Source organism: Lissotriton helveticus, chromosome 4_1 (assembly GCF_964261635.1).
Source record: "Lissotriton helveticus chromosome 4_1, aLisHel1.1, whole genome shotgun sequence".
Classification (NCBI taxonomy): domain Eukaryota; kingdom Metazoa; phylum Chordata; class Amphibia; order Caudata; family Salamandridae; genus Lissotriton; species Lissotriton helveticus.
Window position 1 is genome coordinate 1,802,952,529 of NC_136063.1, and position 288,358 is coordinate 1,803,240,886.

Sequence of the window (288,358 nt, forward strand, 5' to 3'; positions counted from 1 at the left end):
GCGACTTCCCTGGAAGCGGCTGCAGGTCTCACCTGTATATGGGCTCGACAAATTTCCCAGGGGCGAAGGGGGCGCCGCCCCGTGCGGGCAACTATCAAAAGGGGTCAGGGGCTGGTCTGGGCTGTCTCCCACGGTGGGGGGAGTGGAGGTGACACATGCCTTTCAAGTGTCAGTGCTGGGATGAGCTGCGCCACTGAAAGGCACGATAGCAGCATCTTACCTGTGCGTGTCTCGGCCGCTGCTGCTTAGGGAACCCGAAGGTGGAGCAGTGTCACCAGGGCGCATAGCGTTCCCCTCCAAGCCATGTGCTGCGGGAGAGGCTTGCCCACCTTGCCTGTGTGCCCTGGGCGCTTCACCGCCACCAGTCACATGGCGGCCTGGGTCTCGCTGCTGTCGGGAGAGAAGTGCAGATCTGAACAAATTGCTCTCAGCAGGCAGCCACCGCTCTTTCGCTTTCGGGGTCTTGTTGAGTGTCACTTAAGGATATTTGACTTTGAATGGGTGGGAAGAGGCATATTATTTTCGCGGTCGTTATGGCTAGGTAGAAAACTATTAATACTTTTTTTTATTTTTAATCTTACAGCTTCTTGTTCTTAAAACGGAAAACGTACCCCAAGTTTTCAAAAACTGCGTGCATAGTGACTGCGGCCGTGTTTGCCTTTCTCCGCTGGCTTTCTTGCTGGCTTTCTCCGACGTGGAGCTTGACGAGCCTTAAATGGGCAAACTTTTGTGCTGTCGGCCTTCCACCCTTGGTCCGCCCTCACACGCAGCAGGAATGAAATAATCAACAAGCGCCCCACACCCAGGCACTTAAGGAGGCAGTGTGAGGTGCTGGCTTTCTCCGACGTGGAGCATGGCAGGAATGAAATAATCAAGCGCCCCACACCAGAGCACTTAAGGAGGCAGTGTGAGAAGCTGGCTTTCTCCGACGTGGAGCATGGCAGGAATGAAATAATCAAGCGCCCCACACCAGAGCACTTAAGGAGGCAGTGTGAGGAGCTGGCTTTCTTATGAAAGGAAAACCGACTTCACATGTCTAATAGTCGATAGTGATATAGCGCGTTTGCATATGAGTGGCATCAATTGACAATGCATAACAACAGTAATGCACGGTTTATATCAGAATCAGTTGCTGAAATATCGTACAGGAGAAAAAAGGAAGGGGTTGCAGTAGAGCAAGGCAACAACATTTATAACAAGTCAGGTCCCGGGCCGGCCAGCCAATCACAGCGCGGCCCGGGAATGACGTCACGGGGGTGTCCCGGGCCGGCAGCCAATCGCAGCGCGGCCCGAGACAAAGGGGCGGGGCTTAAAAAAAGCACCAGAAACGCCCCCGAATCGCGTTTTCGTGAGAAAGCGCGATTGACAGCCTCTGCCTCCCAATGGCTAGCCTCCATTTATGGAGCTAGCCAATTGGAAACAGAGGCTGTCCTAACCTCACTATTAAAAACAACAGATTTCGATCTGGGAGTGGCTTCGCCCCTCGCCAGGTTACGAAACCTAAAAAGAAAACGAGCAATGAAAGAAAAGGAAAAAATACATTATTGACTATACTATACGACAATGACAAGGGAGAGATGTAGCGTCAGTTTCAAACTGAATTTTAGACCAAGGAAGGGAAGGAGTAGTTTCTGTCCTGTAACTCCAGTTCTGTAGTAGGGGTATCTCTGTTATAGTCATAATCTAGTGAATAGTCCCGCCCATGTGCGTGGACCCCGGAGCAATCAAAAATAATCTCTTACAGTGTCAAAAAATGCAGAAAATGCATAGACACTTAAGAGAGAATTTAAAGACAGATAATGCAGCCAAAAAGGCTACACTGTCCAGTACTTCAACTAGAAATTCCACCATAAAATCCACAAAACAGCAAAGCCTGTACAGATTTCCCTTGCTTAACAGCAAAATCCCTCAGGAATGATAGAGAGAAGAACCTGGACAGACAAGCCCCATAGGCTGCCATTATGTGGCTTAATTAGGATACTGTGCCTTTAAGGAACCTTCCAGAACCTTCTCTCAGTATCCCAGAATGCATAGCAGGTCCAACTTAGCCTCAGTTCTTTTTGAAGGCGCAGAAAACGCCAGACCTGTAGCATTATGATCATGAACAACACTCCACCGGGGAGGCGGGAGGGCGCTTATGACTATAACAGAGATACCCCTACTACAGAACTGGAGTTACAGGACAGAAACTACTCCTTCTGTAGTAGGGGATCTCTGTGTATAGTCATAATCTAGTGAATAGAATGGCAAGCCCATCCCCACACCAAGCGGCGGTGGAGAATAAAATAACGCCACTACTGTGCGAACAGATTCCGCAGCGAAGCCTGCCCAACCTGAGCGTCTGCCCTGGCATCAGTGTCCAGGCAGTAATGCTTAGCAAAGGTATGGACCGACTTCCAAGTGGCCGCCTTGCAGATCTCTGCAATGGGAACATTACGGAGCATAGCTGTCGTAGCAGCCTTGCCCCTGGTGGAATGAGCCTTAGGTTTGCCCCCTAAGGTCTTATTAGCTTTGCAGTAACACAACTGAATGCAGGACACAATCCACCTAGAGATGGACTGTTTAGAGGTAGCAAGACCCGTCCTGACTGAGCCATAATTGATGAACAATTGGTCTGACCTACGAATATCTTTAGTCTTATCAAGATAAAACTTCAGCACCCTCCGCACATCCAGGGAATGTAAAGACCTTTCCGCCGGAGATGAAGGATTCTGAAAGAACGTAGGCAAAGTGATAGTCTGATTGATATGAAAATCAGAAACAACCTTGGGAAGAAACTTAGGGTGAGTACGCATAACAACTTTAGCATTATGAAATACAGTATAAGGTTCTTGGCAACACAATGCCTGAATCTCACTCACCCTGCGGGCCGATGTAATGGCCACGAGGAACGCCGCCTTCCAGGACAGGTGCTGCAACGAAGCCTTATGAATGGGTTCAAAAGGCTCCTTCATCAATCTGGACAGCACCACATTCAAGTCCCATGAAGGCGAAGGAAGCCTGACAGGAGGGAACACTTTCTTCAAGCCTTCCAAAAAATCTTTGATCACAGGGATCTGGAAAAAGGAAGTCTGTGAAGGGCCTTTCCTGTAGGCAGTCAAAGCAGCCAGATGAACCTTAATGGAATGGACATTAAGGCCCGACTGCGCCAGATGAAGCAGATATGGAAGGATGACATCTTCCTTGCATGACGTAGGGTCATAGTTCTTAGACTTGCACCAGATGCAAAACCTCTTCCACTTGTAAGCATAGGAAGTCCTAGTGGAAGGTCGCTTAGCCTCCTTCAGTATGCCCATACAATCCTCTGGGAGATTCAGATGGCCATATTGCACTATTTCAGGAGCCATGCCGCCAAACTCAAAGACGAGAGGTTGGGGTGCACCATCCGCCCCCCGAACTTCGTGAGAAGGTCCGGCCTGCACGGCAGCTTCATGTGAGGAAGGAGAGATCGGTGAAGCAGGTCCGTGAACCACCACTGTTTGGGCCATTCCGGGGCAATCAGAATCATTCTCGCCCTGGATTGAGACAGCTTGATGAGAACCGCCGGAATCAGGGGAATTGGTGGAAAAGCGTACAGAAAGCTGTTCGACCAGTTGATCCATAACGCGTTCCCCAGCGTCCCTGGCTGGTAGTACCTGGAGGCGAAGCCTCGGCATTTGCTGTTTTCGGCGGTGGCAAACAGATCTACGTCTGGAGTTCCCCACCTTGCGAAGACTTCTCCTAGTACTTCGTCGTTTATGACCCATTCGTGGTTTTCCTGCACGATTCTGCTCAGTTCGTCTGCCTGAACATTCTGCACACCTGGCAGATGGGTGGCCGTTATCGACAGTCCTCGAGCCAGAAGCCAGTGCCAGATCGCCTGCGCCTCCTGCGACAGAGTGCGCGATCTCGAGCCCCCCTGCTTGTTGAGGTAATACATCGTTGTCGTGTTGTCCGTCTGAACAAGCAGAGAGTTGGTCTGAAAGGACGGATGAAAGGCCTTCAGTGCCAAGTGAACAGCTCTCAGTTCCAGGAAATTGATGTGGTACGTGGACTCCGTCGGGGACCACGTCCCTTGAATTTGCAGGTCTCCGGAATGCGCCCCCCAACCTTGGAGAGACGCATCCGTCACGATGGTCTGTGTGGGAATGTCCTTGTGGAAGGGAACGCCTCTGAGGAGATTCTCCTTCGAGCACCACCACTTTAGAGACTGAAGAGCATGTAGAGACAGTCGTATCCTGTCGTCCCAAGAACCTCTCCTCTGGTCCCACTGATCCTCCAAGCACTCCTGCAGAGGTCTCATCTGTAGCCGTGCGTGAGGAGTGAGAAAGATGCAAGAGGCCATCGATCCCAGTAGAGAAGACACCGTCCTCACAGTCGTAGACGGAGTTTTCATGAGAGCCTGAGCCTTCCGAACGAGTGATAAACGTCGCTCTTCCGAAGGAGACACGCTTGCTGACAGCGTATTGATGGAGGCCCCCAAGTACTGGATGCACTGTACCGGAATCGGGACCGACTTGGACATGTTGATGTGCAACCCCAGCTTGTTCAAGAGAACGCACGTCTTCTGGAAGTGTGCTTGAGCTTCCGAGAAGGAGGAGGCTTTGATCAACCAATCGTCCAGGTACGGGTAGACAAACACCTTGTTCTTCCTCAGGTGTGCCGCTACCACTGCCATACATTTTGAGAATGTCCTGGGTGCAGACTTCAGTCCGAAGGGTAGCACCGTGTATTGATAATGATTGGTGCCGACTTGAAAGCGCAGAAATTTCCTGTGTTTGCATGCAATGGGCACGTGGAAGTATGCGTCCTGTAGATCTATGGCACACATCCAGTCTCCTCGTTGCAGCTGAGGGTAGATCTGATGCAACGACAGCATGCGAAACTTTTCTCTGCGAATCCACTTGTTTGCCTGCCGCAAATCCAGAATGGGCCTGAACTCGTTTCTGTCCTTCTTGCGGACAAGAAAGAACCGAGAGTACAGACCTCTTCCTCTTTGAGACAGAGGTACGTCTTCGATCGCCCTTTTCCTTAGCAGAACGTCCGCCTCCGTCTGAAGCTCGCGCAGTTGATACTGCGAGCTGACGGGAGGAATCGATGGAGGAGGGCTGGTGAAACGTAGACTGTATCCATTGCAAACAATATTCAGCACCCACTTGTCCTGAGTAATTTTTCTCCACTCTGCCAGAAAAAATTGAACGCTTCCCCCCACCGGAGCGGGTAACGGACGAGGGGGAAGTAACAGCTCAGGGACGGGACCCGGCCGGGCCCTTGGTCGCGGTAGAGGACTGTTGACGACCTCTACCACCCTGTCGCTTCTGGAAGGGCCGCCTGTACTGCTGCTGCTGCTGCTGCTGTTGATGTTGTCCAGCAGACTGCCCCCTTCCACGACCCTGCGACCCAAACCGACGTTGGTACTGTCGGAAGGGTTTCTTTTCCTTGGGCTTCTCCAAGCCCACTGCCGTCAGGGTCTCCGCTTCGGCCTTCATCCTGGCCATCTCATCATCCGCGTGTTTCCCGAAGAGGGTATCTCCGGAAAACGGGAGATTCGCCACGCGTTGCTGTGCTTCCGGTTTCAATGACGTCAACCTGAGCCAAGCGTGGCGTCTCTGGTGAATCCCGTGGCAATATCCGTGCGCGGACAGCAATGATATGTCCGCTGCGGCGCCGATGGCCTGATTAGAGACCAGCATCCCCTCCTGGACGATCTCCACAAAGTCCTCCTTGCGGTCTCGAGGGACAAGGTCTGCGAACTTCTCCATCGAGTCCCACAGGGACCGGTCGTAACGTCCCAGCAAAGCCGAGTCACTGGCGGCCTTCATGGACGAGGCGGATGTCCCACACGCCTTACGACCAGCAGAATCGATCCAACGGCTCTCCTTGTCCGGAGGCACCGTGGACGCAGGGGAGGTGGCATGAAGCTTCCGTGCAGCAGTCACGATGACCGAATCCGGTACCGGGTCCTTCCTCAAGAAGGCTGGGTCTGAGTCCGGAGCCCTGTACTTTTTTAGGATCCTGGAAGGTACAGACTTCACCGTTGCCGGCGTCAGGAATAGCTGTTCGGCGGGCTCAAGGAGCCCCGGCACCAGAGGTAACAGGGGGCGAGACAAGTGCCTTTTGTGTAATGTCTCAAATATCACCGAGGTAGAAGCCGTAGGTGCTTCAACCTCAATGCCCAACTTCGCCGCTCCACGCAGAAGAACCTCCTGAAATGTGCTTATATCGTCTATCGGAGACACCCTAGTCTCCGGCGAATCGGACAGCGTGGGCGAGTAGGAACGGGTCCCAGATGGAGAACGTGACCTGGACCGACGTCTCTTGTGATGACGCCTGGATCGTGAGGAAGATCCATGGCCACTCCTTGATCTGTCCCGTCTCCCCGAGCGAGACCTCGACCTCTTGGGCCTCGGACGCTCCTTCGGCCTCCCAGGGTCAGGAGTCCTAGACTTCTTAGGAGTCTTCTTCGGAGGCGTCGGAAACTTAGGCATCGACACCGCCCTCGGTGGGACCGGGGGTGGAGGAGCAACCGGACGCGGGGTCTGCGGAGCCGGCTTCGGAGGTGGGGTAGGGGCCTTCGGAGGCGGACCCTTCGGCACAGCAGGCCGCGAAGGAGGTGTAGAAGGCTTCATCGGAGTATCCACCCCGGGATGCGCCGTTCCCGGCGAGCCACCATCTCTTCCGGAGCGTGGGGAGCCCCCCACAGTCCTGGGCCTGTCCTTAGGACCTCCAGACATTGAAGACCGGTGCCCAGACGACGACCGATGTCCCCTCGACGTCGAACGGTCCTTCGGCGTCGACCGAATCACACTTCTCGACGTCGAACCGTGTCTCCGTCTCGACGTCGACCCCGACCAGATCGACGAGCCACGAAAGCTCGACGACGGGCGATGGTGCCTCGACGGCGACCTCGACCTCTTCGCCGGCCTCGACGTCGACTTCTTGGATCGCTTCGACGTCGACCCTTTGGACCTTCTGGACCTTCTCGACGTCGACCTCTCTGACCTTCTCGACGTCGATCTCCTTGACCGTCTCGACGTCGGTCTTTTGGAATGTGCAGATCACACACTCCTCAGGAATGTGGGAAGAGGGAAGGCAGAGAATACAGACCTCATGGGAGTCTGACCTGGCCTTCTTTCTTGAGCACTCAGGGCATTTGTCGAATAATGCAGGCATTATGGACAAAAAAGAGTGCAGAAACACAGAAAGAAAGTCACCAAAGTACTTTAAAAGTACCAAAAATCGAAATTAGTGTAAAACACTAACAAAAACCCTTGAAAAGGGAGAGCTCAATGCTCCAGGGTCCTGCTTGCAGGAGCCGGAAAAAAGAACTGAGGCTAAGTTGGACTTAGGTATAACTGCTTCAAAGATGTCCCCCAAAATTTCTGAGAAACTTTCTCTTTTGTATCTGTTCAAATGTTTGCTTATTTCAAATGAGCCTTCTGCATTTCTGTCAACATGAAATATTTTTGTAAAAAACAATCCTACAAAACACGTCCCATACCAGTGATCTGGGAGGTTGTAGTAAGCTTTATCTCCACAGACAAAATAAATCCCAGGAAATATCGGATTCTTGCCACCTTTGAATCCCCAACCCCCCATGATTTGATAAGTGTCCTCACAATGACTCGCACCCACAAAATAGTTGTCAAATAAAGTATTGTCTCTCCTAATACAACATTTTCTACTAATTGGTTTATCTATGTGAATAGCAGTATTTTCAAAAGATTTACCATTAAATTTTTCGTCTTCTTTCTGCCAGAACTTGGATTTAGTCTGTTTAAGCATCTCATTCCTTTTTTAAATTGCTCTTCTCTCCTCAACTAAATTCAGGAAAGACTTTTCCTCAGATCTCAATTTACATGTCAAATTATTTCTGAAAGCATATTCATAGGTAAGTTCATTTGTCACAATAAAGAATTCCCTCATCTGTTTGGCTTGCTTGTGCTTATTTAGACTTTTTTCAATTTTCAGGTTTGCAAAGATCTCATCATAATTAGAATAATAATACTCTAAACGACCAGTTTGATAAAATAAGCTAGCTATCACACTGCAGGTTATGCCATAAGTAAGAGGAAGCATATTACAGGTAACTCCCTCCGAAACAGAAGCAGGCAATTTCACACAGATATAACAATCTTTCACCTCCATGACCTTAATATATTCAGCCAGGAGTCTTGAAAAAGTATTGCTAGAAAAATCACCAACAGATCTATCCTGATGAATCTCAGGATTATGATCAATAACTCTGTTAGTTTTGCCTGTTGCACTATGTTTATCTTGTTTAACTGAAGCTTTGCTCATCATGTTGACCTTATCCATTTCCTTGTTAATCCCAAAAGGGAAAATGACAGCTAGAACTAACCAAAGCAAGATTATTAGAACCACACAAATGTTAGGTGACCTTGTGTCACCTAACACAATTTCTTCAGCCTTATGCCAAAAACGAAAACCCTAAATTTAAACAGAAAACACTTCAATCATTGTCACTATTGTCATCTATCTCTTCCTGACTGCTACCATTGATTTCCACTACAGGTGGAATAATTATATAAGTCCATTCAGGTGACTTATATTTCTGGTTTGGTTTCACAATTCTCTTTGCCCTTCTATTAATAACCTCTATTTTCTTTCCTGCCTCACTTTTCTTTTCAGGATCCTTTTGACTTGATATCTCGTTGATTTGCTCCTTTGATCGGTGTACCAACTTGAATTTCAGGCCTTCATTTTCTCCTGGCCAGTTATCACCTTTTCTTGGTAATTTCTTCTTTGGCTCTGTCACATTACACTCTGTTCTCCAAGCTCTTTTTCTGAAATTTCTTATTTGAGAATCTTCATCACTCTCATCAGTTTCACTATCAGAAATTTGAATTCTAGACTCAGGTACTTCTTTACTCAGCAGCTTCACTCCGTTAGGAACATCATCTTTATAGCTGGTACTTGGTAATTCGTCTTATTCTCCTTCTTCAATTACCTTCAACTTCCCAGTTTCACAATTCCTGTTCCTGCTTTCAGAGCTTCTTTTCTGCTTTTCAATACTCTCCTGGTCTTTATTAACAACTTGATCAAACTCTTCTTCTGCTACTTTTTCTAGCAGATCTTCATAATTTTCTGAGTCTTGTATCACAATTTCCAAATCTTTTTCATTCAATGCTTCATTTCCATTCAAAATTTCCAGATGTCGACGTTCTTGTCGATCTTTAGAATCGGGATTTCTTTCAGGTTCTTCTTCAGAATCTGAATCAGCAGTAGTGTCACTCTCTTCATCAGAGTTTTCAGGTGTAGGTACACGAATGGTATGACTTGCGTGTATCCACCTCTTCAAACCTTTGCACTTCACTCCATTTGTTGTGACTAGAATAACCTGTCTTGGTTTCTGCCACCTGGGTACTAGACAGTTTCTTCTTCGATTAACTTTTGTCCTCACCCAGTCACCTGGTAACAGATCATGTGCTTGTTCTTTTTCTCTTGTTTGCACTTCAGTTCCCACCTGATTGGACACAGAAGTCACGACATCAGACAAATTCATGCAGTACTCCAAAATGACGCTATCATTAATAGACATCAATTTTCCTACAGGAAAAAAAGCCTGTCTCATAACCCTGCCCATGAGAATATCATGTGGGCTTAAACCTGTCTTTTTATCAGGTGTACTTCTCAGAGACATTAAAACAAGTGTAAGTGCATCTGTCCACTTCATACCTGTAGCTAGGCACATTTTTCCAATTCTGTTTTTAATAGTTCCATTCACTTGTTCCACAACACCTGATGCTTCTGGTCTATATGGACAATGAAGCTTCTGTTCTATGTTTAAAGCTCCACAAACCAATTGTAACAATCTGTTTTCAAAATGTCTTCCACAATCACTTTCCACAGTCACCGGGAAACCGTACCTTGGTATAATCTCCCTTAAAAGCAATTTTGCAACAGTGATTGAATGATTGTGACATGTGGGAAATGCTTCAACCCACCTTGAAAACAGACAGATTATCACAAGAACATAACGTAATTTATTGTGTGGAGGCATTTCAATGAAATCCATTTGCAACCTGGTAAAAGGACCACCCTCCCGTCCTATGGTTCCCATGCTTCCAACTGTTTTTATATTGGGGTTCATTTGTTGGCAAATCAAACACCGTTGACAAAGAGACTCTGCAATAATTCTGAACTTTGGATTGAACCAAGTCTCTCTAAAAAGCCTAATCATAGAATCTCTTCCAATATGTGCCTGACCATGATACATCCTAGCCATGTCAGCAATCATGCTATTTGGTAAAACTGGTCTGCCATCTTTGTAAGCCCAAATTCCATCCTCATCTTGCTATCTACATTCCGCTTTCAACCATGTGTTTTTCTCCTCATCACTTGCTTCGTCTTGTAAATCTTTAACTCCCTGCCATGTTTCAACTACTGATGTTAGCATAAGTGAGTTCAAGACATGTTCATCATTCTTTCCCCGATTAATTACAAAATTGTTTTTCGCGCAGTATTTTGCTATTTCGTCTGCGTAGGCATTTCCTTTGGTTGAATTCCTCACCTTTTTTGTGAGCTGAACATTTCACGACAGCAATCTCTTCTGGTAATTGAATGCCATCAATTAATCTTTTGATCAATTTTGCATTTCTGATGGGAGTACCTGCAGAGGTTAAATAACCTCTTTGGGACCAAAGCTGTCCATAATCATGCACAACTCCATATCCGTACTGGCTGTCAGTTATTATGGTGATTTTCAAATGTATTGCTTTTTTCATAGGCACGAATCAAAGCAATCAATTCCGCTAATTGAGCTGAACGAACTCCTTCGAGACATGATGCTTCAATCACCGTAGCAACTGTACAGACAGAATATGCTGCTCTCAGAAAACCCTCATCTGTTCTTAAACAAGAACCATCAACAAAGTAGACAAAATCTGATTCAGGCAAAGGAACATCTTTAATGTCCTGCCTTGGCTTGGTACAATATTCCAAAACATCCAAGCACTCATGATCAATGTCATTTTCATTTCTGATTTCAGTTTCTGTACCATCAGGCAATAATGTAGAAGGATTTAAATTTACACACCTAGCTATCGAGACATTATCTGATCCCAGAATTATTGTTTTTGTATTTGGTAAGCCTATTACTTGTTAGGTGCTGCGTTTTACTTCTGGTAAGCAGAATTTCAACTGAATGAGGTACATAAACTTTTACAGGAAATCCCATGATGATTCCCTCACTTTGCTCAAGACTTACACTAGTTGCAGCTACTGCTTTTAAGCAGCCTGGTAATGCTTTTGCAACAGGATCAAGTACTGCTGAGAAATAAGCTATAGGCTTTCTCAGTTTCCCGTGTCTCTGAATTAACACAGACAATGCACATCCTTCTCTTTCACTGCAATACAGCTCAACATTCTTATCGTAATCTGGCATGCCTAAAGCTGGAGCTTCACACAAACTTCTTTTTAGCTTCTCAAAAGCCTCCATTTCAATTTACGTGAGAAAAATTGGATCTTTTATATCTGATTTTGTTAATCTCTGCAGTGGTTTCGCAATTACTGAAAATCCACTAATCCATTGGCGACAATAACCAACCATTCCTAGAAACATTCTGACCTGTCTCTGTGTTTTTGGAGGTTGCATTCCCTGAATCATCTTGATTCTCTCAATTGTCACTTGTCTAATTCCTTTTGCAATTCTGTGACGAAGGTATTTTACCTCTTGTTTGCAAAACTGTAATTTTGCAGGTGACACTTTATGTCCTTCATCGGCCAAATGATTCAAAAGAGTAATTGTATCGGTGACACAGTTATCTCGCGTTTTTGCTGCTACAAGTAAGTCATCAATGTATTGGACCAATGTCGATTTTCCTGGCAAATCTACATTCTCCAAAGATTTCTTTAACAACTGATTAAAGATAGATGGACTCTCTGTATACCCTCGAGGGATACGACACCATGCTAATGTGCGACCTGAACGCAAAGATCTGCTGGCTGTCTGGATGCAATGGAACAGTAAAGAATGCATTGTAAAGGTCAATGACAGTATACCATTCTGCATCTTGCGGAATTTGGTAAAGAATCACGGCTGGGTTTGGAACAACTGGACAACATGGAACAACTATCTGGTTAACCCTTCTCAGGTCTTGAACTATTCTATATGTTCCGTTTGGCTTTTTGATCCCCATGATTGGTGAGTTACAAAGACTGCTTTCAATTTCTTTTAGAACACCTTGCTTTATGAATTTTTCAATTACAGGAATGACACCTTCAATTGTTTCTGCTTTCATTTTGTACTGAAGAATGTTTGGGAATTCAATTCCTTGTTTTACTGTGATGTTAACAGGATCAACATGTCTCATCAAGCCCATCTCACTTCCTGTCAAATCCCAAATTTCAGTTTTGACTGTCTTTTTCAATTCTTCTGGAAGATTATCTTTGTCAAATACAGGAAACAATTTACTTTCCTCTGCTTCAACCATCAACATTGTTAATTTGTAAAGCCCATCTTCCTCAAACGTCTGTAGCTCAATACCCTCTGGTGAGCAATATATTTTTCAATTCATCTTACATAGGATGTCTCTTCCCAGCAAATTTACAGGACTGCTGTTACAAACTACAAACCTGTGTTTGTCTTTGAATTTGCTCATTTCTACCTTTACAGGTTCTGTCAAATCTGTTTTAATTTGCTGATTAGCTACGCCAACTACTTGGATGGTGTCAACAGAGAGAGGCAGGTTTTCAATTTCCACTGATCTAACAGTAGAACAGGTAGCACCAGTGTCCACAAGAAAAGTGATTTCTACATCATTCACTTTACCATTTACAAATGGACCAGACTGGTCAACCTCAAGAGTGGCTCCAAGTACACACTCTTCCTCCTCTCTCAGGCACCGTCATAAGTAATCCTCTGAATCACTTCCTCCATTTTTTGTCATCAAAAACTGTCCAGAAACATTCCGCACATTCACTCTTTTTGGTCTGGTTACCTGATCACCTCCGCTGAATCCTGTTTCCGAATTATACCTCTGACCACCTCCACAGTTAGGAAGAGGAGGCTGTGGAATTTGACTCCGTTGATTTACTAATTGTCGCTGTAGCTATTGCTGCAGATTCAACTCATTTACTTGTCGCTGTAGCTGTTGCTGCAGATTTACATAATTCTGCATCTGTGGATTTAATGATGCATTTTTAAATTTCTGGGCGCATTTTTACACTCACGCTTCCAGTGTCCAATTTCACCACAATTAAAACAAAGCAACTTTTGTTTAAGCTCTTCAATATTAACATTAAACTTTGGTTTATTATAATTACCCTTAAATTTTCCTTGACCCTGATTCTGATTAAAGTTTACGTTTTTGTATTCTAAATTTGTAATCTGCTGCTCAGCTACCTTTACCTGTGCCCACATAGCTTTTTCCTTTAACTTTTTCTGCCTGGCATCTATCTCATCACTACAGTATTTTGCCTTTCTCAGTATGTCATCAACTGAGAGTGATTGCCATCCGACAATACCATTTCTAATCATGTCACCAATTTCAGGTCTGAGACCATAGACGAATCTGTAAATAAAGTGGCTCATGTCCTTTTCACTTAATTGTTCATAGCCACTATACTGTTTGAAAACCAACAGTAATCTTTCATAGAATGAATGAACTGATTCTTTTAACTCTTGATTTGTACTATCTATTTTAACCAGATCAACTTCCTTTGGAGGAATCTTATTTTTCAACCAGTAAATCACTTTGTCATACAATCCCATTACTTCTGATGATGGATACACCTGTCACTGTATCTCGAGCTGGTTCTACTTTTGGCCAACTTACAGCAAATTTACATTCTGTCCAAAGATCCGATGGTACAACAATGTCAAAGAATCCATCAAGATCAATCCACAGAACTTTTGACACTTTAATAAATCTGTCCACCTGTCTATACCATTCTACAGGCTTTTCTCTCAGCCGAGGAAAATCATTTGTGATCAATAGAATGTCTTGTCTAGACCAAGGAACATGCACATAACCACTTCCTGCAATTTCTCTCATTGGGTATTGATTAGCCAGCCTTTCTCTTTTTTCTTCCTCTTTTTTCTTGGTCCACTTCACTCTCCATTTACTCAAGTCACCCAATTTCTTAATATACACAATCAAATCTTTTATATGCACAATTCTTCCCATAGTATTACAATTTTCAATGTCTTTTTCAGTGAAATCCAATCTGTAATGTTTTCCCAAATTCTTCTGTCTGCTCAAATCAATCTCTAATTCTGCAGTCAATTCTTCTAATTGATCATATTTGTTTTTTGTTTTCCAATGTACACTTTTGCAAATGAATAATAATTCATCATCTTGATAATGCTTCAAACTGTCAGGACTAAGCATGGGCGTAAAATCCGTTACGCTCGCGGATTTTTCGTATTTTCGGTAAATCCGCAATCCGCAAACTCTCGCGGATGTGGCGAAAATACGCAAATCCGTGCGAAGCGGATTTTTTGCTTGTGTTCGCACTGCTCGCGGGCCGCGGCGCGGGCAGCAACAATCTCGCACTCGCGAAAGTACAAAAATTACAATTGGGGAGGGGTGAAGGAAGTGGCCCAGTCTCCAACTTCCTGTTCCTGTCCAGCAAGCTCCTCCCATAGGGGTGGTGTGAAGGAAGTGCCCCAGTCTCCAACTTCCTGTTCCTGTCCAGCAAGCTCCTCCCATTGCTTAGTCCATTTCCTGGCCACTTTGATTTCGATCTTGACTGGGAAGGATTACTTTTTGTGGTTGCTGCTGGATATTTGGATTTGAGGCCTTTTGGATTACTTTTGGATTCGAAATTTGATTTCACAAAAGAAGTAAGTTGATGTTGTTTGTTTGTGGTGATTTTTGTGTGTGTTGCTTTTATTTCGACTTTTTTGGGGGGAAAATCTGCAAGTTCGCGAGCTGAGGATGTTTTTGCTTGTGTTCGCACTGCTCGTGTCCCGCGCAGCAACAATCTCGCACTCGCGAAATTGTAAAAATTACAAATCTGCACATGAATTGAAAACCACCAGGCTTAGTTATGGGTGCATGCATGATACAACTGTTTTGTTGATTTTTTTTTTAACATGATTCTGGCCAGGGCATGGATGGCATTGGATTGTGGTGATTTTTCTGTGTTTTACGACTTTTTGGGGTGGTGTTGGGGGCTTGTTATGTGGGTGGGGGCCATTTTATTGCCTGGTCCCGTGTGGGTGGGGGTCTATGGGCCATTTTTAAGCCAGTTTGTGTGCTTTGTGCCATAGGCCTGCACCCAGTGTGCTCTGATTTCATCCATTATGGCCAGGGGGCCCAGAATCGGTCTGTTCGCGGATTTTGCTGGTTTTTCGGCACGTTCGCGCCGTCAAGCAACAATTTTGCAGTCGCGAAATTGTAAAAATTGCAATTTTGCACCAGAAAACCACCAGCAGGCAGCATAAGCCTTCTGAAACTTGATGGATGGCATTGGATTGTGGTGATTTGATTTGTGTTGTGTTTTTTGACTTTTTGGAGTAGGGGTTGGGGGCTGGCTATGTTGGTGGTGGCCATTTTGAGGCATGGTCCTGGCCATGTGGATGGGGGTCAAGCGGCCATTTTGAAGGCAGGCAGTGATCTTTGTGCCATAGGCCTGCACCCATTTTGCCTTGCTTTCACCCATTGTGCCCAGGGGGAGTCAGTGGTACATGAAACTATAACCCTCTCTGTGTGTGCTCTCTTGGATCAATGTTAAATTCCTGTTTCCAAAAAATTTAGCAATTCTTAATTTTGAAATTTCCATATTGTGTGGTGTGCACGAGTGTATTCATAAATGCCTACTTGCAAACTAATTATTGAAGTGCTACATATGCAACATATATTTACTGATGTTCCTCTGTCTTCGTTTGCTTGTAGGTGCATAAAGTCAATAAATCCGCATCATCGTTGAGCATCAGTGCCAGGAAGAAGTCCTGCTGAGGCCTGTTGTTCCGACATCTGAAGAAGATGGCTCCAAAAAGAGGTGCCCGTAGGTCCTCTAGCAAGAAAGATGTCTCTACTAAGGAGAAAAAGAAGCAAGTGGCACCACTTACCAAGGAGAATGGTGGCACCACCACTAAATTTTTGTGGGGAAAACAAAGGCCCACCATGAGTGCTGCACAGGTAGCCGGTTTAATGGTTAAATCACCAACGACCAGTGATGTTGGCTCATCGCAAGAAAGTAGCAGCACACCATCAACACAGGTTGTAACTCATCTCACAAGTACTATTCAACAACCAAAGCCGCAACAACAACTGTATGGGCTACTAGTACAAGCACAAGTACATGCGCAAGGAGCTGTCCGAGAAGGAGCTGTCCGAGAAGGAGCTGTCCGAGAAGGAGCTGTCCGAGAAGGAGCTGTCCGAGAAGGAGCTGTCCGAGAAGGAGAAGGCCGAGAAGAAGAAGGCTGAGAAGGAGAAGGCCGAGAAGGAGAAGGCCGAGAAGGAGAAGGCCGAGAAGGAGAAGACCGAGAAGGAGAGGTCCATGGAGACTTGCAAGTAGAGGTCAGTGAAGATGCCCATGTAGCGGCGCATGGAGCGGTGCAAGTGCCCACAATGGTTGTTCTTCCAGAAGTAGGGGCACAGGAGGAAATTGACTTTGGAGCCGGGGTATCATGTCAGGAAGACGAAGCCACTCCTCCTGATGATTCATTTTCTCCCAGCTCCCCAGCAAGGAAAAGATCAAGGAGGGTGTGTAGAAGTTCCTCTTCAAGCCCCGCTCCATCAGATGATGATCTGGATCTAGATTGGCAACCATCTCTGACGTCTGAGAGGGAGGCACACCATGAGCTGCGAAAGGTATCAAATGTTAAAAGGAAGGGCCCCGGAAAGCTCATACTTATGGATCCGAACGTCGGACTTGATGAAGTGGTGCATTCTGATGTTGTTGAACAGGATGACAGCAATGACCTAGTCATCACACATGTCAGTCCAGCCACACCGACCATGCAGCAGACAGACATTTATACCCTATCCCGACGTCATGCTGAGCGTGACCCTGGCGATGTGCCACTGGTAGCACCACCAACGCTGTCAAGTAGTACAACAAGTTCAACAAAACCTACAGCTCCCATATTTTCTCCCCAGAGGGGGACTCCATCCAGCTCGACTCCCTCAAGTAAGGTTGCTGCAATAATTGCACAACCCAGTAGATGTCTGCAAGGCTCATCCACCACTGCTTCATCTGGCATTGGCAGCAGTATCACCTCGTGCGGCAAAACCAGAAGTTTCCAGTCCCCAGTTTGGAACTTTTTTAGTGTCCATGAAAAGTATGATAACATAGCCGTTTGTTGCATTTGTAAGACTAGCGTTAGCCGTGGTAAGACTGGTACCAACTATGGAACCGGAGGCCAGATAGGTCATCTTGAAAGAAAGCACGCTGTCGAATGGTTTCCGCATCTAGCAAACGTCAAGGGAAAGCGATCCCAAAGGGCAAGTGGCCAAAATATACCCATACTAGGTGTTTCATCTGAAGATGACGGGGAGGTAGAAGAAGCGTCAGACATGTGTCCGGTTGCACCCAGTACCCCTGGCAGCACCACAACCTCCGAAACACATAGGAGGCACACTGAGAGTCTGGGAGACACACCAATGAGGAAAATGTCAACACTGAGCAGAAGTGGGTCGAAGAAGGCCACAGCATCATCCCGTAAATTTGTCCAGCACACCATTTCAGCCATGTTCTCCTCAGATGTGCAATTTCAACGCAACCACCCAACTGTACGCCTGTATAACACTAAGCTGGCAAAAATGCTAGCGGTGGACCTTCTCCCTTTTTCGTTTGTCGAAGGTGTGGGTTTCCTTGAACTCGTGGCAACATTGGCCCCTAAATGGAAGGTTCCTAGCCGGTTCTATTTTGCCAGGGTTGCTGTTCCAGCACTACATAAAGAGGTGCTTGAGTTGGTGGGGGCAGCTTTGAAGAAGAGTGCTGTTCACACTATACACCTGACAACAGACATGTGGACCAGTTGCCAAGCCCTTGATTACATGTGCATCACTGCACACTGGGTCTCTTTTTCAGGGGTTATAAAACAGATAAATGCAGGTGGTGACTTGGTCGAGATTTTTAAGGGTGCTCGTAAACATGCAACATTAGCCATGTTTGGCATGGAGAAAAGTCATACTGCAGTCAACATTTTGGCTGACTTTAACAAAAAGGTCTCGCAATGGCTGCCCCCAAGAAAATGCAAGGTTGGTTATGTTTCTACAGATAATGGCAGCAATGTAGTTAGGGCCATGGAGGACGGTTTCTATTTCAGAGTGCCGTGTTTGGCGCACTGTATCAACCTTGTTGTGCAAAATTATTTGAAAAAAGAACTTGCAGTCGACAAAACACTGACCACCTGCAGAAGAATATGCACAAATTTCAACCATTCTTTTAAGGCCCGGAAGGAGCTGAGGCGCAAGCAAAATGAACGTAGAATGCCAGTGAAAGCACTTATCCAGGAGGTGGCAACACGTTGGAACTCAACCTTCTACATGCTTGAGCGTCTGCATGAGCTGTTTCCAGTAGTCAATGAGTATTTCTACAACCTGGGTGGTGATACGACAGAAATGATGCTAGCGGTGGAGCAATGGCAGCTAGTTAAAAGCCTGACAGACATGCTTCGTCCTTTTGAGGTCTTCACGCGTGACGTCAGCAGGGAGGACTGTTCTTTGAGCAAAGCTATCCCATTGTTGCTGAAGCTCGAGCACCAAGTCAAGGTGGTGTCTTCACAATTAAAGGACGTTGGAAAGAACGAAGCACATGAGTTGGCGCAGAGAATATTACAACGCCTAGTTAGCAATAAACGGCTTGTAAATATCAAGAAACAACAACACTACATTTGTGCTACTATTCTGGATCCACGTTACAAAAAGCCATTGTTTGGCAAAGTAATAATTCCTTTTGAAACATCGGATGTTACAGAGTACAAAGGTTGGCTAGCTCAGTCAGCCATTCGTTTTGAAAGAGAGCGGAAGGAAACTGTAGGAGAAGACAGTACTACTAGTGAATCAGCAGGCCATCAGGCGTCCCAAAAAAGCACTTCTGCATCAGTGCCTCTGGCAGAAGTGAGTGACTTTTCCTCTGAGCCGTTAACCACACCAGCAACCGTATCATCTGCACCAGGCCCAGGCGATATGTCTGAAGCGGGTTGGCGAAGTGAGCTAGGGTTTCCTTGTCCCAGAAAGGACACAGAAGTGCAAAGTACAGGAATGCGGGAGGACATTCTTTCAATGGTGCAGGCCTATCTGGATGACTCAACAGAGGTCAATATTACTGAGGACCCATTGGCGTATTGGCATGGGAAAAGAAAAATATGGCGAGAGCTCACCAACCTGGCTATCAATTACTTGTCTTGCCCACTCGCAAGCGTGTCCTCAGAACGCGTTTTTAGTTCTGCTGGTGGCATTGTGACTTCCAAAAGGTCCCGCCTCTTGCCCGCAAATGTGGAGCGGCTCACCTTGATAAAGATGAACCAGCACTTCATACCACCAGATTACAGAGTACGAGAATCCACGCAGGAAGAAGAGGACACCGACCTACCTGAGGAAAGTTCTCCTCAGTTACCAGAAGTAACCCCGACTGATGATTTAGCAGAGTATGAGGACGAGTTCTGCTTCCCTGACAGCGAGTTCTGAAAATGAGTCAATCATTCATTAATTAATTGTAAATTTAGTCCTCCTTATTCCCTTTTATTCCTGTGTGTCTGTCTTTCTTTAGCAAGTGCTTCATCACATTCCCAACAAAACTGTAATCAACCAATAAAACAACAAGCCCATCAACAGAACTGTCTTGATTTTGATGCCGCAGCATTCCTCAGGTTCACAACAGTTAGTTGACAAGAACTCAGTCCTGGTCGTCTATCCTGAGTCCTCCTCCTCCAGACTCACCCTATCCATTACCCATAATGCTGATGCCTGGATTCTGCACAATGAAGAAACTTACGTTGACGAGTCCCCTAACGCCTTAGGACACTGTGAATTCCAGGTGGAGCCAGCCCTCAAACACAAATTACAGGTAAGGTAAGCGTTTGGATGGGAGGTAGTATAATGGAGTATTCGGAGAGGCGAGAGAGTGACAGTGGTACTAGCAGTAAAGTCCTAGGGCTCTTGAATTAACAAACTCTGTGACAGGCATTTACTTTGGAAAACATTTGGCCTATTACACGTGAACGTTTAGGCGTTATTATTGCTCGCTTGCCTGTCTCAGGGGTGCTGTCTGTGGGGCTTCTAGGTTTTTGGGTTGTGTGAGCACCGCTGCCACATTTCTAATGTTGATTGCTTTTATTTTGCAGAAAATCCACGCCGGGAAACTCCAGTTGGGGCCCTGCTGCAGAACGCCTTAGGACACTGTGAATTCCAGGTGGAGCCAGCCCTCAAACACAAATTACAGGTAAGGTAAGCGTTTGGATGGGAGGTAGTATAATGGAGTATTCGGAGAGGCGAGAGAGTGACAGTGGTACTAGCAGTAAAGTCCTAGGGCTCTTGAATTAACAAACTCTGTGACAGGCATTTACTTTGGAAAACATTTGGCCTATTACACGTGAACGTTTAGGCATTATTATTGCTCGCTTGCCTGTCTCAGGGGTGCTGTCTGTGGGGCTTCTAGGTTTTTGGGTTGTGTGAGCACCGCTGCCACATTTCTAATGTTGATTGCTTTTGTTTTGCAGAAAATCCACGCCGGGAAACTCCAGTTGGGGCCCTGCTGCAGAACGCCTTAGGACACTGTGAATTCCAGGTGGAGCCAGCCCTCAAACACAAATTACAGGTAAGGTAAGCGTTTGGATGGGAGGTAGTATAATGGAGTATTCGGAGAGGCGAGAGAGTGACAGTGGTACTAGCAGTAAAGTCCTAGGGCTCTTGAATTAACAAACTCTGTGACAGGCATTTACTTTGGAAAACATTTGGCCTATTACACGTGAACGTTTAGGCGTTATTATTGCTCGCTTGCCTGTCTCAGGGGTGCTGTCTGTGGGGCTTCTAGGTTTTTGGGTTGTGTGAGCACCGCTGCCACATTTCTAATGTTGATTGCTTTTGTTTTGCAGAAAATCCACGCCGGGAAACTCCAGTTGGGGCCCTGCTGCAGAACGCCTTAGGACACTGTGAATTCCAGGTGGAGCCAGCCCTCAAACACAAATTACAGGTAAGGTAAGCATTTGGATGGGAGGTAGTATAATGGAGTATTCGGAGAGGCGAGAGAGTTACAGTGGTACTAGCAGTAAAGTCCTAGGGCTCTTGAATTAACAAACTCTGTGACAGGCATTCACTTTGGAAAACATTTGGCCTATTACACGTGAACCAACACGATGACAGTGTTCAGTAAAACGAACTTACTGCAAAACCACCACCCACCAGGCTCAAAAGTAGTAAAAAACAGGTATGCTCAGATAAAGTTTGAAAAAGTATATTTATATCCCTAACAAAATAATCTCCCGCAAGACCCTCCCTAACCCCAAATAAATAGTCCATCAAAAATCCCCAAAAAACCCAACTCCCAATTCCCACCCCCCAAAAGTCTCTAAAAAAGGGGCAAGGGACACTCTACGGATGCAGGTTGTTCACTTTGGCCTCCAGGGCATCATGCCTTAGGGCCAGGGCATCGTACTCCTCCCGGAGCATAGCATGATCTAAACGGAGGCCCTCCATCACCTTTTGGTACTCTTGCCATTTCTTGACCTCCGCCTCCAGGTTGGACACTCTGCGGAGTGCACGGCGCAAACGAGCCTTTACAGTACTGTGAGGAGGTGCAGCCTTTGCTGCTCGGCGGTGGCGTCTTCCAGCACGGCTCTGGTTGGCTGGAGCACTGCGCTTACCGGCAGAACGTGGGGTCACGGAGGAGGATGCAGAAGATGTTACATTTGATGCACTTGAGTGCGTGTCGTCCCCCTCCATTTCCACCAGCCGGCGATATTGCGCAACAGTGGCATCCAGCCTCCGTTGCCGGGCCAGTACAGCCAGCATACTCCTGCTCGGTTTTGCAGTTTTAGTATTACCAACTATATGAAGAAAGAAAGACATAATCTGTAACCAATGCTCTTTAAAAATATGATTAACACAAAATGATTCAGCAGGAAGTTGTGTCACAGTACAACTAGCAACTAGCCAGCGCAGTACAAATCTATTCAGGCCAGTATCATGGGCGTCTGCATGGAGGGGCAAGGTGGGGCGCTTATGGTTTGGTGCTCTTTCATATGAAAGAGATCTGGCAGAAGTGAGTGACTTTTCCTCTGAGCCGTTATCCACACCAGCAACCGTATCATCTGCACCAGGCCCAGGTGATATGTCTGTTTCCCTCTCTCTCTCTCTCTCTCTCTCTCTGTCTCCCTCTTTCTGTCTCCCTGTGTCTCCCCCTACCTCGCTGTCTCTCTCTCTCTGTCTCCCTCCCTCACCCTCCCTCTGGCTCCCTCCCTCTCTCTCTCTCTCCTTCTGTCTTCCTCTCTCTCTGCCTCTATCTGTCTGTCGGTCCCAGCCTGCTGTAATTACCATATTGTAATTTGTCACTGGGCCAGCACTGGATACACATCATATGCTATCTAAGAGTCAGATAGTACAATGATCCAGCTTACCTGTACTCGCCACCACCACTGCCTGCTTCCTCACAGTCTGATTGTCCTCTGGCGCCGCATCCTCCACAGAGTAGTCCTCAGACTCGGAGTCGATCACGATCACGTCCGAGCTGGCCCCGCCACCAGATGTTCCACCTAAAAAATATATTTAAGACTGTTAGATTACACCACTCACTAGTATTTGGTTTAGGAATGAAGAAATTTGAAAACAACAGAAAAAATAATTGACTGTCTACTCTAGTATAAAGTAAAAATGTCCCTCCTTCCAGGGAAGGCTGTTGTCTTGCTGCTTTTTTTTGTCACAATTGATGAATGCTTGCTTAATTTTAACACACATCATTTTTCTCTGAACAGACAAACGCTGGACTTCTACAGACAAGAGCAACATCAACTAAACCAGGTGAAAGCTCGGCTCGACCACAAGAAATGTGTTCCATTACTCATCAACTCAGCACCAAGCACTTTTCCTTTTCCAGCTAACTTTATTTTAATATATGTGTTTACTTTTACTTTTACTAAAGCTTTTAAACTTGAATAGACTCTGTGGTTTTTGGTCCTCCAGACTAGAGTGACTGAGCGAAAGGTTTTGTAATTTTTGCAAGGAGGAGTCCGTGCCGCTGACACTACCAGGTTTATACAGTGTGCCAAACACACCACTCTGAAATATTATGACTCTGGTCTTTGGTGTCCATAGTTTGGTTTGTGGAGAATTGTCCCTGCAACAGTAGTATTATTGATTTTGCTCCTATCTAAACACTGTTTCGAAAAAATTAAATTAGGAACGCTTGGACAACAATAGGTCCTCTATATTTAAATGAAAACTTACTGGGGCCAGCAAAGGAGCACTCGCCGCCCTGGCCTGCATCCTTCTCCTTTGGAGCCACTGCATCCACTGTTTCTGTCCGCTTGCCCCTGGGCGGACCTGACGTACAACATGAAAGAAAGAACAGAAAAAATTGATGATTGCTGCTTGTCGATGTCCTTGTCAACCAAATCAAACATTTAGAAAGAACAAGAACCAACTATTTCAGCCAAAAAGAGGGCTACAAAGGAAGGACTGCACCTGAGCCTCTACTCTAGGGGCAGATTTACAAGCCCCTTGCAGCTCTTTTGCTCCGTTCTTGCGTCACTTTTGTGACGCAGCGCCACAACAAGAGAGGCGCCATGGTGTGGCGTATATTAACAACGTGACGCATATGGGAGATGCATCCCATTCTAAAGCCCTGCGCCATAAGGGAGCGTTCCAGCGCAAGGGAGGGCGTTCCTGCGCAGGAACGCATGCTAAAAGTGGCTATGGGGAATAGATAAAATTCCAATCAGTCATTTAGGACAATGATGCGTCACTGAAACCCTGCGCCTGCATGAAGCAGACTTACGGCTTGACGCAGCATTGCTGGAGCTGCGCCATCGTTGCAACGCAACTCCATCAATGCGCCGCCTTTACGGCACCGATGCGTAACGCTTCGGTGAAGTTTTGGCACCATGGCGTGCCGCATTAAAAATACGGCGCACCATGGGTGGTGCTGGCGTGCCTCACACTTTGCAGGGATGCGCAGGTAATTGCTAATCTGACACTTAGGGGCATACTTACGAGTTCTGAGCTGGACACCTCCAGATGTGCACCAGAACAAATGCGTAACGCAAAACTAACCTTGCGTCACGGCAGATGCGCCGCAATTACAATGCGGCAAACCCTGGCGCAAGGGTAGGCAGATGCGTGACGCATCTCGTGACGAAAGAGGGGTGCATCTCTAGAGTCGCGTCGCAGGCGCGATGTAACTCTAGCAATGCTCAGGGCTGCCCAATACTCAACATACCGCATCAGTCCTTACGCCTGCTTCAAGCAAGCAGGCATAAAGAATTGACGTAGCAGCGTCGCGGAAGTGCCTGCGTTAAATCTTGTAGATTTCACGCAGGCACTTTTGCGAGGCGCACATCTGCCTGACCGCCACCCCCCCTCCCCCTGCGTGGGAACGCTCCCATTGTGGCGCAGGCCCAGGTCTTAACGTGGCGCATCTCCCTAGATGCATCACGTTGTACATGACTCGCAGGGATGCGCCACGTTTACGTCGCTGTGCGTCAGGTAAGGCAGCGTAAACGTGGCGCAAGGGGCTTGTAAATCTGCCCCTTTGTGTCTAGCATTACGCAGTTCTGTAAAGTACACTCATACATTACTCAGCCCAAATAAATGAACACAAAATAGAAAACAAATAAGCAGTGGCACCGCCACAGAGAAGGAGAGCAGTGCACCTGACATGCACAGAAGATGTTGAAATATTAATTTACCTCTCCTATCAATGTAATCAGCAGCATTATTGCTCTTTGTAAAAAAGTTAAAGCAAACATTTGCAATATTATATAACACACAGAGCAGGAGAAAAAACAGAGTAGTGACGAGTGATGAAAAAATTGCTACTACTACTCACCAAGCCCGGGGACCTCCACTCCCAGCAGGTCGAGCAGGTCGTGCTCCCGGTCCAGGATATCGGTCCAGCGGTGGGTCACCTGATTATAGGTGCGCTGGACCCCCGTGATGTTAAAAAGGGCCCGGCACACCTGCCCCCACCGCTTCCGACGCTCCTGGCTGTTGGTGTAACCGGCAGCGATCCTGCCGCCTGCCGCGATGGTCCTGGGGAGACGGCGCTGCACATAATAAACCAGTGAGCCCACCTCCTCAGGGCTGAAGATCCCCCGGGGCACCACCATTTCCGCCCTCAAGCAGCCACACGGGAGACGGGCACGGGCTGCGGTGCCCGTCTTGGGCAGCTTGACAGCTGTCTTACTCTTAGTCTTCACCATGTTCTGGGCAGGTAAGGAGATAAAATGAAAAAGAATAAGAGTAGAGAAGAAGGAAATAAAAGTTTAAAAAAGTAGTTGAAAAGTAAACAAAAGTAGACTAAAACACAAAAATATAGACCTAGAAAACAAGAGGGATAGAAAAAAGTTTAATAGATCAAAAAAAAAAAAAAACAAGCAAAGGATGGCAGAGATATACAGAGGATAGAAACACCATGCCCAGACACATAGGAATGAATGAAAAACAAGATGGCCGCCCAAACACGTGCGTGTAAGTAAGTTCGCACGCGATTTCTCTCGCGAACTCGTGCGAACTTGTATTCGCAAGGCGCTCATCGCGCGAGATTACACATAGCGGGCGGAAACGGAAATACGTCACGCAAACAAAATGGCGGCGCCCGTACTCAACCTTGGGGTAACTCGCACGAGTTCGCGGCTTACACGATCGATTTCGCACGACGTCGCGCCTCGCGAATAGGGCGAAATTACCGAAAAACGAGTTTTGCAAAAGCAAAACCAACGAGCAGGTGCAAAAGTTCGAGCTCATCATTTGTAACCATTTCCCTGTAGTGCTTCCTGAAGGGGCCCTCCAGAATCCGGTTGCCTACTTGCAACCATTGTGTGACCCTGCTCTGACAGTCACAGAATAGTTACAAGTATGCCATTGCATCCTGTTAAAAAAAAATTACAATGCAACAAAAAGGAAAGGGAGCAGACAAGCAGGTGCCAGCCTTCATTAATGTCAGTTGAGGCAGGGCAGGTGTTGCGGTTTGCATAACTTAAAGCACTTAGCAGGTGTGCTTTGCTTTGCCTCAATAATGTACACTCACTGGTCAATCAGAGGGTGTTGTGATGACACCGAGGGTGGCATGGGTGTGCCAGCCAGAGGGTGGCATGGGTGAACCAGAGTGCCAGTGTTGACAGAGGATGGCAGTGCTTTGCTTTGCCCCAATAATGTACACTGGTGAACCAGAGGGTGCTGTGATGAAACAGAGGGTGACATGGGTGAGCCAGAGGGTGGAATGGGTGACCAAAGAGAGTGCCAGTGGTGACAGAGGGTGGCAGTGATGAAGAAAGCCTTGCAAACAGGCTGGGCACGTAGAAACAACAAGTTCGCAAAACTGGCGACCCGACAAGTAAGTTCGCAATTTGCGAAATTGTACAAAACCCTCGCGAACTTGCAGAAACCCGTGCGAACACCCCCCCCCAAAAAAATACGCAAATCCGCGAGAATTCGCGGAATTTGCGGATTTTCGCAATCCCCAAATACGCAAATCCGCAAATTCGCGGATTGCGAATCCGCAAAATCCGCCCATGCTTAGTCAGGACCAATTGTGCCAATTATTAATTCCTCTAAATCTGCTTTTAATCTTGCAACATCAAGCTTTGAGGATGAATCTGATTTTTCAACACTCTTTTCTGGGGATTAAATATCTGATTCTGCACCCATTGGTGTTCTGCATGATGAACCTGGATTAAAAGTTAAATCAGGAATCATTGTTTTCTCTCGATGTATTTCAGTTAATTCTGAGTAAAAATTTTCAGCCACTTTTTGAATTTCTGAATTTAATGGAATTGTTAAACCTGGCAGTTTAATTTCTCCTTGATCAAAAACAGGCTGAACAGGACCAATCGTTACTGGAACTGTTACAGCTTCCATGCCTTTAGTTAATTGTCGAATTAATTCTTCTTTTGATCGTAAATATCCTGAAGTGTTTGGAGTTTCCGCATTTCTTCCAGCGCCCATTAGACTTCTGGAAGAATCTCATTTCTTGAAACTGGAGTTTCAGGAAAATTTCTACTTTCACCATATGCACTAGAATTAGTTCTTGTTTCTAATCTTTTAGGAGTTTTTGTATTATTCGGGTAAAATCTGGGTGTTTCTTCATTTAATGGAGGTGCACTTGGTGTGGTTCCTGTAGAAACCATCGGGGTAGACCATGAACAAGCTGGTTTTAAAGGAGTCTGTTTTTTATTTGTCATATAAATTTCTTCTAAAACCGGATCTTCTAAATCACTTTCTTCAATGTTATTTTTCTTTTGGGTATTCTTTTGACCTGGAATTTCAGTAATCATTACTCTCACTGGGTATAAACCATCACACATGTCTGCCTGTCTCCATCGACGCATTCTATCCTCATGTGTTTCTCTTTCAAAATTTGATTTTGGAGGCCTTTTTATACCACAGTTTTCCCGCTGCAATTCAAACATCTCATCCTCCCATTCAACTAAAGCCTCAAATTGTGTAGGTCTAGGCTTCGGCACAAGAGCCATCATTTATTTCTCTCAAGTTTTTTAAAATTCTCATATTAAATGAGCCATCCTCCGGCCAAGCTAAAACACCATCATTCTTGGCAAGTATGATAACCATATTCACCTTCCATATAAGCTGCAGGTGTTTTTTACTTATGAAGTAATTTTCCACCTCGCGTCTTAATTTTCTTATCAGGTGAAAGTACATTTTTTAATTTCTGAAGCAAAGTAAGTTTTTTTTCTCTTTTCTGTAATAATAACTCATGTTTTAATCAAATTTGTTTAATTCAAAATGATCGTAAATATTTCCTGGTTGTTCCACAAAACCAACCAATCTGTGCACGAAACACACCAACAAACCAATCAGGTTAAGCTACGTCACCACTTTGCTCAACCAATAGAATTGCTGTTTTTCAGAAGAGCCAATCAGCTAACAGCTCGTCAGAATCACGTGAGCCAAACAATATGCTAGCTGTGACGTATGTTAGCCAATCACAGCGTGGACCTGTGACGTACACAGCTGCTGCAGCTTCTCGTGTCTCACTCCTAGCGCTCACCCCACCTTCACAAAATCTTTTCACAGCGCCATTTTAAGAAAAATATTTTTTCAATGAATTTCAATTATTAACAACAGAAAAACAAACCATTTGTCTGTTTCGCTAAATAAAATGACAGCTTTTACAATCATACAAGTATTCTTTTTAGTGGAATAGACGGCGCTATTCTCACAGAATATACATTCGTTGATAAAGTATGACTACTCTACCCTTCTAACAGGTAATACCGAACTCATTTCCCTCTGAATGCACATAAAGTAGCAATTCAAAGTTTGACTCGAACTGAATTACAAAATCATTTACACACTTTCAAACGGAAAATTTCCCTAACCATACATACATGAAATCCTGGCAGGACTTTAACCAGCCATGGAAATCCACATTTGCCAGTAAGAATAGACAACGCTATCTTACCCTTCACTCAAGTTTGGATAAATTCTATTACTCTTTTCACAGTGAGTTTTAAAACAGGCTCTGAGTCCTTATACTCGAAAGCTACAATTTCATAGACAATCCTTACTATACAATTTATCTAGCACACCTAAAATCCCTAAACTTGTGTTGTACGCCCACAACACCAGTGATAACAATACCACTAATTTGAAACAGAACAAATGCACTGTGTAACTTCACTTCTCGTTACACCACTCAAATGCCGCGGCAAGCTAGGAATTTTCACACTGCTGGAAAAAACCCTTTTGACTACATGTAACATGCGAACAAACTCAACATATGTTAAACATCGATCCTATGTAATTACCATGTAGCATGTCAGTTACCATAGCAACCATCCTCTGCTACCAGAGAAATTGATCCAGCGCCCCTATAGAAAATATGTCATACCAACACTACCCAACTCTACAATACTCACCATTAATCATGAATCACTCACAAGGCCCATAAACTAAAAGACATATTTTTGAGCAACTGAATCATGTGACCTAATTAATAAAACCTATTCACAAACCGTATATACATTTATATACAACTGCGGTATAATGACTTTACCATGGTTTTAATAATTTTTCATTTAATTAAACCACACAGGCAAATGGATCTGCTGATGGTAACTAAACTTTTGAAATGACAAGGCCAGCTTGTATTTACAAAAATCTTATTTATTAACTATTTATTCAAAGAAAAGTGAATTTTTATTAAAATCTTTATTATTCAAGCAGCATGGTTTGGGGAATTGCAAATTAGTTAGACAGTTTTCAAGCAAAATCAAATAGCATATTTAAAGAAGAATAAACAGTTTTTCCATCACCTAAACCCTATTTCCCTGTCTAAAACTCACCTCACCTAGAATGAAAATTGTAAAGTCATATAGCCCTATTAATCCTTACGTGCTCCAAAGAAGTCCGTCAGCACGTCACACCCATCTGGATTTGGAAAGTGGGAGAACGCCCTCCCTCTAAAGAGGTCAGTTTATATACCTTTTTCTCTAACTAATCTAAGTAAAATGAATACTTTTCTCTGCCATCCAGAACTCTGATTGGCTGTCAAACGACAGACCACAATATGTCATCATTTTTCTGAAGCCCAGTTCCGACTCTCTCTTAGAGTCTATTGTCCCTTATTCTCATGTCACGTAGCTTCCTCCAATTTGCAACATCTGAAATAGTCAGTCCATGACTTCCTTAGCTTGACAATCTCTCTGCCGGTTCCTGACCTTGGCCAATCCGACCAAGTGCATGAATAGTTCATTATTCAATTAAGTTTGCATTTTTTTTTCTTTTAACACGGCAGAAACTTTCCACACTGGGCTGTTGCTTTTTCTGAGCAGGACTTTGCCAACTGCATAATAAAGACGTGCTAGGCTGCAAGCCTCTTTCTCAGTAACTAGTATATAAACAAACGCAAAAGAATAATTAATGCAAGAATTAGAAATCATTCTGTTACCCACCCACCTTAGTTAATTATTAACCCATTAGTCTAAGTTACCTAGCAGAAGCAAATAAAGCAACAAACAGATTTGTGCAAAGTTTAAAACGTAAATACAAAACATGAGCACACAGAAATAAGCACATGCCATTAATAAAAACAGCCGCATTTAATTCTGACAACACAATAGACAGAATTAGTTTATTATTTTTCATATGCAAGCACTTTGCACACAATTGCACATATATGAGCACACATATTAGTTTCCCGCATGTAATGATCTGTAAATTTTAATCTAGATTGGTTAGTAATTTCACTGCACACTTTATTAATATTATTATTTATTATGAAAGTTTAACTTTGGGAGATGAAATAAATATATTTCTAAATCTCGCTCCATCAGTGGCATTCAAGGACCACAGAATAACTTCCCTACCTTTGCATTACCAAACATTATCTATCATTGTAGCCTATACCCATTATAAGGAAGGGTACTGTGCTAAAATGTTTCCTTTGTTGAAATATATCAGGAAGAGCATGCAGTGGTCCTCTGGACAGTGGCGGCTGGCACAGGTAAGGCGGTGAGATGAGATGGGGCGCAGTGGGTGGGCTGGCAAACCGACAGACGACAGAATAAATAAATAATACCTATTCCGTCATCTGTCGACTTCCCATGCCGCACCCCGCCCCACCCTACCGGCTCACCGTGTTTACACTTGCCTGCCACCGATATATTGCTCTCCAAGTCTCAGATATGAGGGGTATGTGCATTTCACTCCCACTCCTGTTTGAAATACAGGCAGGATTGCAAAAGCTTTTTATAAAGTCAGAAAGATTTTCCGACTCATAAAAGAGTTTTTGTAAATGGAAAAGAAGGTATTTTGCAGTCAAAAACACTGAGAAAAAAAAGGAAGGAGGCAAGAAAATCACTGATAGGGGAAAGTATGATGATCTACAGGTTTGAGGATTCATGGAAAGAAAAAGGGGCAAGGGAGAGGCAACATGAAAAAAGAAAACGAGCAATGAAAGAAAAGGAAAAAATACATTATTGACTATACTATACGACAATGACAAGGGAGAGATGTAGCGTCAGTTTCAAACTGAATTTTAGACCAAGGAAGGGAAAGTAATGTGAATTGAAAAGGTTGGAAGGAAAAAGGAGTACAATTAAAAGAGCCACAAAAAAGGTAAAAAGAGTAGAAGCGGAATCAAGGACAGAGTTAAGCAGATATGTTAGCTGCGGAAGGAAAGCGAAGACCTGTGAACACATAATTTAATTCAGAAGCAGGGAGAGTTTGTTAGGCTCATGAGAGAGTCAGAAAGGAGAAGAAGAGAGGTGAAAAAGCAATAAAGAGGTACTCAAATGCTTTAGGACAAAAATTGAGGAGAAGGATGCAGTTTCCGAAATCAAAATATCTTGGAACGCATGGAATGCTCTCAGTGGGTAAACTTGTCCATGCATCCGTATTGTGCTTATTTTGATTTTGTTACCAATTATATTTGCAATGAACTGAACAGGATTGCAAATGTCAAATTACTTTACAGTTATTCTAGTCTAGAAAGAGGATATTTGTTGGAATATAAGTTTTATTTTTGTCTAAATGGTGGATCATGTCTTTTGTGTTACAGAATATGTTTTGGAATTTGTGTTCCTCCTTTGTAAATGTTTCATTAAGCTAGCTGCTTTTTGCTGCAGTGGGATTATACGAATGCATGACATCAAACCTGAATCAAGTAACTAACCATGACCTATCTTAAATTAATTAATGTTTCTATTGACTTCAGCCCTTTCCTTTGTCATAGGGTACTTTCCAAAACAATTGCAGGTGAAATGGCACTAAGAGCTTCAAGAAAATGTTTATTACAATGACTACAGAAATGGAATATTAAAAGTGTCTTTCCGCACATGTGAACGAAGGCAACATTCATTCCACTGAGCTTGAAAAGTTATTTATTCAGATTTAGTCAGCTCTATTCTCTACCAATCAGTCTAAACTAACACTTTTGAAAGCGTTCCAGCAGGAAAGAGAGTACTGACAATATCCCTTTCAGTTCGGAGACTCATTCACCCTGTGGCATTCGGATGGTCATTTGTATGAGACTGGCATCTAGCCAAATTCCACTAATGAGCATATATTCACAAAAGAATGCAAGATGCGATAGCTTCCTATGATCCATTCCATTATTGTTTTATGTTTTCCCTAGGAATGTGCTTATTGCTGCCGTAAAATAATCCATGTGGTATCGACGCAATTGCAAACCACAGAAGTCACTATTGTGAATTTGTTGCCAGATGGCATTTTGGATTTAAATGGCCTTTGGCCAACTGATTTTCTCACAGCACTGAAAATATCATGTAAATAGAAAAATGCACTTTCCCGAACGGAATGCTGAAGTAACCTGATTCTCTCGTCACCCATTAAGCAAGCAAATGTAAACTATGAGGTGAAACGGTGTACTTGTTTCGTGGGATGAAATCTCAAATGCTAACTTGCAACATCAGTGTAACTTTTTTTACAGAACTTCTACAAAATATTAACTTCAGTGATGCTTTGTGGTAAAGCTTGCAAGTACTACTAGTGAGACTGAGAGCTACTTTTCCGTATTGTTAATGTCTATTGCATGAGATATAGTAAAACATAAAGTGTAAATATATTTATTAGCACTTTGTACTGTATATATTAAATGAGCAGGACAATCATGCTTCGCAGAGACTGGAAGGCAGTGAATTTGCACCTTAAGCCCATCATGGCTAGAACCTCGTTTAGGAAGACAAGTTCTTGTGTAAATCCAGCTTATACTCAGGAATTACCTTTCTTAAGAGTTGCGGGTACATTCCAAGGGTGACCTTTTACGCGTAGAGGTGGGCAAGCCAGAGAATTCATGAGTAGAGCTGAGCCCATGGTCAGGCTTGGCTCTTGCCGGTAATAATAGTCTCAGCACGTTATCACCCTTCCAAAGAACTCTCACATGAGTTTTTCAATAAAACATTTTACAGATCATAATATTTACATAATATTGGTTGTAGTAAATAGGTTTTGTAAATATGTCGGGAATCTTTCAAATGAAACAAATATTTTTGAACATCGGTGTTACCTATTTGTTAAAGAGCTACATGTCCCGCAGCCAACCGTGCTGAGAAATTCAATCCAATTTGTCTAGTGCTAAATTCAAATAAAACAAACAAACTACAAGTCACAGATTACTAAGTGCTGTCTATCAAAAGCCATGACTGACTAAAGGTGTCATACAACATGGGCGCATATGTTACATTTAAGTTTTTTAAATAAAGTTTTTAATAATAAATTTTAACTTTTACTAAGAAAATATCAGACATAATTTTCCCCAGTAATACACATGTATCCATTACAAATCACACAAAGACATCAGGCCTATTTACGAGCCAGTTTGCGTTGAGTTTGCCACGTAACGTGGTTCAGGCGTGACACAAACTTTAAGTGAGATTTATGAAGCCAGGCGAGGCCACTTTGTGTGGCCCTCAGTGGCTCCACAGATCTGGAATAAAGCAACACATTGCTTTACTCTGTTAAAGGGAGGCATTCCATGAGTGTTCCATGGGCGAGCCAATGCAATTCCCATAGTTTTTGGCGCACTCCGAGATTTATCAGAACTGTTAAACCTGGGAATGCGCCAAAAAGTTATGCCTTCCTAGGAGAGGCATAACGAGGAGAAATATCTTTATTTCTCGTTGTTACTCATATTTTTATGTGTACTGCTTTCTGCAGAGGAGTATGCCAGCGCCCCCGGAGGAGTTGGAGGAAACCCAGGCCACTGTTATCAGTATGGAGACGGTGCAAGGAGTAGGGAGTGCGGACACAGCTCGAGATGACCTGACTGACACAACATCAAAAGGGAGTGCCATGAACAGGGACTGGGTGGACGGGGGGAGATGGGCACAATGGCATACATGCACAATGATGTGTAGCACACTCACAAACACCCAGGATCATGTTCCAGATCCCCTTGGCTCACTGCAGCACACACACATAGCATGAACAGCAATCTCACAGTGACAATACATGCGCATAGCCAAGACTGCAGAACAGAGGACACAACTGGCTCCGCACAGGCACAGAAACATGCCCACTACATCTGACAGTGCCGGAAACAGTGAAATGGAAATGTACACGTACAACCTCACATCTGTCATGTTGTTCAAATGTACACTGTCCCGCAGTAGAATCCAGCACCCCTAAACAGTCACAATGTACATTGCTATACAGTCTGCATGCAAACCAGCACAATGCACCAACACATATGCCAACACAAATGCCACACACACCTCCCCTTCACATCACAGATGGGCACACAACACCTCCAGCAGAGCACAGAAAACAACACATCATTGATACTGGAAAGGACCACCACACCATTGACACCGGCACCCAACAACAGCCCATGGATATCTCATGTAACCCCCCATCAGGACCCGGCGAGCCAAGCAATTCAGGGGGGAATACCGAGCCTGCAACAGACCACACAGCAGAAAGCACCCGCAGGCATGCTGGCTCACAACACTTCACCCACCCACAAATGGCACCCCAATGCCATGTGTCAGCATGCCAAAAGGAGGTCGCCCAACAGGTGTGGGTGTCGGCTGAACCCATGGAATGCGAACCAGGACACAAACGTAGGGGTCTATCCTTCAGGGCCCACCCATACCCCACCAAGGAGGCCCATACTGCCATAGAGACACATGCAGATACACATTCACAGCACATAACCACACCCAGGGGCGAGCAAATAGCAGTCAAAGACCCATGTTGGCTGTGCGTACAACGGCCTAGGCCACTCCCCTTACAAATTGAGTCGGTGACAACACAGCTACATGTCCAAGCTCCAACCCGCTGCCTTCTGTGACATGTCTCCATCCAATGTACACAGCACAATGTAATGTCATAGGGCCCTGGGCCCACATGCAGCCTACATAACCACAGGGACACATGTATATATCATGTTGAACTGGCTACGGGCACAAGCGCCCTGCCCCTTTATTTGCAGGGCTACATGTACAATGACGCCTGTGCTGGATGTGTGTGGGGTGAGTGTAAGCCATTACGCACGGAATGTCTGGTGCTGGCAACCACTTGAACATTGAACACCAGTGCAACTGAAACAGAAAACACATGGAATACAGAGTCAACTGCTGAGCAACATGGAGTGAGCTGGTGAAAGTCCAGAGGATAGCCAACATGCAACCAGAAGTGCCCGTGAGTTGCAGTGCACTGGGGTTTGAACACTAGAGACGAGCTCGCTCGTGTTTAGAGAAAGTCTTGGATTGTGTCCCTTCATTATATATCCGTGATGCAGATGCGGTGGGGTATGTTAGACCTGCATCATCTTTCCATCAATGTCTCAGGGCCCACAAACAGTGTGAGGTGACATACCTGTGCAACTGCTCCACAGCACAAAATACAATCAGCAACGGACAATGGTCTGCGGTGCACCAAGTCACTGGCACCTGGAGTGCTGAGCAGGGCATCAGGCTGTTGATGGCATCCACGACAGGCCTGAGCAACTCCCTAAGTCTGTCAGGACCACTGTATCAACTCTGGCAGATGGCGGTTAGAGTGGTCCTTGCAGTGGTGCCATGTGCCTCCTGCGGTGATGTGTCATCCAGGCCGGTCTGAACTTGCTTTGGTGTGTGAGCCCTGGTGGGACGTATTTACGCCCGGAGTCTGCATACAGCGCAAGGCCACAGAGAAATGGCGTTGATGACCCCAAGGCCCAGGCTTCAGGGCCCATCCAATGTCTCCGGAGAAGAGGTACTGGACTTGACCAACACAGAGTTAGTGGCCCCGGATGCACTGCGGCCAGCACAGGCAGCCAGCCACAGGACGGTGACTTGCGGTGCAGTCAGATGGGCCATGCGACCTGAGCGGGTCACCATCAATGTCCGAGGTGTATGTTGCGGAGGGTGTCGGGGGACAGTGTAGGGTGTCCTCCAGTACAAGACACCAAACGGTTGATTTCATCTGGAAACAGCAAATGGAGGAGTGGAATGCGTCAGCCTCATTGCCACCAAAAATTCTGCATCAACCACATGAGGATGAAAACTGCCCCCTAGTCCACAGACTCAGACGCCACCAAAGTTCGACCACAGAGTGTCCATGAATGTCGGGGAACAAACATAGTGGCACCGAGGCTGAGAGGGGATTCTTGTGAATATGCCCCAGAAATCGGCCTCATTACCTTAAATACAGTCCATTCCTTTCTCTGTCATGAAATGCAGCACAGCAACGTGACAATTCATAAATCTACCCTATAATATTTGATTTTATATATTTCAAACTTATTGTTTGAATAAAACAGGACAGGATTATGAGTTATCAACTCCAATGGGTTCATAGAGCAGTTTTAACTTCCCACAGGCATAGGCAAATGCTGCAAGTATGCTTGAAACCTGCTGGTAAACTCCATTCCTTTCAGGGTTGTGTCTCACAATTTAACAGTCTCCAGTTTACCAGTGACATTCTTACTTCATTACATTTTGGTTAGGCTTCAAATGCTCCAGCCCTTTTGTTATCGCAGACAATGCTGCAGCAGGCATTCTGCTAATTGGCACCCTATGAAGTCATATTGGAAGCTCCATTCAATTTTCAATCAGCTGTCATTGTGCCTTCTGGGCAGCCACCTATATTCAAAACGTTCAGACCTCAGGACATTGGCATTATGCATAGGTGATATGGCGCCATTAATTAGAATCACACATCAAATCTCACTATATCTCAAGTCCCTATAACGGTGCTATAAGGTGTGGAGAACTACCAACTTCCACAGAAAAAAGCCTCAGCTAACATGAAATAGAAATCACTCCCCAGCACATGTCTATTATAGATAAGGTTTCCCAGTTTAGGTAAAATACACAGTTGACGATGTATAACAAATCAAAAAACTTATAAGATCCTCTCTTTCTTCTTTAGTGTTTATTAATGTAGGCCTTCACAGCAGCTTCCAACAGTTTTGTCGTGCATAGGGAAGTTGTCCGGCGACTTCCTCAAGGCTAATTCTTCCATGTATATCCTTCAAACTATGGTGATACTTCCTCATATTGTTCACTTCTTCAGGTTCCTACAGCACTGTCACTGGATCTTAAGATATAGTGAGATTTGCTGTGTGATTCTTCTTAGTGGGACCATATAACCTATACGTAATACCACAGAAGGCACAATGACTTCATTTTCAAATGAAAAATTGAACAGAGACAAGGAGGCAGAGGACCTCTTTAGTAACATTGCAGGTGACAAACCATTAAACTCACTTGCACAAGGTGGTCAAAACTCTAGACAAGAGGGCTTGAAAGATAAATATATCAGGCTTCAGAGATTGAAAAAGAATGAGTTGTCACGATGGTGGGATGCTGCCACCTTGAAACAATATATAAGGGTAAAACGGATTCTAAGGGGCCTACGTTCCCAAATCATCCCTACTTATGAGGATCTTGAAGCTGACTTATTAGTGGATTGGGAGAAAGAACTCATCAACAGCTCGACTAGGCTTATAGAAATTCTAATCGAAAATTGTGAGAGGAAGTTTGTGCAGTTACAAAAGGACATAGACCTGTTAGAATCTGAAACCAAAGTCCTTAATTTACCTGAAGTTTCAGCCAAGAATTATGCCATTTTAAATGGCATTATACAATGCCATGTTGCAGATATGAAACTACTTAAAGCGGGAAAGTTGAGAAGGGACGAACGTGAATATTCCGTTGGAAGGATCTTCACGTTCACCAGAAAATATGATCACCTAGTCCCCAAAGAGAGCCAACAGGGAAACACTGATAATAAATCTATTGGTTCTAGCTCTACATCTCTAGACACAGTCCGCACGAGTGGTAGTAAATCTGAAGGAATTAATAATGCCCCCAATAGTGGAGGCAGTTTTTTATTGGCGGTGAGGAGGATCAAGAGAGGCAACAGGGAATACAGGTGTCCACCACAGGCAGGAAAACAAAGAGGGGAAAGGGAGGGGGCTCAGGCTGAAGAGCGTCCAAGAGTCAGGACCAGGTCCTGGAACCTGAAGAAGTGAACAATGTGAGGAAGTATCACCACAGATTGAAGGATTTACATGGAAGAATTAGCCGTGAGGAAGTCGCGGAACAACTTCCCTAAGCCGACGAAACACGTATTGGCTGTTGTAAGCTGTTGTGAAGGCCTACTTTAACACCTTGGCTGCTTGAGATGTTCCTCTGCTGTGCTAGGCCATAATAGAAATGGGTGTGCTCATGACGAGCTCAGCTCGTCATGAGCACACGAGAGGTATACCTCATGACGAGCTGAGCTCGTCATGAGCACCGAAGGGGCTAATAACCACTAAAGAAGACAGAGAGGATCTCATTCGTTTTTCGATTTGTTATACATTGTCAACTGTATTTTACCTAAGCTGGGAAACCTTATTTATAATAGACGTGTGCTGGGAAGTGAATTCTATTGGATGGATTTCATGACTGCCGCATTGTCTTTGACGATGAGCAGCTTCCAGTCAGTTGAGTGTTCATTTTCACTTTGGTTCGTGAGCAGTTGGTCGATGATGTCTTTGAGGTTAGGCATGGAGTTGAAGTTGCTTTAGATCTTTTTGATTTTGTTTTTGGAGAGGTTGCTGCAGAGTTCTTGCGAAGGACTAATGGTGTTGGTTGGGGGTTTGGAGAATTCTTTGACAATGGTAAAGAGCTCTTTGCAATTGTTGGAGCTGGTTTCTATTCTAAAAGCTACAGTTTTTCTTCCTGTTTCTTTGCTTTGGAGGTGTTAGCTTCTGAGATCAGCCTTAAGTGTGTTTCAGGCAGTAGTGTCCCGCTGGTTCTCAATTTTCCTTCCAGTTGTTTGCAGTAGCGTTTGGATTCTCCGAGGCTTCGGTGTACTAGCTGGCTTGCTTCTTGGTTCTCCTCTGTTTGGTGTGCTTGAGGGGTGCATGGGCATCAGCGCAGCCTGACATTCATTCACTGAAGGTAGTTATGTCACTGTCTAGTTCATCATTGAGGTTTGCTTGGTTGATCTTGAGGATGTTCATCCAGTCGGCTCCTGTAACTTTATTACAGCTGCATCTGGTGGTGCTAAGTGTAGTTTGAGTTGTGATTGTAGTGTGTAGATGAGGAAGTGAATGATGGAGTGCTACATCTAGATGAGCAGGGCGGCATGGCTGAATTGATCTTGTTGCTGGAGATGAATATGAGGTCCAGAGTGAGGCCTGATTTTGGGATGATAAAACTTGGGGAAGAACTTTGGGGTTGGAATATCAGAGTAGATTCTGATGTGGACAGATGAGGTGCTGGTGGATGTTGATCTTGCAGAGGCTTGAAATAAAGTCTTGTTACCTCCAAGACATGTTGCAATGTCTTCATTATATTGGGAAAGAGTACGTCTGGATCTTTGATCCTAGCAACAACTAGTTGTCCAGCAGTAATTCATTACGGTCTGCATTGTTGTGTGTCATTGGCGGCATTGTAATGGGAAAGTCTTTGTCACGTAGAATCAGGCCAACATCGCGGGTAGTGTAGGCACCTTGCAGGGTGTTAACCACAGTGTGTTCCATGTGTGAAGGGTATGTGTAGTTTCTGGCATAGAAAGAGGGGGCATAGGAAAATAACTGTGTATGTGATGCTGCCATTTTGTACTGTGAATGCATGGATGCCATCTTGGATTAAGTTTGTTTCCAGAACTTGTGGAAATTCATCTATCATTTTGGTTTGGGAGAGGATTTATATATTCTGTGAGTTTGTGGCCACCATCTTTGGTCGAGCCCATTTTACATTTGTAAATTTTGCCATTTTTCCATTACAATCAGAATGGAAAGCATTTCTGCTTAGCTCCAATTTTTTGCCTATTCCTGTTCCTCCACCTCTGGATTGGCTGCACTGGGAAAATGGAAACATGCATTTGAGACGTATTTGAAGGCAATAGATGGTGATACATTTTTGAATATGAAAAACAAAACTGTAATTCCACATAATCTGGGTCCTGAGGGCAGAGCTATATTATCTCCTTGTGTTTGATATATTAAAGACACCACAGTTAAATGTTGTAAATATTCAATTCAATCATAAAGGAGCGTGTGGTGGAATGGTGGTAACTGAAGTTGTTGATGAATATTATTCTGTTCTTACTACATTAGATAAGAGGTTGTCAACATCCCGAAATGTGGTTTTGGAAATGCATAATTTTTTTTAACTTTCTCAGAGAGAATCTACTGATGACTGTGTATCAGCTCTTAGGAGTCTAGTTATTGATTGCAATTATAGAGAGTTCAAAGATGAGATTGAATGTGGCCAACTAATAGGGAAAACTAATAACAAGAAAATAAAGAACAATTACTTTGCAAGGGGGATTCAGATCTGATTCTACTATAATGATTGCAAGCAAAATTAAAAACTCAGAAGAGTACTTTAGGGAGATATTCATGCCTTGCAAACAAAATTCTGTAAAAAAAGTAAATATTTTAAGAACAAAAGTCAACCAGCAGAATATCAAAAAGAATCAGATACCTATAATGTATATCTGAAGAGCAAGGGAAAAAGTGACAACATGTTCTACAAATGTGGCAGTTCTACACATGTTTGTCAACATTCCGTCCATCATTTGTTTGCTGTAACACTTTTTCGCCCTAAGTGGGATGGGGATGCCCAGACGTAGGCCCCTTCCTCACTGTGCCACTGGATTCAAGCTAGCCTGTTTGAAGAAGCGTGACATACCCATAAACCGGTCCCAGGATGCTTGTTTCCAGTCCAGGAATGACCTAGCCTTGCAGTTCGGTCTGGACTGTTCCCATGGGGCACAGGGTCAAGACTGATTTGCATATGGCTGGGACCAAACTGGGGTGGAGTAGTGGGCTAAATAACGATGGATTTAACCCAGATCTTTTGACTGGGGAGAATGTTTGCATTGTCCGCATTCCATCCATCATTTGTATGGTGTAACAGTTCTACACATGTGGCAACATCAACAAACTGTCCAGCATTGTTGCAAATGTGTCTTAAGTGTAACCATGTTGAGCATTTTGCTAGAGTATTTCGTGATACACATGAATCCACAGAAATTTCTTAGTGTGCCATTGACTAAGTACTTCGAATGAGGTAGTGGTGGATGCAGGTCTCAGTGGGGGCTTTGCAAATATGGAAGCTGGTGGTGGTCACATACCTCTCAGCAGGTTGAATAGGAAATGTAATATCAGTGTCCGCTGAGCTGGCTTCCATACTGGCAAACATTGTCTCGTACTCATCACTGTCACTTTCCATAATTGTTTGGCTTTCCGGAACTTTTTTTTTCCCTTGCCTCTTCTGGTGAGTCTCAGACTCAGCTGGGGTCCACTACATGTCCAGATCACCAGAAGGGGGATTTGGAGAAGATGGAGGAGTACCCTTTATTTTTTTGCTGAAGATCAAGAAGCCAATGGTTCAGCTACATCTTGCTCAGTAGGAAGCTCAACCACTTGTTTTGTTCCTACTTCAGGAAGAACTGTTGCTAGCTGCAACCTCTGTTGTCCAATGTGCTCAGTTTCCTGAGACAATTAGATGCTAGTTTGCCACTGAGACAGATCCAGTTCAGACTCTTTGCCATGATGGCAGTGACTGCCTTGCTGAGAGACAATGACTTGGGCTCTGTTTGGGGTGGTCACCTGATGATGTAGGAGCGCTGCTCCCAGGTGCTTCCTGGAGGATGGTGCGGCAGGAACACCACATTAACTGAATAATGTGGAGGGCAGCACACAATCTGCTTCTTCTTCACCTCCTCACTGGCCACTTTTTACAGGAACCTCTTCCTTTGATACCATTGTCAACCTCAGTAAGTTGGCAGTTATATAAGTAGAAGCAGGCTGAGGATGACTGAGGTGGTGTGGTGTCACTTTGTGCCAGCCTTCTGTCTGGCAGTATTTTCAGCGATGGCTCTTGTACACCTAAAAGCAAACAAACAAGAACATCTTTCAGTGAAATGTGGCATTTTTGCAGTGTCATTATTCATTGAGACAATATAATTTTGGGAGGTTATCCTATTCAAAATAATTAACAACAATTAGTGTATCCAAGCCATAACATGATATAAAAATTGTAATCATCCTCAAAATGGTGAATGCTGGTGTGTGCCTTTGGCCTAAGAGGTCTATGGGAGGTGTGGCATGCAGGCTAGGGAAAAAATGTAATAATCCTTAAAAAGGGGAATGCTGGTGTTCACACATTGGCCTAAGAGACCTGTAAATAGACAGGGGTTTCAGATCAAATAAAAATTGAATCATATTAAAAAATAAGCAATTGCTGTTGTCTCACTAGGGACTGTGATAAATCCTTTTGGAGGCAAGAAAGTGCACGGGAAAATGGAAAAATGCACATACTATTATATAAACAGTGCACATACATACTACAATGATCATCAAGCACCTTAAACCGATATCATGTAAAAAGAGAAAAAAATGAACAAAAAACAAAAAGGCATTGCCCTCTTCAATGTCCCTAGAAAATAGCATTGACAGCTGAGGAAAAAGGGTTTATTTAATACACTGATCACATGTTCACCAACAACAAGGAGTCATGGACAACAAAGAACACAGGCAGGCCTATCGCAGAAGCATACTGGCTGACTATACAAAATATTGGTAATCAAGTTTGGAGAGTAGGGAACTAGAGTAGCTAGTTCTTGTCCCCTAGGGATATATCTAAAACAACAGGAGCTAGCTACTAGTAAAAAGGCTATGTGTCTTTTATGTCAAAACGATTGTTTTGAGGAAGGAGGAAAAACGAATTTGTTTTTATGAAGGCCCTTACCCACCAACCTAGTTGGTGGCATGCTTCATCATCGGGCCCCACCCTAGGCACCGAGTGTGCCTCGGGTGTGCTGCGACGCCTGACTACAGCAGAGCTGGTTTTGTGAAGTGAATGTGCAGTGAAGTGACCTAAGTGGGGTTATAAAAGCTATCCTAGAGGTCCCTGTAACATAAATTTATTAGTGGGCCTTAGGCAGGGTTAAAAACAAGGCTTTTGGACGTGGTTGGAGAGACTTATGGTCTCCCACGTCCCGTGTGGTCAACTAGTTTCAGCCAGACCTTGGTTAAAAACTGGCTTTCATCAGGACCTATGTGTTATGGGGTGAAATAAGGGGCTAAGCGTGTTTGAGCACCGTATGTGTTGCACTCGGTAAGGTGCTGGACATGTAAGAGGAGGATTTCCTCTCTGTTTGTACCTGTGGATATAAAAGACAAACAAAACAACAAAGACACATGATTCATAGGTCACATTATATAGGCACGTAGAAGGTCAGGGTGCCTGGTGCCTAGATGGTGAGCGGGTCAACCGACTGAGTGAGCGGTAGGTGTCGGTTGTGGATAAAAATGCCGTTTAGTCATTGGTATGCGTTGTAGGTGCTAGTACCTGAGGCGGAAATGTACATTTACAAAAGTGATGAACTCTAAACTCTGTCAGCAGGAGAGCTTACTTAGGGATTCAAAGAAAAAATATCATGAGTTCCAGGCGGGGGTCTGCAATCCTAGATCTAGCTAGGAGGGAAAGAAAGAAGTAAGTATAAGTGCTCGGGATGGGGGCTCTGAGCAGGCGGTAAAAGGTACACATTCGGAGTTACCCGGTGGCGGTACCGCATTTATGAGGCACTCCACATCTCCCAATTACTTGAATAGATTGCTGGATCGGCTGCTTCACCTATGGTTCACCCCTCTTGGACTCAGTGGATAGTGAGAGCGGGGAGCCGGGCTGTTTAAGTAGGCTGGCCGGCCCACAGCTGTGTCTCGTTAAGGGAGTGTGCGCGTTAATCGTGTGATCAGTGTCTTAGTCTGAGCAGCGTCTGTATGGGAAGAGAAGAAAGACTCACCCTTACCTTGGTTGCGCTTAAAGTCCACAATAAATATTTATTTATTTAAGCGGTGAATTATCTGGGTAAAATGTCGAAGTGACAAGTGACATTAAAGCAGCTAACAGCTCCCAGTCAGAAAGGCCGTACTGGGTTGGAGCGCGGTACGTGGGACCAGTGGTCACGTCACCAGTTGCTAGGGAGCTCTAGCGCTGGCTATAGGGCGGGCATATCGCGCGTCATCAGTTACTATGTGTCTGCGAAAATGCTCCGCTGGCGCAGTACACCTGAGCATGGGTCTGTTTCAGATCTAATAATAACGCAGCAGGGTTAGACCGCTCCACGTGTTTGTAAGGAATATGACTGTTGCTGGGGGTCTGTGTAAGTTTGGTGCAATACACCCGAACATGAGTCTTTTCAGATCTAAGTTTGCCACTGCTTGGTGTGCACCACGTATATATGGGGTGTGCACAGATGAGGCAGCGCATTGGAGGTAATTATGCCGCACTGAAGTACTATGGCTGGGAGGTAGCACAGTTGGCTAGAGGGGGATATCCATTGTGGCTGTTGCTGGGAGTCTGTGAAGGTTTGGTGCAGTGCACCCGAACATGAATCTGTTCAGATCTAAGTTGATGTGCACCATATGTATATAAAATGAGTTCACAGATGGGGCAGCGCATGTGGGGTAATAATGCTGCACTAAAGTATGTATCGGCCCTCTGTACTATGGCTGTGAGTTAGTGCAGTTGGCCAGAGGGGGAAATCTATTGTGGCTAAGCCACGGGTAGAACCATCTGTGACTAGGCTACGGATAGTTTTGTTAAGGGTGCCTGGGACCTAGGGGGGGCTGGTGTGTTTGTGGAAGGTCCCTAGGGGATGGTTCAACGCCTAAGGCTATTCCAAGGTATATTATCATTCAACCTGTGGATATGGGTTGAGAGATGATAAATCCAAAGTTGCTCTTTGTTGAGTAATGTTTTTTCATTGTTGACCAAGTTAGGTGAAATCTGCTCGATGACTGTACAGGTCATGTAGTTGGGTGTGTGACCTGTTTGTAAATAGTGGTCCATGAGTTTGCTGTTGTTTTTTTTGCACCGGATCGTGCTTCTGTGTTCCACAATTCTGGTTCGGACCTTTCTAGTTGTCATTCCTTTATACCTGAGTTTGCTCGGGTATTCAATCAGGTATATCAGGTTGGTGGAATTGCAGTTAGTGTGTGTAATCTGCCTCCAGCTTTTATCTGGTTCCAGTTCAAGGGTTTTGCTATGTACCGTCAAGTGGCAGACACTGCAATCGCCGCCGGGGTAATGTCCGGTTACTCGTGGTAGGCCCCAAGCTGTTTGTAACGTGTTTTTGAGTGTGGTCATTTGAGGTTTCGGGCGGATGGAGACTAGTTGGTCTTGCAGGCTGCCGCTTTTTTGTAGGAAAAGAGAGGCGGTATCCAGCTCCTGGTACCGTTGTTGAGGATTTTCCAGTTTTTACGTATTATTTTGACTACTTGGTTAGGTCTTATGCAAAAGATGAGGAAAGGTGAAGAAGATGTGGTGGCTTTCGCATCAAATGCACTTGAGGGGAAAACACACATAATCAAAAATTGAGAGGGAGGCATTGGCTTCGTGGTGGAGAAAGCAGTACTTCTGTGTATATTTGTGTTGTGTAGCAGTTGTTTTCCCCACATACCATAAACCCTAATTGATTTGCTTAGTGCTAAAGGACTGCCAAAGCTGCATCTAGAATTGCTATTGGCAGTATTGGCTACAAGAATTCAATTACAGAATTTAATATGTTCAAGGAAAGAAGAATGTAGTGGTAGATTTCTTATTGAGGATGCCTTTGCAAGAATTAGAAAGTCAAGATGTGGATAAAGAGGAAAGGGTGTGCATGAGTATTAACCTTGCATATTTGTGTTGTGTAGCAGTTGTTTTCCCCACATACCATAAACCCTAATTGATTTGCTTAGTGCTAAAGGACTGCCAAAGCTGCACCTAGAATTGCTATTGGCAGTATTGGCTACAAGAATTCAATTACAGAATTTAATATGTTCAAGGAAAGAAGAATGTAGTGGTAGATTTCTTATTGAGGATGCCTTTGCAAGAATTAGAAAGTCAAGATGTGGATAAAGAGGAAAGGGTGTGCATGAGTATTAACCTTGGGCGTAGTTTGCGAAGTAGCGCTACGCATAGCCACGTGAAGTGCACTTCGTGAACTACGCTTAGCTACGCAAACTACGTAGTGTACTGTGCAAAATGCTGTTCGCACTGATTGCACAGTGCCGGATGCTTGTCCGCACTGTGGAGTCAGTGGAAACTGCATCTTGCACAGTGCAGTCGTTTTCTGCCGCTCGAATAGATTTCTACTCGAGGGGCAGCTTTTTCAACGCGGACTGGTAGTTTCTCATCACGAGCGGTCACGAGCATACTCGACCACTCACAATGAGAAACCTGACCTCCCTGCATTGCGAACCTCGCCAGGAGGTTTATATTCCACGCTAGGGATCGGCAACTTGATGTTGCTGATCACGAGCGACCAAAAAGTCTCGCCGGGATGTTATTTTGCAACCTCGGGGTCGCCAACTTGACGTTGCAAAAAATAACTGCTGCACTACGCTACGCTACGTGTGTTTGCACTGGGCTACGTGCAATTCGCATAGTGCGAAATAGCTTAAACTTCGCACATTACAGGAGCATAGCGTAGTGATTTGCCCAGTCTTAATGATTATCCAAGTGGTTGAAGCAATGAAAGGAGCTTTGAAAGCGAGAGAATGGAAGTCTGAACTGGAAGCTGACACTAACCTTAAAGAAATATTAAAGTGGCTATTGAAAGGATGGTCAAGCACTATAGGTGCAAGGCAGGACAGGGACAAAATCCCATATTTCTGTGTTGCTTCAGAGCTAACCTGTGATAATGGCTTGTCATACAGGTTTGGACAGTTGTTCTACTTGCAGCATTGAGTGAGAGAGTAATAGAGTTATCGTATGAAGGATATATAGGTATTTGAGCTATGAAACTGAGAGTCCAAAGAGGATTTTATGGTTTGCTGTGGTGGATAAAGACATCAAGGTTTTTTTTGAGAGTGAGAGATTGCACTCTTTGTATTTTTATTGAAAAGACTTAAGTGGCCCAACCATGGCTGGTTTGTTGGGTCGACATCCCTTCAGCACCACGGGCCAAATTTGCACTAGGTATTGCTGGTCCTATGAGAATTTTGGGAGAGAATTCCAAATTTGCCGTATTATCAATTGATCACGTGTAAAAATGGGCTGAGGTCTGTTTTGTCAACAGTGGTACTACTGCATCTCCCATCCAGTTCTTACAGAGGATGTTCATGAGAGAAGGTTATCGCGATATGTTGGTGATGGACAAAGCCTACCAATTAGTGTCTGAAGAAAGTTTTTCATGGATAATAATGGCATCAAACATAGTAGGACATCCTTGTATCATCACAGGAGTAATGGATTGGTTGAGTATTTTAATCGCACCCTGAAGAGTTAGTTACAGTTGTCTATGACTAATGAGTTGCTTTGGAAGCAAGTAGTTGAAAATATGTTATTGGTGTACAGAACAAAGCCCAATGTGTTCACAGGTGTGTCTCCTTTTGTGCTTCTGAGGAGACGTGTTCCTGTTTCCAAGTTAAATAGGAAATGGGTTAATAGAATGCTGATTGAGGTCACACCATGGTCTGAGGTGGTTGATGGAGAGAAAAAGTACAGAGCAAATATGTTGGCATACCTAGAGATATGGATAATTGCAACTGGGTGTTGGGTGAGGAATCAGAAGTGAGGTTGTGTACCCATAGGTGAATCAAGGCTTTCTATTCTGGTTTAAGTTACCCAAATCTTTATTAATGTGGTTCACACTAGTGATGGAAAGGTTTGAAACAAAGATGTGATTGCTGTTACTCTTCAAAGTAAGGAGGGGGTTGTTCATGCATGTGTGAGAATAACAAAGTCTGCAAATGATACCTGTAAACCATTTGCCACTCAGTCACAAAGTGTTATATATATATATATATATATATATATATATATATATTCACTGAAAAAACCATAGGTTATAGACCATATATAGTTAGGAATTAGCATTTAAAAAACCTTATTTTACTCACACAAAACCATTGAAATTCCATATATAGTTAGTTGCACTAACTATATATCGCGCACCCGCAATCCACTGCTGATCATGTCACATATTACATCATTCATGACATGGTCAGTGACATCACTGATGACATCACTGATGACATCTCAAATGACATCACTGATGACATCACTGATGACAACATCCAGTGACTGTATGTTTCTGTAAAGTTAAAATATGTCTTACATATTGAAGAATGAGTGGATGTATAAGTGTCTGGATGAAGGATTTAGTAGGTGCGTGACTGACTGTATGAGTGAGTGATTAAATGTGTCTCACTGAATGCATGGGTTAGTGACTAAACTGTCTTAATTTGTGCATCATTATGTCTGTTGTGATGTAAACTGCTGCATGTGTTGATCATTAGCTATACGAGAGGCTATATGTGTTATTAATTGGTTGCCCAAGTATTTCTATGGGAGATTGAGTTTGTGTGGGGGTGGCTGGAAGGTGTGTGACTCTGTGCATAGATGTGTGAGCAGTTTATTCACTAGGTGTATGAGTTCAAGAGTGCATGTGGAAACAGCTACATGGGCAGTTGACTGTGTGCATGAGTGTATTGATGAGTGAATGGATATCTCAATGCTACATGTCATAGTAAGTACATATGTAAAACACAGTACATGTGAGAGTTGGCATATATAAATAACTGTGCATGAGAGCCACTGAATGAGTGAGTGGTTGTATCGATCATTGTGAACTTGTATCAGGGATTGTATAAGAGAGTAAATATGTGTTAGTATATGTTTCAATAAGTAAGGTGTGTATAACTGTATAGTTGAAGAAATGGAGGTGAGATTGTTTCTTTGCATGACTGACTGGGTGTGTGAGTAACTCCATGGATGAGTGGCAGTGTGTGAGTGTCTGTATACACTGAGTGTATCTAAGGTTATATTAGAGTCTGAAGAGGTTTATCGTATTAGCACAAGAATGATGTCAAATGAGACGTCATCAGTGATGTCATCAGTGATGTCATTTGAGATGTCATCAGTGATGTCATCAGTGATGTCACTGACCATGTCATGAATGATGTAATATGTGACATGATCAGCAGTGGATTGCGGGTGCGCGATATATAGTTAGTGCAACTAATTATATATGGAATTTCAATGGTTTTGTGTGAGTAAAATAAGGTTTTTTAAATGCTAATTCCTAACTATATATGGTCTATAACCTATGTTTTTTTCAGTGAATTTTCAAGGTTTTGTAAATGCTAATTCCTAACTATATATGGTCTATAACCTATGGTTTTTTCAGTGAATTTCAATGGTTTTTTAATAGCAAATATCATAAGCTGTCGAATGTCAAGTACGTGGTAAGTAAAAACATTTTCGTGTTTATGCACACTGATCTGCTTTGAATGCTGCCCCCCACCCCTCATTTCTATTAGGAGTACTCTCTCTTTGCAGATAGTGAAGGGTAGTTAACGCAGGCCTTTGCCCCCGTTGTAATCCGTCGTGCCTGCTTCTCTCTCCATTTGATTGATTGTTCTCTTTGGTTCATTCTCTATTTACAAACAAGCACAGAGTCGCAATACTCTGTTTAGTCTTTGCAGATAGCGAAAAATCGTGTAAAAAACAAAAGGAATCGAGCAAAATCAGTAGGCCACTAATGGGATCTCTTTTTGACCTCCCTAAAATAGAAACATTAGGAACAACCTGTTGATAATACCAATGTGTATGTACATAAGCGGCGTTCATTTGTGTTCACAGTACCCCTTGTTGATTGTTTGAATCGACCATTGAATTGTTCGAAGTTGGTTCTCTTAAGAATCTTCTCTGCCTGCAAACGAGGAAGAATAGGAATATTCTCTCTCCCTTTGCAGATAGTGAAGGGTAGGTAACGCAAACCTTTAACACGTCGTGCCTATTTCGTTCCTCATTGATTGATTGTTTCCCCAAACATTGACTGTTTGGGAATTGGTTCTTTTTGGAGGTATTCCCTGTTTGCAAATATACGTAGGAAAATCTTTGCAAATAGTGAAAGGGTACGTAATGCGGACCTTTCTCCCCCGTTGTAATCTGTCATGCCTATCTACTCCCCACTGATTGATGCACCTGTTTCACCCGGACCATTTACTAGAGATACGTCATCTGGCCCGACCAGAGAGCACCCCTAGTGAAAAGGACATATGCAATAATAACGAAGTGATCACTGTATCCTGTTAACAGAAACTTTAGCATGAAACAACCTGGAAAGAAAAGAATAGGAAAACGAAAATCAGTAGGCCACTGATGAACATGAACTTTTATTAAACAACGAACAAAGAAACGATAACATAACGTAATAATAAAACCTATTAATGTCCTAGAAACAAGAAAACGTTAGAAATATGCCAGTGGTGAGAGACCAGAAAAACAGTAAGAGAAACCAAATCACCCCTCGCTGTCCCACCGCCTGCCACACCAAAAAAATCGATAGACTAGGGAAAATGCAAGTCAGTAGAACATCCGCCCCCACTCTGGAAACTTCCAAGGTGGGGCAGGGTTGCGGCTACGCCCAGCCGGGAGCAGCCCATATAAGGCGGGTCCTGCTGCCACGCCTCGGCCAGGAGATCCTAACGTAGGGTGTAGCCGGAGGAGAGGCCGAGGCCAGCGGGACCCGGCCAGGGGATTGCCTTTACAACGCTGAAGAGTTGCAGGGGGGGGAATGTCTCCTCGACCCTCCCCTCTCTCTCCCAGTCCGGCCGCGGTGGCCCTTGAGAGTTTCAGGTAGTCCCGCCACATGCTCTTCCGGTCCGGCCACCAACGGTCGGGGGGCCGAGGCCGACAGGATCCGGCTGCAGCCGATAAACCAAGGAACCCGTTCATGGGGCCAGAGCCAGGGGCGTCCGGCCGACATCCACCGGAAGCCCGGCCCAAAGACGGACGGGACATTTTTTCTTTTCTCCTTCGTAATAGCAGCGGCAACACGCCAGGCACCACTTCTTTCTTCAAAAATGGCTTTGACAACACTGGGGGGGATGTCTTGCACATGCCTCCGACCCCCCCCGTCCTCATCGCCACCGGCCATAACAAATGTCAAGCGGGGCGCCGTGGGGTGCACTGGGAGGGAGAGACGGTGCGAACAGGCCTCTCCCGCCTCCTCAGGTGAAGGCTTCCCAGCTGCACCCTCAGCGCTCCAGGCGCCCCGAAAAGGGTTCGTCCACTGTGGCGATGCTGCAACGTATCGCCCGGCAGGGTGGAGCCCGTCCGCTCATGTGACCCCGCGATCGCCGGTAGCTGCCGAACTCTCAAAATGGCGATCGACCTGGCAAGAGCGGGCCCAGCATGAAGAAATGGCCCGGTCACTGGTTGACTCCACCACCGTAGTCCTCCACGACCTTGAAGATTCTACAGGAGCCGCGGGAGTCTCCGACCCCCGATGGGGAATGACTGCCATGATCGCCCGTGGAGTGACGAAACTGTATCCGCGGGACGTCGGCGCTCCCATGCTGGCGCCAGCCTCACTTTGAATTACTAGAATCCTGCAGACCTCAGTTCCAGTGAAAGCACAGTGTGACCCGGTAGGAAAAATTGTTGCACCCCCTCCCCTTTTGAAGTGATAGTTCAAACCACCGATCCTTTCCTTTGCCCTTTTAACGGAACTTTGGACTGCCTCCCCCTCTTTTACATTTTCTAGAGAAAACAAAACATTAACCACTACATTACCATAGCAGTTGACACCAGAACTGTTTTCAAATTGAAAACCAACAACATCTTCAACAGAATCCTTTTTGTTTCTGCTGTGACCCTGCTACAGCACAGGCATTGTCCCCAGCAGTAATTCTGCAATGCCGGTAAGAATAGCTGTGGTGCCTACTGGACTCACTCACCCCCGCGGCGCCCCACGCCGTTATTTGCTGGGCGGCAACTTACTAGACATCACTTTCGTGCCATCTAGATTTCAGCGCGTTCTGCTGCCTTGGAACTATTCGCACAACAGACTGCTACTGACGACCCACCCCCAGGCAACATCTTCTGAATTTTCATAATTTGAAAGAACTAGTAACATGTCCTCATCAGGAATTCAAAAGAAATTGCCACGGTCTCTTCGTTGTTTAAATGTTTTTACTGTTTTTGTTTTGTTGTATATATTTATATGTTATTAAAGTTTTATATTCCTACTACTTTGTTGGAGTGCTATATATTTTTAATGTGACACATAATTGTAAAAACGTTGATGTACAAAGAGTCATTCCTAGAATCTTCCGCTTCAGGCTCGGTCCCCTCCCCAATCACAATACAGGATGGTTTTCAGATAGTAGGAACACGTGTGGTGTGACGGATCTCATCGGGTGTGGGCCTTGATCTACTATAACTCCTTTGAAGAGGGGTGATTCTTTACAGCTGGAGCCATAAACTACATCTGCAGGGCTAGCTGATAGCCTGGACAATCGGACACAGAGGAAGAGGAGTGTCAGAGGGTGCGGTAGTGAATAGGGCGAAAGGGAGGTGTCGGGCGGGCACAGAGTGTGATTCTCAGGGAAGAGCAGCGCAGATGGGGGGAGGTTTATTGCCCATGCATAAGACAGAGAGCGGGGGTGACCAGTGCCTGGGGAAGATGCTTGCGAGGGTGGGGAGCCATGCTACGAATCGACAGCGTGCAGAGAGTGGGTCTGGTCAAGGCATCTAAAATGGCTGCGGTGCACGACAAAAGTGTGGCATTTCAAAAAAGGCAAGATGGCGCAAACAATGTTTTTCAACACTTCCTCATTTCCTTCGAATCGAACATTAACAGACGTTGGTGCATATTACCAAAGTTAAGCGATATTTATCGCTAACGATGCTTACCAACGAATTTTTTACCGCTAAGCATCGTCAGAAATTATCGAAGATAAACCTTGCTATTATCAAGGTTTATCGCAAATGCGATAAAAAACGGCCGCAATGCATGAATATCGCTAAAAAGTCAGCGATATTCATGCATTACCGAGCTAATGCTCTTAGCCATGTTATCCACCTCCCATTGGATAACATGGCTAAGAACTGTTCAGGGCAGGTGTTACTTTTTGGAGATATTCGCGCTTAGCACGAATATATCCAAAAGTTGGTAATAGGAGATATATATCTTGCATGTTGTAATGCAAATTATTGTGGTATATGGAACTCATACCATAATCTCTCAGGAAAGCAGAAACTGATCCTTTTGGGACCGCCTGAGAAGGCCTAGGGGGTGAGGGGTACTCTACTTTGCCCCCTTTTCACGTTCCGAACTATTTTATTTTACTCTCTTCTGTAGTTACACAAAATAGCAGCGATAAGATTCATCAGAGACACACAGTGAGAGAAAGGAGGCCGGAGATGAAGAAGAGATGTCAAATACACATTGGAGATAATATAGTGGGAGAAGGGAAGTAAATATGAGTAAACTTACCATGTAACATAAAAATGTTGCACTCTATACTATAAGTCTCATTTTATACTACAATCACTTCGCTACAACCTCATAAATTAAAAATAAAAATGAATAATGTCTCAAACAATTTTTGATTTCTAAATATAAATTTATTCTTCAGAATTTTCTAAATTTGAAAGAACTAGTAACATGTCCTCATCAGCAATTTCCTCTTCAATCATCTCATCTGGAATCTCCTCATTAAAAGTCTGCAATGATGATTCTTGTAACTCTATGGTCTCCAAACATTCGATAAATTCGCCATCAACAGATTGATCAAAAAAATCATTCAAGTCATCTCCTCCTTGTGACAATATTTCATTATTGGTGCTGTCAATTTCAATCAATGTAGTGGAATCATTCAAGTCATCTCCTCCTTGTGACAATATTTCATTATTGGTGCTGTCAATTTCAATCAATGTAGTGGAATCATTCAAGTCATCTCCTCGTGACAATATTTCATTATTGGTGCTCTCAATTTCAATCAATGTAGTGGAATCATTCAAGTCATCTCCTCCTTGTGACAATATTTCATTATTGGTGCTGTCAATTTCAATCATTCTAATGAAATCATACAAGTCATCTCCTCCTTGTGACAATATTTCATTATTGGTGCTCTCAATTTCAATCAATGTAGTGGACAATGCAAAAGAAATTGCCACGGTCTCTTCATTGTGAGCCATTTTATTTTGAAATTGCTTGCTGTAAATTGCCGAAAAAAATAATCACTTTCATTTATCGTTTTTAGTAATACATAATATAAAACTAACTTTATCAAGTATTTAGTATAACAGAAGGACTGCAAATAAATAACAGAAAACATTTTTCAAATTATCTTCAAGTGTACAACATAGTTCCCCTTACAAATTAACAACTCACCTTTTTAAAAGTAGGAGAAGTGTTAGTACTGTGTAAATCAAACACCAGAAATTCACCACCAAAAATTCCTCACAAATGTACCTCAGACAGTAGTATCACAAAATGGCTGTGGTTTCCTCTCATTTGAGATATATACATAACCAATTAACTTTCATCACACACAAATACAAACCAAAGTAACATTTTAATTGGTTCTAAATTTCAACACTTTCAAATGTGTTTTCCCCATGCAATTTTCCATAGGACATTTACATACGTCTACAGCCTGAATGGCTGAACGGAATTACACCAAACTTGGCAAAATGGTACATCAAACCTAAGAGGCCAGGAAGGATCTACTATGCCCCCTTATGGTCATTTGCCCCTTCGCTTTGGCCTCCTCTTGTCTCTCAATCCTACCGAGAGACAAGATGGCGGCCGCTACGGACTGTTTGTAATGTTGACAGACGCCGGAGAACCAATCAGCTTCGCAAAGCTCCGTAACGCGAAAAGTACGCGAAGCGGAGCGCTGTTACAGATATATATCTTTTTTTGAACGTTAATTTCTCAAAATCCACTGGAGCACATATATTGAGACCTAGCAAAGGCACATCGGGCTACCAGTCCCTAATATTTTGCCAAGTTTCGTGCAAATCCATTCAGCCGTTCGATTATTGACATTTAGATACGTCTACAGCCTGAATGGCTGAACGGAATTACACCAAACTTGGCAAAATGGTACATCAAACCTAAGAGGTCAGGGAGGATCTACTATGCCCCCTTATGGTCATTTGCCCCTTCGCTTTGGCCTCCTCTTGTCTCTCGATCCTACCGAGAGACAAGATGGCGGCCGCTACGGACTGTTTGGAATGTTTACAGACGCAGGAGAACCAATCAGCTTCGCTTCACAAAGCTCCGTTGCGCGAAAAGTACGCGAACTGGAGCGCTGCCCGGTCCGCTGTTACAGATATATATCTTTTTTTAAACGTTAATTTCTCAAAATCCACTGTAGCACATATATTGAGACCTACAAAAGGCACATCGGGCTACCAGTCCCTACAATTTTGCCAAGTTTCGTGCAAATCCATTCAGCCGTTCGGGCTAAAAGTGAGGCCAACCGCCCTATGGAAAACTCAATGTTAAAAACACGTTTTGGGACCCCCCTTTTTTCTCGACCCCCCCTGGACGAACCCCCCCCAATTTTCAGGGGCTGCTCAGAAACAAAATGTGCCATTTTCCTGAAAATTTCAGCCAATTCCGTCCACAAACGCCAAAGTTATTAGACATAGAATTTTCAAAAATCCCATAGAGAAAAAATCCTAACTATATATACCTACTGGCGACCGCCAGTAGGTAATATATATATATATATATATATATATATATATATATATATATATATATATATATATGCACAAAAACTCCTTCCACGAAGAGAGACAGCGACCCAGGGGGAGACGGTAGGTAACACCTTTATTCAGCACAGATGCGAATGCATTTCGGCAGACTTCTGCCTTCTTCAGCGCCCAAAACGATCCATGAGAAATGTCTCAAGCTGGAAAAACAGTCCCTCCTTTGAAAGCTTGCTGCTGCAAGCCAGCTCCACCCCCAGTAATTAACTCCACGCACCTGAGAGCAGTCCCAAGTGTAGCTCGAAACTGCAAGTCCCAGAATGCAACAGTGTGGAATCCGGGACCACTGGTGCAGGAGTAAGTCACCAGTTGGTGAGAATGTCATTCCGGGGGGGCAGGGAACAGCGTGAGCCTCAAGGAAACAGGTGTAACAGTCCCGCTTTGGTGTGCCAGATGATCAGTGTCACCTCCGGTCCCCCAATATATATATATATGCCTAATCATTTCAAGGATCATATTTGTTAATAGATGAAGAAGATGTTTGTTTATGGTGTAGTTTTTAATTTATAAATGTATAGAAAATGTTTTCTTAATATATCTTTATTTGATGAGAAAATATTGTGACTATTGTGTTACATATTTTCTTCTATTCTGGGTTAAATTTGTGATTTTTTTTGTGTGATTTTTATTTTTTGTTCTTTTAAAGGCGCAGATACATGTTTGGATAATGTAGCTTGGGGAAGAACTTCGGGGTTAGTATGTGAGGGTAGAGTCTATTGGAGACAGTTGGAGGAGGTGAGTTGCCGGTGGCTGTTGTTATTGGAGAGGCTTAAAATAAAGTCTTGTTACGTCCAAGATACGGTGTGGCATCTTCATTATGCCTGCATTGAGTGTTGGGCCCTGAATTACTTGGGCAAGTCTGAGGCTTTCAAGCACGGCTGCAGGGTTTCTTGTCAATAGTTAAATTGCAAATGTTGCAGTGATATTATGAATGAATGAATGAATGAATGAGTACATTTATACAGCACACAGCTACTCAAGTAGAGTGTCCAGGTGGTAGACAGGCCTCCCATCAACCCAAACTGACATCCCTAGCCGCAGTGAATCATGATTAACAAGTGCTTCTTAAAAATGGAGGATCAACTTCAGAATAACCAAGTTTTAAGCAGTGTCTAAAAAGTGGCTAGCTCAGTCACAATTCTCAGAGACAGCGGAAGCAAGTTCCAGGCCTGTGCTCGCAGGAACCTGAAGGAGCTGCCACCCGACCGGGCACGTTATATTCTAGGAACGGAAGCTAGGCTCAGAGAGGATGATCTCAAGGTTCTAGGAGGCGCGTGATGGGTTTCTCTCCTTCTGAAGTAACCCGCGTCACTCCCATAAAGGACCTTGAAGAATAGCACCAGAGCTTTAAACCTTAATCGTCATTTTTACTTGAAGCCAGTGTTCGAGCCTTGAGGTGTTGGGATAAGCGGGTCCTTGGTTTAAGCCACCTGCAAACAACTGAGTAAGCATTCAGAAAGGCCCAGGTACAGGACATTCACATAGTCCAGTCTGGAGGTAACAAGTGCCTGAACCACAGTCTTCCTACAATCAAGTGGCAGAGGTCGAAGAAATATCCTCAGCATATGCAAGAGGCCAAAGCATATGCGAGCAACCGACTGGACTTTAGCTTTCATCAAGAGCAGATCGTCTATCGTGAGGACCACATTTTTTACCATCTGTTGTGCCGAGAGAGAAGGTGACAAATCTTCAGGCCACCAATGACTCCAATCATCTGGGTGTGTGGAGCCAAAAAAGATAATTTCTGACTTTTCCAGATTACTTTTCAGTTGATTTGTCCACAGCCACTTAAACACCTTTGTGAGGCAAGTTCTAATCTTCCCACCCTTGAAGTCCGCGCCCTTATCACTGGTAAAAAGGAGCTGAGTGTTGTCGGTGTATGAAATAGTTTTAGCATCATATGCTTCGGCCAGTGGTGCTAGCGGGGACATAGAAAGATTAAACAGCGTGGGGCTCAATACAGAGCCCGGCGGAACACCTACTTTCAGACTAGGGATTGCGGCCGCAAAAGTGGGAGTCCTTACCTCCTGACCTCTATCCTCCAGAAAGGACGAGAGCCATTTTAGTGCAGACCCGCCAATTCGGAGTTCCGGCATCCTGTCTAGAAGCCTATGATGGGGAACAGTATCTCAGGCTGCTTATAGGTCTAATAGGATCAAGATGGCTTTCCCTCCCACATTCAGCTTCTCCTTGATATATTACGAGACCTCCTGTAGGATAATTTCAGTGCTATGGTTGGCTCTGAAGCCAGACTGGCTGATGTGCAAAAGGTTATTCTTTTCAGCATAGTCTGAAATAACCATATTCACATATTTTAATAATGTCATAGAAGATGTCATGAGTGATGAACTATGTGGGGTAATTAGCAGTGCATGCCAAGGGGTGTAAGTTATAGTTACCTTAGGGCAGTAGTTACAGTTATCAAATATACCTATACATTGTGAATTTCAGGGGTTTTGTACATTTAAAATGGTAAGTTGTCGATGAAAGTCTCACCTACATATAAACTTAATTTAACCTTAGGTTTTTTTCAGTGAATTTCCAGTTTTTCAATGTAAAGTCATATTTTGTGACCATAGGTAAAGTCAACTCCCTGACCCACACGGCCTTCAGCTGTTTGTCGCAGAGGGTTGGCCACAGGGCAAGGAACCTAAGGCCTTTGGCCTGCTGTGGTATGTGGTTGGCCACATCACTTGGTTTGTTACCAGGCCTTGTGTCCAACATCCTGCAGGCAGCCACCCCCATTTATATAAACAACTTTATAAAGCACATGGCTACACTTACTAGAGTGTCCCCGTGCTGCGGCAATCAGAGAACACGTTAGAAGCAGTGCTATGAGTTAAATATAAGGTAAGACCTGAGGACCGAAATAGCCAAGTTTTGAGCTTTTTCCAAAAGAGTGTCTCCGAAGGCTCCATCCATATACCCAGGGGGAGGTTATTCCAATGTTTAGCCTCTAAGAAACGGAAGGATCAGCCACCCATTCTCACTCTTTTGATGGCCAGAATTCTAACCTTTCCCATCCCACTTGCTCTCAGAAGGAGGGTCGGAGTGTAGGGAGTAAGTAAATCTTGTAGATAAGTAGGCCCTTTCCTAGGTAAGATGCAATGACTAACACACATGGCCTTAAAGAGATTTCTCTCCCTCACTGGAAGCCAGTGAAGGGATACCAGGGCCTTGTTAGAGGAAGCTCTCCTGGGCAGCATTAGCATGAGGTGGGCTGCCGTGTGATGAAATCATTGGAGTCTTTGTATACCTTTGCTACATGCCCCCAAATACAGGGCATTACCAAGGTCTAAGTGTGAAGTTACCAAAGCATGGACCATGGTTTTTCTAGCTGTCATGGGAAGTACATCCAGGTTCTTCTGGAGTCCTCTCATTACCCCAAAACATTTCCCTGCCACCCGTCTGGTGTGGTTCTCAAAAGATAATATGGTGTCCAGCCACATTCCTAGGTTCTTCATCTGTTCGCTAGGGGATGGGGTCGGTCCCAGTGTCTGAGGCCACCATGATGAGGACCAGATCGAGGGGGCTCTGCCAACCACAAGAGCTTCTGTTTTATTACCATTAAGTTTCGAACAATATTTTCCAATAATCTCTGCCAATGGGGTGATATAGAGATTAAAGAGAGTGGGACTGAGTATGGAGCCCTGCGGACCCCCTTTGGCTAGTTTTATGCTCCAAGAATAGTATGGTGGCTGACACACCTGAAAACTGTGGTCATATAAGAAGGACCCAAGCCAGTCTAGGGCTCATCCCACCAGTCCTCCTTTCATGAGGCTCTGTAGAAGTGTTGGATGGGCTACAGTGTCAAAAGCGGCACTAAGGTCTAAGAGGACTAGGGCGACTGTCAGGCCCTCATCTACATGTTTGCAAGTGGTTTCTGTAGATAGGAGCAGTGCTGATTCAGTCAAATAGGTTGCTCGAAAACCCGATTGTGTTGGGTGAAGTAGGTTGTGCTTATTATTGTGGGCAATCAGTACAGTGTTTACCACTTTTTCTGCTATTTTGGCAAAGTAAGGCAGGAGTGAAATCGGACGCAAGTTCTCCAATTGACTCATGCTTACATTCGGCTTCTTCCTTACGGGGAGGATAATCGCCTATTTCCACCTTTTTGAGACCCTTCCTGAAGTAAAAGAGAGCTCAAGGAGGTGGGTGATGTAGGGTGCTGGGACCTCAAGGCTCTCTCTTAACACTGTAGGTGTAGTAGGGTACCTTGGAGAGCCTGATTTGATGCTTAAGGCTATGCCCTTGAGGTTATCACAGGAGGGGAGGACCAAATCACATAGGCATTCCGCCTCTGCTATGTTGGATGTCTCATCACTATCAGGGTACCCACTAAGTGCTTCATCTGGGAAGGTAGAGTAAATCCTTTCTACCTTTGCTGCAAATAAGTCTGCCACAAGTTGTAAGAATCCACAGAGCTGGTGTTAGCAGCCGTGGTTCTTGCTAGTGACGAGATCTCTTTAAAAATCATGAAGAGTTCCTTCGAGGAATTCTCATCTATCTCAATCCTATCACTATAATAGGCAGCCCGGGCTTTCCATATGAGGGAGTGATAGTGTTTGAGACTGGTTTTGTATTCATTCTTCTTGTGATCTGTTGAAGTCTTTCCTCCAAGTCCTTTCTAGACGCTTACAGGCGGACTTGGCTATTCTAAGTTCGTCATTAAACCACGGTGCTGTTTTTAATTGTCTCCCAGGCACACTCGAGGACCATAGGGCATTCCTATCTAATGCCTCCGTAATCTGTTTGTCTAGTGTGCTGCAAGCAGAGTCAATATATTTGCCACCAGGTGGTCCACCTTGTTGGAGGGCCAGATTAAAGGTAGCTGATAAAAACCTAGCCCATTTGCTATGCGGTTTCCCAGCACCAGATATCTTAGGAGTAAAAGTAAAAGGCGCCAGAGCGCTAAAGAGAACTACAAAGGGATCAGTCCAGGGAACTGCAATTGGGCGTTCAATTCCTAGGTCCCCCCAATTGGCGAAAATCGGATCTAAAACGTGGCTGAATTGGTGAATAGGGAGTGCAGATTGTAATGTCAGTTGCAGGACAGCTAGTTCCTGACAAATCTCCTGCACTCCGGTATAAGTCAGCTTGTCAAAATGAAGATACAGGTCCTCCAACAGAAGCATTTTATCATAGCGCAGAGCAGGTTACATCAACTGCTCCTTTTAGGCTTGGTACAAACCGGGTGGAGGGTCCTGGTGGTCTATAAATAAGAAACCCCTTTATGATATAGTTAGCAGTTGCCCTTATAGAGAAAAAGCCTGCTTCACTATCCTCAATATTCATTGGCTCCAAGGTACATTGAATTGTTAATTTGTGAATAATGGCAATCCCTCCCCCCCCTGTTAATCTGCCGATCCACTCTAATATTTCCATAGTTATGTGGAAGAACCTCAAGGATTTCTGGTGTAGAGTCCTCTTTAAGCCAGGTTTCAGTGGGAAACATCACATCTGGCTGCTGGTCTAACAGATAGTCATGGATTTCGTGTTTGTGCTTCTTCAGGGATCTGCAGCTAGTCAGAGTGAGATTGATTTTCTGGCAAGCCCCTATCAGTTTCTTGTCCGTCTCCATAGTAAATGGGCAGTGACTACATTTCTAAAACCTGTTCCCTGTCACTATGCTATGCTTACATATCTCCAAGATGGGAGGGCATAGTGCGCAAAGCTGTGCAGCAGAATACCTATGGCTGATCCAGATTGGGCATGCAGTCCTGTCAAGTGTCACGCAATGCATGTGACACTCACGCATTTCAGTGCGGTGATCCGCATCACCTCACTGAAATGAAATGTCACGCATTTGCCACCAACGCGCCTGTCACACTGTGCCCGTGGCTCTCTGACTGCTGCGAGGTGCGCCTGTGCCTGTCCCGTAACGTTAACACTCTGACACTGCCTGCAGCTGAACTCTCGGAGACTGAGCCGGCCGTGCGGCTACAAATGTATCAACACACACTCCGCCAGCCAGGGCCTGTTGCCCTGGAAACAGAAAATGCGGCAATTCACGGGCGGCGCCAGCAAGGCTCATGACACAGCAGTGTGTGTCAGTCTCATGATACTAGTCTGCGCCAGAGCCAATCACCAACCACAGCCAGGCCGGGGCCGGAATCAGGATGTGCGGCGGTATGCCGTCACGTCCGTCCGGGCCACAGGAACAGGAAGCTAGGTAAGCGGCGCGGGCGGGGAGTGCAGGCTGCCTTGCTCACACTCACAGCCATCATGGGGCTCCGGCCGCATGGATTGCGGCGGTCCCGCTGCCTGCGCCCGCCACCGCCGCGGCAAACTGGCCAGCAGCTGAGGAGAGCCCCACCGGGAGGAGCCGTCCCGGTGGGGTGTGTGTGAGTGTCCCAGTCCCCGGAGGAGTACAGGGGCTGCTCTGCCTGGCCCAGCAGAATCGATGAAGACAGCACCACTGCTGCTGGTGAGTGAGTCTCTGGTTCATTGAGGCACCAGGGTTCATGATTGTTGATGCACTCTTGGGCTGCTTTGAGGCACTAGTAGAGTGCACGACCAGTCTCTGTGGGTTCGTGGGCTGCTCATTGGGGTAGCCAACGTGCGTGCCCGGGGGCGGTGGCCCCACTTCCCTGCCCGGCACCGCCTCACAATTACCATTGTAGGCCGTCGGATGAAGTCTTGCCAATGTTGTCTCAGTAGTGCAAGAGTGCCCCCCGCCCTCCGTCCCATGATCTGCCCCCTCGCCCCCTCACTTGAGCGCACACTGACCTCCTGGGCCCCTCAGAGCAGTGCCAGGACCCTGCAGCTCCTGTCCAGGCTCTCTGTCCCATCACACGTTCGGTCTCCTTCCATTTCTGGTGCTCTGCAACAGTTTCAAGAAGTTCTTGGAGTTTCTTGTTGCTCAATTGGCTGTAATTTCTGATAGTTAGAAGTTTCTATTGTCTTAATTGCATGATTTTTGCTCGCGAGAAAGTGTCACTCATAATCGTTGAAATGTCACTCATAATTTCACAAAAATTTTGAAAATGTCACGCATGGCAATCTGAAACCTTGGCAGCTATGGGCATGGGTTCTGGCCTCGGGCCCCAACCGCATGCGGACGGGCACAGATGGGCTTGCCTTTTGCGCCAAAGCAAGCCCGCTGTACGCGTCCGCTGGGGCATGTGCAATTTGTAGTGTCTTTTTCCCCCGGACTAGACCGCTAACCGCAGTTCAGTCCCCGAAGGCGGAAATGCTCTGCTCTTCCTTTCACACCCTTCGCTCAAACGGCACTAGATGCCGCGTCGGACAGTGGCGGGAAGAATGTACAAATGAGCAAAAGTACCAGTCCGTACAAGTAAGTTCTATTTTAAAAACAGTGCTCCGAGTGCAAGAGTGCAGTAGACTAAAAACATAAGCTTTAAAATCATTAGAGGAGCATGCGCTAAAATTGATTTGCTAATCACCATAAAACATTGAAGATGAGGCAGAGTGCTGTCAGAAGGCAAGCTTGTTTCAGCCATCCTTCCCCTCTTCACTTCTTTCTTACTTACCAGCCTTCTTTTCCACCTGTCAGTCCTCTAAAGAACATCTACAGCCGTTTGGGTGAAGTTACCCCTTCATGTCAAGGATATTGCTTTTGAATTATCAGCTACACATGTCAATATGGGTTATACTGGTAATATTGGGATGTATAGTCTCATAGGTTCATTATTACTGTCAGAGGCTTTCCTCTGGGGTAATGCAGTGGAAGACAACCAAACTACGGGCGCTGTAAAAAAGTGGGCCATTAATTGGGGTGAATATGATTGCTCCACAATGGATAAGGCTGCAAACCTCGCAGCTTCAAACACAGTGTTAATCCTTAAAACCTGGACTCAACCTCCTGGTAGCTAGGGCCCTGAGCAGAAAGGCTTTAGTTCAAAAAACTGTAACAGTAATAAAACAATAAAAAGTCAAACACAAAACAAAAAATTCCCACAATAATAAAAAAAAGAAGAAAGATTTTATTAGTAAAATGACACCAAATAACAATGAGGGAAACCACAGTTATGAATTGTTGAAGATTTAAGGCACAACGCGTAAAAAAACAGTTGATAGCCATTCAGCATTCGCTGTTCACTGCACCCTTGGCACTATTTCAGGATGACCATGATGTATCATGGATTGGATGAACAATTTAGGGCTAGATATGTGAAGATTAGGAATAGTGATTTCGTAAGTGTAATGATTAGTGAATTGTCAATAGGAAATCGCTATTCCTAATGTGTAAAACTCATTGTGTTGCATTTAGTGATTCATAGTGACTTACAAATAGACCTTCCTCGTGAATTATAATAAGGTCGGGTGCAATTTTTGACCCACTACTATTCGCTGCAATCACGGGGATGGTGATCTTCTGGTGTCAGCAGGCCACCATTTGTGATTGCTTTTAAATAAAACATTCTTTTTTTAAAGTGCATTCTGGTTACCTTAGAGGAAGAATGGATATATATTTTTTTTAAACATTTCGGGCCATATGTAGGTAATCTCCATTTACAGATTCTAAAATACCGAATTTTACCGATTCGGTATTTCAGAATCGGTAAATGATATGTAGATAAAAATTTTGTAAATATTACCGAATCGGTAATATTTGGTATTTAAGAATCGGTATTTACCGATTCGGTAATTCCCATTCATTCCTCTGGGCCTGGAGGTCCATAGGACTGAATGGGAAGCCATTCACAATTACCGATTCGGTAAATACCGAATCGGTAATAGGGGGAACATTTTCAAGGGGGATGTATGACATTACAACGCATGCTTTTACCACGCATGCCTTTACAACACGGTTTTTACAACGCAAACCTTTACAATGCATAGCGCTTTGGGGTGCTGGATAGTGAATAGTTTAATTTACTATTCCAACTCCAGTCCCCATGGACACTAGGGAAGGTGTTGGATAGTAAATTAAACGTATTCCCTATCCTAGAGCGACCCCCAGCGCAATGTGTTGTAATGGTTTGCATTGTAAAAGTTGCATCGTAAAGGCACTGCGTGGTAAAAGTTGCGTTGTAAAGGATGTTTCCCTTTCAAGGGTGACAGGGTGTCACATTGACACCCTGTTGCACCCCTGAATAGTGCATGGGTGCACATGTGGCACACATACATGCCGTAAGGGCATGTATGTCTGCCACATGGCACTTTTAACCCCTTGGCCGCGGCGGAATTGCTGGGGGGAGGGAGGGCGGCGCCACCATGCTTGTAACGGAACCACTCCGTTACGAGCCACGGGCGCGCTGTGCTTGTGACAGAGTGGTTCTGTCACTGCCCCGTCCGCTCAATAAAACTGCTGTGCAGGCGCAGAATTCCTGCAGCGTGGGCGGGGCGGCGGCGCTGTGACGGAACTACACCAGCACAGCGCATCCGTGGCTCGAGACGGAGTGGTTCCGTCACAAGCACGGAAGGGGTTAAAAAAGAAAATAATTGTTTTTTGAAAGGTATTCGGTATTTACCACCAACTTGTATTTGTTCGTAAATAATGAATCCTGTAATGAAAAATGCACTCACTTGAGTCCTCCCTACATTAAGGATTTGGTAATTTACCGAATCGGTATTTAATTTACCGTTTGGTTTATTACCGAATCCTTAAACCTGCCTCCTACATCTCAAACCCTAAATACCGGTCGGTAACGGCCAAAATTCAGTAATTTCGCCCGTTACCGACCGGTATTGGACTGCTTACATCTGGCCCTTGATTTCTACATTTGGACTTAGTATTTTTAGGAAGCTTAAAAGCCTGAAGTTGTATCCGATGAAGTTTCTTCCCAATCAAGCAGCTTTGCCACAAGATCCCACTGCCACTTCAGAGTTCTTTGAAGTCCAAGCTATTTCCATGTCTCAGCTTTTTGGAGTTTCTATAGCTGCTCCTCTTGCTCCCTCTTCCAGGACTTCAGGGACACACTTAGAGGCCAGTACACTATACTAGAGACCACTAGCATAGTAAACTCCAAATCCAATTACCACCGGTCATCTGGGCGCTTAAAGGAAAAACAGATGCATTTTAAAAAAAATGAAGCATTTAAGTTTAGTTTTTAGGAGTAGGCAGTGGTTCCTTGGACTACTGCCTACTCTTAAATCTATTTTTTCAAACAATCTCAAATGGGAAGGTCTCCCTTAGGGACCCTTTCTCATTTGCGAATGGGTTACAACCAACTTTGAGTTGACGGGAAAGAGCAAATGTTTTGCCACTGCATTTCAGTTGCAGAATATTTGTACATACCAATGTAAATCAATATTTGGAAGGGACATCCTGAACACTACCCTTCCGAATACCAATGTGAAGACCCAAATTACAATTTATAAATAGGTTACCAAATCACAATTTGTGTATATGGAAATGCCTTTCTGCATTTACAGACAGCTTGATTCTGTGAATCGGGAAGTGTGCACACTTAAATAGGCTTGTACATCTAGCCCCTAGTCACTGAAATGAAAATTGAAATCCTCCAGTGGTGCAAGGATGCAAACTACAGCGACTAAAGCTCTCTCAAAGCAGCATGGCAGCAGGAAAATGTTCCGCTCAAGCTGTAAGTTTTTGCAGGCATAGTTCTGAGTGGGAGAAATTCAAATTTTGTACCTGCAGGTAGGCAGCTCAAAAACCTCAGCTGGGCAAGCCTGAAGTTGTGTCTGATGACGTTTCTTAAAAATCAAGCAGCTTTATTACAAGGTCCCACTGGCACTACAAAGGTCTTGGAAGTCGAAACAATTTATATGTCTCAGCTTTTTGGAGTTTCTATAGTTACTCCTCTTGCTCACACCTAACTCTCCCAGTACTTGAGGGACACACTTAGAGGCTAGAATCCATCCTACTAGAGACCACCAGGATAATGCACTCCAGATCCAGTTACCACTAGTCTGCTGGGCCACTTCAGGAAAAAGGTCTCTGGCGACTTCTATCTCTGTAACCACTCAGGAGGCTGATATCTGCCTCATACATCACACCAAGATGTTTCTGAGAAATATCTAAGCCATTGTTTCTGCTCTTGGAACCATTTTAGAACCTCATTAAGGAGAAACAATGACAGAGCCATCTGCCAGCAGATTAATGCTAGATAGCATACAGGAGGCCAAGGCAGGTAAAGTCTAACTTTTTAAAAATGACTTATCGAAAATGTTTACTAAAAATCTAACTTCACCAACAAATTTGACATTGAATAACTTTGAAAAACTGTGATTTAATTACCCCTATAGCCAATTCAATGTTAGCAAAGTTATGAGTAAGTATTGGCGAAATTAGCAAATTCGCGGTCCGCGAAATCGCACGAAAGCGAATTCGCGATCCGCAGGTTTCGCGAATTCGTGCAAATTTGCGGATTTCCTTTTTTTTTGCCTGTTCGCGCATTTTTTTGCTTATTTGCGGACCGCTTGCAGCGCACCGACCGCGAGGTTGCCCATGCAGTCGTACATGGGCGCAGCCATCTTGTGCGCGTTGCGTATTTCCGTTTCCGGGCACTATTGGCAATGTCGCGTTGTGTGCGGCGTGGTTTTACGAGTTTGCGCGTGTTTTTGCGTACTCGTGGGGGGGAAATCGCGCGAACTTACCCACGCGGTACTCAATGGGCGCGGCCATCTTGTTTTTCATTCATTGCTATGGTTCTGTGCATGCTTTCTAATCCTCCTTTCATCTGTGCAATCCTTTGTTTCTTTGGACTTTTTTTAAATCTTCACTACTCTATATCTATCCCTCTTTTTTCTAGATCTATATTTTGTGTTTTTTTCAACTTTTCGTTACTTTTAAAGCTACTTTTTAAAACTTTTTTTTCTTTACTTTTTCCCTATTCTTTCCTCTTTTTTTCTTTCTGCTGTACAGACCATGGCAAAGGGAGCCGGGAAGGAAAAGGGGAAGGGGAATGGTCCCGCACCCCGTACCCGACTCCCTTGCGGGCGGTTACGAGGGGAGGAAGTGATGGCCAGGGAGACATTCAGCGCGGTGGAGGTGGCCGCAGTGATCTTTTATGTGCAGCGCCATCTCCCCAAGACCGTGGCAGCAGGGGGCAGGCTCGCGGCAGGGCCTCCGGGAGCATCGCCAGCTGTGAGAAAAGGTGTGCCGGGCCATGCGGAGGGAGTCAGGGGTCCGGCGTACCTACCAGCAAGCGACGCACCGGTGGTCGGACCTCCTTGACCGCGAGCAGGACCTGCTCCACCTGCTCGGTGTGGAGATCCCTGGCCTTGGTGAGTAGCTATTTAATAAATACTTTGTTTTCTTCTACTCTGTGTTATATTGCTAATATATGTTTTTCCCGAAGAGCAAGAATGCTGCCAATTCGATTACCTTGCAGGTAAATTAACGTTTAAATTGCTTCTGTGATTGCAGGTGCTTGCCTGCTCAGTGGCGTTGCTACTATGCTTACTTGTTTGGAACTTTGTGCTCATTTGGCCTGAATATGTATGAGTGTAGTACTTCACAGAACTGCGTAATGCTAGAGAGACTAGAGACTCAATTCTAGTCCTTCCTTTGTACTCCTGCTGCCACTAAGAAGAAGAGATAGTGATGCCTCTGCCACTAAGAAGAAGAGATAGTGATGGATTGATAGGTTCAGGTTGAGTACATTATGACTTGTTATTAGTAGTAGTGATAGGACATTTTTTAGTGCTCTGCAATCATGATGACGGACTGTGTCTGTCACGTCGTATGCTGCTGAGTGCTGGCAGTCGTAGTAGAACCTTTTTGTTGTTGGTTTTGTGAGTGATTTACATAACTTTCCAAGTAGAAGGTCTGCAAATCCAGCAATACTGTACTAGTATCCTCCTAGTTGACCAGATCAGATAGGTCAATACATGTAGTGCAATTCTTGCTAATTTGTTTCCCCGAGATAATTTAGGATTGTGGTCAAAGAAATCAAATATTTCCAAAAAACAATCATCCATGTTTGTGTTTATTTCATGATCATCAGCACCTCCCAGGGGCAAGAGGACAGCACCACCCCAGACTCAAGCGGAACAGAGTGGGCAGGAGGAACAGTCCACTGCAGGCTCTTCTGCTGGCCCCAGTAAGTAGTTCTGTTGTTAATATAATTATACTTCCCTAACTCTATTTTTTACAAAATATTCTTTGATCTCCTTGTACACTGTTTCTACATTCTTATCCTGTCTCTCCACCATCACTCTCTGTGCTACTACTATTTACTATTATTTCTGAGTCGGTCTGTGTAGGTAGCTAAGCCTGCCTAGTCTTCAAACGGTGTTAAACAAAACTATGATCCAGGAATAGCTCTAGGGGCCCTCAGTGCAGTCCTCTGTGTTGCCCTTGCTGTCTATTCCAGTCTTCTTAATGTTAGTGCTTTGACAATTTCCAACGACAAAATGTCAATGTCCACCAAGAATAAGCTAGTAGTTGTCTTTTTGATTTGATAGTAGCACATACCATAACGCTAGTGTTTCAGGGACTATTCTGCACATACAGAAGTATGGACAAGAGAAATAGGACATTGTTGATGATAGGTGCAGTTCGACTTTCCACATACCTCAGTCAGAAGTAACTGTGCGGGACTCGGGAGCCCTCACCTTGTTGGAACTTCAAGTCCTCCTGGTGGTGATGAGGAGTAGTTGGTTCTGTCTGTAATTATAAAAATGTTGCACGTTAAAGAGCAAGCATTCATCAGTTGTGCCAAAAAGAGTTGCATGTTATGGCTAAGCATACAAGTTAACACCTTCCCCAAAACCGTGACTTCTTTTCACTCCCAATAATTAAAAGTTGTTTAACATTTTCTCTTCCATTATGAGAAGAAGTAGGGGGTGGCGTATGGCATCTAAAAATATGACATGTTTTTTCTAGGCGTCACAACATCTGATGCAGCACTTGCCACCACCTGTGCCGCGCCAGCAGCACGGAGGGGTCCACTCAAGCGGCGGCGCCACCAGAAGGAGCTGAGGGGGATGGCTCAGCAGTGGCGAACGGTGGTAAATTATTATTATACTCCTTACTTATTGATATTTTAGAGTAGGCTCGCAAAGGAGTGTGTTTTACTGTACAGTAGAATGCACACTACTACAAGTACACTGTACTGTTAAGAACAGTTACTGATTTAGAATTACATTTTTTTTTAGCCAATCACGGAGAAGACAGTCACCCTTGACTTAGCAATAGCATTAGCGGTGGTAGTTCTCGAGTAAGCAATGGCCCCCTCTATTTGACTTCAAATCAGCTGGGAAACTTTTATCGTGAAGCCAAGTCATATCAGATGAACTTGAGGGATGTGATGAACGAAAAGGGAAAGAACTTAGGGTCAATGGAAGGACGAGCAAGTCGTAACATTTATGACTAAATAATGATACGTGTTTTTGAATGCAGGCAGAGGTGGCTGATTGGAAGGAATCAGATGCATGGCTGCTTGAAGCAAGGATGGTTAGAGGAGAAACAAAAAATGACTGCCTGCATGGGTCAATCAGAAAATTCATGTGTGGTGTGCATTGCAATATATCATTTGGGTGAAACTCAAATGCAAGTCAAGAAGACGGTGGTTTACCAAATAAAATGAAAAGGGTGTTATTTGGTTGTTGAGAAAAAGTAAAGTTGTTACAGTTAAGACATTAAGAAGAATGATAGACGTTTACTTTGGAAGCCTGGATGGTATCTTCTTCCTCATAGATAGCAGAGGTATATGTAGAGCAGACGCTCAGTGCATGAAGAGTGTTACTTTGTTCGAACAGCATGTCCGTGCCAGAGTAGCAAAGCAGAGGAAATCCAAATACTACAAGTTGTGATTGTTCTGAAATTCTCCCTTGCCTAAAGTAACAGTACAGTAGTTTACTTTGCAAGCACAGCATATATTGTGTGTGTATTGTATAGTTGACAATTATATCAAGTCAAGTCCCTTCCTCCGGCAATTATGGTTACCACACTCACTCTCTATGTTCATAATTTTCTTTCTGCTGTGTTAATGATGGGTGAACTATCGCTGTTGTTCACTCAATCTATCAGAATAAAGCACCTAAAGTCATGCATCACATAAGCAAAGAGATCATGTGATCGGCTGGAGACATGATCAGAAATGAATAATCTCAATTTTCCTTTTGTAGTACTGAAGGCCCAGGGGGGGCAGTGCAAAATATAAATTACATTGAGCTGTAGCCCTTGATGTAACCAAGTATGGCCAGTGCCACCCCTATACAAAAGTAAGAGCTTCCCTATCCCCACCTGCATATACTGCTTAAAGTAATGCATGCAAGTCTGCGTCATCATGGCTTGGGTCTTTTTTTCTTGGGTGCAAGCTGACTGAGCTGGCAGTATGCCGGCTACCACAAGTTCACGTACAAGTAATTTCTTTCGCAAAAGTAGAGAAAAAAAGACGAATACTGGTGTACTCTCTGACTATGTATTGAGTCCATAGTGCTGCCTGGTAGTAGAATTCCTGAAACTCCCACTGTTACAGGCCTACAAAGACGGCGAAAAGATACATGCCAAAATGTTATACTGTGCTTGCAAATTGCTAGTGTTACTGTGAGACAACTTTCTGTTGAATTATTTTGTGTTATTGTTAAAGAGTATTGGTTACATTATTTTTCTTTCTTTCTTCATATAGATGCTACCAAAAATCTCACCAGAGGGGAGATGGCTGTCCGGGCCAGGGCCCGGAAGATGGAGGCCATTCGAGTTCAATATTGCTGGCTGTGGGCTCGGGAGAACGAGGAGGGAACATCAACAACCTCCTCCAGCACTGCCCCGTGTCCACCAGCCAGCAGCCTCCAACCCACCGCCGTGCTCGGACAGCCCCCCGCCGCCGCTCAGCTGCAAGACCATCAGCAGCTAGCCCCCTCAGAGCCTGGAAGGCACGCCTCCGCCACCTAAGCCTAAGAGTGGACTACCTGGAGCGCAAGTTGGACGACCTTGAAAAGCAGCTCCGGGACCTCCGCAAGGACCGCCTGCCCAAACACCGCCGGAAGTGATTGTGTCCCTTGCCCCTTTTTTAAAGACTGTTGGTGGGGGTGGGAATCGGGAGTTGGGGATTATTTATTTTTGGACTATTTCAAATGGACAATTGTTTGGGTTAGGAAGGGGTGGGACTAGTTTATTTTTGTTAGGGGAAATACATTATTCATTTTACATACTTCAACATAGTGTACGCTTTGATCTTCTTTTGTGGGGTGGCGGGCGGGAGTTACGGCACGTTTGGTTTTCCTCAAACTTACCAGCATGAATTATCTAAAACGTCCAAAAATGCCACTAGCAGAGTTAGTGAATTCAATTGGCCTACTAGTTCTTTACTTGTACTACTATCAGTCTCTACTACGCATCCTAGCCCATCTTTCTACCTCCCCAAAATGCTTATCTTACCTGTGATTCGTGTTTGAGAATAGAGCTAGGCGCAGCGCTGGCTGCATGGCAAATGGCGATTACACTATCCCGGACCGAAATTCCGTTGTTGTGGTGTTAGTAGTAGGAGCATACCGCAGTAGCAGCATATGAAAAACAAGGTAAAGAAATGAGACATTGAGTGGCCTGAGAGGAGTATTAGAAAGAACAGTAGCCTAAGCAATGCTGAAGATAAGTATGGGGAAAAAATAATTGCATGGATGATTATGGCTACAACAAGAACATTGACACAGCAGCGTAACACAACAAGTCTTCTTGACATGTAGGAGGATGGTGTTGACGATGGATCCAATCGATGGTGGGCATTAAATTCAGAATTTATTTTAAAATATTCATTGTTGTTTTTTTACCCAGAATTACAATATCCTAGGATTCATCTGGCTGCCTTAAAATTGAGTTGAGGAGGTTGCTTGCACCTTATCCTCCCCAGCAATTGTGTGGAATTATTGTTGTAACTTACTCATACCTCGATAAAAACCACACAGCCCGGGGGAAGAGGGTTAGGGTATGAAACTTGGATGGGAATGGGGTTTGTGGGTAAAGTTTTGTGGAGAGAGGAAAAAAAACACAGCATGGACAAACAACAAATGAAGATAAACAAATCTTTGGATACGAAGCTATTCATCAATCTTTTAAGGGACATAAAGGAAGTGCATGCACTACTGCATGCAAGAAGTTGTTTGCTAAATGGATAGGTGTTTGTAAAGTAAGTAGTACTTTCTACAATATTCTATGAAGAAACAACAATGTGACAGTACAGGGTTGCAGTAATTACGCAATTTCACATACCTATCTGCCCTCAGAGAGAAGAACCACTTTGTACATTAAATTAGTTTAAAAAATAGCAAAGAAAAAAGTATACAATGGCTGGAGGGATGACTTGAAGCAGAGAGCAAACAAATGCACAGTGTCACACTCACAGTAGTTCACAGCAATAACATTACTTAAAAGATAAGTCGAAATTAAGATGGATACTGTAACTAAAGTTGTTGTAGTTGTCCAGTTGAATTTGGGAAGTTGCATGCATCCAGCCATTCCTCTTTCGGGGTACTCCTCCATTGCATCTGACACACGGCCGATCAATGTTGGGAACCAGAAGACACCTTGTCCACTGCCTGCCTTGCGGATGCTGAATTGCGGGTTGCTAAGCCTGAGGTCATCCTTTTTGTCATTGCACAGGGTAAAAGCCGGCCTGTAATTGTTGATGGGAAAACAGTAAGTGAAGTGATAAAACAACACCACGGAGAAAAAAATATAAGGTACGCTGTGTAGTGCAAAAATAACACTTTCAGTTTCAGAGTCGACAGTATTTCAAAACATACAAGCATCATTTCGAAAGTGCGTACTCTGAGTCTCCTTTTCAAGGATAAATAAGTGTGGGTGAAATGTTCAAATCTTTCCCCTCAAGCTATGTGTAAAGTGTAAACAGCAATTTCAGAACCCTAACCCTAACCCTAACTCTAACCCTAGGCCCTAACCACCCTTGTTCACCATGGATTTTGTCAAAACCACTTGATTCCGATATTAGACCTTCCCAGCAATGCCCCAAGACCCGCCAACCCACCCGCAAAAAAGCAGAACCCCTCCAAACAGGCAAAAAGCAAAAATACAAAAACGGGAACTTAGAAATATTTAGGCCTAGTTCCAAAATCACTCTATGCGCGCTCTGCAGCTAGGCCCTAACTCCCCTTTGCCACCATGGATTTTCTTCAAACCACTTGCAATCAAAACTATCCATACCCAGCGTTGCTCCAAGACCCCCCAAACCCTCCCAAACACCAGGAACCCCCCAAGCAGGCCCCCAAAAACACAAAAGTGAGCGAAAACTCTGAAAAGTGAAAAACTTTTTCACCATGGATTTTCTCCAAAACTCTTTTATCCGGTATTAGACATTCCCAGCAATGCCCCAAGACCCGTCAACACAGGCGAAAACACGTTTAACACCCCCAAACAGCCAAAAAGCAATACCGGAAAAACTCACACTTACAAAATCACTCCAAGCGCGCTCTGCAGCTAGGCCATAACTCACCTCTTCCACCATGGATTTTCGGAAAAACAAAAGCAATCAAAATTAGACTGTACCAGCAGTGCTCCCAGACCCCAAAGCCCACCCCAAACACCAGGAACCCCCCAAACAGCCCCCCAAAAACAGGCAAGTGAGCAAAAATGGAGAAAAAAAATCACCATGGATTTTGCCCAAACCACTTGATTCCGATATTAGACCTTCCCAGCAATGCCCCAAGACCCACCAATCCACCCGCAAAAAGTAGAAGACCCCCAAACAGGCAAAAAGCAAAAATACAAAAACGGGGACTTAGAAATATTTGGGGACAGGAGTTGGCCTAACGGCTAGGGCGCTCGACCTCGGACCTGGGGATCTGGGTTCGAGTCTCGGTAATGACGCCAAAACCTCCTGTGATTCTGGGCAAATCCCTTAATCTCCCCGTGCCTAAAATGAAAGTGTGTCCTCATGTAACGTAACTGGAAATTATGTAAAGCGCTCTGATACCTGATTCGGTTCGCGTCTAGTTCGCGCTATATAAAACTCTGAAAAAAAAATCTATTTAGGCTTAGTTCAGCCCAAAAACAGGCAATTGAGCAAAAACGGAAAAAAAATGTCAACATGAATTTTGTCCAAACCAATTGATTCCGATATTAGACCTTCCCAGCAATGCCCCAAGACCCGCCAACCCACCCGCAAAAAAGTAGAAGACCCCCATACAGGCAAAAAGCAAAAATACAAAAACGGGGAAAAATATTTAGGCCTAGTTCCAAAATCACTCCATGCGCGCTCTGCAGCTAGGCCCTAACTCCCCTTTGCCACCATGGATTTTCTTCAAACCACTTGCAATCAAAACTATCCATACTCATTGTTGCTCCAAGACCCCTATCCCTCCCCCAAACACCAGGAACCCCCCCAATTAGGCCCCCGAAAACACAAAAATGAGCGAAAACTCTGAAAAGTGAAAAACGTTTGCACCATGGATTTTCTCCAAACCACTTTTATCCGGTATTAGACCTTCCCAGCAATGCCTCAAGACCTGCCAACCCACCCGCAAAAAAGTAAAAGACCCCCAAACAGGCAAAAAGCAAAAATACAAAAACGGGGACAGAAATATTTAGGCCTAGTTCCAAAATCACTCAATGCGCACTCTGCAGCTAGGCCCTAACTCCCCTTTGCCACCATGGATTTTCTTCAAACCACTTGCAATCAAAACTATCCATACCCAGCGTTGCTCCAAGACCCCCCAACCCCCCAAACACCAGGAACCTCTCCAAGCAGGCCTCCGAAAACACGAAAGTGAGCAAAAACTCTGAAAAGTGAAAAACTTTTTTCCATGGATTTTCTCCAAAACACTTTTATCCGGTATTAGACCTTCCCAGCAATACCACAAGACCCGCCAACACACCCGCAAAAAAGTAGAAGACCCCCAAACAGGCAAAAAGCAAAAATACAAAAACGGGGACTTGAAAATATTTAGGCCTAGTTCCAAAACCACTCCATGTGCGCTCTGCAGCTATGCCCTAACTCCCCTTTGCCACCATGGATTTTCTTCAAACCCAACCATTTGCAATCAAAACTATCCATACCCAGCGTTGCTCCAAGACCCCCCCAAACATCAGGAACCCCCCAAGCAGGCCCCTGAAAACACGAAAGTGAGCGAATACTCTGAAAAGTGAAAAACTTTTTCACCATGGATTTTCTCCAAAACACTTTTATCCGGTAATAGACCTTCCCAGCAATGCCCCCAGACCCGTCAACCCAAACAGCCATAAAGCAAAACCGGGAAAAACTCACACTTAGAATAATGTAGGCCTCATTCCTAAATCACTCCAAGCGCGCTGCAGCTAGGCCATAACTCCCCTTTTCCACCATGGATTTTCTGAAAAACAAATGAAATCAAAATTAGACTGTGCCAGCAGTGCTCCCAGACCCCAAAACCCACCCCAAACACCAGGAACCCCCTAAACAGCCCCCCAAAAACAGGCAAGTGAGCAAAAACAGAAAAAAAAATCACCATGGATTTTGTCCAAACCACTTGATTCCGATATTAGACCTTCCCAGCAATGCCCCAAGACCCGCCAACCCTCCCGTAAAATAGCAGAACCCCCCAAACAGACAAAAAGCAAAAATGGAAAATCTCATACTTACAATATTTTCGGCCTTCCTTCAATTCTGTCCAAATGCGCTCTGCAGCTAGGCCATAACCCCCCTTTTCCACCATGGATTTTCTTCAAACCACTTGCAATCAAAATTAGACCTTCCCAACAGTGCTCCAAGACCCCCCGACCCAGCACCGTAAATCTAGAACACCCCCGAAGAAACCCCCAAAAACCTGCAATACTGGTATATTCAAAACATGGCAAATTGTGCTGTTCACATAAAATACAAAAAACAAACAGCAATCGTTATTCATTACCTGTTCTACTTTTTGTCCGCATCTTCTTCGGAAAGTGAGGGCCCACAGGGCAGCCTCTCCTGTCAATTTCAGAAGTAAGTCTGTCAACAATCAGCAATCATGTAGTTAGTCAGTAATTTCAGTCCCACTTGAGTGGACTTGTCTACGAAGACAAAGTTTATTTATTCTCCATAATCCATCCATCTGCCTTGAGGGAAATGGATAGGGGGAGTCTGCAGGAGGAGGATAGAGGAGCATGATTGAGTTGTGAACTTGTGAACATCAGGAATGCAGACGGCGGCACCTTCAAATCAATAAGGAAAATACGATGAAGACAGTGCTGATGATGGACTTGTTGTGATTAGGTGATTAGAGTTTTGTTGTGGTAAAAGTTGCAAAACAAAGAAAGACACACAGGAATAAAAGTGAATAAGGACGGAAAAAAAGGAAGTAATTTTCAGGCCTCGGTGTCAGGGAAGTAGAACTCATCCTCAAAGTCTATGAATTGAGACGGGAGTAGGTCAGGTGACAGAGAAGAACTTCCGTCGGCGTCACCTAAGTCGGTTTCCTCTTCTTCCTGCGTGCATTCAAGTATTTTGTAATCGGGTGGTATGAAGTGCTGATTCATCTTGATTATTGTTAACCTCTCCACATTTTTGGCCGAGAGGCGGGTCCTTTTTGAAGTTACAATGGCACCAGCAGCACTGAAAACACGTTCAGAAGACACGCTTGCGAGTGGGCAAGACAAATAATTTAGAGCCAGGGTGGTGATCAGTCGCCATACAGACTTTTCCTATACCAATACACCAATGGGTTCTCATTAAGACAGACCTCTGTTGGGTCATCCAGATAGGCCTGCACCACCGACTCAAGGTTCTCCAGGGTTGCTCCACTTTGCGTACCATCTGTGGCCTTTGCAGCAGTGGACCGAGAAAACCCTTGCTGAGTTAGCCAATCCACTTCCAACAATATTATTTTGGCCTGGTGCAGGTGAGGATGATGATACGGTTGCTGGTGTCGTTAACAGCTGTGAGGGAAAGTGACTCCTTTCGGCCACGGATTCAGAAGTGGAACTTGACGCCGGATGGCCTGCTGATTCAGTTGTACTTGTGCTGCCTCCTTGAAGGTTCTGCCGCTCTTTTTCGAACCGAGTGGCTGACACAGCTAGCCATTGTTTGTACTTTGAAACATCTGCTTCATCGAAAAGAATGAATGCTTTCTTTGCTAGCCACTGCCTTTTTGTACCGTGGATCCAGAATAGTGGCACAAATGTAATGTTGTTGTGTATGTATGTTTTTAAGCCTTTCATTGTGATGTAGGCACCTTAATAACTTCTCCGCCAAATCATATGCTTCTCGCTTTTCATCATCATCTCTGAACGTTGAAGACACGTCCTTCCGTTGGTGCTCTAGCATGCGCAACAATGGGATAGCTTTGCCCAAAGAACAGTCCTCCCTGCTGACTTCACGCGTGAAGATCTCAAAAGGACGAAGCATGGCTGTCAGGCTTGCAATTAGCTTCCATTCCTCCAACTCTAGCCTCATCTCTTTCTGAGTAGAACCCAGTTTATAGACATATTCATTTATTACCTCCCACTGCTCAGACAGACGCTCAAGCATGTAAAAGGTTGAGTTCCAACGTGTTGCCACCTCCTGGATTAGTCCTTTGACTGGCAGTTTACGTTCATGTTGAATGCTCCTCAGCTGCTCCCGGGTCTTAAAAGAATGGCTGAAATGTGTGCAGATTCTTCGGCAGATGGTCAGTAATTTGATGACTGGGGCTTCTTTTTTCAAGAATTCTTGCACCACGATGTTAATACTGTGCGCCAAACACGGCACTCTGAAATATTCACCATCAGTCATGGCCCTAACTATATTACTGCCATTATCCGTGGAAACATAACCAACTATGCGATTTCTTGGATGCAGCCATTCATTGACCTTCCTGTTAAACACTTCCAAAAGGTTAGCTGCAGTGTGAGATTTCTCCATGGCAAACATGCCTACTGTTGCATGTTTGCGAGTAGCTTGAAAAACTGTGTCCGTGTCAACACCTGCTTGTTTTAACTTTTGTGTGACCCCTGCAAAAGAGACCCAGTATGCAGTGATGCACATGTAATCAAGGGCTTTGCAACTGGTCCACATGTCTGTTGTCATGTGGATATTGTGAACAGCACTCTTCAGAATAGCTGCACCAATCACCTCCAGCAGCTTGATGTAGTGCTGGAACAGCAACCCTGGCAAAATAGGACCGGCTAGGAACCTTCCATTTAGGGCAGACTGTTGCCACAAATTCAAGAAAAACCACCCCTTCCATGAAAGAGAAAGGGAGAACGTCTAGCGCTAGCATTTTACCCAGCTTTGCGTTATACAGACCTACCATTGGGTGGTTACATTCAAATGGCGCATCCGACCAAAACATGCTGCTAATGGTGGGCTGGACCGTTTTACGTGATGATGATGATGATAATGCAGACTTCACACCAGTTAGGCTCATTAATTTAGTTTTTTGCATTGCTGTCTGTCCCAGACTCTTAGTGTGCCTCATACATGTTGCAGGGGTAGAGGGTGTGGGCGCTACCACTGCAGTGCTGCTGCCAGGAGTACTGGGTGTACCAGAAAAAATGTTGGTCGGTTCTTGACTTCCCCCTGCACAATCAGCCCCATGTCAGCATCAGATGCAATGTGAATGGATACATTTGGATCAGTTCTACTTTGGTTTTCCTGGATCTTCCTTAGGTGCGCCTCCCACCGGATAGCGTGGTGTTTTTGGAGATGACCTATCTGGCCTCCGGTACCATAGTAGGTACCAAGCTTACTCCGACTAACTAATACTTTACAAATCGAACAAACGACCATGTTTTCCGCCCTTTGGCTAACAGTAAAGAAGTCCCAAACCGGGGACTGGGAATGTCTGCTGGTGGTGGAGGTGCTACTTTGACTTTCAATGCCAGATGAAGTGGAGGATGGGTGTGGCTGAATTCGTTTCTGTTGTTCACTTACAGCACCACTACTTGAGGTAATTGAGGTCGAGCTGGATGGAGGTCCCTGCCGGCCCTTCTGACTAAAAAATATGGAAGCTGTAGGTCGTGTTGGAGTTGTAGTTAACTGCGTTGGTGGTGGTACCAGTGCCACGCCGCCCACATCCCGCTCAGCAGCCATCCGGGATAGGGTGAAAATATATGTCTGCTGCATGCCCGCTGGGGCTGGAGTCACGTCTGTGATAACTAGGTCGTCGTCAGACTGTTCATCAGCAGAAGAAGACACCACGTCTTGTTCGTCGTCATCACCCATAAGTCGAAGCCTTGCGGGAACATTCCTTTTAGGCTTAGCTACCTTTGTCGGCTCATGGCGTGCCTCACTGTCAGACTGCATTGCTGGGTTCCAATCAAGATCAAGGTCATCAGAATGAAGGGGGCTTGATGAAGAACTTGTAGTAGTAGTAGTAGCAGCCTTCCTTCACCTTTTTCTTGCTGGGGATCTGGAAGACAATGGATCATCCTCAGGAGGAGTGGCTTCCTCGGATGATACCTCCACTTGAATATCAATTTCCTGATGTGCCCCTACTTCTGGAGGAACAAGCGTTGAAGGCAGTTGTGCCGCTCCATGAACCTCTAGTTTCACCTCTCCATGCACCTCTACTTGTGCCTCTCCTTGTGCATGTACTTGCGCCTCTCTTTGCCCATGTACTTGCACCTCTCCTTGCCCATATACTTGCGCCTCTCCTTGCCCATGTACTTGCGCCTCTCCTTGCCCATGTACTTGCGCCTCTCCTTGCCCATGTACTTGCGCTTGTACTAGTTGCACTTGTGGTTGTCATTGCGGCCGTGATTGTTGAACACTCGCCAGCTGAGTTACACCCGGCGTTGATTGGATGGTACTTTCTTATGATGAGCCAACATCACTGGTCGATGGTGATTAGGAAACTAAAGTGGCTGTCTCAGCAGCACTCATGGTCTTTGACCTAACTTGGCGTGGTGGCACTGAGCCCAATGAGGCAGAGGTGCTGCTTCCAGCTTGGTCCCCGGCGGACACCGCTGCTGCTGCAGGCGTAGTTTTTTTTCTCCCAAAAAAGGTGTTGGTGGGCACACCAGTCTCCTTGGTACGTGGTGCCACTTGCTTCTTCTGCTCCTTCTTATGAGCAGTGGCACTGGCAACTTTTTTCGCTGAGGCGCTGCGGCCACCTTTCTTTGGGCCCATCTTCTTCAGATGTCAGAACAGCAGGCCGCAGTTGCACGAGTTGCAGAGTTGTCTTGTCTGTGGCCACACGTGATGTCACATGACGTTGTGCTGCACACACAGCTGCAGGACTTCTTTCTGGCACTGGTGGTTCTCTTATGCACCTAAAAACAATGGAAGCCAGAGGAACATCGGTTAAACACCCCAAAAAGTCGAAAAACACAATAAATCAACACAATCCAATGCCATCCATGCCCTCAATGATGTTTAAATTCAAGGCACCCCACAGAAAGACTTTGTCCATGCACCACTGAGTACCCCTGGGCCTAATGGAAGAAAGCAAGGCAAACTGGGTGCAGGCCTGAGCACACTGCCTGGCTTCAAAATGGGCCCTTGACCCCCAGCTACATGGCCAGGCCCTGCCTGGACCAGGCCTCAAAATGGACCCCACCCATAGGGACAGGCCCCAACACCACCCCAAAAAGTCGAAAAAAACACACAAATCAACACAATCCAATGCCATCCATGCCCTCAATGATGTTTAAATTCAAGACACCCCACAGAAAGACCTGGTCCATGCACCACTCACTACCCCTGGGCATAATGGATGAAAGCAAGGCAAACTGGGTGCAGACCTGAGCACACTGCCTGGCTTCAAAATGGCCCTTTGACCCCCACCACATGGCCAGGCCCTGCCTGGACCAGGCCTCAAAATGGCCCCCACCCACATGGTCAGGCCCCAACTGCACCCAAAAAGTAAAAAAACACACAAAAATTACCACAATCCCATGCCATCCATGCCCTCAATGATGTTTAAATTGAAGACACCCCACAGAAAGACTTGGTCGATGCACCACTGAGTACCCCTGGGCCTAATGGAAGAAAGCAAGGCAAACTGGGTACAGGCCTGAGCACAGTGCCTGCCTTCAAAATGGGCCCTTGACCCCCAGCAACATGGCCAGCTCCTGCCTGGACCAGGACTCAAAATGGCCCCCACCCACATGGCCAGGCCCCAACACCACCCCAAAAAGTAAAAAAACACACACAAATCACCACAATCCAATGCCATCCATGCCCTCAATGATGTTTAAATTCAAGGCACCCCACAGAAAGACTTGGTTGATGCACCACTGAGTACCCCTGGGCCTAATGGATGAAAGCAAGGCAACCTGGGTGCAGGCCTGAGCACACTGCCTGGCTTCAAAATGGCCCCTTGACCTCCACCAAATGCCAGGCCCTGTCTGGACCAGGCCTCAAAATGGCCCCCACACACATGGCCAGGCCCCAACACCACCCCAAAAAGTCGAAAAACACACACAAATCACCACAATCCAATGCCATGTATGCCCTCAATGATGTTTAAATTCAAGACACCCCACAGAAAGACTTGGTCCATGCACCACTGAGTACCACTGGGCCTAATGGATGAAAGCAAGGCAACCTGGGTGCAGGCCTGAGCACACTGCCTGGCTCCAAAATGGCCCCTTGACTCCCACCACATGGCCAGGCCCGGCCTAGACCAGGCCTCAAAATGGCCCCCACACACATGGCCAGGCCCCAACACCACCCCAAAAAGTAAAAAAACACACACAAATCACCACAATCCAATGCTATCAATGCCCTCAATGATGTTTAAATTCAAGACACCCCACAATAAGACTTGGTCCATGCACCACTGAGTACCCCTGGGCCTAATGGAAGAAAGCAAGGCAAACTGGGTGCAGGCCTGAGCACACTGCCTGCCTTCAAAATGGGCCCTTGACCCCCAGCTACATGGCCAGGCCCTGCCTGGACCAGGCCTCAAAATGGCCCCCACACACATGGCCAGGCCCCAACACCACCCCCAAAAAGTCGAAAAACACACACAAATCACCACAATCCAATGCCATCCATGCCCTCAATGATGTTTAAATTCAATACACCCCACTGAAAGACTTATTCCATGCACCACTCACTACACTTGGGCCTACTGACTAGTGTGGCTTTACAGGCACCACAAAAATAAATAAAAAAATCCACATATAGCGAGCTAAAATTCAATGACATAATGAGATTTAAGCTCAACAAAACTCACAGAAACAGTTGTATCATGCACCCATGACTAACCCTGGGCCTACTGGATACTGTGGCTACCTACAATATATATTTTTTAAAGTTGTGAAAAAGTTTTACAAATGTAGTTGCAGCAACTGCAATGCCCCAAACAAACAACCCCAACTTACTTGTAAAATCTCAAATCCAAAAGTGATCCAAAAGCTCCAAAGTCTAAAAAGTCCTCAAATACAAATATCCAGCAGCCGCCACAAAAAGTAATCCTTCCAGCTTCAGATCCAAAATGAAAAGTGACCAGGAGATCGACAAAGCACTGGGAGGAGCCTGCTGGACAGGAACAGGAAGTTGGAGACTCTGGTGCACTTCCTTCCTCCCACCCCCCCAAAAATGGACTCCTTCCACTAAAAAGTGCAGCCAAATCTCAATCTGAGGAGTAATTCTGATCAAAATCATGATTTTCAGAAGGTTTATGCTGCCTGCGGTGGATTCCTTGTGCAGAATTGCAATTTTTGCTATTTCGGAAAAGCGAGCTGTTCAAATCTCCCGCCGGATGTCAGCTGGGCGCCGCATCTACGTGTTCGGCATTGTTTAATCCCGCGATGCGTGATCGCGGGCCCTTATGACGTACTCGCGTTGTCAAACTCTCACTGTGCAGATGGAAGACAGAGATGTCGTAATTGCGGTCGAAAAACTCACACACGATCACGCAGCAAGATCCAAAATGGCGCAGCACGCGCAAACCGGGAGAAAAACAACTCGGCGGACTCAGAATCACTGTAAGTCAACGCCGCGCATGCGATATTGTATTTTTCAAGCACGACCTAGCAAAATAATTCGCAGCTTGCGAATTTGCGGATTTTTGGGCAAATTCGCGCTTTTTGCGGCATTCGAAATTGCCAAAAATCCGCAAATTCGCCCGCGAAACGGATTTTACGCCCATATTTAGTTATGATTTTATTCTGAACTTTAGTTTCTCGCATAGGACAGATCCATCCCTTTAGAAGTGAAAATAGATTTTGGGAGAAGTCACTGTACGTACATGACAAAATGAAATTCTAATATTGCATGTACCACTGAGGATTTTAAGCACACTACTTAGTGGACTGCAAGGTCTACTTAGGGTTGACTTAGTTAATATTTAAAAGTTAGGTTCTTTTCTATCTAAAAGTATCATTTTGACAAGTTTGCTGGAAGTTTTAAATGCAGCAAGAGTTATACTGCACAGGTGAGTTTGGAGTCATGTTTTCTTGGTCACTCTAGCATATGGCACAATTCGTGCTGCTGTCCACTGATGACTGATACTATGCTGGCTGTCAAGTTAAAATTACTATATTTTAGGGGTTGGAATACATACACTGGGGCCTGAGCAGCAATTGCCCAAGTGTGTGGAGTTACAATAAAGCCTGCAAAAAAAACCGGGCTATCCTCGCAAAAAAGAGACATGTTATCTATAAACTTTGGATTCGGGAAGTTTAAGGCTGACTAGAGCATGTGACTCCATGACTCCCTATTGTCTTGCTTTTCTCTCTTTTTTTGACTCTCAACTTTCCCAAAAAGGTGGCCAGAAAAAAAGCTCTGAAAAGTTATCCTCTTAGAGACATTCGGTGATAAAGAAATCTCCTTTTGGCTGCAAAAGTGCTGCAGCGTCTCCCATTCACTATTCTAAGTACAAATAGGTCTAAAATCTACAAAGCACTACCCCTGGGCATCTGGTCACACTGAATAAGATCAAAGTCGCAAGTTCAGGCCGACTGCAATGGAGCGCAGGTTGAATACAGAGACCAGGCTTGTTCCAGTAAAGAGTTTGCTTTCTCACAGTCCAAGTCTGTGGAGGGAGCCTCATATGGAGCTTTACATTGGCTGGGGCTGCGAGGACTCCTTGCCATCCCAAATAGTAAGTGAACACAGGACTTTCACATTGACGGTTCACATGGGCGATCACTGTTTGGCATGAAGATCAGGTAATCACTGGAGGTTCAGTTGGTCGTAGATGCAATGGTCACTGCTGACAAGGACATTCGTCCCTGGAGGTCCCAATAGACGTTTATAAAAATGAAATTGATCTGTGGGCTCCACTACTAACAAATGTTTTAAATAAAGCAAACCAACAAGGGCTTATACCCTCTTGGACGGAAGCTATAGTGATCCCAATTTTTAAAAAAGGTAATCGCAATGACCCCACCTGCTACCGTCCAATCTCATTGCTTGATGCCCTAATGAAGGTAGCAGGTCGGATAGTTTTACACAGAATTCAATCATGGGCTGAGGAAAAAGATATTATATCAAATTTACAATATGGATTCAGAACGGGGAAAGGTACAATAGAGCAGGGACTAAACCTTGCATTGACAATATCGAAATATACTCAGGCCAAAAAGGGAAACTTTTTTATCGCCTTTGTTGACCTAAGTTCTGCTTTCGATTGCGTTAACCACAAATTTCTATGGGCAACATTAACAGACCTGGGTTTGGACATCCAAATTCTCCAGTTTATTAAAGAACTCTATAGGGGAGTAGGCACTAGGGTTCGTTATGGCAGACTGGGTGAGTGTTCAGGAAAGTTCCCCATCAAGAGGGGTGTGAGACAGGGGTGCATCCTTGCACCCCTTCTCTTTACCCTTTATATAAACTCGATCAGTCGACATCTCAGGGAGTTCCAACACGATCATCCATCCATAATGGGAACACCAGTACCACTATTTTTATATGCGGATTACGCTGCTATTATGTCCCGTACTAGGGTTGGACTGCAGAGGGCTGTTCTTAAATTTGCTAATTACATGTCAGATAGAGGATTACAAATTAATATCCCAAAAACATACACAATGTCATGTGGTACAGGGTCTAAGAGGACATCTTGTCCTATTTTTCTTGATGGTAGGCGAATTGAGTCTACAGATAGATTCACCTACCTGGGTATACATTTTGATATAAAAGGAAGCTGGCAGCCTGCTATAACAGCTAGATAGCTAGTTTTTTCCAGGACCATTGGCGCCCTGAATAACTTTGAGGCTAAAAAAGGGGGCAGACCAGCGAAAGAGCTGATCCATATCTACAATGCTAAATGCATTTCTACAGCTGTATATGGTTCAGGTCTCTGGGGAACGGAAAATGCCCAAAAATTCCAACACAGGGAAAACCAGTTTATCCGCCATCTACTGGCTGTACCTAAATCAACACCTACCTATCTTGTACATATTGAATTGGGGCTGCCCTACATTTCGGACATTATAAAAACAGCGCCCATATTATTATGGCATAAAGTCTGGGTCACCCCCGAGACCTTAGTAAATCGTGACTTAATAAATGACTGCCTTAAACTCGACGGGGTTGGTAACATTAAATGGCTAACCTATGCGAAGAATATGATGAGCTTGGACATTCGTAATTCTACACCAGTCCACTGACCATGGAATTAGTGCCCAGAAAATCTTTTTAAAAAGATGGTCATGGACCACCTAAATAACAAGAGGTGGGGCATGGAAAAAATCAAGCCCACAGTTATAAGATACCAACAAATCACTACTTTTGAAGGGCTCCAATGGTATCTCATGTCCAACTCTAGCTGTTATGCCCGAATGTCTCTCTCTCTTTTTTGGTTTGGTACCTTCTTTCGTTTGATTACTTTCCCTCACGTTAATAACTGGGCTATGGAAAATTTAATTTGTCCATGTGATGACACATCCCTCCGGGTAAACATCCATTGTGTATTTCTCTGTAAATTTTATCAAACACCACAGAAGATTTTTCTGAAACCCATTTTAAAGCAGTGGGGCATCGGTACTTGTAAATTTGCTTTCATTAGACTCCAGCAACTAGAAAATTATTCTGTAATTCATGCAGTTTCTGGTTTTTTAAAACTTGTTATAAGATTCCGGATTTCAATGCATTAACTTTGATGATCAATTTTACCATTAATTGCGATAACTGAAAATATTTGTTTTTTTTATTTATTCTTGAATTATAAAAATGTTGTATAATTATCAAATGTTCATGGCACTTTATACTGTAATGTACGCTTTTATGATTTTCCTTTAAGAATCGAATAAAGCTTCTCTGAATCTGAATCTGAATCACTCCAGCAAGTGCCAGCAGCACTGCTAAGGTAGGTCTAGGTGGTTCTGGACAGTTGGGAATTTGCATGGAAGGCCTCTGGAAGCTTGTGTGTCCCTGTAGCTTAAACATGAGCACAGCCAGCCAAACCTTGGAGCCATTTCTGGTGTTTCCGGGTTCAAGGAAGAAGATCCAGTCCAACTTATGAACCTTTCACAGGTCCAAGACTGTTCTGAAGAGAGGTTATGAAGGTACCACATTTATACCTACTGCCAGCCTTTGTGTGAGGAGGAAAAGCCCTGGTCTACTCTCAAACGTATTCTGGACAGTTCTTCTCTTTTCCCTAGGTGTGGTTCTCATCTGATTAGGGTGACAAAGGCAAGGGCAGGGATAGTGTCAGGTTCCTTTGTGTGTGCTGCAGGCACTGGACCTTCTTCATAAAGGGCCTCCACACTCATGACATAGATCCCGCAGTCATGGTGAAGTATCCACAATGATAATTTGCCCCGAATACGGAGACCCCCCACGACTGCGGAGGCCCTTTGGGAATCAGGCCAATGGTGTGTTGAAGTGTAAACAGGGTAGGGCATAGCATCTCCCTGAGCCATCCTGTCAGGAAAACCCACTTCCTTTACACATAGTTCAGTTATGCCCTATGTCCAGAAGGAATACAGAACGTACACCAGGAGAGCTAATCTCAGTCATGTGCCGCTGGATACTGGCAGAAAAACACAGTTGATTTAGGCAGAAAAATGCCAAATTTCTAAAAGTAAAACAAAATATATACAGCTGGAATGCACTCGCTTCAACAGATTGTAATCAACATAATCCTTATTACAAACACTAATATCAATCAAGTGTGCTCTGCCAGCCACCTGATCCAAAAGGAGAAACGAAACCAGGATATATGTCCTGCATACTAAGTGCACTACTATAGGGTACTATAAAGTATACACAATATTAGAAACACAATATGAAACATATGAAAATATGAATGTGAAAAGTAGCATTTTCACAAGTGAAGTTTTGAATCTGACTTTACCATTAAAGCGGATTTTAAATTACAATTCAAAGGAATGGAGGAAGTATATATCTATCTAATCCAATTCGTAGATAGCACTTATTAAGTGTAATAAGGTAACCTTGTGTTACTCAATGGGAGAGATAGCCTTACCATAGTGGAAAACAACTTTAAGAGTTTTCCATTGTCAGGACATGTAAAACTTAAACACCCATGTCCCACATTTTAAATACCATGCATCTTGTCCATTGAGCCCTATTCGGGTTACTTAAGGGAGAAATACAAGTATTAAAAAGGAAGGTCTAGGCCCAGCAAAACTTTAATTTTACCAGGTTGAAATGGCAATGGAAAACTGTACCACAGGCTGCATTGGCAAGCCATTGACATGCAACATTTGTGGGTGATACAAGAAGTGCTGCATCACATTAGTGCATTTAATTTACTGGCCCTGGGTACATTTAGTACCATTTACTAGGTACTTTAATGTGCCAGTTAGGTGTATTTAAATTGTTCTATGTTTTCTAGGAAGAGCATAAGCACTTTACCATTGATTAGCAGGAGAAAAGTGTCCTAAAAGCTGAAGGGAAGGAAGGCAGCAATCTGGGGTGACCTAACAGAGAGGGCCCCGTCCAGAAGTGACAAAACCCATTTTATGATTCAGAAAAACATTTCCCAATGCAAAAATGGGTGTTCTAAATTACAATAACTAACTGTTGTTAAAACCCAGTGATGCAGTAAATCGCAGGGTGTATGATCACAAGATCCTTTAATGCATCACGCCCTCCTTAATATTATGAAAAATTACATTTCCTAAAAATGAAAGCTAGGAATAAATGTCAGTACTCTTTAATGTGCACTTGCAAAAGTAGCGCACGTCTATACGAGAGTTTATGGGGACCAGAAAGGCGATTGTCATTACATTCGAATACATTAAAAAGAAAACATTCATTTAGAGAAAAAAAACAATCTCGCCATGATTAGATGTCGTAAAGGTATTTGTATGATGATTCTGCAGACATATACTTTCACGCACACCATTTTATGACGTTATATCTGGCTATCAGCAATCAATGGGCAAATTTTGGTTGTGTAGTGTTTTTTCATATTCAAGGAATGCTTGGGGGGGAGAAAAAAACTGGGTTGTCCCATATTGCTGTATGAACACACACGAACACTTTGGGGTATATTCACAAGAACGTGTGATAACTACCGCAAGAGTAGCGTAACCCAACTTTCAACATCGCAGCCTATCGTGGGAAATAACCCTGTGTCAATGTGGAATTCACAACGTGGCATTAGCATGCGATAGACACCAGATAACGCTGCAAATGTCCGTGTGAATATCAACGCCATGCTGCTAAAATGCGATACGCAAACGCTAAAAAACATGCGAAGAGGCCAAACGTGGTACAAATAAATGCAAAAATCTGCCACAGGCCTGCAAATCCCACATGTTTGGCAGGACAATGCATCATAAAAACCTCAGAAAATATACATCAGAAACAAGACAAAGCACGGAGCAACATGGCTGCACACTGACCCAGTGCAGAGGCCAAGTCAAACCTCAAAGCCCCCACAGACTACCAGCAACAAACAACGGGGTCGGGGAAGGCCAAGGAGAAGAGGGGGAGACTGTAGGAAAACAAGACCAGCGTCACAGAGGTGACAGAACACTACCAGCAACTGACCCACTAGCAGACCACCTGGATTGCAGTGGTAGTGCCCATCCAGGAGGCCAATAGGCGACAGCATGACGTGACTACCTGAACCAGACACCAACACGCTGCCAACAGGAAGGCAGCAACGGCGACAAGAAGTGGTAGTCCAGCGCCACCGGAGGAGCTGGAGGAAAGCCAGGCCACAGTCATCAGTGTGGAGAATGTGCAAGAAATAGGTAGTATGGACACAGCTTGAGAGGACCTGATACAACATTAACAGGGAGTGCACCAAACAGGGACTGGGGACATGGTCAAAATGGGGCATACATGCACAACGAGGCATAGCAAACTGCACAACCACAAACACCATGGATCATGACCCAGATCCCCTTGGCACACTGCAGCACACACACATAGCATGAACAGCACACCCACATTGACAACAATGTGGCACAAAGTGCATAACCAACACTGCAGAACAAAGGACACAACTGGCTCCGCACAGGCACAGAAACATGCACTATACATCTGACAGAGCCAGACACAGTGAAATGGAAATGTACGCATATGACCTCACAACTGTCATGTAGTCCAAATGTACACTTACCTGCAGGAGAACCCAGCACCCCCAGTCACAATGTACATTGCCATACAGCCTGCATGCAAACCAGCTAAATGTTCCAACATATATGTCAACACAAAGTCAACATGCACCTCCCCTTCACATTGCAGAGGGGCACACAACACCTTCAGCAGAGCACAGAAAACAACACATCCGTGATTCTGGAGAGGACCACCACACTGTTGCCCTACAATAGCCCATGGATATCCCACACAACTCCCACCAGGAACCGGCCAGCCAAGATACTCAGAGGAGAACACCGACCCAGCAACAGACCACACAGCAGGAAGCACCCGCAATCATAGCTGGCTAACGACACTTCACCCACACACACATGGCACCCCAATGCCATGTGTCAGCATGCCAAACGCAGGTGGCCCAACAAGTGTGGCTGGGGGTCGAACCCATGGAATGCGAACAAGGACACATACGTAGGGGTCTATCACCCTTCAGGGGCCTCTCACACCCCACTAAGGAGACCCACACTGCCATAGGGACACATACAGATGCACATGCTCAGCACAGAACCACGCCCAGGGGCGCTCAAATAGCAGTCACACACCCATGTTGGCTGTGCGTTCGATGGTCTTGGCCACTCCCCTTACAAATTGAGTGGGTGACAACAAAGCTACATGTCCAAGTTCAAAACGCTGCCTGCGGTAATATGTCTGCATCCGGTGTACACAACACACATACTACAAGACCACAGAGACACACGCAGATATCATGTTGAAATGGCTACAGACATATTCCCCGGCCCCTTTATTGGCAGCGCCACATGTACAGTGACGCCTGTGATGGATGTGTGTGGGGTGAGTGTAAGTCATTCCACATGGAATGACTGGTGCTGGCAAACACTTGAATATTGGACACCAGTGCAAATGAAACAGAAAACACATGCAATACAGAGTAAACTGCTGACTAACATGGAGTGAGCCGGAGAAAGTCCAGGGGACAGCCAACATGCAAACAGTAGTGTCCGTGAGTTGCAGTGTACTGGGGTTCGGACACTAGAGATGAGCGCGCACATGTGAAGAAAAGTCTCGGGTTGTGCCCCTTCAATATATTCCTGATGCAGATGCAGTGGAGTGTGTTAGACCTGCATCATCTTCCACATCAACGTCTCAGGGCCCCCACACAGTTTTAGGTGACATACCTGCGCAACTGCTCCACAGCACAAAACACAATCAGCAATGGACAATGGCCTGTGGTGCACTGAGTCACTCGCACCTGTTGTTCTGAGCAGGGCATCAGGCCGATGATGGCATCCAAGACAGGCTTGAGCAACTCCGTAAGTCTGTCAGGACCACCATTTCAACTCTGGAAGATGGTGGTTGGAGGTGGTCCTTGGAGTGGTGGCGTGTGCCTCTTGCTGTAATTCATCGTCACGGCCGGTCAGGGCTCGCTTTGGTGTGTGAGCCCTGGTGGGATGCTTTCGGGCCCGGAGGCTGCGTAAGGTAGAGGGCCCCAGAGAAATTGCATCGATGACCCCAAGGCCTACATTTCAGGGCCCATCCAATGTCTCCAGAGAAGGGGTCCCGGACTTGACCAGCACAGAGTTAATGGCCCCGGATGGACTGCGGCCGGCACAGGCACCCAGCTACGGGACGGTGACGTGCAGTACAGTCAGATGGGCCATGAGACCTGAGCGGGTCACCATCAATGTCCGAGGTGTATGTTGCGGAGGGTATCGGGGCACAATGGAAGGTGTCCTCCAGGGCAAGATGCCGAATGGTTTGATTTTATCCGGAAGCAGCGAATGGAGGAGTGGAATGCAACAGCGTTGTTGTCACCACAAATTCAGTATCAGCTACAAGAGGATGAAAACTGCCCCCTAGTCCATAGACGCAGACGCCACCAAAGTTCGACCAGAAAGTGTCCATGAATCGCAGGGTACGGACTTAGAGGCACCGGGGCTAAGTGGGAATGCAGTCTGCGATGATGCCGGTACACTGATATGAACTCCACCATTGCTGAATTATGACTATGTGACCTACTGGATCACAGTGTAGGATGGAGGCAGCGGTCTGCAGTGGCCCACAGCCACATGACGCCAGATAGCGCTGAACAGGGTTTGTGGCAGCACGTGTCGCCAGATGGCATTGAACAGGGTAAGTGGAAGCACGTGTCACAAGATGCCCATATGGAACTATGCCTCACTGATCGGGGAGTCTGGTGCTGTGGCTGCTGGCCCGATTTGGGGTCACGGCCATTCATGAGCCAGGACAAAGTTTCACATATGGGACCCACTGGGCCACAGAGGATGCCGGTAGAACATGTCAACGAGGAAGAGTAATGTGGGACAATGTCGGGGGGACAGCGGTGGTCTAAAAGGTTGGCTGGGTCGTGCGCACGTGGTGGGCCCTCCTTGACATGCGCCAGTGTTGTCTGCTAATCTGCCTGGCTGGGCAGGGTCAGCCCTGACGGGCTCATGCTCCAGCGGGCCGGAGCATGGCAGGCGCACAGGATCTCAGGCAACTCTGCTAACGAGGGCGGCATCGGCCTCATGGTGGACTGTGAGGTGCCACCCTGGCAGAGATGTTGGGCTTTCTGGAATAGGACCACACCCAGGGCTACATGCTTTTTATTCACACCCCTACTCTGACCTGCCATACGCCGGCTCATCCCACTCCGCTCACACTTGAATGAATGAATGAAATGAATGAATGAAAAAGAAATTTCTAGAGCGCACTGCGGCCAAGCGGCTTCCTGGCGCTGAGGAACACATCAGTATCTGCCAAGGGGCCCAGGGGGATTAGCTAGGGAAAGCCTGAAGAAAAAGAAAAGTTTTCAGGGCTTTACGAAAGTGAGAAAAAATAGGGATAGAGCGAATGGAGAGAGGGAGATTGTTCCAGATCTGGGGGGCCCGCACCGAGAAGCGGGTGCCCCCGGTGCGGGATTTACGGAAGCGGGGGACGTGAAGAAGAGAGAGAGAGGAAGAGCGGAGAGAGCGACAAGGGGCATGAGAAGAAATTAAAGAGTTAATGAAAAGCGGAGCAGAACGGGCATGCGCCCGGAAGGCCAGACAGGCAAGTTTAAACTGGGACCTGAAATGAACGGGGAGCCAGTAAAGGGTTTTGAGGGCCGGAGTGATATGGGAGGATTTGGGAAGACGGAGGATAAGACGGGCCGCCTGGTTTTGGATGGCCTGGAAACGGCGAGTTTCGTAGGCGGGAATGCCTACGTACAAGCCGTTTCCATAATCCAGGCGGGATGTAATGAGGGCAGTGATAATAACTTACGGGGGGAGGGGGTGTAACAGGAATCATTTACACAAGGACCCACACTGGCTGGGGTGACATGGTTGTGTCCACTGTCCACTACAGTCCATACACCAGAGGTATATGTCGGCGTGTATATGGCTGTGTTCTGCATACTGCGGTCTGTCCAGCACTATGCCGCCACTCTTGGCATTGTGTACTTTCCCAATCATGGTTCTACTGCATCTTTCACACATGCCTGGTTGCCACCTCTCCCCACATTCGTCTATTGTGTGGCTGAGGTGCATGCCATTGATTGGTCATGTTCACGGCTTGCCAAGGTTACCATTATAAGTTGCTCTATCGTGTCTGGAGGGTGGGCATGTTGTTGTGCATTGCCAGAGTTGTGGAGTTTAGGTGATTGGGGTGTTAATTGGGAGGTTGTTGGCCATACTGGGCCTGGGATGGTGATGTTCAGGACAGGTGTGGGGGACTTGGATGTGGCTGTCTGTGAGACTCGGCCGACTCTGGTGAGTGTTGGTCGGGGTGTTCCATGGCCCAACCGGTGCAGCACAGCCAGCAGCTTGGTGTGGGGTGGGATGTTTTTTGTCTGCTGTGTTGGTGCCGTTGGCCTGTGGGGCAATGTTGGTCAGGATGCGTAGGATGGTTGTCCCTTTCAGCCTGTGGTAAACAGTGACATTTTCAGATGTTGTGCCTGTGAGGCAGGTGCATTTCTTGGGGGGGAGGGCGCTGTCTTTGTCTGTGCTGCCTCTGTGGTGGTCTGGGGGCGGGGGTGCCGGGTGGGTGTTGTGGCCCTCTTGGGTGTCCGGGCTGCATGTTTAGTAGCTCCATGGCATCTGTTGCCCTTCCGATGACACCTTGGGCTGGAGTCCCTATTGTGGTGCAAGCTGCCGTCCAACTTTACACCAGGTCATAGCAGGTGTAAATTTCCTGCTGCTAACGCGCCTTATCGCGTGTTTTGTGTTCTTATCGCCGATCTATTTGGTCGTTGTGATGTGGTGTTGTCTTGGCTTTGTGCACGGGAACCCCAACTCTGCATCTCATTAGCGATAGTTGCGGGGTTCCTCTGTGGCGATGTTTTTTGTGGCTGCTATCGTGTGAATACTGGTGCTGTTGGCTGTTAGCACCTGCTTGTGAATAGTGGGGTCAATTTATCACAACTGTGGCTGCGATAAAGTGCAGTTAATTCAGCGATAGACTGTTCTATTGATTATTACTCTGCTCTAACCTAGTGCCTCCAACAGAAATAGAAAATAGAAATCCAGGCTACACAATAACTTGTTTAATCATATATTACAAAATATCAGGAATTTAAACGTATGGGCAATGTTTATAACCATTGCTTAGTCTATGAAGAATATTAGAAAGCTTAATGAAAAAAAGCATGAAAGTGAATTAGACTACTAACCAAAATCTAACTTTACAGAAAGCATGCAATTTATGTTTGCTTTCAGCAAAAGCTTTAATGTCTGAATGTTGTCTGCTCAATCAGCTAAACATAATACGTAAGGGAAAACATTTAAATTCATAGTTATCTTTTAGAAAACTAAACCTAGACATTCCAACAGCAAATGTGTTTATTTTCTCAGACATTGTAGTAGTTGTTTTTATTGGCGGCGGAGTATGCGGTCCACAGTAAGCAAGACTTTCAGATTGTGTCTGTCTGACAGTATTAAACATTCATATTTGTCATTGAGTTTCATGTGATAAAAATAATTGTAATACATTTTCCTAGAAAGACGTCTGAAATACATTTTCCTTACTATATTTGAGGCAGGTTGTCTCTATTCCCTCCAGAGCTCTGTCTACGAGGCAATTTCCAGGGGCTAAAGGTGCCTGATAGCGGGACTCAGTAGGGAATACTATGTATTCCCTGGCAATTGTATGATTGTTTATTTTGTGTAATACACGAACACGTTTACAACCCTTTAACAGTGAAGTGCAGAAATACATGTAACATATATGCCTAATTCTTCTCTATTGTCTGTGTGAGATTAATTTCAGTACATAGAGCTGGGTACCTGAAATAAGCTTTGGAAAAATGTATAGCACCTAAATATGAAAATTAAAAAAAACATATTCGAGATGGGAAAGGGAAGAACGTGTGTGGAAGTATTTGTGCAACAAACACATGACAACAAAGTTTATTAATAATTGTTCTTATTAAGCACAATGAGTATTGCTTTCAAAGTGTGATGAGTCTTGCGCTGTAGCAAGTATTGTCAAATTAATATACGTTAAAATACAATCTAGATTGATTTTCAACCATTGATTGATTGATAAACAGCAACATCACAGTTAGAGGGACATTTACATGCAAAAGAAACATGCCATGTTCCACTTACTTTGCTGTGGCATTTTTCTCCACGATATTGTGAATCAGCGACACAACAGACCCCTACCAACTAACCTTTTCCTGCCCACGGAGTTGGGAAAGTAGGTTTGTAATGATGGAAGCAAACTGAGTTTACACTTTTGCTTTCATCAATGGGGTCATTAAACTACCTACAGTTATTCTACAACCTGCAGTGAAAGTGTGCCTCTAGGTTGCTTCCCTTTGGCTGACCGAGCCCCACATTTGGGGTCACAAAGCTAACATGACATTTCCACACTCATACAACAGTTTCACCAGACCCATCCCACACCTGTATTGCACCATGAGGCAGATTTACTGTTAATGTAGGAAGCTGTCGAGGTGCTTGCACTGTGTGAGAAAAAACATTAGCCCTCAAAGAATTACTTAGTGTAAAGACATGCTTTCACTGCCTTCCTAAACTGGGGCAGGTTAGGGATAGACTAAATGTGAGGGGGAAGTAGGTTCCATTCTTTGGCGGTTTGTTTAAACCTTTGGACCAACAATTTCCGAGCTCCCGAGGATCTCAGGTTTCGCATTGGGCTATACCATCTACAGGATTGTTCAAAGAGCTCTGGGCCCGTTCCATGAAGAGCCTTGTGGGCTTCGTAAAGGGCCTTGAACTTGATGCACAGCCTGACAGACAACCAATGAAGATGTTTATGGATTGTAATGCTGATTTATGTTATGGAATGCCTGTTAGCATTCTGGCTGCAGCATTTTGTAAGACCTGATGTCTATTACGGTGTTGATGCTGTATGAGAAAATAAGGCCTTACAATAACCTGATTTTTCTAGCATTTATGCTGTAATAACTGGTTTTTGGACTTTTACTGGAATTAAAGGGAAGATCTTTCTGAGCATCCTTAGGACCAGAAAAGCAGAGGATGTGACACCCTTAGCCTGCAGTCCGAATTTTAAATGATTTTCCATCACCACCCCCATATTTCTGACCTTAGTGACTGGGGTGGGAAGGGCACCCGATTCCACTGGCCACCAGGACAGGATGCATAAAGTTCGTTTGTTTCCAAACAGGATGACATCTGTTTCACCTGAGTTAACCCCTTCGCTGCTAGGCCTTTTCCCCTCCTGTGCTAACCCTTTTTTTTGCTATTTGGGGTAGTGTGCGCTTAGGCCCTGTAGTATCCTTAATATGAGTGGAAGTAGGAAACTGAGAGTAGATGTAGATTAGAATAAGTATTTATTCAAGAGAGAGAAGATATGCGTGCAGCTCCAGTAAAGGTACATCAAGAGTAATACAAGATCTACCAGTTAATGTTGCCTAGCACCCAAACATTCCAATTACATATTTAACATTCCAATTAAAGGAATATGCCATTACTACACATCCTCCTTCTTACCAAAAAATTAAAAAGAACATGAAAAATTAAAAACTTTTTTTTATAAAAATCATAAATAAACTATAAAGAATTTTCAATAAATTCTGCATCTTCTAAAGTGAACAGAACAGAACATGTGAGAACAGAGCATGAGCAGAACAGAACACGTGAGAACAGAGTATGTGAACTCAACCCCAAACATCCCCTTTTTCCAAAATGCAAAATGTAAGGGAGAACCAAATCATCAACAAATATGTCACCAACATTTGATCATTACTATCAAACCTCAATGTTCCGAATACAATTAACTTGAACATCACTATCTTCAGACTCAGAAACAGATGATTCATCTTCATATTGAATATAAGTAACTTTTTTCTTAGAAAACTTCTTATTTTTCCGGTTGCAAACCCTTGAGAAATGACCCACCAATCCGCATTCTATACACTTTGCATGCTTAGCAGGGCATCTCTCAAAAGTAGCGGCATGTGAATAACTCCCACACCAAAAACACACCACATCACTAAATTTCTTTCTTTTACCACTCTCACTAAATTTCTTCCTTTCATTACCCTCCCACTCCTTTCTATCACGAAAATTACTATTTCCTCCCTCCAACTTATCTTTATACCCTGCTTTCTTCTCAACTACCTTGGTCACTAATTCCTTCTCCACTTTGTTTTCTTGTGACAAAGTGACTTTTGCACATCGGTCAGACAGTTCCGCCTTTTTAACCAAAGCCACTATATCTTTAAGACACTTGTCTCCTTCTACCCACAATTTATCCTGTAATACCTTATTCTTAGTATACATCACTACCTGGTCACGTATAAAGTCATCATGTAACTGAGCAAACTCACACTTCCTAGCCAACTTTTTCAAGGCTGAAACAAATTCTTCTACCGTCTCATTTTTCCCTTGCTTCCTGTGGAAAAATGCATGCCTAGTCACAGCAATCGATACTGAGGGAGAGAAATGATCATCTAAATCCATCAAAGCACATTCAAAAACATCAGAATTACCTTCCACTCTTTTATGTGAGTGCATATCTTGAAAAATACGCAAACCTTCCGGGCCTAGTGAATATAGCAACATCCTCTTCTTCCTTTCCGGAGAGAACGTACCATTTACGTCTTCTAAATTCGCTATATAGTTGAAAAAATATGCTTTCCAATCCAACCAAGCAATCATCGGTTCTCCCGGAATAGCTAGAAATTCTTTGGGGGAATTAATTTGTAAATTTGAAGTCAAACGTACACCTGACGAACCCTCGTCCCCAGTACCTGAATTCCCGGCTTCCAAAGACATACTCAAATTAAACACTCAACTAACCACTACGTGAAATATAAGTTAGTGAATAAAACTAGCAAATATAACCACTTCGTGAATAAACGTCAGTAAATAAACTAATACTTCAAGAACTTTCTAAACCTCATGAAACCTCTGCTGCATGCATACCTTCTCCCTTTCCATGTAACACCTCATGAGCTTCGTGAAATTTCTTTTGCTAGCATGTCTCTTGTATAATTAAAGTAAATGAAAATACCGCCACACAATTGAGCAATTGGTACCCCTTGTTATTCTGTTAATAATGCCAAGTTAATAAAGACATCAAGAATAATACAAGATCTACCAGTTAATGTTGCCTAGCACCCAAACATTCCATTACAATTAAAGGAATATGCCATTACTACAGGCCCCGGTAACTTTTTGACCACATAAGGTATCCACGCCAATTTTGCCTTCTTTTCTTCCAACATCATGGGAATTCTAAAGGTAGCCAGAATGTGTGAATTTCCTTGGAGGGGTACCAGAAAATATCCAAAATACGCTAAAAGTTTTTTTTTCAGAAAAATGGGAAAACAGGCTACAAATGAAAGCCTCTGGGTTTTTCCCTGCAAATATTATCAAAAAGGGGTTTGTGGGGCTGAAATCACCATTTCCCAGCTTTTAGGGAATGGCAGTCTTTTGTCAGAGAACCAACATTTTTTCCACAGTTTTGGCATTTTTCAGGGACATTGCTTTCAACCTCCTTCCAGTTAATGGTAAAAATGAGTATAAAAGCGATATTGGATCCTGGAAAGCTATACATTTTAGAAAAGTAGACATAATTCTGAATTCAGAAAGGGGTCATTTGTGTAGATCCATCAAGGTTTCTTTATAGAAACTAACAGTTAAATATTAGAAAACTTTAAAATTAGTTGAAAAAAACAGCCTTTTGTGTCAACGTGTTCACCTGTAACTTCTTGTAATATTGACAGCTCTTTGAAAGCAATATACCGTTACATCCACTGGACCTTCCTAGTTGTGGGGATATATAGGACTTGTAGGTTCACCAAGAAGCTGACGAACCCAGAGTCAAAAACTGAATAGTAATTGGCAATGGCTTTTTATTATGTACCATATATACAGCAACTATTGTGCGAAAATGTATACATGGAAAAATCGGTATGAAAGACACCTATGTATTTCTGAAATGGGTACAAATTATAGAGTTTAGAAACAGTACATATTTGCACATTTTCAAAATTGGGAATACTCATACTAGCATGAGAATTATTGGTCATTTTTCAAAATGACTTCTTTTTTACACAATGTCTTTCATTTGGAAGGCAGAAATGCATCAAAACTTAACAGGTAATAACAGTTGCTTTACAAATCTGAATTACCCTAAGTCTCCCTATAAAAATGGTACCTCACTTGTGAGAGTAGGCATAGTGCCCACAACCAGAAAGGGCTCAAAACCCAACTTGAACACACCACATTTTCACAATGAAAATGTACCCTTTTTTTGAGAAGTGTGTAGCTGTCATTTTTTTAACCCTAGCTCTGCTGGCACCTAGGGAAACCTAGCCAACCCATAAGTTTTTAAAAAGTAGACACCCAGAGAAATCCATTATAGGGTTATTTGACTGCCTGCCTCCATGTTCTGTTAACCAGAATCCCTTGCAAACCTAAAAAAATGTCAAGAAAGCCACATTTTCCCCACGTTTCTGTGGTGAAAAGTTTTGGAATCTGCGTGGATCTACACATTTCTACCCACCCTACGTTCCCCAAAGTCTTACGAGAACCTAGCAAACCTATACATTTTTGAAAACTAGACACAAACGGGATCCAGGATTGGGTGACTTGACTGCCTCCCACCAAGTTATGTTACCCAGAATCCCTTGCAAACCTAAAAAATTATCCCAAAAAATAAAATTTCCCCACATTTCTGTGGTGGAAAGTTCAGTAATCTGCGTGTATCCACAAATATCCTTCCACCCTGCGTTCCCCAAAGACTTCCAAGAAAAATGGTACCCCACTTCCGTGGGTCGGCCTAGTGCCAGCGTCAGGAAACGGCGCAAAACACAACGTGGTCACACCTCAATTTCGCAGTGAAAAATGACCCTTTTTTGGCAAAGTGCCTAGCTGTAGTTTTTGAACCCTAGCTCTGCCAGCACCTACGGACACCTAGCAAACCTATACATTTTTTGACACTAGACACCCAGGGGAATCCAGGATGGGGTGACTTGACTGCCTCCCATCAGGTTCTGTTACCCAGAATCCCTTGCAAACATAAAAAATTGACAAAAAAAAAAACAATTTTTACCACATTTCTGTGGTGGAAAATTCTGGAATTTGCGTGAATCCACAAATTTCCACCCACTCTGCGTTCCCTAAAGTCTTATGAGAAAAATGGCACCTCACTTGTGTGGGTCGGCCTAGTGCCTGCGACAGGAAACGGTGCAAACACAATGTCGTCATACCTCAATTTCACAGTGAAAAACTGACCCTTTTCTGGCAAAGTGCCCAGCTCTAGTTTGTGAACCCTAGCTCTGCCGGCACCTAGGGAAACCTACTAAACCCACACAGTTCTGAAAAGTAGACACCCAGGGGCTTCCAAGAAGGTATAGCTTGCATGGATCCCCCAATGTTTCCTTACCCAGAATCCCTTGCAAACCACAATTTGAGCTGAAAAAATAAATTTGTTCACACATTTTCGTGAGGGAAAGTGTGGTATCACCGGGCTCACACAAATTTCCTACCACCCAGGGTTCCCCCAGGTCTCCCAATAAAAATGGTTCCTCACTTGTGTAGGAGGCACAAGTACCCGTGAAAGGCTTTAATTATTGTAGGGTGGGGGTGGGGGCATGCCTGTTTTGGGCAGCCCATCCAAATTAAAATTTGCCCAAAAAAATGCCCCCATCTGCCCCCGGGGGGGGGGGGGTCAGAAAGTCCACTAGATGCCAGGGAGTTTTTTGGGCAAATTTTAATTAGGGTGGGGTCGCCCAAAACGGGCATGCCAAAAAAAAAATCCCTGGTGTCTAGTGGACTTTAACCCCCCCAGGGGGGCAGATTGGGGGCTACTGCCCCATCTGCCCCCTATGGGGGGCAGGAAGGCTGTAATTGTTGCGGGGGTGGGAAGGGGCATGGACATGCCCGTTTTGGGCAGCCCCACCCTATTTCAAATTTCCCTCCAAAAAAATCCCTGGCGTCTAGTGGGCTTTTTGCCCCCCCTGGCGGGGCAGATTGGGGGCTAATGCCCCCATCTGCCCCCCAGGGGGGCAGAAAGTCCACTGGACGCCAGGGAGTTTTTTGGGCAAATTTTAATTAGGATGGGGGCTGCCCAAAACGGGTATGATAATGCCCCCACCCTAACTAAAATTTGCCCAAAAAATCCCTGGCCTCTACTGGGCTTTTTGTCTCCCCGTGGGGCAGATTGGGGCTAATGCCCCCATCTGCCCTCCAGGTGGGCAAAAAGGCTGTAATTTTTGTGGGAGAGGGGTGGGGGCATCGGCATGCCAATTTTGGGCAGCCCCCACCCTAATTCAGATTTGCCCCAAAATATCCCTGGCATCTAGTGGGCTTTTTGCCCCTCTGGGGGTGCAGATTGGGGGCTACTACCTTCATCTGCCCCCCTGGTGGGGGCAAAAAGGCTGTAATGGTGGCGGGGGTGGGGGTATAGGCGTGCCCATTTCGGGGATCCCCCACCCTAAAAAAAAATTCTCGAAAAAAATCCCTGGTGTATAGTGGGCTTTCTGCCCCCCCGGGGGGGCAAATTGGGGGCTGCTGCCCCCATCTGCCCCCCGGGGGGGCAGAAAGGCTGTAATGGTGCCGGGGCAGTGGGGGCATTGGCGAGCCTGTTTCAGGCAGCCCCTACCCTAAAAAAAGTGCCCAAAAAAATCCCTGAAGAATGTTAATTTCTTTATGGGGGGAGTGAAGGCCCTTGCCCAAGGGGCCACTCTCCCCTCCCTGGTGTCTAGTGGGTGGATCCCTGCTTGGGGATCGCCCTCCTGGAACAATCCCCAAGCAGGGATCCACTTGGGATCGTCCAAGGAGATTCTCCCCTTTCTAATGATACCTCTCCCGTCTTTCTACGTGCTCAGGGGGCTGCGATAGCCCCCTGAGCATGTAGAAAGTGAAACTGAAATGAGCCTATAGGCTCATTTCAGTTTCGGTTTTCGTTCAATGACGACAGCACTACATGCGCGCTGATCGTCATTGAACAGAAAACAGGGAGGGGGCCTCGGGAGCTGGGGAAGCTCTTCCCCAGCTCCCAAGGTCACAGGGGAGAAAAGGAAATCCCCTTGCTGTCTGCAGCAGAGGGATTTCATGCCCCAGGCCTCATGACGGAATGGATCCGTCATGAGCACAGGAGCACCGATGCTCATGACGGAACCATTCCATCAGGAGCATCTAAGGGGTTAAGTTTTAAACAGCTTAGGGTTATCCAGTTGCAAATGGCTGCCATACAGTCAGGAAAATATGCACTAGTTTGTTTACTAGAAGAAGACATAAATACAACCAATTGGGTAACATCAGTGCATGAGATAAGTTTCAGATCAAAAGATCTTATAAGAAATGCTCAGGGTTTAACATAGACGTTAAATAAAGTGGGGCTGAGTGAGGACCCCCTGCAGGTCCGCGCGTGGCAGAAAAAAAAGGCTTGAACACAAATGAATCTAAAGCCACCGCTGGTTTTCTGTCAGATAAAAGAGATTCCAATAGTTTCAGAGCTGATGCCTCGAAATCCGCAGCTTGGAGACGGTCAACAAAAATCTAATGATCAACCATAATAAAGGCTGCCGTTAGATCGAGGAGAACAAGCTCCGCGCTACCACCACAATCAAATATTGCTCTAATCTCTTCAGTAGTTTTAACAAGAGCAGCTTTGGTACTAAGACCGCTTCTAAACCCAAATTGGGCAGCATATAACAGTAGGAGGGTGGATAGAAATTGGGTTATTTTCTGATTCCGAGATTTTTCTATATTCTTAGCTAGAAAGGGTAGTTGGGAATTTGGCCAATAGTTGCTTGGGTGACTGGAAATTAAATTTGACTTTTTTAGCATTGATTGCCTTAAGATTTAATTGCAAATAAGCATGAAAGCTATAAAAAGTCTTTAGAGCAGTATAGCAGCCTTTCCCAATTCAGGCACACTGATAACATAGAGCTGACCCTCAAAGAAAAGGATAGACATAGTGGTATTTGTGTAGATAACAACACAAACTAAATTGCTTCTTCGTTTTAGGATCATAGATGTGACTTTGGTGCTCAGTGATAGGATGGCTGCATTTTTCATTAAGCAGAATTTTATGCAAGGTGTAAATTAAGTGATGCATGTAATTTCTGACATCACACCCTCATATAAAGGGTAGGAGCCCTCCTCAAATTATCTTTCACCTCCCAGCACCTTCTACCTGAACATGCCAAATGTCTATTTAGACATCAATGACATCCTTGTTGCAGAAAACCTGCATCTTGCCCAGAGCAAGAGTTCTTCCCAATTGAATCCAAAGCTGTCATCCTCAGTATAATGGTTTAATCTCATGATTTTAGTGAAATCATGCTCTAATGGGTCAGCATAGCCCTTACTGTGACGACTCCTCTTAAACAGCTCAATGAGATTAATGGCCTTATTATTAGTTTCAACAACAAAAGTGGGGTTTGATCCAATAAGGTCTGTCTCTGGGGAGGGATCTATACATTATAGTACAATAAATATGTACCAAATGACGCCATCAATCTTCATTCATTACACTTTTTTAAACACAATATCCACTTAAATCAAGTGTGTTTAAGAATTAATCATCTATTTTTCTCAAAGATTTGTTTCCATTTTTCATTGGTTTCTCCATCTGCACTATATTTGCAACATCAAATCCAATAAATCAAGACACAATTAATAAGAAACATATATATAAACAAGAAAAATCATAATAATTCAAAACAACATATTAGATACAATTCAAAATTCTCATGAAACTTGTGAGGATATACAATGTCCGAGTTGTTCACAGCTCAAAACATCTGATGTATTCCACCTCTGGGGATCAGTGATGTCATTTGAGATGTCATCAGTGATGTCACTGACCATGTCATGAATGATATAATATGTGACATCATCAGCAGTGGATTACGGGTGCGGGAATTATAGTTAGTACAACTAACTATAACAGGGGAATTTCAATGGTTTTATAGGAGTGAAATGTCCAGCTAACTAAAACCCCCCTGAAACCTGTGTTTTTTTTCTGTGAATTTCCAAGGTTTTTAAATGCTAATTCCAAACTATAACTTATCTGAAACCTATGGTTTTTTCAGCGCTGGTTGACGAATCTTCAGGAAATTTTTAAAAAGTATGGCCCGCTCCAGTCCGCTCCTATCTTGAAAGTTTTGAGGGTGATTCGGTAAGCGGGGGCCGAGAAAAAAGGGGGGTCCCAAAACATGTTTTCTACTTGTTAATTCCCATATGAAAATTTAGACACTGCTACAGCCCGAACTGCTGAACGGAATGACACCAAATTTGGCAAAAAGGTAGCTCTTGTTTCAGAAAGGACTCTTATAGTTAAATGGTGTAAATCCGTTCAGTATTTTTTAAAAATTTAATGGAAAAAAGAAATATATATATATCTGGGCGGAGCCTAACCACACATCTAATCGTGAGATCTGATTGACTGTCAGCACTTCATTCAAGAAGTGTTGGCAGCCATGTTGGGACCAAAATACATGATAGCACCTCATTAAAAAGCATTGCAGTTAATAGTAGGTTTTAAGACTTTAGTTACATTATAAATCATTTGTTGATGGTACCATACTCATTTTAGGAATTGTGGTGTGTTCTAAGGTGATTTCACCATGTGAAAAAACCTTCTGCTGGTAGAGAAAACTATTTTCTCATGCTTTTCCCAAAGAGGTTTGAAAGGTGATCTATAAGCTAAACTGAGAGCATATTTTCTGTAAATTCACATTTTCTTTCTCAGTCATGTGAGAATGAAGTCTGACATTCTCAGTAAAACATGTACATCCAACAAGGCCAGAGACTGTCGGTTGATTCTTTGTGTTCTAATGCAGCTTCCCAGAGTGTTCTAAAGAAAAACTAGAGCGCTAACAGTTCTCTTTATGACAAACGTATTGCACACCTGAAGCCATCTTGATTGGAAAAAAAGTGGTATCTCTTAAAACATTTAATTTAAAAATGAGGGAGTTCATTTTGCCATAGAAAGTATGATTAGTGCTGCAGAAAGAAAAATTAGGACACATTTTGAGTGACTTATCAAATCCTCTTCTATTTCATTGATCAATTCTGACATGCAGACTGAAACATGCACTTTCAATACCAGCAGCAGACTTCCCTGGTGAGCAGTAGCTGTACTATAGTGATCTAATAAGCAACTAGAGTGCTAACATTCTGAATGCATGGCAAAAGTGTGACACCTCTGAATGCCTTCTTGATGGAATCAAATCAAAAAACTGAAAGTATTTCCTACCGAGGAGACTGTAGTAAATGAGAAAATTAGGAAACTTCATAACAAATGAGTCCCCCAAGATGGCCACCAGAGACGAAAGAGCCCAAATGTAGCACAAATATCACCCAGATGTAGCCCAAGTATAGCCCAATGACCAATGACAGAATGTCCCAGAGTGTTCTATAGAACAACTAGAGTGCTAACAGTCTTACTTATGACAAAAGTATGGCACACCTTAAGCCATCTTGATTGGAATAAAGTGGTAACACTTAAAACCTTTAATTTGGAAAGGAAAAAATGAGGGGGTACATTTTGTCATAGAAATTATGATTAGTGCTGCAGAAAGAAAAATTAGGGCACATTTTGACTTCTCAAATCCTCTTCTATTTGGTTAAAAAATTCTGACATGCAGACTGAAACATGCACTTTGATTACCAGCAGCAGACTTCCCTGGTAAGCAGTAGCTTTACTACAGTGATCTAATGAGCAACTAGAGTGCTAACATTCAGAATGTATGGCAAATGTGTGACACATCTGAATGCCTTCTTGATGAAACCAAAGAAAAAACTGAAAGTATTTCCCACTGAGGAGACTGCAGTAAATGAGGAAATTAGGAAACCTCATAACAAATAAGTCTCCCAAGATGGACACCAGAGACAAAAGAGCCAAAATGTAGCACAAATATCATCCAGATTTAGCTCAATGACAAAATGTCCCAGAGTGTTCTTAAGAACAACTAGAGTCCTTACTGTCTTACTTATGACAAAGGTATGGCACACCTGAAGCCATCTTGATTGGAATAAACTGGTAACACTAAACACATTTAATGAGGGCATATTTTGAATGACTTCTCAAATTCTCTTCTATTTCATTAAAAAATTCTGACATGCAGACTGAAACATGCACTTTTAACACCATCAGCAGACTTCCGTGGTGAGCAGTAGCTTTACTACAATGATGTAATGTGCAACTAGACTCTAGTTGCACATTAGATCACTGTAGTAAAGCTACACAATTTATGGATATTGTGTGACATATCTGATTAACTTCTTGATGGATTCAAAGTAATAAACTGAAAGTATTTCCTACTGAGACAGCAGTAAATGAGGAAATTAGGAAACTTCATAACAAATAAACCTCCCAAGATGGCCACCAGAGACAAAAGAGCTCAAATGTAGCACAAATAACACCCAGATGTAGCCCACATGTAGTCCAATGACAGAAGTGTGCAAAACACTTTTTATTTTTTGTGTTTTTGCAGTTTTATATAGTGGAGACTTATCAGGTATTGGAGTGCTTTACATGAGCATTGGTTAAATCACACAAGAACAAATTCATTTTGGTTGTAGACATGGGGAGATTACATGATTTGACCAGAATCACAGAATGTCAAGCTGAAGCAGAAACTCCAACCTGGTTCCCCAGTTGCAAAGTCTGCAGCTCTGGAAGTAACACCACATCCTCTCCCGTAAGTGCAACATTTAATCAAGTGGTCAAATGGATAAAAAAACATAAAGATAACAAATAATTAAAAAGTACTTTGTGGCTATTTGAGATTTTTAAAGCACTAACCATAATTTTGATGCAAATAAGACCCTCTCATATATGTAATTTCTAAAGGAAATGCTTTAGGTGTTACAGTTTTGGTTACATCAAGATGACGTCAGGTTTCCACACTTTTGTAATAAATATAAAATGTAAGCAATTTAGTTGTTCATTAGGATACTGTTGAGAGGCAGAGGCCAGGGGCACGGACTCTGAAAATTGAAGGCAGGTAGGAGAATGCAGAGGCAAACATTTGACCACACTGGGCAGGCTGAAAGGGCAGTGGCATCACAACTGACTATGGAGGGCAATGGAAAGGGGGGCAGGGGAAACAAACCAACAATACATGAATGGCAAGAGAGGCTGTGGCAATATAATAGACCATTCTGGGCAGAAGGAAGAGGCAGTGGTAGTACAACCATACATGCCAACAGACCTGATTCAGCCAGGAAACGTCCAATGTTTTTAAGCCCAAATGGGGGCTTGATTTTATCTGTCCCCTGTCTACAATCTCCTCTCTTTCAATGTAAGTCAAAAGGGAAAATCAATACCCCAGTTTTTGTTTCACAATCTCCCTCTACCAAGTTAAAAATGTTAGCAAGTATGGTACATTGGATCATGGAAGGTGGGAATAATTTGGGTTTTCGACATGGACTTGGATAACAGAGGACAGCAGGGACATGGAGAGGTGCACCAAACTGACCCTACAGGGCAGGCATCAGGGTTTGCAGCAGAATAATACACCACACAGGGGATGCGGGATGGGAGTGCAGCACAACAGTCCATAGAAAGCAATAGGGAGGGGACAGGATCAATCACATGGACAACAGAGAACAAAGGGGAAAGAGGCAATGGTAGCAAGCTGACCATAATGGACAGACAGGAGAGAAAGCTACAGCATAACAGACCATAAAGGGCAGGAGGGACGGATCAGGGGCATTATAATGGAACAGACAAGCCAGGAGGGAAGGAATAGGGGTCTGCACATGGATTTAGAGGGCTGGGGGAAGGGGGGCAGGGCAGGAGCAGCAAGATGACCATGGAGGTCAGGCACGATGGGCACTAGAAGCAAGACACACCATGGAGAGCAACAGTGAGACTATAATGGCATACACACAGATCACGGAGGGAAGGTAGGAGGGGGCAGGGGCAACTAGCTGACCACACAGGGAAGGTGGGAGGGGCCGTGGCAGTACAGAAGACCATGAATGGCAAGCAGGAGGGTTAGTGGCAGCACAATGGCTATGATGGGCAAGAAGGAGGGTGCAAGGGCATGCACAAAGGACCATGGGGGGATAGAAGGGAGGGTCAGGACCTGGGCACAGACAAGAGAGTTCAGGGGAAGGGGCCTAACAACTGACCACATGAGGTAGGCAGGAGGAGCAGTTGCAGCACAACAGACCAGAGAGGGCAGAAGGGTGTGGCAGTAAAATGGACCATGGAGAACAGGAGGAAGGGGATAGGGACATGGAATGTGGACAGGCAGGGTGGACGTGACACGGACAGGTTACAGTCATCTGACAATGCTAGGCAGGTGGGAGGGGAGTGGCAGCTCATCAAAACACTTAGAGTAGTTAGGAGTGGCAGGTCCATGGAACATGGTGGGCAAAAAGGATAGAGCGGGGGCATGCACACAGACATCGGAGGTCAGGGGGAAGGAGAATAGGGACAGCAAGCTAAGCACAGAGGCTAAGCATGAGGTCAATGATGGGGTATAGAATTGGGCAATGGAGGGCAGAAGGGGTGAACTGGTACATCATGCTAAATGGAGGGAAGTGGCTGCACATTAGACCATGCATGGCAGGAGGGAGGAGTCTAGTCCATGGATTCAGACAACAGAGGATAAGGAGGAGGTGGATAGGGCAGCAAGCTAACTGTTCAGAGAAGGCAGGAAGGCCAGTGGCAGAACAACGGCCACACAGGGTGGTAATAAGGGAGAAGGGACATGGACTAGGACAATGGATGTCTAGGATGAGGGAAGGCAGGAGCAGCAAGCTTGTGTGGGAGCAGCACAATGCCAGGCCCTGCTTCTAACCCCCAACCATCCATTGTGATATGCATCTTACTTAACGTAAAAAAAACTATACATTTGCTGGAAAATAAAAGGGTACAGGAACAGTATAGTTAGACTCAGATTTCACTCATGCGCAATCAGTGAAATTCAGCAGTTATAGTTACCTGAGCTAACTATAACTTACGGCCCTGCAATGTACTGCTAATGACCTCAGACAATACATCATTCATGACTATAATTGCTAGAACTTTATTTAGGGACAGTGTGTGTAAATTAACACCCCTTTTTTTCTTTTCTTTCATGTAAGAACCATTATAATACATAACATGCCCAGATTAATATTGCCAATAGCCTTTCACTTTAAAGTAATGTGTAGTCCATTGTTTATGTTGATGTTTACAATCCTAAGTATGTTTATTAGGAATAAGTCACGTTGACGAACATATAGGTATGGCGGTCATGGGGCAAGATATGCTGAAATTACATTGTGTGCATATTAACAATAGTTTTCTTTTCTTTATTGTATCAATTCTTGAATTTTCACATTGTGACCAGGCCATTCTGGCCCCCAACTTTTTGGATTAAAGTAATATGTAGTCCTTTGTTAATGTTGGCATTAATGGAGGCATTAGTACATTTAAATAAGGATGTTACAATGACGTCTTGTATCGTTATCAAGGTTCGGACAGGCCGAAACGTGTGGCTCATGTCCTTTGCAGATTAAATACTTCCAAACTACAACCTGAGTGCTGATTCCTTCCTTGTAAGAGTGAGAGGAGATTAAAGACATATATATATAAAATTCACTGAAAAAAACATAAATTTCAGGGACATTATAGTTAGAAATTAGCATTTAAAAAACCTCAGAAATCCACTGGAAAAAACAGAGGTTTCATGGACGTCATAGTTAGTTGGACATTTCACTAGTACAAAACAAGAGAAATTCGGCCGTTATAGTTAGTTGTGCTAACTATAACTCACGCCCCGCAATGCACTGCTCATATATTACATCACTCATGACATGGTCAGTGACTTCACTGATGACATCACTGATGGCATCTCAAATAACATCACTGATGACATCATCCATGTGATTATCTGATGCACCTCCTCACACCCTAAAATACAGACTACCATTCTCAAAACCATAGACACACCAATACTAGTACAGCTTCGATATTCTGTGCACTATGCATGCACACCTCTAATCAGCTATACAGTCTTTTAAATACTCAGTTAGTACCTATGCAGTCTAGGAATCCTTCTGTCTGTCCCATGCACTAGTCCATTATCCCATCCAGCACCATGTACGTATCCTATCACTCTGCCAATACCTAAGCACTTATAAATTTAGCATGCACTCTCTTTGCAGCACTGAAATTACTCCAGTTATTAGTCATATACTTAAGGAATGGCCTAGCCACTAACCCAAGTACAGGTATAATGTTTTGTACACTATGCATGCAGATCTTTAACACGCTACATACTATTAATAAGCTCTTCTAAATACCCAGTTAATACTTATGCAGTGTTGGAATCTGTCTGTCTGTGCCATGTGTTTCTCCAATCACCCATCCAGCACTATCTACGTATCCTATCACTCCACCAATACCTAAGCACTTATAAATTCAACATGTACTCTCTTTGCATTACTGAAATTATTCTAGTTACTAGTCATGTACCTAAGGAATGGCCTAGCCAGAAAAACTAGTACAGCAACAATATTCTGTGCACTATGCATGCAGACCTCTAATCAGCTACATAGCATTGACACAGTCTTTTAAATACTCAGTTAGTACCTATACAGTCTAGAAATCCTTTTGTCTGTCCCATGCAGTTCTACATTTATCCATCCAGCACTATCTACGTATCCTATCACTTCACCAATACCTAAGCACTTATAACTTCAGCACGCACTTTCTTTGCAACATAGTAATTACTCCAGTTATTAGTCGTATACTTAAGGTGTCCCTTCCTTCACAAAAACAATCTCCGCAAGACACAGACATCCTTGCATCATGGTGAAGGGTGCCTGTGTCACCACATGGCTGCAGTTTGTGCAGCAGTGCAGAGGGAAGCACATAGTTGCAACATATTCATGTACATATGTCACATCCCTGTGCTTCCGAAGTGCCACAGTGCAGTGCAGCTAAAGAGCTTGCAGGGTCACACTGCAGTACTTCCTCATAAATCTTCACCTATAAATTCACCATACTCTACAAATACTTTTTTTCAGTCAATCATGCTGTATACATATATTCAACCAAACTTTCACACATTACCTTGCAATTATAGTTCTTTCTTTAACCAGATAAAGTAGTTCTGACAAGAACTTTTTTTTCTTCCTTTTTCTTTTATATTTTTTTGGAACATTTTTGTATTTTTTTGGGTGCTTTTTAAAAAAAGAAACAAAAAAAGAACGAATAAAACAGGAAACTTTACTTATCATTCCAAAAACAAATAAAAAAAATTAAACAACGATGGTTGCGTTGTGCAGCACAAACTGCATCCACCAACTGCTCCAAAGCATATAAGTTTCTTACACTTCAAGAAGAGTTGCTCGAGAAAGGCGAATTCTGGCCTAATGTCAATGACAGGTGTTCCTGAGGACGCTCCAGATGTACTTCAGTGAAAAACAATACTCACAGGCAATATATGACAAATGCAACTTAGAGAATGAGTTCAAAGAAGAAATGTTAAATAAACAATACATTTTAATTATCTTTGTAAATACATTTATACTTAAAAACATTAGTAAATAACTTTCATTGATGCATATATAAAATCGTTAAGAAAATGAACAATTCGATAGTAGTGGCGATGGTTTCTTCGACGAGCATTTCGGCAATAAAGGTGACTTTGTAAGGAGTTACCACCAAACAATCTGATGTACAATGAGAAATAGAAAAACATTTTAAATAGCTACAAAATGCTATCATTATACAATGGTTTTCTATATAACTCTGCTGTCATATGATTGCAGTCTGAATACAGAGTTTGTTCATGAAGAATGGGAAGAATAAGTAGATAAAAATAAAGAGTCTCAGAATGGACAAGGAATAACGGAAGTCTATATAAATGAGAGAAGGAGAGACTTGCTTACTTGTGTGTCTATATGCCGCTGAATGTTTTTGGTTGATCACATCAGTATATAGGACCAGTGCTACCCAGGTATATTCTATGAATAAAGAGATACAAAATTGTATCTCCAGACGTACTTGCCACAGCAGGTGAGGGGTTCAAAGCAGCTCGCCTCATTTCCTCCCGAGCAAGATTTTGAGGATGTGTGGTACGGAGATACTTGTACATAGAAGCAATGCCACAAGAGTAGTTTTTTCACTGGCTCTTGACAGGACTCAGTCACTAATTTTGCAAGTCACCGTTCTCGCATTTACTTTCTTCTCTCCAGGTGGAAAAGTGAAGAATTTCCACATGACAGATTCCGGCCTCTGTGGACGTGGTGCCTCCTGCAAGAATTCTTCTTTAGAAGATACTTCCTCCTGCTGCTGCTGCTGTCCAGATACCATTTTGTTTGATATATTTTGAAAAACACCAACAAAACAAAGCAAAAAGGGTTCTTGTAGGAAAAGAGAGGTCTCTCTAAAGATGCTCCAACAAGAATGATTAAAATGGGTGGGGTCCTTCAATAGTTACAGTGGGAAATGTTATGAACCAATGAAATCTTTTTTTTTAGGTCACATGTAATCCGCGCACTCTGCACTCATGAAGCACGCACCCGACGCGAGTTTGTGAAAATATATTTTAAAATAATATAAGTTCATTATAAGTACAAATATATTATTTTTACGAATATCTTAGATGCTCTCTTCCCCTAATATGTATATTAAAGACACATACATATCTTTTTATAACATAAACAAATTTGCGGGAGTTGGGCACCCAGCGAGTCCAGAAAGAAGCAAGAGAAGTGCATAGAGAAGAAACGGAGGTGCTTAAAGAGGCAAAAGGGATACAGAAAGAGGCAAGAGAAGTGCAGAAATAAGCAACATTGTAGCTGAAAGAGGCAAGAATGGTGCACAAACAGGCAAGAAAGGTACAGAAAGAGGGAACAGGGGTGCAGAAAGAGGTAAGAGGGATAAAGAAATGCACATGATAGGCGCAGAAAGAAGCAAGAGCATTGCAGAAAGAATGAAGAGAGGTAGAGAAATAGGGAAGAGGGGTGTAGAAAGAGGCATGCAGGATGCAGACATTTGCAAAAGTGGTACAGAAAGAAGCAAGAAAAGTGCAGAAAGAGGGAATAGCAGTACAGAAAGAGCCAATAGAGGTGCAGAAAGAAGAAAGAGATGTGTAGAAAGAACCAACAGAGGTGCAAAAAGAAGTGTGAGGCAAGAGGGGTTCAGAAATAGATAAGAGAGATGCAGAAAGAGGCAAGAGGGGTACAGAAAGAGGCAGGGAGGGGTGCAGAAAGAGGGAAGAGAATTGCAGAAAGAAGCAACAGAGCTGCTGAAAGAGGCATGAGGCATGCAGAAAGAGTAAAGAGTAGTGCAGAAAGAAGCAACAGAGGTACAGAAAAAGGCGAGAGGTGCAAAAAGAGAGAAGAGAGGTGTAAAACGGCTGGAGAGTTGCACAAAGAGGGAAGACAGGAGCAGAAAGAGGCAGGAGGGGTGCAGATTGAAGCAAGAGAACTGCAGAAAGAGGCAAGAGAAATGCTGAAAGAAGCAACAGAGGAGTAGATGCAAGAAAAGTGCAGAACGAGGCAAGTGAGATGCAGAAACAGGCTAAAAAGGTAGAGAAAGAGGGAAGACGAGTGCAGAAATAGACAACAGGGGTGCAGAAAGTAGCAAGACAGATGCAGAAAGGGGCATGGAAAGTGCAGAATGAAGCAACAAGGGTGCAGAAAGAGGCAAGGGAGTACAGAAAAAAGAAACAGAGGTGCAGAAAGAGTAATAAATAGGAAAGAGAAGTGCAGAAACATGCAAGAGAAGTGGAGAAAGAAGCAAGAGAATTGCAGAAAGAGGGAATAGCAGTACAGAAAGAGCCAATAGAGGTGCAGAAAGAAGAAAGAGATGTGTAGAAAGAACCAACAGAGGTGCAAAAAGAAGTGTGAGGGGTGCAGAAATAGTTAGGAGAGGTACAAAGAGAGGCAAGAGGGGTGCAGAAAGAAGGAAGAGAAGTGCAGAAAGAAGCAACAGAGGTGCTGAAAGAGGCGTGAAAGGTGAAGAAAGAGTAAAGACTAGTGCAGAAAGAAGCAACAGAAGTATAGCAATAGGCAAGGGAATTGCAGAAAGAAAGAAGAGAGGTATAGAAAGTGGCTAGAGAGTTGCACAACGAGGGAAGATGGGTGCAGAAAGAGGCAAGAGTAGTGCAGAAACAGGCAAGAAAGGTAGAGAAACAGGGAAGATGAGTTCAGAAAGGGGTGCAGAAAGAAGCAAGACAGATGCAGAAAGAGGCATGGAAAGTACAGAATGAAGCAGCAGGGGTACAGAAAGAGGCAAGAGAAGTACAGAAACATGCAAGAAAAGTGGAGAATGAGGCAAAAGAAATGCAGAACAGGCAATAGATGCGCACAGAAAGGCAAGAGATGCACAGAAAGGAGCAAGAGAAGTGCAGAAAGAGGCAAAAGAAATGCAGAAAGGGAAAAGAAAAATGCAGAAAAAGGGAAGTGGGATGTAGAAAGAAGTGGTACAGAAAGTGGCAAGTAAGTTGTAGAAATATGCAAGAGAGGTGCAGAAAGAAACAAGAGAAGTGTAAAAAGAGGCAAGAGAAGTGCTGAAAGAGGCAATAGTAGTACAGAAAGAGGTAAGAGAAGTGCAGGAAGAGGCACGTAAGGTGCAGAAAGAGGCAAGGAAGGTACAGAAAGAGGCAAGTGAGGTGCAGAAAGATGTAGGAGAGGTGCAGAAAGAAACAAGAGAAGCGCAGAAAGAACCAAAAGAAGTGTAGAAAGAGGCAAAAGAAATGCAGAAAGAAGCAAATGAGGTGCAGAAAGAGGCAAGAAAGTTACAGAAAGAGGCAAGTAAGGTGCACAAATAGGCAAGTGAAGTGCATAAAGAGGGAAGAGTAGAGCAGAAAGAGGAAAGAGGCAAGAGATGTGCAGAAAGAGGCAAGCGAGATGCAGAAAGTGGCAACAGTAGTACATAAAGAGTCAAAAGAAGTACAGAAAAAGGAAGAGAAGTGCAGAAAGAGGCAACAGAAGTGCAGAAAGAGGAAAGAGAAGTGCAGAAAGAGGGAAGGGAAGCGCAAACAAAGGAAGAGAAGTGCATAACGAGGCAAGAGAAGTGCAGAAATAGGAAATAGCAGTACAGAAGGAGCCAAGAGAAGTGCCGAAAGAAGCAAGAGCATTGCAGAAAGAATGAAGAGAGGTAGAGAAATAGGGAAGAGGGGTGTAGAAAGAGGCATGCAGGATGCAGACATTTGCAAAAGTGGTACAGAAAGAAGCAAGAAAAGTGCAGAAAGAACCGACAGAGGTGCAAAAAAAGCAAGAGGGGTTCAGAAATAGATAAGAGAGATGCAGAAAGAGGCAAGAGGGGTACAGAAAGAGGCAGGGAGGGGTGCAGAAAGAGGGAAGAGAATTGCAGAAAGAAGCAACAGAGCTGCTGAAAGAGGCATGAGGCATGCAGAAAGAGTAAAGAGTAGTGCAGAAAGAAGCAACAGAGGTACAGAAAAAGGCGAGAGGTGCAAAAAGAGAGAAGAGAGGTGTAAAACGGCTGGAGAGTTGCACAAAGAGGGAAGACAGGAGCAGAAAGAGGCAGGAGGGGTGCAGATTGAAGCAAGAGAACTGCAGAAAGAGGCAAGAGAAATGCTGAAAGAAGCAACAGAGGAGTAGATGCAAGAAAAGTGCAGAACGAGGCAAGTGAGATGCAGAAACAGGCTAAAAAGGTAGAGAAAGAGGGAAGACGAGTGCAGAAATAGACAACAGGGGTGCAGAAAGTAGCAAGACAGATGCAGAAAGGGGCATGGAAAGTGCAGAATGAAGCAACAAGGGTGCAGAAAGAGGCAAGGGAGTACAGAAAAAAGAAACAGAGGTGCAGAAAGAGTAATAAATAGGAAAGAGAAGTGCAGAAACATGCAAGAGAAGTGGAGAAAGAAGCAAGAGAATTGCAGAAAGAGGGAATAGCAGTACAGAAAGAGCCAATAGAGGTGCAGAAAGAAGAAAGAGATGTGTAGAAAGAACCAACAGAGGTGCAAAAAGAAGTGTGAGGGGTGCAGAAATAGTTAGGAGAGGTACAAAGAGAGGCAAGAGGGGTGCAGAAAGAAGGAAGAGAAGTGCAGAAAGAAGCAACAGAGGTGCTGAAAGAGGCGTGAAAGGTGAAGAAAGAGTAAAGACTAGTGCAGAAAGAAGCAACAGAAGTATAGCAATAGGCAAGGGAATTGCAGAAAGAAAGAAGAGAGGTATAGAAAGTGGCTAGAGAGTTGCACAACGAGGGAAGATGGGTGCAGAAAGAGGCAAGAGTAGTGCAGAAACAGGCAAGAAAGGTAGAGAAACAGGGAAGACGAGTTCAGAAAGGGGTGCAGAAAGAAGCAAGACAGATGCAGAAAGAGGCATGGAAAGTACAGAATGAAGCAGCAGGGGTACAGAAAGAGGCAAGAGAAGTACAGAAACATGCAAGAGAAGTGGAGAATGAGGCAAAAGAAATGCAGAACAGGCAATAGATGCGCACAGAAAGGCAAGAGATGCACAGAAAGGAGCAAGAGAAGTGCAGAAAGAGGCAAAAGAAATGCAGAAAGGGAAAAGAAAAATGCAGAAAAAGGGAAGTGGGATGTAGAAAGAAGTGGTACAGAAAGTGGCAAGTAAGTTGTAGAAATATGCAAGAGAGGTGCAGAAAGAAACAAGAGAAGTGTAAAAAGAGGCAAGAGAAGTGCTGAAAGAGGCAATAGTAGTACAGAAAGAGGTAAGAGAAGTGCAGGAAGAGGCACGTAAGGTGCAGAAAGAGGCAAGGAAGGTACAGAAAGAGGCAAGTGAGGTGCAGAAAGATGTAGGAGAGGTGCAGAAAGAAACAAGAGAAGCGCAGAAAGAACCAAAAGAAGTGTAGAAAGAGGCAAAAGAAATGCAGAAAGAAGCAAATGAGGTGCAGAAAGAGGCAAGAAAGTTACAGAAAGAGGCAAGTAAGGTGCACAAATAGGCAAGTGAAGTGCATAAAGAGGGAAGAGTAGAGCAGAAAGAGGAAAGAGGCAAGAGATGTGCAGAAAGAGGCAAGCGAGATGCAGAAAGTGGCAACAGTAGTACATAAAGAGTCAAAAGAAGTACAGAAAAAGGAAGAGAAGTGCAGAAAGAGGCAACAGAAGTGCAGAAAGAGGAAAGAGAAGTGCAGAAAGAGGGAAGGGAAGCGCAAACAAAGGAAGAGAAGTGCATAACGAGGCAAGAGAAGTGCAGAAATAGGAAATAGCAGTACAGAAGGAGCCAAGAGAAGTGCCGAAAGAAGCAAGAGAAATGCAGAAAGAGTCAAATGAAGTGCAGAAAGAGGCAAGTGAGATGCAAAAAGAGGCAAGGAGGGGTAGTTGGCCCCCGAGGACTACCTTAGGAGCCAACTACCCCTCCTATTACCTCCAGTAAGTCCCTTACAGCAGCAATGGTAAGTTCTCAAAGCATGCCATGCCCCTGTTTGCCCACCAGTATGCAAACGAGCTCCCTGGTGCAGTCTTAGATGGGGATTGAAGTCCCCTTCACTTCTGGGGTTGTTAGGGGCTGACTAGCCTACCTGACACCTCCAGTAAGCCCCAGATAGTAGGATTGCTGAGACTGGACTCAGGTCATGCCCCTTTTCTCCACCACTCAGCAAACGTCCTCCTGACGCACTCTTGGTTGGGGGATGAAGTCCCCTTGCCTCCTGCGGCCCTGCTAAGGGGATGAATTCCACTTGTGTCATGCGGTCCTCAGGGCACAAGAGAACCTCATCGCCCCACCAGCAGTGCACCAAGAGGTACGTTTGCAGAGTGGTGTAAAAAGGGGCACAGCCTCGGACCACACCTCTGGAATCCAGATATGTGGTGCTTATTGGAGGTACCTAGTGGGCTAGTTGCCCCCCAAGGACCCTCAGTATTGAGAACGCACCAGGAGGCGCATTTGCAGAGTGGTACAGGGAGGGAGCGTGACCTCCAGCGAGATGCCGGATTTTTAAAAAAAATAGAAGTGGGGCTGTGTGGGGACCCCATCCCCCAGGGCATCACTTTTTTTTTTAAACGAAATTTTAAAAAAATTGGAAGGTCCCCTTCAGAGTTTGGTGTCAGCCCTGGGGACCCCATCCCCCGGGGCATGGTCTCTTTTTATAATACATATTTAAAGGGAAGGGGGCAGCATGGCTACCCTTCCCTGGGCCACTTTTGGGAGGCGTGCTCCCGCCCTGCCTAGCAAACAGCAATGTCCCGGTGTGGGTGCCCCAGGACATTGCAGGAGCTGACCCTGGGGGGTGGCGGTCCCCAAGGCCATTGAGGTCTCCTGGGAGGTGGTGGTCCCCGGGGCATTGTGGGGAGACAGGAGCCACTCCACGCTTTAATTTTTTTAATTGAGCCATGAGGAGGTGGTGGTCCTCAGGGCAGTGTGGGGGTATAAGCCCCCCCCACATATTCATAAAACGAAGCCTTGGGGAGATGGCAACCTTGTGGGCTGCGGGGGGGCACGTACCCCCTGCATATAATTAATGAAAGCCCTGGGGAGCTGGCGGTGCCCAGGGCTGCGGGGGCCCCCGCTAATTTACTAGGCATTGCCCCCGGTACCTGGCCCACCCGGGGGCTTACAGATAACATAGCGCTGGAGTCCGCGCTTTGTCTTTTTAAAATTTGCTCAGCAGGATTTGCGCACCTAACGCAAATTCTGCAGTTTAATATTTGTATTCCTTTTTGGGACCTGGGGGTCCCTGTGGGACCTTCTGAGCAGGCCTAAGGAGTCAGGGTGTTTTTTACCCTGCCCCCTTTTCTTGGTTTTTTACCTTTTTTCTGCTGTTTTGTTGTGACTCGGTTACCAACACTTCCTGGTTTGGAGTGCTGAGAGCCAATCAGATCTCACGATGAGATGTGTGTTTAGGCTCTGCCCAGATATCAATTTTTTTTATTTTTGAATTTCTTAGAAACTACTGAAAGGATTTAAACAATTTTTTTAAAAGCACAGTTTCTAGACCTAGACCTACCTTTATGCCAAATTGGTGTAATTCCGTTCAGCAGTTCAGGCTGTAACCTGTTTCAAAATTCCTATGAAAATTAACATGGGGAAAATGCATTTTGGGACCCCCCTTTTTTCTCAACCCCTGCTTGACAAATCATCCCGAAACTTTCAAGACAAGAGCTGACCGGTCCGCCCCATTGGTTTTGAAAACTTTGCAAAATTCATCAAACGGCACCAAAGATATTGGCAAATTAAAAATGTTTTTCCTATTGAAACTAGGTCCTGACTGTAACTACTACTATATATATATTTTTGTGTGTGTGTGTAAGTGGTGTGTGTCTTTGTATAATAAAATGTATAGCTGTTGGAAGAGAGTTTCTTAAGGACAAGAACCCTATCTCACCCGAGGATGCAATGCTTCATAATTGGGTTCCCTCCTCACACCCGGACTTTTCTACACTGCCCCCTGCCCCCTCACATCTACCACAGAGCCACGGCCACCATTGCCCCAAAATATAACGCACCATCAACACCACCTTCAAAACAGGCACTTCCCCGAATGACTGGAAGCACGCAGAAGTCAGACCCCTGCTCAAGAAGCCCACAGCTGACCCCTCTGACCTCATAAACTATTGGCCCTTCTCGCTCCTCCCATTCGCAGCCAAAGTTGCAGAAAAACAGTCAACAGGAAACTGACAGGATTCATTGACAAGAACGCCGTCCTTGACCCGTCCCAATCCAGAATCCAAAGCAACCACAGCACAGAGACCACCCTACTTGCCTCCACAGATGACATTTGCACCCTCCTGGACCAAGGCCACTCTGCAGCCCTTATCCTACTCGACCTATCAGTGGCCTTGAACACCGTCTCCCACCGCATACTGGTTGCCAGCCTACATGACACAGGCATACAAGGAACAGCCCTGGACTGGATGGTATCATTCCTCAACGGAAAAAGCCAAAGGATCAGGCTCCCACCCTTCCTCTACGAGCCCACAAAAATCACCTGCAGAGTCCCACAGGGTTCATCACTGAGCCCCACCCTCTTCAACATCTACATGGCCCCCTCGCAGCCATCGTCTGACAACATGGTCTCAACATTGTATCCTATGCCGACAACACCCAGCTCATCCTCTCCCTCACCAAAGACCTCATCAGTGCCATACTCAACTTCCAGAAAAGAATGCAAGACTTTGCAGTCTGGATGGCCAATAGCTGCTTGAAGCTAAATGCCCAAAATACCAAAGTCCTCATCCTTGGAACCATCCTTTCAGCATGGGACAACACCTGGTGGCTGACCGCCCTCGGAAGCCCACCTCCCCCTCAGACCATGCTAAAAGCCTCGGCATCAAACTTGACTCATCAATCACCATGCACCGACAGGTCACAGCCATCATCCCCAGCTGTTTCAATACCCTCTGCATTCCCCGCAAGACCTTCAAATGGATCCCCCCTGAGTCAAGGAAGGTAGTCACCCATGCACTCATCACCAGTAGACTGGACTATGGAAACTCGATCTATGCCGGCATCAACAAGCCCCTACTCTGCAAACTCCCGACTATACAAAACATCACCACCATATTAATTCTTGGCATCCCCCGGCACAAACACTTCAGCCAACACCTAAGAAGCCTGTACTGGCATCCCAAAATCCTCACTCATGCCTACAAATGCCTATACAACAGCGGACCCACACACCTCAATGACAGAATCAGCTTCCACGTACCCAAAATAAACATCCGATCTTCCAACCTCACACTGGCCGAAACCCTACGCATCCACAGAGCAAAAGCAGGTGGAAGATCCTTCTCTCACATTGCAGCCAAGACCTGGAACGAGCTAGCAGCAGACATCAGATACGCCCCCTCCCTATACACCTTCAGGAAGACCCTCAAGATCTGGCTCTTCAGCAAAACAGATCTGCACCCCCCAGCGCCTTGAGTAAGTAGTGAGCTTACAATTCCCCTGATTGATTGATTGATTTCTCCTTGTTTTTCCTCTTTATATGTCTGCTGCATTCTTGCAACATGACTCAAAGGTGCCTGTACTGGCTCATGGCAACCAATTGTGAGCAAACTCAGGGGAAAGCAAAGGGATTCATTACATTGTTGTTAATATGATGCATCCCTTTTTTTGTAAATGAGTCCACTAGTTGGTAAACCCTGGGGTCGAGTAGGTGATTGGGATGCATCTCTTACCACTGCTACTGCATGCCCCTACATGCTAAATCATTGCAAATGATTCCATGGTTTGAATATTGTAAGTTGCCTAATGTTGGTGAGTCTATTTGTGGGTGTTTGTGTTGTATTCAAAGCACCATAGCACTAATTACTTTGCTTACTATTCACAGTTCTGCACAGTAGCAAGTACCAACATTTCAAGATATCAGAGATGTGTCAGTGAAACTACAGATACAGATATCCCTTATCCCATTCCTGTCCATGTTTTATTGCTATTGAGGGAGCAGGGTTTTCAATTTCCTCAGGTGTAATTCTTAAATAACTGCCACCACTGGTAACATGGTTGTATAGACCATTATGCTTCCACAAGGATAAGTAAGGAGCAATTACCTACATAGCAATAAATCATTAAAGACTTTCCGTTCAGTCGATAAAGATAATTAGTGTGAGATAAAAGGTTTGATTTCAATTCTTTTAGGATTTCATCTGTTTATTCATTTCATATTAATCGTAAGATTTTTGCTTTAAAAATTTATATCCTTCATCAATCGATATTTGATTATGTAATAGACCAAAAAGTTTGTTATAATAATTGTTAACATTGTCATAATACAGCACGTGTGTTTCATAAAGGAAGTTTGCTAATCAACATTAATTGGAATACTGAGAAAAAAAGGTGTAGTTCAGAAGCTCAATGAAGAAAATCAATGGCAAGCATTAAGCCTTTGCATCTCAGACTTGCAGTCAATCATAAATCAGCAGTCCTAAAAAAGAGGTTATATAACCTCTCATGTAGAGAGGTCTAAGAAACTCAAAGCTGAGTCTCTGGCTAGAATGTCAGGAAAGGAATCCTGAACCTGTCTTCTTCATCCTCTGTTAGAATTTCAATAAACTCCTAGGAGTAAGCAAAATCCTGGTTTTCTTATAGGGCCCAAAAATAATTTAGACATTAGACCTTGAAATGTTACATCATTAGCATTTTGCAGTTCAAACAGTTCTTTCCATGAATAATGCTTCTTGTTGCCTCCCCTCCCCCCAGTGAGAACTTATTATTACTTGTCTAATACACAACAATTTTCTGTTCACTAACTAGTAGGAGGCTTCTGGGAAAAAAAATGTGTTCAAACAACATTTAAACGGAAAAAGGCGTTTTTAATGTTAATTTTTTAGGTTTTAGTTAGTATGCCATCGACAATTAGGCTAACTTAAATCAGCACTTTTATTTATTTGTAGGCCTTTAATTCTTAAGTTTGACTACCTACTACAAATTTTGCATTTAGCTATTTAGCATGTCTTTACTTAAACGTTATCTTTGCACATTATTTAACAAAATAATTTTGTCAGCAAATAAAAGTTGCATCAACAGTTTACCCCCTTTGATAGTGGAAAACCATCACAATTTCTTCACAAAGGAATCTTTAGAGCGCACTCTCACTTTCTATTGACTCATACTTTCTATTATTCAGAGTTTCAATTTCTTTTAACTTCTTATATTCTTTGATTTGTCTTTTCTTTCTTTATTCGTTGTCTTTGTTAGATAGCATCTAAATCCTTTATCCAAAAGATATATGCATATTAAGCAAAAGGCAATAATTAGTATAGGTTTCAATATGACTCTAAAATGTCCTTCACCTACTGTTGCAAACCAATTGCCAAGGACAGAGCTCCTTGTGTAAACTCCCTAAGAAACTAGTGGGTTTTAAAGGTTCTCATTCAGGTTACAGGCCAGAAATGTTATTTGCAAATTATTCTATCTTTCTACTCATGGCAAGGATGTACGAACAGCAACATTGAGATTTCAACATTTTGCAGACTCCGCCTTTCCCGGCAAATAATTTTTCTAATGCTAATCAACATTTCAAGACTATTGATCTCATAGCCACTAATTCTGTGTTAGCTGCCAGCAAAGCACCAAATGTGCTAGTAGCCGGTTTTTCTACTACTGTTGATAGCGTTGTCATTTTCTCATCATTTAATACTACTGGGACAGGTAGTATGATTGATTCAAACATGTCTCCCACTAATTCTGTTCTTTGATTAGTTCTACAGCTGTGTCTGTGGGGTGGTGTCACTGTTAAATAATCTATACTATTTACAAGATACTTTTAAGGGGAATAAAACTAAAAAGCAAACACCCTACCAATAAGAAGGCAACTGAGAATAAGCATCCTGTCCACACACAAAATGGCCTTCTGGAATAACTGTTTCTTCCTCTATCAAAAGGTCCTCCCAAACCTACGAATGTGTGAACACAATTACTAATCCCAATAAGTCTCTTTCTAATTTGACTCCTTCTTTTGTAAACACATCATTGTTCTTTTAGTTGTATATCTAAATGTAGTTTTCTATGAACCGTTATCTTTTTGCATTCATCTTCTTCCTTCCTGCAAACATTCTTCAAAACATCTTCCTCTTTATTTGCACTACGAACAATTTGATCTCTTCTCTCCTCTAATGCTAAAATACATTTCTTATCTAGAGGACTCACTCTCATTAAACATTAGATTCCTCTCATATGCCTTAACAGTGTCTACAACTGTGGATAATCTAAAGAAATACCATGAAAGTTTCATATATTTTGCTTGTGGATGAGGATTCATTCTTTTCTGAAGAGGAACTTTGGAAAGAAATGTATCATAAATGCAAAAAGTGCAGGACGCCAGGTCTGTATATATTATACCAAAGTAAGGCATAGTGTGCACAGAGTCCAGTGGATCCCCAGAGGCTTAAGTAGATAATACTAAAAGCTCTATTTGTGGTAGTGTGGTTGAGCAGTCAGGCTTATCAGGGGGCTGTTTTAAGCATTTGTTGTAAACACTCAGGCAAGAAACTATAACACACACTCAAAGACTGATTATAAGACCAATTGTTTTGTATAGAAAGTTATTATTGATTTATTTCATTTTTAGAACCAAGAAGAGCTCAATTCCAGGTAATTAATTGTTTCAAGAGTAGCAATCCTTTTAAAATACAGTAGGTATTGTGTTGCAAAGGAAGTCAAATACTTTACAGTAGTAATAAAAATACTTTGACAATGTCAATCAAACAGGAGCAAACTTAGCAAATGTAAAAGATAGGCATTTAGTGTAATAGACAGAAAATGCAATGCAATCCTTTGGAAGGGAAACAGTTATATGAAGTTATGGCACTATTGCACCTTTTGAACATCAGTTTTTTATATTATAGCATCTTATAATGCTTCATTTCAATTTGGAAGAAGCTAGAAAAAAATTCAAAGACTCATTTTAATTGTCATTTAAAATCCAACTTAAATGGCAAGTGTAATTTTATATTACTATTTTGGAAATTGCATTTTATTTCCCCTGTGGTGCAACGTGTATTGTTCCCGGACAGTGGACGATAATAACTTCTTTTTTTTAACAGAGTTTTTCTATAACGCCAACTTGACCCAAAGGTATTGGGTATCAGAGTGCTTTACACGAGCACCAGTTGCATTACATTAGGACACATTAATTTTTGTTAGGCACAGGGAGATTAAGTAATATGCCCAGAATCACAGGATATGACGCGTCCTTCCCGAGACTCGAACCCGGTTCCCCAGATTAAAGGTCACCCTCCCTAGCTGTTAGGCCAACTCCTCTCCCCTCTCTGGGTATTGGTAGAGGGTCCCTCCCTTCATGAGCTTTAAAGGATGACTACAGTGTCACTTTCAGACAAATCTCTCATCTAAGCTTGCCTCTCTTTAATCTCACAAGTAAGGCTGGCACCAAACCCACTGAGAGGAGTAGAACTGGTCAGAACTGGCTTAGGGGGTGGTTAAAGGCTTGCAGGGTGGCACTGAAGAGACAAGTGAACCTTTCAGACATATTCTCAAAAGACTCTTCAATCAGAAGGACTACTCGGCTGTTTAAAGTATCTGAAGGAAGACTGTACTTGCTTGCCTCGAACCCAGTACCACAGAAGTGACTGCAAGAGTCAGTTGGTTTTCTTCCAATTTGAGCTACAGGGTGCTTCCAGAAGCCTATCTCTCTGCAACTGCTTAGCTGACCAGTGTCAACTGGATATGCCCTGGACCCTGCTAATGGCCTCTGTTGTAGTGAGCCCTGACCCCTCCCCCCTCAAGTGATGCCCCCATGTCCTGGACCCTTGGTTGATGTTAGACTATATTCAACCTGTCCTTAAACTGCAAGAAATGGAACTTCCACACATATTAGCCAACCTTTTGCGTGGAAACCAACACCGACCACGATTGTCACAGAAGCCACTGCCATTGAATCACCAGTTGGCCTCAATTTGTTAGCTTGTGCACTGAAGGAGATACGGCTCCAGACAACTTTCTAAGTTCGAATGCAGAGGGCTTCATTGGGACCAATGCCAAGCAGCATTGGAACAATGTTGATACAATCCATGGCAAGGATTTTGGTCTTCGCCTGCTTGAAGCTTTCCAGTCTTCATTGACAACCACACAGGGACCATGAAAATGGAATGTTGGACTTGGCCCTTTTTGCAGGTTCATCCCTGAACTTTTTGCCTTCCACCTAGCCTTTTTTCTGACATGGTATTGGTGGTTTTAGGATTCTAGGCACTTTAGCACTGCTGTCCAGTGTAAAGTGCGTGTGCTCTCTGTGATAAAGATTGGTCTACAACTGTTTGGCATATTTAATTTACCTGTCAGTCCCCTGTAAAGTGGTATCTTAGATACCTGGGGCTGGTAAATTAAATGTTACTGGTGGGCTTGCAGCGCTGATTGCGCCACCCGCCAAAGTAGCCTTGCAAACCTGTCTCAGGCCTCTGCCATTGCAGGGCCTGTGCGCACAGTGTTACTGCTGCTGTAACGTGGCACCTAAAGTGTGTGCCATGTCTGTGAACCCCCTTTTATTACATGTCAGTCACCCCTAAGGTAGGCCCTAACTAGCCCTATGGGCAGGGTGTAATGTGGGTAAAAGGTAGGACATTAAGTGTGTGACATGTCCTGGTAGTGGCATATCGGCATTTTGGTTTCCCACTGCTGTGACGCTGCCCTCTCATAGGAATGAATTGGGTGTTCCCTGACAAGTGTTTCAGTGGTAATTCCTGATATGAGAGGTGCATCATGGTCAAGTCTGGTATGGTTGGAATAGTATTAATACATGTTGCGCAATGGTGTGCACAAATTTGTTATCACAATTTTAGAAATGCCACTTCTGAAAGTTGGCATTTCTGTGTGTCATGTGCCCGCCTGCCTGATATGGATTGCATGTCTGGCTTTGGAGTGACAGGGGCTGGTGAGGGTTTTGTGGCTCCAGGAAGGGCAGGGTGAGTCAGTGCTAGGATGAATAGGGGATCTGTATTTGTAGTAGGGGGAGGAATAGTCCCCTGACCCAAAGAATAGGTCTGTGCCTGCCTGGGTGAATGCTGGCTCCACCCCCTGTGGTGTGTCTGAGCAACAAGCCCTCACCTTATAAAGGGGAAGAGTAGCCTTGTCAACAAAGTGCCCCCAAACCACCCCAGAACCAGTTCAGACTGGTTCCCCCAAGCCCTGTGCCAGGGCAGACAAAGCAAATGGTATATAAATATTGTGTTTGGGGGTCTTGCTGGCCTCAGGAGGAACCACAATGAGGGACTGCCTCCCTGCTGTAGGGCCCTGTGAGCTGGCCTGCCTGGGCCCAGCCTTGTGCCCCTGGAACTCTGATTATAGTGCCTCGTGTGCACTGTACATGTTTCTGGCTGCCCTAGGATAGGAGGAGTTTTGGAGTCCTGCAGTGCTGGGCTGCGAAGTGACTGAGAGGGAACCCCGACGTTTGGATCCCCGCTGTCTGGAGGAGTGTGGCGGGAGCCCATCCCGCAGTGTGGTGTTCTGAGAAGAGAGGGAGGCCACATGCGATCTTGCAGCCCTATCAGCAGGCGCCCACCCCACCCTGCAGCATTCCATGAAGGAAGCGGGAGCCCACCCCACACTGCGGCATTCCAACAAGGAAGCAGGAGCCCACCCCGCACTGTGGCATTCCAAGAAGAAAGCGGGAGCCCACCCTGCACTGCATCATTCCAAGAAAGAAGCAGGAGCCTACCCCACATTGTGGTGCCACCGGGCCGCTGCCAGTGCAACCCAAAAGCCAGGCAGCTGTGCCTGGTTGGGGGCATGCCCGGCCAACCGTAAGGAAGTCGCAGGAAGCCAGGCAGGTCATCCCGGGAAGAAAGCAGGGCCCCCGTGTGCCGGTGGGAGCCCAGGGTGTCTGGCCAAGAAGAAGAGACCCCAGTGAGTGGGGCCTACTGAGGCACATTGTTGGTGCCTTGCTCTTGCACTGAAGGAGACGGAGTCTTGTGATGGCTCTCCGCCCCGTGCGCACCGCCGAAGAGTGGAGTCGAGTGAGGAGGAACTCACCTACGCCTGTGGGTTCCCAGCATGGATCAGTAGCACTATCCCCAGCGATGAAAGAAGGACAGCTCCAGTGAGTGGGGCTGGAATGGAGCCTTGTATTGTTGGTGCCTAGTGGTGGCACCGGATGAATCCTGGTCAAGAGGGACTCACGTCACGTGGCACGGTTGGTGCTGGGCACTAGGAGTGCCTATTGGGGGCATAAGTGCTACAAGAGGGGCTCCAAGACGGAGGAGCTCCCAATGTATTGTGGTGCTGATTTTTGCACTGCTATACCGGCCAATACCGGGAGCCACAACAAGGGGCTCCAGAGGCACGGTGGTGCCAGTGCTGGTTAATTACCTCAGCTGCAGCGCAGGAGTGCAGGTAGCTGCAACACGGGGACATTTTCTTTTTTGGATAAGAAAGAAGTAAAATACACTCTCCCGCCCTCAGCACATTGCGCACCTTGGATATGCGGCCTTGGCAGCCAGAGGGCTAAATGAGAAGCCCTATCTTTGTGCCCTGACATTCTGAACAGAGGGCATTTTGAGCCCCAGTGAAAGGCCAGTTCGCCTGGGAGTCATTCTTTTTGGTGAGGCCTAATTACAGGTATAATATGTGATTTATGCATAATGTGTTTATGCTTGTGATGACAATGACATAATGTGTTTATGCCGAGGATACCTATGCATACTGGGGTCTGTGCCTAATGCTAATGTGATATAATGCTGAGGTCATTATTGTGCCAGTGATTACTGGTTGGGTTTTACAATGGATACTTGTGATTTCCAAAGGTCTAGAGAGTGGTTTGATTGGCCCTGTCCTGTGTATGTAGTCCCCTGTGAATATTGCCTAGTGCCTATTGGCACAGTGTACATTTTGTGATTATGATTCTAATGTGTTTTGGATAATACAAATGCTATTTTTTATATATAACCTTGTGTGTAGTTTTTTTGTGGTGTGCCTAGTGTGTTGCCGCTGTGTGTGTGTGTTGCGCAAACGCTTTACACATTACCTCTGGGATAAGCCTGACTGCTCGTGCTAAGCTACTAAAGGAGTGAGCAGGGGTTATCGTCAGCGTGCAACTCTCTTGCCCTGACTAGAGTTTTGGTTTCTGCCTGGCTTAGCTGCATGCCCTAGCCACCCAGAAATCCCATTTCTAACAAACATTTTTGTCAAAGAAAGAGAACAGGAACGGAATAAACCAGGGCTGGTTTCAACAGCCTTACTACATCTGCTTTTGGTTTTCAGCCAGTAGGAATAATACACTGAAGGTCAAAAGCATTTTTTCTATTATAATTATATTTTCATATTTCTCTGTGATTGCCAAATATCTACAACCTCTGAAAGGTAAACTGTTGATGAGTCGCCTGTTAAAGTCCTCGGAATTTTCCCTTTCAAATTACCATTATTCGGCCTCCTAGTAATTCTGGAGTGTGTTGATTATGGTGATAATCATAGTTTGTGACATGAAATAGGGGGTCAGCGCTCCTGGGGCAAAGGCCCTCACAGAAGAGAATGCCTGCACATCTTGGTACAACGTAAGAGCACATTGTAAATGGGGTTTCTGACACAATATAGGTGTTGCAAATCAGCATTCTAATAAATGTAGTAATATTCATGAATTGACCTTGCTTATCGGCTTTCCTATCCTGTTGATGTTTCTCTCCAAATGTTCAAGTAGTCGCATTTCAATATTTTTGGTTTTTTTTAGAAGTGTGTATTTGCGGACCATGTTCAGATAACAAGGTAAAAGAAGACCACCATTTTACAGAGATACCTTTCTTACTATTGCGTGCAGAATGATTTTTCTATTTAATTTTACACATTGTGCTGGTTCTCTGTGTCTCTCATTCTTTGTTAAAGCTTTATATTTGTTCCGCTTTAGAAATATATTTCAGAATGAGGCCTGTTACTCTAGGGAATGTGATGTCAGCTGTGCCGAGAAATGAGAACTGACCGAGTCCAATGTATCTAGAAGACTGAAAATTATCAGGCCAACTCTGCTCGGCCACGTTTTACTTTTATTCCCATCACACTTTAAATAGTGTTTTGCAACCTTTACACAAAAAGGTTGAACCCTTCGTTTATATCCTCGAGGTCTGCCTTGAATTGTAATAACGTTGCCTTTAAATATCATATTAATTCAGTACTTGACTTCTGATGGCTACTAAATTTGAAGTGCTCTGAAGAGCATGAAATGACTGAGGTTTAAAAAAACTCTCGTTTTCCTTCATTTGTAACAACTTTATTAGGTATTATGAAATGCCATCACAGCTCAGCATCTCATCTTGGTTGGAGAATCCAAATTTGTGAAATTGTTTTGACATAGCTAAAGCTGCTGAAACAAATTACATTTGTGACCCTTCAATTACAAACGTTTTAACCTAGGGCTTGAGCGCACACTTCCCTTCCTCACTGAATTGTAAGCGCACACTTTGTCAAACCATTTTGGAATAAAACGAGTTAGACAAGAAATACTCAAGTTAATACATAAAGGAAAATGGACAGATGGATCGGTATGAGGCGCAGCAATTTACTCTTGTATAACTCCTGGCGTATGCATTAATTTAACCTACATAAGTAGGTCATAGCTATGGCATTCTGGTGAAACATTAAGCATTCTCACTATCCCCCATTACTGTAGGATTACATCATGCTTATCGGAGCCAATCCTGCATTGCACAGGCCTGAATCAAAAGTTTGTTCTTGTGCCTTGTCCCGGATACGATGTCCACATGTTCAATTGCTGCTCAATGGATTACCACTGCGTTATATGCTCTATTAGATGCAGACTGTCCGCACCGCTAGCATCACCCATACCAGAGGCACAATGAAAATATGTCTATGTACACGGGTGGCTTCGTAATGCTTTATTTGTACGTTTTGTGCACTCTTTCCTTTAACGTGAGCAAGGCTTTATAGCCGAAACATGTTGTTGGAGGAATAAACACCCTGAAATCACTGCTGGCGTTGTGTTGGGTTATTGAGAGCGCTCGTCATTTGGAACTTTATCGAATATTTGGATCTCACGGGTGGCGTTTTCAGGATATTTATTTCAGATATAAATATCCTGAAAATGTCACCTGTGAGTGCTTACTTTCCTGAAAACGAATGGAATGAGAGCTAAAATATTTGAACGACGGGAGACAGTTCATCAAGGGGCACAAAAATAAATCTACACTTTTCGAGGTGTTGGCTGAAGCACTATTGATGGCAGATAATTTCTGCCATCAACAGGTGTGTGGTACAGCGACGGACACCTGCTAGTGTCAACTTCTTAGATCTGACTGTGTACATAAAGGACGGCAAGTTAGAAACTGCCCTATATCGGAAACCAACAGCGGGCAACACATTGTTGCACGGTAAGAGTTTCCATCTCCAAAAGTTGATCATGAGTATCTCGTATGGGGAAAGTCTTAAAATATTCGGAACTGCAGCAATCAGGACAGCTGTGGTGTAGAACTGCAGACTTCACAGGCACGTTTCAAAGCCAGAGGTTATCCTGAACAGTGTATAAACTCAGCGATTTCAAGAGCTAAGAAAAGAACAAGAGAAGACATTCTCTTTAGTAAGATCAGCACCAGAAAGAAAAAAAAAGCAGTAAGAACAATGAGTGTAGAATGATAACTTCATTTAACACTCAACATAACAAGGCGAGGAGCATTATGACCAAACACTGGCATCTTGTTCGAAGTGATCCAGTATTGGGGAAAATTGTTCCAAAGAGACCCCAACTGACATATAGGAAAGCCAGAAGTTTTAAGCAAATGCTAGTTAGTAATGTCTTGAAGACTCCCCCTATTAATGGACCAACCACAATGTGGCTAAGTAAGGAAGAAAGCTTCATAAAATGCACAAAGTGCAAAGCTTGTTTACATCGAACTAACACCGCCGTGTATACATCGGGTTCTTGCTAATAAAGAATTCAAGATTAAAGGCCACTATACATGCAAGACAGACCATGCTCTCTATGTGCTTCAGTTACCATGTGGCCTGAGGTACGTGGGCAGCATGATCCTACCTGTGCCAAAGCGCATCTTACAACATCTAAGACCCATTAAAAATGGAGACAAAGCGTATTCAGTGGCACGCCACTTTGAACGTTACCACCAGAAAAACATAGCTGGTTTGTCTTTAAAAAACATGTTCTTCCATATTTTTAAAGACATCAACTAAGCATTTTATTCACCCACATTCGTTTAAAATCAAGCTTGACTCACAGTGTGATCTTAGGCACATGACCAAGATGTAACATGTAATCTACCATGTTCTTAAAAAACATGTACTTCCATATTTTTAAAGACATCAACTAAGCACATTATTCACCCACATCCATTTAAAATCAAGCTTGACTCACAGTGTGATCTTAGGCACATGACCAGGAGGTAACATGTAATCTACCATGTCTGTCTCTGCAAGCAGTATGTGTGTCTCTGCTCATATTATTTCACTGTCTCAACAGACCAAAAACAGGCCACCTAAATATAAGCAAGACATAACATTAATTTCTCATTTCATGTAACATCCTGCTCATGTGCCTAAGATGAAACTGTGAGTGAAGCTTAATTCACCCATCAGTGTGATCTTAAGCACATGTCCACGATGTTACATGTAATCTACCATGTCTTTAAAAAACATGTACTTCCATATTTTTAAAGATATCAACTAAGCATATTATTCACCCAGATCTATTTAAAATCAAGCTTGACTCATAGTGTGATCTTAGGCACACAACCAGCATGTTACATGTAATCTACCATGTCTGTCTCTGCAAGCAGTATGTGTGTTTTTGCTCATATTATTTCACTGTCTCTACAGGCCAAAAACAGGCCACCTATATATAAGCAAGACCTAATATTAATTTCTCATTACATGTAACATTTTGGTCTTCTGCCTAAGATCACACTGTGAGTCAAGCTTAATTCACCCATCAGTGTGATTTTAGGCACATGACCAGGATGTTATATGTTATCTACCATGTGTTTAAAAAACTTGTACTTCCATATTTTTAAAGATATCAACTAAGCATATTATTCACCCAGATCTATTTAAAATCAAGCTTGACTCATAGTGTGATCTTAGGCATATGACCAGAATGTTACATGTAATCTACCATCTCTGTCTCTGCAAGCAGTATGTGTGTCTCTGCTCATATTATTTCACTGTATCTACAGGCCAAAAACAGGCCACCTATATATACATAACATTAATTAGTAAATAGTTTTTGACACAAAGCAAAGCACATGTAATGTAAATCAGCCTTTTGTTGTATACTAGTGTTTATATTGTTTACTTATTGTAATTGCTATGTAATATGTTTGTAGTGGTCTATAATAAGTTATGTATTCTTTACCACAGATTATATTCATCTATACAAACAAAGAAAAAAATGCCATCGAAACAAAGACGTGAAAAACTTTATAAAAGAAAATTAAGATCTAAGGAAAAACAAAATCAAGAACCAACCAAAACAAAATCTTCAGAGACAAAAAAGGAATGCTCCTGGTAAGCAAACTAAAAAATTTCTCCGGAACTTATTGAAATGTCAAAAAAAAACGTTTGTTTTTAAACAAGAATGAAACACCTGCAATTAGAAAGAAGACAGTATGTCCCTCTAAAAATGTTAAACCTGTACAAGGAGATGATATTATCTATAACAAAAGAAGGAGAAATCAATGTATTGAAATTCATAGACGAATGTTTTATAACAAAATTATATCTAATTTATTAAAAAATGTAAAGAGGTATCAAAAAAAGACCGCTTTTTACAAGAAGGAAAAAACATAGTTAAGATTGTGGATGAAGCATTTAAAGTGAAAAATAAATTGTTTAGTTTAGTAATGAATAGAATTCGTACACTCGATAAGGTAATCAATGTGTTCAAATCAAAATGTAAGTGGAGGAGAGTAATTAATCGGACTAATGTTTGTGATGTTTTTTCTGGAGAATGGAAGCATAGTTCAAGTTGTGAGCCATTTTTTAATGAAGAAAGTTACTTTCAGGATAATGATTTGGTGCATGCAGTTGACACCAGTGGTCGAGCATATGAGGTGAAGGGCGGTTGTCCGGTTGAAAAAGAAGAGATTGTGCCTAGAAATACAGAAAAGGGGTTAGCTGATGAAGTTTCAGGGAGATGTCCTAAGGCTCCAGTGTATACTTTGAATTGTAGTAGTATTTGTAGTGTGCGACAGGATTCAATTGATTTGTATCGCACTTTCTTACCGACATATACTAAGAAAAGTGTGAAACAAAAAATAAAAATTTTACAAGAGTTAGATCCTTGTAGAGTGAGAGAAAAAACAGGTTTGCAAGGGCATTCACTGGCTTGTCTTTCAAGAAAAGTATGTCAGAGTGTTTTTCACCATTTTAGGATGTTAGCAGTGCATCACAATAAAGTGAGGCAATTAGTGAGAAGGTTGTATTATGCAAAAAGTCCAGCACTTAAACTAAAACAGTTAAACACTGCTCTTTTGCATGGAACTGAATTAGATGTCAAAAACATTTGTGATGAAATTGAGTTGTGTTACTTTGGTGAAAAAGAGGTCAGTGCAGAAATTGATACAGTAATAGAAGGTAATGTAGAAGAGAATGTAGAGATTTTAAGTACAGAAACATTTGAAAATGAAATTACAAAGTTTAAGGTCAATTCAAGTGAAAGGCCTAATTTTACTTGTGTGTGTTGTCGATGAACTCATTATAAGCATCAGACTAGATTAATTGATTTATATGTAAAAGCAAAAAGATAAATAATAATGAGTGGAAGGATTTTGCAAATTATTTGTTGGTTGAAAATTGTTTTGATTTGGGTTCTGATCAACGTATTTGTAAACATTGCTATAATAAATTAAATGAAAACAGAATGCCTGCTAGAGGTGTTCATAATAATCTGGAGTTGGTAGACATTCCTTCTGAATTGATGGATTTAAATACCTATGAGTCTATTCTGATTCAATGTGTGCATCCTTTTCAGGCTATTGTTCGCATGGAGCCTAAGACAGGGAAATTGCCTCCTTCAGATTTACAGAGAGGATTAAAGGGAAGAGTTGTTTATTTGCCTCTAGATTTTAAGAAAAATATTGATACAATTGGTGTCGGAAAAGAAGAAGAGGAACCTCTGGTTATTCTAGTTAATGGTGTTCCGACAAAAAGTAAGAAAATCTGGCAAGAATTAGTGCATGATAGGAAAGTCAAAAAGGCAACGTTGTATTTGGTAAAAAATAATCAGTACTATAAAAATGTGTATGTGGGAGAAGAGGAAGCAACTGTAGAAGAGGACAACTGATGTCTCTGCTGGGGAAATAGAAAAAGTTGATGTCTCTAGAAGTGAAGACATTTAATGACATTATAGTGTTCATTCATTGCATTCCAAAGAAGTACTGGGGAATGCTATTGACTTGTTTCAGATGAAAAAAGCCAAAGGAAGTCCCATTAGTGTATGGGAAGAAAGTTTAGAAGCTCGTTGTTTTCCACAGTTATTTCCAACAGGTGAAGGTGGACGATATGACGACCGACCTGTTCAAATTCCTGCATCTGAATACCGGACTTCAAGATTATATGCAGAAGATCCAAGGTTTCGTCAATGCATTCCATATTTGTTCCATCTACTGTTTGAGAGTGATTTGTCTAGAATTTCCTATGCAGTAAACCATATACTGAAAAGTGGAACACATCTACAAAATGTTTCGGCAAGGGATTTTATGGATAAAGTGAAACTGCAAGACAGTGTTTTGGAATCTCAGCTAATTAATCTCATGGCATGTCAGCGTGGTACTAACGAGTATTGGTAGCGTTGTCATGGGGAATTGAAATGTATGCTAAGAAACTTAGGAACTAATACATGGTTCCTCACTCTTAGCTGTGCTGAGTATGCTTGGGAAGACTTACTTGAATTTCTACGAGAGGCAAATAAAAACATTGAAAATATTGAATACAAGACACCTGGAGAACTGTGCTCTTTGGATTCAGTTAATGTATGCAGGTATTTCAATCATAGGTTTGAAGCTGTTAGCCTCATTCTCTCCGCCCCCTTAGTCTCTCACTTCTCTTCTGTCACGCTCACTGCCTATAACTCAGCCATACTCCCACACTCACCTTCTTTCAGACCTTCTCCTTTACTTTCCTTCCTGTCTCTTCCCTTTTTTCGCTCCTTCACACTTTTCCCTTCCCTTACTCTCCTTACTCCACTTCATTAACTCCTTCTCTTATTCCCTCTGTCCTGTTAGTTCTACACTTTCCTTTCCTCATTCTCTCTCTGTTAGTCTCATTCTCTCCATCCCTTTAGTCTCTTACTCCTCTTCTTTCACGCTCACTCCCTATAACACAGCAATACTCCCGCACTCACCTTCTTACAGACCTTCTCCTTTACTTTCCTTCCTCTCTCTTCCTTTTTTTCGCTTCTTCACTCTTTTCCCTTCCCTTACTCTCCTTACTCCACTTCATTAACTCCTTCTCTTACTCCCTCTGTCCTCTTAGTTCTACACTCCCCTTCCGTCATTCTCTCTCTGTTAGCCTCATTCTCTCCGTCCCCTTAGTCTATCACTCCTCTTCTGTCATGCTCACTCCCTATAACTCAGCTACACTCCCACACTCACCTTCTTTCAAAACTTCCCCTTTACTTTCCTTCCTGTCTCTTCCCTTCTTTCGCTCCTTCACAATTTTCCCTTCCCTTACTCTCTTTACCCCACTTCACTAACTCCTTCTCTTACCCCCTCTGTCCTGTTAGTTCTACACTTTTCTTCCCTCATTCTCTCTCTGTTAGCCTCAATCTCTCCATTCCCTTGGTCTCTCACACCTCTTCTGTCACACTCACTCCCTATAACTCAGCTACACTCCCACACTCACTTTCTTTCAAACCTTCTCCTTTACTTTCCTTCCTGTCTCTTCCCTTCTTTCGCTCCTTCACTCTTTTCCCTTTCCTTACTCTCCTTCCTCCACTTCACTAACTCCTTCTTTTACTCCCTCTGTCCTCTTACTTCTACACTCCTCTTCCCTCATTCTCTCTCTGTTAACCTCATTCTTTCCGTCCCCTTAGTCTCTAACTCCTCTTCTGTTATACTCACTCCGTATAACTCAGCCATGCTCACACACTCAACTTCTTTCAGACCTTCTCCTTTAATTTCCTTTCTCACTCTCCCTTCGTTCACTCCTTCACTCTTTTCCCTTCTCTTACTCTCTTTACTCCACTTCACTAACTCCTTCTCTTACTTCCTCTGTTCTCTTACTTCTACACTCCTCTTCCCTCATTCTCTCTCTATTAGCCTCATTCTCTCCGTCCCCTTAGTCTCTCACTCCTCTTCTGTCACGCTCACTGCCTATACTCAGCCATACTCCCACACTCACCTTCTTTCAATCCCCCTACTTCACTTCCCTTCCCTTCTCGTTCCTTTTTTTGCTCGCTCATTCATTTTCCTTTCCTCTCTCAAGGCACTCCACTTCACTCACTCCTTTTGAATTTGTTAGGAATACAGCTCTTTTTTGAGAATTGGAGGTAGTTCTAAAAAGAACTGTTTTTTTCTTCTTTTTTAGGTTTTCTTTGTGAACAAAAACAAAAACAGGGAATGTCAAACTGCTCAACAGGAGCAAAAAAAGAGTAAAAATTAGGGCTGGGGACGGCAGCGGTGGTTTTCCCTTGTACGTACAATGTTCATGATACTTTGTTCTCCGTAACAAAGGAGTTCATCACAGTTCTTACATTTTATAGAAATGCCATCAAAAACATGCTGAATGTTAGGAATCAGCTGCTCAGGTCTCCCTCTCATGGATGATGTAGATGGTCCTCCAGTAGATGTTGAAGCACCATCCCTTGGGGCATTTCGTGCCAGAGCCCTGACACTCTCCCGGGCATAGTTCTGAGGGTGCCTCCTCTGAACATGACGAATCATCGTAGAGTTGCCAAAACTGTACTTCCTTCTAGGGTCTCCCCGTGAAGGCACAGTTTGGCAGATTTTACACTCCACCTTTGGAGCATTAACCTTTTTTTCAATTGGTGGTATGGTGAAAAACTTCCAAATGAAGTGCTCCTTTACCTTGGGCTGAGGAGCCTCTTCCTGAATGAACTCATCCGAGTCCTCACTGCTACTGGTGGGTCTAGCAGCCATTCTTATCACAAAAATGAAGAACAGAAAAGAACAGGTCTTGCTGTCTCCAAAGTGAAAGAAGAAGTGAAGGAAATGGGTGGGGTTTTCATTATTTGTAAAAAAAACTGTTAACAACCAATGAAAAGTGTTATTTTAAGGTCACATGACTTGACGCGTTTACGCTGCGCGCACCGGAGCGCTTCCGGGGGCGCTTACGCGGTGCAAACGTAGGCGCTTCCGGGGGCGCTTACGCGGCGCACCTAAATAACGTTTCGGTAGCTTTTCGGAAATGCTAAATAATTTTAATTCGGCAAATCATAAATACTACTTTTATAAGTATGGTACTGAATGTCTTGCATTATTATTTAGTTTGAATACATATTTTTTTTACACCCGTGCAAATAGCGCTCTTGGTACGCTCTCGGGTGAGCTTCCTGGTGCACGCACCCTGAGCGCTCCAAGACAAAATGATAAAAAAAAATAACATGAAAACTACATTGAAAAAATAACTTTTGAAAAAAAAAAATAATAATTAATAGTTATAAAAAACAACTAATAAAAAAAACTTTAAAAATCATAGGTTACAAACTCGATAAACAAAGGAATTAGCTTTTAAAAAAACAGGTTTCACAATCTTTATAGTTAGGAATTAGCATTTAAAAAACCTTTGAAATTCACTGAAAAAAACATAGGTTTCACACCAGTTATAGTTAGCTAAACATTTTACTCATACAAAACCAATGAAATTCCCATGTTATAGTTAGTTGGACTCACGCGCCCGTAATCCACTGCTGATGATGTCACATATTACATCATTCATGACATGGTCAGTGACATCACTGATGACATCACTGATGACATCTCAAATGACATCACTTATGACATCACTGATGACATCATCCATGTGATAATATAATGCACCTCCTCACACTCTAATCTAAACTTTGATACATCCAGTGTTGAATACAGACTACCATTCCTGAAACCATTGACACACCAATACCATTTACTACATACACACTCACTGATTCCTAAGTCTACACACACATTCACTCATTCACCCATACAATCACTCATACATACAGTCAGTCATCAATACAACACTATCATATGCACTCATACACCTATAGAGACACTCACACAGTGCCACTCATGTATGGAGTTACTCACAAACCTAGTCAGTTATGCAAAGAATAAATCACACTCCCATTTCCTCATCTATACAGTTATACACACATAACCTTACTTATTGAAACATATACTTTTTTTTTTTGCAGATTTTTTAGTTTTGCGTGTTCGCTGTTTTTTTTTTTCAGTACGGCTACTGTGGTTACCCATGCGGTCGTACATGGGCGCGACCCACTTGTTCGCGTTGCGTATTTCCATTTCCGGGCGCTAGTTGCATGCTCTCGTTGTGCATTTCCTACGTGCGGGGCACAATTGCGTGTTCGCGTCCATTTTTGCATGCTCGCGGGGGAATATCACGCGAACTTACCCACGCGTTCGCAATGGGCGCGGCCATCTTGTTTTTCATTCATTATTATAGTTCTGGGCATGCTTTTTCAATCCTCCTTTAATCTTTGTAATCCTTTGTTTGTTTGAATTTTTTTTAAATCTGTTTTACTCATTATCTATCTCTTTATTTTTGTACATCTATATTTTGTGCTTTTTTCTACTTTTGGTTACTGTAAAACTATTTTTTTAACTCTCTTTTCTTTTACTTACTTTCCCTATTCTTTCCTATTTTATTTTTCTTTAACTGTCCAGGACCATGGCAAAGGGAGCCGGCAAAAATCTGAAGGGGAAGGGTCCCACACCCCGTACCCGGCTCCCTTGATGGTGCTTAAGGGGGGAGGCAGTAAATGGCTGGGAGATCTTCAGTGAGGTGGAGGTGGACGCACTGGTTGTCTTTGTCTAGCGCCACCTCTCCAAGACCGTCGCGGCAGGCCCGGAACCGGGTATGGGCTTCGGGAGCGTCGCCAGCTATGGGGGAAGGTATGCCAGGCCATGTATCGGGAGTCTGGGTCCGGCGCACCTACAACCAGGCGACGCACCGGTGGTCTGACATCTTGGACTGGGAACAAGACCTGCTCGACCTGCTTGGCGTCAAGATCCCTGGGCTTGGTGAGTAGTAGTAGCTATTTAATCACTACTTTGTTTTCTCCTGCTCTGTGTTATGATATTGCAAATATTTGTTTTTTCCAAAGAGCAAGAATGCTGCCGGTTACATTGCAGGTAAATTATGTTTCAAAAGCTTCTGTGATTGCAGGTGCTCGCCTGCTCACTGGCGGTGCTACTATGCTTACTTGTTTTCAATTTTGTGCTCATTTGACCTGGGTGATTATGTATGAGTGTACTTTACAGAAGTGCGTAATGCTAGACACTAGAGATTACATTGCAGGTAAATTATGTTTCAAAAGCTTCTGTGATTGCAGGTGCTTGCCTGCTCACTGGCGGTGCTACTATGCTTACTTGTTTTCAATTTTGTGCTCAGTCATTTGGCCTGAGTGATTATATATGAGTGTACTTTACAGAAATGCGTAATGCTGGACACTAGATACTCAAGTCCAGTCCTTCCTTTGTACTCCTGCCACTAAGAAGAGATAGTGGTGGTGGATTGATAGTTTGAGTATATTATGACTGGTTATTTAGTAGGAAACTTTTTAGTGGTCGGTAATCATGACGGACTGAGTCTGTCACTTCGCGTGCTGCGGAGTGCTGCCTGTCAGTCCTAGTAGAACCTTTTTGTAGTTGGTTTTGTGAGTTACATAACTTTCCAAGTAGACGGTCCGCGAATCCAGCAATACTAATATCCTAGTAGACCACATCAGATAGGTCAATACATTTAGTGCAATTGTTGTCTATTTCCCGACATAATTTGTTATTGTTTTTTTGAAATGTTTGATTTGGTTGACAACAATCATCCATGTTTGTTTCTTTCTTTCATGTTGTACATCAGCTCCCCCTAGGGGCAAGAGGCCAGAGGAGGAGGTAGCGGCGCCGGCGGAGCAGGAACAGGAAGGCCAGGTTAGGTCTGCCGAGGGCTCCTCTGCTGGCCCCAGTAAGTTTTTCTGTTAATATTATTAATTATAATTCCCTATCTTTTACAGCACCTATTTGTTCCAAACGTTCCTCATAATTCTATTTTTTCCTAAATCGTCTTTGATCTTCTTGTAGACAGTTTCTAAATTCTTATCCTGCCTCTACTATGACTCTCTGTGCTACTATTAGATTATTATTGGTCTGTCTGTGTAGCTAGCTAAGCTTGCACAGTTGGCAAAAGGTGTTAAACAAAACTCCTATTCAGCAATAGCTCTAGGCACTGAGTGCAGTCCTCTGGGTTGTCCATAATGCCTATTGAAGTCTTCTAAATGTTTATGCTTTGACAATTCCCAACAAAAAATGTCAATGGCCACCAAGAATAAGATACTAGTTTACTTTTTGATTGGATAGGAGGACATACTACTACTGTTGAAGGGACTATTCTGCACAAATAGGGCATTGGTGATAATAGGTGCAGTTAGACTTTCCACATACCTCAGTCATAACATAAGTTGAACCCCCAATCTCCTTACTGACTAGCTAGTGTGTCAGAGTCATTATTTAGCTCCCGAATGCAGCAATGATCCCCAATGATTATACAACCCAGAACATAAGACTACGGAGTCAGAGTCCCGACCTCTCAGAGTCACAGACTCATGCTTGCAAATTGCAAACCCTTTCGCTCACTCACTCATGACCAAAAACCACAGTCTATGTAAGTGTTAAAGCTTTCTTAAAGGACAACAACTAGCTCTGTGTGTTCTCTGTAAAAATGTAAATTGTGCATTATATACAAACATTTATTAAAATCAACTTCATAATATAAGATAAACGGTGAACGACTAAAAAGCGGCTAGTTTCGCACATTAATTGTGGGAGAGCCCTCACCTGGTTGGAACTTAAAGTCTTGTGGGGATGAATCGTTGACGACTCCGACTAACATTCATATGATCTTGCTCTTGTTCATAGAAGGGAAGCTTCTGTCTGTTATGAGAAAAATGGTGCGTGTTAAAAAGCAAGCATTCATCAGTTGTGCCAAAAAGTGTAGCATCACATGTTATGGCTTAGCATAAATAAAAAACACCCTTCCTGAAGAAAAGGACATTTTTAGTTTAGACTAGAGAGTCACACATTATTCAATTTGTTTATGTAGTACTAGTAAAATTGTTTCATTCCTAGACAAAATAGGGAGTGGTGTATTTGGCATCTAAAACAATTAAATATATTTTCTAGGCGTGACACCATCGGCACAGCCAACCACCAGTGCCAGGGCCAGCACGGATGTGGTCACTCCAGGGGTGGATGCGGTGCCACAGCCAGCAGGAACTGCTGTGGGGGATGCCACGGTAGTGGCGGGCAGTGGTAAGCTATTATATTCCTTTCTTATTGAGATTGCAGAGTGGGCTCTCTGCAGGGGTGTATATGTTGTACAGTACAAGTACACTTTACGGTTAAGAAGGCTTACAAATTTAGTACTAAATTCCTGTCAACCAGGTAGAAGACAGTCACCCTTGACTTCTCATCAGCAATAGCATTCGCGGTGGGAATTGATGAGTAACCAATGGCCTCCTCTAAATTTGACTTCAACTCGGCTGTGAAAGTTTTATCGAGAAACCAAGTCAGATCAGAGATGAACTTGATGGATGGGATGAACGAAAAGGGAAAGAAGGGTGTAAGGAAGGACGAGCGAGTTAAAATTAATGACTGGCAAAGAATGATACGTGTTTTTGAATGCTGCCCGAGGTGGCGGGGAATCTGATGCATGGCCGGTTGAAGGCTGAAGCAAGGATGGGTGGAAGGAGAAAGAAAAGAGGACTGCATGGGCGGGTGAAACAGAAACTGTATGTGTGCGCAATATATCCTTTGGTTCAAATTCAAATGCAAGTCAAGCACGGATGCATGGCAGGCAGTTTACAAAATAAAATAAAAAGGTTTTTTTTCGGTGAGAAAAAGTAAGGTTTGTCCAATTGAGAGTCCGACATTAAGAAGAATGATTGACATTTACTTTGAATGGATGGATGCCTGGATGGTATCTTCTTCATAGATAGCATAGGTGTTTGTAGACAGAGTAGACGGTCACTGGATGAAGATTGTTACTTTGAAGAGCATGTAACACCGCACGTCCGTGCCAGAGTAGCAAAGCCGAGGAAAGAAGTTGTAATTTTTCAGAACAGTACCATGACTAGTAACAGTAGTTTGCAAGCACAGCATATTTCCGGTGATTACGGGGACCACTCACTACCTCTGTTAATAATTTTTTTACAACTCTGTTATTCATGTGTGGTCTATCGGTGTTCACTCAATCAAAAACAAAGAACCTAAAGTCATCCCATATGTAAGAAAATATCCTGTGAAGGGATAGATTATGTTATTATTTATTTTCTTCATTTTCCTTTTGATTTAGTCAGGGGCAGGGCAGGGTGAAAGTTAAATTAATTAAGCAGTAGCCCTTGTAACAGAGTGTGGCCAGTGCCACCCGTAATAGAAAAGTAAGAGCTTCAACAACTGCATGTACTGGACTGGTAACAGTAACTCAAGTCTGCGTCATTATGGCTTGCGTCTGTTTTTCTCGGGTGCAAGTTGACTGCGTTGGCATTATGCCGGCTTCCACAAGTTTACGTACCAATTTTGCTAAACAAGAGAGAAGAAGAAGACTGGTGTACTGTCTGAGTCTACTGTAGTGAGTCCATATAGTGCTAGTAGAATTCCTGAAACTCCCACTAATGTTAGAGCAGAGGCCGACGAAGTGGGAAGTTAGATAGATACATGCCACAAATGTTTTGTACTGTGCTTGCAAGTTGCTAGTGCTACTGTGACACAACTTTCTGCTGAATAATTTTGTGTTAATCTTAAAGAGCATTAGTTACAGTATGTTTTTCTTTCTTCATATAGATACTCCTTCTAAACTAACAAGGATGGACTTGGCTAGATGGGCTGGCAACGGAAGCTGGAGGCAATTGTCACCGAATATTGGCGGCTGGTGGCCCAGGAGGAGAAGGATGACTCGCAGTCGCAGTCAACAACATCCACGACAGCTGCATCCTCCTCCGCTGCCCCTGGGTCATACAGTCAGTGCAAACCTCCAGCGGTATGGAGCCGTGGTCCGGCAGCCACCCGCTGCCGCCGAGCAGCAAAAACAACAGCTGCCCCCACAGTACTTGCAAGTGCAAGGCTCGTGTGCACCGATTGACCCTGCGACGGTCAAACCTTGAGCAGGAGGTGGCGAGGCTGAAAGCCCTGCTCAAGGACCTCCGAAGAGAGCAGCGTGACCACCTGGCCAAAGGACACCTCCGGCGGAAGTAGAGAAACTGTCCCTTGCCCCTTTTTTAAAAGCTTTTGGGGGGTGGGAATTGGGCGTTGAGGTTTTGGGACTGGGGACATTGATTTCATGGACATTGGTTGGGGTTAGGGAAGGGTGTGGGTCAGGTCTTCTTGTGGGATAGTATATTTTTGTTAGGGCTCAAATAATTATTAATTTCAACTTAAACATAGCATCCGTGTTTTTTTACTGTTTTCTGGGGGGGGGGGTTAACTGTACGTTTGTTTTCCTGAAACTTAACTGGCTGGTTGATTCAAATTGTCTAATCGCCCAAATTTGTACAAACGTGCCACTGACAGACTTAATGAATTTAATTGTCCTACTACTTTACTAGTACTGCCGTCAATATCTCCTATCCTCCAACTCCATTATTCTTCCTCCCCCAAAATGCTTATCTTACCTGTGATTTGTATTTGAGAATAGGGCTAGGCACAGGGCTGGCTGCATGGCAAATGGCGATTAAGGTTGGCTATGGAATCCTGGACGGATGAAATGTCATCGTTGTTGTGGTAGTAGTAGTGGTACACAATGATAGTAGCAGCATATGAAAAAAAGGGAAATGAAACATTGAGTGGCCTGAGCGGAGCATTAGAACAGAACGATAGATAGTACAGTACACAAGAACAGTGCCATAATTGTAGCCTAAGCAATGCTAAAGTATTCAAAATATAATTACTAGTTACGTGGAGTATGGCTACTACAAGAAATAGTACTGAAGGTGAAGGACACAGCAGCGTAAACATTCGTCACGTGTCGGAGGAGGATGTTGACAGTACAGGGCTGCAGTAATTACGCAATTGCGCTTGCATATCTGCCCTCAGAGAGAATAAACACTTATTAGTACATTAAATTAGTTTTAAAAATAGCAAAGACAGTTATCAAATAGCTGTAGGGATGAATTTGAAGCAGAGAGCAAACGCACAGAGTCGCACTCAAAGAAGTTCACAACAATAACATTATTTAAAAGATAAGGAGAAGTGAAGAGGATACTGTAACTGTATGTTGTAGTTGTCCTGTGCAATTTGCGAAGTTGCATGCATCCAGCCATTCCTCTTATTCGTGGTACTCCTCCATTCCATCTGACGCTCCGTCGATCAATCTTGGTGACCAGAGACACTGTCCACAGCCTGCCTAGCGGATGCGGAATTGCGGAATGCTAATGGTAAGCCTGAGTTAATGTTTTTCCCATCATACATGGTAAAAGCCGGCCTGCAATTTTTGATGGAAAAACAGGAAGGGATATTAAAACACCATGGAGAAAAAATATAAGGTATGGTGTGTAGTGCAAAAATAACACTTTCACTTTCAGAGGCGACAGTATTACATACAAGCATCATTTCTAAAGTGCGTACTCTGAGTCTCCTTTTCAAGGATAGTAATTAGCACACAGAAGGCCACGCAGACTGTCAAGGCAGGCACCACTGAGTGAACCAACCTGATGTAGCATACCTCTTTGACACAGACAGACAAAGCATATCTAATTTTATGCAGCAAACCACATAGCCGCAATTTAATTTACATGAACTGCTGTCTGCACTCTGGCATAACAACACTACACTGGCTCAACCACTCCATATCACGACTAGACAGACATGTAGTTCTGCTGTGGTTGTTGTTGACTTGTTTACCGGTTTGACACTCACGAAGTGGCCATAGTTCTTCTGTAAACGGACGATGATGATCCATCTATCCCAGTGAGTGACAGTAAAGTATAAAGATACTATGTAACTTTGATCATCAAGACTCATCATCATCATGGTATATTGGCAAACTCAATGTTGTTCATGCAGTCACAGTCTACACACTGTGAGTCCAAGGACATTTACCATATTAAAAAATGCAACCTAGTGGCCCCTGCAGTAGAAGTACAATTTGAATTAAACAAGGTAAAAAAAACAGAGTAGACTTGAGTTACATTTTGTTTGAAAAAGATTAAATATTAACAGAACACATATGATTAATTTCATGCACAACAAACAAATAGCAATTGCTTTCATCAGAGCCAGACAGCCAGTGTAGTCCACTGCATGCCATCTCATTATTCATTACCTGTTCCACTTTTTATCCGCATCTTCTTGTTCTTAAAGTGAAGGCCCACAGGGCAGCCTCTTATGTCAATTTCAGAAGTAACAGTCAGCAATCAGCATATAGTCAGTAATTCCAGTCCCACTTCTTTTGAGGGGACTCGTCTACGAAGCGACAGTTTCTTGATTCTGAATAATCCAGCCATCTGCCTTGAGGGAAATGGATTGGGGGCGTCTGGAAGAGGAGGATAGAGGAGCATGACTGAGTTGTGAACTTGTGAACTTCAGGAATGCAGACAGCAGCACCTTCAATAAGGAAATAAGACGAAGACAGTGCTGCTGATGGATTTGTTGTGATTAGAGTTTTTTGTGGGAAAAGTTGCAAAACAAAGAAAGACACAGGAATAAAAGTGAATAAGGACAAAAAAAAAGGAAATCAGTATTTCAGGCCTAGGTGCCAGGGAAGTAGAGCTCGTCCTCAAACTCTGTGAATTGAAACAGGAGTAGGTCAGCTAACAGAGAACTTCCGTCACCTAAGTCGGTGTCCTCTTCTTTCTGCGTGGATTCACGTATTTTGTAATCTGGTGGTATGAAGTACTGATTCATCTTGATCATTGTTAACGTCACCATATTTTTGGGTGAGAGGCGGGTCCTTTTTGAAGTGTCAATGGCACCAGCAGCACTGAAAACACGTTCAGAAGACACACTTGCGTGTGGGCAAGACAAATAATGTAGACCCAGCTTGGTGATCAGTAGCCATTGAACCCTTTTCCTATACCAATACAGAAATGGGTTCTGTTCAATGAAGACCTCTGTTGGGTCATCCAGATAGGCCTGCACCATCCACTCAAGGTCATCCAGGGGTGCTCCACTTTGCGTACCATCTGTGGCTTTTGCATCAACACTGGATGAGCAAACCCTTGATGAGTTATCCAATCCGCTTCCGACAATATTATGGCTGGGCCTGGTGCAGGTGAGGATGATGATGATACGGTTGCTGGTGTCAGTAACGGCTCTGAGGGAAAGTGACTGCCTTCAGCCACAGTAGTGGACCTTGAGGCCGGATGGCCTGCTGATTCAGTAGTACTTCTGCCGGTTCCTTCAATTTCCTGCCGCTCTTTTTCGAACCGAGTGGCTGACAGAGCTAGCCAATGTTTGTACTTTGAAACATCTGCTTCATTAAAAGGAATTAAGGAATTGTTGGTCAGTGCCTTGTTGTACCGTGGATCCAGAATAGTGGCACAAATGTAACGTTATTCACAATGTATTCCTTTAAGGCGGGTTAATAAGCTCTCCGCCAACTGATATGCGTCTTGCTTGTCAGTATCATCTTTGAATGTTAAAGACACTGCCTTCAGTTGGTGCTCTAGCATGCGCAACAATGGGATAGCTTTGCCCAAAGTACAGTCCTCCCTGCTGACTTCACGCGTGAAGACCTCAAAAGGACGAGGCTTGTCTGTCAGGCTTTTAACTAGGTCCCTTTTCCTCCACCTCAAGCCTCATGTCTTTCATAGAAGAACCCCGTGCGTTAAAGACATACTCATTGATGACCAAGCACTGCTCAAACAGACGCTCAAGCATGTAGAAGGTTGAGTTCCAACGTGTTGCTACCTCCTGGATGAGTCCTCTGACGGGCACTCTATGGACACGTTGAATTATCCTCAGCTGCTTCCGGGCCTTAAAATAATGGCTGAAATGTCTGCAGATTCTTCGGCAGGTGGTCAACAACTTGCTGACTTTGTTCTCTTTTTTCAAGAAATCTTGAACAACAATGTTAGTACTGTGCGCCAAACACGGCACTCTGAAATAGCCACAATCATTCATGGCCCTAACAATATTACTGCCATTATCTGTGGAAACATAACCAATTAAGCACTTTCTTGTATGCAGCCATTTAAAGACCTCACTGTTAAACTCCTCCAAAATGTTTACTGCAGCATGAGATTTCTCCATGGCAAACATGGCTACTGTTGCATGTTTCCGACTAGCTTGAAATTTTTTGGCACTGTCAACACCTGCAGATATCTTGACTCCAACCCCCGCAAAAGAGACCCATTGTGCAGTGATGCACATGTAATCAACGGCTTGGCAACTGGACCACATGTCTGTTGTCAGGTGGATAGTGTGAACAGCACTCTTCTGCAAAGCTGCCCCAATTACCTCCAGCACATCTTGATGTAGTGCTGGAACCGCAACTCTGGAAAAATAGGACCGGCTAGGAACCTTCCATTTAGGGCAGACTGTTGCCACAAATTCTAGAAAACCCACCCCTTCCATGAAAGAAAAAGGGAGAAGGTCCAGCGCTAACATTTTAGCCAGCATTGCATTATAAAGACGTGCCATTGGGTGGTTGCGTTCAAATGGCGCCTCCGACCAAAACATGCTTTTAATGGTGGTCTGGACCGTTTTCATATGTGATGAGGAGGATCCAGACCTCTTCAACCCAGTTAGGCTCATTGATGTACTTTTTCTCATTGGTGTCTCTACCAGACTACTGTGCCTCCTTGATGTTTCTGGGGTAGAGGAGGGTGTGGGCGCTACCACTGCAGTGCTGCCGCCAGGGGTACAGTGTGTACCAGAAAAAATGTCTCTCGGTTGTTCACCTCCCCCCTGCACAATCAGCTCCTCCTCGTCATCAGATGCAATATCAATGTCTACATTTGAATTTTTGCTTTTGGCTTTCTGGATGTTACTTAGGTGTGCCTCCCACTGGATAATGTGGTGTTTTTTGAGATGACCTCTCTGGTCTCCGGTACCATAGTTGGCACTAAGCTTACCTGACTAACTACTTGTTTACAAATCGAACAAATGACTAGGTTTTCCGCCTTTTTGCTAATACTAAAGAAGTCCCAAACTGGGGACTGGAGATTTCTGGTGGTGGTGGAGGTGCTACTTTCAATGCCAGATGAAGTGGAGGATGGGCGTGGCTGAATTTGACTCTGTTGTGCACTTACAGCACCACTACTTGAGGTAATGAAGGTCAAGCTGGATGGAGGTACCTGCCGGCCCTTCTGATGAGAAAATATGGAAGCTGTAGGTCGTGTTGGTTCAGTAGTTACCTGTGTTGGTGGTGGTACCAGTGCCACGCCGCCCTCATCCTACACAGCAGCATTTCGGGATAGGGTAAAAATGTCTGTCTGCTGCATGCCCACTGGGGTTGGAGTGACGACTGTGATGACTGGGTCGTCATCGTCAGACTGTTCATCAGCAGCAGAATACACCACTTCTACTTCTTGTTCGTCATCACTAATAAGTGAAAGCCTTGCGGGAACCTTCCTTTTAGCTACCTTTGTCAGCTCATGGCGTGCCTCCCTCTCAGACTGCATTGGTGGGTTCCAATCAAGCTCTAGATAATCAGAAGGAAGGGGGCTTGAAGAAGAACTTGTACTAGGCCTCCTTGACCTTTTTTATGCTGGGAATCTGGAAGACAATGGATCATCAGGAGGAGTGGCTTGCTCGGTTGATACCTCCGCTTGAATCTCGATTTCCTGATGTGCCCCTACTTCTGGAGGAACAAGCATTGTGGGCAGTTGTGCCTCTCCATGCGCCTGTCCATGAGCCTCTACTTGCGTCTCTCCGTGTACCTCTACTTGCGCCTCTACTTGCGCCTCTACTTGCACCACTCCTTGTGCCACTCCTTGCACCAGTCCTTGTGCCACTCCTTGTGCCACTCCTGGCGCCACTCCTTGCGTCACTCCTTGCGCTTCTCCTTGTGCCTCTCCTTGCCCTTCTCCTTGTTGCACCTGTGGTTGTCGTTGCGTCTGTGGTTGAACACTCCTCAGATGAGTTACATTCTGCGTTGATTGGATACTACTTTGCGATGAGTCAATGCCAACATCACTGGTCGATGGTGAAAGAGCAATTAAAGAGGCTGCCTCTGCGGCACTCATGGCCTTGGGCCTAACTTGGCGTGGTGGAACTGAGACCAATGAAGCGGAGGTGCTGCTCCCTGCTTGGTCCCCGGCAGACACCACTGCTGCAGGCGTAGTTTTTTGTTCCCCAAAAAAGTGTCTGTCGGCACACCAGTCTCCTTGGTAAGTGGCGCCACTTGCTTCTTCTGCTCCTTCTTACTGGCAGTGGCACTGGCAACTTTCTTAGTAGAGGAGCTACGGCCACCTTTCTGTGGGCCCATCTTCAGATGTCAGAACAGCAGGACGCAGTTGCACGAGTTGCAGAGTTGTCTGTGGCCACCACACGTGACGTCTCGTGATGTTGTGCACACACCGCAGCAGGCCTTCTTCCTTGCACTACAACAAGTGATGATGATGAGGATGATTCCTGGTTGTCAGTCTTTGTGCACCTAAAGCAAAGGAAGCCAGAGGAACATTGGTTAAATGAGTGTTGCATATGTTGTGCTTCAATTAATATTTGCAACTAGGCATTTATTATTATTAACACAATACACCCAAAAACGGAAAGACCCAAAATAAAAATTGCAATTCTAATCCAAAATGGATGTTTAAATTAATAGAAGAGAGAGAGTTGTTTCATGGACCACTGAGTACCCCTGGGCATAATGGATGAAAGCAATGCAGACTGGTTGCAGGCCTATGGCACAAAGCATACTGCCTGGCTTCAAAATGGCCCCTAGAACCCACCCACATGGCCAGGCCCTGGACCAGGCCTCAAAATGGCCCCCACCCATATGGCCAGGCCCTGGACAAGGCCCAAACAAATACCCCCAAAAATCTAAATAAACACAAATAATCTCCCCAATCCAATGGCAAACAGAAAGATATGGCCCATGCACCACTGACTACCCCTGGGCCTACTGGCTAGTGTGGCTTTAACACGCACCCCAAAATTACAAAAAACATCTACATTGATATAATAACAGTGAGCTATTTAATTCTATGCCATCCATGCCGTAAATGATATTTAAGTTCAACAAAACACACAGAAACAGTTGTATCATGCACCCATGACTAACTCTGGGCCTACTAGATACTGTGGCTATCCACAATATATTTTAATTATTTTTTAAAAAGTTGTGAAAAAGTTTATGAATTGTAGTTGCAGCAACTGCAATGCCCCAAACAAACAACACCAACTTACTTGCAAGATCTCAACTCCAAAAGTGATCCAAACAAAAAGTCCTCAAATACAAATATCCAGCAGCAGCCACAAAGAGAAATCCTTCCAGCTCCAGATCCAAATGAAAAGTGACCCTGACATGGACAAAGCACTGGGAGGAGCCTGCTGGACAGGAACAGGAAGTTGCAGACTCTGGGGCTCTTCTTTCCTCCCAAACCCCCACAAATGCACTCCTTGCACAAAAACATGCAACCAAATGTCATTCTGAGGAGTTATTCTGATCCAAATCATCAATTTCAGAAGGTTTATGCTGGCAGCGATAGATTTCTTTTGCAGAATTGCAATTTTTGCTATTTCGGGAGAGCGAGTTGTTTAAATCTCCCACCAGAAGTCAGATACGCGGTGCATCTACGTGTTTTCAGTACGGCTACTGTGGTTACCCATGCGGTCGTACATGGGCGCGACCCACTTGTTCGCGTTGCGTATTTCCATTTCCGGGCGCTAGTTGCATGCTCTCGTTGTGCATTTCCTACGTGCGGGGCACAATTGCGTGTTCGCGTCCATTTTTGCATGCTCGCGGGGGAATATCACGCGAACTTACCCACGCGTTCGCAATGGGCGCGGCCATCTTGTTTTTCATTCATTATTATAGTTCTGGGCATGCTTTTTCAATCCTCCTTTAATCTTTGTAATCCTTTGTTTGTTTGAATTTTTTTTAAATCTGTTTTACTCATTATCTATCTCTTTATTTTTGTACATCTATATTTTGTGCTTTTTTCTACTTTTGGTTACTGTAAAACTATTTTTTTAACTCTCTTTTCTTTTACTTACTTTCCCTATTCTTTCCTATTTTATTTTTCTTTAACTGTCCAGGACCATGGCAAAGGGAGCCGGCAAAAATCTGAAGGGGAAGGGTCCCACACCCCGTACTCGGCTCCCTTGATGGTGCTTAAGGGGGGAGGCAGTAAATGGCTGGGAGATCTTCAGTGAGGTGGAGGTGGACGCACTGGTTTTCTTTGTCTAGCGCCACCTCTCCAAGACCGTCGCGGCAGGCCCGGAACCGGGTATGGGCTTCCGGAGCGTCGCCAGCTATGGGGGAAGGTATGCCAGGCCATGTATCGGGAGTCTGGGTCCGGCGCACCTACAACCAGGCGACGCACCGGTGGTCTGACATCTTGGACTGGGAACAAGACCTGCTCGACCTGCTTGGCGTCGAGATCCCTGGGCTTGGTGAGTAGTAGTAGCTATTTAATCACTACTTTGTTTTCTCCTGCTCTGTGTTATGATATTGCAAATATTTGTTTTTTCCAAAGAGCAAGAATGCTGCCGGTTACATTGCAGGTAAATTATGTTTCAAAAGCTTCTGTGATTGCAGGTGCTCGCCTGCTCACTGGCGGTGCTACTATGCTTACTTGTTTTCAATTTTGTGCTCATTTGACCTGGGTGATTATGTATGAGTGTACTTTACAGAAGTGCGTAATGCTAGACACTAGAGATTACATTGCAGGTAAATTATGTTTCAAAAGCTTCTGTGATTGCAGGTGCTTGCCTGCTCACTGGCGGTGCTACTATGCTTACTTGTTTTCAATTTTGTGCTCAGTCATTTGGCCTGAGTGATTATATATGAGTGTACTTTACAGAAATGCGTAATGCTGGACACTAGATACTCAACTCCAGTCCTTCCTTTGTACTCCTGCCACTAAGAAGAGATAGTGGTGGTGGATTGATAGTTTGAGTATATTATGACTGGTTATTTAGTAGGAAACTTTTTAGTGGTCGTTAATCATGACGGACTGAGTCTGTCACTTCGCGTGCTGCGGAGTGCTGCCTGTCAGTCCTAGTAGAACCTTTTTGTAGTTGGTTTTGTGAGTTACATAACTTTCCAAGTAGACGGTCCGCGAATCCAGCAATACTAATATCCTAGTAGACCACATCAGATAGGTCAATACATTTAGTGCAATTGTTGTCTATTTCCCGACATAATTTGTTATTGTTTTTTTGAAATGTTTGATTTGGTTGACAACAATCATCCATGTTTGTTTCTTTCTTTCATGTTGTACATCAGCTCCCCCTAGGGGCAAGAGGCCAGAGGAGGAGGTAGCGGCGCCGGCGGAGCAGGAACAGGAAGGCCAGGTTAGGTCTGCCGAGGGCTCCTCTGCTGGCCCCAGTAAGTTTTTCTGTTAATATTATTAATTATAATTCCCTATCTTTTACAGCACCTATTTGTTCCAAACGTTCCTCATAATTCTATTTTTTCCTAAATCGTCTTTGATCTTCTTGTAGACAGTTTCTAAATTCTTATCCTGCCTCTACTATGACTCTCTGTGCTACTATTAGATTATTATTGGTCTGTCTGTGTAGCTAGCTAAGCTTGCACAGTTGGCAAAAGGTGTTAAACAAAACTCCTATTCAGCAATAGCTCTAGGCACTGAGTGCAGTCCTCTGGGTTGTCCATAATGCCTATTGAAGTCTTCTAAATGTTTATGCTTTGACAATTCCCAACAAAAAATGTCAATGGCCACCAAGAATAAGATACTAGTTTACTTTTTGATTGGATAGGAGGACATACTACTACTGTTGAAGGGACTATTCTGCACAAATAGGGCATTGGTGATAATAGGTGCAGTTAGACTTTCCACATACCTCAGTCATAACATAAGTTGAACCCCCAATCTCCTTACTGACTAGCTAGTGTGTCAGAGTCATTATTTAGCTCCCGAATGCAGCAATGATCCCCAATGATTATACAACCCAGAACATAAGACTACGGAGTCAGAGTCCCGACCTCTCAGAGTCACAGACTCATGCTTGCAAATTGCAAACCCTTTCGCTCACTCACTCATGACCAAAAACCACAGAGTCTATGTAAGTGTTAAAGCTTTCTTAAAGGACAACAACTAGCTCTGTGTGTTCTCTGTAAAAATGTAAATTGTGCATTATATACAAACATTTATTAAAATCAACTTCATAATATAAGATAAACGGTGAACGACTAAAAAGCGGCTAGTTTTGCACATTAATTGTGGGAGAGCCCTCACCTGGTTGGAACTTAAAGTCTTGTGGGGATGAATCGTTGACGACTCCGACTAACATTCATATGATCTTGCTCTTGTTCATAGAAGGGAAGCTTCTGTCTGTTATGAGAAAAATGGTGCGTGTTAAAAAGCAAGCATTCATCAGTTGTGCCAAAAAGTGTAGCATCACATGTTATGGCTTAGCATAAATAAAAAACACCCTTCCTGAAGAAAAGGACATTTTTAGTTTAGACTAGAGAGTCACACATTATTCAATTTGTTTATGTAGTACTAGTAAAATTGTTTCATTCCTAGACAAAATAGGGAGTGGTGTATTTGGCATCTAAAACAATTAAATATATTTTCTAGGCGTGACACCATCGGCACAGCCAACCACCAGTGCCAGGGCCAGCACGGATGTGGTCACTCCAGGGGTGGATGCGGTGCCACAGCCAGCAGGAACTGCTGTGGGGGATGCCACGGTAGTGGCGGGCAGTGGTAAGCTATTATATTCCTTTCTTATTGAGATTGCAGAGTGGGCTCTCTGCAGGGGTGTATATGTTGTACAGTACAAGTACACTTTACGGTTAAGAAGGCTTACAAATTTAGTACTAAATTCCTGTCAACCAGGTAGAAGACAGTCACCCTTGACTTCTCATCAGCAATAGCATTCGCGGTGGGAATTGATGAGTAACCAATGGCCTCCTCTAAATTTGACTTCAACTCGGCTGTGAAAGTTTTATCGAGAAACCAAGTCAGATCAGAGATGAACTTGATGGATGGGATGAACGAAAAGGGAAAGAAGGGTGTAAGGAAGGACGAGCGAGTTAAAATTAATGACTGGCAAAGAATGATACGTGTTTTTGAATGCTGCCCGAGGTGGCGGGGAATCTGATGCATGGCCGGTTGAAGGCTGAAGCAAGGATGGGTGGAAGGAGAAAGAAAAGAGGACTGCATGGGCGGGTGAAACAGAAACTGTATGTGTGCGCAATATATCCTTTGGTTCAAATTCAAATGCAAGTCAAGCACGGATGCATGGCAGGCAGTTTACAAAATAAAATAAAAAGGTTTTTTTTCGGTGAGAAAAAGTAAGGTTTGTCCAATTGAGAGTCCGACATTAAGAAGAATGATTGACATTTACTTTGAATGGATGGATGCCTGGATGGTATCTTCTTCATAGATAGCATAGGTGTTTGTAGACAGAGTAGACGGTCACTGGATGAAGATTGTTACTTTGAAGAGCATGTAACACCGCACGTCCGTGCCAGAGTAGCAAAGCCGAGGAAAGAAGTTGTAATTTTTCAGAACAGTACCATGACTAGTAACAGTAGTTTGCAAGCACAGCATATTTCCGGTGATTACGGGGACCACTCACTACCTCTGTTAATAATTTTTTTACAACTCTGTTATTCATGTGTGGTCTATCGGTGTTCACTCAATCAAAAACAAAGAACCTAAAGTCATCCCATATGTAAGCAAATATCCTGTGAAGGGATAGATTATGTTATTATTTATTTTCTTCATTTTCCTTTTGATTTAGTCAGGGGCAGGGCAGGGTGAAAGTTAAATTAATTAAGCAGTAGCCCTTGTAACAGAGTGTGGCCAGTGCCACCCGTAATAGAAAAGTAAGAGCTTCAACAACTGCATGTACTGGACTGGTAACAGTAACTCAAGTCTGCGTCATTATGGCTTGCGTCTGTTTTTCTCGGGTGCAAGTTGACTGCGTTGGCATTATGCCGGCTTCCACAAGTTTACGTACCAATTTTGCTAAACAAGAGAGAAGAAGAAGACTGGTGTACTGTCTGAGTCTACTGTAGTGAGTCCATATAGTGCTAGTAGAATTCCTGAAACTCCCACTAATGTTAGAGCAGAGGCCGACGAAGTGGGAAGTTAGATAGATACATGCCACAAATGTTTTGTACTGTGCTTGCAAGTTGCTAGTGCTACTGTGACACAACTTTCTGCTGAATAATTTTGTGTTAATCTTAAAGAGCATTAGTTACAGTATGTTTTTCTTTCTTCATATAGATACTCCTTCTAAACTAACAAGGATGGACTTGGCTAGATGGGCTGGCAACGGAAGCTGGAGGCAATTGTCACCGAATATTGGCGGCTGGTGGCCCAGGAGGAGAAGGATGACTCGCAGTCGCAGTCAACAACATCCACGACAGCTGCATCCTCCTCCGCTGCCCCTGGGTCATACATTCAGTGCAAACCTCCAGCGGTATGGAGCCGTGGTCCGGCAGCCACCCGCTGCCGCCGAGCAGCAAAAACAACAGCTGCCCCCACAGTACTTGCAAGTGCAAGGCTCGTGTGCACCGATTGACCCTGCGACGGTCAAACCTTGAGCAGGAGGTGGCGAGGCTGAAAGCCCTGCTCAAGGACCTCCGAAGAGAGCAGCGTGACCACCTGGCCAAAGGACACCTCCGGCGGAAGTAGAGAAACTGTCCCTTGCCCCTTTTTTAAAAGCTTTTGGGGGGTGGGAATTGGGCGTTGAGGTTTTGGGACTGGGGACATTGATTTCATGGACATTGGTTGGGGTTAGGGAAGGGTGTGGGTCAGGTCTTCTTGTGGGATAGTATATTTTTGTTAGGGCTCAAATAATTATTAATTTCAACTTAAACATAGCATCCGTGTTTTTTTACTGTTTTCTGGGGGGGGGGGTTAACTGTACGTTTGTTTTCCTGAAACTTAACTGGCTGGTTGATTCAAATTGTCTAATCGCCCAAATTTGTACAAACGTGCCACTGACAGACTTAATGAATTTAATTGTCCTACTACTTTACTAGTACTGCCGTCAATATCTCCTATCCTCCAACTCCATTATTCTTCCTCCCCCAAAATGCTTATCTTACCTGTGATTTGTATTTGAGAATAGGGCTAGGCACAGGGCTGGCTGCATGGCAAATGGCGATTAAGGTTGGCTATGGAATCCTGGACGGATGAAATGTCATCGTTGTTGTGGTAGTAGTAGTGGTACACAATGATAGTAGCAGCATATGAAAAAAAGGGAAATGAAACATTGAGTGGCCTGAGCGGAGCATTAGAACAGAACGATAGATAGTACAGTACACAAGAACAGTGCCATAATTGTAGCCTAAGCAATGCTAAAGTATTCAAAATATAATTACTAGTTACGTGGAGTATGGCTACTACAAGAAATAGTACTGAAGGTGAAGGACACAGCAGCGTAAACATTCGTCACGTGTCGGAGGAGGATGTTGACAGTACAGGGCTGCAGTAATTACGCAATTGCGCTTGCATATCTGCCCTCAGAGAGAATAAACACTTATTAGTACATTAAATTAGTTTTAAAAATAGCAAAGACAGTTATCAAATAGCTGTAGGGATGAATTTGAAGCAGAGAGCAAACGCACAGAGTCGCACTCAAAGAAGTTCACAACAATAACATTATTTAAAAGATAAGGAGAAGTGAAGAGGATACTGTAACTGTATGTTGTAGTTGTCCTGTGCAATTTGCGAAGTTGCATGCATCCAGCCATTCCTCTTATTCGTGGTACTCCTCCATTCCATCTGACGCTCCGTCGATCAATCTTGGTGACCAGAGACACTGTCCACAGCCTGCCTAGCGGATGCGGAATTGCGGAATGCTAATGGTAAGCCTGAGTTAATGTTTTTCCCATCATACATGGTAAAAGCCGGCCTGCAATTTTTGATGGAAAAACAGGAAGGGATATTAAAACACCATGGAGAAAAAATATAAGGTATGGTGTGTAGTGCAAAAATAACACTTTCACTTTCAGAGGCGACAGTATTACATACAAGCATCATTTCTAAAGTGCGTACTCTGAGTCTCCTTTTCAAGGATAGTAATTAGCACACAGAAGGCCACGCAGACTGTCAAGGCAGGCACCACTGAGTGAACCAACCTGATGTAGCATACCTCTTTGACACAGACAGACAAAGCATATCTAATTTTATGCAGCAAACCACATAGCCGCAATTTAATTTACATGAACTGCTGTCTGCACTCTGGCATAACAACACTACACTGGCTCAACCACTCCATATCACGACTAGACAGACATGTAGTTCTGCTGTGGTTGTTGTTGACTTGTTTACCGGTTTGACACTCACGAAGTGGCCATAGTTCTTCTGTAAACGGACGATGATGATCCATCTATCCCAGTGAGTGACAGTAAAGTATAAAGATACTATGTAACTTTGATCATCAAGACTCATCATCATCATGGTATATTGGCAAACTCAATGTTGTTCATGCAGTCACAGTCTACACACTGTGAGTCCAAGGACATTTACCATATTAAAAAATGCAACCTAGTGGCCCCTGCAGTAGAAGTACAATTTGAATTAAACAAGGTAAAAAAAACAGAGTAGACTTGAGTTACATTTTGTTTGAAAAAGATTAAATATTAACAGAACACATATGATTAATTTCATGCACAACAAACAAATAGCAATTGCTTTCATCAGAGCCAGACAGCCAGTGTAGTCCACTGCATGCCATCTCATTATTCATTACCTGTTCCACTTTTTATCCGCATCTTCTTGTTCTTAAAGTGAAGGCCCACAGGGCAGCCTCTTATGTCAATTTCAGAAGTAACAGTCAGCAATCAGCATATAGTCAGTAATTCCAGTCCCACTTCTTTTGAGGGGACTCGTCTACGAAGCGACAGTTTCTTGATTCTGAATAATCCAGCCATCTGCCTTGAGGGAAATGGATTGGGGGCGTCTGGAAGAGGAGGATAGAGGAGCATGACTGAGTTGTGAACTTGTGAACTTCAGGAATGCAGACAGCAGCACCTTCAATAAGGAAATAAGACGAAGACAGTGCTGCTGATGGATTTGTTGTGATTAGAGTTTTTTGTGGGAAAAGTTGCAAAACAAAGAAAGACACAGGAATAAAAGTGAATAAGGACAAAAAAAAAGGAAATCAGTATTTCAGGCCTAGGTGCCAGGGAAGTAGAGCTCGTCCTCAAACTCTGTGAATTGAAACAGGAGTAGGTCAGCTAACAGAGAACTTCCGTCACCTAAGTCGGTGTCCTCTTCTTTCTGCGTGGATTCACGTATTTTGTAATCTGGTGGTATGAAGTACTGATTCATCTTGATCATTGTTAACGTCACCATATTTTTGGGTGAGAGGCGGGTCCTTTTTGAAGTGTCAATGGCACCAGCAGCACTGAAAACACGTTCAGAAGACACACTTGCGTGTGGGCAAGACAAATAATGTAGACCCAGCTTGGTGATCAGTAGCCATTGAACCCTTTTCCTATACCAATACAGAAATGGGTTCTGTTCAATGAAGACCTCTGTTGGGTCATCCAGATAGGCCTGCACCATCCACTCAAGGTCATCCAGGGGTGCTCCACTTTGCGTACCATCTGTGGCTTTTGCATCAACACTGGATGAGCAAACCCTTGATGAGTTATCCAATCCGCTTCCGACAATATTATGGCTGGGCCTGGTGCAGGTGAGGATGATGATGATACGGTTGCTGGTGTCAGTAACGGCTCTGAGGGAAAGTGACTGCCTTCAGCCACAGTAGTGGACCTTGAGGCCGGATGGCCTGCTGATTCAGTAGTACTTCTGCCGGTTCCTTCAATTTCCTGCCGCTCTTTTTCGAACCGAGTGGCTGACAGAGCTAGCCAATGTTTGTACTTTGAAACATCTGCTTCATTAAAAGGAATTAAGGAATTGTTGGTCAGTGCCTTGTTGTACCGTGGATCCAGAATAGTGGCACAAATGTAACGTTATTCACAATGTATTCCTTTAAGGCGGGTTAATAAGCTCTCCGCCAACTGATATGCGTCTTGCTTGTCAGTATCATCTTTGAATGTTAAAGACACTGCCTTCAGTTGGTGCTCTAGCATGCGCAACAATGGGATAGCTTTGCCCAAAGTACAGTCCTCCCTGCTGACTTCACGCGTGAAGACCTCAAAAGGACGAGGCTTGTCTGTCAGGCTTTTAACTAGGTCCCTTTTCCTCCACCTCAAGCCTCATGTCTTTCATAGAAGAACCCCGTGCGTTAAAGACATACTCATTGATGACCAAGCACTGCTCAAACAGACGCTCAAGCATGTAGAAGGTTGAGTTCCAACGTGTTGCTACCTCCTGGATGAGTCCTCTGACGGGCACTCTATGGACACGTTGAATTATCCTCAGCTGCTTCCGGGCCTTAAAATAATGGCTGAAATGTCTGCAGATTCTTCGGCAGGTGGTCAACAACTTGCTGACTTTGTTCTCTTTTTTCAAGAAATCTTGAACAACAATGTTAGTACTGTGCGCCAAACACGGCACTCTGAAATAGCCACAATCATTCATGGCCCTAACAATATTACTGCCATTATCTGTGGAAACATAACCAATTAAGCACTTTCTTGTATGCAGCCATTTAAAGACCTCACTGTTAAACTCCTCCAAAATGTTTACTGCAGCATGAGATTTCTCCATGGCAAACATGGCTACTGTTGCATGTTTCCGACTAGCTTGAAATTTTTTGGCACTGTCAACACCTGCAGATATCTTGACTCCAACCCCCGCAAAAGAGACCCATTGTGCAGTGATGCACATGTAATCAACGGCTTGGCAACTGGACCACATGTCTGTTGTCAGGTGGATAGTGTGAACAGCACTCTTCTGCAAAGCTGCCCCAATTACCTCCAGCACATCTTGATGTAGTGCTGGAACCGCAACTCTGGAAAAATAGGACCGGCTAGGAACCTTCCATTTAGGGCAGACTGTTGCCACAAATTCTAGAAAACCCACCCCTTCCATGAAAGAAAAAGGGAGAAGGTCCAGCTCTAACATTTTAGCCAGCATTGCATTATAAAGACGTGCCATTGGGTGGTTGCGTTCAAATGGCGCCTCCGACCAAAACATGCTTTTAATGGTGGTCTGGACCGTTTTCATATGTGATGAGGAGGATCCAGACCTCTTCAACCCAGTTAGGCTCATTGATGTACTTTTTCTCATTGGTGTCTCTACCAGACTACTGTGCCTCCTTGATGTTTCTGGGGTAGAGGAGGGTGTGGGCGCTACCACTGCAGTGCTGCCGCCAGGGGTACAGTGTGTACCAGAAAAAATGTCTCTCGGTTGTTCACCTCCCCCCTGCACAATCAGCTCCTCCTCGTCATCAGATGCAATATCAATGTCTACATTTGAATTTTTGCTTTTGGCTTTCTGGATGTTACTTAGGTGTGCCTCCCACTGGATAATGTGGTGTTTTTTGAGATGACCTCTCTGGTCTCCGGTACCATAGTTGGCACTAAGCTTACCCGACTAACTACTTGTTTACAAATCGAACAAATGACTAGGTTTTCCGCCTTTTTGCTAATACTAAAGAAGTCCCAAACTGGGGACTGGAGATTTCTGGTGGTGGTGGAGGTGCTACTTTCAATGCCAGATGAAGTGGAGGATGGGCGTGGCTGAATTTGACTCTGTTGTGCACTTACAGCACCACTACTTGAGGTAATGAAGGTCAAGCTGGATGGAGGTACCTGCCGGCCCTTCTGATGAGAAAATATGGAAGCTGTAGGTCGTGTTGGTTCAGTAGTTACCTGTGTTGGTGGTGGTACCAGTGCCACGCCGCCCTCATCCTACACAGCAGCATTTCGGGATAGGGTAAAAATGTCTGTCTGCTGCATGCCCACTGGGGTTGGAGTGACGACTGTGATGACTGGGTCGTCATCGTCAGACTGTTCATCAGCAGCAGAATACACCACTTCTACTTCTTGTTCGTCATCACTAATAAGTGAAAGCCTTGCGGGAACCTTCCTTTTAGCTACCTTTGTCAGCTCATGGCGTGCCTCCCTCTCAGACTGCATTGGTGGGTTCCAATCAAGCTCTAGATAATCAGAAGGAAGGGGGCTTGAAGAAGAACTTGTACTAGGCCTCCTTGACCTTTTTTATGCTGGGAATCTGGAAGACAATGGATCATCAGGAGGAGTGGCTTGCTCGGTTGATACCTCCGCTTGAATCTCGATTTCCTGATGTGCCCCTACTTCTGGAGGAACAAGCATTGTGGGCAGTTGTGCCTCTCCATGCGCCTGTCCATGAGCCTCTACTTGCGTCTCTCCGTGTACCTCTACTTGCGCCTCTACTTGCGCCTCTACTTGCACCACTCCTTGTGCCACTCCTTGCACCAGTCCTTGTGCCACTCCTTGTGCCACTCCTGGCGCCACTCCTTGCGTCACTCCTTGCGCTTCTCCTTGTGCCTCTCCTTGCCCTTCTCCTTGTTGCACCTGTGGTTGTCGTTGCGTCTGTGGTTGAACACTCCTCAGATGAGTTACATTCTGCGTTGATTGGATACTACTTTGCGATGAGTCAATGCCAACATCACTGGTCGATGGTGAAAGAGCAATTAAAGAGGCTGCCTCTGCGGCACTCATGGCCTTGGGCCTAACTTGGCGTGGTGGAACTGAGACCAATGAAGCGGAGGTGCTGCTCCCTGCTTGGTCCCCGGCAGACACCACTGCTGCAGGCGTAGTTTTTTGTTCCCCAAAAAAGTGTCTGTCGGCACACCAGTCTCCTTGGTAAGTGGCGCCACTTGCTTCTTCTGCTCCTTCTTACTGGCAGTGGCACTGGCAACTTTCTTAGTAGAGGAGCTACGGCCACCTTTCTGTGGGCCCATCTTCAGATGTCAGAACAGCAGGACGCAGTTGCACGAGTTGCAGAGTTGTCTGTGGCCACCACACGTGACGTCTCGTGATGTTGTGCACACACCGCAGCAGGCCTTCTTCCTTGCACTACAACAAGTGATGATGATGAGGATGATTCCTGGTTGTCAGTCTTTGTGCACCTAAAGCAAAGGAAGCCAGAGGAACATTGGTTAAATGAGTGTTGCATATGTTGTGCTTCAATTAATATTTGCAACTAGGCATTTATTATTATTAACACAATACACCCAAAAACGGAAAGACCCAAAATAAAAATTGCAATTCTAATCCAAAATGGATGTTTAAATTAATAGAAGAGAGAGAGTTGTTTCATGGACCACTGAGTACCCCTGGGCATAATGGATGAAAGCAATGCAGACTGGTTGCAGGCCTATGGCACAAAGCATACTGCCTGGCTTCAAAATGGCCCCTAGAACCCACCCACATGGCCAGGCCCTGGACCAGGCCTCAAAATGGCCCCCACCCATATGGCCAGGCCCTGGACAAGGCCCAAACAAATACCCCAAAAAATCTAAATACACACAAATAATCTCCCCAATCCAATGGCAAACAGAAAGATATGGCCCATGCACCACTGACTACCCCTGGGCCTACTGGCTAGTGTGGCTTTAACACGCACCCCAAAATTACAAAAAACATCTACATTGATATAATAACAGTGAGCTATTTAATTCTATGCCATCCATGCCGTAAATGATATTTAAGTTCAACAAAACACACAGAAACAGTTGTATCATGCACCCATGACTAACTCTGGGCCTACTAGATACTGTGGCTATCCACAATATATTTTAATTATTTTTTAAAAAGTTGTGAAAAAGTTTATGAATTGTAGTTGCAGCAACTGCAATGCCCCAAACAAACAACACCAACTTACTTGCAAGATCTCAACTCCAAAAGTGATCCAAACAAAACGTCCTCAAATACAAATATCCAGCAGCAGCCACAAAGAGAAATCCTTCCAGCTCCAGATCCAAATGAAAAGTGACCCTGACATGGACAAAGCACTGGGAGGAGCCTGCTGGACAGGAACAGGAAGTTGCAGACTCTGGGGCTCTTCTTTCCTCCCAAACCCCCACAAATGCACTCCTTGCACAAAAACATGCAACCAAATGTCATTCTGAGGAGTTATTCTGATCCAAATCATCAATTTCAGAAGGTTTATGCTGGCAGCGATAGATTTCTTTTGCAGAATTGCAATTTTTGCTATTTCGGGAGAGCGAGTTGTTTAAATCTCCCACCAGAAGTCAGATACGCGGTGCATCTACGTGTTTTCAGTACGGCTACTGTGGTTACCCATGCGGTCGTACATGGGCGCGACCCACTTGTTCGCGTTGCGTATTTCCATTTCCGGGCGCTAGTTGCATGCTCTCGTTGTGCATTTCCTACGTGCGGGGCACAATTGCGTGTTCGCGTCCATTTTTGCATGCTCGCGGGGGAATATCACGCGAACTTACCCACGCGTTCGCAATGGGCGCGGCCATCTTGTTTTTCATTCATTATTATAGTTCTGGGCATGCTTTTTCAATCCTCCTTTAATCTTTGTAATCCTTTGTTTGTTTGAATTTTTTTTAAATCTGTTTTACTCATTATCTATCTCTTTATTTTTGTACATCTATATTTTGTGCTTTTTTCTACTTTTGGTTACTGTAAAACTATTTTTTTTAACTCTCTTTTCTTTTACTTACTTTCCCTATTCTTTCCTATTTTATTTTTCTTTAACTGTCCAGGACCATGGCAAAGGGAGCCGGCAAAAATCTGAAGGGGAAGGGTCCCACACCCCGTACCCGGCTCCCTTGATGGTGCTTAAGGGGGGAGGCAGTAAATGGCTGGGAGATCTTCAGTGAGGTGGAGGTGGACGCACTGGTTTTCTTTGTCTAGCGCCACCTCTCCAAGACCGTCGCGGCAGGCCCGGAACCGGGTATGGGCTTCCGGAGCGTCGCCAGCTATGGGGGAAGGTATGCCAGGCCATGTATCGGGAGTCTGGGTCCGGCGCACCTACAACCAGGCGACGCACCGGTGGTCTGACATCTTGGACTGGGAACAAGACCTGCTCGACCTGCTTGGCGTCGAGATCCCTGGGCTTGGTGAGTAGTAGTAGCTATTTAATCACTACTTTGTTTTCTCCTGCTCTGTGTTATGATATTGCAAATATTTGTTTTTTCCAAAGAGCAAGAATGCTGCCGGTTACATTGCAGGTAAATTATGTTTCAAAAGCTTCTGTGATTGCAGGTGCTCGCCTGCTCACTGGCGGTGCTACTATGCTTACTTGTTTTCAATTTTGTGCTCATTTGACCTGGGTGATTATGTATGAGTGTACTTTACAGAAGTGCGTAATGCTAGACACTAGAGATTACATTGCAGGTAAATTATGTTTCAAAAGCTTCTGTGATTGCAGGTGCTTGCCTGCTCACTGGCGGTGCTACTATGCTTACTTGTTTTCAATTTTGTGCTCAGTCATTTGGCCTGAGTGATTATATATGAGTGTACTTTACAGAAATGCGTAATGCTGGACACTAGATACTCAACTCCAGTCCTTCCTTTGTACTCCTGCCACTAAGAAGAGATAGTGGTGGTGGATTGATAGTTTGAGTATATTATGACTGGTTATTTAGTAGGAAACTTTTTAGTGGTCGTTAATCATGACGGACTGAGTCTGTCACTTCGCGTGCTGCGGAGTGCTGCCTGTCAGTCCTAGTAGAACCTTTTTGTAGTTGGTTTTGTGAGTTACATAACTTTCCAAGTAGACGGTCCGCGAATCCAGCAATACTAATATCCTAGTAGACCACATCAGATAGGTCAATACATTTAGTGCAATTGTTGTCTATTTCCCGACATAATTTGTTATTGTTTTTTTGAAATGTTTGATTTGGTTGACAACAATCATCCATGTTTGTTTCTTTCTTTCATGTTGTACATCAGCTCCCCCTAGGGGCAAGAGGCCAGAGGAGGAGGTAGCGGCGCCGGCGGAGCAGGAACAGGAAGGCCAGGTTAGGTCTGCCGAGGGCTCCTCTGCTGGCCCCAGTAAGTTTTTCTGTTAATATTATTAATTATAATTCCCTATCTTTTACAGCACCTATTTGTTCCAAACGTTCCTCATAATTCTATTTTTTCCTAAATCGTCTTTGATCTTCTTGTAGACAGTTTCTAAATTCTTATCCTGCCTCTACTATGACTCTCTGTGCTACTATTAGATTATTATTGGTCTGTCTGTGTAGCTAGCTAAGCTTGCACAGTTGGCAAAAGGTGTTAAACAAAACTCCTATTCAGCAATAGCTCTAGGCACTGAGTGCAGTCCTCTGGGTTGTCCATAATGCCTATTGAAGTCTTCTAAATGTTTATGCTTTGACAATTCCCAACAAAAAATGTCAATGGCCACCAAGAATAAGATACTAGTTTACTTTTTGATTGGATAGGAGGACATACTACTACTGTTGAAGGGACTATTCTGCACAAATAGGGCATTGGTGATAATAGGTGCAGTTAGACTTTCCACATACCTCAGTCATAACATAAGTTGAACCCCCAATCTCCTTACTGACTAGCTAGTGTGTCAGAGTCATTATTTAGCTCCCGAATGCAGCAATGATCCCCAATGATTATACAACCCAGAACATAAGACTACGGAGTCAGAGTCCCGACCTCTCAGAGTCACAGACTCATGCTTGCAAATTGCAAACCCTTTCGCTCACTCACTCATGACCAAAAACCACAGAGTCTATGTAAGTGTTAAAGCTTTCTTAAAGGACAACAACTAGCTCTGTGTGTTCTCTGTAAAAATGTAAATTGTGCATTATATACAAACATTTATTAAAATCAACTTCATAATATAAGATAAACGGTGAACGACTAAAAAGCGGCTAGTTTCGCACATTAATTGTGGGAGAGCCCTCACCTGGTTGGAACTTAAAGTCTTGTGGGGATGAATCGTTGACGACTCCGACTAACATTCATATGATCTTGCTCTTGTTCATAGAAGGGAAGCTTCTGTCTGTTATGAGAAAAATGGTGCGTGTTAAAAAGCAAGCATTCATCAGTTGTGCCAAAAAGTGTAGCATCACATGTTATGGCTTAGCATAAATAAAAAACACCCTTCCTGAAGAAAAGGACATTTTTAGTTTAGACTAGAGAGTCACACATTATTCAATTTGTTTATGTAGTACTAGTAAAATTGTTTCATTCCTAGACAAAATAGGGAGTGGTGTATTTGGCATCTAAAACAATTAAATATATTTTCTAGGCGTGACACCATCGGCACAGCCAACCACCAGTGCCAGGGCCAGCACGGATGTGGTCACTCCAGGGGTGGATGCGGTGCCACAGCCAGCAGGAACTGCTGTGGGGGATGCCACGGTAGTGGCGGGCAGTGGTAAGCTATTATATTCCTTTCTTATTGAGATTGCAGAGTGGGCTCTCTGCAGGGGTGTATATGTTGTACAGTACAAGTACACTTTACGGTTAAGAAGGCTTACAAATTTAGTACTAAATTCCTGTCAACCAGGTAGAAGACAGTCACCCTTGACTTCTCATCAGCAATAGCATTCGCGGTGGGAATTGATGAGTAACCAATGGCCTCCTCTAAATTTGACTTCAACTCGGCTGTGAAAGTTTTATCGAGAAACCAAGTCAGATCAGAGATGAACTTGATGGATGGGATGAACGAAAAGGGAAAGAAGGGTGTAAGGAAGGACGAGCGAGTTAAAATTAATGACTGGCAAAGAATGATACGTGTTTTTGAATGCTGCCCGAGGTGGCGGGGAATCTGATGCATGGCCGGTTGAAGGCTGAAGCAAGGATGGGTGGAAGGAGAAAGAAAAGAGGACTGCATGGGCGGGTGAAACAGAAACTGTATGTGTGCGCAATATATCCTTTGGTTCAAATTCAAATGCAAGTCAAGCACGGATGCATGGCAGGCAGTTTACAAAATAAAATAAAAAGGTTTTTTTTCGGTGAGAAAAAGTAAGGTTTGTCCAATTGAGAGTCTGACATTAAGAAGAATGATTGACATTTACTTTGAATGGATGGATGCCTGGATGGTATCTTCTTCATAGATAGCATAGGTGTTTGTAGACAGAGTAGACGGTCACTGGATGAAGATTGTTACTTTGAAGAGCATGTAACACCGCACGTCCGTGCCAGAGTAGCAAAGCCGAGGAAAGAAGTTGTAATTTTTCAGAACAGTACCATGACTAGTAACAGTAGTTTGCAAGCACAGCATATTTCCGGTGATTACGGGGACCACTCACTACCTCTGTTAATAATTTTTTTACAACTCTGTTATTCATGTGTGGTCTATCGGTGTTCACTCAATCAAAAACAAAGAACCTAAAGTCATCCCATATGTAAGCAAATATCCTGTGAAGGGATAGATTATGTTATTATTTATTTTCTTCATTTTCCTTTTGATTTAGTCAGGGGCAGGGCAGGGTGAAAGTTAAATTAATTAAGCAGTAGCCCTTGTAACAGAGTGTGGCCAGTGCCACCCGTAATAGAAAAGTAAGAGCTTCAACAACTGCATGTACTGGACTGGTAACAGTAACTCAAGTCTGCGTCATTATGGCTTGCGTCTGTTTTTCTCGGGTGCAAGTTGACTGCGTTGGCATTATGCCGGCTTCCACAAGTTTACGTACCAATTTTGCTAAACAAGAGAGAAGAAGAAGACTGGTGTACTGTCTGAGTCTACTGTAGTGAGTCCATATAGTGCTAGTAGAATTCCTGAAACTCCCACTAATGTTAGAGCAGAGGCCGACGAAGTGGGAAGTTAGATAGATACATGCCACAAATGTTTTGTACTGTGCTTGCAAGTTGCTAGTGCTACTGTGACACAACTTTCTGCTGAATAATTTTGTGTTAATCTTAAAGAGCATTAGTTACAGTATGTTTTTCTTTCTTCATATAGATACTCCTTCTAAACTAACAAGGATGGACTTGGCTAGATGGGCTGGCAACGGAAGCTGGAGGCAATTGTCACCGAATATTGGCGGCTGGTGGCCCAGGAGGAGAAGGATGACTCGCAGTCGCAGTCAACAACATCCATGACAGCTGCATCCTCCTCCGCTGCCCCTGGGTCATACAGTCAGTGCAAACCTCCAGCGGTATGGAGCCGTGGTCCGGCAGCCACCCGCTGCCGCCGAGCAGCAAAAACAACAGCTGCCCCCACAGTACTTGCAAGTGCAAGGCTCGTGTGCACCGATTGACCCTGCGACGGTCAAACCTTGAGCAGGAGGTGGCGAGGCTGAAAGCCCTGCTCAAGGACCTCCGAAGAGAGCAGCGTGACCACCTGTCCAAAGGACACCTCCGGCGGAAGTAGAGAAACTGTCCCTTGCCCCTTTTTTAAAAGCTTTTGGGGGGTGGGAATTGGGCGTTGAGGTTTTGGGACTGGGGACATTGATTTCATGGACATTGGTTGGGGTTAGGGAAGGGTGTGGGTCAGGTCTTCTTGTGGGATAGTATATTTTTGTTAGGGCTCAAATAATTATTAATTTCAACTTAAACATAGCATCCGTGTTTTTTTACTGTTTTCTGGGGGGGGGTTAACTGTACGTTTGTTTTCCTGAAACTTAACTGGCTGGTTGATTCAAATTGTCTAATCGCCCAAATTTGTACAAACGTGCCACTGACAGACTTAATGAATTTAATTGTCCTACTACTTTACTAGTACTGCCGTCAATATCTCCTATCCTCCAACTCCATTATTCTTCCTCCCCCAAAATGCTTATCTTACCTGTGATTTGTATTTGAGAATAGGGCTAGGCACAGGGCTGGCTGCATGGCAAATGGCGATTAAGGTTGGCTATGGAATCCTGGACGGATGAAATGTCATCGTTGTTGTGGTAGTAGTAGTGGTACACAATGATAGTAGCAGCATATGAAAAAAAGGGAAATGAAACATTGAGTGGCCTGAGCGGAGCATTAGAACAGAACGATAGATAGTACAGTACACAAGAACAGTGCCATAATTGTAGCCTAAGCAATGCTAAAGTATTCAAAATATAATTACTAGTTACGTGGAGTATGGCTACTACAAGAAATAGTACTGAAGGTGAAGGACACAGCAGCGTAAACATTCGTCACGTGTCGGAGGAGGATGTTGACAGTACAGGGCTGCAGTAATTACGCAATTGCGCTTGCATATCTGCCCTCAGAGAGAATAAACACTTATTAGTACATTAAATTAGTTTTAAAAATAGCAAAGACAGTTATCAAATAGCTGTAGGGATGAATTTGAAGCAGAGAGCAAACGCACAGAGTCGCACTCAAAGAAGTTCACAACAATAACATTATTTAAAAGATAAGGAGAAGTGAAGAGGATACTGTAACTGTATGTTGTAGTTGTCCTGTGCAATTTGCGAAGTTGCATGCATCCAGCCATTCCTCTTATTCGTGGTACTCCTCCATTCCATCTGACGCTCCGTCGATCAATCTTGGTGACCAGAGACACTGTCCACAGCCTGCCTAGCGGATGCGGAATTGCGGAATGCTAATGGTAAGCCTGAGTTAATGTTTTTCCCATCATACATGGTAAAAGCCGGCCTGCAATTTTTGATGGAAAAACAGGAAGGGATATTAAAACACCATGGAGAAAAAATATAAGGTATGGTGTGTAGTGCAAAAATAACACTTTCACTTTCAGAGGCGACAGTATTACATACAAGCATCATTTCTAAAGTGCGTACTCTGAGTCTCCTTTTCAAGGATAGTAATTAGCACACAGAAGGCCACGCAGACTGTCAAGGCAGGCACCACTGAGTGAACCAACCTGATGTAGCATACCTCTTTGACACAGACAGACAAAGCATATCTAATTTTATGCAGCAAACCACATAGCCGCAATTTAATTTACATGAACTGCTGTCTGCACTCTGGCATAACAACACTACACTGGCTCAACCACTCCATATCACGACTAGACAGACATGTAGTTCTGCTGTGGTTGTTGTTGACTTGTTTACCGGTTTGACACTCACGAAGTGGCCATAGTTCTTCTGTAAACGGACGATGATGATCCATCTATCCCAGTGAGTGACAGTAAAGTATAAAGATACTATGTAACTTTGATCATCAAGACTCATCATCATCATGGTATATTGGCAAACTCAATGTTGTTCATGCAGTCACAGTCTACACACTGTGAGTCCAAGGACATTTACCATATTAAAAAATGCAACCTAGTGGCCCCTGCAGTAGAAGTACAATTTGAATTAAACAAGGTAAAAAAAACAGAGTAGACTTGAGTTACATTTTGTTTGAAAAAGATTAAATATTAACAGAACACATATGATTAATTTCATGCACAACAAACAAATAGCAATTGCTTTCATCAGAGCCAGACAGCCAGTGTAGTCCACTGCATGCCATCTCATTATTCATTACCTGTTCCACTTTTTATCCGCATCTTCTTGTTCTTAAAGTGAAGGCCCACAGGGCAGCCTCTTATGTCAATTTCAGAAGTAACAGTCAGCAATCAGCATATAGTCAGTAATTCCAGTCCCACTTCTTTTGAGGGGACTCGTCTACGAAGCGACAGTTTCTTGATTCTGAATAATCCAGCCATCTGCCTTGAGGGAAATGGATTGGGGGCGTCTGGAAGAGGAGGATAGAGGAGCATGACTGAGTTGTGAACTTGTGAACTTCAGGAATGCAGACAGCAGCACCTTCAATAAGGAAATAAGACGAAGACAGTGCTGCTGATGGATTTGTTGTGATTAGAGTTTTTTGTGGGAAAAGTTGCAAAACAAAGAAAGACACAGGAATAAAAGTGAATAAGGACAAAAAAAAAGGAAATCAGTATTTCAGGCCTAGGTGCCAGGGAAGTAGAGCTCGTCCTCAAACTCTGTGAATTGAAACAGGAGTAGGTCAGCTAACAGAGAACTTCCGTCACCTAAGTCGGTGTCCTCTTCTTTCTGCGTGGATTCACGTATTTTGTAATCTGGTGGTATGAAGTACTGATTCATCTTGATCATTGTTAACGTCACCATATTTTTGGGTGAGAGGCGGGTCCTTTTTGAAGTGTCAATGGCACCAGCAGCACTGAAAACACGTTCAGAAGACACACTTGCGTGTGGGCAAGACAAATAATGTAGACCCAGCTTGGTGATCAGTAGCCATTGAACCCTTTTCCTATACCAATACAGAAATGGGTTCTGTTCAATGAAGACCTCTGTTGGGTCATCCAGATAGGCCTGCACCATCCACTCAAGGTCATCCAGGGGTGCTCCACTTTGCGTACCATCTGTGGCTTTTGCATCAACACTGGATGAGCAAACCCTTGATGAGTTATCCAATCCGCTTCCGACAATATTATGGCTGGGCCTGGTGCAGGTGAGGATGATGATGATACGGTTGCTGGTGTCAGTAACGGCTCTGAGGGAAAGTGACTGCCTTCAGCCACAGTAGTGGACCTTGAGGCCGGATGGCCTGCTGATTCAGTAGTACTTCTGCCGGTTCCTTCAATTTCCTGCCGCTCTTTTTCGAACCGAGTGGCTGACAGAGCTAGCCAATGTTTGTACTTTGAAACATCTGCTTCATTAAAAGGAATTAAGGAATTGTTGGTCAGTGCCTTGTTGTACCGTGGATCCAGAATAGTGGCACAATGTAACGTTATTCACAATGTATTCCTTTAAGGCGGGTTAATAAGCTCTCCGCCAACTGATATGCGTCTTGCTTGTCAGTATCATCTTTGAATGTTAAAGACACTGCCTTCAGTTGGTGCTCTAGCATGCGCAACAATGGGATAGCTTTGCCCAAAGTACAGTCCTCCCTGCTGACTTCACGCGTGAAGACCTCAAAAGGACGAGGCTTGTCTGTCAGGCTTTTAACTAGGTCCCTTTTCCTCCACCTCAAGCCTCATGTCTTTCATAGAAGAACCCCGTGCGTTAAAGACATACTCATTGATGACCAAGCACTGCTCAAACAGACGCTCAAGCATGTAGAAGGTTGAGTTCCAACGTGTTGCTACCTCCTGGATGAGTCCTCTGACGGGCACTCTATGGACACGTTGAATTATCCTCAGCTGCTTCCGGGCCTTAAAATAATGGCTGAAATGTCTGCAGATTCTTCGGCAGGTGGTCAACAACTTGCTGACTTTGTTCTCTTTTTTCAAGAAATCTTGAACAACAATGTTAGTACTGTGCGCCAAACACGGCACTCTGAAATAGCCACAATCATTCATGGCCCTAACAATATTACTGCCATTATCTGTGGAAACATAACCAATTAAGCACTTTCTTGTATGCAGCCATTTAAAGACCTCACTGTTAAACTCCTCCAAAATGTTTACTGCAGCATGAGATTTCTCCATGGCAAACATGGCTACTGTTGCATGTTTCCGACTAGCTTGAAATTTTTTGGCACTGTCAACACCTGCAGATATCTTGACTCCAACCCCCGCAAAAGAGACCCATTGTGCAGTGATGCACATGTAATCAACGGCTTGGCAACTGGACCACATGTCTGTTGTCAGGTGGATAGTGTGAACAGCACTCTTCTGCAAAGCTGCCCCAATTACCTCCAGCACATCTTGATGTAGTGCTGGAACCGCAACTCTGGAAAAATAGGACCGGCTAGGAACCTTCCATTTAGGGCAGACTGTTGCCACAAATTCTAGAAAACCCACCCCTTCCATGAAAGAAAAAGGGAGAAGGTCCAGCGCTAACATTTTAGCCAGCATTGCATTATAAAGACGTGCCATTGGGTGGTTGCGTTCAAATGGCGCCTCCGACCAAAACATGCTTTTAATGGTGGTCTGGACCGTTTTCATATGTGATGAGGAGGATCCAGACCTCTTCAACCCAGTTAGGCTCATTGATGTACTTTTTCTCATTGGTGTCTCTACCAGACTACTGTGCCTCCTTGATGTTTCTGGGGTAGAGGAGGGTGTGGGCGCTACCACTGCAGTGCTGCCGCCAGGGGTACAGGTTGTACCAGAAAAAATGTCTCTCGGTTGTTCACCTCCCCCCTGCACAATCAGCTCCTCCTCGTCATCAGATGCAATATCAATGTCTACATTTGAATTTTTGCTTTTGGCTTTCTGGATGTTACTTAGGTGTGCCTCCCACTGGATAATGTGGTGTTTTTTGAGATGACCTCTCTGGTCTCCGGTACCATAGTTGGCACTAAGCTTACCCGACTAACTACTTGTTTACAAATCGAACAAATGACTAGGTTTTCCGCCTTTTTGCTAATACTAAAGAAGTCCCAAACTGGGGACTGGAGATTTCTGGTGGTGGTGGAGGTGCTACTTTCAATGCCAGATGAAGTGGAGGATGGGCGTGGCTGAATTTGACTCTGTTGTGCACTTACAGCACCACTACTTGAGGTAATGAAGGTCAAGCTGGATGGAGGTACCTGCCGGCCCTTCTGATGAGAAAATATGGAAGCTGTAGGTCGTGTTGGTTCAGTAGTTACCTGTGTTGGTGGTGGTACCAGTGCCACGCCGCCCTCATCCTACACAGCAGCATTTCGGGATAGGGTAAAAATGTCTGTCTGCTGCATGCCCACTGGGGTTGGAGTGACGACTGTGATGACTGGGTCGTCATCGTCAGACTGTTCATCAGCAGCAGAATACACCACTTCTACTTCTTGTTCGTCATCACTAATAAGTGAAAGCCTTGCGGGAACCTTCCTTTTAGCTACCTTTGTCAGCTCATGGCGTGCCTCCCTCTCAGACTGCATTGGTGGGTTCCAATCAAGCTCTAGATAATCAGAAGGAAGGGGGCTTGAAGAAGAACTTGTACTAGGCCTCCTTGACCTTTTTTATGCTGGGAATCTGGAAGACAATGGATCATCAGGAGGAGTGGCTTGCTCGGTTGATACCTCCGCTTGAATCTCGATTTCCTGATGTGCCCCTACTTCTGGAGGAACAAGCATTGTGGGCAGTTGTGCCTCTCCATGCGCCTGTCCATGAGCCTCTACTTGCGTCTCTCCGTGTACCTCTACTTGCGCCTCTACTTGCGCCTCTACTTGCACCACTCCTTGTGCCACTCCTTGCACCAGTCCTTGTGCCACTCCTTGTGCCACTCCTGGCGCCACTCCTTGCGTCACTCCTTGCGCTTCTCCTTGTGCCTCTCCTTGCCCTTCTCCTTGTTGCACCTGTGGTTGTCGTTGCGTCTGTGGTTGAACACTCCTCAGATGAGTTACATTCTGCGTTGATTGGATACTACTTTGCGATGAGTCAATGCCAACATCACTGGTCGATGGTGAAAGAGCAATTAAAGAGGCTGCCTCTGCGGCACTCATGGCCTTGGGCCTAACTTGGCGTGGTGGAACTGAGACCAATGAAGCGGAGGTGCTGCTCCCTGCTTGGTCCCCGGCAGACACCACTGCTGCAGGCGTAGTTTTTTGTTCCCCAAAAAAGTGTCTGTCGGCACACCAGTCTCCTTGGTAAGTGGCGCCACTTGCTTCTTCTGCTCCTTCTTACTGGCAGTGGCACTGGCAACTTTCTTAGTAGAGGAGCTACGGCCACCTTTCTGTGGGCCCATCTTCAGATGTCAGAACAGCAGGACGCAGTTGCACGAGTTGCAGAGTTGTCTGTGGCCACCACACGTGACGTCTCGTGATGTTGTGCACACACCGCAGCAGGCCTTCTTCCTTGCACTACAACAAGTGATGATGATGAGGATGATTCCTGGTTGTCAGTCTTTGTGCACCTAAAGCAAAGGAAGCCAGAGGAACATCGGTTAAATGAGTGTTGCATATGTTGTGCTTCAATTAATATTTGCAACTAGGCATTTATTATTATTAACACAATACACCCAAAAACGGCAAGACCCAAAATAAAAATTGCAATTCTAATCCAAAATGGATGTTTAAATTAATAGAAGAGAGAGAGTTGTTTCATGGACCACTGAGTACCCCTGGGCATAATGGATGAAAGCAATGCAGACTGGTTGCAGGCCTATGGCACAAAGCATACTGCCTGGCTTCAAAATGGCCCCTAGAACCCACCCACATGGCCAGGCCCTGGACCAGGCCTCAAAATGGCCCCCACCCATATGGCCAGGCCCTGGACAAGGCCCAAACAATACCCCAAAAAATCTAAATACACACAAATAATCTCCCCAATCCAATGGCAAACAGAAAGATATGGCCCATGCACCACTGACTACCCCTGGGCCTACTGGCTAGTGTGGCTTTAACACGCACCCCACAATTACAAAAAACATCTACATTGATATAATAACAGTGAGCTATTTAATTCTATGCCATCCATGCCGTAAATGATATTTAAGTTCAACAAAACACACAGAAACAGTTGTATCATGCACCCATGACTAACTCTGGGCCTACTAGATACTGTGGCTATCCACAATATAGTTTAATTATTTTTTAAAAAGTTGTGAAAAAGTTTATGAATTGTAGTTGCAGCAACTGCAATGCCCCAAACAAACAACACCAACTTACTTGCAAGATCTCAACTCCAAAAGTGATCCAAACAAAAAGTCCTCAAATACAAATATCCAGCAGCAGCCACAAAGAGAAATCCTTCCAGCTCCAGATCCAAATGAAAAGTGACCCTGACATGGACAAAGCACTGGGAGGAGCCTGCTGGACAGGAACAGGAAGTTGCAGACTCTGGGGCTCTTCTTTCCTCCCAAACCCCCACAAATGCACTCCTTGCACAAAAACATGCAACCAAATGTCATTCTGAGGAGTTATTCTGATCCAAATCATCAATTTCAGAAGGTTTATGCTGGCAGCGATAGATTTCTTTTGCAGAATTGCAATTTTTGCTATTTCGGGAGAGCGAGTTGTTTAAATCTCCCACCAGAAGTCAGATACGCGGTGCATCTACGTGTTCGCAATTGTTTACTCTCGCGAAGCATGATCGCGGGTCCTTATGACCTATTCGCGTTCTGAGCGTCTCGCAGTTCAAGATGACGGGACACTATGACGTACTCGCGGTCGAAAAGTCTCGCGCGATCACGCAATGACGTACGCGCGGTCGAAAAGTCTCGCGCGATCACGCAGCAAGATCGAAAATGGTGCAGCACACGCAAACCGGGAGGAAAACAACTCGGCGAACTCAGAATCACTGTAAGTCAATGCCGCGTGCGCAGAATTGAAGTTTTTGAAGCGCGACCAAGCAAAAAAATCTGGCAACTCGCGAATTGCGAATTGTTTGACAATTTTGCGTGATGCGCGGACCGCGAAATTGCTAAAAATTCACAAATTCCCTGAGCGGAACGGATTTTCAGCCCATACTTAGAGAAGAAGAAAGATGCAGCAAGAGGAAGAAAGGTATAGAAAGAGGCAAGAGAGGTACTGGAAGAGGCAAGAGAAGTGCAGAAAGAAACAACAGTGTTGCAGAAAGATGAAAGAGAAGTGCTGAAACAGGCAAGAGAGATGTAGAAGGAGGCAAGAGAGGAGCAGAAAGTTAGAAGAGGGGTATAGGAAGAGGGAATAGGGATGCAGAAAGAGCTAAGTGGGGTGCAGAAAGAAGCAAGAGTGGAGGAAAGAAGTAAGAGAAGTGCAGCAAGAACCAATAGAGGTGCAGAAAGAGGCAAGAGGGTTCCTGAAAGAGGGAAGAGAAGTACAGAAAGAAGCAACAGATATAAAGGAAGAGGCAATAGAACTGCTGAAAGAGGCAAGAGAGGTGCAGAAAGAGGGAACAGGCATGTAGAAATAGGCAAGAGGGGTGGAGAAAGGGGAAGAGGGGTATAGAAAGATGCAAGAGGGATAAAGAAACAAGCTAGAGAGATGCAGAAAGAAGTAAGGGAAGTATAGAAAGAACCAACAGAGGTGAAGAAAGAGGCAAGAGGGATGCAGAAAGAGGCTAAGAGGAGTGCAGAAGGAAGCAGCAGAGGTGCAGAAAGTTGAAAGAGAACTACAGAAACGCAAGAGAGGTGCAGAAAGAGGCAAGAGAGGTACAGAAAGAGGGAGGAACAGTGCAGAAAGAAGCAAAAGGGGTGTAGAAAGAAACAAAAGAGGTGCTGAAAAAAGCAAGAGAAATGCAGAAAGAAGCATCAGAGGTGCAGAAAGAGGCAAGTGTTGTGCAGAAAGAGGCTAGAAAAGTGCAGAAAGAGGCAAGAGAAGTACAAAAAGAAGCAACAAAGTAGCGGAAAGAGGCAAGACAAATGCAGAAATAGGCAAGAGAAGTGCAGAAAGAGGGAAGAGAGGTGCAGAAAGAGGAAAGAGGGGTGTAGAAAGGGAGAATAGGGGTATAGAAAAAGGCAAGAGGGGTACAGAAAAAAGCAAAAGAGGAACAGAAAGAAGTAAGAGAAGTGCAGAAAGAAGCAACAGGGGTGCAGAAAGAGGAAAGAGATGTGGAGTACGAGGGAAGAGGGGTGTTGAATGAGTCAATAAGGGTGAAGAAAGAACGAAGAGAGGTGCAGAAAGAAGCAAGAAAAGTGCAAAAAGAACCAACAGAGGTGGGGAAAGAGGCAAGAGTGGTGCAGAAAGAAGCAAGAGAGCTGCAGAAAGAAGCAAGAGAAGTACAGAAAGGGGCAAGACAAGTGCAGAAATAGGCAAGAGAGGTGCAGAAATAGGCAAGAATTGTGCAGAAAGAGGCAATATAAGTGCAGAAAAAAGCAAGAGAGGTGCAGAAAGAAGCAAAAGAAGTGCAGAAGGAAGCAGCAGAGGTGCAAAAAGAAGCAGGAGAAATGCAGAAAGAAGCATCAGCAGTGTAGAAAGAGGCACGTGTTGTGCACAAACAGGCTGGAGAAGTGCAGAAAGAGGCAAGAGAAGTGCAAAAAGAAGCAACAGATTTGCAGAAAGAGGCAAGACACGTTCAGAAATAGGCAAGAGAGGTACAGAAAGTGGGAAGAGAGATACAGAAAGAGGCAAGAGAGGAACCGAAAGAAGCAAGAGAAGTGTAGAAAGAAGCAACAGGGGTTCAGAAAGAGGCAAGAGAGGTGCAGGAACAGGCAAGAGAGGTGCAGAAAAAGGGAAGAGAGAGGCACAGAAAGAGGCAGGAGAGGTGGAGAAAGATGGAAGAGGGGTGCAGAATAAGGCAATAAGGGTGCAGAAAGATGCAAGAGAACTGCAAAAGAGGTATAAGATATGAAGAAAGGGGCAAGAAAAGTGCAGAAAGAGGCAAGAGATGAGTTGAAAGTGGCAGGAGAGGTGCAGAAAGAGGGAAGAGGAGTAACTAAAGAGGCAAGAGGAGTGCAAACAAATTCAACAGAAAAGCAAAAAGATCCAAGATGGGTGCTGCAAGAGGCAAGTTTGGTACAGAAACAAGGAAGAGGGTGCAGAAAGATGCAAGAGAGATGCCAAAAGAAGCAACAGTTATGCAAAATGAAGCAACAGAGGTGTAGAAAGAGGCAAGAAAAGTACAGAAAGAGGCAAGAGAGTGCAGAAAGAGGCAAGAGAGCTGCAGAAAGACAGCAGAGGGGTGAGGAAAGAAGCAAGACAAGTTCAGAAATAAGCAAGAGAGGTACAGAAAAAAACAAGAGGAGTTCCTTCAAGAGGAAGAAAGTTGTAGAAAGAAGCAAAAGAAGTTCAAAACGAACCAATAGAAGTGTAGAAATAGGCAAGTGATATGCAGAAAGAGGCAAGAGAGAAACTGAAAGAGGAGCAGAAAGTGGAAGAAAGGCTCAGAAGGAGGAAGATAGGTACAGAAGGAGGCAAGAGAGGTGTAGGAAGAGGCAAGAAAGGTGCAATAAGAGGCAAGAGAGGTGCAGAAAGTGGGAAGAGGGATGCAGAAAAAGGCAAGATTGGCGCAGATAATAGCAATAGAGGTGCAGAAAGAATCAAGAGAATGGCAGAAAGAGGAAGAAAGGTACAGAAAGAGTTAAGAGAGGTGCAGAAAGAGAGGTACAAAAAGCAGAAGAAAGTATGGAAGGAAGCAAGAGAAGTTCAGAAAGAGGAAAGAGGGGTACAGAAAGTGGCAATACAGGTACAGACAGATGCAATAAAGGTACAGGAAGAGGCAAGACAAGTGCAGAAAAAAGCAACAGAACTGCAGAAAGAGGAATAAAGGTGCAGAAAACAGCAAGAGAAGTGCAGGTAGAAAAAAGAAAAGTGTAGGAAGAGGCAAGTGAGGTACAGAAAGAAGCATGAGAGGTACAGAAAGAGGCAAGAGAGGTGCAGAAAGACAGCAGAGGGGTGAGGAAAGAAGCAAGACAAGTTCAGAAATAAGCAAGAGAGGTGCAGCAAAGGGCAAGAGGGTTGCAGAAAAGGGGGAGATGGTTACAGAAAGAGGAAAGAGAGGTGCAGGAAGAGGGAAGAGAAATACAGAAAGAAGCAACAGATATGCAGGAAGAGGCAAGAGAATTGCTGAAAGAGGCAAGAGAGGTACAGAAACAGACAAGAGAGGTACAGAAAGAGGGAACAGGCATACAGCAATAGGCAAGAAAGGTGTAGAAAGAGGGAAGAGGGGTGTAGAAAGAGGCAAGAGGGATACAGAAAAAAGCAAGAGAGATGCAGAAAGAAGCAAGAGAAGTATAAAATGAACCAACAGAGGTGAATAAAGAGGCAAGAGAGGTGCAGCAAGAGGCTCAGAGAAGTGCAGAAAAAAGCAAGAAAGGTGTAGAAAGCATCAAGAGAAGTGCATAAAGAACCAATAGAGGTGCAGAAAGAGGCAAGAGGGTTGCTGAAAGAGGGAAGAGAAATACAGAAAGAAGCAACAGATATGCAGGAAGAGACAAGAGAACTGCTGAAAAAGGCAAGAGAGGTACAGACACAGGCAACAGAGATGCAGAAAGAGGGAACAGGCATGCAAAAATAGGCAAGAGAGGTGGAGAAAGAGGGGTGCAGAAAGATGCAAGAGGGATATAGAAAGAAGCAAGAGAGGTGCAGAGAGAAGCAAGAGAAGTATAGAAAGAACCAATAGAGGTGAAGAAAGAGGCAAGAGGGGTGCAGAAAGAGGCTAAGAGAAGTGCAAAAGGAAGCAGCAGAGGTGCAGAAAGTTGCAAGAGAACTAGAGAAAGGCAAGAGAGGTGCAGAAAGAGGGAGGAGCAGTGCAGAAACAAGTAAAAGAGGTGCAGAAAGAAACAAGAGGGGTGCAGAAAAAAGCAGGAGAAATGAAAAAAAGAAGCATCAGAGATGCAGAAAGAGGCAAGTGTTGTGCAGAAAAAGGCTAGAAAACTGCAGAAAGAGACAAGAGAAGTGCAAAAATAAGCAACAGAGTTGCAGAAGAGGCAAGAGTACTGCAGAAAGAGGGACGAGAAGTGCAGAAAGAGGCAGAAAGGTGCAGAAACAGGCAACAGAGGTACAGAAAGGGGGAAGAAGGGTAACAGAAGAGGGAAGAGGGATACAGAAAGAACCAAGAGAGGTGCAGAAAGAAACAAGAGAAGTGCAGAAAGAAGCAACAGGGCTGAGGAAAGAGGCAAAAGTGGTGCAGAAAGAAGCAAGAGGTGTGCAGAAAGAAGCAAACAAGTGCAGAAAGGGGCAACAGAGGTACAGAAATAGACAAGGGTTGAGCCGAAAGAGGCAAGACAAGTGCAGAAAGAAGCAACAGAGATGCAGAAAGAGGCAAGAGAAGTGCAGAAAGAGGTAAGAGAAATACAGAAACAGGAAACAGAGGTACAGAGAGAGGGAAGAGGGGTAACAAAAGAGGGAAGAGGGGTACAGAAAGAAGCAAGAGAGGTGCAGAAAGGGGCAAGAGAGGTGCAGAAAGAGGGAGGAGCAGTGCAAATAGAAGCAATAGAGGTGCAGAAAGAAGCAAGAGAGGTGCAGAAAGAAGCAGGAGCAATGCAGAAAAAAGCAGGAGAAATGTAGAAAGAAGCATCAGAGGTGCAGTAAGTGGGAAGCGGTATACAGAAAGAGGCCAGAGAAGTGCAGAAAGAGGTAAGAGAAGTGCAAAAAGAAGCAACAGAGTTGCAGAAAGAGGCCAGAGAAGTGCATAAATAGGCAATAAAAGTGCAGAAAGAGGGAAGAGAGGTACATAAAGAGGGAAGAGGGGTGTAGAAAGAGGAAAAAGGGGAGCAGAAATAGGCAAGAGGAGTGCAGAAAGAAGCAAGAGAGGAACAGAAAGAAGCAAGAGAAGTGTAGAATGAAGCAACAGGGGTGAAGAAAGAGGCAAGAAAGGTGCAGGAACAGGCAAGAGAGGTACAGAAAAAGTGTAGAGGGGTACAGATAGAGGGAGGAGAGGTGGAGAAAGAGGGAAGAGTGGTGCATAATGAGGCAATAAGGGTGCAGAAAGAAGGAAGAGATGTGCAGAAAGAAGCAAGAGATATACAGAAAGAACCAACAGAGGTGAGGAAAGAGGGGTGCAGAAAGAAGCAAGAGGTGTGCAGAAAGAAGCAAGAGAAGTGCAGAAAGGGGCAACAGTGGTGCAGAAATAGACAAGAGTTGTGCAGAAAGAGGAAAGATAAGTGCAGAAAGAAGCAACATAGATGCGGAAAGAGGCAAGAAAAGTGTAGAACGAGGAAAGAGAAGTGCAAAAAAAGGCAGGGATGTGCAGAAACAGGCAACAGAGGTACAGAAAGAGGGAAGAGGGGTACCAAAAGAGGAAAGAGGGGTACAGACAGAATCAAGAGAGGTGCAAAAAGAAGCAAGAGAGATACAGAAAGAAGTGAGACATGTGCAGAAAGAACCAACAGAGGTGAGGAAAAAGACAAGAGGGGTGCCGAATCTGGCAACAGAGATGCAGAAAGAGGAAAGAGAAGTGCAGAAAGAAGCAACATAGATGCGGAAAGAGGCAAGAAAAGTGTAGAACGAGGAAAGAGAAGTGCAAAAAAAGGCAGGGATGTGCAGAAACAGGCAACAGAGGTACAGAAAGAGGGAAGAGGGGTACCAAAAGAGGAAAGAGGGGTACAGACAGAATCAAGAGAGGTGCAAAAAGAAGCAAGAGAGATACAGAAAGAAGTGAGACATGTGCAGAAAGAACCAACAGAGGTGAGGAAAAAGACAAGAGGGGTGCCGAATCTGGCAACAGAGATGCAGAAAGAGGAAAGAGAAGTGCAGAAAGAGGAAAAAGTAGTGCATAAAGAGGCAGAGAGGTGCAGAAAGAGCCAGAGAGGCGTAGTAACAGGCAACAGAGGTACATAAAGAAGGGTACCAAAAGAGGGAAGAGGGGTACAGAAAGAAGCACGTGAGCTGCAGAAAGAAGCAAAAGAAGTGCACAAAGAAGCAACAGGGGTGCAGTAAGAGACAAGAGAGGTGGAGAAAGAGAGAATAGGGGTGCAGAATGAGGCAATAAGGGGCAGAAAGAAGCAAACGAAGTGCAGAAAGGGGCAAAAGAGGTGCAGAAACAAGCAAGGGTTGTACAGAAAGAGGCTAGAGAAGTGCAGAAAGAGGCAGAGAGGTACAGAAAGAGGCAGAGAGGTGCAGAAAGAGGGAAGAGGGGTACCAAAAGAGAGAAGAGGGGTACCGAAAGCAGCAAGTGAGTTGCAGATATAAGCAAGAAATGTGCAGAAAGAACCAACAGATGTGAGGAATGAGAGAAGAGGGTTGCAGAAAGAAGCAAGAGAGGTGCAGAAAGAAGCAAGAGTAGTGCAGAAATATGCAACAGACTTGAAGAAAGAGGCAATTGTGGCAGAGAAAGAAGCAAGAGAAGTGCAGAAAGAAGCAAGGGTAGTACAGAAAGCAGCAAGCAAGATGCATAAATAGGCAAGAGAAGTGCAGAAAGAGACCAAAGAGGTGCAGAAATAGGCTCGAAAGGTGCTGAAAGAGTGATGAGAGGTACATAAAGAGGGAAGAGAGGTGTAGAAAGAGGAAAAAGGGTTGATGAAAGATGCAAGAGGGGTGCAGAAAGAAGAAATAGAGGAACAGAAAGAAGCAAGAGAGAGAGGTGCAGGAACAGGCAAGAGATGTGCAGAAAAAGGGAAGAGGGGTATAGAAAGAGGCAGGAGAGTTGGAGAAAGAAGGAAGAGGGGTGCAGAAGGAAGCAATAAGGGCGCTGAAAGAAGGTAGAGAGGTGCAGAAAGAAGCAAGAGAAGTGCAGAGAAAAACAACTGAGGTGAGGAAAGAGGGGTGCATAAAGAAGCAAGAGATGTGCAGAAAGGGGCAACAGAGGTGCAGAAATAGGCAAGAGTTGTAAAGAAAGAGGCAAGATAAGTGCAGAAATAAGCAACATAGATGTCGAAAGAGGCAAGAAAAGTGTAGAAAGAGGAAAGAGAAGTGCAGAAAGAGGCAAAGAGGTGCAGAAAGAGGCAACAGAGGTACAGAGGGACGAGGGGTACCAAAATAGGAAAGAGGGGTACAGAAAGCAGCAAGAGAGGTGCAAAAAAAACAAGAGAGGTACAGAAAGAAGTAAGAAATGTGCAGAAATAACCAATAGAGGTGAGGAAAGAGGCAAGAGGGGCGCCCAAAGTACCAACAGAGGTACAGAAAGACGCAAGAGAAGTGCAGAAAGAGGAAAAAGAAGTGCACAAAGAGGCAGAAAGGTACATAAAGAGAGGTACCAAAAGAGGGAAGAGGGGTACAAAAAGAAGCAAGCGAGCTGCAGAAAGAAGCAAGTGAAGTGCAGAAAGAAGCAACAGGGGTGCAGAAAGAGGCAAGAGAGGTGGAGAAAGAGGGAAGAGGGGTGCAGAATGAGGCAATAAGGGTACAGAAAGAAGCAAAAGAAGTGCAGATAGGGAGAACAGAGGTGCAGATAGGGGGAACAAATGTGCAGAAACAGGCAAGGGTTGTACAGAAAGGGGCTAGAGAAGTGCAGAAAGAGGCAGAGAGGTGCAGAAAGAGGTGGAGAGGTGTAGAAAGAGGGTAGAGGGGTACCAAAAGAGGGAAGAGGGGTACTGAAAGAAGCAAGTGAGGTGCAGAATGAAGCAAGAAATGTGCAGAAAGAACTAACAGAGGTGAGGAAAGAGGGAAGAGGGGTACTGAAAGAGAGAAGTGGAGTGCAGAAAGAAGCAAGAGAGGTGCAGAAAGAAGCAAGAGAAGTACAGAAATAAGCAACAGACTTGCAGAAAGAGGCAATGGTGGTGGAGAAAGAAGCAAGAGAAGTGCAGAAAGAAGAAAGGGAAGAACAGAAAGCAGCAAGCAAGATGCAGAAATAGGCAAGAGAAGTGCAGAAAGAGACAAGAGAGGTACAGAAAGAGGCATGTCAAGTGCATAAATAGGCTAGAAAGGTGCAGAAAGAGGGACAAGAAGTACATAAAGAGGGAAGCGGGGTGTAGAAAGAGGAAAAAGGGGTGCAGAAAGAGGCAAGGGGGTGCAGAAAGAAGAAAGAGAGGAACAGAAAGAAGCAAGAGAGAGAGAGGTGCAGGAACAGGCAAGAGAGGTGCATAAAAAGGGAAGAGGGGTACAGAAAGAGGCAGGAGATGTGGAGAAAGAAGGAAGAGGGGTGCAGAAGGAGGCAAAAAGGGTGGTGAAATAAGGAAGAGAGGTGCAAAAAAAAGCAAGAGAAGTGCAGAAAGAACCAACAGAGGTGAGGAAAGAGGGGTGCAGAAATAGGCAAGAGTTGTGCAGAAAGAGGCAAGATAAGTGCAGAAAGAAGCAACATAGATGCAGAAAGAGGCAAGAGAAGTGAGGAAAGAGAAGCGCAGATAGAGGCTGAGAGGTACAGAAACAGGCAACAGATGTACAGACAGAGGGAAGAGGGGTACTGAAAGAAGCAAGAGAGGTGCAAAAAGAAGCAAGAGAGGTACAGAAAGAAGCAAGTGAAGTGTAGAATGAAGCAACAGGGATGCAGGTCGAGGCTATAGAAGTGCAGGAACATGCAAGAGGGGTACAGAAAGAGGGAGGAGAGGTGGAGGAAGAGGGATGGAGGAACAGGGGTGCAGAATGAGGCAATAAGGGTGCAGAAAGAAGGAAGAGATGCGCAGAAAGAAGCAAGAGAAGTGCAGAAAGAACCAACAGAGGTGAGGAAAGAGGGGTGCATAGAGAAGCAAGAAGTGTGCAGAAAGAAGCAAGAGAAGTGCAGAAAGGGGCAACAGAGGAGCAGAAATAGGCAAGGTTTGTGCAGAAAGAGGCAAGACAAGTGCAGAAAGAAGCAACAGAGATGCAGAAACAGGTAAGAGAAGTTCAGAAACAGGTGAGAGAAGTTCAGAAACAGGTAGCAGAGGTACAGAAAGAGGAAAGAGGGGTTACAAAAGAGGGAAGAGGGGTACAGAAATAATCAAGAGAGGTGCAGAAAGGGGCAAGAGAAGTGCAGACAGAGGGAGGAGCAGAGCAAATAGAAGCAAAAGAGGTGCAGAAAGAAGCAAGAGAGGTGCAGAAAGAAGCAGGAGCAATGCAGAAAGAAGCAAGAGAAATGTAGAAAGAAGCATCAGAGGTGCAGTAAGAGAGAAGCGGTATACAGAAAGAGGTAAGAGAAGTGCAAAAAGAAGCAACAGAGTTGCAGAAAGAGGCATGACAAGTGCAGAAATAGGCAATAAAGGTGCAGAAAGAGGGAAGAGGGGTACAGAAAGAAGCAAGGTAAGTGCAAAAAGAAGCAAGAGAGGTAGAGAACGAAGTAAGAAATGTACAGAAAAACCAACAGAGGTGAGGAAAGAGGGAAGAGGGGTACTGAAAGAGAGAAGAAGGGTGCAGAAAGAAGCTAGAGATTTGCAGATAGAAGCAAGAGGAGTGCAGAAATAATCAACAGACTTGCAGAAAGAGGCAATAGTGGTGGAGAAAGAAGCAAGATAAGTGCAGAAAGAAGCACGGTAAATACAGAAAGCAGCAAGCAAGGTGCAGAAATAGGCAAGAGAAGTTTAGAAAGAAGCCAGTGGCATAACGAAACTTGAGGGGGCCCCCCTGCAAAGCACATGGAGGGGGCCCCCCCAGGCGGCCCGGCCCACCACCTACCACTTTGCCCTACCACCCATAAATCTAGTATATTTTTATTTGAAACCTCCAACAATGAAATACCTCTATATTGTCTCTCTACATTCTAATGAGAAAGTGGGAAACACTTTTAACATACAAGCTATGCCATTTGTAACAATACTGTCAAAAGCAGATTATTTAACTGAGGCAGCAATCAGAACTATGCCAGGGAGCGATCCTATTGTCTCAGGAACACTATGGCTGAAGAACAAAGAACAACTATGAAGAATCTGAAATAGAATTGACATTAATGGACAATAACTTGAAACTTAGAAAGACAAACCCAAAACTGCCATTCCATAAAAACTCGACTGACAATATACATGAGAAGTACACAAATATAACTCAGTATAGTGAAAAAGTCAAGAGAAATAGACTGGCATTTTTCTTTTGGCAACCCTACTTTATATTCCTTTTCATGAAATACTGTTACACTATAGCTGTAAATGTAAATTTTAAATGTAAGGAATACGCAGAGTGGGGGACCAGGGGGTACTGGAACCAGAAAAAGACTAAGCCTCTATAACCAGTTTACAAAGGTATGTAAATATGCAAGTGGTCTCTGGTCTCGAGGGAGCTGCCTTCAACCCCCTTGCTGCTGGTCCTGGAAGCTCAGGTCACCTGCACTCACCGCACGCGGCACACACTATTTAATTTATGATTTAGGACTGTTATGAGGCAACTCACTGCTGCAACCAACACTGGCGAGAGAGTGTAGTGCTGCCTGTGTGCACTACATCGCTGATGGGGCCCCTTGAGACTGGAAAAAAGGGGCTGCTGGGGGCATAGCTGCCAAGGTTTCAGATTGCCATGTGCGACTGTTGTTGATTTATGTTGCATCCTCTGTCAGTAATCTCTGACATACACAGTCAATTCATTTTTCCAATAAAAACTTTATGGACTTAATCGAAATGTGAAACTGAGTTTTCTTTGCCAGGAGGCAGTCACAGGAGCTATGTTAGTTTCTGCAGGCCCCTCTCTCAGAATACTGGGAATATATTCGGACCTCATTTTCACTGCAACACTGACAACCTTCACATTTCACCACAGTCCCAGCTCTCATTGGGTCTCCCTTGGTGGCCAAAGGCAGAGCCTTTTCCTTCTCAGGTAAGATGGCCACCACGTCTTTCACACTCTCAACAAAGATGATTCCCATTTCACCTCTCTGGAGAATGGATGTAGTCAAAAAATCTTTAATTCATGGAACCATACTACAGATTCTCCCTTGTTACTCCATCAATGTGCTGTCATTACAAAAATCCAAGATCTGGCAGTTGCAAAGTCTTGAAGTTTACTTAACCCTTTGACCGCGGCGAATATTTTGCCGCGATTCGGGTGATTTATTGCGTGGGCGTGGTTCAGACAGCCCCCGGCCGTCCTCCGCATATGCCCAACGTGACGTCGGATGGCCGGCGGCCAGCCGACGCATGCAAGGGGTTAAAGGGAGAGAATAATTAGCATACATTTCTCAACAGTGTTTCAAGGGTCATCTTACAGCGCCAACGTGTTTTACACAAATCCTCACAGCGCACATAACATAGAACCACCACAGCCTTCATCGTCTACTGAAGACGACCCAATGTGTCCATAAAAAACTTTATGGACTTAATGGAAATGTGAAACTGAGTTTTCTTTGCCAGGAGGCAGTCACAGGAGCTGTTAGTTTCTGCAGGCCCCTCTCTCAGAATACTGGGAATATATTCGGACCTCATTTTTACTGCAACACTGACAACCTTCACATTTCACCACAGTCCCAGCTCTCATTGGGTCTCCCTTGGTGGCCAAAGGCAGAGACTTTTCCTTCTCAGGTAAGATGGCCACCACGTCTTTCACACTCTCAACAAAGATGATTCCCATTTCACCTCTCTGGAGAATGGGTGTAGTCAAAAAATCTTTAATTCATGGAACCATACTACAGATTCTCCCTTGTTACTCCATCAATGTGCTGTCAATACAAAAATCCAAGATCTGGCAGTTGCAAAGTCTTGAAGTTTACTTAACCCTTTGACCGCGCCGAATATTTTGCCGCGATGCGGGTGATTTATTGCGTGGGCGTGGTTCAGAGAGCCCCCGGCCGTCCTCCGCATATGCCCACCGTGACGTCGGACGGCCGGCGGCCGGCCGACGCACGCAAGGGGTTAAAGGGAGAGGATAGTTAGCATACATTTCTCACCAGTGTTTCAAGGGTCATCTTACAGCGCCAACGTGTTTTACACAAATCCTCACAGCGCACATAACATAGAACCACCACAGCCTTCATCGTCTACTGAAGACGACCCAATGTGCAGATTAATTAAAGACTGACTAAGTGCTGCGAACTGAATCACCTGAGGCAATACCTACAGCCTTCTAAGTAGCAGTAAAAGATGTCATTCGAGATCTTCCTTTCGGACACAAGTTCCTCAACCTAAACCATTCTTCAAATAATATATTTTATAGCCTAGTAATAAAGGGGAGCACTGTGCCTCAATCATCAGTCGAATTACTGCTAAAAAGAATCCAGCTGTACCAATGCTGTGAGACGAGAAATGATCACCTCGTCAATTTATGCCAGATCACCAATGAAGGACAAGACGTCACCAGACAATCCTCGTGAGGCCCATAGAGGGGGCCAGGAACAGTTCACAGAAGGACCCCACACTTGACACCACCGGAAATATCTTCATCCAGAAGCAGCTTCACAAAACAACGGCGGAACCTGCAAATGAGGACTCAATGTCCTACCGGCCCTAGGCGGTGGCAGGGCTTAGTGCTCCAGAGGAGGCTGTCCAGTCTACTGGAGAATGACTCCATGAACCTCAGTACGTCACTACTGTAGCCACTAAAAAACACAGGGCACATCCCTCTGTGGAAGCCCCTACTGTGTGATCTACTGCTGTAGGTAAGGTCCTGTCTTCATTGAAGCCCCAGAAACAGCTGACCTCCACTGAATGAGCAGAGAAGAGGGACTGGCTGAGTGCTCCGGACTGAGTAAAAGTAAGGTGAACTGTCAACCTCAATGTAATGTTCTTGGAAGGAGCAGGGAGTTGTGTGTGTTGCTTTGACTCCTCTTGGACTGAAAAGCATGGACATATCTTACAGCTTGCCAGGGGTAGCTGCTGCGACACCTGGCTAGCCTCTTGCGACCCCTGGCACTGCCTTTGCGACCCCTGACCCCAAAGGTGGCTACACAGTGCCAGGAACAGAGGGGCAACTAATCCTTATAGACATTGGTTGGTTGGCGCTAATCGTGAATAATATAAATGAAGTAGAATTAGCTCCAATATGACCCTCCATGGCAATGGAGGTAAATAAAAACATGTTTTTAAATGTATGTTGTGTGTGTGTTTGTGGGTGAAAGTGTTTATGTGAGAGACAGTGTGTGTTTGTGTGAATGTGTGCATATGTGTAGGTGTGAGTGAAAGTAAAGGTCAAATGGTGTGTGGCGTTGCTTGTGATGTCATTTCTGATACGCCTAACACACAAGATGATGGACGGAATGTTGCACAATGGCAAAATATTCATCCCCTGTCACAGATCTGGGTTTAATCCATCGTTATTTTGCCCACCAAGCCACCACAATTCAGACATGGCCATATGCAAATCAGTCTTGACCCTGTGCCTCATAGGAACAGTCCAGCCCAAACTGCCAAGCCATGTCTTTCCTGGACCGGAATCAAGCATCCTAGGACCGGTTTCTGGCTATCAGTATTCATCAGCCAGGATAGCTTGACTCCAGTGGCGTAGTGAGCAAGGGACCCATGTCTGGGGAAACCCTTTCCACATAGGGTGAACAGCAATACAAACAAGATGATGGACGGAATGTTGCACAATGGCAAAACATTCACCCCCAGTCACAGATCTGGGTTTAATCCATCGTTATTTTGCTCACCAAGCCACCCCAGTTCAGACATGGCCATATGCAAATCAGCCTTGACCCTGTGCCTCAGGAGAACAGTCCAGCCCGCCTGTCATTCTGGTGAATTTATGTCCATGCTGAAAAGCTACCTTTCTCTAGATGGGTTGTGCTTGCTGTCAGTCATCCCTGAGGAGAAAGGAAGATCTTGCCGCAGAAGTATTTCAGTGCCCTCTCTGTGGTTCCATCATTGAAATGGCACTCGTGCCTCAAACACTCAGAGAAGAAACAGTGGCGTAACACAAAATGATAGTCCCCCTGCAGATGTGGTAACAGACCCTAGTCTAAGATATCTCCTAAAAATTCATACGCTCTGGGCTGAATAGGGTTCCCCTGAAGGGTGGGGTGAGAGCGCACCACAAAGGTAACAGGAGCTGCAGGGCCTGTGTTACGCCCCAGAGACGAAATATTCTTAACTCAGACTGTTGAGCAATCTTTGCACTTCTAGGCTGTTGTCTAAATCAAATGTTCCCCATTGTTATTAAAAAAGGGCTAATTTTATCCTAAAAGTGGACCCTGAACCTCGCTGTGTTCATTCTTTTTCTATAGTGCCTCAGTGTGTAAAGGCCTGCAAGATCAGACCAGGCCTGTTTGCTGCATATGCAGTGCTCACTATGCTTGTGAAGTCCCACCAGGAAACATGGTATCCAATCTCAGATTGGGCATATACCTAGGCACCTACACTCTCCTCTGTGCTAGGACTCCAGAGGCCACTGATCCTTCATTTTATTGCAAGCCGTCAGTACTGGCTGAAGCAGCAGCTTTCAGCAGAGGCCTAATGCTGTGGCATACTGTACAAGTAAGGTTCTCTTCTCCCCACTTGCTTCAGCCTCACCTCCTGCTGTCCTTGCCACTCATCAGCTGTTGAGACTCAGACCTTCAACCATTCCTCATTCCATTTTTAGGCTTGCCTGGCTTACATTCTGCAACATTCCGCCTCCCTGGCTCCCTCCTCATTCAATGGACTCCCCCATTCCTGGTGGCCCCAAACTGAATATCATAACTTGAGGTCACCTTTTTTATCTAATTGACACTACACTTCTCTGTAAGTGCCCGAACCAAGAACACCAATGTGCGTGAAAGAAAGGAGTGTCTGCATGGAGAAGGAAATCGGGAACCCTAATGGGCTTGTATATAGTTTAGAACAGCATTTTCCCTCTGCACAGGTGGATGGCCACTAATCCGCTTTGTGTGCTCTGTACAAGCCTTTCCACTTGGTGTGTCTTTTCAACCTCTTAGTTAGTTCCCAGGGTGCGTACTGAAACAAGTTTATCTTCCATTTCAGCTGCATGTTAATTTGTCCCAGCCCTTCCATTTGTCTTTAGGACCATCATCTTTGGTGGTGCCGGGCTACATACTACATTTTTAACTTTTATTCCTGAATTCCCGGACTGGGCCCTGCCCCCACCATGATGCCCTCCCTGAACCAAATTATGATCTCATCCCACCCAGTGAATCTCATTGTCATGAAACTGCAGTGAGGCTGCTCCCATCGTCATGCTGCTACAGTGACTGCAGTTCTAGTGTAATATCACTGCATTGAAAGTGGCGTCCATTAAGCTGCCATTGCATTAGGCATACCATTCCACCTGTTTAAGTCTTCATGGAGGGTGAGATAGTGTTTCTGGAGGGAAATCTTTGAAGTCAATGGATATCATCATTTTGCATGGGTCTGGTGGGTTCATTCATGGCGATGGATAACATTTTTCTTGTTTGGAGGGTGAAGATGAGAAAAGGAGGGTGACACCACTCACAAGATGGTGAGTTGAGAGGTGTATGAGGTCACTTAAGTTATTGCTGCCCCAAAATGATGATACCACTAGTGAGAGCTGCTCCTACTTTAATATCGCTGCGTTACGGGTGGTCCCCTTTGTATGAAAACTGAAGTAAGGCCTGCTACTTTCCAGTCTAAATCAAAATTTGCACTGGACAGGAAATCTCTTGCATCACTCATTGTGACACTGCACTGGTGCAAACCTTTTAAAAATGTGAGACTGTGTATTTTATCAATGTATACCCAACTTGTCAGTGACAACACTTTAAGTCTGTACGCCTGTGATGAGTTAAACATTTAAATTGAGAATATGTATATTCTGACAGGTTTCAACATATAAATAATGAATATTTTCTCTAGAGCTCGCTACATTGCAAACAAATAGTCCTACACAAATACCTGAGCTCTGAAGGACGAGAAACTGCGACACTGGGATTTCAACCTATCTCTTAAGACAGGGACACCTCCAGCCTCGGCGCCTTTCCTTTCTTCTCCCGCAGTTATGCTCCATGTTTGGACAAAAGAGGGACTCCTCGCCACCACAGACCACTCACTCCTCCCTCGGCTCGGACAGACACCTGCAACTTCAGGGTTTCAGGTCACAGGGATGTTGTTGCACATCCTAGGTGCATAGATGGTCACAGGGATGTTGTTGCACATCCTGGGAGTATAGATTGTCACAGGGATGTTGTTGCACATCCTGGGTGCATAGATGGTTACAGGGATGTTGTTGCACATCCTGGGTGCATGGATGGACATAGGAATGTTGTTGCACATCCTGGGTGCCTAGATGGTCACAGGGATGTTGTTGCACATCCTGGGTGCATAGATGGCCACAGGGATGTTGTTGCACATCCTAGGTGCATAGATGGTCACAGGGATGTTGTTGCACATCCTGGGTGCATAGATGGTCACGGGGATGTTGTTGCACATCCTGGGAGTATAGATGGTCACAGGGATGTTGTTGCACATCCTGTGTGTATTAATGGTCACAGGGATGCTATTTCACATCCTAGGTGCAACTTGCATAGATGGAATAGGCCTGTGTGGACTGGGGGTTGGTGCGGACCGGAATAACAGGCGTGGAGGCCGTATATATTTTGCTATGGTAGCTGTTTTATTGAATGTTAGTTATCATGACAGTGAAGAGGGTAGTTGTCTGGAAGCCGTAGAGACCTTGCCGCGCGTCAACTGGACAGTGGGGTCTTCGGGGCGTCTTCTGGTTGTCAGGGGGATCCGGTGTAACCTCGGAGGGAACAGAGAGACAGGGCGGTTAGTCCTTTTTGGCTTGGACCGTCAGAGTACTATCGCCAACACCCGGGTTGTGAGGGGACAAAGAAGAACGTGAGGACGGGGATGGTAATTTATATATATCTACAGAGGGGCACGGAGAAAAGGTAACAGGGTACTCACGTGCCCCGCCGCAACTCTCCAGCGAGTCGCGGCCGCTCTCCAGCCACCTCCTGAGGACTCCACCACTCCTCGGTCCAGACGTCCTCCGCTTCCTCGTCGTCGCTCCTCACACTCCTTCCGCTCTCCTTCTCTGGTCCACTACGCGCTGTCTCCTGCCACGAGTCCGCTACCTGGAACCAACTCCTCTCTTCGTCGCCGGCTTTTCGGCGTCTCGGGCTGCTGTTGGGGGCGGGACTTCCGGGGTCGCAGGAGGTCGCTTCCGGGTCGGGACTTCTGGGGTCGCAGGAAGCCGCTTCCGGGTCAGTGCGCGATCCCGCTGATCGGTCCGTATCCTGCAGGGAGAAAAAGAAAGGAGGTGTCCTGGTCGTCAGGGACGCAGAAGGGTTAGCGTTCATGAAATCCCTGCTCGGGCGCCACCCTGTCGAGGTGAGGGGTGCCCCCCTTCCACAGCCTGCTCTCTTGTTTTTCTGTTTTTAACGCTTCTTAGTCTACAGTCCGATGGTGTCCTAGCTTAACGAGTGGCAGCCCAGCAGAGAAGCGCTGATACATCAGTGTGTCTTAAACCTTCCCAGGAGGCTGAGAAGAAAACTGGCTTTTTTTTTGCTCATTCATCCTTTGCCCCTCTGATGAGAATGCCATCAAGGGTCAGGGCCCTTCACAACTACAATCTCACAAGGCTACATCAAAGAAGCTGGTCGAGTTCCACTGAACAAACAACGGTGTTTAAATATAAAAAAGGCAGATCTATTGGCTTTGTCGGTGCTTGTCTCAGAGGCTTGTGAAGGCTGGTCCTTGTGGGTCCTTCCTTTTTCCCACCTCCTGCAGCACACGGAGGACTGCTGCTGTGCTCTGCTGATGGGAGTCTGGGGGCGGGCAGGGGGAGGGGGGAGTGTGTTGAGACGCTCAGTGTGTGACTGTGCAGCTGACTCGGCCGATTTATAGTATTATATTCCGTGTGCTTTTTCCATTTCCTAATCCTTTGTGTATACAAAAAGGAAATAAAAACTCTGCAACTTTTTTTAATCTGGGGAATGAAAGCCTCATTAACGTGTCCTAGGTGCGCTCTCAGGCAGCCTGGGCCACCTTTCATCTTCAGGAGTCCCCCTGAACCTACAGAAATCTCCGTATTTAAAGCAAATCGACAAAAACACAAGTTGCATTATTTACTCATTGCAGCACCTTGCAGACATGACTGTGCAGCTTCACAAGCCCCCTATAACACTAGTGTTTGTGTATTGCCTTGGAAGTGATAGGGCTCCTAACAGGTACATTTTCACAGGGCTCATTCTATCAACCTCAAAAAAGAAAAAAAGCTGAGTCTTCCCAACATCTGCGCGCCATAATTAATAAAGAGCTTGCCTTTTAAATGGCGAACAGTTTAATTAATTAAGAGGCCGGGCTTGCAGTGCGTGCACCATTTTATTAGTGATGGGGCCCCTGTAGCACGGCCCCCCTGCAACACGCCCGGGGCTTGGGGGGCCTCCTGTCTTAAGTCCTTGGCCATGTACGCACCACGGTCTTTCGCACCATTACATTCCTCTGCTGAGTGAAGGGGCTCTGGAGTGAGGGGGCCCCCTGGAGCACGAGGCCCCCCCGCAATGCGGGGGCTGCGGGGGCCTGTGTTATGCCCCTGAAAGAAGCAACAGAATTGCAGAAAGGTGCATGACAAGAGCAGATATAGGCAATAAAGGTGCAGAAAGAGGGAAGAGAAGTACATAAAGAGGGAAGAAGGGTGTAGAAATAGGAAAAAGGGGTGCAGAAAGAGGCAAGAGAAGTGCAGAAAGAAGCAAGAGAGGAACAGAAAGAAGCAAGAGAAGTATAGAATGAAGCAACAGGGGTGCAGAAAGAGGCGAGAGGTGCAGGAACAGGTAAGAGAGGTGCAGAAAAAGGGAATAGGGGTATAGAAAGAGGGAGGAGAGGTAGAGAAAAAGGGAAGAGGGGTGCATAATGAGGCAATAAGGGTGCAGAAAGAAGGAAGAGATGTGCAGAAAGAAGCAAGAGAAGTGCAGAAAGAACCAACAGAGGTGAGGAAAGAGAGGTGCATACAGAAGCAAGAGGTGTGCAGAAAGAAGCAAGAGATGTGCAGAAAGGGGCAACAGAGGTACAGAAAAAGGCAAGAGTTGAGCAGAAAGAGGCAAGATACGTGCAGAAAGAAGCAACATAGATGCCGAAAGAGGGAAGAGAAGTGTAGAAAGAGGAAAGAGAAGTACAGAAAAAGGCAGAGAGGTGCAGAAACAGGCAACATAGGTACAGAAAGAGGGAATAGGGGTACCAAAAGAGGAAAGAGGGGTTCAGAAAGAAGCAAGAGAGGTGCAAAAAGAAGCAAGAGAAGTACAGAAAGAAGTAGGAAATGTGCAGAAACAACCAACAGAGGTGAGTAAAGAGGCAAGATGGGTGCCGAAAGTGGCAACAGAGGTACAGAAAGAGACAAGAGAAGTGCAGAAAGAGGAAAAAAAGTGCAGAAAGAGCCAGATAGGTGCAGAAACAGGCAACAGAGGTACATAATGAGGGGTACCAAAGAGGGAAGAGGGGTACAGAAAGAAGCAAGCGAGCTTCAGGAAGAAGCAAGAGAAGTGCAGAAAGAAGCAACAGGGGTGCTAAAAGAGGGAGGAGAGGTGGAGAAGAGGGGAGAGGGGTGAGATTGAGGCAATAAGGTTGCAGAAAGAAGGAAGAGATGAGCAGAAAGAAGCAAGAGAAGTGCAGAAAGAACCAACAGAGGTGAGGAAAGAGGGGTGCATAAAGAAGCAAGAGGTGTGCAGAAAGAAGCAAGAGATGTGGAGAAAGGGACAACAGAGGTGCAGAAATAGGCAAGAGTTGTGCAGAAAGAAGCAAGATAAGTTCAGAAAGAAGCAACAGATATGCCGAAAGAGGCAAGGGAAGCAGAGAAAGAGGAAAGAGAAGTGCAGAAAGAGGCAGAGAGGTGCAGAAACAGGCAACAGAGGTACAGAAAGAGGGAAGAGGGGTACCAAAAGAGGAGAGAGGGGTTCAGAAAGAAGCAAGAGAGGTGCAAAATTAAGCAAGAGAGGTACAGAAAGTATGAAATGTGCAGAAAGAACCAATAGAGGTGAGGAAAGAGGCAAGAGGGGTGCCGAAAGTGGCAACAGAGATACAGAAAGAGGCAAAAGAAGTGAAGAAAGAATAAAAAGAAGTGCAGAAAGAGGCAAAGAGGTGCAGAAAGAGCCAGAGAGGTGCAGAAACAGGCAACAGAGGTACATAGAGAGGGGTACCAAAAGAGGGAAGCGGGGTACAGAAAGAAGCAAGCGAGCTGCAGAAAGAAGTAACAAGGATGCAGAAAGAGGCAAGAGAGGTGGAGAAAGAGAGAAGAGGGGTGCAGAATGAGGAAATAATGGTACAGAAAGAAGCAAAAGAATTGCAGATAGGGGGAACAGAGGTGCAGAAACAGGCAAGGGTTGTACAGAAAGAGGTTAGAGAAGTGCAGAAAGAGACAGAGAGGTGCAGAAAGAGGCAGAGAGGTGCGGAAAGAGGCAGAGAGGTGCGGAAAGAGGAAAGAGGGGTACCAAAAGAGGGAAGAGGGGTACCGAAAGAAGCAAGTGAGGTGCAGATAGAAGCAAGAAATGTGCAGAAAGAACCAACAGAGGTGAGGAAAGAGGGAAAAGGGGTACTGAAAGAGTGAAGAGGGGTGCAGAAAGAAGCAAGAGAGATGCAGAAAGAAACAAGAGAAGTGCAGAAATATGCAACAGACTTGCAGAAAGAGGCAATAGTGGTGGAGAAAGAAGCAATAGAAGTGCAGAAAGAAGCAAGCGAAGTACAGAAAGCAGCAAGCAAAATGCAGAAATAGGCAAGAGAAGTGCAGAAAGAGACAAGAGAGGTGCAGAAAGAAGCATGACTAGTGCAGAAATAGGCTAGAAAGGTGCAGAAAGAGGGACGAGGGGTACATAAAGAGGGAAGAGGGGTGTAGAAAGAGGAAAATGGGTACAGAAAGAGGAAAGAGGGGTACAGAAAGAAGAAAGAGAGGAAAAGAAAGAAGCAAGAGAGAGAGGTGCAGGAATAGGCAAGAGAGGTGCAGAAAAAGGGAAGAGGGTTACAGAAAGAGGCAGGAGAGATGGAGAAAGAAGGAAGAGGGGTGCAGAAGGAGGCAATAAGGGTGCTGAAAGAAGGAAGAAAGGTGCAGAAAGAAGCAAGAGAAGTACAGAAAAAACTAACAGAGGTGAGGAAAGAGGGATGCAGAAAGACGCAAGAAGGATGCAGAAAGAAACAAGAGAAGTTCAGCAAGGGGCAACAGAGGTGCAGAAATAAGCAAGAGTTGTGCAGAATGAGGCAAGATAAGTGCAGAAAGAAGCAAAATAGATGCAGAAAGAGGCAAGAGAAGTGAGGAAAGAATATTGCAGATAGAGGCAGAGAGGTGCAGAAACAGGCAACAGAGGTACAGAAAGAGGGAAGAGGGGTACAGAATCAATCAATCAATCAATCAATCAGAGCATTTATATAGCGCGCTACTCACCCGGAGGGTCTCAAGGCGCTGGGGGGGGGTCCGCTACTGCTCAAACAGCCAGGTCTTGAGCTGCTTCCTGAAGGCGAGGTGGTCTTGGGTAAGGCGGAGGCGGGTCGGAAGGGAGTTCAAAGTCTTGGCGGCCAGGTAGGAGAAGGACCTTCCTCCTGTGGTGGCTCTTCGGATGCGGGGGACGGCGGCGAGGGCGTGGCTGGTCGATCGAAGCTGACGTTTGGGAGCGTAGAAGTTGAGGCGGCTGTTGAGGTATCCTGGGCCTTGGTTGTGTAGGGCTTTGTGTGCGTGGGTGAGGAGCCGGAAGGTGATTCTCTTGTTGACCGGGAGCCAGTGCAGGTCTCTCAGGTGTCCGGAGATGTGGCTGCGGCGGGGGATGTCCAGGATGAGTCGTGCTGAGGTGTTCTGGATCCGCTGGAGTCTCTTCTGGAGTTTGGCGGTGGTTCCGGCGTACAGGGAGTTGCCGTAGTCCAGACGGCTGGTGACGAGGGCCTGGGTGACCGTCTTCCTGGTCTCGGAAGGGATCCATCGGAAGATCTTGCGTAGCATGCGCAGGATGTTGAAGCGCGACGAGGAGACGGCGTTGACTTGTCTGGTCATGGAGAGGGAGGAGTCCAGGATGAAGCCCAGGTTGCGTGCGTAGTCTGTTGGTTTGGGTGCGCTGCCCAGGGCGGGGGGCCACCAGGAGTCGTCCCAGGTGGAGGGTGAGGATCCTAGGATGAGGACTTCCGTCTTGTCCGAGTTCAGTTTCAGGCGGCTGTTTGACATCCATTTGGCCACGTCTGTCATCCCTTCGTGCAGGTTGGCTCTGGCGGTTGTGGGTTCGTTGGTGAGGGAAAGGATCAGCTGGGTGTCGTCGGCGTAGGAGATGATATTGAGGTTGTGCTGGCGTGCGATGGCTGCGAGGGGGCTCAAGTAGACGTTGAAGAGTGTTGGGCTGAGCGAGGATCCTTGAGGAACGCCGCAGATGACTTCGGTGGCCTCCGATCTGAACGGGGGGAGGCGGACTCTCTGTGTCCTTCCGGCGAGGAAGGAGATGATCCACTCCAGTGCCTTCTCCTGGATTCCGGCGTTGCTGAGGCGCTGTACTAGGGTACGGTGGCAGACAGTGTCGAAGGCCGCGGAGAGGTCCAGGAGGATGAGGGCCGCCGTTTCTCCGTTGTCGAGCAGGGAGGTGCAAAAAGAAGCAAGAGAGGCACAGAAAGAAGTAAGAAATGTGTGGAAAGAACCAACAGAGGTGAGGAAAAAGGGGTGCAGAAAGAAGCAAGAGGTGTGCAGAAAGAAGCAAGAGAAGTGCAGAAAGGGGCAACAGAGGTGCAGAAATAGGCGAGAGTTGTGCAGAAAGAGGCAAGATAAGTGCAGAAAGAAGCAACATAGATGCCGAAAGAGGCAAGAGAAGTGTAGAAAGAGGAAAGAGAAGTACAGAAAGAGTCAGAGAGGTACAGAAACAGGCAACAGAGGTACAGAAAGAGGGAAGAGGGATACCAAAAGAAGAAAGAGAGGTACAGAAAGAAGCAAGAGAGGTGCACAAAGAAGCAAGAGAGGTACAGAAAGAACCAACAGAGGTGAGGCAAAAGGCAAGAAGGGTGCCGAACGTGGCAACAGAGATACAGAAAGAGGCAAGAGAAGTGCAGAAAGAGGCAGAGTGGTGCAGAAAGAGCCAGAGAGGTGCAGAAACAGGCAACAGAGGTACATAAAGAGGGGTAAAAAAGAGGGAAGCGGAGTACATAAAGAAGCAAGCGAACTGCAGAAAGAAGCAAGAGAAGAGCAGAAAGAAGCAACAGGGGTGCAGAAAGAGACAAGAGAGGTGGAGGAAGAGAGAAGAGGGGTGCAGAATGAGGCAATATGTGGGCAGAAAGAAGCAAAAGAAGTGCAGAAAGGGGCAAAAGAGGTGCAGAAACAGGCAAGGGTTGTTCAAAAAGAGGCTAGAGAAGTGCAGAAAGAGGCAGAAAGAGGCAGAGAGTTGCAGAAAGAGGAAGAGGGGTACCAAAAGAGGTAAGAGGGGAACCGAAAGAAGCAAGTGAGGTACAGATAGAAGCAAGAAATGTCTTGAAAGAACCAACAGAGGTGAGGGAAGAGGGTACTGAAAGAGAGAAGAGGGGTGCAGAAAGAAGCAAGAGAGGTACAGAAAGAAACAGGAGAAGTGCAGAAATATGAAACAGACTTGCAGAAAGAGGCACTAGTGGTGGAGAAAGAAGCAAGAGAAGTGCAGAAAGAAGCAAGAGAGGTGAAGAAAGAAGCATGACAAGTGCAGAAATAGGCTAGAAAGGTGCAGAAAGAGGGACGAGAGGTACATAAGAGGGAAGAGGGGTGTAGAAAGAGGAAAAATGGGTGCAGAAAGAGGCAAGAGGGGTGCAGAAAGAAGAAAGAGAGGAACAGAAAGAAGCAAGAGAGAGAGGTGCAGGAACAGGCAAGAGAGGTGCAATAAAAGAGAAGAGGGGTACAAAAAGAGGCAGGAGAGATGGAGAAAGAAGGAAGAGGTGTGCAGAAGAAGGCAATAAGGGTGCTGAAAGAGGGAAGAAAGGTGCAGAACAAAGCAAGAGAAGTGCAGAAAAACCACCAGAGGTAAGGAAAGAGGGGTGGTGCAGAAAGACGCAAGAGGGGTGCAGAAAGAAGCAAGAGAAGTTCAGCAAGGGGGAACAGAGGTGTAGAAATAGGCAAGAGTTGTGCAGAAAGAGGCAAGATAAGTGCAGAAAGAAGCAACATAGATGCAGAATGAGGCAAGAGAAGTGAGGAAAGAGAATTGCAGATAGAGGCAGAGAGGTGCAGACACAGGCAACAGAGGTACAGACAGACGGAAGAGGGGTACAGAAAGAAGCAAGAGAGGTGCAAAAATAAGCAAGTGAGGTACAGAAAGAAGTAATAAATGTGCAGAAAGAACCAACAGAGGGCAGGCAAGTCTGGCTGCGACATGGGTGGTGCCTGTGGCAGGGCCGGAAGAGGCGCGAGAGTTGTAAGCTGACGCGGGGCTCCCATACCCAAGGGAGAGCCCCGCCGTGGCAGCAGAGATAAGGCGGGTCTCCCATGTCGCTGAGGGAAGCCTCGCATGCATCAGAAATAAAGTGAGGCTGCCAGAGCAGATGCCGCCTCCTGAGTCGAAGAAGATGGCGACCGGAAGAGACCTGCCCAGCAACTCCAGTGAGTAGGGCGGATGCCATGCTCTTTTGCTGTTTGGTTGTGGCATTGATGCCCACAAGGCACCCGGACAGCCATGCTGGATTTCCTGAGCGGCCCCCGCCTGATAGAGGGCCGCTCCAATGTCCATGGCCATTTTTTTAATAGGGCCCCAGAGTGGGGCCCCACAGCACGTGCCATGAGTTTCTGCACAGCTGCCCTGCCATAGCTGGCAGCTGCACCAATGGGGGCATATTTGTGTTGAGGGCCAGAGGGGCCTGTGTTCGCTCCCAAGAGGGCTCAATAGTTTAGTGGCCCCTGAGTGCCACAGTGCTTGGAGGTATTATTTGTTTACAGAGCCCCGTGAGGCTCCAACAGTTGGCATATTTGTTTTCAGAGCCCTGTAAAGGCTCCATCGAAGGGCGCTCATTTGTTTTAAAAGGCCATTGAGAGCCCATGCCTCATTTTAACATTCCCAGCTGCCCAGCAAGTAGTGGGCAGCTGTACCATTTAGGTCTTTCTTTGCTTTAGGGGACATGTTGAAGTGAGGAGTGAGACACACTCCTTACCCCTCATCCTTTCACAGCTGCGCAGCACTTAGTGCCAGCTGCAACATTTAGGTTTGTGCAATTGCGCACCCCTTACTTCTGCTGCATAGACAGCAGCCCTGGCTTTTTGACCTAGGGCATTTGAGCCCCTTAGAGATGGCCAGTTGGCTAGGGGGACTATTAGGTTTGTAGGGCGCCAGGTCCTGATGTGACATATAGGTGCTAGAAAATGTAATTTACATAGTATGTTTTATGCACCCTGATTTATGCTTCTAGATATGATTTTATGATTATGATTTTTTACTTACTGTGTTCTGTTTTACTTTAATCTTCTACTGTGGTCTAGGTATGAGTTATTCCCTACTACGGTTTATGTTAGTAAGTTTATTTCCTAATGCGAGTTCTGTTTAGGAGATTATGGTCCACTATGTTTAGGCTAATGAGCAAGTATATTTCGTACCTAATGTGATACTGTACATGATATGATTTATGTTATAGGATGGTGCTGAGCATAGTGTGCCAGTAATTACTGGTTGTGGTCTACATTTATGAGATGCTCTTACTTTACTATTTTAACCAAGTGATGATTCTGACAGTGGCCCACGTGGCCCTGTCATGTGTAAATAATCCCCTGTAAATATTGCCCAGTGCCAGTTGGCAGAGTGTATATTGTGTGAATACCATCTAATGTGTTTTATGATAATACAAAGGCTATTTTCATATATAACCTTGTGTGGAGTTCTTTTTGTGGTGTGCCTAGTATGTTGTTGCTGTGTGTGTTGCGCAAATGCTTTACACTTCGCCACCGGGATAAGCCTGACTGCTTGTGCCAAGCTACCACGGGGTGAGCAGGGGATATCTTAGGCGTGTAACTCCCTTTCCTTGACCAGAGTGGTGGCCTCTGCCAGGCTTTAGCGCAAGCCTTTGCCAACCAGAGATCCCATTTCTAACAATGCCCTAAACAAGAGAACGCCAGGAGGTGAGTTTCAAGAGTAGAGGAAATAGGGGGTGGGACTTCCCATTAGTTGCTGGTTCCTCTATTTTGATCTTTTATTTAGGAAAGGGGATTGTGTGGCGCCCCTTTCCTTGACCCTTTTGGGCCCCGGGGACCCCAACACCCGGGGCCTGAGACATTTATAAAAAAAAAAGGGTGGGGTGTGTGGCCCCCCTCCCAAAGCTGATTTCGGCCCATGGACCACATCCCCTGGGTCTAGGCCTTTGTTTATGTATATTTTAAGGAGGGAGCTGTGCGGCCCCTCACTAGGCCAATTCTGGCCCCTGGGGCCCCATCCCCCAGGGCCCTGATATTTGTTCATTTTTTTAAGGGAGGGGGGCTGAGAGCCCCTTCCAAGGCCATTTTCAGCCCCAGAGTCCCCATCCCCCAGGGGCCGGCCATTTTTACATTTTTTTCAAGGGACGGGGGATGAGCGGTCCAATCCTAGGCAATTTTCAGCCACAGGGACCCCATCCCCGGGGCTTGGCTACAATGTTGGGGACCCCAGGGGGAGCCCCAATGCCCCGTAGGTTCCTCTCGGCTTCACACCTCTTGCGGGAGCTGGCATTGCTTTTGGGCAAAGGGAGCTTGCTAACATGCAACTCCCTTTGCCTAGAAGAAATTATGCTGCGCTTCATGAAAGCGAGAGCAGTTTTCATGCTTTTGCTACCATGATGAAAAGCGTAATTATGCTACGGCATGGCAGGATCACTGCTCTCGCCATAACAGACTGCAATGTCCCTGTGGTGGGCACCCCGGGACATTGATGGAGCTGGCTCCAAGGGATGGCGGTCCCCAGGGCCATGAAGGTTTCCTGGAGGAGGGGCTGTGCGGCCCACCACCCATCATGTGTAAAGCCCCAGGGAGGTGGTAGTCCACGTAGCCGGGTCAGCAATGGACTCGCACATGTAAATAAAGTGTGCCCCGTGGAGGTGGTGGTCCGTGCTGCAGTGTGGGGGGCTAAATCCCCCCACACTACAATTTCATAGATAGTGCTGGGGAGGTGGAGGTCCCGGGCTGTGCGGGGCGGCCAGGAGCTCCCCCATGCCTTTTCTTACTAAGAGGTGGTGGTCCCCAGGGCTGCAGAGGGCCGCAAAGCCCTCCTACATTTAATTATGAAAATCCTGGGTGGTGGCTGGCCCTGTAGCTGCATTGGGGGCAGGAGCCCTCATTCTTTTTAAAAAGCCCCATGGTGATGGCAGTCCCGGGACTACTGAGGGCCATGTGCCACCACCGCATTTATAGACGATCACCCCAGGAAGGTGGCGTCCCCTTGGGGCAGTGGAGGCCGCTGCATCACAAATAGAAATTGCCCCAGGACATGGCCCACCCAAGGGCTTAAAAAAAATTAAGTGTAGGAGACAGGCCTTCATTTAAAAAAAACATTTGAAAGGGATTTGCAGAACCTACACAAATCCCGCATAAATTTGTTTTCTAAAAAATAAGCTTTTTTGGGCCATCGGGGTCCCACTGAGCAGGCCTAGTGGCAGGGTGTTTCTACCCTGCCCCATTTCTTAATTTTTAATGTTGGTCAACTATTTTCCTTGTGCCTCAGTTAATCCGAGTCACAAGATGACTGCCAGCACTTCTTGGTTTGAAGTGTTGGCAGCCAATCAGATTTCAGGGATTAGAGATCAGGAGGGTTTGCAGATCCTCCGCCTCCCCAGTTGCATATCTGTAAATATTAAATTTTCTCAAAAACTTCTGAACGGATTTACACCATTGAACAAAAAGAGAAGCCTGTATTTTCTCTAGTCGATTAATAAGTGTTGTCACTTTTTTCTTAATTTTTTTTGTATTTGTGACGATTTTGCGACACCCGCGGGGATGTAGTGTAAGCACATCTTTTTCAGGAAGTCTTAAATATATATTGTTTGGAGGTGAATATATACATATATATATATATATACAAACACAGTTTGCCTGCAGTAGAGATGACACCACACAGGAGAGTTCTTGATTCTGTTACCATTTATGTAGCAAAGGCAGTGGCAATCTGCAGCCGTCGTGGCAACTTTCTTCTCCTTCCCAACGCGTTTTGTGCTATAGAGAGCACTTCGTCATGGGGTGCTGGGGAATTTCTGTTTGAAACCGGCTGTTTTCTCAGTGAGTAGCCAAGTCCCGAACCAAATATTTTAGCAATAAATCCCAAACTCAAGTGGCAGGACAATATTCGGCCTTTTGTGTGCACACCCACTGAGTATTTATTGAGAAAATATTAGGTTTGAGACTTGGCTACTCACTGCAGAAGTACAGCAGCACTACATTGACCATCAGGCCACAGGGGTGGCCATAGCCTTATGGGCGGGTAATCATTACATAATAAAGTGCGCGAAAACAGCCGGTTTCAAACAGAAATTCCCCAGCACCCCATGAAGAAATGCTCTCTATAGCAGGAAACGCGTCGGGATGGAGAAGAAAGTTGCTGCGACGGCTGCCGATTGCTACTGCATTTTCTGGATAAATGGTAACAGAATCAAGAACTCTCCTGTGTGGTGTCATCTCTACTGCAGGCAAACTGTGTTTGTATTGTTGCGGCCTGCCTGAGCCGCGAGGATGACCCCACTGCACTTTGCGCAGTCCAGCTAAGTTGCCACAAGGTCTTTCAGCGTTAGGGCAGGGGAGTGTGATTCAGCAAACTCAAGCGGCAGGACAATATTCGACCTTTTGTGTGCACACCCACTTGGGATTTATTGTCAAAATATTCGGTTTGAGACTTGGCTATTCACTGCAGAAGTACAGCAGCACTACATTGACCATCAGGCCACAGGAGTGGCCACGCCCTTATGGGCGGGGAATCATTACATACTGAGTGCGCGAAAACAGAAATTCCCCATCACCAAAAGAAGAAGTGCTCTCTATAGCACGAAACGCGTCGGGAGGGAGAAGGAAGTTGCCGCGTCGGCTGCAACTTGCCACTGCCTTTGCTGAATAAATGGTAACAGAATCAAGCACTCTCCTGTGTGGTGTCATCTCTACTTCAGGCAAACTGTGTTTGGATATATATATATATATATATATATATATATATATGTAGTTATTACCTACTGGCGGTCGCAGTAGGTAGTTATAGTTAGGACCTAGCTACCATAGGAAATCTGCAACATTCTATTGGGAATAACTCTGGCACCGGTTGAGGAATTTGCGTGTAATTTTCCAAACGTTTGGCCAGCTCCGCTCCGCTCCTTCTCTGAAAGTTTTGGGGGGATTCGTGAAGTGGGGGCTGAGAAAAGAGGGGGGTCCCAAAACGTGTTTTCCCCATATTAATTTCCATAGGACGGTCTGACAAGTCTACAGCCCGAACGGCTGAACGGAATTACGAGAAATTTGGCAAAATTGTAGGGACTGGTACGCAGATGTGCCTTTGCTATATTTGGTGAAAATTTCTCCAGTGGTTTTTTTGAAAATTAACTTCAAAAACACATATATATCTATACATATATATCTATAGGCGCGCTCCGAGCACTCACCGGTACGCGTACCGGGGAGTGCACCCGGCGCGCTACGGGAGTGCGTGAGCGGCAAGCTGATTGGTTGTCGGGTGTCTGTCAACATTCTAAACAGTCCGGAGAGTCCGCCATTTTGTGTCTCGGTAGAATCGAGACAGAAGAGGTGAAAAAGAAAGGGGCAAATAAATAAAAGGGGGCAGAGTAGACATCCCCTGACCCCCTAGGTTTTCTGAGGGGGGCCTAGAAGGACCCTGAAGGGCAAAAAAGCTTTTATATTGTTGAAATTTTCGCGGGGTAAGCGCTGGGTGCGTTCCCAGGTGCGCTCTCCGGTACGCGCATCCTGAGCGCACCACGGGGGAAAAACAGTGTAAGAAAATAGAGTAAAAAAATAATTTTGAGTGCTTAGAAGTAGTGTAGCTCTGAAAAGAGCTGTTGTGTTATGTGGGTGTTTTTTGTACCTACAAGTAGGTACCAATGCAGAGTCTTATATTCAAGAGGAAAACTCTATTCCCCTCATCTGTAAAATGCACACCATCTCTCTTATAGATGCCTTGCATGTTGTAACACAAGTTGTTGTGGTAAATGGAACCCATACCATAGCCTCTGAGGAAAGCAGAAACAGATGTATTTACATGTTTCCTTGCTTTCTCAATCTGTGGACAAAATTGGTTGGACCAGTTCCATTTTTGCCTTTGGCATATATTAGAAAATACCAAGGCAGTTTTTGGAAAAAGTGACATCAATTGCCCAAAGATGTTCTTTAAAAGCATTTCCAGACCTACCCCAGTCAAAGTGCCTAGGTCATTTCCACCACAGTGCACAATTATAAGGTCAGGGTGTGGAAGATGCATAAAGGATTTTACCAATGGTATCAATTGGTGGCATCTTAATCCTCTCTGTCCAATCCATACAATGTCCACATTTGGTAAATCAAGGTTGTAAATACCTCTGTTAGCTGCGTATTTTTGACTCCAGTGGACAAAGTTATGACCCACAAACCAGACTTTTGGCATCTTGAAGGTAGATGTGCTTGTATTCAGATGAGTTGTGGAATTGAAATGGCAGTTTGAAAGTAGGAGTTATGTAAAAAAGTGGTTGAGATTCAGTGCACTTGAAAAACAAAAAATGATTGGTGCTTTCTTAAAATTCAACACTGAAAAATAGGGTGCATGCTTTTTTTTGAAAGAAGTCATTTCAATGGTTGAGGAAAAGTCATTTCAAGAAACATTGCCCATGATTAGCTGGCACATTGAGAGGTCAAACACCCTTGCTGCATTTTTTTGCAACATAGTATGATGAACTTTATAACAGTGTTCTGGGTGAGGAGGGAGTTACCTTGGTAACAGGGGAATGAGCACTGGGGGGATGGGTGAATGTTATGTGACTTTAAAAGTGTTCAAATGTACAACCAATTAAAATGTGCAGTTTCTTACTCCACTTCATTAACTCCTTCTCTTTCTTCCTCTGTCCTCTTTGTTCTACACTCCCCTTCCCTCAATCTCTCTCTGTTAGCCTCATTCTCTCCGTCCCCTTAGTCTCTCACTCCTCTTCTGTCACGCACACTGCCTATAACTCAGCCATACTCCTACACTCACCTTCTTTCAGACCTTCTCCTTTACTTTCCTTCGTGTCTCTTCCCTTCTTTCGCTCCTTCACACTTTTCCCTTCCCTTACTCTCCTTACTCCACTTCATTAAGTGCTTCTCTTACTCCTTCTGTCCTGTTAGTTCTACACTTTCCTTCCCTCATTCTCTCTCTGTTACCCTCATTCTCTCCTTCACATTAGTCTCTCACTCCTCTTCTGTCACGCTCACTCCCTATAACCCAGCCATACTCCCACACTCACCTTCTTTCAGACCTTATCCTTTACTTTCCTTCCTCTCTCTTCTCTTACTTCATTCCTTTACTCTTTTCCCTTCCCTTACTCTCCTTACTCCACTTCAATAACTCCTTCCCTCTCTCCTCTTACTTCTACACTCCCCTTCCCTCATTCTCTCTCTGTTACCCTCATTCTCTCCGTCACTTTAGTCTCTCACTCCTCTTCTATCACGCTCACTCCCCATAACACAGCCATACTCCTACACTCACCTTCTTACAGACCTCATTAACTCCTTCTCTTTCTTCCTCTGTCCTCTTTGTTCTACACTCCCCTTCCCTCAATCTCTCTCTGTTAGCCTCATTCTCTCCGTCCCCTTAGTCTCTCACTCCTCTTCTGTCACGCACACTGCCTATAACTCAGCCATACTCCTACACTCACCTTCTTACAGACCTTCTCCTTTACTTTCCTTCCTCTCTCTTCCCTTGTTTCGCTCTTTCACTCTGTTCCCTTTCCTTACTCTCCTTACTCCACTTTACTAACTCCTTCTCTTACTCCCTCTGTCCTTTTAGTTCTACACTCCTCTTCCCTCATTCTCTCTCTGTTAGCCTCATTCTCTCCATCCCCTTAATCTCTCACTCCTCTTCTATCACGCTCAGTCCGTTTTACTCAGTCATACTCCCACACTCACCTTCTTTCTAACCTTCTCCTTTACTTTCCTTCTACTCTCTTCCCTTACTTCATTCCTTTACTCTTTTCATTTACAGTACTCTCCTTAGTCCACTTCACTAACTCCTTCTTTAACTACCTCTGTCCTCTTACTTCTACACTCCTCTTCCCTCATTCTCTCTCTGTTAGCCTCATCCTCTCTATTCCCTTAGTCTCTCACTCCTCTTCTATCATGCTCACTCCTTATAACTCAGCCATACTCCCACACTCACCTTCTTTCAAACCTTCTCCTTTACTTTTCTAGTACTCTCTTCCCTTCTTTCACTCTTAACTCTTTTCTCTTCCCCTACTCTGCTTACTCCACTTCACTAACTCCTTCTCTTACTCCATCTGTCCTCTTAGTTCTACACTCTCCTTCCCCCATTCTCTCTCTGTTAACATTATTGTCTCTGTCTCCTTAGTCTGTCACTCCTCTTCTGTCACTCTCACTCCCTACAACTCAGCCACACTACCACACTCACCTTCTTTCAGACTTTCTCCTTTAGTTTCCTTCCTCTCTCTTCACTTACTTCATTCCTTTACTCATTTCCCTTCACTTACTCTCCTTACTCCACTTCACTAACTCCTTCCCTCTCTCCTCTTACTTCTACACTCCCCTTCCCTCATTCTCTCTCTGTTAGCCTCATTCTCTCTGTCCCCTTAGTCTCTCACACCTCTTCTGTCACTCTCACTCCCTATATGTAGTGTAGTTCCTATTATCCCAATAGGCTCTGCGCATTGGAATAATATCTTCAATAGTATAGACGTAGGACAGAGGTTAACTAGGTCTTCTACTGACGATATTAGACTTAAGTTTTGTGTGCCAGCTAGCTCAGAGTTCACTAGAAACTTTCTCGAATAGGCGAGGAGGAGTTTAACCTCCCTGGATAGACAAGAAGGGATTTAGTTTCTGACAACCATAGAACATGACAACTTTGCTCTCCCTGATCAAGAGTATATCTCTAGAGTCTTGTGAAAACAAAAGACAGCTATTTTACTCAGTCAATACGTGCATACTTAGTTTCACCAGAGTGCAGAGAAAAGGAGAGACGGGTGTTTTCAATAAAAGGTGTTATTTATTGATCAGTCTCTTTTCTCATACAAGATAAATGAATCGCTACAATTGTAATACTTATAGTTAAGTAAAATGCATACAGTAAAAGCAGGATTGTAAAATAATACTGTAAAAGCATTGATATGGTTTCTTAGCCATATGTTACTTTAAAATGGATAAAAGATATACATACATATATACTTTGACTAATCGTACTCAACTGGTGCTTCTAATTACACCTACCCCGGTGTACCTGACCTAAGCCTAATACATGGTAGGGAGTAAGTAAGAAGCAGTTTAAGTTAAGTTTGCTTTGCCAAGAGTCTGACTCAAGAATTCTCTGTAAGGGGTTAGTCAGTTCAGTACCTGGGATTTAGAAGGCAGGAGGGCTGGTATCTCTTTCTCAGGACTCGGTATCCCAGTTACCCGCGAGGGCAAGCTGGAAACGCTGGAGGCTTGATTCCTCGGCAAGAGGAAAGGCAGCGTCTTCCTCAGCGCGTCAAAAGGGGAGGGGCAGCGTCCGTGGGCTCTCGCATCAGCTGGGCTCTCCGGCAAGTAGTCGCTACTCCAAGCTCATCACCACTGTGTCTTTACTTAGGGCAGCGTCGGTATATTTATACCTGAGAGGTGCCGGGTTTGACGTAAGGATGGACATAAGACGTCAATAAGGATGTCATTAAGAACTGGTCGTTCTTACATTCTTTACAGGAGTTCTCGAACGAAATCAAAACAATAGCAGCGGGGATTTCCCAGGTTTGCTGGAGGCTTGGTTTGTTTAGAGAACTCGGTGTGCTTTCTAGGGGGCTGGAGGAATAGTGCTTGCTTAATGTGACAGCATGCGCTATGACTAATTTATGAAACGGGTTTCTATGTCGTTGTATGGATATTAGAGATTTATAACCGGACAAGGGTCAGAAATTGGAGTATCGATACAGGTCCTTAGATAAACACACTACACCCACTCCACGAATTCATGTCCATATTTACTAACCTAATCAATAGTAAACATAACTAATAGTGCAATTGTATACCGAACCACCCCAAAATACTTTTTTTGCATTTGAAAAATAGGCATATTCGAAATACACGAAAATGAGTATAGGTACTGTATGCATTCAAGCAGTGTAATCATTCAAAAAAGGATGCACAATTTATATCAGCATGAATGATTTGCGAAAATAACACATGAAATGGCTCTTAATACAGAAGAAAAAGTGCGAGACCACTCCACCACATATGATAACAGTTACTTGTAAATACGCTAGAGGCTGAGATAATGTATTGTCTCTAGAGTTCCTAAAAATAGAAGCTCTGTTCTCTAAGAATAGTTCTACTTTAAGCAGAAGATAAGTGCCAAAAAGTAAATATTTTGGATTTTGGGAAAAAAGTTTTCATTTTCAGGGGAAGAAGGAAAAAAACCTCTCAGTAGTTTTGTTTTTAAAGCCGAAGGCCAAATTCAGAGTTCAGGGAACGCTGTGTGCACGTTTGCTTAAAGTCACTCTCTCTGTTCTGGTGAAAACATAATTTCAGACAGACTTTCAAAAAAACAGTTTACTGCTTCAGGTGAAAGTTCGACCAAGTTGGAAAATGTCGCTACCATGCAATCGTGCGCATGTACGCTTTCAGTGATGTTTTGATCAGCATTGCTTACAGAAGGCCGTACCTGGTTGATGCTGCTTTCATCCTGTACTTCACTACCCTTCAATCATAGTGGTGAAGTCTCCACGAATGCCGTCATCAGTATAGGTAGCCGCTGGGGACAGCACAATGCATGAGCCTTTACTGGACCCAACAAAGTATCTGCATCCAATGGTACTTCTGATTGTAGTGTAAGACATGTGTCCAACACGCATTCCTCGCCTCATAGCATGCATTTTAATACAGGTAAGACACAATTCTGCCATATGGGTCTGAACGAAAGAAACCAGGTCATATTCAGATCTCGTAGCCGAGCTAATCCAAGGACTTTAGTTATGCGGTCCCGATAGCGTATAGCTAGGATCGTTTCTTCCATTGTTGCTGGAGTCTTGTTTGTGACATGATTTGCCATAACGAAGCCGGAGTAGCAAAAATAGGATGCCTGCTACGAGTCCCAACAGGAGTGGAAGTCCGCCAAAGACAGAATGTACGAAATTGGGAAATATTCCCAGGACTGCTTTGAATGGAGTTAACAGTCCCGAAAAAACGGTCTTAAATACACTCGCAATACCATTTGTATCAGAAATATTTAAGATTTTGCTTAGCATTTCTGCGAAGTGTAGGGGGCAATTTGTTGATAACAATGCATGTATCTCTCCCCTTGTCCTTGCAACTTGGAGATCATACGTTTCTTTTGATGACGTCAAGTGAACTGGCGTCTGTAGGAGCACAGTCTTCATTCTGCTTAAAGTATCAATTCGAATAGAAGAGATTTTCAAACTGGGCCAAATTTTTCCCTCCCTGTCTGGAGTGTCATTCGGGAACAATACTCGCTCACAGCAAGTGACCATGGAGCTCACGCTTACTAGATAAGGTTTTCCTGGCAGTAAGCCACAACATCTGTGATCTACAATTAGAATGTAACTCCCGTTAGAAAGTCTTCTAAAGAATGGTTCTATTTTCGTTGCAGGTGTGCCGAGCTGGTGACATGAAAGGTTATTTGAAGTCCCTTCACAGGCCCCATGTAAACTTATACCCTGACATAGAAGTATACCACTTAGTGATTTTTCACAATTATTACCACTAAGAAATACACTCTGTCCTGTATTACTATAACATGTGTGTGTATAAGGTAAGCTCCATGTTGACTTAATGTATCCTTTACCCAACCTTTCATACTGGCCTGCCTGTATATATTTTTGGCAGTATCGAAATTGGAAAGTCGTTATTGGAATAGTTATGATTCCATGTATTATCCATTCAATGACAGGTCGTTCTGACATTGTCAATGGTAATCTCTCAAGATTTTCAATGCTCAGAATTGTATACTCTGCACCGTTTTGTGCCACGCTGATTTGTGTATCAGTAAGGTTAAAGATACTGAAAAATGACGTTGTGTTGATTAAACGCCAAGGCACGTAGCCTGAACGCAGATTTTGTAACGTCCAGCCAAGCTGTACAATAGAACGCAATTGGGACTGACCGTGTTGTAACATCAGTAAGTCTTGCTCTATTATATTGATTAAACGCCAAGGCACGTAGCCTGAACGCAGATTTTGTAACGTCCAGCCAAGCTGTACAATAGAACGCAATTGGGACTGACCGTGTTGTAACATCAGTAAGTCTTGCTCTATTATATTGATTGCAGATGATACAATACTGTCCAGTGAATATATTCTGGAAGACAGAGTCATTAACCCATTGTCCACAAAAGAAAGTGTTTTTTCCAAATTAACACGGTCAATTTCCCGTATTTTCTCTGCTGTTTCAATTTGAGTTACTTTCCAAGCTTCGTTATAAGCTGCATATATAGAGGCCGCTATGAAACGTTTTTGACGCTGTTTGCGTGGTCCCATAATGAAATCACGCAAGTCAGCACCTTCTTTAAGTAAAGTCAAGTGTTGCTTAATTTCTGCCAGTGTGGATGTTCGTAGCCATTCGAGGCAGAGTTTTCCTACTCTGTATGTAGTTACAATCCCTGGATGTTGTCGCTGGGAGTATCTAGGGTCTGGCCTTGTTAATGTGAACCCCTGTATTTTGTTCAGGAATCTATCTTGACAGTTATTTGTGTCTGTGGGCCAGATCAACCATTTTGTCCAATCAGGATGTGTTCTGTTTTGGTTTAAAATATGGGATACGTCTATCTCAACATCTGTAGTACTATTACTGTCAGGTGTTGGCTTTGGAATAGACGGTTTGTTGAAGTCTTTAATTTTGGCTAGGCCAAGACAGGTTGTCTGTTGAATTGTGTCATTCAAGAATATAATTTGTTCTGGGATCATGCAGGCTCTAAACAATGATTCTATACCTTTGACCTGCCAATCTCTTGTACCCCAGATTGTTTTCGTTTCAATGTTATTGTTCCAGAAATCAAAACCGAATGTATTCATTCTGTCAAAAAATGTCTCTGAATAGATTAATTTTGTATTTGTAAGCATGGTTTTCATTCCTGTCTTATTTAACAATTTGAAATAAAACGTTTCTGCATTACTTGTGTTAAACCCCGAGAAATATGGACATTTTTCAAAAAATGTTTTCGAACTGCCTTTAGGTGGAATTGCACAATGTTCCCATTGGTTATAATTAAAAACATTTCTAGGTTGAGCAGATTTATGCAAATAATGGTTACCATAGTGGTTGTAACAGTACATCTGGTCATAATTAGATAAACCCTGTAAATAATCATGTTCCGTAAATTTAGCTGACATCACTAGACCTGACATCATATCATTAATACTTTCAAAGTCCCAATCATCAGCGAATGTGCTTGATTTTACAAAGTCACTTAATGAAATCTTGAATTGATGAGGATACTTCAAGAGCTCGACCGGGCCATAGATTTCGTAATCAGTTTTGTCCCATGCTACCCCACCGGGTATAGGATTGGTTGTGAAGTTTACTGAAGAAAGTTCTCTTTTCTCGATGTGTGAAGACTTGTGTGGTTTCAGGACCAAGTTGATTTTCTGACTTGCTGTGTCCATTGTAACATATTTTCCCTCAATAAAATGTCCCAAGTATAGTACCATGATGAGCCAAAGTATGAGGACAAATACACCTCGTGCCACCCAAAATTCAATCCATGGAGAATTCAGATAGGTTTCTTGTAGTTGATGAAAGAGTTCTTTTGCTTTGTCTTTAAAAGTCTTTGATGGTGTTGGCTGTTCCTCAGGTTCGCTCGGATCCTCAGAAAAATCATCGAAATTGATGAAGTAGCCTGATGCAGTTCTGTCAATTGTTTCAATTGCTTCTGGATTCCTTTTTGTTTTTGGAATTTGCTTTGTTTCATTAGCATAGTCTGTGGTTACATCATTGTAGACTGGTGTTTCTTGATGTAAGATTTGGATTTGGGTTTCAAGAGGTTTAAGTTCCATGGCTTTGTTGCATAGTCCTTGTTGATCTACTGTAGGTTTATCAAATGTGATTAGTCTCTCAGTTTGAACCTCTGTGTTTGTAGCAAACTTTGGTGTTCTGCTATTTCTTGGGAGTCCACTTGGCCTAATACTTATTATCGGCCACATGATTGTGGTTTAACCAGGTCGATGGATACAACTCGGTTCTCCTTTTTACCAGCAAGGGGCGGTAGTACAACTGATCTTGTTCCGTTGATAGCCAAGACAGGTACTGCTTTTCTGTAAGAAGGCCCACATTCCTTCTTTACCGCGATCTTCTCTCTGACCAGATCCCCGATTTTTGGAATCCAGACAGGCCTTGCTGGGACAGGTGGTTTTTCTTCAGTGGTTGTTGGCTGTTGTTTCAATTTTATGTTGCTAAGGTCTTTTCTTTTTTCGTTTAAGTCCTGTAAAATAGCCAAATGATCTTTGATATCAAAGCATTTTTCTTTAACCACTGAAGTTTGACTATCGAGGTCCTGGATTAACATTCTAGTCCCAAACAATAGTTCGTACGGACTGAGACCTCTCAGAGAATTTCTTGGCAGATTATTAAGACTACGTTGGATACTTATTAAATGTTTGACCCACCCAGCCCCCGAACCTAATACCTTTGCCGTTATAGATTGCTTTATGTCACGGTTTTTTCTTTCCACATTTCCGTTTCCCTCAGGATGAAAGGGACAAGAGTACCGCAATGCAATGACCATGCTGGTCATGGCCTCCTTATAAGCCCGAGAGCTAAAAGCAGGACCCTGGTCAGAATGTAGCATGCCAATTGCGTATGTGCCGATAAAGACTCGCAAATCTTTTATAACAGTTCTAGCGTCTGCCGAGCGCTGGGGCCACATCCAAATGAATCTCGTGCAGGAATCCACTGTCACCATGATATATTTATAGTTGCCGTCCCTTTCTAAGGGACCGCAGTGGTCCAGATAAACACATGCTAATGGTTTATCTGAGATTAGAAGGGGGGTCTGTGCTGGTCGTTTCACTGTTGATACCTTTATTCTTTGACATATTTCGCATTCTAGAACATAGTTCCTGGTTTGTCTTCTCATTTGTGGCCACCAGTATCTCTGTTTTAATAACGATACTGTGGCTGAAACGCCTGCATGCACAGAAGCAAGCCCTTCGTGTGCCCCTATAATGAGTCCTAACCTATATTCCATGTTTGGAATTGCCCTATCCCCCACTCCAGGGATTCGAGCAAATGGAACGTTATTTGCATCAGTTATGTATGAGTACTTTACTGGAAATCCTTTCGGGAGTGTTTCTATCGCATCATTTACCGTAGCGGTGACAGCCTGTAATATTTCACTGTCTATTTTTGTTTTTGACCGGGTGATTGCAGCAACGGAAGCTGTTTGGACAGCTGCCTTCGCTGCTTCATTAGCCAAGGAATTCCCTGCAACGTGAACGCCATCACGTTGATGACTCAGCGTATGTATCATGTGAGTCTTTTGTAGTTCTTTTTGTAAAAGAACTACTTGTTCCCAAAGCGTTTTATGCTTGATTGTGCCACCCTTTGCATCTTTAAAACCGTTCTGAACCCAGATCTGCAAATATTCATTGTTCTACTGTACGCAATAATATGAATCGCACACTATGAGTGTGGGGAATTCGCGATCGGTATTTTCAAGCGCCATCTTAAATGCTAGTAGTTCAGCTCGCTGAGCTGTACAATCTCCTAGAGATTGTGTTTTAGTGACCAGTGGTCTAAATTTTCCTCCGTGCCAGCGACCTTTAACAATTGCGCACGCAGCACTGTAAGCTTGTTTACCCCCAACTGCGGGTTGTGCTGATCTGTCCGTATATATTATATAGCCGTAATGGTCAAGAGGCAGGATCTCGGTCGGCAGAGGACATTCCAATTCATATTGGAGAAATTCTTGTGTTTTTAAATTAGGATCAAATTCGTATACTACGTCTGTTGCAGCAAGAGAATTAGCCCACTGTATCCATCTCGATGTAGTGCTTTAGCATTTGGAATGCTTGCCTTTGTTACCGCCTCCAGGGCTGGTACTGGTGTCATGATGATTATTCGTTTTCCTTGTGCTAGGGCTCTTTCTTTCGCTATAGCAGTCTGAGCCGCGGTTAGAATTTTTTCCGCTGGGCTAAATTTCATTTCAGCTTTTGTGTACAAATGTGATTTGTATGCTATTGGTACTGTTTCTCCCTCATTAGAGGTTAGGTATGTGAATCCGCATCTTCCTGGGATGACCCGAATCACAAGGTTGCGTGTGTTATCGCATGTTTGCAATTTAGTTTTAGCTAACATGTCTGTTTGCAATGATCTCAAAATTTCTGTGTGTTTTTGAGTCCAATTGATTGTTTTAAAATCTGGTTTTATTAGGTCGTAGAGAGGTTTAACTCTCTCTGCATAATTTAGAATGTAAGTTCTTCCGAAATTCAGGAAACCTAGAATTGATTGTAAGTTTTTCAGCGTTCTTGTTGCTTGGATTACAGCGCATTTCTCTAAGAAATTGTCAGCCAGGCTTTTGCCTTCACTTGATAATTCATATCCTAAAAACAGGACAGTCAGATGGGCAATTCTTGACTTCTTGAAGTTGAATTTGTAACCCTCTGCTGCGAACCCAAGTATTATGGTGTTCACTCTTTTCAAGTGAGTATCCAAGTCATCATCTGTTAGATAGATGTCATCGACATAAGATAATGCCTCATCATCATACAGTTGTAGTAACTCTGTTACTCTCGCTGAAAATAATCCTGGGCTGTTCTTGAACCCCTGTGGCAAACGACAGAATTTTCTGCGAGCCAATTATTGAGAAAGCGGTCAAATATCTGCTTTCAGGTGCTATATTTTGACAAAAGAATCCATTAGAGATGTCTAATGTTGTTTTGTATTTTTTGCGCACTATGCTATTCATTAGTGCTGCACTGTGTGAGTTTTGTACTGCAAAAGTTTTGCAACATGAGTTTAGGTGTCTGTAGTCCAAAACTAGACGATATGAATCATCTGGTTTGGAGACAGGAAACAAAGGATTGTTCATTTGTGAGGTGCAAGTTTCAATCACCCCCTGGTATTCAAGTTGATCTAAGATCTCCCTAACCTGTTTTTTAGCTTCTTGCTTAATTGGGTACTGCCTCTGTGCAGTTGGTTGAGATTTTAACTGGATTTTGTGAGGAAAAGAGTCCTCATCCCATCCAACATGGTTTTTATATAATGCAGGAGCTTGGGCTACTGCCCACTTTCTTGCAAGTGTATATTTTTTATGAATTGGAATGTGATTTGAGAAGGCAGGCATAATCATTTCTTCGCCATGAGGGCACTCCTTGACAAACTCCGGTGGCCAGTCTTTTTCAGCTAAAAGGATGTCATAGCCTTTGGAGAGCTAAGGGCCACAACAATACTCGGCGGGTATGCACTGCAGGATGGAGCCTCTAGGTTTAGCTCTCGAACTTGTCACCTACCCATCGCCGCCGAGTTCCATCCGACGGCGATGGGTAGGTGACAATACCAGTGTGCGGAGATCAAGAGCTAAACCTAGAGGCTCCATCCTGCAGTGCATACCCGCTGAGTATTGTTGTGGCCCTTAGTTCTTGCTTACTAGGTATAGGACATAGCTACAGAGGTAAACACTAAATATCCCACAATTGGGCACTAGACACATGACATCAGCATGTTGTTTCACGTTTGTAGACCTTGTTTTTACCCACTATAGGTCCTGATGAATCGCGGGCACTCTACCCATGCGAGAAACATGTTGACCAATTTTGTTTCAAATCTAATCTAGGGCCACTACACCTAACTTGTTGGCACCTGGACGGTTAGATTCACGTTTTTTAACTGTAGTAGGGGACCCCCTTAGTAAAGTAGTCTTCGGCACCCCTTACTATATTTTAACCACCTTTAGGCTACACACTGCACTACTCGCATACCCACACTTCACCATAAGGCTGTTGGATTTAAAAGATCTCCGCCAAAGAGCCCCTCTTTGAGGTGAGCCCGTCGGGGATTGCACCGCCTCCCCGACGAGGAGCAACGCCAATGATGAAGCTTGACACTCGCAAGGGTGTGTGAGGCAAATATTTCCAACAAAATGGATACCCAAAGGTATCACATCCACTCCTCCGGTCACGCCAGATACACACAATTCCTTATCTAAGGAACAGTTCAGCAACCCAGTCTTGTTGATACAACCATAGAACATGACAACTTTGCTCTCCCTGATCAAGAGTATATCTCTAGAGTCGTGTGAAAACAAAAGACAGCTATTTTACTCAGTCAATACGTGCATACTTAGTTTCACCAGATTGCAGAGAAAAGGAGAGACGGGCGTTTTCAATAAAATGTGTTATTTATTGATCAGTCTCTTTTCTCATACAAGAGAAATGAATCGCTACAATTGTAATACTTATAGTTAAGTAAAATGCATACAGTAAAAGCAGGATTATAAAATAATACTGTAAAAGCATTGATATGGTTTCTTAGCCATATGTTACTTTAAAATGGATAAAAGATATACATACATATATACTTTGACTAATCGTACTCAACTGGTGCTTCTAATTACGCCTACCCCGGTGTACCTGACCTAAGCCTAATACATGGGAGGGAGTAAGTAAGTAGCAGTTTAAGTTAAGTTTGCTTTGCCAAGAGTCTGACTCAAGAATTCTCTGTAAGGGGTTAGTCAGTTCAGTACCTGGGATTTAGAAGGCAGGAGGGCTGGTATCTCTTTCTCAGGACTCGGTATCCCAGTTACCCGCGAGGGCAAGCTGGAAACGCTGGAGGCTGGATTCCTCGGCAAGAGGAAAGGCAGCGTCTTCCTCAGCGCGTCAAAAGGGGAGGGGCAGCGTCCGTGGGCTCTCGCATCAGCTGGGCTCTCCGGCAAGTAGTCGCTGCTCCAAGCTCATCACCACCGTGTCTTTACTTAGGGCAGCGTCGGTATATTTATACCTGAGAGGTGCCGGGTTTGACGTAAGGATGGATATAAGACGTCAATAAGGATGTCATTAAGAACTGGTCGTTCTTACATTCTTTACAGGAGTTCTCGAACGAAATCAAAACAATAGCAGCGGGGATTTCCCAGGTTTGCTGGAGGCTTGGTTTGTTTAGAGAACTCGGTGTGATTTCTAGGGGGCTGGAGGAATAGTGCTTGCTTAATGTGACAGCATGCGCTATGACTAATTTATGAAACGGGTTTCTGTGCCGTTGTATGGATATTAGTGATTTATAAACGGACAAGGGTCAGAAATTGGAGTATCGATACAGGTCCTTAGATAAACACACTACATCTTCTGTCACTCTCACTCCCTATAACTCAGTCATACTCCCACACTAACCTTCTTTCAGACCTTAACCTTTACTTTCCTTCCTGTCTCTTTCCTTCTTTTGCTCCTTCACTCTTTTCTCTTCCCTTACTCTCATTACTCCACTTCACTAACTCCTTCTCTTACTCCCTCTGTCCTCTTACTTCTACACTCCCCTTCCCTCATTCTCTCTCTGTTAGCCTCATTCTCTCCGACCCCTTAGTCTGTCACTCCTCTTCTATCACGCTCACTCCCTATAACACAGCCACACTCCCTCACTTATGTTTCTTTCCTCCCTCACCCAGTCCTCTACTCTCACTTTTTCTTTCACTTTCTCTGTCTCTTCACTCCCTTACTCCCCTTGTCTCACACTCACTTGCCTTTATCCAGTCTGTATCTCCACTCTTTCCTCAACATCACTGCTCTTTTCTTACCCTTCCACACCCCCGTTCCTTTACTACATTTTCTCCACTTATCCTCATTCCCCATGTTCACTCTCCTTTTCCTCACTCACCTCCCACACTCACCTTCTTTCAGTCCCCCTACTTCACTTCCCTTCCCCTCTCGTCCCTTTCTTTGCTTTCTCACTCATTTTCCTTTCCTCTCTCACTGCACTCCACTTCAGATACTCTTTTTGAATTTGTTAAGAATACAGCTCTTTTTTTGAGAATTGGAGGTAGTTCTAAAAAGAACTTTTTTTTCTTCTTTTTTCGTTTTTTTCTCAACAAAAACAAAAACAGCGAATGCAAAACTGCTCAACAGGAGCAAAAAAAAGGGGAATAATTAGGGCTGGGGAGGGCAGCGGTGTTCTTGCCTCCTGCGTGTAATGATCTTGATGCTCTGCTCACCATAGCAGAGCAATTCATCGCATTGCCTGCATTTTATAGTAATATCATTAAAAACAGGTTGAATGATCGGAATCATCTCTAATTCCGCTGCACGTCCTCTCCCTGAAGTTGTGGCTCCTCCTGTTGATGTAGAGGCACCATCCCTTGGGGGATTACGTGCCAGGTCTCGGACACACTCCCGGGCATAGTTCTGAGGATGCCTGCGTTGAAAGTGGCGAATTTTGTTGAATTTCCAAAACTGTACTTCCTTCTGGGGTCTCCTCGGGAAAGCACAGTTTGGCAGATTTTACATTCAACTTTGGGAGCATTCACCTTTTTTAATCCTTCAGGTATTGAAAAAAACTTCCAAATACAATGTTCCTTGACCTTGGGCTGAGGAGGCTCTTAATCAATGAAACCATCTGACTCCTCACTGCTGCTGGGTGCTCTGGCAGCCATTCTTTCCACAAAATGGTAGGAGAGAAAAAAACAGGTCTTGCTGTCTCCAAAGTGAAAGAAGAAGTGAAGGAAAAGGGTGGGGTTTTCATTAGTTGTAAAAAAAACTGTTAACAACCAATGAAAAGAGTTATTTTAAGGTTACATGACTTGACGCGCTTACGCTGCGCGCACCGGAGCGCTTCCGGGGGCGCTTACGCGGCGCGAACGTAGGCGCTTCCGGGGGCGCTTACGCGGCGCGCCTGAATGACGTTTTGGTAGCTTTACGGAAATGCAAAATCATTTTCATTCGGAATATCAAAAATACTACTTTTATAAGTATGGTACTGAATGTCTTGCATTATTATTTAGTTTTCAGACATTTTTTTTTTACGTGCGCAGAAATAGCGCTCTCGGGTGAGCTTACCGGTGCGCGCACCCTGAGCGCTCCAAGTCAAAATGATACGGGTAAGCTTACCGGTGCGCGCACCCTGAGCGCTCCAAGACAAAATGATAAAAAAACATGAAAAATACATTGAAAAAATAATTAAAAAATAAAACATAATTAATAGTTATAAAAAACAGCTAATAAAAAAAACTGTTTAAAAATCGTAGGTTACAAACTCAATATATAAAGTAATTCGTTTTTAAAAAACCTTTGAAATTCACTGAAAAAACCATAGGTTTCACAATTGTTATAGTTAGGAATTAGCTTTAAAAAATCCTTTGAAATTCACTGAAAAAACCATAGGTTTAACACTCGTAATAGTTAGGAATTAGCATTTAAAAAACCTTTGAAATTCACTGAAAAACCATAGGTTTCACACCAGTTATAGTTAGCTGGACATTTTACTCATACAAAACCATTGAAATTCCCACGTTATAGTTAGTTGGACTCACTATAAATCGCGCGCCCGCAATCCACTGCTGATGATGTCACATATTACATCATTCATGACATGGTCAGTGACATCACTGATGACATCTCAAATGACATCACTGATGACATCTGATGATGTACCTTCTGAAGTACAACAACAGTCTCAAGAGGAGGCCAGACGGCCAATATTTTACAGACTATGGAGTTGTGGTTAGAGCTGATGAGCAGAGCATGACAGCTTTCCACAACAGTTGCAAGACCCACAAATATAGTTTTTGTCTTTAGGTCCTTGCAGTATTCTCTTATTTTTGAGAGCTTCTCCGAGATTTTCCAATGCCAGTAGCAGTTAATTTTTGCTTCAAAAAAGAAAAACAAATAAGTTGAAAAGTCACAAAAAAACAACACCTCCCAAAAAAACTTAGGGGCATATTCTCAAGGACTTATCGCCGAGTTATCAGCACTATATCACAGCCAAAGTGGCAATACATTTATCGCCCCATTCACAAGCTGGTGCTAACAGCCGATATCACTCGTTTTCCTGCTATTGCAGCTGCAAAAATCATCACCATAGATTACCCCAGCAACTAACGCTAATGAGATGCAGAGCAGGTGTCGCAAAGTCGCAAAAACACCACTTTGCAACATTCTTACCGACCAGCCAGATCGGCGATAAGATCACAAAACAGGCCATAATACGCTTTAGCAGCAGGGATGTAACACCTGCTCTTACCTGGTGTAAAGTCGGACGACAACCTGCACCATAAAAGGGAGCCCAGCCCAGAGCCACACCAGAAGAACAACAGATGCCATAGAGCTACTGATCATGCAGCTAGGAGCGCCAAGAGAGCCACAACACCCACCACCCCCAGGCACGCAACCCCCCCGGATCCACCCCGGAACCCCCCCGGACTACCACAGAGGCAGTGCAGACAAAGACAGCGGGCCTTCAGAAAACGCACCAGCCTCACAGACCTAACATCCATCCATCAATGTGCAGGCAACAGTGGACCACCAGGGACTCTTTACCAATGTCATTGCCAACTAACCAGGCAGTGTGCATGATTTCCACATCTTCCAACAGTCCATCATCAACTGGCACTTCCAGGATGGCACCTATGGAAATGCCCTGCTCGTTGGTAAGTACCAAATGAACACACCACACACCTCAACTCCATCAATCAATCAATCAGGAGTTTGTTAAAGCGCGACTACTCACCCGTAAGGGTCTCAAGGCGCTAGGGGTGGGGGGGGGGTTTGGGGGGGTGCAGGTTCCATTCCATCAAGGAGGGGGTCTGTCGAAGAGCCAGGTTTTGAGGTTTCTTGCGAAGATGGGGAGCGATGTTGTCTGTCTGAGGTGGAGCGGAAGGGCGTTCCATGCTTTGGCCGCGAGGAAGGAGAAGGAGCGGCCTCCCGATCTGGTCTTTCTGGTGCGGGGGACCACAGCGTAGGAACGCTGGGCTGATCGTAGGGTCCTTTTGGGTGCGTGGAATTTGAGTCGGCTGTTCAGGTATGCTGGTCCGGTGCCGTGGAGGGCCTTGTGTGCGTGGGTGAGCATCTTAAAGGTGATTCTCGCCTCGACGGGGAGCCAGTGGAGTGTGCGCAGGTGCTGGGAGATGTGGCAGTGTTTTGGCAGGTTGAGGACCAGTCTTGCGGCGGCGTTCTGGATGTTCTGTAGCTTGCAGATGAGGTTTTTGTTTATTCCGGCGTAGAGTGCGTTGCCGTAGTCGAGTCTGCTGGTGACCAGGGCGTGAGTGACTGTCTTTCGGTGTTCGAGGGGGATCCATTTGAAGGTCTTACAAAGGAGGCGGAGGGTGTGGAAGCAGGAAGATGAGACAGAGTTGATCTGGCGGTCCATTTTGAGCTCGGAGTCCAGGATGATTCCCAGGTTGCGTGCGTGGTCTGTGGGGGTTGGCGGGTTTCCGAGGGCGGTGGGCCACCAGGTGTCACTCCAGGCGCCGGGGTTTGGGCCCATGATGAGTACTTCTGTTTTGTTGGTGTTTAGTTGTAGGCAGCTGTTTTTCATCCAATTGGCGACGGCTTCCATGCCTTCTCGAAAGTTGCGTCTGGCGGTGTTGGGCTCGTTGGATAGGGAGAGGATGAGCTGGGTGTCGTCTGCATATGACACGATGTTGAGTCCGTAGGTTCTGACGATGGGGGCAAGTGGAGCCATGTAGACGTTGAAGAGCGTCGGGCTGAGGGAGGAGCCCTGGGGGACTCCGCAGGTGATAGGTGTGGGGTCCGAGAGGAAAGGGGGGAGTCTGACCCGCTGCGTCCTGCTGGAGAGGAAGGAGCAGATCCAGTCGAGGGCCTTGTCCTGGATTCCTGCATCGTAGAGTCTGCGTATTAGGGTGCGGTGGGAGACTGTGTCGAACGCCGCTGATAGGTCGAGGAGGAGGAGGGCTACTGTTTCTCCTTTGTCCAGTAAGGTGCAGAACTCCGTAATTATGCAGCTCACAACTCTGGTAATGCACACGCTACAAATTCACATAGAAGATGCCAAAAAACATGCCCACTCACTAGACACGACAGCACAACTTACTGTGGTAATCTGGGCTAGCCATGTACATGAGCCATCAATGGCATGGCACCTCAGCCACACAATAGCAGATTGTAGGGAGAGGTAAGAACCAGGCGAAGGAGGCAAGTGACCCATGAATGAGAATGTACACAATGCCAAGTGTGGCATGGATGTGCTGGTCAGACTGCAGTATGCAGACTTCAGACTTATCCATGTCGACATACACTGCTGGTATTTGGAGTGTAGTGGACAGTGGACGCAACCATGTTACCCCAGGCAGTGGGGGAGATTGCGGAAATGTAGCTTGTTACGTCCCCCCTGGAAGCCTGAGCGGAGTGGGCTGGCACGGCATATACCAGGCCAGCGTAGGGGTGTGAATAAAAAGCACGTAGCTGCGTGGTTCTCTTTCGGAATGGCCAACGCGTCTGCCAGGGCAGTGCCTCTCACCATGGCATGAGGCTAACTGCAAGAGCGGTGTTGCCTGCAATCCTGTGCGCCTGCTGCACCCCGGGCCACTGGTCCCCAGACCCGTCTTGCCTGCCCCTGCGCACCCAGGCCTCACTGCTCACCTGCTGACAATGACGTGTGTCAAAGAGGGCCCACCACGTGCCCGTGCAAGCTCCAAGCCCAAGGCCAGTGACCTTGGCAGCTCCTCAGACCATCACAGCCTTCGCAACTCAAGCCTGTGGTACTCCTTTCTCATTGACGTACTCCACCACTGCCTCTAGCCTACACTACGGTCAAGTAGGTCACACATTTGGAACTGAGTCTTGATATCCTGATGGCTGAGCTCATATGGTAATGGGCCATTTGATATTACTGTACTCCCTTCGATGTGGTGCCACCAACTCTGTGCATTGCATTCCAAACACACATGTTTGTGGTCCCTTGCTGACTACTACCTTCGGCCAACAGTGTGGTCCAGTAGGTCAGACATTTGGAACTGAGTCTTGATTTCTTAATGGCAGAGTTCATATCATTGTACGCAAGGAGAGGAGTAAGAGTAAGACGTGGTTCAGTCCAGAGGGAAAAAAGGATCATCATTAGGAAGGTGATCGGACACTACCAACACCTTCTCTGGTGCCACTAACTCTGTGCATCGCAAGCCAATGAAATGTGGCTGTGGGCCCCTGCTGACCACTGCCTCCAACCTATGCTGCAGATGAGGAGGTCACACATTTGGAACTGAGTCTTGATTTATTCATTGTACAGGCCTCATCGCAGACTGCATCCCCTTTCAGCTCCGGTGCCACTAAATCTGTGCCCCGACATTCATGAACACTCTCTGGTTGAACTCTGTTGGTTGTTGGCGTCTGAGACTATGACCTGGGGGCTGTTTCCATCATCATGTAGCTGATACTGACTTAGTGGTAAAAATGAGTTTTTAGCATTCCACTCCTCCATTTGCCTGTTTCTGCTTGCTTCTGCCCTCTGCATCATGCCCTGGAAGGACCCCTTCCACTGTCCCCGCAACCTTCTGCGACATTCAACTTAGACATTGTTGAGGACCCACTCAGCTCGCGTAGCCCTACCTCAGTGCACCGCAAGTCACTGTCCCGTGGCGGTGTGGCAGTGACGGCTGCAGTGCATCCAGGGCCACTAACTCTGTGCAGCTTGTAATGGTCCCTTGCTGTATGAACCTTGAACTTCTGATTGTCTGATCACTGTTGTAGTTGTTGCCAGCACCAACCAGCCCCTGAGGGTTGGCTTACATTCACCCCACACCCAACCAGCACAGGGGTCACTGGACATGTGATCCTGGCAATAAAAGGGGCCGGGAAGCACATTTAGCGTGTTGAAGTCATGTTTCTGGTGCCTGGACATCACAGGTGGAATGCTTCTGTACAGCCCAGACATTGTGTGCAAGATGATCGTTGCATGTTGTGTGTTGCACAACATATGTGTACGCACTAATGCCCCATGGATGCAAGTGCCAGATGCACTGGACAATAATGAGGAAGATGAGGCATGTGGACCACACCCCACTGCACCGGCAGCAGGAATAGCCTGTAGGAACACCATCATTGACAATTTCTTCACATGAGCACCTCACATTGTGACAGTCCTTAGCAATCATGTGACAGTACAACATGACCACTGGCACAGCATGTGCAAATACATGCATTCCAAGACACATTCCCTGAGTGCATGTCACTCATCTATACAAGCACATCACTCAGACAAGTGTAAGAGTGACATGTAGTGCTAACAATTTCATAAGCGCGGGGACACACTAGTCAGTGTAACCAGGCGCTTTATAAGCTCAGTTACACACATCATTTGAAAATAGATGGAGGGTTTGTCACCTCTGTACAGAGAGGCTGTTTAGGGTGCCCATATTTGAAATGCCAGTTCTGTGTGTCACAGATAGCACGGAATCCCACTCTTCGGTGTTTCATGTGTGTTCCAAATCATTACATATAGGTTCTCATTTGTAACCTACAAGTGACAACAGTGCTGATTTTATGGTGCATTTATCCACATGATGCGTGGGAATTGCAGGCCTGTCACTGGTTATCGCTGATTTTTGTATTGCGATTTGGGACATCGCCACTTTTTCACGTTGGTGTTTCGCATTTTTGCGGCATCGCATTGATTTTAAGAGAATACAACGTTAACACAGTGTTATTTTCCTGCGATAGACTACGAAGTGAAGAGTTGCGTTAAGCTAATTTTGTGATAATTATTGCACGTTCTTGAGAATATCCCCATATTTTTCACTGAATGAATGTGTGTCTAAGTATGTGTATAATGTTTGCAATAGTGTTGGCTGGTGATGAGTGGCATATTGAATGATGCATAAATGCAAGAGTGGCACATGGATAATGGAATGAGTGCATGAATAGTGCCTGAGAGAATAGATGAGTGCATGGGTAGTGCCTGAGTGAATGGAGGAGTGCATGGGCAATGCCTGAGGGATTAGATATGTGTGTGGTTAGTGTTTGAGTGATTGCATAGTGCATAGGTCATGCACGAGTGAATTGATGACTGCATGGATGAATGAATGAAATATAATTTCTATAGCGCGTAACTACCCGGAGGCCTTGTAGCGCTTATGAGCAGACAGGCAGAAACATAGCAGGATTGTTAGGCAGCATTAAAGAGGTACATTTTAAGCAGCTTAAGGAAGATTTGTAAGTTGGATTCCCTGCGGAGAGTGAGGGGAAGAGAGTTCCAGAGGTTGGAAGCATTCAGTGAGAAGGAGCGACCGCCTCATCTAGTTCTGCGTATCTTCCTTGTAGTAGCCAGGAAAGCATCACTAGAGTGGAGACTCCTAGAGGGTAATTAAGGAGCCACCAGTGAATGGATAATGGCGGGACCAGTTTTCCGAATAGCTCCATGGGCTAGGCACATGGCCTTAAAACGTATTCTGGACTGGACGGGAAGCCAGTGAAGTGTTTTCAGAGCAGGGCTCACAAACTGCCTACGAGGGATCTGAAAGAGTAGGTGGTCTGCGCAGTTCTGGATTACTTTAAGTTTTTTTATAGTAGCACAAGGGGCGCCAAAATTTAGGGCGTTCCCATAGTCCAGTCGGGACAGGATAAGGGCTTGCATCACAATCCTGCGTGCCTGAAAAGGAAGTAAAGGTAAGATTTTCCGTAGCATCCTCATCAGACCAAAACAGGTAGCTGAGAGCTTGGCAGCTTGATGGTTGAAGCAGAGGAAAATGTCAAGCCAAATGCCAAGACTCTTAAACTGCTGCTTTGGGATGGCCATGTTGCCAAGACAGGACGGCCAGAATCGTGTCATAGGAGGTGAGGATGATTTGCACAGAACATTAGCTCTGTCTTGTTCCTGTTTAGCTTAAGATGAGATAGTTCCATCCATTCGGCTACTGCCTCTAGGCAGTTGCCCAGAGCGCAAGATGAACCCTCCAGGTGGTTTAATGCCACCACCAGTTGGGTATCATCTGCGTAGGTGATGATTTGAATGCCGAATGGAAGTACTATCCCTGCCAGTGGGGCCATATAGATGTTAAATGGCGTGGGGCTCAGGGAAGAACCCTGAGGGACCCCACAGCTAAGAGGCCATTGATTAGATGTAGCCGTATCCTCAATGACTTGGAAAAATCGGTCCTCTAAAAAGGACTTAAACCTCACTCCAAGGTTCTTTAGGCGCTCAAGCAGAATGGTATGATTAATAGTGTCGAAAGCGGCACTGAGATCCAGCACAATAATTGCTGCTGAGCCGCTCTGGTCTACCAGCCTCCTGGCCTCTTCCGTTACTGCCAGTAGGGCGGTCTCTGTCCCGTACTTTGGACGAAACCCTGTCTGGGACTCATGGAGAAGATTGTTTATTTCCAGATATTGGACTAAAGTGGAGTTGATGTGTTTCTCAACCAACTTACTCAGCCATGGAAGAAGAGAGATGGGTCTGAAATTGGCCAGGTTAGAAGGATCTAAATTCGTTTTTTTTAAAAGGGCTCTAACCTGAGCACATTCCCAGGCTAAGGGTACCCTTCCCATGATGAAAGAGGCATTTAGGGTTTTCGGAATTGTTGGACAGATGACTTCCGTCAGACGTTGTGGAGGGCCGGGTCCATAGGTGAACCAGAAGTGACCCTGGAAATGAGTGTGGTCAGTGCGTCTCATCTAGCAAAGGAAACTCGGCTTGTGAACACAGTGGATTGGGGAGGGAACTCTTGTTGCTGGAGAATGTGGACCCACTCTGGTGGGGAGGGAAGGATTGGGATATCAGGCAAATTTTTTGACGAAAATATTTAGCCAGGTTATCACAAGAAACTTGTGCATCTTCTGAATTGGGAACTTTATGTGGTATGATAGTGAGGGATTTAACAATACAAGATATTTTTTTAGGTGTGTTTGCGGCTGCGTCAATCTTCTCCTCATAAAAGGAGGATTGAACGATTTTAATTTCAGCCTTGTAATTTCTTATTGCCTCTCTGTACTCATTTTCCTTTCAGCTTCTAAGTTCTGTCTCCATCTCCTTTCAAGTTTTCTGCAGATTTGTTTGAGTTCTCTTAATTTGAGGGAGTACCAAGGAGCCAACTTTTGTTTGGGAGTCTTGCGGGAAAGTCTTTTTGGGAGGAGAGTGTCAAGTGAATTTTGGATCCAGGAGCTAAAATTATTATTTGCCCTTTCCGGATCTGAATTGGCACAGGGAGTAGTGGCAACTAGAGTTTTAGACCACCGGCTGGGGGACAAAATTACCCATTTCCTTTCCAACCGTGGAGCGAAGTTCTGCGCAGGGAGAGGGACATCAGTTTCCCAGACCAAGGGGACTAGTAGGTGATCAGTCCAAGGGAGCGGAATGGGAGATCCTGCGGAGAAAGCCTGATCATTGCTGAGCACCGGATCAAGAAGATGGCCTTTGATGTGCGTGGGGGCAAAACCTTTCTGCACAATTTGGAGCACCGAGAGGCTCGCTAGTAAGTCTTTTGCCGTGTGGTCAGATGGGTCATCCAGATGGATATTAAGGTCGCCTAGTACTGTAAAGTTAGCGGAAGTTAGGGCTGAATCAGCAATGAAAGATGGAAGTGAATTAAGGAACTGACCTATGGGTCCGGGGGGGTGGTATAGGAGCAGGTCGGTAAAGGTATTATTAGATGAGAGTTCTAGGGAGAAATACATGCTTTCAGTGTCAGGTAGATCTTCCATAGAAGACCGGCAACAATATTTGTCTTTAAAGATGATCGCTAGTCCACCACCTCTGCCTGATTTGCGGTCAACTCTATGTAATAAGTACCCTGATTGCAGGACCTGGGTAATGACTGGGTCAGATTCATCCCGCAACCAGGTCTCTGTTAAGAAAAAGACGTCAGGTTTAAGATCTTCAATGAGGAGGGCCAGTTCAACTGAATGTTTGGGGAGAAAGCGGCAATTTAAAAGATAAAATTTAAGAGAAGGCCTAACCTCCTGGATAGCCTTGCTATTGGGTTGGAGCTTGAAATCGCAGTGAAAGCAATTGGTGGGATTGTTAGCGGGGGACAATGAGTGTAGGCAGTTTGTGTCCATGGCTCCTCGCAAATTCAGTAGTGTCTGAGCGTTATAGGTGTAACTTTGATGGAGACTGCCAGGGTTCATGGCCCCTGGTCCCGGCCAGGCACGTCCGCTGCACGACAGCTTCATGGAATTTAAATAAGCCAGTGCGGGGAAAACTAGAGTGTCAGCCTCTTAAAATGGCAGCTCGCGAGTGTCCCACCGGAAGTGAGAATAATGCCCCTTACTCCGAGCTTCTACTACCTCCACACAAGCAGCTTAGAAGGCTGCGGTGGACCGGGGAGACTGACGCACACAACAAACCAGAGCACATGAATTGCACAGGTGAGTGGAAATTATTTTAAAAACAACAAAATACATTATGAGTTTAAAAACAAGTGAGTGCGGTGAATTCAATTAAGCCAGAGTGAAGATGTCTGTGGTGGCGCTAGCGCAGTTGACAATCAAGCAGACTAGACAAGCAGACTAGCCTGTCTAGGTGGTACCTGGGTGAATGGATGAATGCAAAGGTAGTGCCTGGGTGATTGGAAATGTGCATAATAAGTGCCTGGCTGAATGGATGCGTGCATGGTTAGGGCATGACTGAATGGATGAGTGCAAGGGTAGTGCCTGAGTGATTGCATAGTGCATGATTAGTCCCTGACTGAATGGATGAGTGCATGGTTAGTGCGTGACTGAATGGATAAGTGCATGCATAGTGTCTGCTAGACTGGATGAGTGCAAGGGTAGTGCCTGGGTGATTGTGTGAGGGCATGGATTGTGTCTAGGTTATTAGATGAGTGAATGGGTATTGCCTGTGTGATTGGATGAGTGCATGGGTACTGCCTTGGAGACTGGATGAGTACAAGAGTAGCACCTGGGTGATTAGATAAGTGCATGGGTAGTGCCTCATTGGATGGATGAGTGAAAGGGGTAATGCCTCAGTGATTGGTTGAGAGCATGTGTAGTCCTGTGGAGATTAGATTAGTGCATGGTTAGTGTTAGAGTGAATGGGTAAGTGCAAGGGTAGTACATCAGTGATTGGATGAGTGCATGGGTACTGCCTGAGTGATTAAATGAATGCATGAGTAGTGTCTAAGTGAATGGATGATTTCAAGGGTAGTGCCTGAGTGAATGGATGAGTATGGGCTGGGTAATTGGGTTAGTGCATGGATAGTGCCTGTGTGATTGGATACGTTTTTGGGTAGTGTCTGAGTGAATGATGAGTGCAAGGGTAGTACCTGAGTGAATGGATGAGTGCATGCATAGTGCCTTAGTGAATGAATGAGTGCATGGGTACTGCCTGAGTGATTGGATGAATGTATGAGTAGTATCTAAGTGAATGGATGAGTTCAAGCGTAGTGCATGAGTGAATGGATGAGTGCAAGAATAGGGGCTGGGTAATTAGGTGAGTGCAAGGGTAGATCCTGGCTGATTACGTGTGTGTATGAATAGTGCCTGGGTTAATGTAAGACTGCATGAGTAGTGCCTGAGTGAATGAATGACTGCAAGGGTAGTGTCTGGTTAAATGAATGAATGGACGGGTAATGCCTGAGTGACGGGATGATTGCAAGCTAGTGCCTGGGTAATTGGATGACTGCAAGGGTTTTGTCTGGGTGATTTGTTGAGCGCATGGATAGATCCTGGGTGATAGGGTAAATACATGGTTAGTATCTGGGTGATAGGGTTGAGTGAATGGACAGTGCCTGGGCGATTGGATAAGTGCAAGGATAGTGCTTGGGTGATTAGATGAGTGCATGGGTAGGGCCTCAGTGAATGGATGAGTGCAAGGGAAGTACCTGAATGATTGGATGAGTGCACGCATAGTGTTTGGTTGGTTTCATAGTTCATGAGTACCTGAGTGAATGGATGAGTGCAATGGCAGTGCCTGAGTGGTTGAATGGATGTATGGGCACTGTCTGGTTAATTGCATGAGTAGTGCCTAGATCACTGCAAGAGTGCATGGGTTGTGCCTGGGTAATTGGATGAGTGCATGTGTATGGCCTGAGTGAATTGATAACTGCATGAGTAGTGCCTAAATGAATGGATGAATGTATGGGTAGTAGATGGGTGATTCGATGAGTGCATTATGAGTGCCTGAGTGAAAGGATGAATGTATGGATAGTGCATGACTGAATAGATTAGTCCATGTCTAGTATAATTGGATGAGTGCATGGATAGTATATTAATGAATTCATGAGTGCAAACGTACTGCCTGGTTGATTGGATGACTGCAAGTCTACTGCCTGGGTAAATGGATAACTGCAAGAGGATTGCCTGATTGAATGAATGAGTGCAATTGTAATGACTAGAAGATTCCATAACTGTATTAGTAGTTACTAAGTGAAGGCATGATTCCATGTGCAAAACCTGATGGTTGATTGCTTGAGTAGTGGCTGGGAGATTAGATGAATTCAAGTGCAGTACTTGAGTGATTGGATGACTCCTTAGGTAGGGGCTGGGCGACTGGACGAGTGCAACTGTTATGCCTGGGAGATGGGATGAGTACATGAATAGCAACTTAATAAATACACCACTAGATCAAAGATTTGACAGACATAATATATCCCAACCCCGAACCACAGTGAAAAAATAGAAAGACAAAACAGTATCATAACAGTATTATAATGTCATTTTGCACATTAGTCCACCAATTAACTTTCAATATTTTTTTAACAGAACTTTAATTCAACATAAACACATTTTTTAAAGTTTTTTCCTGTTTTCAGCTTTCAAACTTGTTCACTTTCAACTGTGCTTTGTATAAAGACTCACCATTAAACAGTGGGAAAAACAATTCATGGATTGTAAAAAAAGCAAAATGTGCCCAGTAGATTATTACAACTATGTTACACTGTTCATTGAAGTCACTGCAACTGCTTCAATACTGACTTGCTGATAGGTGACCACCTTAATGAAAGCAACTATATGTTAAAACCGTTTCTGATATTTTTATATCTGGTACAAAATGTCCAGCAATTATTAAGAAGTCTTCATTTTGCATATCCTTTTTAAACATCATTCCGGCTAGGCCAAATAATGTCTAACATGTTCTCAGGCCTGAAAAACATAAGACATAGTACTAAGTAGACGTTACTGTAGCAAAAACAGAAGGGGAAGAAACTTTTTACATGCAACTTAAGGCTACAAGTATTATAGTACCTCCATTTACTTTTTATCTATAGTAACACAATGTAGTCCTCAAATGTTTCATAAATTCCTTTCTTGCAGGTAAAAGGAAGCCTTAATTTCTAACAGCTTGCTGTAGACAATACCCCTAATAGGCCAAATAATTCTCAGAAACACATAATCCCTATACATATATGAACACAATACCACATTGTCTTATTCTAGATTCTCATTAAAACTTTGGTTCTAGAAATAGCAGATATGCGTTTGGTAACTTTTTAGGTAGTCTTGATTTGAACGTCACTTGTATGTCATTGCACTCTGTCCTTCCTGTTTGATATCATAAATATATTGTGTAGGGTCCAAAGGTTATATTAACTCCTTCATGAAATATGATGCTATAGTTGTGAAAGTACTTTTTGAGATGGAAATTTGGGCTGCCTTAAAGTTTGTAATTTCAGTTCCTAATTTAGTACCATTGACTGCATCATTGTAGCATGACTATGACATATTTTCCATACCTATGTAGAAACAATGTTGACCTAATTTCTGATCTGCAGTCTAGGCAGGTCATATCTTGATTGGCATTTGTAGTTAAATCTTCAAATCATCTTCAAATGTCACAGGTTTATAATCTGGTATTGTCAAGTAGAGGAATCATTCTGAATTGATTTCAGTGCTAGACATAAATTCACAATCTTCACAGTTATGGGTCATTTATAAGTTAAACCAAATAAATCACATCTTCTTCATCTAATAGTCTTAACATTACAATTAGAAATTATTGAGCATCCTGCTAAAGAATTTGAGAGAACACTACTGATCCAGCACAGTCACCGAGAGTTTTCTTATTCCAGTAGCAGAAAATATAACACTTATGTTGCTTCAAGTGAACTACATAGTTGTGAATACATTCTTTTATTTACCTTTCCTTTAATAGAATTTGTAAAATGGGGCAAATGATATAGTCCATTTTACACTACATTTGCATAACAGTTCACTCCAGATTTATTATAAAAGTGATAGTCTTGTATTTCCTCATTGTACTGTCATTTTCTTTGCTTTCTTCCTTGTTGATTTTCTTTTTGTTCATCTTTCTGTTCAACATTGATAAACTGATGTGATATTTTCTGCTTTGGACACAGGATTACTTTTTAAACCACAGGATACTGGCTTAAATGAGAAGCATATTAATTAATTAATTAATTAATTGTCTAAAGCGCTAGAATCGACTCCCGAAGGAGTATCTCTGCGCTGTAGACCACTGGGGAACCCGTCCTGGCTTTCCCTGTGAGATGGTCCCTACTGGGTATCTCCAAGGTGAAACCAGGCATCCCCGACGTATGTGGGGGGCCGTTGTGGAGATGAGGCAAGCTAATGCCCAGAGTTGCCGAGTGTGATCCCTGGTTAGAGTAGGCACCGAGGCGAGAATTATCGAGTCCGCTGACCCTGGTCCTCGACCCTGCCGCGTCGGGAATAGAACCCTGGTCCCGGGCCGTCCTTTACTTCCGGGTCTGCCGCCTCTAACCAGTGAGCCCACACCACATATTGAGCTCCTAACCGATTACACTCGGTAACACAGCTCACATCAACAATTACTATCTTCATATCGAAATCAATCTGAAATAAACCAACAATGTTCTAATTCAAACAAACCAACATATCACATTCCGTCTTTGAATACACTTCTGCCAATATTAATATGACCTGTATCTACACTTAAACCTTGTGATTTGTGAATAGTTACTGCATGTGCTAAAGACACTGGGACCTGCTTTACCTAGACATACAAGTCTTTCCCAAGTCGGAAAAATACAACGCATCTACCAATCTGCTTAAGTACAGCAATATCATCAAATGTTATGGCTAAGTATTCCACATAATTTCTGTTTGAATAATTAATACATTTCATAACTTTACCCATTGCACCATTTACTAGCCCTTCTTCAACATTTAAGTTACGACTTAAAATGACATGACAATTGTTTTTAAAGATACGTAACAGATTTTAGAATCCAGCAGTTTTCAACACAGACTTTTCTAATTTATCAAATTTTCTGCTAGTAGCACTATAACTCCTTGATGTTCCATGTTATCATTTGCTCTAATTTCGAGGATCTCTTCTTTTTCCAGTTGCAATAATTGTACATTGAATTTACTACACTCCTCAAGAGTTGCCATCAAACAAACAATAGACGTCTCTTAATTATCAAAATTAGACATTACTTCAGCAGCTGAAACATTATTTGGAAACAAATGTTTGATGAGACAGGTTTGTAATACTGTCTTTCCCACTTTTATGAGGAGTCCCACTCTTATATCCTTCAGTATATATGCATAATGCATATCTGATTCTTGGTGCATATTTTGAATTAACTCTTTGTAATGAAAGTTTTAACAAATGTTTACATTTCCAATACCTCCCAGTGAATTGCTTGTTTCATTATGTAGCAGCTTCTTGAATTCAGGTTGTCCTTTTACAGGAATTGGTTGTAGCAGGTCTCCAAAGACTATTGTTTTCCTCCAAAAAGTACATAATAATTAGTTTTTAATATTTGCTGCATTCTTAAATTAGACACCATGCTAGGGGATTTCCCTTGCACACCATCACAATGGAACTCAAATGAATGGTAGGACAGTTAGACACTGAAAGCAATCTCAGTTTGGATTAATAGAGTGGTAAAATCTTTGAATCTGCCATTATGACATACGATTGTGCCACAGATGGAATTAATTCTTTTGAAGGCAACGTTGGAGTATAGAATGACATACATTCACTGAGATACCTAATCACTCACTTATACAGTCTGTCACGCACCCACTGAATCATCCATGCAGGCACTCATACACCTACTGATTCACCAATACACAAACTGTCATAAACTTTTTTTAAACACTTACAGTCACTGGATTATGACATCTTTGATGTCATTTGAGATGTCATCATTGATGTCTTCAGTGATGTGACTGACCATGACCTGAGTGATATATTATGTGAGGTCATAAGCAGTGCATTGGGGGGGGCACAAGTTATAGTTAGCTCACTAACTAAAATGGCTGAATTTCTCTGGTTTTGTGCAAGGGAAACGTCAGCCTAAATATAATGCCCCTGTAACCTTTGTTTTCTTCAGTGAATTTCTAAGTCTTTTTTAATTCCAGTTTCTAATTATAACATCCTTGTAACATTTAGTTTTTCATTGAATTTCAAATATTTTTTAACTGCAAATTCCTAACTATAACACCCCGGTAACCTTTTGTTTTCTCTGTGAAATTAGATTTTTTTTTAAGCAGCAGAGAAATTGGGCCTGGCCTCTAAAAACCTCTTAGCAATCCTGCTTCCTTACTGGAGGTAACAGGAGGGGTAGTTGGTCCCCAAGGTCATCCTTGAGGGCCAACTACCACTACTGTTACCTCCAGAAGGTAAAACACAGCAGGATTTCTGGGACCTGGTAGGAGGCCACACTCCCTTTCTACTCCATTCTGCAAACGCGCCTTCTGGCACACTACTAGTTATGGGATGAAGTCCCCATGGCTCTTGAGGGTTCTTGTGAGCCAATTAGACCTCATGTTACATAAAGAAAGACCCACACAGCTGGTTTGCTGAGCGGTCAAAGGGGCCATGCCCCTTTCTCCACCACTCTGCAAATGCACCTCATGGATCACTGTTGATTGGGAGAAGTTCACTTTAGTCCTGAGGCCCTCAGGAGGCATGGGGACCTCACCCCCTCACCATGAGTGGGCCAAGAGGTACATTTGCTGAGTGGCGGAGAAAGGGGGTGTGCCCCGATCACCTCCTAGTAATACCCTGTGTGGGGCTTACTAGAGGTAAAAGGAGGTCTTATTGGCCCCTAATGACCCTTAGCTGCAAAGGGGACTTCATCCTCCAACGAGCCGTGCGCCAAAAGGCATGTTTGATGAGTGGTGGAGAAAAAGGGAGGGGTCTCTGATGAGTTGCCAGCTTTTTTCTTCTTTCAATTTTTTTAGGCAGTGTGCCCCCCTTTCCTGAACTGTTTTGTGCCCAGGGACCCCATCCTCAGGGGCCTTCCCTTTTTAAAGTTTTTTATATAGCAAAAATGGAGGGGGCCATGGGCCTCCTTCTCTTGTGGAATTAGGCCCCAGAAGCCCCATCTCCCAGGGACTGGCTATTTCTTAAAGCCTTTTTTTATTTAAAGGGATGGGACAGATTGGCCCCCCTCCCGGGCCATTTTCGTCCATGGGGACCCCATCCCAGGACCTGCTCCCTTTAATTATTATTTTTTTCCAAAGGCAGGGGGCTGCACGGCCCCCTCCTGGGCTATTTTTGGCTCTGGGGACCCCAGCCCCTGGTGCCTATCCATTTTTTATTTTTATTTGTTTTAAAGGGAAGGGCCCTCTTGCCGGGCCGATCACGGTCCCAAAGGCCCCATCCCCTGGGGCCCCACCTATAGTGTGGGTGCTCTGGTCCCAACCAAGGTAACCACATTTAAAGCATCAAGGAATGCAGGAGGAGTTTTAAGGCTCACACAGTCTCTGCAGGCTTCCTGCCTACTCCGGGAACCAGCATTGATTTGATATCCAGGGAGCTGTTAACATTCAGCTCCCTGGATCCCAAAGCAATGTATCTGTTTCCTTGCTCGCTTCACAGCTGGCAGGGAAACAGACACATGCCCTGCTTTCAGCAAGAGAGAGCATTTTATGCTCTGGCTTGCTGAAAGCAGAGCTCTTCCAGGGGGTGGGCACCTAAGGACATTTTTGGAACCGGCCTTGGTGGGTGGTGGTCCATAGGGACAGGTAGGGCTTAAAGTCGCAAGGCCCCCCTTGTTTGTTGAGTAAGCCCTGGGGAGGTGGTGGTCCCTGGAGCTAGGGATCCACAACAGACCACCTTCATTATTGTATTTGTGCCCCAGGGAGGTAGCAATCCCCAGGGCTGCATGGGGGGGCCAGAGCACCCATGCATTATTATTAATTTTAGCCCCAGCAGGTTCCTGGGCCCTAGGCTGCACGGGACGCTGTAGGGATCCCCCACATTATTCTATTTTTATTCATTATTGTGTATGCCCACAGAGGTAACAGTCCCAGGGGCAGTGGGGGGCGGAGCAGGCCCCCCTGTATTTGTATTCAACAGTGTACCAGGGAGGTGGGGGGCCCGGGGCTGCAGGAGACACATAGGGACTCCCTCACATTGTTTTTTTAAATTATGTGCCCCAGGGAGGTGCTGGTCCCCAGGGCAGCAGCGGGGCCGAGCAGCCCCCTGCATTTAAAGTATTCAGTGCTCCAGGGAGGTGGCAGTCTGTGGAGCATAACAAAAGGCTAGGAGAGGGGGCTCCCATGAGAATTACCTTAATGCCCCCGGGATTAGACCCACCAAGGGGCTTTAGAAAATGATTCATGGGTCCACCTGCAGGTCTGCAGCAATTTTTTTGTAAAGTTTTTAAACCCCATCAGGGTTCCTGTTGGAGCCCCTCCATTTCTGGAAGGGGAGATCAGGGCATTCTACTCTGTCCCTTTTTTATTTTTTACTTATAGTCTGGGACTCAGCGCCAAGCCCCAAGATGGCTGCCAACACTTCCTGGTTGAAGTTTTGGCAATTGTAAATCAACAAAAAAGGACACTAGTTACACTGCTTGACTTTTGGTTCTGTGCAAATTAGGAGACCCTCAGAGAAGTCAATGTCTGCTTGAAGGTTGCGGTATATTGGTTTCATCCGCCCCACATTGACATTCATGCAGTTATCATCGGGTTATTCCTGTTAGTGGGTACTGCTAGCCTCATCCAGAGGCACCTCCAGTCTCGAGTGCAGTGTCCAGAGACAAAAGGACTTCCCAAAAAAGGTTAAAAAATGAAAAATTTATGCCCTGAAAAATTTATTATTGGGCAAACTTTCATTTAGATAAAATAGTGAAATACTCGATTGTTGGCCGAGTTACTAGGCCATTTAGTATTATTTAATTGAGGTTGTCGACATGTTTCAGCTCTATTGGGCCAGGCGGTCTGTAGAGCTTTCGTCAGGACTTACAAAAAAGAAATTTAGACAAACGATATAGACATATACACAATAATACTACTCACACGAGTTGTGCGGTAATTCCAGAACTCATGGCATTTGCATGGGTATTGTACTCTTTACGATCTATGAGAGAATGTACAGATAACAATTTCCTTAGTTAGGAACAGTGATTTTAGAAAATGGGTAAGTGCAGTAAATTAACTAGTGGTCTGGAGTCACCCTAGTAATACTAATAAGGAGAATTTCTCGAAGAGCGTACATCATACAGGTAATAATTTTATTGACTCTGCGATTGCTCTTAGCTGAAAGAAAATAGGGGGTGGGTGGGGGGGGAGGAGAGCTATGTTCACTTATTCATTGTTTCAAGCAGGCGCTACTTAATCAGTGAATGTTGTAGCCATAGGATGAGTTAGCAAAAGGGGGCTTTTTCTACCTGGAGTCGAATAACCTGTTGTTCATAGGCCTTTTGCTCGAGATAATATGCGTGCCCGTCTCTTAGTCTATCAGTAAATATTCATTAATAGCTCGATGGTTCGCTATAATACCAGTTAGGGTTTACAAATGTTTCAAAAACAGATATTACAAAAACAGATAAAGCAAAGGACAAGATTCTGTCCGGTGGCTATAAAGCGCCCTGCCGTGCAATATGCACGGACGAGGAGCCCGTTTTTGTTATGCCATGCGCCTCTTACCTGCCGTAAATGTAAACTCTGCTTCCTCGGGGATGCCTTTAAACACTGCAGAGCTAGGGTAGAGTAAGGACTTCGGTCAGAGGAAGGGAAATTATCCGGCTTACCTTGAGACGAAGACTCAGAGAAGCCTAGCGCCATTACCCGCATGTGGACCGCACTCCGGCCTTGTGCTGACTCTGCCCCCGGAGTGCGGAAGTCAGCGTGTAGTTTCTTTTTAAAGGATAGTTGGGCGCCTTGGCAGTGCATGCAGTTCAGCTACGTCATTATGTTCATATGTGGTTTCAATTGATTTTAAGGCGGTCACCACTGGTAATGGGCCCTTATATATGTTTGAAAGCCCAGTTATAGTTACAGGATTGCAATAAAGGGCAGAGCACAGGTGTGCAATTTTTGGAATAATGATATTTCGAGCCTTTTGTCACATTCGGCTAGTTAGAGTAGTTCAAATTCGAATATGCTGATTAGTCATTTGAGAGAATATAGCGGGGCAAGTACTCATTTCACATCTGTTGAGATGTAGATGATTTATTTGGCAAAATGGTGCCATGCAATATTATCATTGAGCCCAGATTCAAAAGTACGGAGACGGTCCACCCATCTTTGCTCCTTCTCGTAGAGTATTTTTTCGGCATTTCCTGTTTTGTTTGTCAGCATTTCAATGACAGTCCATTGCAATTCTTCATGGGAATGGTTTTTTTCAATATAGTGTGAGCACAACTTGGTGGTATTCTTTTTGAGTTTAATATTGCTCTTGTGCTCACCTATTCGAAGTTTAACTTTACGGCAAGTCATCCCGATGTATTTTTTCTGACACGGGCATTGAATCATGTAAATTACATGCGATTTCTTCGCCTCAAAAGAAATTGTAGCAGGAACTGTGACTACCAGGAACAAGCAAAGGATCTGAGCAAAAAGTTGAAATTGAGGGACTATACTGAAAGAGTCATAAGAAAATGTAAAAAGAGAGCCGACAACCAACCGCGTGAGTGCCTTCTACAAATATATCCGAAACAACCGATAAAAGACCTCACTACGTGTGTAACCACGTACAACCCAGCAACATACGCAATCCAGAAGCTAATCAAAAAGAACTGGCACATAGTGAACACTGGACAATTTGACTGGCCCAGACCTAGGTTCGCTAACAGAAGAACCAAAAACATCAAGGACACTCTGGTACATACTCGACCTAGGCCCATAGCTCCTGCTCCTATAACCAACAGCATCAGCATGACCCCACTGTCAGGACATTTCCCGTGCGGAACCTGTGTGGCTTGCAAAACTACTACAGCCACAAAAACTCTACTTTTGAAGAACGACCTGATATGGACCCAGAAACAGTTCACGAACTGCAATTCATCGCATGTAATTTACATGATTCAATGCCCGTGTCAGAAAAAATACATCGGGATGACTTGCCGTAAAGTTAAACTTCGAATAGGTGAGCACAAGAGCAATATTAAACTCAAAAAGAATACCACCAAGTTGTGCTCACACTATATTGAAAAAAACCATTCCCATGAAGAATTGCAATGGACTGTCATTGAAATGCTGACAAACAAAACAGGAAATGCCGAAAAAATACTCTACGAGAAGGAGCAAAGATGGGTGGACCGTCTCCGTACTTTTGAATCTGGGCTCAATGATAATATTGCATGGCACCATTTTGCCAAATAAATCATCTACATCTCAACAGATGTGAAATGAGTACTTGCCCCGCTATATTCTCTCAAATGACTAATCAGCATATTCGAATTTGAACTACTCTAACTAGCCGAATGTGACAAAAGGCTCGAAATATCATTATTCCAAAAATTGCACACCTGTGCTCTGCCCTTTATTGCAATCCTGTAACTATAACTGGGCTTTCAAACATATATAAGGGCCCATTACCAGTGGTGACCGCCTTAAAATCAATTGAAACCACATAAGAACATAATGACGTAGCTGAACTGCATGCACTGCCAAGGCGCCCAACTATCCTTTAAAAAGAAACTACACGCTGACTTCCGCACTCCGGGGGCAGAGTCAGCACAAGGCCGGAGTGCGGTCCACATGCGGGTAATGGCGCTAGGCTTCTCTGAGTCTTCGTCTCAAGGTAAGCCGGATAATTTCCCTTCCTCTGACCGAAGTCCTTACTCTACCCTAGCTCTGCAGTGTTTAAAGGCATCCCCCGAGGAAGCAGAGTTTACATTTACGGCAGGTAAGAGGCGCATGGCATAACAAAAACGGGCTCCTCGTCCGTGCATATTGCACGGCAGGGCGCTTTATAGCCACCGGACAGAATCTTGTCCTTTGCTTTATCTGTTTTTGTAATATCTGTTTTTGAAACATTTGTAAACCCTAACTGGTATTATAGCGAACCATCGAGCTATTAATGAAGATTTACTGATAGACTAAGAGACGGGCACGCATATTATCTCGAGCAAAAGGCCTATGAACAACAGGTTATTCGACTCCAGGTAGAAAAAGCCCCCTTTTGCTAACTCATCCTATGGCTACAACATTCACTGATTAAGTAGCGCCTGCTTGAAACAATGAATAAGTGAACATAGCTCTCCTCCCCCCCACCCACCCCCTATTTTCTTTCAGCTAAGAGCAATCGCAGAGTCAATAAAATTATTACCTGTATGATGTACGCTCTTCGAGAAATTCTCCTTATTAGTATTACTAGGGTGACTCCAGACCACTAGTTAATTTACTGCACTTACCCATTTTCTAAAATCACTGTTCCTAACTAAGGAAATTGTTATCTGTACATTCTCTCATAGATCGTAAAGAGTACAATACCCATGCAAATGCCATGAGTTCTGGAATTACCGCACAACTCGTGTGAGTAGTATTATTGTGTATATGTCTATATCGTTTGTCTAAATTTCTTTTTTGTAAGTCCTGACGAAAGCTCTACAGACCGCCTGGCCCAATAGAGCTGAAACATGTCGACAACCTCAATTAAATAATACTAAATGGCCTAGTAACTCGGCCAACAATCGAGTATTTCACTATTTTATCTAAATGAAAGTTTGCCCAATAAGAAATTTTTCAGGGCATTAATTTTTCATTTTATAACCTTTTTTGGGAAGTCCTTTTGTCTCTGGACACTGCACTCGAGACTGGAGGTGCCTCTGGATGAGGCTAGCAGTACCCACTAACAGGAATAACCCGATGATAACTGCATGAATGTCAATGTGGGGCGGATGAAACCAATATACCGCAACCTTCAAGCAGACATTGACTTCTCTGAGGGTCTCCTAATTTGCACAGAACCAAAAGTCAAGCAGTGTAACTAGTGTCCTTTTTTGTTGATTTACAATTGATTATTTTGGGGATAGAAACGGACACTTTGCAATCCTCATCCCTCCCTGTTGATTAACTGTGAAGTTTTGGCAGCCAATCAAATTTTTGTAGGGTTTGCAAGTCTACTACAAGGACTCACATCCCCAGATATCTATGGTTTCTAAATTTTAATTTCAGTGAAATTAGTGAATGGATGTACACCAAATCACAAAAAGCATACTTTCTGGACCAACATCTAGCTTTTTGCCAAATTTGGTGTAATTCCGTTTAGCAGTTCAGGGTGCAGTCGTGTTAAAAAAAATGAAAAATCCCCATAGCTATAACATGAGGGAAAATGAGTTTAGGGACCCCCTTTTTTTCTCAGCGCACACTTGGGGGATCACCCCAAAATGTTCAACATAGCAGCTGAACGACAAAGGGGAAGTGTTATTGGCAAAACAAAAAATGGCTTTCGTATTGAACTCTGGTCCTAACCATAACTACCTACTGGTAACTGGTAATATATATATATATATATATAGTGAGTGAGTAGTAGAGAGTGAGTAATAGAGAGTAGTAGAGTTGTAAAGAGTGAGTAGTAGAGAGTAGTAGAGTTGTAAAGAGTGAGTAGTAGAGAGAGAGTAGTAAAAAGCAGTAGATAGTGAGTAGTAGATTAGTAGAGAGTAGTCAGTCAGTGTCGGTCAGTGTCAGTCAATCGGTGTCAGTCAGTGTCAGTCAGTCAGTGTCAGTCAATCAGTGTCAGTCAGTGTCAGTCAGTCAGTCAGTCAGTGTCAGTCAGTGTCAGTCAATCAGTGTCAGTCAGTCAGTGTCAGTCAATCAGTGTCAGTCAGTCAGTGTCAGTCAATCAGTGTCAGTCAGTGTCAGTCAGTCAATGTCAGTAAACCAGTGTCAGTCAGTGTCAATCAGTAAGTGTCAGTCAGTCAGTGTCAGTCAGTCAGTGTCAGCTAGAGCAGCTCTGCTGACCTGGTTCTCTGGCTCTAAAGCAGCTCTGCTGAACTGGTTCTTTGGCTCCTCAACAGAGACAGGAAAAGGGCTGGTACAGACCACGTGAGTCCTTACTCGAAGTACAACCAAAAAACAGAGAAATGGACAAATTATTATGTGTAACCACCTTTAATACAAGGAGCCATGAAATAAACAAAGTAATAAAAAATATTGGAATCTTGTAGGGCCAGAAATCGGAATACCAGAGGTCCCCATGTTCTCATTCAAGCGGGCGTAAAATGTCAAAAACTACGTTGTGTCTTCATTTCTGGAATCAACACCTGCACCTGACACCAGATCCCAGTTAGGTCTTCTGCCCATTATGGGACATCAAAGATGTGGCAGCTGTAAAGAATGTAAATACGCAATAACTGGAAAAACGGTCATGCATTGTGGGAAGACATATACACTCAGTCACTTCACGAACAGCCAAAATGTAATATATGCAATAAGATGCCCATGCCTACTGATCTACATAGTCCAGACAACCCAAAAAGTGAAGAACAGAATTCTGCAACACCAAAGTAGAATAAGATGCAAAGTACAAGGGGCACCATTGGTAGACCTGGAGTAGCGAGCCTCAGCCAGGCCTACCAATGCAAGGGATTCCACCTTCTCTGCTCAGAGTCCTTAGAAAAATAGAAAGAAGTTGGCACAAAAACTTGAATAGAAAAGACAGAGTTTAATAAACCTCATGAGGAGGAACTACATTCACACAAAACCCTTCGGTAGTGTATGAGGTAGCACACTGACTAGAAGGAGCTTGGTCCTTTTATACCCTCACAGGGGCTCAAATAAAGGCGGTACAAGGTACAGAATGCTGGTTTCAAATACATATACGATCATACAGAGAGTGTGCTAGCAAAAAGTGGGAGGGGCTGACAGTTAGCTAATTCTTGGAGACACATCTTGACAGTTACAAGTTGGCGATAGCTGTAAGCTCAACTGGGCATGTGCAAAGCAGAAGACGATAAATATATCTTGCCTGTAGGCAGATTTCAAGAGCAGTTAACAGGAAGGTAGGACAGAGCACATGGCAAACAAAATGGCAGACAGAAATACAAAATGGATTCCGTAAAACGGACAAGATAGTCTCTAAATAAAAGATGTCTTCTGCTAATGCTTAACCTAATCATTCCTAAATTACAACAGACCACTACTCTACACTGGGACACACACATGAGCAAATGGAATGGATAGTACTTGAAAAGGTGATCCTTCACCAGAGAGGAGGCAATATTGCTACCCAACTCAACTTCAAGGAATGCCGTTGAATACACACCATCGAGGCAATAACCCACGGGCTCAATGAACAGGAAGAAACCTATGTACAGATGAGTAGACTGTAACTAAAGCCCTGGCTGGGTCTTGCATCATAAATCCCCGCCCAACCGCCATATTACACAAAAATACCCTTAGCACACAAGGACCTAACCTTGTTATCCCAATTAGGTCAGCTAGTAAATACATTAATACTATCTTGTAAACATGTACCCTATTGGAGATTGTCAACACGACTGTAACCTTGCTGCCTTCTTCTATCATATGCAATTTGTACTTTGTTTTGCTTAGGCCTAAAAATCCACTTAGAAGTTTGTGCTCATATAAGCATACCAATTTCAATTCAAAGAAGTCTTTATTCGATTATTACATCATAAAAGACATGCATCACAATTTACAATAGCTAAAATACATGTGTTATTGTTAAAATAATATAGGTAGTGTTAAAACAATCTAAGACCATATTAAATCGTTTATACAAAACTTCATTTGAAAATTGTTATAAAAGGTAACAAATAAATCCTTAATTAGAAAGTCATAGTAGTTCGGGCACAATAGGTGGATACACATTTACACACAGTCGGTGGAGAGCCTATGGTTTTAGGCTAAAACCTAAGTCGAGTTGATGACCCTCGCTCTTAAGATCCAAGCCCAGCCCAGGTATTTCGCTACACCAGTTACGATCACAGGCGACAGATCTGTCTTTAGTATCCTACTAGCATTTGCTGCAGAACGTGTTCCCAGGCTTCTAGAAACTGGGCTTAGCCACTTTAATCTAGGGGCAATATACAGCGGGCAGACAAAAAGAAAGTGATTTACACTTTCGCCCTGTCCTGAGCACCTGGGACAGTGCCCAGACCCACCCTTGCCCCACGTTTTGGTAAACTCCCTTAATGGCAAAGAACCGCATCTATATTGGTGAAATAATTTGCGGTCCAGGGGCTTGGTTATTGCATCCCAGTATTTTTCAAAGCAGGGGACATCCTTCATAACAACAAATGTACCAGTAAGGTTACTAACAGTCAATCCCGAATGTCTATTATCTACTACCCAGTCCCAATATTGTAACTTCAAATCCTTTTTGGAGGGGAAGGTTGCAGTATCGGGGTTTAACCATAGTTCACCTTGCCCCAAAGCACACAAGGTAGTTCTTAAGTCTTTAAACCAACCTATGTTAGAGGAGCCAGGAAGATCCCTAACCTCGATGCATGCTCTTGCATAGAGCTGAAGTTCGGGCGTTGTCCAGAGGCGGCGCCAGAATGCTAATGGTCGCAATCTGGCTCGGTCCTCCACAGGCTGACACCCAAGATCGTACAGGAGTGGGATCCGCGGTGTTGACTGTGGGAGACCAATAGCCACCCTAAGAAATTTATTTTGGGCAGCCTTCAGGGGATCAAGGTTACTGTAGCCCCAGAGCTCCGCCCCATACAGGACAGAGGGTAGAACTTTCGTCCAATGAATCTTCATTAATGGGGACATAGGTCGGGTAAAGGAGCTTTTATGCTCTTTGAGCAGGGCTCCTCCTATCTGTGCATGCTTTAGTGCCAATAGATCAACCTGTTGAGACCAACTAAGGGTCTCGCTAAACATAACTCCAAGGTAGGTAAACAGTTTAGTCTGTTCCCGGGATGTGCCCCCCATGGTAACCCTAGCTGTAATCGGAGAGTGGCCTCTAAGTACCATAAATTTGTTTTTGATGCTCGCAGCAGAACAGTTCAAACCTTGTTAGGGCCTGTTGAAGACCCTGTCTGGTCTGGAAATTAAAAGGGTGTCGTCTGCGAACATGAGCAACGGGATTTTCATTCCAGCCAGGGACGGGGCATCAGTGGGGTGATTAGCAAAATAATTCGTAACCCCATTTATATATAAGGAAAACAGGGTAGGTGCTAAGACACACCCTTGCCTTACACCTTTAGCGACTGGAAATCTATCCGTTACCTCCCCTGGTTTGCCCCAACGTACTTGGGTGAAAGTTTGGGCGTGTAGGTTCACCAAGAGGCATACAAGAGGAGCTGGCATACCCAGTTCACTAAACAATCCCACAGCTTTGCCCTTGGGACAAGGTCAAATGCAGACCTTAAGTCCACAAAGGCTGCATAGAGAATACCTTTACCTAGGATAACAGTCTTCCAATAAAGAAGAATGAACCGAAAGGCCTGGTCTAAGGTGCTCACATGTGACCGAAAGCCAGCCTGGAGTGGTGTAAGAATGTTGAACTCGCTAAGCCAGTCCTGAATCCTGCCAAGAACAAGGCGGGCTGAGATTTTTTGTACCGCATCTTTAAGGCTAATCGGCCGGTAGTTGGAGGGAACCGACCGATCGCCTTTCTTGTAGATTGGCAGGATTTCTGCCCCAAACCAGGACTCGGGGACCTTTGCACCAGAGGCTAGAGCATTAGCCATATACACTATGTAGGGGACCCAGAGATCCTGATCCTGCTGAAATAAATCAGCTGGAATGCAATCCGGGCCTGGAGCCTTGCCCCTCGGAATAGATTGCAAGATATGTTTAACTTCACAACTCGTGAACTTGAGAGGAACAACCAGGGCAAGACAGGGAATGTCGACCTGGGCACTACTATAGTTCCTAAATTGTTCCTCAAATAGCTTACCCACTGATGTTGGCCAACCGTAGCAGGGCTTGGGCGATCTTCCTGGGATTTACCCCATTTTAATAAGTGCCAGAACTGATGCATATTCCGAAAGCTACATGCTTCGGTTAGTGATAACCACCATTCCTCATCCCAGTTGGACTTGGCTTTGTGCTTAGCATCTTTAAATGCCTTCCTACAAATCCTGATTTGGCTAAGATTCTTTTGCTTTATAGCTTTGAATAGATCCCCGTGGGACCGCCGACACTCCTCGTCAAACCAGGTTATAGTTTTCAGTTTCCCCCTCCTACCCTGCTTGGAGATAGACTTCACAAACAGCTTTTTCAACTCCAAGAATAGACTAGTGTGAATATTAGTGATTATTGCATTGATATCATCCTGTGACCCACAACTAGATATTTCTTTCAAAGAGTTAGATACCAAAGATCTAATCTCCTTACGTGCCTCTACATTAACAGAGATTTTTGGCCAACGTACCTTTCGCATATCGTTACTAAGTACGACTTCATCCTGAACGACATTTGGCCTACAGCTCTCAGACCCAAGAAAGCTGTGGTCCCTTAATTCCACCACCAGCGGGTCATGATCACTTTCCGGGCGAGTCATGACCACCATATCCTCAACTGCAGCCAACAGCTTTACATCGACTAGAATATAGTCAATACGACTACTGTGTCTGCCGTTGCTGAAGGTATCTCTACCCGTCCTGTCTGAACGTACTCAACCATTTAGTGCTCGTAAGCCCTGGTCCAGGCACAACCCTTTAATAAATGTAGCGGATTGTGTCCATTTCCCTATCGGGGAAAACTCAAGCTGGGGAATACCCCAAAACATATCTTCAACCTCGGTAAGTAAGCCATCATCATGACTCAGGGGTTCAAAACATGAGTTAAAATCACCCATCACAACCGTGAACCTATCTACTGATGCACCTGATAGGAAATCATCCAAAAGGCGGAGGGTTGGAGAAACCCTTCCGCCCTGGGTGCCCCTAACATATATGTTAATCAAAAGAATGTTAAGGCCTTTAGAAGATCTTATACTAACCATTAATATATCAGGGCTATCAATTGGTACCTCCTCCACTCTTACGCCCTCGTACTGGCGAAGCCAGGTAGTCAAGCCTCCCATAGCACGCCCTCTATGACCTTTAATTGCTGGTTTGCTGAAATTTAAATAACCAACAAAGAACACCGATGAGAGTGCCCAGGTTTCCTGGAATGTCCAAGCATCGCCTTGTTGTATGAAATTCACCCAGTCCGGGATACACATACGGGACTCAAGCCCAGCTATATTCCAGCTACCAAGCTTGGTACCGCCTGAAGTCGCCAGGCCACTAGTAATGGCCTTGAAGTGGGAGGCTACTACATCCTGAGGAAGAGGAGCTACATTATCATCAAAAGTCCCCCTATAATTTGGTATATCCTGTGGGGGGATCACTTTCGGCCACACCGTAAACTAACAACACAGATTTCCGGTAATCATTAAAAGACCCTCCATTAAGGCCAATCACCTTATCATCAATCTCTGCAGTCACTACAACCTGAACCTCAACTTCTATTTCCAATTTCGTACTCCGGGCCCCACCAGGAAGATCAAATTTCCCATTTCCACAGTGCGTTAACTTATCATTTGATGCTACACCATAAGGGGGAACTTTCTCTGGGGTAAAAAGCATACCCGTACAATCTAGGTTGGCCTCTAGATCTGGGATTGGCAGAACAAGTCAGTCATTGGAGTCCAACCCCGAATACGGTTCATACAGGTTGTGCAACGGGATGTTCCAATACTCGTTGAATTGGGTGTAGTTTGTATGATTGTTTGGTAAGGGGAAGTGGCTCGGAGGATGACGACGGGGAGGGAGGGGAAAGGGAATGTTGGGGTTATTAGCAGGACGGGAAAAGAGGGGTGTGTAATTAGCCATGTTCAGGGAGTGGGTGTTTCTACTAGATCTGGCGAAGACAGGGGGTCCAAGCAGAGCCTCTGGGTAAAAATAGCTTAGGTTTCGAGTTGATATACCTCCTTCTTTGTTTCCTGGGTACCAATCACTTATATGTGACACAACTCTGTGGTCCTTAAAATTAATGATCACAATGTCTCCATCTATATCTTTCGGGCGAAGGCCCAACCAGTTGCATCTTCTTACTGAGATAATATCTCAGTTTAGGTGGGCCGGGAGGGGTCTATTTGTTCTCAGCCAAAAGATGACTTTGTTTTTTTGGTTTACATTGTGTTCAAGGTTTCCATTTGTAATCAGGGGAACACCGGTTAAAAGGATGACAAAGTTAGCCGACTCTGGAGGTAAGTCAACTATGTTCTTACGGTTAGTGGATGCACTTTGAGTTATAGTTTTGGATTTGTCTGCCCCTAGGAACATAGTTGGCTTGTTTATAGGTGGGATCAGTTTAGTTGGAGCCGAAGTAGACTTCACTTTGGCTGGCTTAGATACTAACGTCGGATTAGTTGATGTTAGGGGGGCAATAGTATTATTAGAGGTTATGTTTCCGTTGGTTTTGTGAAGTTTGCTTGAGATCAAAGTGGTGGTACTGGGCTGGCATTTTGGTTGGGACTGATCCTTAGGGTTCGTAGAGTGGGGAATTTTGTTCGGATCGACGGTTGCTAAGAGACAATCAATTTTTTCCCCCAAAATCCTAACTCTCTCCATAAGTGGGAGCATATAAGATTTTAAAAGTTGGTCAAAGAGTTCTATAGACTCTTTTTTAGACATGGGTGGTAATTCTTCAGGGAGGGATGGATGGGAGTGGGTACCTGATGATACCTCCCTCACGGGAGGAGCGGTTGGTTTAGTTTTAGGGTTTACTAAAAGAGGTGGAGGGACCAGGTGATTAAGGCCTTTTCTTTTAACCCCGCCCTTTCTCCTTTATTTCCTTGGCGGAGAACGAAAAACCCTACGTAGATTCATGGGCTTAATTCTGTTGTCAATATTGGTGAGTGTCGGAATTATCTCAGAGGGTGCTACAATATCTATTGAGTGATTAGAGAAGGTAGAATGGAGTTGTGGGGCTATGGTCGAGGCAGCTGGGGTGTTTAAGTCAATAAGGCTATTGGAAACAATAGGAGGGCTGTGTATATTGTCCTCACTATTGATAGCAGAATGGACGGGAGTTATGTTGTGATCGCGAAAAATACTAGGGATAGGGTCAGTACTGAATAGATCGACATCTCTGTCCAACCTACCAATACTGCCCGATTCTTGAGTAGTAATTAAATCTAATGGGGAGGTCATGTTTTTTTTTTTAAGTTGCTCAATAGAGCGACAATGCTCAGCACGTTTCTCCGCTAGTAAGAGATCTTTGTCAATTTCCTTGTTTGCTTTCTCAAAATATTTATCAAGAGGCCCAAGGATCGAGACCCCAACACAGGAAGGTAGTAAGCTAGACATAACTATGAAAGACCTAAATATATAGGATGCCCCGGAGACCAACTAACCCAAATACAACAATAGGCAGGGTAAGGATATTAGGGACCGGGCCCAGCCCAGGCTCCTTGGGCCCCTGACGGCCACAGACGGTCCCGCCCTTGTCCCGGGCTTCTCCCGGGACGCTCCCGCGCAGCGCGAAAAGTTATTTGCAATTATAAGCAGACAGTTAATTAGTGGGGCGGGGCGAGCAGGGAGAGCGGCCAGGTGACTCCGGCTCGGGTTTACCAGGACTCCTGGGATATGGAGTCCCGGTACCGACGCTCGCAGCCCTGCACGCGTGCACGCACCCACAGGTGAAGTCCAAGTCCAGCAAAGACTCCCACGGCGCTGCGGGACCCGCGGAGCGGGTTCCGCGAGGTTTGGCAAGATAGGAGCTGAAATACGCCAACAGCAGGAACCACAAGTTCGTACAGGTCAGAAGAAGCGTCCCAGGGCCGTTTGGCAAACAATGGCTTTTAAATTTGATGGTGGGCGGGGCGAGCAGGGAGAGCGGCCAGGTGACTCCGGCTCGGGTTTACCAGGACTCCTGGGATATGGAGTCCCGGTCCCGACGCTCGCAGCCCTGCACGCGTGCACACACCCACAGGTGAAGTCCCAAGTCCAGCAAAGACTCCCACGGCACTGCGGGACCCGCGGAGCGGGTTCCGCGAGGTATGGCAAGATAGGAGCAGGAACCACAAGTTCGTACAGGTCAGAAGAAGCATCCCATTGTTGCTGCTTTTTTTGATTCATGACCATGTAACTTACACAATCTGTACTGTTTTCTGCTTAGGCCAAACAAGTCTAATGCTTTTATCTTAGGCCAAACTAAGTCTACTTATAAGCTTGTGTGCATGCGCTCACACGAGAGTTGCCAGTAGCCATTTGTTAACATTTTATGTTCCTTCAAAACGTAACGCCAACAAGCAATCTGCCATATATATACTAGTTCTACTATGACCATCTTGCTAACGTACGTCATATGGCTAACGTATACCGTATTGTAGAAAGAAGACACGACGGTGTCCACGTGCCTTCTTACATCGCATGCTAATGATTGCCTTTGTCCAAATGTTAACACCGTGTCTCACGTAATCGGCGTGCGTCCCCGTCTAAGCAGTTACTCTAATCAAAACTGGCTTTAAAGAATCGCTCTACTTGTAAAATTGTACCATGAAAACTTACATGTGTTGCCATTTGTATTGTGTTACATCATGACTTGCGCCCCCGTTTAAAAAAAGAGATAAACAGTAGTTATTTATATCCCCACTTTATTTAGAGAATCAAGACTACCATCACATATTACAGAGAATACAGGGATTAGTACTCGCGCACCTATCATGCGCATCATGAGGAAAACATTCAGGTCCCATAGGAAGGCGGATGAGTCAGCCTTTACTCGCACACATGAACTGACACGTACGCCAACGACGGCGCATGTCAAAAAGAAGGCACACAAGGGCCCGGGTTGTCATTCTCAGATTCGCCAAGACGGATTGAGATGTCCCGGCTGCCGCTCGAGTAAGTTTCGTGTTACAGCACCTTGCCTCTCACCTGATTAGCCCATGGCCTTTTTAAACTATCTATGAAAGGGTATTATGTTGTTTTCACTCCGAGCCAGCATATTATGGCTCTTAAGACATCACGACCCAGGCCCTTACCGCACGTGCTGTTTTTAGCAATAGATAAGTCATACAATTACGCGCCCACAGTATTGGCTAGCCCTTCACTACATCTCACGTTATTTAATCCTCACAGTTGGAACACCCCGTGCATGCCGGTCCTGGACGACTAACGAGCGGATTCATATCCATTGTAATGCCGCACACATGCTTATCTGGGCCTGTTCAGCATAATAACTATCGAGCATGTTGATAGTGCACACAACTCGCCTTAGACAATGGTATTTTAATTCACGCTAGTCACTGTATATTAAATTAACACCTTAGCTCATTCCCTCTGTTGTGGCCTAAGTACAGCGGCTCTTCAGTATGGAACTAGGTCCAAACACCCTAGCTCACTCCTCCTGTTGTGTCTTAAGTACAGTGATTTTTCAATATGAGATAAGGACCTCCATGGCTGAGTGCTGAACCCTTATTCTTCTAGGAGATAGCCACGGCAGCAGCACCCCACATGATCTTCCCACCAGCTGGTGTTGAGGAATCCAAATAAAGATAAAAGGTATGCATAGTCCTGATCACATCAGCCCGTCTGACATGCATTACTCCAATGTAGTTGAGGCCTGAGTTCTACCTTGCTTATTGTTTTCTTAGAAATTCTTGCGCCATTCATGCTGTTAGAGTTTGTTGGCTGACAATCTCCACCCGAAAGTTGAAGAACGGTCGAATGATACACCTACTTTTATTGAGGTGAGCTGGAAAGGGTTTTCATACCCCTTTTGTTTAACACTGACAAACACCAGGCCCTGACCATACTTCATTTTACATTCATAGGCTGTCCTATCTACCTCCAGTCCTGATGAAGAACCACCATTGATGCACATAAATCATCGCATTCTGTCTAGGGTCGAAACGTTGGCGTTTTGTCTATACATCCGTCTACACAGAGTTTCAACTAACTAAAGAAATAATTTATTCTCTTGAGACTCTTCTGATTTACAGTGGATATTTTGGATGTATTTTATATTTTTTGTTTATATGTTTGTTTTGTTTAGTATTTGTTTAATCATTGGAACACTCAGTCACCAGTCACTACTCACTCACTCAATGTATTCTTAGTCCTTGTATTGTTTGTTTTGGAGAGCTTGCATAATGCTTTTTGAACTAATCCGCTAAAAGGCTAAATACTAAAGATTTACCTTTTTCTTCAATTGTGGTCAGTGTTTGCTTTCTGATTTATCCTGCACCTGATATATTGTTCCTTTATGTATTCAATACATCTTTCAATGTAATTGTTTTCCCCAACAGAGCCAAAATTGTTGTTTAAATTCCCTGACCCAGGTTCTCAGGGTTACTGGGTTACCCCATTACTTCTAATGACCTGGTTCTCTGGCTGTACAGCAGCTCTGCTGTCATGGGTCTCTGGTTCGGTAATATCGAAATTAAAATATCGATATAAAATAATATCGTTGTTTTAATTTCGATGGTATAGAATATCGATGTGCAAAATATCGACAGACAGAATATCGTTTGTAAGGTATGTATGTTACTAATATTGAAATTTAATATTGAAATTTACTAATAGCGAAATTTTGTTTAGTGTTATGTATTTTATTATGTTGTTTATGTGTTTGTTAAATATGTTTTTTAATGTATGTTTGAAAATTAGTAATTTTGTTTACATTTTGCGTTTTAGTATCAGAGCGGGTTGTGGGTTTATAGGGGAATAGGGTGGGAAGTAATTTAATAATAATTAATTAACTAATATATTTTTTAAAATATTTTTAATTAATAATTAATTGGTAATTAATTAATATTATTTTGTTAATTAAATTAATTAGAGTTAATGTGATTTAATTTTTTGTTATTGTTAATTAATAATTAATTGGTAAGTAATTAATATTAATTAGTTAATTAAATTAATTAGAGTTAATGCGCTAATATATAAAAAAAATATTATTATTAATTAATAATTAATTGGTAATTAAATAATATTAATTAGTTAATTAAATTAATTAGAGTTAATGTGCTAATATATTTAATTTTTTGTTATTGTTAATTAATAATGAATTGGTAATTAAATAATATTAATTATTTAATTAAATTAATTAGAGTTAATGTTCTAATATATTACATTTGTTGTTATTGTTAATTAATAATTAATTGGTAATTAATAATTATTAAGTGATTAAATGATGTTATTTATTTTTGTGTAGTGGGTTGTGTGTTTATAGGGGAATAGGGTGTGATATAATTAAATGTAATTAATTAAAGAGATTGTATTTATTTATTGGTATTTATTGTTAATTAATTGGTAATTAATATGTGTTAATTAGTTCATTTATTATTACATCAATTTAATAATATTAATTGTTATTAATTGATGAATTGATATTTATTTTAATTGTGTTTTTTTGTATGTGTAGTGTGTTGTGTGTTAAAGGGGGAGTAGTGTGGGAAGTAGTTTTTACCCCCATGCTATTCAATGCTTTCCCTACTGTTGCACCCTCTGGAGTGGGAATAGTAACTTAACCCCCTACGCTATCCAACGCTTTCCCTACTGTTGCACTCTCCGGAGTGGGAATAGTAATTTTTACCCCTACGCTATCCAACGCTTTCCCTACTGTTGCACCCTCTGGAGTGGGAATAGTAATTTTTACCCCTACGCTATCCAACGCATTCCCTACTGTTGCACCCTTTGGAGTGGGAATAGTAATGTTTACCCCTACGCTATCCAACGCTTTCCCTACTGTTGCACTCTCCGGAGTGGGAATAGTAATGTTTACCCCTATGCTATCTAACGCTTTCCCTACTGTTGCACCCTCTGGAGTGGGAATAGTAATTTTTACCCCTACGCAATCCAACGCTTTCCCTACTGTTGCACCCTCTGGAGTGGGAATAGTAATTTAAACCCCTATGCTATCCAACGCTTTCCCTACTGTTGCACTTTTTCTGGAGTGGGAATAGTAATTTTTACCCCTGCGCTATCCAACGCTTTCCCTACTGTTGCACACTCTGGAGTGGGAATAGTAATTTTTACCCCTACGCTATCCAGCACTTTCCCTACTGTTGCACCCTCTGGGGTGGGAATAGTAATTTTTAACCCTACGCTATCCAACATTTTCCCTACTGTTGCACCCTCTGGAGTGGGAATAGTAATTTTTACCCCTACGCTATCCAATGCTTTCCCTACTGTTGCACCCGCTGGAGTGGGAATAGTAATCTTTACCCCTACGCTATCCAACGCTTTCCCTACTGTTGCACCCTCTGGAGTGGGAATAGTGATTTAAACCCCTACACTATCCAACGCTTTCCCTACTTTTGCACCCTCTGGAGTGGGAATAGTAATTTTTACCCCTACGCTATCCAACGCTTTCCCTACTGTTGCAACCTCTTGAGTGGGAATAGTAATTTAAACCCCTACGCTATCCAACGCTTTCCCTACTGTTGCACCCTCTGGAGTGGGAATAGTAATTTTTACCCCTACGCTATCCAACGCTTTCCATACTGTTGCACCCTCTGGAGTGGGAATAGTAATTTTTACCCCTACGCTATCCAACGCTTTCCCTACTGTTGCACCCTCTGGAGTGGGAATAGTAATTTTTACCCCTACGCTATCCAACGCTTTCCCTACTATTGCACCCTCTGGAGTGGTAATAGTAATTTAAACCCCTACGCTATCCAACGCTTTACCTACTGTTGCACCCTCTGGAGTGGGAATAGTAATTTTTACCCCCACGCTATCCATCGCTTTTCCTACTGTTGCAATATGTGGAGTAAGTATATATATTAATTTATATGTAGAGTTTTTAATTTATTTTATATGTATATGTATTAGTTATAATTTTTTTTATATGTTTTAATGTTTTTATTTAATATTTGTAACATTATATGTATTTTTAAATTATTTTTACATTATTATTAATACATTTAAAAAAATGATATTTTTAATTTCGATATTTTTGTACTACGATATTTTTTCGATATTTTTGTAGTTACCTTTATGAAGATATAACTCCGATATTTTTGATGTCGATATTTTTGTGTCGATATTTTTGTATGTAGATATTCTGTCTGTCGATATTATGTCATAGATCCCTCTGGTTCTACAGCGGCTCTGCTGACCTGTTTCTCTTGCTCTATAGCAGCTTTGTCGACCTGGTTCTCTGGTTCTAAAGCAACTCTGCTGACCTGTTCTATGGCTCTAAAGCAGCTCTGTCCACTCCTACAATCATCCTCACAGAAGCATGTCCTTATCTAATCACTCTGCTGAAACATAAGTGCTTATAAACGTATCCTGCTGTCAACTACTAGCACTCTAGGAACCCAGTCACTGTCTATGCACTAGAAGAATGACTCAGGCATTGAGACAAGCAGTGGTACAGTCAAATGTGCACAATGTATGAGGTGCCTTGGCTCCTTGCAGACTACTGAGTAAGTCCTGCAAGAGTCCAGGTAATAGTCATGCTTGTCTGGAATCCCACTGTGAGTATGTGTCCACCCCTACAATCATCTTGACAGAAGCATGTCCTTATCTAATCACTCTGCTGAAACATAAGCGCTTATAAACTTATCCTGCTGTCAACTACTAGCACTCTAGGAACCCAGTCACTGTCTATGCACTTGCAGAATGACTCAAGCGTTGAGACAAGCAGTGATAAGTCAAATGTGCACAATGTATGCAGTCCCTTAACCCCTTGCAGACTACTGAGTCAGTCCTGCAAAAGTCCAAGTAAAAGTCATGCGTGTATGGAAACACACTGTGAGCCTGTGTCCACCCCTACAATCATCCTGACAGAAGCATGTCCTTATCTAATCACTCTGCTGGAACATAAGTGCTTATAAACTTATCCTGCTGTCAACTATTAGCACTCTAGGAACCCAGTCACTGTCTATGCACTTGCAGAATGACTCAGGCTTTTAGACAATACCTAAGCACTTATAAATTAACTGAACACTTTGTTTGCAGCACAGTCATCATTCTAGTTACTAGTGATGTTCTTATAGAATGACCTAGGCACCAACACAAGTACACGTACAATATTCTGTGCACAATTCCTACAAACCTCAAAGCAGATACATATTATTGGTAAACTCCACTAAATACTGAAGTAGTACACATGCAGCCTAGGATACCTCCTGTCAGTCTCATGCAGTTCGTCAATCAGCCATCCAGAACTATGTTCTTATTGCATCACTCTGCCAATACATAAGCACTTATTGGGCAGATTTACAAGCCCCCTGCGCCACCAGTATGTCACTATTTGTAACGTAGTGATGGCGCTGGTGACTCCTCCATATTTACAAGGAGAGGAAAAGCCACCCATGTAGAATATGCGGACCCGCTGCGGTAGGCATGCTTTGGGTGCGCAACTCCCCAAAAAAGTGGTGAAAAAATAAAATAAAAAAGAAAACTATATAAATATATTAAAATACAAAAAAAGAATTAAAAATATTTTACGTTTAAATTTATTTCAATGTTTTTTGCAATTTTCTGAAAAATGTATAATGTTGTTTAATAAATAAAATATTTATAAATAAACAGTTAAAAAACTGTAGAAATTCAGTACAAAAAAATAAGTATAAATACTATTGCACTTAAATATTAGCATTTAAAAAACCTTTGAATTTCACTGAAAAAATCATAGGTTTCAGAGACGTTATAGTTAGAAATTAGCATTTAAAAAATCTTTGAAATTCACTGAAAAAACAATACGTTTCAGAGGCGTTATAGTTAGGAATTAGCATTTAAAAAACCTTTGAAATTCACTGAAAAAACGATAGGTTTCACGAGTGTTATAGTTAGCTCGACATTTCACTCGTACAAAACCATATAAATTCCTCTGTTATAGTTAGTTGTGCTTACTATAACTCACGTACCCGCAATGCTCTGCTGATGATGTCACATATTACATCATTCATGACATGGTCAGTGACATCACTGATTACATCACTGATGACATCTCAAATGACATCACTGATGACATCATCCACATGACAATCTGATACAGAACATCACACATTAGTATAACCTTTGATCACTCACTGTAAAATACAGAGTACCATATTTAAAAGCATTGACACACACATACCAGTTACTACATACGCAATTACTGATTCCTACGCCTACACACACAACTGTCCATTCACCCAGAGAATCACTTATATATGCTGTTAGACTTGGCATCATTGGCATGAGTCTCCCTTCCATTTTTGATGGATTGCCTCCTCTGTTTTATTATGTTTTTGCTGGTTTTATCCTTTGGGCACAATGCCACTGCTATTCAGTGCCAACGTGCAAGTGCCACCCATGTTAAATTGATGTACTAATTAGTGAATTCCTGATTGGGTTATTTGATTTACTTGTCAGACCCCAATACAGTGCACCATGTGTGCCAAGGCTTGCAAATCAAATGCTGCTGGTGGGCTTGCAGCACTGGTTGTGCCACCCACAGAAGCAGCTTGTAAAGTGTATCTCAGGCCTGCCATTGCAAGGCATGTGTGCAGTCTGTGACTGCCATGTCAACTTGGCAAGTGCACCCACTTGCCAGTCCCTAAACCTTCCCTTTGCTTCATATCAGACACCCCTATGGTAGGCCAGGGGCAGGGTGCATTGTAAGACTAAGGTAGGACATGCTCTGGTGTGTGTAACATGTCCTAATAGTGAATTACATCCATTTTCATTTTTCACTATTGCAAGGCTACCTGTTCTCCATAGGCTAGAATGGGCAGTTATATTATTACATTCTTATAATCCTAACTGACTCAGGGAACATGGTAGAAATTTGAATTTAGTCTGCCTGGACTCAGAATGGTAAAATACATCTTTTAGTAAAGTTGGTTTTCCCATTCTGTGTTTGAAAATACCACTTTTAGAAAGTATGCATTTTCTTGCCTAACTGTCCATGAAGGACTGGGTTCTTTAAGGCCCAGCGGTGCCAGGGAACAACACCTGAAACCTTCGTGGGTTACCTGCTCTGGCGTACAAGTGACAGAGACACGGGACACTTCCTTTGGCGTCAAAGATCAGCGTTTATTACTGCAGGGATACAGAAATCGCAAGAAGTACAACATAGTGTAGGTTCTGAGAGTCTGCTTCAAATTGCAAAAGGGAATCGCTCCTTTTATACACATTTTCGTCATTGCTCGACATAACGAACAAAAGGTTACAACTCAGTTCCCACAGTAAACTTCAAAAGGATTGCATTCATGTTTTCAGAAGCCCGGAACATGATTATAGTAACATTGCCGGTTCCCAACTGTAAAAGCACTTCATCTCGCCATAAGGCACATTCCACTCTAGTTGTAAACAGGCGAAAGAAAGAGACAGGAACAGGTGTAAGAAAGACAGACAACCGTAACAGAAAAGTGTGGGGGCAATATCGGAAGCGTGATCACAGGATCAAAGGACTCAAACCTAACATGTATAAAGCTGAAACAATAGACCAACACGGCAGAATAAGCCTCAAGCTGAGCCATCTGCCTTTGCCGTGTCATTCCCCCGGTCGTAAAGACGACCCCAAAGAATATTCATCTTCCGCCAGAGCTTGGGAAATCCCAGGGTCACGAAGCGGGCATTGTCCCTTCGCTGGCTACGTGAGGGCAAGAAACAAAATGGATGCCGTATCTAAAATGGAACCCAAGGGTTCAGATGGAAAAACCCGTAAAGGAAACAAACCCGTCTAAGTAGTGTAGCGTAAACGCATACACCTACTAATCTCGTCATTTACGGTTCATAGATACCAAACTTGTCCATATCCGAGAATGCCCAAAACGTCGTAATGATTCTCACGGAACCTCATCCAGGCTGCCTCTGCTAGGTTGTGTATTCCTTGTCTGGAGTTTGTGAGTGATAAGGCTGGGGGATTCCAGGAGATAGGCTGGGGCAGCCCGGTGGTGAATAGAGATCTGCCTCTAGATGGGAGGGAGGAGTTGCACCTGGGACCTGAATAGGGCTGGGCCTTCCCTCTACAATGCTGGCTCCACCTCCTGTGGTGTGTCTGACGTCTCTGCCTTGCACTGTGAAAGGAGAGAAGGAATCATGTCAACAAAGTGCTCCAGATATTTGCCTTCCCTCCCTTGTGCTGGTTCCACCTCCTGTGGGGTGGCTGATGTCTCTGCCCTGCACAGTGAAAGGAAGGAAGGAATCATGTAAACAAAGTGCTCAAGAACTGGTTTGGACTAGCAGAAGCCTCTCTGCCTTCAGGAACAAAGTATTTTGGGGTATAAATATTGGGATCCCGTCCCAAGAACTTTAGATCACTTCTGGAACAAGAAAGCTTTTGCCAAGGAGAAAAACCAAGGATGCTGCAGGAGTTTGACTGCCCCTCTGCCAGTGTGCCGTTTGCTGGGTTGGCCTGCAGTGGTTGCTTCATTGCCAAGGAAAGGAGAAGGAACTTTTTAAGGACTCTCATTATCTACAGAATATTCTCCCATGGCTTGAACTGTGCTTGCCTCCTGCTGAAGTCTCAGGGACAAAAGAGTTCATCTCCAGCTCCCATCTGAATTTCCTTGCTGGGAATTCTGACTACAGACATTTGCATGTCGCTGGGAGCTGGAAGCGCAACGCATCGAGAGGAAGATTGTCGCCGCCGCAGCTGAAATTGTTGCATCGCCAGAGAAGCGAGCCTTTGCCGCATCCCCCAGAAAGTGTGTAGTCATCAAAGCTGCCTGCTGTTGCATCACCAGAGAAGTGTGACGCCATCGAGAGAGTCACCATCGCATCAACAGAGTAGGGTGTTGCAGGGCCTGTCGCGGCTCCCAAGTATAGAGTAGTCGCCAGGCTGCCAGGGTGCCTACACATCATCCTCGCAGCGTCATTGCATCATCGCTTCAAGGGCGCCATCTTGCGCATCGCATCGGGCCCGCAGGTCGAGAATCTACGCATCAACCCTGCACCGGTAAGGATCACGACGCATCCCCTACTCTGCGCAAGCATTGAGGCACGACACATCATTTCCCCCGGATCACGGAACCGACGCATCTCCCCTTTTGCAAGCCTTTTGTTCACTTTGTGTTACACATCCAGGTACTTTGTTGAGAACTTTGTTGCATTTATCATCAACTTGAACTAAGCAACTTTTATCATCTTTCTGTCATCTTTAAGTATAGTATTGTGGATATTTGTCGTTTGTGGTCGTGTGTTAAGTCTATATAAAGAATACTTATTTTTATAAAACCTGTGTTGTGTCCATCTGTAGTGTTTTCACTGTTTTACTGTGTAATGTTCACAAATGCTTAACACACTGCGTCTGAGATAAGCCTGTCTGCTCGTGGCAAGCTACCAAGGGGGTGAGCAGGGGTTATTTAGGACTGTAATCCCTTATCCTGAATTAGAAGTAAGGGTCCATATTTGGACAAAGGTGAATACCATTGCCAACTAGAGACCCCCAGATCTAACACACACAGTCACGGATCAATGGTAACACTATCAAATGTACTCATATACATATATAGACATTGACACATCAGCAGTCACCCTAGTCGGTTATGCAGTGATGCTACTCACTCATGAAAATAATCAATCACACTTACATTTACTCACCTACACCATTAAACACACAACACCTGATTTATACATACACATAGTAAATCATAGTTACTATGTTAAAAAATCACTATTACAATTATACACTCATTCATAAAGTTACTCTCACAATCACTGACTCTTATGTATACTTATATATATAAACCAACTCTCACATACAATGCCTTTTATTTTTCTACTTTTTTGGAGATGTTCCACTGACACATACGTAGATACACATTTCCTGATCACTGTCCGGCAACCTCATTTCCTCAAAGGTGAAAATATGGCCAACCACAGGAAAAAATGGGACACAAACAGGCAAGTGGATTTCCTTCAGGTTTATTTATTTATTTTATATATGTGCAAAGTGCATGTTATATCTATATATATGTATATACATATTCCATGAACTGCCATTTTCGGTTTGCTAATATCTGTGGCAAATCTGCATGAAACATTAGAATAAAAACCTTCATCCACTTTGGTTCCTTTGTGGGAAGTATTTACGGTGATTCCTCAAGTGGGAGGAAAAAAATAGTGGTGTCCCAAAACATAAACTCCCTAAGCATTTTCCATAGACTTTTTTAAGACAAGTTTTAGCAAAAACTGCTAAACACAACTATCCCAGGTTCGTCAGGAAACTAGAGCTTCATCCACAGACTGGGCTTTTTGTGGTAGGGGGAAATCATTTCAGTAGTTTCTGAGATGTTATAATACCTATATAGTAGTGCAGTTGAGCTCCACGAGAGTGAGAAATCAGAAATGGAACTCTGTCGAGAGACCTGCTTTTTCCATAAGCCTTCATGCTCTTGCTCCCAGAGGTCTTGCGAGAGAGCACTCTGATTGGCTGGCTGATTGAATGCTAGAAATGAAATGGCTGCCATTACTGCTTGCTTTGAAAAATTAGAGGTGTTTTGGAAATGAAAAAGTCATATAAAGGTAGAGAAGAAAGTCATGCAGTCACCCTATCTTTATAAGGAGGTATCTAGGGAATAACTACTATGAAGAAAATTAGTGTATATTGTTTTTCACTAATCTTTACAATCTCACAGGATCACAAATCGTTAAAAGAGGTAGATGAGTTCTCAATATACTCCATTAGTAGGAATGAATATTGTGGTCCTTGTTCACAAGACAAAGTGTGTCAAAGATAAGTACTGTGATGAGAAGCTACTTAATTCTGTTCTTTAAAAAAAGTTATGATCTCATGAGTCTCTCAGGGATTGTGAAAATCACAAAGATATAAGTGGTCTTTGAATACACTGTAGTATGCACACTTGTTACTGTAGGAAGAGGGTTAAGGGAGATGGTGTTCATAAGAGGCTACTATTTATGCGCATCAGCTTGGTAAGAGTTGTGAGCAGAGTAGAGTCCCATTTGACACCTTACTATGCACTACTATGCGAACACATTATCAGAGAGAGGGGCGTTAGCAGGGACGAAAGTCTATGGAAAGAGCATACTCTGCACACCTGTCATCCAAGAGAGAGGCCTCAGTGGAGGTGGCAGTCTCTCACTATACAGCCTACTATGCGCAGTTATCATCTTAAAGAAGAGTCTGAAAGGAGAGGCCAGTCCATGTACTCCCCTTCCTAGGATAACCCGTCATCTGAGAGACAGGTCTGACAGAAAAGGCCAGTCCATGTACACACCCTAATGTAAACACCAATCAACTAACAGAGATAACCAGTTGGGAGGTCAACCCATCTCCCTTCACCCTTCTACACAAACCTGTCATTTGAGAGTGAGGTCTAGAAGAAGAGGGTAGCCCCTCCCCACACCCTACTATGCACCGCTTTCATCTGAGGGAGAGAACAATACATAATTAAACTTTATTAAAAAAAAAGTAGAAATTCACTGAAAAAAAACAAATGTTAAAGTAACATTATAGCTAGGAGTAATACAAATATAATTTTTCGATTGAAAAACTTTAGAAATTCCCTGAGAAACCAAAGGGTAAAGTAACATTGTATAAAATTATAGAATTTTTGAGTGAGAACATTAACGTTTTGAATGTTGAACACAGATATTCAACAGGTATAATTAGCAACACTAAGTTTAATTTGCACCCTGCCAAGCACTGCTTATGACCTCATATATAACTTCACATATTCTATGACATTATTTATGACATCTTAAATTACATAAATGGTAAAATCACTGATGACATGAGTCAGTGAATGTGTTAGATTGTTTATATAGTGGCTAGCAATTGATAAGTGAATTCTATGTAATTATGTACAGCTTGAGTGTAGCTAATGGGTGTAAGTGTACAAAACACATGTGCTCCTAAAGCACTTTAGCTGTGTAGAGGTATTGAACACATTGTAAATGTTTGCATTCAAAAGTAACTCTCTGTTCGAGTGACAGTTGACTTCTATTGATTATACTCCACTCACCTTTTTTGTTCTGAAGAAAAATGTTTACAACAGGAGAAAGATTCTACATTGTTGATACTAACTTTTGTAAGGAGCTTTGAAATATTAGAGAGAATTGTGTTAGCATGATAATTTAACAAGCATACTCATCCCTCATAGAACAACTCTGTCACACAAGGTAAAGCAAGGAAGCCCTATGCATTTCTTTGAGTTACTTTGGATTACTGAGCCACACAAGGCCAAGCAAATCGACTTTGAGTGGCTCAGTAAATTTAAAAATGGATGTTACCTTAGCTCTGTGCCAAAACATTGATGCAATCCAAAACAAAATCTTAGTAAAACTGGACCCCAGTCCATAGTGGAATGTTGGACTCATTATGCCTCCTAGGTGATCCAGATGGACATGGATAAATGGTCAAGGTGTTGCTCAAGGAGAGTATAAGCACAGAAAAATAAATTTGCAGGTTTTATTAGGAGCTTACTTAGGATATTTGGAACTAGCAATTTTGCAAATTCAAGTCAGATATATTAAGTTGGTGGGATAAAGAGTTCATTACCTGGATAAAAGCAAGCAGAATATGAGTAGATGTAGCCAAGGTTAGATGGATCAATTTACAAAGGTTTTAGTGTGACTTATGAAAATCTTAGTACTGTTTTAAGTTTTGAAAGATAGTCTTAACTCTGTCTTATGTCAGGAAAGTCCTTTGTAAATCAGGTCTAACAGTCCTAAGATTATCATGAACTAAGAAAGCCACTTTTAAGACTGTATAAACTCAGAATTAAACCCTTCAAAAATCAGGTCATTTTACCAGTTATAAGACAGCCTTACATCTTGATTACTCTTTTCAAAATCAGGCCTAGTATGTTTGACATAAGTACTCCTTTGTTTCTCTTAACTTTTTTAATGTGGGTATCCTCACAGATGTGTCACAAGGATTGTCAATGTGAGTCAAAGGATTTCTGAAGTTAATTATATAATGTGGAGAGGATGTGATGTAACTGCCAGAGCTGCTGACTTTGGAGCTGGGGAACCAGGTCTGAGTCTTCAAATCAGTTCAACATCCCTTGATTCTGGGCAATGCACTTAACCTCCAAAAAATTAATGTGTTCTTCTGTAATGTAACTGGTGCTCATGTAAAATGCTCCAATACCTTTGAGTCAAGGTTGTACTGTTTAAAAACTTCCCAAAAATGTCTACATATTCAAATCCTAATTTTGAGTATTTTGAAAATATTCATGAAATAGGACATTTTGTAGTTTTAAAAACAATTATGGATATCTTTTTTGGGCATTATATAGGCTACCACAACCTTCATTCTGAGAGGTATTTATTTCCCCTTGGTCAGTAACAGCCACATTTATACTGACCTAGCCATGAATTTATCTACAATAGAAATGCGTGTAAGTTAGGAGCATTGTCGTTCATGGAGGGTAGAGTCATGCTTTCTGTTCCATTATTGTCTGCAACTGTGCAGGATACTGATGCCCTATTTAATCTTCTTCATTTATTTATTCGATCAATAGCATGATCATACACACATATAATAAAAACACAACACTTATTAAAAAATCTCAGTACATAAATTGATTACTTAAATATATACAAGTAGTAAAAAGAATTAGCAGCATAACATCAGGCACAGTATCTAAAATATAACAGGATATGTCACTTTTTCAAAGATTAAAAAATAATGTAAAGGTGGATTTAAAATATGTGGGTTCAATTATATACTGATAAGAGCTAAACATATTTGGCTTGAGACACTAAACTTGGGTCAGGGCCCTCACTAGATTTTCCCTCTACTTCAGTGGGAAGGGATTGTGTAATCACCTTGGATCTCAACCACCAAACAAATAAAAGATATCTGTGTAAAGCAAAAGCAGGCCATTTGGTAGTGTCGGAACAAAATACACGCAAGGCTTCTGAAGGACGGGAAAATGACAACACCCGGCATACAGGATTAATCAATTTTTTCCTCAAAATAGCATATACAGGGCAGAAGAACAAATAATGATCCAAGGTTTCAACAGCAGAGTTACAGGATGGGCACATAGGAGTAATGGTTGAATGTGTCCATCTACTTCTAACATTGTTTAACAGAAAAGTGCCAAATATGAAGTGTATATAAAGTTCACATGCCTGCGGTGTTTTCACATCATCCAAATACGTTTTAAATCTTGAAAAACGTTTAACATTTAAAAAATGTGTAGTTAAAGTGCCTAGTGACCTAGATTCAGTGCAAACAGTATTAAACAAGTTCCAATACATTATTTTAAACTGGGGGAACTTTTTTGTTATGGATCGAGGATCGTCTCACAGGGTACCCAACCTTAATTTAAAGAGCCACCCCTTAACTTTCCCAAACCAGGGCAAAATACCTAATTTATTTTGAAGAGAAAGTAATTCTTACACATCATCTTTGACGGGTATAATGGGATTACTAGTCCAGAGCCTCACCCAGAATAAAAGCACCCTCAGGACAGCACGGTGGGAGATCGATTTTAGCCCACAGTCGAGGCGTAGTGGCAATAGGGGGGTGTTCTTTGGAGTGTTTAGAAGAGCTCCTAAAAATGTATTTTCAACAACTTCTAATTGTTTGATATCCTCAAAACCCCAAATTTCTGCCCCGTAGAGTGCTGCTCCCAAGCCTTTTGCCCTGTATATTTCTAACATGAGAGAAATAGGGTGAAACACTGAGGGTTTGGCTCTTTTCTCTAATGCACAATCCACATGTTGGAGTGTCAGGGCACTTTTTAAAATTTGAGGGGACCATGCCAGGGTATCACAAATTCTAACGCCTAGATAGTGAAAGGCATTGACCTGCTCTAAAGGTTAGTCTTTCAACGGCACTTTCCCCTTGGCAGATATATAGGGGTTGAAAACCATATACTTGGTTGTCATACAATTTATTTTCAGACCCCAGGATTTGCAAGCATTAGAAAATGTAGTTAAAATATTCTGGATGCCCATTGGAATTTTAGATATGAGCAACGTATCATCGGCAAACAGGAATGATGGTATTTGCTTGCCCCCCAATTTCGGTGAGTCACCTCCACAATCGTACAACTCATTTATAAGCTCATTCATAAATAACGTAAACATAGTTGGGGCCAGCACACACCCCTGGCGCACTCCTTTCCCAATTAGAATATTTTCAGACACCCTCCCATCGGGTCTCCATCTGACTCTGGCATAATTATCGTGGCGTAACCTGGTTAAAAGACGGAGTAGGGTAGGGAGATGGCCCATGTCTCTCAGGGCAGTCCAGAGCTTAGTGTGGTCGATGGAGTCAAAAGCAGTTTTAAGGTCAACAAACACTACATTGAGGTGGCCTTTCTTGAGTTTGACCTCTTTCCAAATGAGCATTAAAAAGCAAAACACTTGGTCCAGAGTGCTAGTAGCGGCTCTGAACCCCACCTGCAAGTGCGAAAGTATATTATTGTCATCTGCCCAATTTTGGATGCTTGTTAAAATTAATTTGCCAAACATTTTTGGGAAACAACCATGAGGATAATGGGCCTATAATTTGCAGGGTCCCCTTTGTCTACTTTTTCCAAAATTGAGATTATTTTGGCTCCCTTCTATGAAGCTGGTATCACACCTCCACGGGTATTGGCATTAAAAACTGAATGAAGCATTGGACCCCAGATATTGGGTTCTGATTTATATAGGTCTCCAGGGAGTCTATCTAACCCTGGGGCTTTGCCGGTTTGGAGACATGTAATTGCATTTTTACCTTCCACAAGGGAAAACCTTACTTCCTCATTACAAACAAACACATCATTGCGTACCCTAGGTTCCTAGCCTGCATCACCCATGACCTCACCGTCCTCTTCTGAGTATAGGGCCTAAAAATACCCTTCCCAGATGTGCGGCTGTATGTGGAAATCGTTTTCAACAACCTGGTGAATAACCCCCTTAGAGAAAAGATGCCAGAATAACCAGCATTCCTTTACCCTGGATGCCTCAACCAAGGTACGCCAACTCTCTGTTTCCCAATTGCGTTTGTCTTCCCTTTGAATTCTCTTATAGGACTTCCTTTTATTATGTATCTCGGGCCTCATCCCCTCCTTTACTGCCTCCGTGAGTTCAACTCTTGACTTCCTGATTTCGTTATTGTACCAGGGAGCATTTTTACGTTTTTGGGGAAGTGACCCTCCCTCGCTTAAAAAAAAGGCAAGATATTATTCGAGAGATCTTGGTAGCTGGCTAAAATAGCATCATCATTTATGGTGGCATTAGACGTCTTCACGAGAAACTGCACCACCTCTTTGTAAACTTCCGTAAGAAGCTTACCATCAGAAACTACATTAGCCCACTTGATTCTCCCATTGGTGTTAGTTGTTACTACGTGGGTCCTTGTTAGATTTTGCTGAGATTTTAAAACCGGTAACCCTGAAAAGCTTAGGAGTAGGGCATTGTGGTTGCCGTCATTTAGGTTAGGAATGGCCATATCACTTACTTGTGGCAAGAGAAAGAGATCGACCAAGATGTAATCTATTCTACTTCTAGTGCTCCCGCCGTGTAATTGTGTGATCTGCACAAGGGTCTGACAGAGTCCTCCCGTTGCATGCCCACACCCCCTGAACAAGAGTTAATGATAAAACCTGCTGTGCTACACAGTTAGATGTTTTAAGGGTTGGAATTTGGAGCCTTTTGATGCCTCTATCTTCTTCTTCCTCCCAGACTAATTCCTGCACATAATCCACTGGCTCATATGTAGTACTAAAATCTCCAGTTATAATGAGGGGGCATTCATTATTGCTGGTTTCAGGAAAATTTATTAACGTTAACATGATGTGTGAGGGTTTATGTGGACTTTTAAACCTATTATAAATGTTAAAATTCCTAGCATGGATATCCCCTTTAAGCGAAGCCATGTCAATGGCCAGAATCTCCTGGGAGTCTATATCTAGGCGCTTTATTTAACAAGCGAGTGTTGTTTTGGCCCAAATCAGCATACCTCCTGCAGGTCTGCCAGATGATGAATGTTTTGCTTCTATGCTAAAAGAGGTGAAACCCACCCTATAAATCGGTTTGATAGCCCAGATTTTTGGAAAAAGACACATATGACACTTGTCCACAAGTCTACCCCACTCAGGGTCATTAAGTTTAGAATGTAGCCCTGCAATGTTCCATGAGAGAATATATAGCTGCTGATCAATAGAGGATCTTCCCTTCCATATTTGTCTTACTTCAGGGCTAGCCCTTGGTGTGGGTGTATGGATTACCCTATTGTCAGATGGGCTAACTGGAGTATAAATCTCTAATAAATTAGGGTGGGAAGGTATCTGCACCTCTGCTAGCGAGCCTGCCTGAACGGGGCCCTGAAGTATCACAGGGACGTCCACGTGGGCTACAGTCAGTCTAGCTTGTCCATGACAGATAATGCCTCGTATCTATTGCTAATTTCAATAGAGAGTTGTATCTTTTTCATCTGGTCGTGTCGTGTTGTTCGTGGATTTTGTAAGTATGGTGAGCCGCTAGGTATAAGATGTCTATTAAAAAAACAGCGGCATGGTGCCTATCCCCTGGGCTGGACCCCCTCTGAAAATACTGCTCCCACTCCTAATTATAGATCCTGCAAGATCTGGACTTTGACAGTTTATAACAACACAATCTCCGTCTATGGACTTGCGTAGGGGACCAACCCATCCTACCCTTCTTAACATCAGGATGTCTTTGTAGCGTGAGTTATCGTACTCCACCCAGTGGGATAGCCAGTGACAAACCTTCTTTTTTAGCTGGCCTGCAGATTCTTGAAAATTGTCCTGAAGCGGGGGACATTATTGAGTATAACAACATAGGGACAACATTCCGGAGGCAGATCCAGAATAGCCTTGTGTAGTTAATTAGCAGAAAAGGGCCACAGCGTTTGACTGACTGAGTATCTTCCTCAATGGACTGTTCCCCTTTTGAGGAGCATCAGAATGCAGAATATCAGACCTAGGCCTACCAACAGTGACTCTGCAGTCTTTTTATGACTAATATACTCAGGGACTGTTAGACCTGGGGGTCGCTAGTTGGCTCAGGCCTCAGGCAAAATAGGGACTCTTGCTTCCACGTCAGAAAAAAAGAAGGACACCTTCTCAGATAGCCCCGCTCACCCCCTTGGTAGCTTAGCACAAGCAGCCAGGCTTATCCTCAAGGCAAGTGTGTAAAGTATTCGCAACCACGCTCTCAGTAACTCAATGATGACACCACAAATGGACTCCACACGAGTTTCATAAAAACAAGTATACATTTATATAGAAAGATATACGAGGAGACCACACAATATAAATCCAACATATGTATATTTGTAATATTCCTCCTGGGCGGTTATTAGGCCAGCCAGCCCTTGTAAGTTCTGGTGATATTAAAGAGCAAATCTAAATGATCCACTGCAGTCCTAATATAATGCTATGCAGTTCGAAATGCAAGAATCAGGCACTTTCCAGTGTAAAAATAATGCAGTTTGTCATGCAACAATCAAGCAGTTCATAATGCCAAATGGTGCAATGCGTAACGCAACAATCAGGTAGTTTGTTATGAAACTAACACAATGCTTAATGCAAATATCAGGTAGTTTGTTACGCAAAAAACAGGGCAATGCGTAATGCAACAATCAGGCAGTTCGTAATGCAGAAATAATGCAATGCGTAATGCAACCATCAGGTAGTTCTGAATGCAATAATAATGTAATGCGTAATACACTAATCAGGTAGTTGGTAATGCAGAAATACAGCTATGCGTAATACACCTCAGGTAGTTCATAATGCAGAAATAACTCCATGCGTATTAAATCAATCAGGTAGTTTGTAATGCAGAGATAATGCAAAGCGTAATACACTCCAGCACCGATCACGGTGCCTTAGGTGGTCTATCCGCCCATAGTACTGACTTGTGGTCAGCTTTTATCAACAGATGCCCCCATAGGGCTACAATGTATACCAAAAGTGCAGCTCCGCACTCCTGCCCCGGTACTTCCACTACTTGGCAAGTACAGGACGCAGGTGCTGCAGGAATGGAAGTGGCCGAGAGCGTCCTACTCCGAGCACGCACCCCGCCCCAAGCGGTGACACATGTTACCTGGGGGGTGTGACCTCACTCTCCTCTCCTCTCCTCCTCCTGCGACTTGGGCCTCCGATGCAACTTGTGGATTCTCTGCAGTGGAACTCCGGCCCTACCTCAACAGTGTTGATTCGAGGTCCTGCTCTGGCAATGGCAGGCTTGGGCCGGCGACTCAGCTCCTCTGGGGCTGCCGGTCCGGGCCGCAGATGCTACAAAGTTCTCAGGCTGCAACAGGGCACATGCACACAGCATCGCTGAGATTCACTTGGACTTAGGGTATGCACTATCACAGGGCACTCCTCCCAAAGGTCTCACGATCACAGAACAATTCTCAAGAAGGTCTCAGGTTGCACAATGCACACGCACACAGCGTCGCTAAGACTCACTTGGAGTCCGGGTGTGCAGGATAACAGGGAAATCGTCACAAAGGTCTCAGGCTGCAAAAAGCACACGCACTCAGCGTCACTGAGACTCGCTTGGACTCCAGGTGCCCACGATCACAGGGCAATTCTTACGAGGATCTCAGGCTGCAAAAAGCACATGCACACAGAGTCGCTGAGACTCTCCTGGAAACTTTTGTGTTGCTGAGTTTCCGCAACAGGGAGCCAGCTCACCTCGGCCCTTGGGGATAAGTTACTACCGACCACAGCACAAAGCAAAGTCCTTTCAAGCAGGGGGACACAGCACACAGTAAATTCCCGTTACCCTCTCCTTGTTTAAAGCAGCAAACTGCAGGCCAGCCCCAGAACACACAGCAAGGGTCAGTCCTTTCCTTCAGTCTCTTCAGCTGTTTCTTCCTTGACCACAAAGTGGTTCAATCCTTTAAAGTCTTGATCACTCCATTTCTCCATTCCAATGTTCAGGGGCTTCAGTTCTCATAGTTATACCCCTAAATGTCTTTAAAGTCTTTGTGTTCAGGTGGGCACTGACCCCTGTTCAAACCAGTTCTGGGTGTCTCTCTGCCAGTGACACCTTCTTCCTTTGATTGGTGGGGGTCTGGATTCTCAATTACTCAGCAGGAGATGGGACCATTGTTTGATGGCAGCAACCGAGGCCTCTTCACCACTAGGGGCTACTCCACCCCCTACACTCCAGATACAGGTCAGCCTGTTGCTGTCTCACCTCCTCCCCTCAATCAAGACATTCCCCAGATCCTATCACTTTCCAAATCCTGACAGTCCCTCCACATCCAGGCAGAGACACAAAGAAATGTTCGAGCACAAAAACCCAGCCACTTCTAAAAGAGTGGTTTCTAAACACACAATGCAAAAACCACCTTCATAAAAAGATGTGTTATTACATTGTGAGTTTAGGCATACTAAACTTCACCTCTTAATCTTAAGCCTTTGAGAAGATAGGCTAAAAAACATATCACACAGCCTCCCCATTCTGTCCTATGGGCAAGATGGCCTTTCAACAGTGAGAAAGGAAATGGAGGGTATTTTACTGTCAGGACATGGTACACACCTTAGTTCATGTCCTATCTTTCACATGCACTGCACCCTGCCCAGGGGGTACCTTGTACCTACCATAGGGGTGTCTGATGTGCATAGAGGAGAAGGGTAAGGCCTGGCAAGTGGGTGCACTTGTCAGGATAACATGGCAGTTTAACAAACTGTGCACAGACACTGCAGTGGCAGGCCTGAGTTTTCTCTTTATGGCTACTGGTGTGGGTGGCACAATTAGTGCTGGAGGCCCACTAGTAGCATTTGCATTACAAGCCCTGGCACACCAAGTGCACTTTACTAGTAAGGCAAACATACCAATCATGGACAATCAATTACCTTCACACTTTACACAAGGAGCACTTGCATTTTGATACAGATAAGTAGTGGCAAAGTGCTCAAAGCATTTAAGTTGCCAACACTATGTGAGAAAAAAGGGTCTAGAGGGAAAGCAAAAAGTTTAGGGAACTTTAGCCAAAAAGGGCCAAGTCCAACAGGGATCCTATTTTCAAAGTTAGCTTCCTCCGAGGCACTCCTTGGCTTGGTATCTCTGGGTTTGTTGTGGGCTAGGGCATCATTACGAGTTATGTTAAAAGTGCTCTTATATCCTACAGGTGCTTTGTCTAAGGTTTGCAAGGTTTCACCATGGGATCGAAGAGCTACCTTACCATCATCCATTACGATATTTGGGGGATTATTCAAGGGCTTGTTGGGACCTGCACCATGACCTTTTCTCAATAACACATCGATAACTATTACCCTGTCCAACAATTTCTCTAGATGGGCAGTGACTGTTTTATGAGGTGCATCTATACCCGAAACCTCCGCTACAATAGCAGCACTTTTAGAAGTCTCTATTCGGCCATTCTTTTTATTCATGGCAATGTCCAGGTGTTCTAAACAGCCGTGGAGAAAGGCAAAGATATTGTCCATTAGTTCTTTAATCCGTGCAAGAGCAAAATCCAGAACAGTCTCCCCAACAATAACAAGAGCAGCATCTCCAGGAGCACTGCATGTTGGTACGGAAGGAACATCACCGGTCTGTGTGCTGATGGAACTGGTTTGTATCACCTCAGAAATAGCGTGCAGGGGCCATTTTTGTTTTAATTTTCGGGTGCCCCCACCCCTCCTTCGCTTCACTGGTGTCTCTCTCGACTTGTCCTAACTATGGGGTTTAGAGGTCTGTGTCCTAATGGATATACTTTTAAAAGGTCCAAGGAGGATACTCCCAGGTCAGGTTTGGGAGAAGACTGAAGCTTGCCTTGAGAGGTAGGGGATGAATAGGATTAAGGGGCACCACCCAAGGTGATAGTACCTAATGAAGAGCGCCTCTGCAGGGGTAAAGGTTCTAAAGAGAGTCGCCTCTCTGTCAGTTCAATCTCGTGGCTGAGCATTGATTCAGCCCTGACAATGAAAGCGTCCAGGGTTCCTGCTACTCCCTTACATTTGCACATTGTAAAGTCCAGAATAAACAACTCCACGGACACCAAGGACACAGGTATTAAAAAACAAACAGCGAAAATATGCCACAGTACCTGGAGATTGTAGAGCCAAGATCTAATGTCCCGTTGGGAGAAGGATGGCCCAGCCTCCCCTGGGCCCCAATGGGGGTGGAAGGCCCGGGCACGCCCATGTGCGTCCTGCTCTGCGAAAGCCCTGGCTGGTAGATAAGCGCTTCCTGGCGTGAACAGGAATGTATGATTTGTATAGTAAACACATTCAGGGCTCGACATCTTGAACGTACTCTCAGAGCAAAGTCTGACCCTTGGCTTGGCTCTGGCTCAGTAAGTAAATGGAGAAAAATGTAATGAATTATGTTAGCACTTAGGGTGGAATTTTGGTAGCTGGCCAGCCAATCATAATGCCCCTTTGGTAGCTTCTTCAAACATTACAGGCCCACGTAGGCACCCTATCTGAGCAGGCCAGCTCCCTGCATCCTTCCAGTGTGCTGTGTGCAAAAGGGGAGTACTGCAGGACTTGCCCAGCATCTGGAGCTCCCTCAGCTTCATCTGAAACAGTTAGTTTGACATATGACAGTGAAGGCTCCGCCCCCTACTTTTGGTGCACGCGAAGGCAAATTTGCCAAAAATAAATAGGAAATAATATTTTTTTTTTGTTCTTTAGGCTGATTCGCTTCCCTCCCAACAAATGCAGGGTGGAATAGCGCTGACAGGCAAGTGTAAACCAGGCAATTTCAGAAAAGTGTGATAGTGTGGCATGAGAAAATACAACTTTTTTTTACTGAAACACTGAAACATTGAGAGGTGATGAGAAAAAACAAATTAAACTGCACTTTTTTTTAGAATAACAGTTAAAAATGTGCAACGATTAATGTAAAATTTAAAGTTGATATGACACACATTTAAAATGTGTAATCTGCAATAGGCAATCAGAGCAATGTGTACAGACCACAGAAATATTCCTTTAACTAGAAGTGAACCTAATTTTGGTGAACTGAGTACAAATAATTTAGTAGACAAGTGCCTGGATACCCTATCAGTATCAGGTGATTTGCTGCGCTTTATAAATCCTGATTTACTGAAGTCTGACCTTAATAAAACATGTTTAGAAATATTCATCATAACTACAGAATGTTCCAGTTTTAATCAAATGTATTCATTTACTAAGCAACAGATTGTTTATAGTGCCTGAATATAATAGAATAAATGCACATTCAAAACAATATTTTTTGGTAGTAATAATGAAATACATTACTAAATAGTACTTTTGCAAAGATGCTGTTTCTTCTCTTTAGCATAGTTCATTGTGTGCGCAGTGAAAGAAATTAATTTAGAAGGCCAACCTGAGATTGATGCCTATGGAAATTGAGTCTTGCCTCTCCAGAATTTAACTACATAAGAATGTCTTTAGCTACCTTGTGATACAGATTTGTAATCCACATGTATTTTCGTGGGAAAGGAAGAATGGTACCTGCTCACAGAGAAGAGCTACCTTTTGATTAGTCTAGAGAGGAGCATGTCAGATACAATGTCTGGAACATGAATGTGTATCTTTTTATATTAGTGCATGTTCCTAGGTAGAGGCTATGCTTTTTTGTCCTACCATTTCATCCTAGTCTGACGGCTGCTTCCGTTCATATTTACTTTTAACACTTTTTATGAGATTCCAGTAAACTCACTAAAGATTATTTGAAGTAATATGGGTAAATAAAAAGAATATTAGTGAGAATATAGCTTTTCAAACTTATCTACAACTTTCATCCCTGACTGGACTGGAAATTGTATTTTTAAATTTGCTTGTGATGCTGAAATAGCTCTTTGAATCATAATGCAGTGACCAAGATCCCTCCCCTCGAGAAGAGACCTGCCCGTGGATGGGGCTTAAACCTGTAAGTCATGGTAAAAGAAATGGTGATCCATATTCTTTAATTTTGGCCCCAATCCGTGCTATAAAATGCGAGTCAGCTTCTGCTACTACAGCACTCCCTTTTTAGGGTGGAAGTTAGGGTTTCTGATAGCTCCATTGCCAATAACTAGAGAGAATTCGCAGATGTCAATTGCTCTTTTGCACCTTCACCTGCTGCTCATTCCAGAAAGCACAACATAAGACACATGAGATATAATGGGCTATAAAACCTAATGCCCATTTTTATCAATATTTCTTTGCTCTAATCCATAGCCTTTGCTTCCCCTTCTTCTTGGCCTCTCCTCAAGATTTGGGGAGGTATGCAGAGGGGTGAGGCAGCTAGAATCTATTGGAGAAAGAATTCAGGGAATATAAACTCATTCCATGACTCGTACTCGACAAAAGATTCCACAGCTCCTGTCCCTCCCACTAGCTTTCCAAAAGAAGTTAAACAATTTCGCAGAACTAAGGAACAGGCATGGGTTGTGAACATTTGACCTTCTATTTTTGCACAGGTTCTGTCCTCCATTCATGTCAGTTGGTGCCATGGCCGCACGTGCCCGGTGATACCTGAAAAATGAGCAGCAGGAAGTGTGAAAGCTTCCGAGGACTGAAGGGTTTTTGATTATCACGAATCTCGATAAATGCATTTTTTTAAAGGAGAGAAAAGATTTAATATATTTTGGCTGCGACCAGTCATTCTGGAATGGGGATTTAAAATCCGCATCGCCCACTGTCGAGAGGTATGAGGATGTAGTAGTATTAAATACATTTTTAGTCAAATGACCTTTGTTATTTTGGAGATCTACAGAATTTCAATTCGTGCATCATTGCAGTTTTTCGTTCTCCTTTATTCAGCCGACATTTTTTTTTTTTTATAATTAAGTTTCTTTTATTTCAAAATGGTAACGCTCCATTTTTAACAGTAGAAAGCCTATCTGGAAGATGGCATTCCTTCTATATAATGATAGCTTTGAAACGACCCAGCACAGTCCCCTATATCTTAGAATCTTAATTAACAGAATTACCTGACAAAGAGCAGCCGCGTCTGCGCTCACTTATCTATTGATTGTCCAAAAGGTTGGCAAATTGGGATGCAGAGCTCCACAGGGTTCCACTGTGTAAACGTGAGATAAGTTTCAACATAAATGTAGTACTGTGAGATTTTATTACAGTGAACAAATGCGCTCATCAATAATGTTTAGCCTTGTTCCAGGTTGCCCAGAAGATTTCAGACATCTGTGCTATCAAAGAACGGACACAATGATTAAACCTGCCGCGTCCATAATTCTAAGTTTTAGTTACTCGCTTAAGACTGTAAAATTTGTTTCACATACAGATCTGCAACGGATTTTGCTACTGATGTGAACGTTGCTCTAAAGTAGTGTGTCGAGTCGCACGAGAGTCTGTAAATCCAAGCCAAGCGGAATCTGAATAAACTTTAAACACAAACCAATGCCCAGTTTGTGCACTGGTTGCAAGCAGCGGCCCGACTCTATTTTTTAGGTATCCGGACATACTTTCTTTCATCATGAGACATTGACCCCAACCAAAAGAAAAAAGTTCATAAAAGTCTGAAGGAAGCATAGGATAATATTAACACAGGGCACGTATGAAAAGAAATTGCAACAGTGATATGAAGAGAGAGAAAGAATATAATCAAAAACCAAGCATGAGAACTCTGCAGATGAATCAACGGGGAGAATTTCCTTCACAATAACATACCCTAATAGAGGAGAAATTTCCGCTGATGAATTCCATCCAGCTCTGAACTATACACTCACCTAAATCTATCACTCAATGGGGCATATTTACAAGCCCCGTGCGACACTTTTACGTCGCCGTTGCGTCACTTTTGTGACGCAGCGACGGCGTAAGCCATGCGCCACGTTGCGACTAATTTACAACGTGACATATCTAGGCAGATGCGTCACGTTGTAAAGCCCTGCGCCACATGAAACCTGCATCAGGTTTCATGTGGGCGTTCTGTCGCAGGGTGGGCGTTCACTCGCAGGGAAACCCCGTAAAACTGACGCAGTGAAATCTACAAGATTTCACTGAGTCAGTTTTACGACACTGCTGCGTCAAATCCTTACGCCTGCTTGAAGCAGGCGTAAGGAGTGAGGCACCATGTTGAGTATGGGCAGACCCTGTGTATTGCAGGAGTTGCGTCGCTCTTGCGATGCAACTCCGCCAATGCGCCGCCCGTGCGCCTCATGATGCGTCACGCATCTGCCCCTCCTTGCACCATGGTGCGCTGCATCGTAAATGCGACGCATCTGTGGTGGCGCAAGGGGGGATTACGTGACGCATCTGTTCTGGCGCATCACTGCTGATTTGCAGAGATGCGCCAGAAGACGTAAATATGCCCCTAAAACTTTACAATGTCGTAACACATAGAGGCGGGCGAGCCGAGTTAGAGCTAAGGCAAGGAGTCTGCCTTTTCTCTTAGAGCACAAAGTCGAAACCTGAATATGTTTGCCATGCAAATCATACAAATAAAATCATGTAAAATATGATAAAGGCTTTTGAAAATTCTAAAAAGTGTATTTCTTTAACAGGAAAGCTTTGAAATTAATCATTTATAATATAGCATTACACTGAGAAGTTCTTATTAAAAGTGATAGGTTTTAAACATGAGCTTAGACCCACCTTGGCCACAGTGTCATTAGTAAACTAAGAGGCAAGACAGTTGTCATGTGAACCCTGAATGTAGCCCATCTTCTTATAAATAATGCAAATTACAGTCTATTCCATCAGACACTAGGGGGCATATTACCAACAACTAGCGATAATTATCGCTATGTTGGTTTAGCTGCGGTATTTTTATCGCCGAGCTGCGGCGATTTTTATCGCTTAGGAACCTCGCTATTATCAAGGTTTATCTCCTAAGCGATAAAAATTGGCCGAAATGCATGAATATCGCTGAAAAGACAGCGATATTCATGCATTACCGAGCTAATGCTCTTAGCCATGTTATCCACCTACCATTGGATAACATGGCTAAGAACTGCTCAGGGACAGGTGTTAGCTTTTGGAGATATTCGCGCTTAGCGCGAATATCTCCGAAAGTTGGAAATAGGAGATAGCGATGTTAGCGACTGTTTCCAGTCGCTAACATCTTGGCACGCCCACTTTGCATGTCATTAGTGATAAATATCACTGACATGCAAAGCGGGGCCCAAGATGGTCGCTATCTCCTACTAGCTGTCGCTAACTGGTGTTAGCGACAGCTAGGTAATAGGGAGATAAGTTTATCTCCGCTTTCTTGGCTTTTAAAGCCAAAAAAGCGGAGATAAACCCCCTTGATGTTTTTCCCCTCATGGTATTCTCAACTCACTTAAGTGAAGGTGCCTTCATAAGCGATAGTGAAAAAAGTAAGGTTAGGTAAAAGAAAATATTTGCCTAAGCCCACAAAGTTTGGCTAAGGAGTGAAGCTGCAATGAAACCAGGTTTTCTAGTTTCACTTGGTAAAAATCAGACACTAATGGTGCATTTCATTGTCTCTAATTTGAACTCAAATGGTAATTCTTTGTTTTTAGCTATTTATGCATAAGGGTAGGGTGAGGGTAGAAGGCGTAAGCCACATGAAAACTGGGCTGGTTATGGGCTGAAGGTTCCAACGGCAATTTAGCTGAACCCCGTAGCGGTTGGTGTTTTCTAAGAGTGGATGGGGTGAGCAGTGGGTTAGGGGATGGCGGAAGACAAATGACAAAATAAGACAAAATAATAAGAATGCACCTGCAGCAGGCTGCCTTGTGCTCTTCTGCTTCCCCTCCTCTGCAGGCACAGGCTCCCATGCTCCACTGCATCCAATCCTGATGCTGCTCTCATGATGCTGAGCGCAGCTTCAGGATTAGCCTGAGTCCTCGGAATTTGCACTCCTAGTGAGAGTGGGAGCCTGTGCCTTGCTTTCTCAAACTCAGCAAAACTGCTCAGGTTGGAGACAGCTTTAGTGCACATGACAGTGTGGCCGGCCTGAGATGGTTGGCCAAACCGTCATGCACACTGATCACAGTACACGTCAAGTAAAAAAAAAACTTTATTCGGTTATTCAAACAGAAAAAAAACATAAAAGCACAGTATTACTTAATAAATAACACAATAAAACTTGATATACAGACGTTAAAAGAACAACCCGAATATTAAAAGACATGTTAAAAAGTAACAATCATATATGGGTGAATATAAAAATGGCAACAATAGTAAACAGTTAACCCTCCATACTGTTTCTAAATTTTAAGGCAGATTTTAAGAAGCCAATCACAAATAATGTACATTCAGAGTGTAAAAGTTGGAGATAACAAAGAGCTGGTCTAACCTGGTCAAATTTCAGTTTTTTTAATAGGGGCTTTAGATAAAACCTTCGAGGTAAATCATAAAAAGGACAAATGAATAAAAAGTTCACCAAATCCTGTGGAGACTCATTGTCGCAGCCGCAGGCAGGTAACACTTGGCCTCGGTGTGTGCCCCTTGGGACTGATAACAAAAGATGATAATAGCCCAGTCTGACCCTGGTTAGCAAATACCGGTCAAAGCCCGCCATGGCCCAAGATAAATAAGGCTCCATTTGGGCTGTGGTTTTCGATATAACATACTTTCTGATACTAGGTTTATTCAATTCCACCTCTTCGCGTTGCATTTCTTTTGATAAGAGGAATGTTTTCCTCACGAGCTATACATCAGCGCGCATGATTGAATCAGGATTTAGAAAAAGTTCTAAGCGCCCTATACCAGAAGAGCTATCTTTCAAGTATTTCAACCACGGAATTTTGAACAGATTATCCATGGATAGAGCTTCCCTCAAGAGTAGATGGTTTAAGGTCAGATCTTTATTTAACCAGCATTTTAACCAGTAAATTAATGGCCGTAATGCAGGGGTGTTGCTTATGTGGGGAGTACCAGTTTCTTCATGCACTATTAAGTTGGGAGTCCCCTTCAGAACCCTCAAAATCTGTTCCAGAAAGTTGTTCTCAGCGACCACAATGTCATTAGCAGCCACAGACCCCCAAAGTTCACTGCCATAACTTCCTATTGCCACACTCCTAGCCTGATAAATCTTTAATAGTGCGGCGATTGGTCTTTTACCCATTTTCCTGGCAAAATTAAAAATAGCAGCATTAGACCGGATTATCTACCCCCTTTTCCTTTGGAGTCAAGCTCCCCATTTTAACTGGTCATCAAATAGAACTCCCAGATATGAGAAAGTTCTGGTAATGGGGACCTTCTCCTCATTAACCCTAAATGTAACCGACGTCTTGTTATGCTGGCCCACCTGCATTATAAACGATTTGGTATTATTGATCGATAAGTCACGGGCATTCATGAAGCTGTAAAAAGCATTCAACAAGGTTTGAAGACCTCTTGGGGTCCTGGCTAGAAGAACTGCGTCGTCTGCGTATAATAAAACAGGCAAACCCTTGCGGCCAACATAGGGATAGTCCGCACCAGTATTTATTAAGAATTCCTCCAAGTTGTTAATGTATAAATTAAAAAGAAAGGGTGCCAGAATACAGCCCTGCCTAACACCCCTGTGGACGTAAAAATCCCTGGACACTTTAAGGTCCTGCGAATACCTCACGGTAGCCCTAGTGTCCTGATGCATATCCCGCAAAAAATTAACCAGGTTCGACTCAACTCCCATGGCGCCCATGGCCTCCCAGAGCTTTTCCCGGTTAACACAATCCTATGCAGAGGAGAGGTCCATGAACGCCATGTAGATGGAGCCCTGCCGGGCCAAGGTGTACTTCCCTAAGATCATATACAGATTAACACACTGTGCTATTGTTGAATGACCAGGCCAGAATCCATACTGGATTTTGGAGATTACCCCGTGTTAGTTGGCCCAGGCTGTTTATCTGTTCAGGATTACACCACCCACTACTTTGACCTCAGAGTCAATTAATGATATTGGCCTATAGCAGAATGTGCTGTTCCGGTCCCCTTTCTTGAATACTGGCACTATTGTGAGGTCCCCCAGGACCTCGGGCAGCCATGTTCTGCGGCTGCATTAATCACGGCAGTAAGGACTGGCGCCCAAAGCGATACCTTTGATTTAAATAAGTCCGGGGGCATAACGTCCGGGCCTGGTGCTTTCCTGCTTGACAGTCCCAGAATGCCTTTCTCGACCTCATTAATAGGAAAGAGTGGCAAACTTGCTATTTGCATGCCTCTATCAAAGTCTATCTGCGGATTGTTACTATTAAAAATAAGACTAAAGTGGGATACCCACTCGTCTTCAGTAATGTTGGTGCCGATTAGGTTGTCATCTACCGTGTCAAATAAAGGTTTGTTAATGATACCCCAAAATCTTTCACTGTTACTGAGAGTATCAGGGTCTAACAGATTGTGCCAGATTTTATCCTTTACTTCTGCCTTACGTTGGGCCAAGACCTTTTTATAGGCCAAACATGAAAACCTGATCAAGGCGGGATTCCTAGGGCTTGACTTCAGAGCCACTTTTAATTCACGGCCTAATTTGGAACAAGAATGATCAAACCATTTAGGGTCCCTGCGGACGAGGCCCAATGATGGTGCGGTTAACATAGCACCTACTTTAGACACAATGCCATCGAAAGCACGCAAAATGTCCGGTGAAAGAGATACAGGAGACACGCACAGTGATAACTCAGGGGCACAGGATTTATTTATATTGTCATGAAGTGACTTCGGGTTCACCATAGACTATTTCAGGCGACGCCTTCCATCCGTACATTTCAAGACACCATAATTTGGCGTCTTTACTCGTGATTGTAGGAGGTTGCCGACCAATGAGACACAGACGGGGTTATGATCACTATGTGCGTTCTCCAGAATTTTAAAACCCGACAAAATTTTATGAAGGCTATTGGAAAGAAGCATATGGTCAATAAAAGACCCCCCTGAATATCCTTTAAATGTAGGGAAGGGCTGATAACTACAGGCATCCACCAGGGATATGGCAGAAATTAAATCAAATTCGTTCAGAAGTTGATTCAGCATGTCTCCTCGGCCAGAGTGTTCATAGTGAAGACCCCCCCATCCTGTGGCAACCCAGTATTCCAATTACAGTGTTCATAGGGTTCCCACAAGGGTGCACATTAAAGTCCCCCATAATGATAACCCGATGGGAGAGGCTCTCACAGTGATACCTGATGAAGGTGGCCAAGTCTTCAATCCTGCATTCCCCCTTGGCATTTACAGCGTTGTAAAAGTTAATCAGGCAGACCATTTCTTTCCCTCTTTTAATTGTAACCGCTTGAATATCAGTGTTGTTAGTGGATATTATTTTGACAACACAAAGCAAGGCTAAATCAATGTACAGAGCCAAACCCCCTTTTGCTCTACCACTTCGTGAAGGTACTGCCGGTATAAAAAAACTTTTATATCCTTCTATAAATATGTCACTCTCCACCAGCCATGTCTCTTGCAAACAAATTACTGAAAAAGATCTTATGACATCTATCCACCTCGGGTCTTTGACCTTACCGGCCAGCCCGGCAATGTTCCAGGAGATAACATTATAACTCATTGCCTTACTTTCCACTAGATGTTGCAAATGGGTTACCGACATACTCCCTAATGACCCAACATTATTGACTGAGAAGGAAGCCCTCATGGGCGATAGGGGGACACCGGATGGTTCACTGCTTCGTACCTCTCTAGCTTCCTCGTGGCATACAGTTCCTCCACTGTCCCCAGGGTGATAAAGTCAATCGACCATTTCAAGACCTGTTATGTGTGGATATTTGATTGGATATGTACGGTTGCACCTGCCGACCCCCATCCCCCCTCCCTCGTCCCTGATACCTTACTGACGTCCAGTCCCCCTCCGTCTCTAGGCGATTGGGCACGGGATAAAAATATGTCAGTGGGAGGGGTTGGATAGAGGACCCCATGCTGTCATGAGTATAGTAATTCCAGTTGCAAATGTGTCCCACAGTACGAGTATCTCTGAAATTCACAAGCACACAATCACCCTGTATATTTTTGGGCCTATTCCCCACCCAGGGCACCCTGCGCACCATCAAGATTTTGCTGGAAACATTACGGGGAAGTGGTCTGTTTCTATTCAGCCTATCTGCAGCTTTGTTTCTTAAAGACGTGAAAGATTCTTTATTTGGGTTGCGAATTTCAGGGACCCCAGCTAAAACTACAGTATACGGGCTCGATTCAGGTGGTAAATTAATTCGCAGATTCTCGGGGTATCCTGATTCCGGTGACTCCCTGTTTTTTTTTTAGACTTATCTGCATTGGACCCTCTTGTTGTGTTAGCAGATAATTGCACGGGAACAGGTGGGATATCTACAGATACATTTTGGGTGGATGTAACTAGGGAGGGAATAACATTATGCGGTACTTCCCCCCCTGTGCAGTATTCTGTTGTATATTGCCCATTTAATTTGACATTGTCCGCAATCTTTAGTGTTACATCCTCGATCTTAGCTAACCGGTTCTCAATCTGTGAGAGCCTGTCTTCGAATGATTTAAAAGAGTGCTTTAAAAATAATCCAAGATTGGCAAGGTCTAAGTCCTTCGGTATCAGGGCTGCGTCCACAGAGTTAGTCTCACATGAGGCAGTATCAGGAGGCAAGGGTGGCCCATTTGTCACTGTTAGACTCACCCTGCCCAGACCCATTGAAGATATGTTGCTGTTACAAGATTGTTTGGCGAGTTTAGGCTTCCTTCCTCCCGCGGCAACATTTGGCCCCCGCTTTCTCTTAGGTATCGCACCCTCTCGCCTCCCTCGCGTATGCCTTGTATTCGGCCCCTCGGGTGAACTATAGTTAGACACAATAGTTGACTCAGCGGCCATAGTTGTTTTAGACTGATCCACTAAAGAGATGGGGCATTGGGGCTGGGGGGTAGAAGGGTTATGTACGATCACCAGGAAATCAATGAGGTTTGCTCGTGATGAAGGCTCTGGGCTGCGGGCATTAGCAAAATATCCCATGGAAGATCTATTTGCCAGGGTGAGATCTTGAGAGACCCGGTGCTCCATAAGGATAATGCCCTGGCCAATGACAGAGTTGGCCCGGATAATGAAATTGTCCAGTGTCCCGGTTAAGTTCCCATTTGTAATCACTCACTTGCTTCTACTGTCATGTGCAGACATTTTACAGTACAACTGAGTAACCCAACAGGTACTTACAGTTGGACACGTTGACGTCCTATGTTTACAGCACCAGGAAGGAAAGAGGGATTGCCCGGTCTGGTCTCGAACGGTCGCGAACGGGCTATAACGTGCCCGCGCAGCGGGATCAGCAGTTATTTTTAATTGTGGAAAGACGTCAGGGGGAGGGGCGCTGTAGTGACGAGAGCGGAGACTCCTGGGCTTGGGAGTCCTGCGTGGTCCCCCTCTCCCTCCGAGGATTGTGGCTCCAAGTAGTGGCAGGAATGCAGGTAAGGCTCAAAGTGTGCCGCTGCGAGCGGCACCCCACATCACAGTACACATACCACTCCTCCTTCAGCCAGCCATCCCCATGGCCCCACCCTTAAACACTCAGCAGGAAAGAAGAAAAAAACAATAATGCCAGGTGGGAGTGACTCTCCTCTGCCGTAGCGGAGGAGCCGCCACTGGCTGAACCAGACACAGGCATCAAGCTCGAGTCTTGCTCAAGCTTACAGTGGCTTACTCACCTCTACAAAATTATCAACACTTCCTTCAAAGCCGGCTTAGAGCCAGCAGTGTGATTGTGGTGGAGGAGCTAATCACTGTGATGGGAAGCAGGGTGGTGAATCAGAAAAAAAGTTATCAGGAATGTGTTTGACTTTTACTCGAGGTTACAATGCATTGAAATACACATGATACAGTGTCGTACTTAAGGAAACACATTTTTCAGCTAACTAAAAGCTAGTAGCTCTATTTTCATACAGGTACGTAATACGGGGCCTATCAGTCAAATATGGCTTCAGTGCTGGAAAAACACAACACCATACAGCGTTATTGGAAAATATAGGAGGAACGGAAAATGATCTATAAAACAACTGTCTACTGATGGCAGAAGAATCTGTTTTAAACAAATACCAATACACATGCCAGACAGAGACCTTCACTGCAAAGATGCTCAAGTCTTTCAAGTAGTAGCCATAACTCCTCTAGAGAGTCCCAATTATTTTGCAGCATTATTACCTTTTGATCTGCTCCACTCTTTTTCGGAGATAAGAGCTCAAATCTGCAGACCTTCTGCTGGGCTCGAACTCCAGAAAGGGACCTTCTGGTACACACCACTCTGCAGGCCAGGAAGATGGATTTGAGGATGTTATGATCAATAGATTAACCTTCAAGGGACACTGTAGTCCAAATGTATCACATTAAGGACAAATGTGCAAGATACGGTAAATGAGTAGATGCCTTCTCAGTTGAGGTGTCTGTAAAGCAGTGCAGAAAAGCAGGACCAAGACAAAGGAATATGGTCCTGACTGCAGCTGTAATGCACAGTCAAGTTGGTGAAGGCACTGAAATCCTTGGATATAATTCATTTCTGACTCTACTAGTGAATACAAAATACTGGTCTGAGTTCTACATATGTGCGTGGCGGACAAGTTGGTTAGCTCAGAAGAAGCATAATTTGGTTGTATGTTACAATATGAATAACAAACATATTGCCTGTCATAAATATCATGGGATAAGTATTGTTTACACATTCATTCTTTAATTGTGCATAGACTTCGGCTATTAATATCTGATGTCTGTGATATTTTTGTACAAAAAAATTTGTACACAATCAGGCACGTGCATCAGCCATTTTTGCGAGTGCAAACGGTGCGATTTGCAAAAATCGGCCGTTTGCGCCCGCAAAAGGGCATTTGCGACGCAATGCAAGAAGCACTTTTAAAATAGCGATTTCACTATTAGAGGACGCAAATTATCATGAAGTTGAACTTGATGGTAATTTGCAAAATTTGCAAAAACTTTGACGGTTACACACACACGCCCTTGGGGCATGTTTGTGCGCAACATGTGTGCACAGAGCAATTTCCTTTGGACACCCTTGCACCCTTGAAATTGCATGCGCAATTTGCGAGTACCTATTGGTACTCGCAAATTG